Source organism: Anomaloglossus baeobatrachus, chromosome 3 (assembly GCF_048569485.1).
Source record: "Anomaloglossus baeobatrachus isolate aAnoBae1 chromosome 3, aAnoBae1.hap1, whole genome shotgun sequence".
Classification (NCBI taxonomy): Eukaryota; Metazoa; Chordata; class Amphibia; order Anura; family Aromobatidae; genus Anomaloglossus; species Anomaloglossus baeobatrachus.
This window is the reverse complement of record NC_134355.1, coordinates 535,663,232-535,892,007: the sequence shown is the minus strand read 5'-3', so window position 1 is coordinate 535,892,007 and position 228,776 is coordinate 535,663,232. Positions and strand designations below refer to the sequence as shown.

At 47.8% G+C, this 228,776-nt stretch overlaps 1 pseudogene; it reads left to right on the top strand.

Moving 5' to 3' along the window:
- The first annotated feature begins 47,005 nt into the window (after positions 1-47,005).
- On the top strand, positions 47,006-185,483 carry LOC142297295 (phospholipid scramblase 2-like; annotated as a pseudogene).
- Positions 185,484-228,776: the final 43,293 nt, after the last annotated feature.

Below are 228,776 nucleotides of genomic sequence, written 5' to 3'. Positions count from 1 at the left end.
GCGCCGTGAGGGAAAATGGCCGTATTTATAATGCAAGGACATGTGACATTCACAACCTATGACACATGCCCTTGCTTGTCTGGCAAAAAAGACCACTTAACTGTGTGTGTGTCTGTGATTGGCTGACATGCTGGCCCGCCCCACTGCATGCGCGCTTAGGGAAAAAAAAAAATGTCGATCGCCATTATCCCAGCAGCCCTGATCTAAACGCGCCGCCCCCGCACACTATATGCTGAAATTTGATAATAGTGGGAATCACAGAGTGACTCACACTATTACAGTGAAAAGCCAGCTAGTAACTAGCTAGGCTTTTTGCTGATCGAACCGTTCTCGAACGTAACTCGAGCTGTCGAGCTTTTAGCAAAAAGCTCGCGTTCGAGTTCGATCTCGAGCACCCTGCAAAATCACTCGAACATGAAATTGGCGAACCTTGAACTTCGCTCAACTCTACAAAGGACCCATCTTAAGGTGGCTTTACACACTGCAACATCTCAAACGACATCGCTGTAACGTCACCGGTTTGGTGACGTAATAGCGACCTCCCCAGCGACATTGCAGTGTGTGAAACACATCAGCGACCTGGCCCCTGCTGTGAAGTTGCTGATCGCTACAAATCGTTCAGGACCATTCTTTGGTCCTTTGTTTCCCGCTGTGCAGCAAAGTCTCAGTGTGTAAAGGGGACTTAAAACACTGGAAACGAGTGATGTGTCACAATATCTGTCAATCACTATTCTCTGTCAGTCGGTCTCTCCCTCTCGGTCTCTATTCTCTCTCTGTCGGTCCGTCACTATCTCTGTCCCTCTCTCACAGTCTGTCGGTCATTTTCCCCTCCTCTCTCATACTCACCGATCTCCGGCGCTGCGCTGCACGGCATTCACACTGCTGCGGCGGCTTTTCCTCTTTTGAAAAAGCCGGCCGCTCATTAAACAATTTCGTATTCCCTACTTTCCCCGCCCACAGGCGCCTATGATTGGTTGCAGTGAGACACGCCCCCACGCTGAGTGACAGGTGTCTCACTGCACCCAATCACAGCAGCCGGTGGGCGGGTCTATACTGTGCAGTGAAATAAATAATTAAATAATTAAAAAAAACGGCGTGCGGTCCCCCCCAATTTTAATACCAGCCAGATAAACCCATAAGGCTGAAGGCTGGTATTCTCAGGATGGGGAGCTCCATGTTATGGGGATCCCCCCAGCCTAACAATATCAGTCAGCAGCCGCCCAGAATTACCGCATACATTATATGCGACAGTTCTGGGACAGTACCCGGCTCTTCCCGATTTGCCCTGGTGCGTTGGCAAATCGGGGTAATAAGGAGTTATTGGCAGCCCATAGCTGCCACTAAATCCTAGATTAATCATGTCAGGCGTCTCCCCGAGACACCTTCCATGATTAATCTGTAAATTACAGTAAATAAACACACACACCCGAAAAATCCTTTATTAGAAATAAAAAACACAAACACATTCCCTCATCACCAATTTAATCAGCCCCAAAAAGCCCTCCATGTCCGGCGTAATCCACGGACCTCCAGCGTCGCTTCCAGCTGTGCTGCATGCAGGTGACAGGAGCAGGAGAATACACCGCCGCTCCTGTCACCTCCACACAGCTAATGAAGACAGCCGCGTGATCAGCTGAGCTGTCACTGAGGTTACCCGCTGTCACTGGATCCAGCGGTGGATGCAGCGGTGGCCGCGGGTAACCTCAGTGACAGCTCAGCTGATCGCGCTACTCACCGCCGCTCAGGTCAGCTCCAGGCAGCAACTGAGGTGAGTAGCGCGATCAGCTGAGCTGTCACTGAGGTTACCTGCGGCCACCGCTGCATCCACCGCTGGATCCAGTGACAGCGGGTAACCTCAGTGACAGCTCAGCTGATCGCGCGGCTGTCTTCATTAGCTGCGTGGAGGTGACAGGAGCGGCGGTGTATTCTCTTGCTCCTGTCACCTGCATGCAGCACAGCTGGAAGCGACGCTGGAGGTCCGTGGATTACGCCGGACATGGAGGGCTTTTTGGGGCTGATTAAATTGGTGATGAGGGAATGTGTTTGTGTTTTTTAATTCTAATAAATGATTTTTTCAGTTGTGTGTGTTTATTTACTGTAATTTACAGATTAATCATGGAAGGTTTCTCCGGGAGACGCCTGACATGATTAATCTAGGATTTAGTGGCAGCTATGGGCTGCCAATAACTCCTTATTACCCCGATTTGCCAACGCACCAGGGCAAATCGGGAAGAGCCGGGTACTGTCCCAGAACAGTCGCATCTAATGGATGCGGCCATTCTGGGCGGCTGCTGACTGATATTGTTAGGCTGGGGGGCTCCCCATAATGTGGAGCTCCCCATCCTGAGAATACCAGCCTTCAGCCGTATGGGTTTATCTGGCTGGTATTAAAATTGGGGGGGACCGCACGCCGTTTTTTTTAATTATTCAATTATTTATTTCACTGCACAGTATGGACCCGCCCACCGGCTGCTGTGATTGGGTGCAGTGAGACACCTGTCACTCAGCGTGGGGGCGTGTCTCACTGCAACCAATCATAGGCGCCTGTGGGCGGGAAAAGTAGGGAATACGAAATTGTTTAATGAGCGGCCGGCTATTTCAAAAGAGGAAAAGCCGCCGCAGCAGTGTGAATGCCGAGCAGCGCCGCGCCGGGGATCGGGGGAATGGTGAGTATGAGAGAGGAGGGGAAAATGACCGACAGACTGTGAGAGAGGGACTGAGATAGTGACGGACCGACAGAGAGAGAATAGAGACCGAGAGGGAGAGACCGACTGACAGAGAATAGTGATTGACAGATATTGTGACACATCACTCGTTTCTAGCTAGGTCGTTCTGCAGGTCCGGATCGCTGTTGCGTCGTTGGCCAGGTCTGCCTGTTTGACAGCTCACCAGAGATTTTGTAGCGATCCCGGCCAGGTTGGAATCGCTGGTGGGATCGCTGAAAGTCTCAGTGTGTAAAGGGGCCTTTAGCTGACCAACAATCTATGCTAAAAGTGGAAATGTAAATTTCTGCCTCCTTGCAGTCTTTATTGGTCTGTGTTCATCATCTAGATAACAAGTTGTATTTGTACAAGGAAATAAACCTTTAACACTCCCTACTCGAGTCTAGGTAATTTCCTTGTATACAAATTGACTGTTTCTATAGATTGATGAACTACATTCCTTCAGCTAGAGGTGATGTGTATTTTATGAGCCACACACTATTTCCGTATCTTTTTATTTAGCTATTTTCTATTTCTTTTTTATTGTTTTTACTTATGTTAATAACAATAGTTTGTTGTTTTGTTCAGACACAATAAGAATATGTTTTCAGAGGACTGTCTAGGATTTAGATTTCATTGCACTATTTATTCTTAGGCCCGTTTCACACGTCAGTGAAAAACACTGACGTTTTTCACTGGCGTGTAAAACACGCACATGTCCCTCCGTGTGCAGTGAATTACAGCACACGTGGGTTGTCTAAGTGCAATCCGGGCTCCGTTCTCCGTGGCCCGTGATTGCACTTAGAAATCAACTCACCTGTGCGCGCTCCCACTCTCCATGGTGCTGATTGCTCCCGCAGTGCAGCATCTGGCCGGCGCTGACCCCCGCAGCAGCTGCTTCCGGGTCGGCTGTGTCGTGCATCATGAATATGCGCGACAGTAATGAGCCGGCTCAGAAGCAGCCGGCAGAACGGGCTGCAGAGAGCGCCGCTGAAGCCGGGTGAGTAAAAATGTTTTTTATTTTAAAAGCACGTTTTTTTCTGGCACATGTTTCACGGACCACACCACTGCGTGGTCCGTAGGACATCAGTGATGCCAGAAAAAAATGGACATGTCTCCGTGCGGCAATCACGGACACGCGGGTACGCCACACGGAGACATGGTCAGTGAAACATCACTGACGTGTGAGCAGACCCATTCATTATAATGTGTTTGCGTATGTCAGTGATTCTGGTACGTTTAAAAAAAAGCACAAACGTACCAGAATCACTGACGTGTGAAACAGGCCTTAGGATTAGGATCAGATGGTTCTAAAGGAACCTGTCAGGTCCTGTACGTACCCAGAACCAAGAGCGGCTCTGGGTGCATATTTCTAATCCTTGCGCAGCAGTCCAAGAACTACAGTAGCAAATATAAAAGGATCTTTAGAAAAATAATTTTTAAAGATTCTTTGTGATATGCTAATGAGGCCAGCGACTAGTCACAGGGGCATTGCTTCCCTTGGCTAGTCAGCCCCCTTAGCATGTTAACATGCCCCTCAGTTTATGTGATGATTAACTAATTCTTGAAGACCGTGTTGCATACATTGCTGCACTAATGCTGTAATTTGCTTTTGTTATTCTCAATGTTAGTGCTTTACAGAACGAACCGAAGATAAGATGCAAAATAAAGGTATTATATTTTTTATTACATCATATAGCATTGCAAACCTTGAAAAGATTCAAATGTCTAGAAAAAATCCACAAATTCTATTTCTATAAATAGACAGTTTTTCAGGATGCCAAAGGTTGGATAACACCAATTGTAAATGTGTTTCATATTAACACTTCCATGGACTTTGCAGTACATGTACGACATGTTCAGGGAGTGTGTTTATAAAGTGGGCTATGGAGCCGCGCCTGCTCCACACAGGACATATGGCAGGTGCAAGGCATAGCCAACATTATTATATGATAGAAGACATTATTACAGCATGGGAACTAAGACGGAGGGTATTATTGCAGGGTGGGGGACATTATTACAAGATAGGGGCCAGAATTGGGGACTAGAGTTGAGCACGGTTCGTGGTTCGAGTGATTTTGGGGGGTGTTCTAGATCAAACTAGAACTCGAGCTTTTTGCTAAAAGCTCGACAGTTCGAATTACGTTCGAGAACGGTTCGATCACCAAAAGCAGGACTTTTTACAGCCACAGTGTGCAGGGAGCCATCGCTGGCAGCCTACGGCAAGCTGGTAACCAAGATAAATATCGGGTATCCAAGCAAAACGCTTTGCTTGGTAACCTGATATTTACCCTAGTTACGTGTGCAGGGAGCCGACACTTCCCCGCTCAGCTCCGCCCCCTCCTGCACTCGGCATGTACACACACACACACACACACTCACACTCACCTGTCCCCAGCCATGCAGTCCCCGGCATTGACATCCACATGGCCCGGCTAGGCTCCACCCACTTCGCACTCCGCCACCCGCACACATGGCCCCGCTGGGCTCCACCAACTTCGCACTCCGCCACCCAGACACATGGCCCCACTAGCCTCCACCCACTTCGCACTCCGCACACATTACCCCACTTGGCTCCACCCACCTGGCACTCTGCACACAAAATCCCACCTGGCTCCACCCACCTGGCACTCTGCACACATTACCTCGCTTGGCTCCACCCACCTGGCACTCTGCACACATTACCTGCTTGGCTCCACCCACCTGGCACTCTGCAAACATTACCCCACTTAGCTCCACCCACCTGGCACTCTGCACACACTACCCTGCTTAGCTCCACCCACCTCACACTCCACACACATTACCCCACTTTGTTCCACCCACCTGGAACTCTGCACACATTACCCTGCTTAGCTCCACCCACCTCGCACTCCGCACACATTACCCCGCTTGGCTCCACCCACCTGGCACTCTGCACACATTACCCCAGTTGGCTCCACCCACCTTGCACTCTGCACACATTACCCCGCTTAGCTCCACCCACCTCGCACTCCGCACACATGACCCCGCTCAGCTTACCTGCGGTGATGAAGTCCTTCCCTCCCGACCTCAGCGCTGTCACTGTCCTCCATGGCCACCGCTTGTCACATCACCTCCTCTCGCTTCCGACCTGAGACTGTGACTAGCGGTGACGTCACAGGCTCCCGCGAAACTTGGCTGTGAAAGTGGCGGTCATTGAAGTCAGTGACAGCTCTGCTATCAGCAGTGCAGCAGATCGTCACCGCAGGTAATGTACCTCGCTCCTGATAGCAGCACTTGTCATGACCTGCAGTGACTTGGGCTGACCTATTGATGTTAGTTCAGGTCACTGCATTGCTCTCCCAGCCAATGGGGAACATTCTGTTCTTCATTGACTGGGACAGTGACTATGGTATGGATAGTCATGGGAACCGCTTGGATTACAGCAGACCTGGATTTGTTTTCCTTTCTAATAAATTGATGAAAGAGGGAATGTTTTGGGGAGTGTTTTTTCAAATAAAAATGTGTTTGTCGTCTATTTTTTTTTTATTACTGACTGGGTTGGTGATGTCGGGTATCTGATAGACGCCTGACCTCACGAACCCCAGGGCTTGATGCCAGGTGACATTACACATCTGGTATTAACCCCCTATATTACCCCGTTTGCCACCGCACCAGGGCGCGGGATGAGCTGGGGCGAAGCACCAGGATTGGCGCATCTAACTGTATGTGTACATTTATAATGTGTTTTTATGTGGTTGTGATTGCTTCCCATTGTTTCCTATGGGGTTCGAGTGGTTCACCGAACCGGTTCGCCGAACCAAACTTGAACGTGACCTCCGTTCGGCGAACCAAGCTCGAGCCGAACCGCGACCAGTTCGCTCATCTCTATTGGGGACATTACAGAATGTGCTTATTATTTCAGGATGAAATGAGGGACATTATTACAGAATAGTAGCCGAGACAGAGGACATTATTGCAAAATGGGGTCCAAGACGGAGGATAATATGGCATGGGGGATATTATTGTTAGTGATCAGCAAGTACTACAATGCTTGTGTGCTTCTGGAAAAATGCTCAAGTTCCCCATTGAACTCTATTATACTAGGTACATGAGTCAAGCCTGTTCGAGCGTTCAACTGCTCATTATATAAAACTGGGGAGGATAGGCAAGTAAGCTACATGTTGTAAATAAATTATTCATACCATGAAAAGGATAGGGGCTGTCGATCCTGTAGTGTGACAGCAGTAAATGCATATCAGCCCAATGCATATCAGCCCTTATTTCTAGTGTACCTAAATGCCCTTAGTCATAGGGAAAGAGACATATTTTTTCCATGTCTTTTTGCTTATGACTAAGGGCATCCAAGTTTACCAGAAACACGTAAGGACTGACATGCTGCAGGACCGGATTCCTTGATTTACTAGCGCTCTGCATTGTCCTAGTGCCATGTCCCTGCTCCTTCCTATTTCCTGCCAGGCCATCCTCATGCTGCGCGGTCCTCTGCTTACCTGCATGGCCGTCCATGTCTAGCATGGTGCTCTGCACTTCCACATGGCCATCCTCATGTTGTGTGGTCCTCTGCATACTTCCATTGCTGTCCACGTGTAGTATGGTCCCTGACTCATCCCTCTCCCGGATGCCCATGTGTGTGTCGGTTCTCAGCTCCTGCCTGGACCCCAGGTCCTGCGCATGCCGTGCAGAGTTTTCTGGTCTACATCCTAGGGGGCGTGTGCATGCTTTTTGTCCCTTTAACAGGAAGCATGCGCAGCTTGCTAAGATGTCCCCAGCCTATCACTGGGAGGCAACAGGTATTTAAGGCTCCCTCCCCTTCTGGGAGGGACCAGAGTAATGCATTAGGCTTTTATCCTAGCCTGTGTGTTGGTCCTGTCTGTCTGCTCTGATCTCTCAGCTTCCAGCACCAGTCCTGCATGCAACCAGTTCTGATCTGTTGTGTCTGTCCTGTCCTGTTTCCCTGGACCTGTCCAGTCTGTTCCCTGGTACCAGCCTGTATCCTGCACCTGTGTCTGTACCATCCTGTATCTGTCATCCTGTCTGCTTCTGCCATCTTGGCTGCACTTGTGTCCAATGTTCTGTGCCTGATGTCTCATGCCTGTGATCTGTACCTGGTGATCTGGACCCTGACGACCGGAGTTCCACCAGACGTCCTGTCCTGGCTACACCTGTGTTCGATGTCCTGTGCTTGATGTCCCTTCCCTCGTGACCTGAGCCTGATGACCCATGCTGGAAGTTCTGCACCTGCCTCTACCTTTTCTGCATGTTCCCTTCAAGACTGTGCCCTGTTTCTGCCCTTTCAGTCCAGCCAGCCTTTTTTGTTCTGCCAGTACCCGTCCTGTCTGTGACTGTCTGTCTTCTGTTCTCATCCTGCTCCGCTCAGCTGCTACAGTCCTGGTTACTGTCCTGGGAGTGCCACCTGGCATTCCGCGTTGTGGCGTGTGTTTAGTTAAGCCCCTCCCACTAAGGATAAGCCTGGGTTCCCTCTATGGTCCAGTGGATCCACTTCCGTTTGCCGCCCTCACCAGTGGAGAGCGGTACACATGTGTGTTTTAAAATGCCTTAAATAAATTATCCAATTTTTAATATTTCCTCAGCAGTGATTGTGCTGAGATTTTGGCTTCATTTTCCCTACAATTTTTTTAGAATTTTTAAGTATAGGGGACATTATTGCAAGATATAGGACATTATCACAGAATAGGGGATACCATTACAGGATAGAAGACATCATTACAAGTAATGACTAAGACTGATGACATTATTACAGTATGGGAGCGAGGATGGAGGACATTCTTGCTAGATGAGTCATTTTTTTTGTAGGATTAAGGACATTATTACAGGATAGGACCTTGGATTTTGGACATTATTACAAGATGGGAGCCAGGAACAAGGACATTATTACAGAATAAAGGCCAAAACAGAGAACATGACATTACAGGACCGAGGATATTATTACAGGATCGGGACCAGGATAGAAGATAGTAATAACCCCTTCATCACCCAGCAATTTTCCATTTTTCATTTTTTTTCCCATACTTTCTTCCAAGAGCCATAACGTTTTTATTTTTCCATCAACATAGCTGAGTGTTGTATTTTTGTGCGACGAGTTGTACTTTTGAATGAAGCCATTACTTTTTCCATATAGTGTACTGGAAAACGGTGAAAAAATTCAAGGAAAATTGCAAAAAAAAGTGCAATTCCACAATTTTTTTTAAAATTTATTTACCATGTTCACTCTATGGTAAATCTGACCTGGCAGCATGATTCCTCAGGTAACGTTCTAATTTTTTGGGATCTGGGGCTAAGTGATGGCTTGTTTTTTTTCCCTAAAAGGATGTTTTTTCTGATACAATTTCTGGGCCTCTTATTGCATTTTATTGTAATGTTGCAGTGGCCAAAAAACTGAATTTTGTTTTTTGATTTTTTTTTATTATGCAATTTACCAATCACATGAATTTGATATATTTTGAGAGATTGGACATTTATGAATGAGGCAATTACAAATATGTGTATTTTTTATTATTTTTTTTTTCAATTGAGCAAAAGAGGGGGTTATTTGACCTTTTGTGTTTTTTCATATTTTTACACATTTTTCCCTCAATTTTTAGTAGTCCCTTTTGAGGACTTCAATCTGCAATCTTCTGAGTGCTGTAGAGATCAGTGCATTAGCACTAGAGTTGAGCGCGGTTCGTGGTTCGTGGTTCTCCAGTTCTAGGCTCGAGTGATTTTGGGGCATGTTCTAGATCGAACTAGAACTCGAGCTTTTTGCAAAAGCTCGATAGTTCTAGAAACGTTCGAGAACGGTTCTAGCAGCCAAAAAACAGCTAAATCATAGCTTGGTTTCTGCTGTAATAGTGTAAGTCACTCTGTGAATCAAACTATTATCACATTTCAGTGTATAGTGTGCGTGAACAGCGCCTTCAGATCACTGCTGTTTCTATAATGGCGATCGCCATTTTTTTTTTTTTTTTTCTTGTCTTCCTTCCCTAAGCGCGCGCGTCTTATGGGGCGGGCCAGCATGTCAGCCAATCACAGACACACACACAGCTAAGTGGACTTTGAGCCAGAGAAGCAACGGCATGTGTGATAGGATCTGCATGTCACATGTCCCTGCATTATAAAACCGGACATTTTCTTCACGAACGCCATTATCTGCCTTCTGCGTCTTTGGTGTCAGACATCAGTGTCGCAGCTCCGTCCTCCTGAGTCCTATAGCCGATACAGCTGTATGCGCTGCATACACAGCGTTAGACAGCTTAGGGAGAGCACTTTCTAGCAGTCCTTTTAAGGGCTCAAAGCGGCAGGGTCAGAGAGCCATAGGTGACAGGTCCTGCAAACAGCAACAGCGTCTGTGTAGCCCAGGTCAGGGATTTCCTCCCTGCATTTCACCATTAGGAGGGAATAGAAAGGCAGGCTTCCATTCCTCTACCCAGAGCCCCACAATCCTGCCACTGTACCCTCTTGTCCTCTGCACACTCCAACTCATTCTAACTAAGCCATTATACTAGCAAACACTCAGTGTACCTAGTGGCATCCTATCTGTGGCTATTGGACTTTGCTATAGTCCCACTAGTGCAAAGACATTTGCAGAGCACGTCTGCCTGCATTGCACACTACAACTTTTTTAAACTAAGCAATTTTACTAGCAAACACTCAGTGTACCTAGTGGCATCCTAAACGTGGCTATTGGACTTTGCTATAGTCCCACTAGTGCAAAGACATTTGCAGAGCGCATCTGCCTGCATTGCACACTCCAACTCATTATAACTAAGCCATTATACTAGCAAACACTCAGTGTACCTAGTGGCATCCTATACGTGGCTATTGGACTTTGCTATAGTCCCACTAGTGCAAAGACATTTGCAGAGCACGTCTGCCTGCATTGCACACTACAACTCATTGTTACTAAGCCATTATACTAGCAAACACTCAGTGTACCTAGTGGCATCCTATACGTGGCTATTGGACTTTGCTATAGTCCCACTAGTGCAAAGACATTTGCAGAGCACATCTGCCTGCATTGCACACTCCAACTTTTTTAAACTAAGCAATTTTACTAGCAAACACTCAGTGTACCTAGTGGCATCCTAAACGTGGCTATTGGACTTTGCTATAGTCCCACTAGTGCAAAGACATTTGCAGAGCACGTCTGCCTGCATTGCACACTACAACTCATTGTTACTAAGCCATTATACTAGCAAACACTCAGTGTACCTAGTGGCATCCTATACGTGGCTATTGGACTTTGCTATAGTCCCACTAGTGCAAAGACATTAGCAGAGCACATCTGCCTGCATTGCACACTACAACTCATTGTTACTAAGCCATTATACTAGCAAACACTCAGTGTACCTAGTGGCATCCTATACGTGGCTATTGTACTTTTGTCAATTCACAGTATTGGAACGTTATTTGCAGCACGTCTGCCTGCATTGCACACTCTAACTTTTTTAAACTCAGCCATTATACTAGCAAACACACAGTGTACCTAGTTGTATCGTAAACGTGGCTTTTGTACTTTTGTCTATTCACAGTATTGGAACGTTATTGGCAGCACGTCTGCCTGCATTGCACACTCTAACTTTTTTAAACTCAGCCATTATACTAGCAAACACACAGTGTACCTAGTTGTATCCTAAACGTGGCTTTTGTACTTTTGTCTATTCACAGTATTGGAACGTTATTTGCAGCACGTCTGCCTGCATTGCACACTCTAACTTTTTTAAACTCAGCCATTATACTAGCAAACACTCACTGTACCTAGTTGTATCCTAAACGTGGCTATTGTACTTTTGTCAATTCACAGTATTGGAACGTTATTTGCAGCACGTCTGCCTGCATTGCACACTCAAACTTTTTTAAACTCAGCCATTATACTAGCAAACACTCACTGTACCTAGTTGTATCCTAAACGTGGCTATTGTACTTTTGTCTATTCACAGTATTGGAACGATATTTGCAGCACGTCTGCCTGCATTGCACACTCTAACTTTTTTAAACTCAGCCATTATACTAGCAAGCACTCACTGTACCTAGTTGTATCGTAAACGTGGCTATTGTACTTTTGTCAATTCACAGTATTGGAACGTTATTGGCAGCACGTCTGCCTGCATTGCACACTCTAACTTTTTTAAACTCAGCCATTATACTAGCAAACACACAGTGTACCTAGTTGTATCCTAAACGTGGCTTTTGTACTTTTGTCTATTCACAGTATTGGAACGTTATTTGCAGCACGTCTGCCTGCATTGCACACTCTAACTTTTTTAAACTCAGCCATTATACTAGCAAACACTCACTGTACCTAGTTGTATCCTAAACGTGGCTATTGGACTTTTGTCAATTCACAGTATTGGAACGTTATTTGCAGCACGTCTGCCTGCATTGCACACTCTAACTTTTTTAAACTCAGCCATTATACTAGCAAACACTCACTGTACCTAGTTGTATCCTAAACGTGGCTATTGTACTTTTGTCTATTCACACTACTGCAAATCTATGTGCAGCACCTCTGCATGACAACCTCGTGCTCTGTTTTTAATAAGCTATAATGATAGCACAAAATACTGCCATTTTGTGGCATCATAGAACTGGCTGTTGTATTCCATTAGTGCCCCACTGGTGACAAGCTATTTCTAGCACCTCTACATCACACCCTCATGCACATTTTGCTACGCTAATGTTATAGCAAACTCATGGAATTCATTGCTGCATTTCATAATTCGGAGGGATAGAAAGTCAGGCTTCCTTTAGCTTTTCCTTCTGTTCATAGACAGCATCTCCAAGACAAATTTCCCCTCCACGTCTAAGTGTGGAGAGGCAGCAAGTGCGCATGCGTGTGCCGATGTACCCCAGCTGCAGCATAATTACAGTGTTTCGCCTAGTGAGTATGCTCAGCCTGACTGTGCCATTCCTGACGCTAAGTCTTCATTTCGGGATACAGCGCATGCTCCCACACTAAGTGTGAAAAGCCTCTTTGCACAGGTGCTTGCATTCCGTGCCGGGTCTAAGTCCTGTTTTGTGCCTAGACACCATGCTAAAGCTGATAGTCTTTTTTCAGAGACTGTATTTCATGCTACTGAGCATGCTCAGGCACTTCCTGCATCAGAGACTAGGTCCGGTAATGAACTCTTTGGCCCTGGCCCTGATGTGGGGGTCCCATATAGACCACAGGGCATCAGGTGTCCTCCCAAATGGCTTGCAGAGGCCCACACCTATGACTTGTCATCGCATTATTGATGGTCAGACGATGACTGGTGAGGTGTTTGGGTCATGGCAGCCATGAGGTCATCATTGAAGTTGCGTTTCCAAATAGGACGCTAGTTATGCCACTCATGACGTGTCACTCTACTTTTGTCTATAGGAGGTGCATTGTGGTTCACCATGGTTTGGGGCAGACCCAGGTTATCAAAGGGGCTGGAGCCAACAAGGAGGTGCACAGTCTTCTATTATGCTCCGAAAGAGCACACCTCCATGTGTTGAACCCATTGCGGCTTTAGGCCAGAGGTAGGCAGGGATAGGGTGGTGGATGCAGGCCACCACCACAGTTGGTAACGCAGAACGGTTAAGACCAGCTCCTGTCCTAACAGTCCTGCTTGTGCAGCCCAGTGGCATTAACAGGCCTGCTGCTGCTGATGCGCCTGCTGTCCACAGGTGTGGCCCCTACGCACACGGTCAGCGTACTCAATGGCCCCTGTGTTGTTAACAGGGAGTTCCTGGGCTGGGTGGGCATGTGGACCCTGTGACGCTAACAGGGCTCACAGTCTCCAGATCCGAATGGCGTCTAACTCGGTTCAGGCTACTATTAGTTTCATAGCCACACAGCTCTGTATCCTCCACCAAACCTTCCAGTTGCCAACCTCTCCTTTTCCAACTGGGAGCACGGTGGACACTGACTGCTGATGGGGATATATACCTTTCTCTTTCTTTTCTTATTAATTTTCGTTATATAGCGGTCACAGATTATATACCACTTTATCCAAATCTGCCAGTCCCACTGTAACAGATGTTGTTTCTTCAGCAAATGTTACAGTTGCTTAACCACCAAATCCACGGACCAAAATTTTTTTCCCCTTTCCAACACACCTGTTCCCCTTTCCAACAGCATCTGTCCTTTTCCAACTCATTTTGGGATATGACCAAAAGTGCAACTGTGCAGGGACACCGTACTCAACGCCATCTCAGCACAGCAGCCATCCCTCGGTCCCTCCGATGTGGACAAGTAAAAGACCATTTCCTCCTATCCATGACAAAGCGTTGAGATTCACTCTGTGCAGCACTGGTGTTTAGTGGAAAAGTAGATTTAAGATTGCGTACCACATTCTGCAGATACTCCTGTATACGTGCGTCTATTTCTATGGCAGGAATTAGTTCGGCAAATTTTGTCTTGTACCGGGGATCTAACAGTGTGGCAACCCAGTATTCTGGATTACTTTGAATTCGTACAATCCGAGGGTCATGTTGTAGGTAGTGCAGCAAGAATCCGCTCATGTGTCTTGTGCATCCAGGAGGACCAAGTCCTTGGTGTGTTGGTGGCAGAGAGGTGAGAATCGTGCATACTTCCTCTGTCCTCTACCCACAACCTCGCACAACCGAAATGTGAGCAAGCTCTCACTCATCTGCTGAGTCTTCCATGCCGATCGCCAGTTCGTCCTCCATTTCTTCATGGGCTCCTGCACTTTCATCAACACTTTTTGCTGATACTATGCGCCCTTGTTAATCCCTCTCCCTCACCATGACTGCCGCATAGGTGCCGCTGACCATCTGGACCTCGTAGATCTTGTTATCCCTTCCGCATATGACTCCTCCTGTACTTCCTCCCCTTCCTCTTGTCCCAACACCTGACTCTGAATAATAATTACAGTGTGCTCCATCATGTAGATGACCAGAATTGTCACGCTGAGAATGACATTGCCAGTGCTAAACATCTTCGTCGACATTTCAAAACTGTGTAGCAGGGTGCATAGGTCCTTGATCTGACACCACTCCAGCAGCGTGATCTGCACCACCTCTGGATCAAGTTATCCCAGGCTATATGTCTTACCGTATTTCAGCAGGGCTCTGCGGTGCTGCCACACACGCTGCAACATGTGCAGATTCCAATTCCTGCGTGTCGGAACATCGCATTTCCGGCGTTTAACTGCCAGACCCTAAGACTTCCGGAGTGATGAAAGTTGTTGAGCTGCTGTGTGCGCACGATGGAAGTGAGCACATAGTGAGCGTGCCCGCTGCACAAGTCCATGTAGGCCGTGATGGTGTTTTAAAAATTGCTGGAGAATTCGGTTCAACACGTGAGCCATACAAGGCACGTGTGTCACATTGCCCTGACGATGGCCCACAGCCAGGTTTGCATCATTGCCGCACACGGCTGTTAAGTCACCAACGTAGTCCGCTCCGTCAATTTGTACTCCGGTTGCCAGGTGACAACGTGTTCCTTTCATGAATAGTGCTGATGATGGGAGAGTAGTCGATGCCAGCGGCGCAGGTGGACGCAGGTTATGCTCACCCACTGGGCTGCATTACCTTGACAGATGCAGAATCTCTGGCTGAATGTAGCTGGTGGGTATCTCACAGATGAAATACCATCATTCAGCTACAACCAATGGGAAGACACCACACCCTTTTTTATGCCCATCCTGTCTGCAGACCACTGCCAGACATAGCTATGAACCTCTGGTTAATTTTACCCCCAGTTCAGTTTTATGATTTTGTGTGCTTGTTACCTGACTACTTTTCCTGCTTGCTGTTTATGTACCTTGTTGGCCGATACGCATTTCACCTCTGCTTGTTTTCTGATTAAGTCCTGGCCGTCCCATTCTGTTCCTGTTCCTCAATTAATGTTTTGACCCTGCCTGACTACTATTCTCTGGAATAGCGGTGTGACTCACATTTCCCATACATTTCAAAGTAAAACTTTGACTGCCTGATGGCATTGAGCTCTGCTGCCAGCATAGTAAGGAGGTGTGTGGTAGTCCTTGTGCGCAGTTGCAAGGAAGGGTGGCCTGACCACACAGGGTTTGCGCCAAGGTAGAGGACCCACACGAGGTTGAAGAGGCAGAAGCAGTGTATTAACTTCTACATACAGAACAAGGATTGAAACAACTCGTGGGGACGGCAAGACTTGTACAGCAGACCCTTCTCCATCTCTCACCATAGTTTGCCAGTGCCCAGTCAGTGACATGTAATGACCCTGTCTATGCTTACTGGTCCAAGTATCTGTGTTGAAATGCACCCTGTCGCACACAGATTTTCTCAAGGAAGTGGTGATGATGTTGTGTGCGACATGCTGGTGTAGCGCGGGCATGCTTTTCTTGGAGAAGCAGTGGTGATTGGGCATCTGGTACTGGGGCACAGCGACAGACATAAGGTCTGTAAAATCCTGTGTGTCCACTACGCGTAAAGGCAGCATTTCGGTAGCCAACAGCTTACAGAGGGATAGAGTCAACCACTTAGCTTTGTCATGGGTCGCAGTAAGTGGCCTTTTATTTGACCACATCTGAGGGACAGAGATCTGGCTGCTGTCTGTAGACGGTGTTGAGTAGGGTGTCCCTGGAAAAATGCAGGTTTGTGAGAAAAGTGCAGGCGGAGACATGATGTTGCCTTCATCTTGCCTTCAGATCTGTTCATCTTGTATCATTTTTAAAAAACACAGCAAGCAAGGGTTACTCCAAGCGGAGTCTACCTTTTTTCCCAAAATTGGGCACACAGACACCCCATCAGTGGCAGCACTTGTGCCCTAGTTGCAAACAGGATGTTTTGATTTGCATCAAGCACATTCCAAATCCACAAGCATTTACTCTCCCCAGGATGACACAGGGGTAGTAAATTCCTTCTGGATCCATGACTTGTTCATTTTGATGAACGTCAGTCTGTCCACATTGTCACTGGACAGACGCGTGCGCTTATCTGTCAGCACACACCCAGCAGCACTGAAGACACGTTCAGAGACAACGCTGGCAGCTGGACACGACAAAATCTCCAAGGCGTAACTGGAGAGCTCTGTCAATTTTTCTAGATTTGAAGCCCAAAAGGAGCAAGGCTCCATTTGCAAAGTCATTGCATCGATGTTCATTTGGAGATACTCCTGTATCATCCTCTCCATCCGTTGACTATGTGTCAGACTTGTTGTCTCTGGTGGCCTTGCAAAGGAGGGTCTAAAAAAATTATGAAAAGATTCCATAAAATTGCTGTTACCAGCACCAGATACGGTCCTACTGGTACGGGTAGACTGTTGAAGATGACGAGGCCGTCCCATGTTTGTCAAGTTTCAACTGGGAGAATCACTCCCTTCACCTGCACGGTTGTTTGGTGGAAAAGCCGAGCTAAGATCGAGTAACAGCTTATGCTGATACTCCTGCATACGTGCGTCCCTTTCTATGGGTGGAATTATGTCACAAAATTTGGACTTGTCCCGGGGATCTAATAGTGTGGCAAGCCAGTAGTCATCATCACTTCTAATTTTGACAATACGAGGGTCATGTTGGAGGTAGTGCAACAAGAAGGCACTCATGTGTCTTGCGCAGCCATGCGGACCAAGTCCACGCTGTGTTTGTGGCATAGAGGTGCTAACCGTTCTTTCTTCCTCTGTCATCTCCCCCCAACCTCTTTCAACTGAAATTTGACCAAGGTCCCCCTCATCTGCTGAGTCTTCCATGTCCATGGACAGTTCGTCCTCCATATCTTCATGTCCTCCTGCACCTTCCTCAACATGTCGCCTGCTACCATGCGCCCTTGTTGATCCCTGTCCCCCATGGTCCCATGCCTGCCGCGTTGGTGATGATGAACGTCTGGACCTTGGTGATGTTGTTGTGTCTTGCGCATATGAATCCTCCTGTAGTTCCTCCCCTTCCTGTTGTCCCACCCCCTGACTACGAATAGTGTTTAGCGTGTGCTCCAGCATGTAAATGACTGTAATCGTCATGCTGATAATGGCATTGTCAGCGCTAAACATATTCGTCGCCATGTCGAAACTGTGCAGAAGGGTGCATAGGTCCTTGATCTGAGATCACTCCATCAGGGTGATCTGCCCCACTTCTGCATCTCGTTGGCCCAGGCTATACATCATGACGTATTGCACCAGGGCTCGCCGGTGCTGCCACAGCCGCTGTAACATGTGGAGAGTTGAATTCCAGCGTGTCGCCACATCGCATTTCAGGCGATGAACCGGCAGGCCGAAAGACTTCTGGAGCGATGCAAGTCGCTCTGCTGCGGCGCTTGAACGGCGGAAGTGAGCTGACAGTTTTCGTGCCCTGTTCAGAAGGCCATCTAGGCCGGGATAGTGTGTTAAAAATTGCTGGACGACAAGGTTCAACACGTGAGCCATACAAGGTACGTGTGTCACCTTGCCCAGGCGAAGGGCCGCACCCAGGTTTGCAGCATTGTCGCACACGGCCTTACCAGGCTGCAGGTTGAGTGGAGACAACCATTTATTAAACTCGGACCGCAGAGCTGACCACAACTCCTCAGCTGTGTGACTCTTATTCCCAAGACATGTCAAGCTAAAGACCGCCTGATGCCGTTGCGCTCTGCTGCCAGCATAGTAATGAGGGGTGCGTGATTCCTTCTGCGCAGTGAGAACGCTGGTGGCCTGACCAGGCAGGCTTGGGGCGGAGGTGGAGGACCCAGATGAGGTGGAGGATGCAGAAGCTGTGGCGGAACTTGGACAGACAGAGGATTGACACACAAGTCGTGGGGACGGCAAGACTTGTGCAGCAGACCCTTCACCATCTATCACCATAGTTACCCAGTGCCCAGTCAGCGACATGTAACGTCCCTGTCCATGCTTACTGGTCCAAGTATCGGTGGTGAAATGCACCCGTTCACACACAGAGTTTCTCAAGGAAGCGGTGATGTTGTGTGCGACATGCTGGTGTAGCGCGGGCACACCTTTCTTAGAGAAGTAGTGGTGACTAGGCATCTGGTACTGGGGCACAGCGACAGATATAAGGTCTCTAAAATCCTGTGTGTCCACTAGGCGGAAAGGCAGCATTTCTGTAGCCAACAGCTTACAGAGGGATAGAGTCAACCTCTTCGCTTTGTCATGGGTCGCAGGAAGTGGCCTTTTATTTGACCACATCTGAGGGACAGAGATCTGGCTGCTGTGTGTAGACGGTGTTGAGTAGGGTGTCCCTGGAAAAATGCAGCTTTGTGAGGAAAGTGCAGGCGGAGACATGATGTTGCCTTCATCCAAAGTTGGTGCTATCGATGTCTGAGAGAGCTGTACACACTCACTTGTTTCCCCTTCCAAACCAACTGACGACCTACCAAGCAAACTGCCTGTTGCGGTTACAGTGGTGGAAGTTGTGGGTGGAAAAACAGGTGTGACAGCTGTCCCCACAGTCCTAGAAGATGACGAGCGCGCGGATGCCCTGGAAGGGGCAGGCGGTGGATGGTTGGCTCCACTAGGCCGCATTGCAGCACGGTGAGCTTCCCACCAGGCCATATGATATTTATTCATGTGACGATTCATGGAAGAAGTTGTCAAACTGCTGAGGTTTTGACCTCTACTAAGATAACCATGCCAAATGTTACAGATCACATAATTTGGCCGATCTTTTTTTATGTCAAAAAAGGACCAGGCTAGGCAAGGCTTAGAGGCCATGCGACCTGTTGATCCACCCCGAATAATGCTCAGAGGCAGAGTGGTGGCTGAGGATGCAGTTGTAGACGTGCTACCAGTGCTCCGACTGTGTCCAGGAAGGCGCCAGGTTACTTCGACGTCGGTTGCATCCTCCTCCACCGCCTCTATTGACCTCCTCGAGTGTCTGACTGTGGGTTGACAGTAGGTGGGATCTAGAACTTCATCATCAATTGTTGTGTTTGCACTCCCCTCCCCCTCAGACCGAGTTTCTTCTTGCCCTGACCGAATATTTAAGTTGTCATCCCAATCGGGTATCTGCGTCTCATCTTCATCAGTATGTTCCTCATTGCCTATAACCACAGTTGTTGGAAAGGCAGCATTTTGGTAGCCAACAGTTTGCATATGATGAAAGTCAACCTCCAAGCCATGTCATGCCCTTCTAAAAGCATGTAAAACACAGCGAGGGGACTCCAACCACAGTCTCCCTCATTGCCACTAACTGGGCCACACACACCCCACTTGACTGGCATCGGTTGAGCCCCCTTTTGAAAAAGAAAAAGATGCTTTGCATGAAGCACTCTCAAAAATACGCGTGCCTTTCCCGTCCCCTGGCTGACCCAGGGGAAGAAAAGTCCTCTGAGAGCCATGACTTGTTCATCTTGGTTCTTTTAGAAACACAGCGAGGGGACTCCAACCACAGTCTCCCTCGTTGCCACTAACTGGGCCACACACACCCCACTTGACTGGCATCGGTTGAGCCCCCTTTTGAAAAAGAAAAAGATGCTTTGCATGAAGCACTCTCAAAAATACGCGTGCCTTTCCCGTCCCCTGGCTGACCCAGGGGAAGAAAAGTCCTCTGAGAGCCATGACTTGTTCATCATGGTTCTTTTAGAAACACAGCGAGGGGACTCCAACCACAGTCTCCCTCGTTGCCACTAACTGGGCCACACACACCCCACTTGACTGGCATCGGTTGAGCCCCCTTTTGAAAAAGAAAAAGATGCTTTGCATGAAGCACTCTCAAAAATACGCGTGCCTTTCCCGTCCCCTGGCTGACCCAGGGGAAGAAAAGTCCTCTGAGAGCCATGACTTGTTCATCTTGGTTCTTTTAGAAACACAGCGAGGGGACTCCAACCACAGTCTCCCTCGTTGCCACTAACTGGGCCACACACACCCCACTTGACTGGCATCGGTTGAGCCCCCTTTTGAAAAAGAAAAAGATGCTTTGCATGAAGCACTCTCAAAAATACGCGTGCCTTTCCCGTCCCCTGGCTGACCCAGGGGAAGAAAAGTCCTCTGAGAGCCATGACTTGTTCATCATGGTTCTTTTAGAAACACAGCGAGGGGACTCCAACCACAGTCTCCCTCGTTGCCACTAACTGGGCCACACACACCCCACTTGACTGGCATCGGTTGAGCCCCCTTTTGAAAAAGAAAAAGATGCTTTGCATGAAGCACTCTCAAAAATACGCGTGCCTTTCCCGTCCCCTGGCTGACCCAGGGGAAGAAAAGTCCTCTGAGAGCCATGACTTGTTCATCTTGGTTCTTTTAGAAACACAGCGAGGGGACTCCAACCACAGTCTCCCTCGTTGACACTAACTGGGCCACACACACCCCACTTGACTGGCATCGGTTGAGCCCCCTTTTGAAAAAGAAAAAGATGCTTTGCATGAAGCACTCTCAAAAATATGCGTGCCTTTCCCGTCCCCTGGCTGACCCAGGGGAAGAAAAGTCCTCTGAGAGCCATGACTTGTTCATCTTGGTTCTTTTAGAAACACAGCGAGGGGACTCCAACCACAGTCTCCCTCGTTGCCACTAACTGGGCCACACACACCCCACTTGACTGGCATCGGTTGAGCCCCCTTTTGAAAAAGAAAAAGATGCTTTGCATGAAGCACTCTCAAAAATACGCGTGCCTTTCCCGTCCCCTGGCTGACCCAGGGGAAGAAAAGTCCTCTGAGAGCCATGTCCACATTGTCAGTGGACAGACACGTGTGCTTATCTGCCAGCAGACCCACAGCAGCACTGAAGACAGGTTCCGAGAGAACGCTGGCTGCAGGACACGACAAGATCCCCAAGACGTACGTGGCGAGCTCAGGCAATTTATCAACATTGGAAGCCTAAAATGAGCAGGGCTCAAGTTGCACAATAATGGAATCGATGTTTCCTTGCATATACTCATATATCTGTGTGTCCTACTCTTTTTCCTTGTCCAGCTCTTTTGTTTTCGCATGAGTATATGTCCTTGTCACTTTCCCATGTGTTGTGAGTTGTTTGTGACCTTTTGGACACCTTTGAGGGTGTTTTCTAGGTGTTTTTCTGTGTTTGTGATTGCCTGCCATTGTTTCCTATGCAGTTCGAGTTCGGTTCGTCGAACGTTCGACGAACCGAACTCGAACGGGAGGTCCGTTCGGCGAACCAACCTCGAGCCGAACCGCGACCGGTTCGCTCATCTCTAATTAGCACTTCTCTGTACTCAACCGACAATCACAGGAAGTCCTTCCTGCCAGCCCAGAGGTCATCAGCTGGCCCCCAGATGCCATGACAACCCATCAGTATCCTGCGATCATGTCACAGGGCCGCAACCAGCAGTGTGCTTGCTTGATCTATGCGCCGCTGTTAGAAGTACATATTGGCTGATCAGTTCAGCCGACATGTGTAGAAAAAGATCTGGGCTCGGCGTGCAAGCCCCCATCAAAGGCAGGGATATGATGTAAGATGAAGGATATTTTTATAGGATGGGTGCCAGGACATAGGACATTATTACAAGATGAGGACCAGAATAGAAGACATTCTTACAGGATGGGGGCCAGGATGGAGAACAGTATTACAGGATGAGGGCCAGAATGGAATACAATAATACAGCATGGAGAACAGAATGGGGGAGATTATTACAGGATGGGGGACATTATTATAGTATAGTTAAGCACGATTCGCCAGTTCGCGGTTCAAGTGATTTTGGGGGGTGTTCTAGTTAGAACTCGAACTCGAGCTTTTTGGTAAAAGCTAAACAGTTCGAGTTACGTTTAAGAACGGTTCTATAAGCAAAAAGCAGGGCATTTTACAGCTACAGTGTGCAGGAGCCATCGCTGGCAGCCTGCCAGAAGCTGGTAACCAAGATAAACATCGGGTATCCAAGCAAACCGCTTTGGTTAGTAACCCGATATTTACCCTGGTTACGCGTGCAGGGAGCCGACACTTCCCCGCTGGGCTCCACCCCCTCCTGCACGCGGCATGTACACACACACACACGCTCACACTCATCTGTCCCCAGCCATGCAGTCCACGACACTGATGTCCTCAGCGCCACATGGCCCCGCTAGGCTCCACCCACTCCGCACTCCGCCGCCCGCACATATGGCCCCGCTAGGCTCCACTCACTTCGCACTCCGCCGCACGCACACATGGCCCCACTAGGCTCCACCCACTTTGCACTCTGCCGCCTGCACACATGGCCCTGCTAGGCTCCGCCCACCTGGCACTCTGCACACATTACCCCACTAGGCTCCGCCCACCTGGCACTCTGCACACATTACCCCGCTAGGGTCCGCCCACCTGGCACTCTGCACACATTACCCCACTAGGCTCCGCCCACCTGGCACTCTGCACACATGGCCCCACTAGGCTCCGCCCACCTGGCACTCTGCACACATTACCCTGCTAGGCTCCGCCCACCTTGCACTCCGCATGCATTACCCCGCTCGGCTTGTGATGAAGTCCCGCCCTCCCGACCTCAGCGTTGACACTGTCTTCCATGGCCGCCGCTTCACATCTCTCAGTGCGGCCCGAGACTGTCACTAGCGGTGACGTCACAGGCTCTCGCGATACTTGCCTGTGAAGGTGGTGGTCATTGAAGTGAGTGACAGCTCTGCTATCAGCAGTGCAGGAGATCAGCACAGGTAATGTACCTCGCTCCTGACAGTGTTTCGCCCGGGGACCAGGGGTACTCAGATCCGGGCCACAGAGTCACTTCTGCGGGTATCACGGTGGCGTGACCCGGTCTGTGATCCCAGGCTCCACAGTAAAAGGGGTATTTGGGTGTGGGGATATTGTCCGTGACGCCACCCACGGTTGTGGTGATGTGTAGCACCACCGCTGCTCAATACGGGGATCCCGGGGATGGTGAAGCGGAGCAGCTAGGTGTTGTGTTGCCCCTCCGTGGGTAGGGGTTGGTGATCCCGGGGCCCGGTGATGGGGTAAGCAGGGAGCAGGGCGCAGTGCTGCAGTGCGGTGCCCGAGGGCACGGGTGTACTCACAAGAAAGTCACACGGAGTCACTGGTGAACTAAGAATTGCCGGTGTCCGCAGCCTTCGGTACGGGGGTGTTAGAGTCCCACACACGGTGCAGCAGCCCTTGTTGTTTCCTTCCCTGCAGCAAAGTGCCTTTTTCTCCTCTCTCTCTTCCTCTTTCTCCTCAGCCGGGGACGGGGAATCACTCCCCTGTAGTGATCCGGGTACCCAGGTACCGAGGGGCCACCGCCCGGCTCCGGCTACCTGTTCTGGCCCCTTCCTCACTACGGCCTGCCCCGGCCCTTTTGGAGAACGCTTCACTCCCAGCCTGGGAGCTAACTCCAGACCTCTCTCCTGTCTCCTCTCCACACACTGTCTGCTCCAGCCCCTCCCCTCTCCTCTGCTTTTCCCTTACACTGGGGGCTGTGCTTTGTCATGCTGCACCGTGTGAGATCAGATTACCAAGGAGGATTAACTCTTTCTGTGACACCCTGGCTGTGCCAGGGCGTCACAACAGCAGCACTTGTCATGCCCTGCAGTGACTTGGGCTGACCTATTGATGTTAGTTTAGGTCACTGCATTGCTCTCCCAGCCAATGGGGAACATTCTGTTCTTCATTGACTGGGACAGTGACTATGGTATGGATAGTCATGGGAACCGCTTGGATTACAGCAGACCTGGATTTGTTTTTCTTTCTAATAAATTGATGAAAGAGGGAATGTTTTGGGGAGTGTTTTTTCAAATAAAAATGTGTTTGTCGTCTATTTTTTTTTTATTACTGACAGGGTTGGTGATGTCGGGTATCTGATAGACGCCTGACCTCACGAACCCCAGGGCTTGATGCCAGGCGACATTACACATCTGGTAATAACCCCATATATTACCCCGTTTGCCACCACACCAGGGCACGGGATCAGCTGAGGCAAAGCACCAGGATTGGCACATCTAATGGATGTGCCACTTCTGGGGTGGCTGCGGCCTGCTATTTTTAGGCTGGGGAGAGTCCAATAACCATGGACCTCCCTAGTCTGAGAATATAAGACCCCAGCTGTCTGCTTTACCTTGGCTGGTGGTCCAATTTTGGGGGGACCCCTACGTGTTTTTTTTTTTTTTATTATTTATTTAATTTAAAATAACAGCATGGGGTGCCCTCAGTTTTGGATTACCAGCCAAGGTGAAGCTGCCAGCTGTGGTCTGCAGGCTGCAGCCGTCTGCTTTACCCTAGCTGGCTACAAAAATAGGGGGAACCCCATGTCATTTTTTTTTTAAATTTATTTATTTATTTTGGTAAATACAAGGGTAAGCACCCCTTAGTGCCACATGAAAGGCACCAAAGGGTGCAAAAATACAAAATGCAGGAGAGTGGGACATTATGTGTCTTTCTGCCATTATAATGACAGAAAAGACTGATATGAAGTGTACAAGCACAGGAAAATCACCAGAGCGCTCTACACTGTGAAAAGCAGTAGAAAATGGCACAGGAGTGAACATGTGACCGCCTCATGTAGGATGAAGCTATGGATCCTGGGTAAATTTATGTATTTTCCCTCCTTCAGTTTTTTGGCAGTACGCCAAAAAAACGGAAGGCGCACGGATGACAAACAGATGACATACGGACCGTATACGTGTCACGCTCCCGATGCTTCGGCACCGCTCCTTAGCCACTGATCCGGTCGCACCATCCCGGCACCGCTCCTTACCCACTGATCCGGTCGCACCTGCACGGCACCACTCCTTACCCACTGATCCGGTCCATGTGTCCACGCTCTCGCTCCTGCTTTCTTGTGTCCTGTTCCCAGTCTCATGTGTCTGACTCATGCTTCTGTATAGGGTCAGGCCGCACCCACTCATCTGGTCTTATGGGCCCAGCACTGCTGCAGCAGGATATGACATGAGGCTGTGCTGGGTATATAAGACTGGCCTTGCCATGTGGGCGGGGCCTGATCAACGTGTCTTGTAAGCCTTGTCTTGAAAGCTAGGTGCTCAGGTCCCCCTTGTGCCGTGTCCTGTGATCAATACTATTGCCTGACATTCCTACCCGGCACCTGTGCCGGATTCCTGCACTGTCTCCAGGAACTCTGAAGCCCCAGTGACTGTTCTACCTGTCCCCTCTGGGATGCAATCCATGCTATGCTAGTGCTCCGGCTAACGTGCACCCAGGCATCCGGTGGGGTGCACGACCCAGTGGATCCACCACCCAGACCTAACAATACGGAACGGAAACGGATGCCACACGGATGCACCCGTGAAAAAAACAGACCGTTTTTTGCGGACCGCAAAAACGGATCGATCGTGTGAATGTAGCCTTATTCTAATCTGCCGTTTATAAACAGCAGACAGAAATAAGTGAATAGCGCCCCCAGCATCAGAAAATCTCCAGGGTTTTAGGGGTAGCTGAGACCCTGGAGATCATGATTCAGGTCGGTTTTTCCGGTCCCCGCTCACGTGATCACCAGTATACACCATATACCAGTGATCATGTTACAGTAAATGACAGCGCCGGTAAAAAATTATTTATCTCCCATCTGGCATGAACAAACATGTCAGATGGGAGATAAATCTCCTCCCCGGTCCGCCAAAGTGCCCCCCCGACCCCCTCCTGAAAATCCAAGATGGCCACGTGCACAGCAGCGCGCCGGCCGCATTCACCCTACTCCTCTGATTTTTGTCGCATGTGCCATGACACATGCGACAGAAAACTCCTCCCCAGGCCCTGCCAGGTCACCCCCTATTACCCCACCGGTGTTCCCCGGTGTCCCACGGTACCTGTGCAGCGTTGATCCCCCGCAGCCCCCTCCTTCACAATAGACGCTGCCGCATACACAGAGCGGCTGTCAGCTCAGCTTCCTGTGTTCAGACACAGTGAGTGGCGGTAACCATGCATCTGTAAGCTACTGCAATGCCCTGCTCATGAGGTAAGGAACATAGTTGATCAGGAGAGCTATACTACATTTCCAAATGGAGGGATTTGCTATTTCTGTTGCCCTGCTGAACAACTACCAAACATGAGAGTTCGTTATACGCCACAAGAAAACATGTCTAAATAGCGAGCTCTGTTGTTTAGTATTCATTCAGCTGGATAACTGGACTTAAAGGGGTATTCCATCTCTAAGATCCTATCCCCAATATATAGTAGGTGGAATAGCAATAATATCAGCAAATACCAATATTTGGAAATGAAGAATAGTTCTCCTGATTAGGCATGCCCTTACCTCATGAGCAGGGCATTGCAGCTTTGGTAGCAACAGTTACGACATGGACTCTGATGCTGTGGACCCGGGGAGAGTGGGTGCAGATTCATTGCACCCACACTCCTCATATGGAGGGTCTGCACTCCTAGAAAATGGGGGACACGTTCCCTGAGTGTGTCCCACTATATTCTAGACGGTCCAGAGTCATCGTGGGACCCCCTTATTTTTTTTCCTTACAATAAATTGGTGAAAGAGGGAATGTTTTGGGGAGTGTTTTTTCAAATACATTTTTTCGTCTATTTGTTTTGTTAGTGCTGACAGTTTGTGATGTCGGGTATCTGATAGATGCCATGACATCACAAACTGCTGGGCTTGATGTCAGGTGACCTTACAGCTAGTATCAACCCCATTTATTACCCCGTTTGCCACTGCACCAGAGCTGGGGTGAAGCGCCAGGATTGGAGCATCTAGTGGATGCGCCAATTCTGGGGCGCCTGCGGCCTGCTATTTTAAGGCTGTGAAGGACCAATAACTATGGACCTTCCCACCCTGAGAATACCAGACCACAGCTGTCCGCTTTACTTTGGCTGGTGATCCAATTTGGGGGGACCCTACTTTTTTTTTGTAATTATTAATATTTATAAAATAATTATAAAAAAAGAGCCTGGGGTGACCTCCACATTGGATCCCCAACCACGGTAAAGCTGCCAGCTATGGTTTTCAGGTTACAGCCGTCTGCTTTACCCTAGCTGGCTATCAAAAATGGGGGGACCCAACGTCATTTTTTTTTAACTATTTTTTAAATAAAAAAAATTAATGGGCTTCCCTGTATTTTGATTGTTAGCCAAGGTAACGCCAGGCAGATGGGGGTGGCAAACCGTAGCTGTCTGCTTTATCTGCACTGAGAATTAAAAATACCGCGGAGCGCTACGTCATTTTTTTAAAGAATTATTTTTACTGCACTGTGATGTCAGGTAATCAAAATACAGGGAAGCCTATTTTGTTTTTAGTTATTTAAATAAATAATTAAAAAAATATATATGGGCTCCCGCTGCATTTTTTGTATTGCTAGCTAAGGGTAATCCAAGCAGCTACTGGCTGCTAACCCCCACTGCTTGGTGTTACATTCACTGGCAATGGAAAATCCTGGGAAGCATTTTTTATTTTTTTGCCAAAAAACTACAAAAAAAATGACGTGCGCTTCGCCATATTTTTGTATGCTAGCCAGGTACAGCAGGCAGGTACGGGCTGCCCCCAACCCCCAGCTGCCTATTTGTACCTGGCTGGGAAGTAAAAGTATAGGGAAGCCTTTTTTTACTTAATTCATGAATTTTTGAAATGATTAAAAAAAAAAAACGACGTAGGCTTCGCCACATTTTTGTGTCCAGCCGGGTACAGCTAGGCAGCTGGGCATTGGAATCCGCAGCACAGGTTAGCCCGAGGTTTCTGGGCACCTCTGCTGTGAATTGCAGTCTGCAGCCACCCCAGAAAATGGCACTTTCCATCATCTGGCGCTGTATCCAACTCTTCCAACAGCCCTGAAGCTCGCTGGGTAATAATGCGTTAATACTAGCTTTGCTTTGTTTTACTAGCTAGTATTAAGTCAGAGATTCTTAATGTCAGGCACGGTTGACCCGGCCATTAAGAATCTCACTGTACCTAGTTGTATCCTAAACGTGGCTATTGTACTTTTGTCTATTCACACTACTGCAAATCTATGTGCAGCACCTCTGCATGACAACCTCGTGCTCTGTTTTTAATAAGCTATAATGATAGCACAAAATACTGCCATTTTGTGGCATCATAGAACTGGCTGTTGTATTCCATTAGTGCCCCACTGGTGACAAGCTATTTCTAGCACCTCTACATCACACCCTCATGCACATTTTGCTACGCTAATGTTATAGCAAACTCATGGAATTCATTGCTGCATTTCATAATTCGGAGGGATAGAAAGTCAGGCTTCCTTTAGCTTTTCCTTCTGTTCATAGACAGCATCTCCAAGACAAATTTCCCCTCCACGTCTAAGTGTGGAGAGGCAGCAAGTGCGCATGCGTGTGCCGATGTACCCCAGCTGCAGCATAATTACAGTGTTTCGCCTAGTGAGTATGCTCAGCCTGACTGTGCCATTCCTGACGCTAAGTCTTCATTTCGGGATACAGCGCATGCTCCCACACTAAGTGTGAAAAGCCTCTTTGCACAGGTGCTTGCATTCCGTGCCGGGTCTAAGTCCTGTTTTGTGCCTAGACACCATGCTAAAGCTGATAGTCTTTTTTCAGAGACTGTATTTCATGCTACTGAGCATGCTCAGGCACTTCCTGCATCAGAGACTAGGTCCGGTAATGAACTCTTTGGCCCTGGCCCTGATGTGGGGGTCCCATATAGACCACAGGGCATCAGGTGTCCTCCCAAATGGCTTGCAGAGGCCCACACCTATGACTTGTCATCGCATTATTGATGGTCAGACGATGACTGGTGAGGTGTTTGGGTCATGGCAGCCATGAGGTCATCATTGAAGTTGCGTTTCCAAATAGGACGCTAGTTATGCCACTCATGACGTGTCACTCTACTTTTGTCTATAGGAGGTGCATTGTGGTTCACCATGGTTTGGGGCAGACCCAGGTTATCAAAGGGGCTGGAGCCAACAAGGAGGTGCACAGTCTTCTATTATGCTCCGAAAGAGCACACCTCCATGTGTTGAACCCATTGCGGCTTTAGGCCAGAGGTAGGCAGGGATAGGGTGGTGGATGCAGGCCACCACCACAGTTGGTAACGCAGAACGGTTAAGACCAGCTCCTGTCCTAACAGTCCTGCTTGTGCAGCCCAGTGGCATTAACAGGCCTGCTGCTGCTGATGCGCCTGCTGTCCACAGGTGTGGCCCCTACGCACACGGTCAGCGTACTCAATGGCCCCTGTGTTGTTAACAGGGAGTTCCTGGGCTGGGTGGGCATGTGGACCCTGTGACGCTAACAGGGCTCACAGTCTCCAGATCCGAATGGCGTCTAACTCGGTTCAGGCTACTATTAGTTTCATAGCCACACAGCTCTGTATCCTCCACCAAACCTTCCAGTTGCCAACCTCTCCTTTTCCAACTGGGAGCACGGTGGACACTGACTGCTGATGGGGATATATACCTTTCTCTTTCTTTTCTTATTAATTTTCGTTATATAGCGGTCACAGATTATATACCACTTTATCCAAATCTGCCAGTCCCACTGTAACAGATGTTGTTTCTTCAGCAAATGTTACAGTTGCTTAACCACCAAATCCACGGACCAAAATTTTTTTCCCCTTTCCAACACACCTGTTCCCCTTTCCAACAGCATCTGTCCTTTTCCAACTCATTTTGGGATATGACCAAAAGTGCAACTGTGCAGGGACACCGTACTCAACGCCATCTCAGCACAGCAGCCATCCCTCGGTCCCTCCGATGTGGACAAGTAAAAGACCATTTCCTCCTATCCATGACAAAGCGTTGAGATTCACTCTGTGCAGCACTGGTGTTTAGTGGAAAAGTAGATTTAAGATTGCGTACCACATTCTGCAGATACTCCTGTATACGTGCGTCTATTTCTATGGCAGGAATTAGTTCGGCAAATTTTGTCTTGTACCGGGGATCTAACAGTGTGGCAACCCAGTATTCTGGATTACTTTGAATTCGTACAATCCGAGGGTCATGTTGTAGGTAGTGCAGCAAGAATCCGCTCATGTGTCTTGTGCATCCAGGAGGACCAAGTCCTTGGTGTGTTGGTGGCAGAGAGGTGAGAATCGTGCATACTTCCTCTGTCCTCTACCCACAACCTCGCACAACCGAAATGTGAGCAAGCTCTCACTCATCTGCTGAGTCTTCCATGCCGATCGCCAGTTCGTCCTCCATTTCTTCATGGGCTCCTGCACTTTCATCAACACTTTTTGCTGATACTATGCGCCCTTGTTAATCCCTCTCCCTCACCATGACTGCCGCATAGGTGCCGCTGACCATCTGGACCTCGTAGATCTTGTTATCCCTTCCGCATATGACTCCTCCTGTACTTCCTCCCCTTCCTCTTGTCCCAACACCTGACTCTGAATAATAATTACAGTGTGCTCCATCATGTAGATGACCAGAATTGTCACGCTGAGAATGACATTGCCAGTGCTAAACATCTTCGTCGACATTTCAAAACTGTGTAGCAGGGTGCATAGGTCCTTGATCTGACACCACTCCAGCAGCGTGATCTGCACCACCTCTGGATCAAGTTATCCCAGGCTATATGTCTTACCGTATTTCAGCAGGGCTCTGCGGTGCTGCCACACACGCTGCAACATGTGCAGATTCCAATTCCTGCGTGTCGGAACATCGCATTTCCGGCGTTTAACTGCCAGACCCTAAGACTTCCGGAGTGATGAAAGTTGTTGAGCTGCTGTGTGCGCACGATGGAAGTGAGCACATAGTGAGCGTGCCCGCTGCACAAGTCCATGTAGGCCGTGATGGTGTTTTAAAAATTGCTGGAGAATTCGGTTCAACACGTGAGCCATACAAGGCACGTGTGTCACATTGCCCTGACGATGGCCCACAGCCAGGTTTGCATCATTGCCGCACACGGCTGTTAAGTCACCAACGTAGTCCGCTCCGTCAATTTGTACTCCGGTTGCCAGGTGACAACGTGTTCCTTTCATGAATAGTGCTGATGATGGGAGAGTAGTCGATGCCAGCGGCGCAGGTGGACGCAGGTTATGCTCACCCACTGGGCTGCATTACCTTGACAGATGCAGAATCTCTGGCTGAATGTAGCTGGTGGGTATCTCACAGATGAAATACCATCATTCAGCTACAACCAATGGGAAGACACCACACCCTTTTTTATGCCCATCCTGTCTGCAGACCACTGCCAGACATAGCTATGAACCTCTGGTTAATTTTACCCCCAGTTCAGTTTTATGATTTTGTGTGCTTGTTACCTGACTACTTTTCCTGCTTGCTGTTTATGTACCTTGTTGGCCGATACGCATTTCACCTCTGCTTGTTTTCTGATTAAGTCCTGGCCGTCCCATTCTGTTCCTGTTCCTCAATTAATGTTTTGACCCTGCCTGACTACTATTCTCTGGAATAGCGGTGTGACTCACATTTCCCATACATTTCAAAGTAAAACTTTGACTGCCTGATGGCATTGAGCTCTGCTGCCAGCATAGTAAGGAGGTGTGTGGTAGTCCTTGTGCGCAGTTGCAAGGAAGGGTGGCCTGACCACACAGGGTTTGCGCCAAGGTAGAGGACCCACACGAGGTTGAAGAGGCAGAAGCAGTGTATTAACTTCTACATACAGAACAAGGATTGAAACAACTCGTGGGGACGGCAAGACTTGTACAGCAGACCCTTCTCCATCTCTCACCATAGTTTGCCAGTGCCCAGTCAGTGACATGTAATGACCCTGTCTATGCTTACTGGTCCAAGTATCTGTGTTGAAATGCACCCTGTCGCACACAGATTTTCTCAAGGAAGTGGTGATGATGTTGTGTGCGACATGCTGGTGTAGCGCGGGCATGCTTTTCTTGGAGAAGCAGTGGTGATTGGGCATCTGGTACTGGGGCACAGCGACAGACATAAGGTCTGTAAAATCCTGTGTGTCCACTACGCGTAAAGGCAGCATTTCGGTAGCCAACAGCTTACAGAGGGATAGAGTCAACCACTTAGCTTTGTCATGGGTCGCAGTAAGTGGCCTTTTATTTGACCACATCTGAGGGACAGAGATCTGGCTGCTGTCTGTAGACGGTGTTGAGTAGGGTGTCCCTGGAAAAATGCAGGTTTGTGAGAAAAGTGCAGGCGGAGACATGATGTTGCCTTCATCTTGCCTTCAGATCTGTTCATCTTGTATCATTTTTAAAAAACACAGCAAGCAAGGGTTACTCCAAGCGGAGTCTACCTTTTTTCCCAAAATTGGGCACACAGACACCCCATCAGTGGCAGCACTTGTGCCCTAGTTGCAAACAGGATGTTTTGATTTGCATCAAGCACATTCCAAATCCACAAGCATTTACTCTCCCCAGGATGACACAGGGGTAGTAAATTCCTTCTGGATCCATGACTTGTTCATTTTGATGAACGTCAGTCTGTCCACATTGTCACTGGACAGACGCGTGCGCTTATCTGTCAGCACACACCCAGCAGCACTGAAGACACGTTCAGAGACAACGCTGGCAGCTGGACACGACAAAATCTCCAAGGCGTAACTGGAGAGCTCTGTCAATTTTTCTAGATTTGAAGCCCAAAAGGAGCAAGGCTCCATTTGCAAAGTCATTGCATCGATGTTCATTTGGAGATACTCCTGTATCATCCTCTCCATCCGTTGACTATGTGTCAGACTTGTTGTCTCTGGTGGCCTTGCAAAGGAGGGTCTAAAAAAATTATGAAAAGATTCCATAAAATTGCTGTTACCAGCACCAGATACGGTCCTACTGGTACGGGTAGACTGTTGAAGATGACGAGGCCGTCCCATGTTTGTCAAGTTTCAACTGGGAGAATCACTCCCTTCACCTGCACGGTTGTTTGGTGGAAAAGCCGAGCTAAGATCGAGTAACAGCTTATGCTGATACTCCTGCATACGTGCGTCCCTTTCTATGGGTGGAATTATGTCACAAAATTTGGACTTGTCCCGGGGATCTAATAGTGTGGCAAGCCAGTAGTCATCATCACTTCTAATTTTGACAATACGAGGGTCATGTTGGAGGTAGTGCAACAAGAAGGCACTCATGTGTCTTGCGCAGCCATGCGGACCAAGTCCACGCTGTGTTTGTGGCATAGAGGTGCTAACCGTTCTTTCTTCCTCTGTCATCTCCCCCCAACCTCTTTCAACTGAAATTTGACCAAGGTCCCCCTCATCTGCTGAGTCTTCCATGTCCATGGACAGTTCGTCCTCCATATCTTCATGTCCTCCTGCACCTTCCTCAACATGTCGCCTGCTACCATGCGCCCTTGTTGATCCCTGTCCCCCATGGTCCCATGCCTGCCGCGTTGGTGATGATGAACGTCTGGACCTTGGTGATGTTGTTGTGTCTTGCGCATATGAATCCTCCTGTAGTTCCTCCCCTTCCTGTTGTCCCACCCCCTGACTACGAATAGTGTTTAGCGTGTGCTCCAGCATGTAAATGACTGTAATCGTCATGCTGATAATGGCATTGTCAGCGCTAAACATATTCGTCGCCATGTCGAAACTGTGCAGAAGGGTGCATAGGTCCTTGATCTGAGATCACTCCATCAGGGTGATCTGCCCCACTTCTGCATCTCGTTGGCCCAGGCTATACATCATGACGTATTGCACCAGGGCTCGCCGGTGCTGCCACAGCCGCTGTAACATGTGGAGAGTTGAATTCCAGCGTGTCGCCACATCGCATTTCAGGCGATGAACCGGCAGGCCGAAAGACTTCTGGAGCGATGCAAGTCGCTCTGCTGCGGCGCTTGAACGGCGGAAGTGAGCTGACAGTTTTCGTGCCCTGTTCAGAAGGCCATCTAGGCCGGGATAGTGTGTTAAAAATTGCTGGACGACAAGGTTCAACACGTGAGCCATACAAGGTACGTGTGTCACCTTGCCCAGGCGAAGGGCCGCACCCAGGTTTGCAGCATTGTCGCACACGGCCTTACCAGGCTGCAGGTTGAGTGGAGACAACCATTTATTAAACTCGGACCGCAGAGCTGACCACAACTCCTCAGCTGTGTGACTCTTATTCCCAAGACATGTCAAGCTAAAGACCGCCTGATGCCGTTGCGCTCTGCTGCCAGCATAGTAATGAGGGGTGCGTGATTCCTTCTGCGCAGTGAGAACGCTGGTGGCCTGACCAGGCAGGCTTGGGGCGGAGGTGGAGGACCCAGATGAGGTGGAGGATGCAGAAGCTGTGGCGGAACTTGGACAGACAGAGGATTGACACACAAGTCGTGGGGACGGCAAGACTTGTGCAGCAGACCCTTCACCATCTATCACCATAGTTACCCAGTGCCCAGTCAGCGACATGTAACGTCCCTGTCCATGCTTACTGGTCCAAGTATCGGTGGTGAAATGCACCCGTTCACACACAGAGTTTCTCAAGGAAGCGGTGATGTTGTGTGCGACATGCTGGTGTAGCGCGGGCACACCTTTCTTAGAGAAGTAGTGGTGACTAGGCATCTGGTACTGGGGCACAGCGACAGATATAAGGTCTCTAAAATCCTGTGTGTCCACTAGGCGGAAAGGCAGCATTTCTGTAGCCAACAGCTTACAGAGGGATAGAGTCAACCTCTTCGCTTTGTCATGGGTCGCAGGAAGTGGCCTTTTATTTGACCACATCTGAGGGACAGAGATCTGGCTGCTGTGTGTAGACGGTGTTGAGTAGGGTGTCCCTGGAAAAATGCAGCTTTGTGAGGAAAGTGCAGGCGGAGACATGATGTTGCCTTCATCCAAAGTTGGTGCTATCGATGTCTGAGAGAGCTGTACACACTCACTTGTTTCCCCTTCCAAACCAACTGACGACCTACCAAGCAAACTGCCTGTTGCGGTTACAGTGGTGGAAGTTGTGGGTGGAAAAACAGGTGTGACAGCTGTCCCCACAGTCCTAGAAGATGACGAGCGCGCGGATGCCCTGGAAGGGGCAGGCGGTGGATGGTTGGCTCCACTAGGCCGCATTGCAGCACGGTGAGCTTCCCACCAGGCCATATGATATTTATTCATGTGACGATTCATGGAAGAAGTTGTCAAACTGCTGAGGTTTTGACCTCTACTAAGATAACCATGCCAAATGTTACAGATCACATAATTTGGCCGATCTTTTTTTATGTCAAAAAAGGACCAGGCTAGGCAAGGCTTAGAGGCCATGCGACCTGTTGATCCACCCCGAATAATGCTCAGAGGCAGAGTGGTGGCTGAGGATGCAGTTGTAGACGTGCTACCAGTGCTCCGACTGTGTCCAGGAAGGCGCCAGGTTACTTCGACGTCGGTTGCATCCTCCTCCACCGCCTCTATTGACCTCCTCGAGTGTCTGACTGTGGGTTGACAGTAGGTGGGATCTAGAACTTCATCATCAATTGTTGTGTTTGCACTCCCCTCCCCCTCAGACCGAGTTTCTTCTTGCCCTGACCGAATATTTAAGTTGTCATCCCAATCGGGTATCTGCGTCTCATCTTCATCAGTATGTTCCTCATTGCCTATAACCACAGTTGTTGGAAAGGCAGCATTTTGGTAGCCAACAGTTTGCATATGATGAAAGTCAACCTCCAAGCCATGTCATGCCCTTCTAAAAGCATGTAAAACACAGCGAGGGGACTCCAACCACAGTCTCCCTCATTGCCACTAACTGGGCCACACACACCCCACTTGACTGGCATCGGTTGAGCCCCCTTTTGAAAAAGAAAAAGATGCTTTGCATGAAGCACTCTCAAAAATACGCGTGCCTTTCCCGTCCCCTGGCTGACCCAGGGGAAGAAAAGTCCTCTGAGAGCCATGACTTGTTCATCTTGGTTCTTTTAGAAACACAGCGAGGGGACTCCAACCACAGTCTCCCTCGTTGCCACTAACTGGGCCACACACACCCCACTTGACTGGCATCGGTTGAGCCCCCTTTTGAAAAAGAAAAAGATGCTTTGCATGAAGCACTCTCAAAAATACGCGTGCCTTTCCCGTCCCCTGGCTGACCCAGGGGAAGAAAAGTCCTCTGAGAGCCATGACTTGTTCATCATGGTTCTTTTAGAAACACAGCGAGGGGACTCCAACCACAGTCTCCCTCGTTGCCACTAACTGGGCCACACACACCCCACTTGACTGGCATCGGTTGAGCCCCCTTTTGAAAAAGAAAAAGATGCTTTGCATGAAGCACTCTCAAAAATACGCGTGCCTTTCCCGTCCCCTGGCTGACCCAGGGGAAGAAAAGTCCTCTGAGAGCCATGACTTGTTCATCTTGGTTCTTTTAGAAACACAGCGAGGGGACTCCAACCACAGTCTCCCTCGTTGCCACTAACTGGGCCACACACACCCCACTTGACTGGCATCGGTTGAGCCCCCTTTTGAAAAAGAAAAAGATGCTTTGCATGAAGCACTCTCAAAAATACGCGTGCCTTTCCCGTCCCCTGGCTGACCCAGGGGAAGAAAAGTCCTCTGAGAGCCATGACTTGTTCATCATGGTTCTTTTAGAAACACAGCGAGGGGACTCCAACCACAGTCTCCCTCGTTGCCACTAACTGGGCCACACACACCCCACTTGACTGGCATCGGTTGAGCCCCCTTTTGAAAAAGAAAAAGATGCTTTGCATGAAGCACTCTCAAAAATACGCGTGCCTTTCCCGTCCCCTGGCTGACCCAGGGGAAGAAAAGTCCTCTGAGAGCCATGACTTGTTCATCTTGGTTCTTTTAGAAACACAGCGAGGGGACTCCAACCACAGTCTCCCTCGTTGACACTAACTGGGCCACACACACCCCACTTGACTGGCATCGGTTGAGCCCCCTTTTGAAAAAGAAAAAGATGCTTTGCATGAAGCACTCTCAAAAATATGCGTGCCTTTCCCGTCCCCTGGCTGACCCAGGGGAAGAAAAGTCCTCTGAGAGCCATGACTTGTTCATCTTGGTTCTTTTAGAAACACAGCGAGGGGACTCCAACCACAGTCTCCCTCGTTGCCACTAACTGGGCCACACACACCCCACTTGACTGGCATCGGTTGAGCCCCCTTTTGAAAAAGAAAAAGATGCTTTGCATGAAGCACTCTCAAAAATACGCGTGCCTTTCCCGTCCCCTGGCTGACCCAGGGGAAGAAAAGTCCTCTGAGAGCCATGTCCACATTGTCAGTGGACAGACACGTGTGCTTATCTGCCAGCAGACCCACAGCAGCACTGAAGACAGGTTCCGAGAGAACGCTGGCTGCAGGACACGACAAGATCCCCAAGACGTACGTGGCGAGCTCAGGCAATTTATCAACATTGGAAGCCTAAAATGAGCAGGGCTCAAGTTGCACAATAATGGAATCGATGTTTCCTTGCATATACTCATATATCTGTGTGTCCTACTCTTTTTCCTTGTCCAGCTCTTTTGTTTTCGCATGAGTATATGTCCTTGTCACTTTCCCATGTGTTGTGAGTTGTTTGTGACCTTTTGGACACCTTTGAGGGTGTTTTCTAGGTGTTTTTCTGTGTTTGTGATTGCCTGCCATTGTTTCCTATGCAGTTCGAGTTCGGTTCGTCGAACGTTCGACGAACCGAACTCGAACGGGAGGTCCGTTCGGCGAACCAACCTCGAGCCGAACCGCGACCGGTTCGCTCATCTCTAATTAGCACTTCTCTGTACTCAACCGACAATCACAGGAAGTCCTTCCTGCCAGCCCAGAGGTCATCAGCTGGCCCCCAGATGCCATGACAACCCATCAGTATCCTGCGATCATGTCACAGGGCCGCAACCAGCAGTGTGCTTGCTTGATCTATGCGCCGCTGTTAGAAGTACATATTGGCTGATCAGTTCAGCCGACATGTGTAGAAAAAGATCTGGGCTCGGCGTGCAAGCCCCCATCAAAGGCAGGGATATGATGTAAGATGAAGGATATTTTTATAGGATGGGTGCCAGGACATAGGACATTATTACAAGATGAGGACCAGAATAGAAGACATTCTTACAGGATGGGGGCCAGGATGGAGAACAGTATTACAGGATGAGGGCCAGAATGGAATACAATAATACAGCATGGAGAACAGAATGGGGGAGATTATTACAGGATGGGGGACATTATTATAGTATAGTTAAGCACGATTCGCCAGTTCGCGGTTCAAGTGATTTTGGGGGGTGTTCTAGTTAGAACTCGAACTCGAGCTTTTTGGTAAAAGCTAAACAGTTCGAGTTACGTTTAAGAACGGTTCTATAAGCAAAAAGCAGGGCATTTTACAGCTACAGTGTGCAGGAGCCATCGCTGGCAGCCTGCCAGAAGCTGGTAACCAAGATAAACATCGGGTATCCAAGCAAACCGCTTTGGTTAGTAACCCGATATTTACCCTGGTTACGCGTGCAGGGAGCCGACACTTCCCCGCTGGGCTCCACCCCCTCCTGCACGCGGCATGTACACACACACACACGCTCACACTCATCTGTCCCCAGCCATGCAGTCCACGACACTGATGTCCTCAGCGCCACATGGCCCCGCTAGGCTCCACCCACTCCGCACTCCGCCGCCCGCACATATGGCCCCGCTAGGCTCCACTCACTTCGCACTCCGCCGCACGCACACATGGCCCCACTAGGCTCCACCCACTTTGCACTCTGCCGCCTGCACACATGGCCCTGCTAGGCTCCGCCCACCTGGCACTCTGCACACATTACCCCACTAGGCTCCGCCCACCTGGCACTCTGCACACATTACCCCGCTAGGGTCCGCCCACCTGGCACTCTGCACACATTACCCCACTAGGCTCCGCCCACCTGGCACTCTGCACACATGGCCCCACTAGGCTCCGCCCACCTGGCACTCTGCACACATTACCCTGCTAGGCTCCGCCCACCTTGCACTCCGCATGCATTACCCCGCTCGGCTTGTGATGAAGTCCCGCCCTCCCGACCTCAGCGTTGACACTGTCTTCCATGGCCGCCGCTTCACATCTCTCAGTGCGGCCCGAGACTGTCACTAGCGGTGACGTCACAGGCTCTCGCGATACTTGCCTGTGAAGGTGGTGGTCATTGAAGTGAGTGACAGCTCTGCTATCAGCAGTGCAGGAGATCAGCACAGGTAATGTACCTCGCTCCTGACAGTGTTTCGCCCGGGGACCAGGGGTACTCAGATCCGGGCCACAGAGTCACTTCTGCGGGTATCACGGTGGCGTGACCCGGTCTGTGATCCCAGGCTCCACAGTAAAAGGGGTATTTGGGTGTGGGGATATTGTCCGTGACGCCACCCACGGTTGTGGTGATGTGTAGCACCACCGCTGCTCAATACGGGGATCCCGGGGATGGTGAAGCGGAGCAGCTAGGTGTTGTGTTGCCCCTCCGTGGGTAGGGGTTGGTGATCCCGGGGCCCGGTGATGGGGTAAGCAGGGAGCAGGGCGCAGTGCTGCAGTGCGGTGCCCGAGGGCACGGGTGTACTCACAAGAAAGTCACACGGAGTCACTGGTGAACTAAGAATTGCCGGTGTCCGCAGCCTTCGGTACGGGGGTGTTAGAGTCCCACACACGGTGCAGCAGCCCTTGTTGTTTCCTTCCCTGCAGCAAAGTGCCTTTTTCTCCTCTCTCTCTTCCTCTTTCTCCTCAGCCGGGGACGGGGAATCACTCCCCTGTAGTGATCCGGGTACCCAGGTACCGAGGGGCCACCGCCCGGCTCCGGCTACCTGTTCTGGCCCCTTCCTCACTACGGCCTGCCCCGGCCCTTTTGGAGAACGCTTCACTCCCAGCCTGGGAGCTAACTCCAGACCTCTCTCCTGTCTCCTCTCCACACACTGTCTGCTCCAGCCCCTCCCCTCTCCTCTGCTTTTCCCTTACACTGGGGGCTGTGCTTTGTCATGCTGCACCGTGTGAGATCAGATTACCAAGGAGGATTAACTCTTTCTGTGACACCCTGGCTGTGCCAGGGCGTCACAACAGCAGCACTTGTCATGCCCTGCAGTGACTTGGGCTGACCTATTGATGTTAGTTTAGGTCACTGCATTGCTCTCCCAGCCAATGGGGAACATTCTGTTCTTCATTGACTGGGACAGTGACTATGGTATGGATAGTCATGGGAACCGCTTGGATTACAGCAGACCTGGATTTGTTTTTCTTTCTAATAAATTGATGAAAGAGGGAATGTTTTGGGGAGTGTTTTTTCAAATAAAAATGTGTTTGTCGTCTATTTTTTTTTTATTACTGACAGGGTTGGTGATGTCGGGTATCTGATAGACGCCTGACCTCACGAACCCCAGGGCTTGATGCCAGGCGACATTACACATCTGGTAATAACCCCATATATTACCCCGTTTGCCACCACACCAGGGCACGGGATCAGCTGAGGCAAAGCACCAGGATTGGCACATCTAATGGATGTGCCACTTCTGGGGTGGCTGCGGCCTGCTATTTTTAGGCTGGGGAGAGTCCAATAACCATGGACCTCCCTAGTCTGAGAATATAAGACCCCAGCTGTCTGCTTTACCTTGGCTGGTGGTCCAATTTTGGGGGGACCCCTACGTGTTTTTTTTTTTTTTATTATTTATTTAATTTAAAATAACAGCATGGGGTGCCCTCAGTTTTGGATTACCAGCCAAGGTGAAGCTGCCAGCTGTGGTCTGCAGGCTGCAGCCGTCTGCTTTACCCTAGCTGGCTACAAAAATAGGGGGAACCCCATGTCATTTTTTTTTTAAATTTATTTATTTATTTTGGTAAATACAAGGGTAAGCACCCCTTAGTGCCACATGAAAGGCACCAAAGGGTGCAAAAATACAAAATGCAGGAGAGTGGGACATTATGTGTCTTTCTGCCATTATAATGACAGAAAAGACTGATATGAAGTGTACAAGCACAGGAAAATCACCAGAGCGCTCTACACTGTGAAAAGCAGTAGAAAATGGCACAGGAGTGAACATGTGACCGCCTCATGTAGGATGAAGCTATGGATCCTGGGTAAATTTATGTATTTTCCCTCCTTCAGTTTTTTGGCAGTACGCCAAAAAAACGGAAGGCGCACGGATGACAAACAGATGACATACGGACCGTATACGTGTCACGCTCCCGATGCTTCGGCACCGCTCCTTAGCCACTGATCCGGTCGCACCATCCCGGCACCGCTCCTTACCCACTGATCCGGTCGCACCTGCACGGCACCACTCCTTACCCACTGATCCGGTCCATGTGTCCACGCTCTCGCTCCTGTTTTCTTGTGTCCTGTTCCCAGTCTCATGTGTCTGACTCATGCTTCTGTATAGGGTCAGGCCGCACCCACTCATCTGGTCTTATGGGCCCAGCACTGCTGCAGCAGGATATGACATGAGGCTGTGCTGGGTATATAAGACTGGCCTTGCCATGTGGGCGGGGCCTGATCAACGTGTCTTGTAAGCCTTGTCTTGAAAGCTAGGTGCTCAGGTCCCCCTTGTGCCGTGTCCTGTGATCAATACTATTGCCTGACATTCCTACCCGGCACCTGTGCCGGATTCCTGCACTGTCTCCAGGAACTCTGAAGCCCCAGTGACTGTTCTACCTGTCCCCTCTGGGATGCAATCCATGCTATGCTAGTGCTCCGGCTAACGTGCACCCAGGCATCCGGTGGGGTGCACGACCCAGTGGATCCACCACCCAGACCTAACAATACGGAACGGAAACGGATGCCACACGGATGCACCCGTGAAAAAAACAGACCGTTTTTTGCGGACCGCAAAAACGGATCGATCGTGTGAATGTAGCCTTATTCTAATCTGCCGTTTATAAACAGCAGACAGAAATAAGTGAATAGCGCCCCCAGCATCAGAAAATCTCCAGGGTTTTAGGGGTAGCTGAGACCCTGGAGATCATGATTCAGGTCGGTTTTTCCGGTCCCCGCTCACGTGATCACCAGTATACACCATATACCAGTGATCATGTTACAGTAAATGACAGCGCCGGTAAAAAATTATTTATCTCCCATCTGGCATGAACAAACATGTCAGATGGGAGATAAATCTCCTCCCCGGTCCGCCAAAGTGCCCCCCCGACCCCCTCCTGAAAATCCAAGATGGCCACGTGCACAGCAGCGCGCCGGCCGCATTCACCCTACTCCTCTGATTTTTGTCGCATGTGCCATGACACATGCGACAGAAAACTCCTCCCCAGGCCCTGCCAGGTCACCCCCTATTACCCCACCGGTGTTCCCCGGTGTCCCACGGTACCTGTGCAGCGTTGATCCCCCGCAGCCCCCTCCTTCACAATAGACGCTGCCGCATACACAGAGCGGCTGTCAGCTCAGCTTCCTGTGTTCAGACACAGTGAGTGGCGGTAACCATGCATCTGTAAGCTACTGCAATGCCCTGCTCATGAGGTAAGGAACATAGTTGATCAGGAGAGCTATACTACATTTCCAAATGGAGGGATTTGCTATTTCTGTTGCCCTGCTGAACAACTACCAAACATGAGAGTTCGTTATACGCCACAAGAAAACATGTCTAAATAGCGAGCTCTGTTGTTTAGTATTCATTCAGCTGGATAACTGGACTTAAAGGGGTATTCCATCTCTAAGATCCTATCCCCAATATATAGTAGGTGGAATAGCAATAATATCAGCAAATACCAATATTTGGAAATGAAGAATAGTTCTCCTGATTAGGCATGCCCTTACCTCATGAGCAGGGCATTGCAGCTTTGGTAGCAACAGTTACGACATGGACTCTGATGCTGTGGACCCGGGGAGAGTGGGTGCAGATTCATTGCACCCACACTCCTCATATGGAGGGTCTGCACTCCTAGAAAATGGGGGACACGTTCCCTGAGTGTGTCCCACTATATTCTAGACGGTCCAGAGTCATCGTGGGACCCCCTTATTTTTTTTCCTTACAATAAATTGGTGAAAGAGGGAATGTTTTGGGGAGTGTTTTTTCAAATACATTTTTTCGTCTATTTGTTTTGTTAGTGCTGACAGTTTGTGATGTCGGGTATCTGATAGATGCCATGACATCACAAACTGCTGGGCTTGATGTCAGGTGACCTTACAGCTAGTATCAACCCCATTTATTACCCCGTTTGCCACTGCACCAGAGCTGGGGTGAAGCGCCAGGATTGGAGCATCTAGTGGATGCGCCAATTCTGGGGCGCCTGCGGCCTGCTATTTTAAGGCTGTGAAGGACCAATAACTATGGACCTTCCCACCCTGAGAATACCAGACCACAGCTGTCCGCTTTACTTTGGCTGGTGATCCAATTTGGGGGGACCCTACTTTTTTTTTGTAATTATTAATATTTATAAAATAATTATAAAAAAAGAGCCTGGGGTGACCTCCACATTGGATCCCCAACCACGGTAAAGCTGCCAGCTATGGTTTTCAGGTTACAGCCGTCTGCTTTACCCTAGCTGGCTATCAAAAATGGGGGGACCCAACGTCATTTTTTTTTAACTATTTTTTAAATAAAAAAAATTAATGGGCTTCCCTGTATTTTGATTGTTAGCCAAGGTAACGCCAGGCAGATGGGGGTGGCAAACCGTAGCTGTCTGCTTTATCTGCACTGAGAATTAAAAATACCGCGGAGCGCTACGTCATTTTTTTAAAGAATTATTTTTACTGCACTGTGATGTCAGGTAATCAAAATACAGGGAAGCCTATTTTGTTTTTAGTTATTTAAATAAATAATTAAAAAAATATATATGGGCTCCCGCTGCATTTTTTGTATTGCTAGCTAAGGGTAATCCAAGCAGCTACTGGCTGCTAACCCCCACTGCTTGGTGTTACATTCACTGGCAATGGAAAATCCTGGGAAGCATTTTTTATTTTTTTGCCAAAAAACTACAAAAAAAATGACGTGCGCTTCGCCATATTTTTGTATGCTAGCCAGGTACAGCAGGCAGGTACGGGCTGCCCCCAACCCCCAGCTGCCTATTTGTACCTGGCTGGGAAGTAAAAGTATAGGGAAGCCTTTTTTTACTTAATTCATGAATTTTTGAAATGATTAAAAAAAAAAAACGACGTAGGCTTCGCCACATTTTTGTGTCCAGCCGGGTACAGCTAGGCAGCTGGGCATTGGAATCCGCAGCACAGGTTAGCCCGAGGTTTCTGGGCACCTCTGCTGTGAATTGCAGTCTGCAGCCACCCCAGAAAATGGCACTTTCCATCATCTGGCGCTGTATCCAACTCTTCCAACAGCCCTGAAGCTCGCTGGGTAATAATGCGTTAATACTAGCTTTGCTTTGTTTTACTAGCTAGTATTAAGTCAGAGATTCTTAATGTCAGGCACGGTTGACCCGGCCATTAAGAATCTCCAATAAAGGGTTAAAAAAAAACACCACACAGAGAAAAAATACTTTAATAGAAATAATTACACAGACACACTTAGAGACTCCTTTTTTATTACCCCCTGTCACCCCTCCACGATCCATGCTCTTCTGTCTTCTTTCTCCTTCAACACATGCAGCACTGTCTGCTCCATCAGACAGCAGTGCATGGGAGAAAGGACGCTGTGCTCCGTGCAGAAATCACTCTGTGAGAGTGACCACAGGCTCCCGGCTGTAAGCGGTGGCACGGGTTGCCATAGCTACGCTGCTCCAATCACGGGATTCCGTTGCCGCTGCGTGCTGGTAGCGGGACGTCACCATCACCGCTACCAAGCACGTTGCTATGGCAATGGTGATCTCCGTTATTGACCGGCTGTGTCAGCCGGTCAGGAGCTGGCTTCTGCGGACACTGGTAATTACGGTAAACATCAGGTAACCAAGAAGCCCTTTGCTTGGTTACCCGATGTTTACCTTCGTTACCAGCATCCGCCGCTCTCACGCTGTCAGTGCTGGCTCCCTGCTCCCTGCACACATAGCCAGACTACACATTGGGTTAAATTAACCCGATGTGTACTCTGGCTAGGAGTGCAGGGAGCCAGCGCTAAGCGGTGTGCGCTGGTAACCAAGGTAAATATCAGGTTGGTTACCCGATATTTACCTTAGTTACCATGCGCAGCATCGCTTCCACGCGTGCTGCTGGCTGGGGGCTGGTCACTGGTTGCTGGTGAGATCTGCCTGTTTGACAGCTCACCAGCAACCCGTGTAGCGACGCTCCAGCGATCCCTGCCATGTCAGGTTTCTGGTGGGATCGCTGGAGTGTCGCTAAAGGCTGCTTTACACCAGACAATCTATCGTGCAATAGATCGTCGGGGTCACGGTTTTTGTGACGCACATCCAGCATCGCTGGCGATGCCGGCCTGTGTGACACCTCCTAACGACGCAGTATCGCTCACAAATCGTGAGCCGTGTACTGCTCGCTAGGTTCCATAATATCGTTTAATTTAGTTGTTCATCGTTTCCGGGGTAGCAAACGTCGCTCCGTGTGACACCCCGGGAACGATGAACAGCAGCTCACCTGCGTCACGCGGCCGCCGCCAGCTATATGAAGGAAGGAGGTGGGCGGGATGTTTATGTCTCGCTCATCTCCGCCCCTCCGCTTCTATTGGCCGGCGGCCGTGTGACGTCGCTGTGACGCCGAACGTCCCTCCCACTCCAGGAAGTGGACGTTCGCCGCCCACAGCGTGGTCGCACGAGAGGTAAGTATGTGTGACGGGGGATACTGATTTTGTGCGACACGGGCAGCGATTTGCCCGTGATGCAAAAAGGACGGGGGCGGGTACAATCGATTGTGAAATTGCACAATCGGTCGTACCGTGTAAAGCAGCCTTTAGTGTGACGGTACCTTAAGGGAACGGGGAAGCAGAGTGAGGAGTCGACCGTGTGCTAGAGGATGTCGCCGGTACACGGCGATACACAAACGTGCATCGTGTAACAGAGAAATGCAATGATACGTCCTAGCATGACGTGTCATAGTCATGTGACCAGTCTGTAGCCAATGAGATAATAGACACGTGACTGGTCGCATGGCTATTTTGACGTCACGATAGGTCCTGCATCACTGCTCGTGTTCCCAGAGGATGCAGCGATTACCGATGGAAAAGCTGCGGGAGACAGAGAGCAGGACGCATCCCGGGGACAGGTAAGTGTTATGGCAATGTTTATTAACTGTATGTGTACATTTATAATGCGTTTTTATGTGTTTGTGATTGCCTCCCATTGTTTCCTATGGGGTTTGAGTGGTTCGCCGAACTGGTTCGCCAAATCGAACTCGATGCAGACCTCCGTTCGGCGAACTGAACTCGAGCCGAACCACGGCCGGTTCGCTCATCTCTAATTATGACAGATTAGATGCAAGGATGGATGAATTAATTGATGTACTGGGGCCAGAATGGAGAACATTGTTTATTAGTTGATGACATAATTACATTAGTAGATTAATTAGGGGACTTACTACTACTTAGGGACAATGGGGAGACGTTATTACTGCTTAGGGATAATTAAGGGACAGTGTTACTGTACGGAGACCCGAATTAAGACTTCTATTACTCCAAAATTGGGGACATTAGTATCAATAGTATGATTTATTTTATGGAATCACAAAATGGAATTTATCAACTGTAATAACTTGCTAAAGATGGGAATTAATCTTTAAGTCCCTACAACTTTCAGCCTCTTCAGATTCCATTAAAGGTTTACTGTTATTTAAATTATTGCTTTCTAACAATGTAGATCAAGCAACTTTAATAAACTCTAAAAATATCTTAGAAATTAAATCTGAAAGAAAGGTTCTAGATGATGTCTTCTAGAAGATGTCCTCTCTCATGTTTCAGGATCAGGTGAGTTGCTTGTCATCAGAGGAAATCCGTATTCCCCATCACACAAGCTGAATATGGCTTGCAATGAATGGGACCAACAGTTTTCATCACAGCTCAAGCTGTGTTAGCTGCTGGTTACTGTGTTACGTTTCAGTGAGTAAAATTTCATCATTCATGCTTCAGGGCTATTATTAAATTTGTAAACAGCCCGATTATACATAGTAGTTTGTCAACATGATAGTGATGATTGATAGAGGGTTTATTGTACAGTATGTTTTCTTTATTAGATCATATATGTTGTGTAGATGAATTACCATGGGAGCGCCTCTACACTTCTGGGCTGACAGATACTGTATGTGTGACTTAAAGTGAATCTGTCGGTAGGATCAACCTTTCTAAACCGTCTATATGGACATGTAGGTCATAGGAAGCAGAATAAAATTACACTGTCCTGCAATTGGAAGGTAGGGGCTTAATGGTGACCTGGCTTCTACTGTTTATATGATATTAGAAGGTGGCCCGATTCTACGCATCGGGTATTCTATAATTTACGTATTGTGTAGTTAATGTATGATTTTTGTTATATATATAGATGTTGTTGTGTGTAGTTGCCAAGTGTTTGTGTAGGGCGCTGTACATGTTCTGGGTGTTGTCTGGGTGTGGGGGTGTGTGAGAGCGGTGTTGTTTGTGTGTTGCGTTGTGTGTGTTGCGTTGTTTGTGGAGTGCTGTGTGTCTGCAGTGTTGTCTGTGTGTGGTGCTGTGTGTGTTGCGCGGTTTGTGTGGGTGTGGGGTGTGTGTGTGTTTTGGGGGGAGGTATGTTTTGTGCAATGTGTGTGTGTTGCGCGGTATGTGCGTATATTTGTGTATGCCGCGGTGTTTGTGTGTTGGGTGTTGTGTGTGTGCGGCGTTGTCTGTGTGTGTGGGTGTCTGTGTAGGGCGGTGTTTGTGGTTTCCAGTGTGTGTGTGTGTGTGTGGTGTGTTGTGCGGTGCGCGTGTGGCGGTGTGTGTGTGTTTTGGGGGGAGGTGTGCACCCCATCGTGCTCCATCCCCCATGCTGCGCACCCCCCATTGTGCTCCATCCCCCATGCTGCACACCCCCCATCGTGCTCCATCCCCCATGCTACGCACCCCCCAACGTGCTCCATCCCCCATGCTGCGCACCCCCCATCGTGCTCCATCCCCCATGCTGCACACCCCCCATCGTGCTCCATCCCCCATGCTGCGCACCCCCCATCGTGCTCCATCCCTCCATCACACATCAGACAGTATACACGCACACATCTGATCGCATACACTCACACCCCACTTCTTCCTGTGCCCTCCGGTGGGCGGTGCCAGCAGCTGTGCTGCACGCCGTGCTCCTCTACCTTCTGCCGACATGCACACATCCGATCGCATACATGCACACATCCGATCGCATACACGCACACATCCGATCGCATACACGCACACATCCGATCGCATACACGCACACACACACTGACGATATTGCACATACACGCTCACACACTCACAACATCCGGAGATACCACATGCTTCCGGCCATGTGATCCTCCGGCAGGTCCTGGAAGGTCACTGCATGCACAGTATCGCCGCCGAGAAGTAAGCAATATCACTGGATGTTGTTAGTATGTGGATGCGATCTGGTGTGTGTGTGAGGTGTGTGTGAGAGTGAGTGAGCGTGATCTGATGTGTGTGTCTGTTCTTATGTGTGTGAGTGTGTGTGTGTTCCGCCGCTGCAGGACCTTGATGCGCTCACCTGCTTCCGGTCGGCATCTGGTGAGTATGACTGCGGGGTCTTCTTTCTTCTGTCTTCTCTCTTCTGGGGGTGGCCGCTGCCTATAATGAAGGGTCTTGCAGTGTCTTTAACTCTTTCACCGCTGCATGACACATTATTGACCGCACCGGTGTACGCTGGTAACCATGATACGAAGCGCTTCCTATATTTACCCGATGTTTATCATGGTTACCAGCATACACCGGCTCCGTCACGATCCCAGCATCGCAAGGTTATGTCTGGGCTGGGGGAGTTGGGGCTTCGTTTGAATTCGGGGGAAGGGGCGTGGCCGAGCGGTCGATGCGTGCGGAGGGTCGGGGCGAGCGGTCAATCCATGCGGGGGGCGGGGCCAGGCCGAGGCAAGTGGCCAATCCGTGGGGGTGGGCGTGGCCAGGCCGAGCCCGGCGGCCAATCCGAAAGTTGTCACTGTAACGACACAATTAAGGAGCAAGACAGACAGACAGACAGACAGACAGACAGAATAAGGCAATTATATATATATAGATGATTGTGATTTATGAGGTTCTGGAACCATAATTGCTGGAGTTTATTGATTTAAAATGCCCTTGTGATAGCTTGAGTTTATGTTATCACCAAATATTTTCTTTTTTATCAAGTTTATGCAGCAGAACAACAAAATCTTCATGGAAAAAATGAACCTGTGCAAAGTCAACCACGGTCTAGTGGAGCTGTGTCCCCATCGACACCTGCACCAATGCCAAGCTCCCCGCAAGGACTGCAATACCTAAGTGCGGTAAGGGTTTACTATACCTTTTAAGGCCTCACTGTGTGTAAAGTGGAAGAAGGTGGAGATTTAGATTCCAGAAATGGATTATTAAAGCAGGTATAAAGTGTATAAAGGTTTCCATACAGCTAACAGAATTCAGTTATGAGCCTATGTAATGTGGCGCCCTGGACTAGCCAGGTCATCACAGATAACACACAAACACCCCCACCCCCATTAGACAGTGACACCAGCCAAACACAAAACCCTTGTTGCCTCCCTCCAGGGTCTGATGTCCACACCAGGTGGGGCGGAGCCAAGCGGTTGGCCCCACCCACCGAGGAGTTCACAGTCCTGGAGGCGGGAAAAGAGACAGAACAGTTTAGGAGGTTGAAGAGTGAGGAGTGAACACTTGGGTGCCTGGGTTTGTGGCCCAGGCACTGACAGCAAGGTTGGCAGACGGTGGTGGCCGTCTGCAGGAGTGGTGAAGCAATGCGGAACTGTAGGACCGGGGTCGGGCGTTGGCCCGCCGGTACCGACCGGGGAGTGAAGTGAAGCCAGCACACACAGGCAGGGCCATCGGACCCCGACCAGACTTGGAGCCGCCGACAATAGTCAAATCCAAGTGTGACGGGAACCACAGGGGTTTCCTAACAGCCAAAGACCCGATTGAAGGCAACCGCCCACACCGTGAGGGTATACAGCTACTGCCTAAGGCTAGAGACCCAAGGGCCAGCGCCTGCAGGCAAAGGGGCTCCTCCGGTACCCATACGCCGGGGAGCGGACTACCGTTGGGGATCCATAGTAGTCAACTAAGTACATCAAGGTGCAGGGAAAGACAGCCGCCATCACCTGTCCGGAGAGAGACACTGCAGCCGGCTGCGGGACCCGTCCATCCAGCCGCTTGGTTTACCAAGGACTTTGTGCATCTCTTGCTGAGTGAGTACACCCGTGCCATCCGGCACCGCGCCGCGCTGTCCCTGCAACCCTGCACCTCACAAACCCTGCCTCCCCGTCTCATCATCGGGCCCCGGGACCATCGACCCCTACCTACGGAGGGGGAAAACCACATCCCAGCTGCTCCCTAACATCGCTACCGGGATCCCCGTCACCAGCAGCGGTGGTGACCATCTTCACCACGACCCGTGGGTGGCGTCACGGATTAAATCCACCAAACCAACCACCCCTTTCACTCACGGGCGAGGGGCGCCGCTCGAGTCCTTGGATCCGGCCCACTGCTCGAGCCACAGAGCAGCAGTCGCAGCAGCGCCGGACCCGAGCATTAGCGAGTGCGCGGTGGCGGCGTCCTCCCCGCCCGTGACAGTAAGATAGGGCATAATGCTGCAGAAGAAAAGCAAATGATGGTTTATATATATATATATATATATATATATATATATATATATATATATATATATATTTGTACATATCTCTATATTGGGGTCCCTAGCTCTATGACCCTAACTGTGTGTCATCTCATTGCAATTAAAAACTGCTGTGTGTGGAGAGGGGTAACCAAGGACTTTCTTATATAGGAGATGGAAAAAACATGGCCGAAAGGGGCGGAGCTGTGTTCGCATTCAGAAAAAAAACTTCATAATACTAAATAGGATAACTGAAGTGAGCACTAATATATATTCTGAGTGCAAGCCAAAAAAATACATAGTACATAAGGATAAGGCTGCACATCAAAGTTAGATAATAGTATAATGCTATAAGCATACCGAGAAACATTGAAGCATACAATGAAAAATGCAACTTGGTTTACCACTGAACTTGGGTGCGATTATTGAACTGTGAGTACACCACATACCTGCCATTTACAACATAGCTGGTCGTCATCTTACAGAAGCAATCAAACTATTGCAACTCACCATGAAAATAAACAAGCCCTCACACATCTCATTCTCAATCATGTTCACACGTTGCTTTTCAGCATTTTTTTTTTTCATAGCAGAACCTGCTCTCTTGGCTGTAAAAAAGCATTTTTTATGCATTTGGGTTGAATTTTGCTGTGTTTTTGGTGTGTCATTTGTAGAGTTGAGCGATGTTCGATTCGAACCGTTCGCCAATTTAAAATTCAAATGATTTTGGGCGGTGTTCGAGTCGTTCGACGAACTCGAACGATTTGCTTAAAGTTCGGCAGTTCGAGTTACCGTTCGCTAACGGTTTGATCACCAAAAGCGTGGCTTTTCACAGCAAAGGCCGCTTTACATGCTGCGATATCATGACCGATATCGCTAGCATGGGTACCCGCCCCCATCGGTTGTGCGACATGGGCAAATCGCTGCCGTGGCGCACAACATCGCCCAGACCCGTCATACTACTTACCAGCCCTGCGACGTCGCTGTGACCGGTGAAACGACTCCTTTCTAAAGGGGCAGTTCGTTCAGCATCACAGCGACGTCACAGCTGCGTCACTGAACCGCCGCCCAATAGAAGCGGAGGGACGGAGATGAGTGGGACGAACATCCTGCCCACCTTCTTCCTTCCGCATTGCGGGCGGGAGGCAGGTAAGGAGAGGTTCCTCGTTCCTGCGGTGTCACATGGAGCGATGTGTGCTGCCGCATGAACGAGAAACAACTTCGTTACTGCTGCAGCAACGATATTAGAGAATGGACCCCCATGTCACCGATGAGCGATTTTGAATGTTTTTGCAACGATGCAAAATTGCTCAAAGGTGTCACACGCAACGGCATCGCTAAAGCGACCGGATGTGTGTCACAAATTCTGTGACCCCAACGAGATCGCTTGAGCAATGTCGCAGCGTGTAAAGCGGCCTTAAGGCTATGTGTGCACGTTGCGTATCTGCATGCGTCCTGCGTTCCCTGCACAATCCCTCTCTCTTTCGTACTCACCGATCACGGGCGTGAGGCTGCACGGTTGTCACAAAGCTCCGGCAGCTTTTCCTCTTTTGAAAAAGCCGGCCGCTCATTATTCAATCTGGTATTCCCTGCTTTCCCCGCCCACTGGCGCCCATGATTGGTTGCAGTCAGACATGCCCCCACGATGAGTGACAGCTGTCTCACTGAACCAATCACAGCCGCCGGCGAGCGGGTCTATATCGTGCAGTAAAATAAATAAATAAATAATATAAAAAAAAACAAAAACCTGCGGTTCCCCCTAATTTTGATACCAGCCAGGATAAAGCCACATGGCTGAAGGCTGGTATTGTCAGGATGGGGAGCGCCACGTTATGGGGAGCCCACCACCCTAACAATATCAGCCAGCAGCCGCCCGGAATTGCCGCATCCATTAGATGTGACAGTCCCGGGACTCTAACCGGCTCATCCCGAATTGCCCTGGTGCGGTAGCAATCAGAGTAATAAGGAGTTATTGATGGCAGGCGTCTCCCCGAGATACCTTCCATGATTAACCTGTAGGTGAAAGTAAATAAACACACACAATGAAAAATCCTTTATTTGGAATAAAAGACAAAAAACACCCTCTTTCACCATTTTATTAAAATCCCCAAATACCCCTCCAGGTCCGACGTAATCCACAGGGGTCCCGTGGCGCATCCAGCTCTGCTTCATGAAGCTGACAGGGAGCGCCATAGAAAAGGAGCGCTCTGTGTCATATTCACGCAGCAACTGAAGTGAGCCGCGCTGTCAGCGGGGACGTCACTGAGGTAATGCCTGCTTGTGCGGTGATGATGGGGGTTGTAGTGCTTGCGTGTGTGCGGTAATGAGTGCGGTAGTGCCCGTGTTTGCCTTCCCATCCATCCATCCAGCTCTCCCTCCTTCCCTCCCTCCATCCATTGATCCCTCCCTCCATCTTTCCATCCATTCATCCCTCCCTTCATCCCTCCCTCCATCCCTCCATCCATCCCTCCATCCATCCCTCCATCCATTCATCCATCCCTCCATCCCTCCCTCCATCCCTCCATCCATACATCCATCCCTCCTTCCATCCATTCATCCCTCCCTCCATCTCTCCATCCATCCCTCTATCCCTCCATCCATCCCTCTATTCATCCATCCCTCCATCCATCCATCCCTCCATCCATCCCTTCCTCCATCCATCCATCCATCCCTCCATCCTTTCATCCCTCCCTCCATCCCTCGGTCCATCCGTCCCTCTATCCTTCCATCCATCCCTCTATCCCTCCATTCATCCCTCCATCCATCCCTCCCTCCATCCATCCATCCATCCCTCCATCCCTCCCTCCCTCCATCCCTCCATCTCTCCATCCATCCCTCTATCCCTCCATCCCTCTATCCATCCATCCATCCCTCCATCCATCCATCCCTCCATCCATCCCTCCATCCATCCCTCCATCCATCGCTCCCTTCATCCATCCATCCATCCGTCCATCCATTCATCCCTCCCTCCATCCCTCGGTCCATCCATCCCTCCCTCCCTCCCTCCATCCATCCCTCTATCCCTCCATCCATCCCTCCATCTATCCCTCCCTCCATCCATCCATCCCTCCATCCCTCCATCCCTCCATCCATTCATCCCTCCCTCCTTCCTTCCCTCCATCTCTCCATCCATCCCTCTATCCCTCCATCCATCCCTCTATCCATCCATCCCTCCCTCCATCTATCCATCCCTCCATCCATTAATCCATCCATCCATCCCTCTATCCCTCCCTCCCTCCATCCGTCCATCCATCTCTCCATCCATTCATCATCCCTCCCTTTATTCCTCCCACCATCCATCCCTCTCTCCACCCATCCATCCTTCCATCCATCCCTCTATCCATCCCTCCATCCATTCATCCATCCCTCCATCCCTCCCTCCATCCCTCAAGGCCTCCATCCATCCATCCCTCTATCCCTCCCTCCCTCCATCCATTCATCCCTCCCTCCCTCCATCCCTCCATCTCTCCATCCATCCCTCTATCCCTCCATCCATCCCTCTATCCCTCTATCCATCCCTCCATCCATTCATCCATCCCTCCATCCCTCCCTCCATCCATCCCTCCATCCATCCCTCCCTCCATCCATCCATCCATCCATCCATCCCTCCATCCATTCATCCCTCCCTCCATCCCTCGGTCCATCCATCCCTCCATCCATCCCTCTATCCCTCCATCCATCCCTCCATCTATCCCTCCCTCCATCCATCCATCCCTCCATCCCTCCATCCATTCATCCCTCCCTCCATCCTTCTCTCCATCTCTCCATCCATCCATCCATCCCTCCATCCATTAATCCATCCATCCATCCCTCCATCCCTCCCTCCCTCTATTCATCCCTCCCTCCATCCGTCCATCCATCTCTCCATCCATTCATCATCCCTCCCTTTATTCCTCCCTCCATCCATCCCTCTCTCCACCCATCCATCCTTCCATCCATCCCTCTATCCATCCCTCCATCCATTCATCCATCCCTCCATCCCTCCCTCCATCCCTCCAGGCCTCCATCCATCCATCCCTCTATCCCTCCCTCCATCCATTCATCGCTTCCTCCATCCCTCCCTCCATCTCTCCATCCTTTCATCCCTCCATTCATCCCTCCCTCCATCCCTCCATCCATCCCTCTATCCCTCCATCCATCCCTCCATCCCTTCCTCCATCCATTCATCCATCCCTCCCTCCATCCCTTCCTCCATCTCTCCATCCATTCATCCCTCCCTTCATCCCTCCATCTATCCCTTTATCCATCCCTCCATCCATCCATCCATCCATCCATCCATCCCTCCATTCATTCCTCCATCCTTCCATCCATCTCTCTCTTCATCCATCCATCCATCCCTCCATCCATCATTGTAGCTGAATAATCTACTTATTGATTCTCAAGTGCAATAAAGAGGTCAAGATTACCTAATCTTCCTATGCTTTTAATTAGAGGCAGTGGTTCAATGGATAGAGCTACTGCCTAAGGAGTCCCGGCCGTCCTGGTAAAGAATTAAATTTCATTTATTATTTATTTAATTATGCACTGAGGGGAGGAGCCAGACTCCAGCTGAAGCGACCAGATGTGTGTCACAAATTTCGTGACCCCAACGAGATCGCTTGAGCAATGTCGCAGCGTGTAAAGCGGCCTTAAGGCTATGTGTGCACGTTGCGTATCTGCATGCGTCCTGCGTCCCCTGCACAATCCCTCTCTCTTTCGTACTCACCGATCACGGGCGTGAAGCTGCACGGATCCATCCATCCATACCTCCATCCATCCATCCATCCCTCCATCCATCCATCCCTCCATCCATCCCTCCCCTCCATCTCTCCATCCATCCCTCTATCCCTCCATCCATCCATCCATCCATCCATTCCTCCATTATCCATCCATGCATCCATCCATGCCTCCATCCATTCATCCCTCCCTCCATCCCTCGGTCCATCCCTCCCTCTCTTCATCCCTCCATCCATCCCTCTATCCCTCCATCCATCCCTCCCTCCATCCAACCATCCATCCCTCCATCCCTCCCTCCATCCATTCATCCCTCCCTCCATCCCTCCCTCCATCTCTCCATCCATCCCTCTATCCCTCCATCCATTCCTCTATCCCTCCATCCATCCATCCCTCCATCCATTCATCCATTCCTCCATCCATCTCTCTCTTCATCCATCCATCCCTCCATCCATCATTGTACCTGAATATTCTACTTATGGATTCTCAGGTGAAATAAAGAGGTCAAGATTACCTAATCTTCCTATGCTTTTAATTAGAGGCAGTGGCTCAATGGATAGAGCTACTGCCTAAGGAGTCCCGGCCGTCCTGGTAAAGAATTAAATTTCATTTATTATTTATTTATAATTATAATTTAATTTAATTATGCACTGAGGGGAGGAGCCAGACTCCAGCTGTGAACCGCGGTACAACCTCTAAAATTGGAGCAGTTCAAGGAATGAGGCTGCATTGCTCTCTCCTCTCTCTCTTCTCTCTCTCTCTCTCATCTCTCTTTCTCTCTCTCTTTTTCTCTCTTCTCTCTTTTTCTCTCTCTTGTTCTCTCTTGTTCTCTCTTTTTCTCTCTTTCTCTTTCTCTCTCTTTTTCTCTCTTTCTCTCTTTCTCTATCTTTTTCTCTTTCTCTAAATTTTCTCTCTTTCTCTCTCTTTTTCTCTTTTTCTCTCTCTTGTTTTCTCTTTTTCTCTCTTTTTCTTGCTTTCTCTCTCTCTTTTCCTCTATTTTTCTCCCTTTCTCTCTCTTTCTCCCTCTCTCTCTCTTTTTCTCTCTCTCACTTTTTATCACTTTTTCTCTCTTTTTTTCTCTTTCTCTCACTTTTTCTCTCTTTTTTTCTCTTTCTCTCTCTTTTTCTCTCTTGTTCTCTCTTTTTCTTGCTTTTCTCTTTCTCTTTTTGTCTCTCTCACTTTTTCTCTCTTTTTCTCTCTTTCTCTCACACATGTAACATGGAGCGATGTGTGCTGCCACAGGAACGAGGAACAACTTCGTTACTGTTGCAGCAACGATATTAGAGAATGGACCCCCATGTCACCGATGAGCGATTTTGCACGTTTTGCAACGATGCAAAATCGCTCAAAGGTGTCACACGCAACGGCATCGCTAAAGCGACCGGATGTGTGTCACAAATTTCGTGACCCCAACGAGATCGCTTGAGCAATGTCGCAGCGTGTAAAGCGGCCTTAAGGCTATGTGTGCACGTTGCGTATCTGCATGCGTCCTGCGTCCCCTGCACAATCCCTCTCTCTTTTGTACTCACCGATCACGGGCGTGAAGCTGCACGGATCCATCCATCCATCCCTCCATCCATCCATCCCTCCATCCATCCCTCCCCTCCATCTCTCCATCCATCCCTCTATCCCTCCATCCATCCATCCATCCATTCCTCTATTATCCATCCCTCCATCCATCCATCCATCCCTCCATCCATTCATCCCTCCCTCCATCCCTCGGTCCATCCCTCCCTCTCTTCATCCCTCCATCCATCCCTCTATCCCTCCATCCATCCCTCCCTCCATCCAACCATCCATCCCTCCATCCCTCCCTCCATCCATTCATCCCTCCCTCCATCCCTCCCTCCATCTCTCCATCCATCCCTCTATCCCTCCATCCATTCCTCTATCCCTCCATCCATCCATCCCTCCATCCATTCGTCCATTCCTCCATCCCTCCATCCATCTCTCTCTTCATCCATCCACCCCTCCATCCATCATTGTACCTGAATATTCTACTTATGGATTCTCAGGTGAAATAAAGAGGTCAAGATTACCTAATCTTCCTATGCTTTTAATTAGAGGCAGTGGCTCAATGGATAGAGCTACTGCCTAAGGAGAATTAGTTCACGCGTTCGAGTCCCGGCCGTCCTGGTAAAGAATTACATTTCATTTATTTATTATTTATTTATAATTATAATTTAATTTAATTATGCACTGAGGGGAGGAGCCAGACTCCAGCTGTTAACCGCGGTACACACCTCTAAAATCGGAGCAGTTCAAGGAATGAGGCTGCATTGCTCTCTCCTCTCTCTCTTCTCTCTCTCTCTCATATCTCTCCTACTCTGTCTCTCTTTTTCTCTCTTCTCTCTTTTTCTCTCTTTCTCTCTCTTTCTCTCTCTTTCTCTCTCTTTCTCTCTCTTTCTCTTTTTCTCTTTCTCTCTTTCTCTCACTTTTTATCTTTCTCTTTTTCTCTCTTTTTCTCTTTCTCTCTCTTTTTCTCTATTTTTCTCTCTCTTGTTCTCTCTTTTTCTCTCTTTTTCTTGCTTTCTCTTTCTCTCTTTTCCTCTATTTTTCTCCCTTTTTCTCTCTTTCTCCCTTTCTAACTCTTTTTCACTCTCTCACTTTTTCTCTCTTTTTCTCTCTTTCTCTCTCTTTTTCTCTCTCTCTCTTGTTCTCTCTTTTTCTTGCTTTTTCTCTCTCTCTCTTTTTCTCTCTTTTTCTCTCTCTCACTTTTTCTCTCTTTCTCTCTCTTTTTCTCTTTCTCTCTTTTTCTCTCTTCTCTCTTTTTTTTCTTTCTCTCTTCTCTCTTTTTCTCTTTCTCTCTCTTTTTCTCTCTTTCTCTCTCTCTTGCTCTCTTTTTCTCTCTCTTTTTCTTTCTCTCTTTTTCATTCTCTCTCTTTTTTGCTTTTTCTCTCTCTTTTTCTCTCTTTTTCTTTCGCTCTCTCTTTTTCTCTCTTTCTCTCTCTTTCTCCCTCTCTCTCTCTCCCTATCTCTCTTTTTCTCTCTCTTTTTCTCTCTCTTGCTTTTTCTTTCTCTCTCTCTTTTTCTCTCTTTTTTCCTCTCTCTCTCTCCTCTTTGTAGCTGAATAATCCACTTCTGGATTCTCAAGTGCAATACAGAGGTCAAGATTGCCAAATCTTCCTATGCTTTTCATTAGAGGCAGTGGCTCAATGGGTAGAGCTACTGCCTAAGGAGAATTAGTTCATGTGTTCGAGTCCTGGTAAAGAATTTAATTTATTTTAAATTATAATATTATTCATTTATAATTATAATTTAATTATGCACTGAGGGGAGGAGCCGGACATCAGCTGTGAGCGCGGGACACACCTCTAAAATCGGAGCGGTTCACGGAATGAGGCTGCATTGCTCTCTCCTCTCTCTCCTCTCTCTCCTCTATCTCTTCTCTCTCTCTCGCTCTATTCTCTCTCAACTCTTCTCTCTCTCTCTTCTCTCCTCTTCTCTTCTCTCTCTTCTCTCTCTCTCTCTCTCTCCCTTCTCTCTCTCTTCTCTCTCTCTCTCATATCTCTCCTACTCTGTCTCTCTTTTTCTCTCTTCTCTCTTTTTCTCTCTCTTGTTCTCTCTTTTTCTCTCTTTCTCTCTCTTTCTCTCTCTTTCTCTCTCTTTCTCTCTCTTTCTCTTTTTCTCTTTCTCTCTTTCTCTCACTTTTTATCTTTCTCTTTTTCTCTCTTTTTCTCTTTCTCTCTCTTTTTCTCTATTTTTCTCTCTCTTGTTCTCTCTTTTTCTCTCTTTTTCTTGCTTTCTCTCTCTCTCTTTTCCTCTATTTTTCTCCCTTTTTCTCTCTTTCTCCCTTTCTAACTCTTTTTCACTCTCTCACTTTTTCTCTCTTTTTCTCTCTTTCTCTCTCTTTTTCTCTCTCTCTCTTGTTCTCTCTTTTTCTTGCTTTTTCTCTCTCTCTCTTTTTCTCTCTTTTTCTCTCTCTCACTTTTTCTCTCTTTCTCTCTCTTTTTCTCTTTCTCTCTTTTTCTCTCTTCTCTCTTTTTTTCTTTCTCTCTTCTCTCTTTTTCTCTTTCTCTCTCTTTTTCTCTCTTTCTCTCTCTCTTGCTCTCTTTTTCTCTCTCTTTTTCTTTCTCTCTTTTTCATTCTCTCTCTTTTTTGCTTTTTCTCTCTCTTTTTCTCTCTTTTTCTTTCGCTCTCTCTTTTTCTCTCTTTCTCTCTCTTTCTCCCTCTCTCTCTCTCCCTATCTCTCTTTTTCTCTCTCTTTTTCTCTCTCTTGCTTTTTCTTTCTCTCTCTCTTTTTCTCTCTTTTTTCCTCTCTCTCTCTCCTCTTTGTAGCTGAATAATCCACTTCTGGATTCTCAAGTGCAATACAGAGGTCAAGATTGCCAAATCTTCCTATGCTTTTCATTAGAGGCAGTGGCTCAATGGGTAGAGCTACTGCCTAAGGAGAATTAGTTCATGTGTTCGAGTCCTGGTAAAGAATTTAATTTATTTTAAATTATAATATTATTCATTTATAATTATAATTTAATTATGCACTGAGGGGAGGAGCCGGACATCAGCTGTGAGCGCGGGACACACCTCTAAAATCGGAGCGGTTCACGGAATGAGGCTGCATTGCTCTCTCCTCTCTCTCCTCTCTCTCCTCTATCTCTTCTCTCTCTCTCGCTCTATTCTCTCTCAACTCTTCTCTCTCTCTCTTCTCTCCTCTTCTCTTCTCTCTCTTCTCTCTCTCTCTCTCTCTCTCCCTTCTCTCTCTCTTCTCTCTCTCTCTCTCCTCTCTCTCTTCTCTCTCTCTTCCCTCTCCCTCTCTTCTCTCTCTCTTCTCTCTCTCTCTCTCTTCTCTCTCTTCCTCTCTCTCTTCTCTTTTCTCTTTTTTTTCTCTCTCTTTTCTCTTTCTTTTCTCTCTCAGACCTGGCGATGATCAGCTGATACAGTCACCTGACGGAATCAGCTGACACTATAAGTCGAGCGGTGAGGCCTGCTTTTTACTGCCCGGCCGGCTAAACTATCAGCTGCTGCAGTTTGACAGGAGTCTGCACAGAAGTGTGTAGTTTGTTGGTTTTTTTTTTGCACTGATGCATCAGCTGATTGTATAAAAGCCGTTTATGCAATCAGTTGCTGTGTCATGTGATTCAGGCCCTTGAACCTGACACATCATCTGATCGCTTTGTCTTCCAGCAAACCAATAAGATGATATTGAATCTGGATTGGACGGCGCAGGACCCTTTACCCAGGATTACTGCGGAGGGGGGGTTCTTTATTCAATAAAGATGGAGTCACTAATTGTGTTGTGTTTTATTTCTAATAAAAATATTTTTCTGTGTTGTGTTTTTTTTAATCTGTACTAGAAATTCATGGTGGCCATATCTAATATTGGCGTTACACCATGAATTTCGGGCTTAGGGCCAGTTGATAATATACAGCTAGCCATAACCCCATTATTACCCAGTGAGCCACCCGTCACCAGGGCAGCTAGAAGAGTTGGATACAGCGCCAGAAGATGGCGCTTCTATGAAAGCGCCATTTTCTGGGGCGGCTGCGGACTGCAATTCACAGCAGGGGTGCCCATAAAGCTTGGGCACCCTGTGCTGCGGATTTCAATCCCCAGCTGCCTAGTTATACCTGGCTGGACACAAAAATTGGGCGAAGTCCACGTCATTTTTTATTTTTTAATTATTTCATGAAATTCAAGAAATAATTAAAAAAAAAGGGCTTCCCTATATTTTTGGTTCCCAGCCAGGTACAAATAGGCAGATGGGGTTCAGGGCAGCCCGTAGCTGCCTGCTGTACCTGGCTAGCATACAAAAACATGGTGAAGCCCACGTAATTTTTTTGGAGGCAAAAAACTCCTGCATAAAGTCCTGGATGGAGTATGCTGAGCCTTGTAGTTCTGCAGTTGCTCTCTGCTGTCTGTCTGTATGGAGGAAAGCAGAAAGTAGCTGCAGAACTACAAGGCTTAGCATTCTCCATCCAGGACTGTATGCTGGAGGGAAAGAGAGGGGGAGCAGAACTACAAGGCTCAGCATGCTCCATTCACTAGTGTATGCAGGAGAGTAGACAGCAGCTGCAGAACTACAAGGCTCAGCATACTACATCCAGGACTGTATGCTGGAGTTTTTATCCCACAAAAAAAATGGCATGGGATTCGCCATATTTTTGTATGCTAGCCAGGTACATGTTACGTCACCGCCGGAGTCTGCTCCAGCGACTTCTGCTCCGATCGCCAGGCGAGGCCGTGTTCCTGCCATGGATGGTGCTGGTGATGGGAGAGGAGTCGATGCCAGTGGCACCGGTGGGCGCAGGCTCCGATCATCCACTGGGCTGGGTTATCTTGGGATCTGCAGTACCGCTGGCTGACTGTGGGTGGCATGTGTCTTCCAGCTGAAGTTGCCAGCTTTCAGCTACAGCCAATGGGAAGACACTACACCCTTCTTACTCCCCCTCCTGTCACATGACCACTGCCAGATATAGTTCTGATTTTCCTGGCTCCTGTTACGTCCTATTCTGTTTGGTTATTCCTGTGTGCTGACTTATGCGTGTTTTATGACTACCCACCTGCCTACTGTTTCCGTACCTTGCTGCCCGATCTGGATTTGACCCCTGCTACATTTGCTGACTACGTCATTGCCTGCTGATTCTGTCCCTGTTCCGCAATTCCTGGTTTGACCCTGCCTGACTACTATTCTCATTGGACTGCAGCCTTCCACAGGTAGTGATCACCAGAGCCCTATGTAATTCCAAATTCCTGTATAGGGGTTAAAGGGTTTCAGGGTGCTGGGGGTCCTACTTGTGGAAGGCTGCAGTCCGATAAGAGTAGTAGTCAGGCAGGGTCAAACCAGGAATTGCGGAACAGGGACAGAATCGGCAGGCAATGACGTAGTCAGCAAGCGTAGCAGAGGTCAAATCCGGATCGGGCAGCGAGGTACAGAAACAGTAGGCAGGTGGGTAGTCAGAAAACACGCAAAAGTCAGTGTGGAGACACGGGGCTCAGTGGGTGCTCTCGTCCACTAAAACCCGCCGCCTTTAGAAAGACAGCGTAGCTCAGGGCTCATCCCAACTGAACGCTGGCCTCCTTAACCGTGGGCGTAACACTACTCAGACAACACAGGGTGAGGTAACCACAATAATTAGACTTTATTGGATCCCCAAACAATTAACGGCACATAACACAACCAGCAAAACACACAAATGTAACAGGCAACAGAGTCTCACCCTTCCGCTGGCTCACCAGGGATTTAGAATGTCCATGCCTCACAGGTTCCAGGGCTACTCACTCCAATCCAGCAGCACCCCGCTCTTGGCGGGCACCCACCGTGACTGGAATAACACCAGATTTAGGAAGCTGTGTGAGGTCTGCAAAGTCTGTAGCCAGGTGACCGGATTGTCTCAACCTGAGTGTCCTCCTTAGGTAGTCCTGGTATGATGATCTAATCCTGGCAGCCGGAGTCGAAATCCCTAGGCTGCGGATATGGTCTCCAACCGGAACCGGTGCCCCTAGATTGAAGCCATAAGATATCCTGATCCTCTAGTCAGCTCCGAAGAGCTTAGATTGGATCCATCAGCATCCAACAACCTTCATCAACCCTGGTGGCTTAAAGAAGTCCCTTTTCTAGTCAAACCTTCCCTTAGGATACACTGCGTCCTCATCGATTGGTTGGACAAGAGTGCTTCTCCCATTGGATGAATTTCAAGCTGCATGGATAATGTTCATTTAAATGATGTGCATAGAAAGACTCAGTATATCTACATGGAGTCGGCAAGTCACCGACTAGACAATGGCTACTAAGGTAATTACATTATCAATACACAACTACAATACAATGATTACTGAAAAAGTCTGGAGAACAATACGTCTGGCTTTCAGTGGCCAACACAATTACATTGAGTCAACAAGAGTCTTGTAAAAACAATGAGGGACTTCTCCCCCGTCTATAGACAATCTATCATGCTGTCTGGCTGGATTTTAAGAAACTTTAACCCATGAGAGTCCATGTCGTCACATTCCTCCCCCTTCTTATTATTAGCCAGACATGATAGGCTTCCGATCATCCTTCTCCTCTTGACGGCATTGTCCTTTTTAATGGTGAGGTCAGCAACAGAGGCTTGCATCTATACACCTCCCCCTGATTACCTCCCCCAAGTTGAGCAGCCATATTGCCGACAAGCACTAAGGTGGGGTCCATGAGTTGGGCCTGCACAAATCTCCCACTATCAATCCTCCCCCAGTCAATAGCCACAGTGTGGTTAGGCTTACTCACGGTTCTTGGCTCAGAAGTGGATGATGGAGACCGGGAATGCAAACCATCCCTGGAAAAGATGTTAGAAAGATCCACATCAGGGTCCTGCTTGGCTTGGAGGTGGGTGATGGCTGCTTCAAACTGACTGGATAGTCCTTGTCCTAGGTCATTCTCCAAAATGACTGCTGTGAGCAGGTAATTCACAAGCCCCACTTTCACTTCCCTTTGAGTGGTATCCGAAACAACAGGCTTGGTGGGGCCATCTATGAACCCCACTTCAACTTCCTCCTGGCTCGTCCTTCCCAAACAACAGGTGTGGGGAGGCTGTCCATAAACTCCATATGGACCTCTTCCTGGTCAGACCCCAAAGTAACTGGTGTGGGGACGGTGTCCATAAGCTCCACATCAGCCTTGCTCTGATTAGTCTCCACAATGACAGGTGTGGTGAGGCTGTTCACAAGTCTAACATCAACCTCTCCCTGGTCCTTTCCTGAAATAACTGGTGTGGGGACGGTGTCCATAAGCTCCACATCAGCCTTGCTCTGGTCAGTCTCCACAATGTCAGGTATGGGGAGGCTGTTCGCAATCCCCACATCGATCACTTCCTGGTTGGTCCCCAAAATACCAGGTGTGGGAAGGCTGTCCACAAGCTCCACCTTGACCTCTCCCTGGTCGGTCCTTAGGTTCAACTGCACACATGCCAGAGGAATGTCTGAGCACTGGCCCTCAGCCAGGGAGATGGATAATTGGGAATCTGGTACAGGGTCTTCTGGGGAAACAATAACTGGACTTACCAGGGTAATGGAGGAAACAGTGTCTCGTAGTCCCTGGCTCTTGACCGGCTGAGCTGGTAGATGGGCTCCAAGCATGCGGCCTTGGTTTTGGAGACAATCTCTATCTATATGTCCATGGCGCCCACATGTATAACAGCGCCATAGATTGGGCGAGTCACAGGCCCTGTTTGTAGTCCTTTGTTTTGGCGCAGCTTCTGCTGGGTAGCAGGACCATCCTTCTCGACCGGCTGGTGCTAGCAGTACGGCAGCTGGAATCCCATAGACATATTCCAGAACCCAAGCCCTCTCTTCTCTTGAGGATCTAGGCCCCAATGCATCCAACAACGCTGTGGCTTGGGCCATTTTGGACAAAGTTGATTTTCGATTGTCACTAGATCCATGATGTGGCACATAGTTTAAATCCTCTGGGTCACTATCGGCGGGATCCTCATCGTCCTCTGCATCATTCTGGGCATCCCAACGGACTAATTTCTGGATCAAGTCTGACCGAGTCTCAGCGTTCCAGTAGATAATCTTTCGCCTCTGGCACAGATCCTGTAGCATCCATTTACTGCAGCGGTCGTAACTCCTCTCTTGTCCTTGTCCCATGGCTGAGCTGGTGGGGTTGGACATGGCAGCATCCGAAACCTGAATACCTCCCCTATGGCCTGCTGGGTATGCTTATGTGCCTTCCTGGTTGTTGAGCCCTGGATGGTGTCCACGAACACCAGTCCGCTGCAGCTCCCCTGGGTAAACCAGGCTGAGTAGTATCCCACCGCTGCCACCAATTTGTCTCCACAGTCAGCACACAGTAATAACCAAACAGAATAGAACGTAACAGGAGCCAGGAAAATCAGAACTATCTCTGGCAGTGCTCATGTGACAGGAGGGGGAATAAGAAGGGTGTGGTGTCTACCCATTGGCTGTAGCTGAATGCTGGCAACTTCAGCTGGAAGACACATGCCACCCACAGTCAGCCAGCAATACTGCAGATCCCAAGATAACCCAGCCCAGTGGATGATCGGAGCCTGCGCCCAACGGTGCCGCTGGCATCGACTCCTCTCCCATCACCAGCACCATCCACGGCAGGAACACGTCGTCGCCTGGCGATCGGAGCAGAAGTCGATGGAGCAGACTCCGGCGGTGACATAACAGTACAGCAGGCAGGTACGGCTGCCCCCAATCCCCAGCTGCCTATTTGTGCCCGGCTAGGAACTACAAATATAGGGAAGCCCTTTTTTTAATTCTTACATGAATTTCATGAAATAATAATAAAAAAAACGACATGGGTTTCGCCCTATTTTTGTGTTTAGCCAGGTACAACTAAACAGCTGGGGATTGGAATCCGCAGCACAGGTTGGTTCGAGGTTTCTGGGCCCCTCTGCTGCAAATTGCAGTCTGCAGCCACCCCGGAAAATGGCGCTTTCATAAAAGCGCCATCATCTGGCGCTGTATCCAACTCTTCCAGCTGCCCTGATGCCGGGTGGCTTGCTGGGTAATATTGGGTTAATACTAGCTTTGTTTTACCAACTAGTATTAAGCCAGAGATTCTTAGTGTTAGGCAAGTTTGACCCGGCCATTAAGAATCTCCAATAAAGGGTTAAAAAAAAGACACCACACAGAGAAAAAATACTTTAATAGAAATAAATACACAGACACACTTAGAGACTCCATGTTTATTACTCTTTCTCACCCCTCCATGATCCTGCTCTTCTGTCTCCTTTCTCCTTCAACCCATGCAGCTCTGCTACATCAGACAGCACTGCATGGGAGGAAGACGCTGCTGCTCCCGTGCAGTCTAATCACTCAGTGAGTGAGCAGAGGCTGCGGGTTGTAAGCGCTGCCACCGTTGAAATAGTAATCTGACATGCAGGTTACTATAGCAACGGTGATCTCTGTTATTCACCGCATGTGGCATCCAGTCCTTGCATCTGGGCTGACTCTGTAAAGAGCGCCCACATGCAGGAATGGGGAGCCAAGCATGTGCCCAAGCATCTCGCCTGTACACGGAGATGCTCATCCGAGCACCGCGTACTGGAGAGATGCACTGACAGGACCTAGCATGATGTCTAGCCATGTGACCAGTCTGTAGCCAATGAGATAATAGACACGTGACTGGTCACATGCTATGACGACGTCACGGAAGGTCCTATCCTCAGTGCTGGTTACCAGGAGGGCGCAGCGATGATCGGAAGGAAAGACAGACAGAGAGGGAGACAGAGTGCAGGACACGTCGCGGGGACCTGTAAGTGTAATGGCAATGTTTATTAACTGTATGTGTACATGTATAATGTGTTTGTATGTGTTTGTGTTTGCCTCCCATTGTTTTCAATGGGGTTCGAAGGTGTTCGTCGAACGTTTGCCGAACTGAGCCGCCGTTCTATGAACCGAACTCGAACACTAGGGGGGTGGCTCATCTCTAGTCATTTTCATACTGTACAAGTTTAAATAAAGTTAGTTTCATTCACCACAAAACTGCAAAATTGCAGTATAAAAACGCAGTTGCGTTTTTCAACTCTCATTGCTTTGAAAGGTGAAAAAAGCAGCAAAAACGCTAAAAGAATTAACATGCTTTTTTCAAAAACCCACGAAAAATGCAGCAGTTTTACTTTTCAGTCAGGAAAAAAAGCAGATGTGTGTGTGTGTATGTGTGCAGGAGATTTCTGGAATTTCATAGCTTTTGCTGGTAATGTAAAAAACAGCTTTTTAGGCTGGTTTCACATAAGTGTTTTTGTGCCTAACGTCAAAAAAACGCAAACCGCATGTGACCGGATCCTGCCCTGATTTCAATGCATTTTCAGTGGAATCGTGGTAAGATGCGGTTGCATGCGTTTGGGTGCGGCACACACCGGATCTGTTGTTTACTGTTTTTTTTTATGCAGGTCCCAAAACGCAACATGTTGCGTTTTTGACCTTTGTCAAAAAACTGCATCTGAACAGATCCTGCAGCTTGCGGCTGGAGCTGTTATTTATGTGAATGGGTGCCGGATCACTCTTTTGAAATGCAGTTGCATCCATCACAAACAGATCCAGTTTGCCCTACAGAGCATGTGTGCCACCCCTGCAAAGCAGCCGAGTTGCTCGGATCCGGGTTCGCTGTGGCTTGAGGGTCTCTGGACCCGGGGTCCTGCGGCAACTCAAATGTGAAGGGGGGTATTTACAGGGGATTACAGTTTGTGACACTACTTGTGGTGTGCGGTAAGGGGAGTACCGCCGCTGCCGATGCGAGCACCCGGGGGAGATGGAGCAGGGCAGCCGAGATGACGTTCCCTCCATGGGTAGGGGAGGCCCCTGGACTCTTAATGGTGGAGGTTTTGGGATAGTGGTGCAGGCCGGGCGCAGGGGAGGGCAGCGTACTCACTCAGTTTGGTGTCAGCATGGGTGCAGTCAGTAATCAGACGCTGACACTTAGATGAACCAAGTCCCTGTGTACCGCTGCTGCTGAGGGGAGCTCGTCCGGGATCCGTCCCCTCTGGTGTTGACCGGTGAGCCGGACCTTCCTCCGTGCACCGTGTTTAGAAAAGTTCCTTGTGACCCCTCGGCCTGAAGCTGTCGGGGTCCCGCTCCCTGAAGCTAGTCAGTGGAGCTGTGACTGACACTTGGGATTTCAGTGGGACGCATAAGCTGGAAAGCCTTATCCCCCTCGTTGTGTTGATGCCTTCGTTCTCTGAGCTCGTGGGTATAGCTCCTGAAGACACTATCCTCCCAGGTTAATTATCAGGTTACGTGAAGCTACTCCCTGATCTATGGTCCAGTACCCCACCGTGCTTTCAGTCCCGGATCGGTTATTAGACTTGGGCTGTTGACTGTCCTCCAAGACTGAGTCTAGGCACCCAGCCTCAATACCCTGCGACCGGGTTTCTGACTCCTGCGATCCCAGACCACCGTCTGTGACCTAACCTCAGTCACTACAGGGAGCTCCAACTCCCTCGACTCTTCACTCTGAGGGCCACCACTCGACTGACTAACTCCCTCCCACCAGCCTGCCTGACCCCTAGGTGGGCGGCTCTATTCCAGCTTAGCAACCTACTGGTGTGTCTGACAGGGTGTGGTGTGAGGTGTGGCTAGGATTTGAATGCTAGTAGAATCAACACCCGAGTTTGGGATCCCAGAACCATGGGGGGTTGAGTCCTGCACAGGAGAGAAAGAGGTGCAGTACCCTGTGACACCCTGAATGGTCCAGGGGCGTCACACATGCTCTGAAGCTGCCTGCCATGAACAGAGTCTCTCTGTCTCTCTCTCTCTCTCTCTCATGCAAAAATGCAGCAAAAACACTATGTCTAAACATAGCTTAGGGGATATCATAAAATTACAACACAAATTAATTATTTTTTATTTAAATTAAAAAAATATATACAAGTTGGGTATTACTGTAATTGTACTGACCTAGAGAATCATTATGCCAGATCATTTTTGTAAAGTGCAATAATTGCCATAAAATTAAAACCCAACCACAATTGTGAATATTGCTCTTTTTTCCCAGTTTTCAGTGCATTGAATGGTAAAATGAATAATATTTAAAATTGAAATTTATCTGACATTAAAAAAACAAAAACAAAAACCCAAAAGCTAGCCCTCATACAGCCATGTTTCTTGGAAGAAGAGGATATGAAAACAAAACCGCAAACAATTGAACATCACCCAGTCAAGAGAGGGTTAAACCTTCCCACTTTTCCTGACTTCAAAGAACAGCTTCATGAATTATGTATATTTATCACCTTGGTCATATGAGTTAAAATTAGTAACAGGATTTTTCAGGTTGTATCGAATCCTATGATTATACATTGCATCAAAATTGTTTTACAGGTGTCTGAAATACTGGTGCAACTAAATCTGAAATATTTTTATGGTAAGTCTTCACCTTTTTACTTTTCCTGGTTCAATGTCTGTTGCTACCTTTGCAACTGTTTATTATAAATTTGTCTCTAGAGATCATCTGCAGACCAATGTGTCTCCATAGTAACACCTACAAACATATCTGTACATTTTGATCCTACAGTCATCTTCTTCTGCATTCGTCCCTTGCTATTTCGTAATTTACACTTAGAAGGGCCAAATTTATATAACGTCACATGAATATTTGTACATACGGCGCAGACGAAACAGGTTAATTGAAGTAGTATATGTAATAAAGTTCAGACATTTAACATTTAAACAAATATTTCAAGAATGTAGCAATATTCAGTGGTATGTGAAAGTTTGGGCACCCCATGTCAAAATTGACATTATTGTGAACAGTTAAGCAAGTTGAAGATGAAATGTCTAAAATTCATAAAGATAAAGATGACATTTCCCTTGTATTTTGGGCAAAAACAAAATTCTTTTATTTTAAAAATTACAAAAACAATTACAATGCAAAGATTTGGGCACTCTTGTAAATTTGTGTTCTTTGATAACTTTGACCAAGGTTTCAGACCCTAATTAGCTTGTTAGGGTTATGGTTTGTTCACTATCATCATTAGGAAAGGCCAGGTGATCAAAATTTCACAGCTTTATAGAAGTCCAGCCTCCTCTACCCTTGTGCCAAAAAGCAGCAGATATGGGTTCTTCTAAGCATCTGCCTAGCTCTCTGAAAAATAAAAAGGTGGAGGTCCAGAAAGCAGGAGAAGGCTATAAGAAGATAGCAAAGCATTTTCAAGATGCTCTTTACCCAGTTTGAAGTGTAATTAAGAGATGGAAAGTAACAGGATTAGTAGCGGTCAAGAACGGTCTGGAAGACTAAGCAAAATTTCTATGAAAGCTGCTCACAGAACTGCTAGAGAGGCAAACCAAAACCCCTGCTTGACTGCAAAAGACCTTTGGGATGATTTAACAGACTCTGGAGTTGTGGTACATTGTTGTACTGATCAGAGACGATCGGAGACATCTTCACAAATATAGCCATCATGGAAGATTCATCAGAATAGAACCTCTCCTGCATCCTCGCCAAAAAATGTATCATCAGAAGTGTGCAAAAGAATATCTAAACAAGCCTATTGCATTTTGAAAACAAGTACTGTGGACTGACAAGGTTGAAATAGAACTCTTTGGCCACAATAATCAAGGGTATGTGTGAAATAAAAGGGCACAGTAGTTTAGGAAAAGAACTTCCGCCAAACATTAAGCATGGAGATTTTGTCAATCCTGCTTTGGGGTTGTGTTGCAGCAAATGGCATGGGAACATTTCACAGTAGAGGAAAGAATGATTCAATTATGTTATAACAAATTCTTGATTCAAACGTAACAAAGCTGAAGTTGAAAAGAGAATGGCTTCTACAAATGGATAATGATCTTAAACACAAGTCAAAATCCCCAATAGATTACATCAACAGGCACAAGCTGAAGGTTTTAAAATGAGCCACACAGTCCCCTTATCTCAACATCATTGAAAATCTGTGGCTAGACCTCAAAAAAGCAGTGCATGCAAGATGACCCAGGAATCTCACACAACTGGAAGACTTTTCCAACAAATAATACATGAAAATCCCTCAAACAAGAATTGAAAGACTCTTGGCTGGCTACAAAAATTGTTTGCAAGCTGTGATACTTGCCAAAGGGCATGCTACTATGTACTAACCATGCAGAATGCCCAAACTTTTGCATCAGCCCATTTTCCTTTTTTGCTAAAGGGAACCTGTCAGGTTTAATATGCATCTAGAACCATGAGTAGTTCTGGGTGCATATTGCAAATCCCTGCCTCACAGTCCCTGTATCTAGTAGCATAGATAAAGAAATCTTTATAAGAAGTATTTCTAAAGATCCTTTATGATATGCAAATAAGCTCAGGATTAGTCGCAAGGGCATTGTTCCTGAGCTCATTCCTCCCTCTTAGCATGTTAGCACGTTATTTCAGGTGAGTGAAAAGGGTTAAAGAGCAAATAATGTTGTTTAGTTTTGTTCTGGTACTGCGTGGGAATTTTCCTATTATTAAAAAGTACAGCATGTTGGATTGTCCACAGGGAAGATATTAACCAAACAATATATACAACTGCTATCTTTTACTCATTAGTAAATTAAAGTTTAGCTGATAGTGTTACACTCAAGCTGAAATATTCGGTGGTTGGCAGATGCTATGAAACTGTCTGATATATTTACGTATGTTCAGAATCATCAGTCTAATTTGGTCAACCTGCAGAAAACGCACCTGATAAAGGATTAATGCACTTACTACTATTGCATGGATGTGGAAAAACTGCTTTAGTAGGTTTTTCCAAAGAATGTACAAAATAAATTCAAAAGAGAGGTTAATAAAGAAGTGCTCCCAGGTAATGCTTTATGCCTTAATACCTTGTACGTATTTCTGCAATTTAGTGTAGGTGCACTGAAATATTTACTGATTGACATCTTCTCTAGTTTCCAGTGAAGCTCTAGTCTTCTGGATCATGACTAGCCTTATCATACAGGGGTTTATGTGTGGGCCAGAAATTACTTTCTTAGTGTAAGTCTATGGAGCCTCATTCGGAGTCTGATAGAATTGCACTGAGGAAGTAGCACCTCCCCAAACAGAGGTCTCTGTATGAGCCGGCAAGGCAGAGGAGAAGTCAAGAGGGCTAGAAGAGAACCGGAATGACTTTGGAAAGAGGGGAAGCTGTTGATTGGTAAATATTTTGTTCACCTACACGACATAACAGCAAATTTTGTAGCAAAACTGTTTTGCAAAACAATCAGTGGTTTACTTTTTGTCTTTACACTGAAATGTAAATTCTGGGAAAATACTTAATTGATCATGCTTTTCTATACATGTATATAATATGTTAACATTTCTGTTTAGCCTGTAGGAGAATTGTATTTGAAATAAAAAACCTCATGGGCGAACAAGTGTACACCGTCACAGAAGACTTTGCCCCTACCAATACGTCTGTCTAGGATATAAATCTTTTACTAGGAAGTTTTTTGATAATACAGAGAGTGTTGTTATGGAAGTCTACAAACCCTTTGAATGCCCATGGTTTCCGTATTGTCAGACAACAAAGGTAAGTAGGATTTTATCTTGGTAACATGTATATTTAACATGTGAATATGTGCCTTCTAGTTATAAAACCATGGCCCTTTTTACACAAGAACTCTCTTGAAACCTCCAAAAAACAGTATCTAAAACAAAACATTGAGAACCAGTCACGTAAAAAACCCCGCTATTAACCTGCTGATATAGGGTTATTCTGCAGGTTGATAGGTTCTAAATACTGACACTTAGGCGGGCTTTACACGTTGCGACATCGCTAGCATTTGCTAGCGATGTCCAGAGTGCTAGTACCCGCCCCCGTCGTATGTGCGATATCTGGTGAATGCTGCCATAGCGAACATAATCGCTACGGCAGCTTCACACGCACATACCTGGTCCGCGACGTTGCTGTGACCGCCGAACAATCCCTCCTTCAAGAGGGAGGTGCGTTCGGCATCACAGCGACATTACCGCGCCGTCACTAAGCGGCCTTCCAATAGAAGCGGAGGGGCGGAGATGAGCAGGGCGTAACATCCAGCCCATCTCCTTCCTTCCGCATTGCCGATGGAGGCAGGTAAGGAGATGTTTGTCGTTCCTGCGGCTTCACACACAGCGATGTGTGACGCCGCAGGAGCAACAAAAAACATCGTATCTCCTGATGGTGCGACATTATGGAAATGAACGACGTTACACAGATCAGCGATTTTTAACGCTTCTGTGCTCGTTCATCGTCGCACCTAGGATTTACACGTTGCGATGTCGCTACCGAGACCGGATGTGCGTCACTAACGATGTGACCCCGACGTTATATCGGTAGCGATGTCGCAAAATGTGTAAAGTACTCCTTAGACCTTCACTGCTAGGAGGAAATAAACTTTATTCCTCCTGGCAATGTTCAGCTTCCAGTCATAAGACGAACATCTCCTTACCTGCGTCCACCGGCAATGAGGAAGAAAGGAAGTGGGCGGCATGTTCCGGCCGCTCATCTTCTCCCCTCCTCTTCTATTGGGCGGCCATTTAGTGACGACGCTGTGACGTCGCTATGATGCCGAACGCACCTCCCCCTTGAAGGAGGGATTGTTCGGCGGTTACCAACGTCGCTGAAAAGGTATGTGCGTGTGACGCTGCCGTAGCGATAATGTTCGCTACGGCAGCGATCACAAAATGTTGCACGAATGACAGGGGCGGGTTCCAGTGCTCACGACATCGCTAGCAATCGCTAGCGATATCGCAGCATGTAAAGCACCCTTAAGACTTTAGCACTCAGTATTGGTGGAGAAGGTGAGAGATGTCAGCTATAAAGTCCACTGACCAGGGAAAAGGAAGCTCTTTTCCATATATTATGACAACTTGTTAAAACCCTGGAAGGACAAGAACATACTAGAAAGCCTTTGCTTAAAGGGTTGGTTCACCTTTTCACTATCAATGCAAATCCCTATTATAAGTCTCTTAATTGCCTTCTATTTCTAGGTCTGGCATTGAGCGGCGCTATTCCCCTCTCTCAGTGGTGATCACATGACCCCTGGGTCCTGCGGCCTCTGGCATCCACTGATGTCGCGTCAACTTCCAGGCTCTGAAAGATGACGTGACATGTGCAGCTCCAGCTGCCTCTGATCCTTAGTGACTGGGCTGTGGGCGGTGATTACTACACGTCACAGCCCAGTATCAAGAGGAGGGCTTACCCATCCTGAAGCTGTGTGCGGCTGGCATCAGGATCGAGAGGAGAGGGAGAGGAGTAGTCAAGTCGGGTGAGTATGTTATCGCACGGGGGTGGGATGATGAGCAGAATGCAGTGTGTGCACAGTGTGTGTGAGCAGAGCAATGTGTGTGTGTGTTTCTGTATTGTGCAGAGCTTGGAGCTGCTGCTGCTTCACTGATGTGATTTCTCTCAGTGCGATAACATGCAGAGACAGGGAAGAGGGCAAGGAGGAGTCTTTGGCTGAAGATCTGAGGGTGTGTGTGGGTGGGTGTGAGATACAGACTGCTGCCACCGCAAAGGATCATGGAAGTTGTAGGAACTGAACACAGGAAGTCAGGAGAGAGATTAACCCCATCAGAGCTGGAGGATGTGCTGCTAGTGTGACTCCCTGGTAAAACTGGGTAGTCACAAATAGGCCGCCGCATAACACCATTCCCTCACTAGGAAACACACAGCCAACCAGATACCCTAGTCACCCCCCCTTAGGGACAGACAGACACACCAGTGGGCGTGAGCAGGCGGTTGGGACACGCCCACCCGAGGGTCTAGACAGCCCGGGGCAGGAAAACAGTAGAGTTTTGTCTAGAGTTCAGTTTGGAGAGGAGTGTGGGCTTGAGCTACATGTAGCTCCAGCAGTGAAGTCCAATTTGAACGGTACCAGGGTAGGAGCACTGGTGCCACTGGCTAGGCGGCAGACGGTGGTCTCTGTCAGCAGGAGACAGGAAGATAGCTCGGCAGAACCGAGGTGGACCGGGACAGGGTTGTAGCCCGCCGGTACCAACATGGGGAACTGACCCGGAAACCATAGCACAAAGGGGGGTACTCGGACCCTGAAACCAGCACCGGAACTGAGCAGAACTGGTTAATTAACTGATTGAGGCCAGGACTAGAGGTCCTGTCCCACCCAAAGTCCCTCATAGAACACAACAGCCCACCAATTAGGTAAAGAAGTCACCGCCAGGGCCCATAGATCCCACTGACCAGCGTCTGCGGGCACGGCTCCTTAGGCCACATCCAGCCGGGAGCGGACTCCTGAGTTTCACATTAGGAAAGTCCACTTTACACAAGCAGTGCAGGAAAAAGATAGAGACCACCAGCCGGGTGGGGGACCCGAACGCAACCGGCCGTGGCACCGGCCACCATCACCTTGGTTTACCAGAGACTTGTGTGTTTTACTAACAGTGAGTACACCAGCACCCACTGCGGTCGCCATCCCTTGCACTGAGCCACCGGGTCCCGGGGCCACCATCCCTGCCCACGGATGGGTTAACAACTTGCTGCACAACATCTCCCCCGGGTGCCCCATAACAGCAGCAGTGGTGTCCCACCTCACCACACACCGTGGGTGGCGTCACAAACTTACTATGACCTAGCCCGTACATCTACGTCCCCCCATTTATTGGCATGTCCGCGACACCCCCGGGTCCGGAGACCCTCGAGCCACCACCCCTGAAGGCCCGGATCCAAGCAGCGTTGGCTGCTGTCACGGGGGCGGCATACCCCAAAACTTGGCATCATGAACAGGATACTTACCCATCCACTTACCTTGTGGAAGTGCGCCTTGTATTGTACAGTCAACGGTGATCCGTTGCCAAATTTTCAGAAGTCGCTATTTTGCCGCCATTTTGGGTGCGAAAACTACAGCCCAGCGTCTTCTTCCCCGTGAAAAGGGCGCAAAAGCCGAAGCCCCACCCCCTGGGAATGCGGCCGGAAAGCAAGCCTGGAAGTCGGAAAACGAAACTAAGAGGCTGCAAAAAGAAGTGCCGGAAAATGACCGAGGAGGAGTAGCAGGAAGATGTCCTCTACAAAATCTAATGCTGGGGCCGCGCCGACCGCTGGAGCGGTGGCGCCCTGAGGTGGGGTGGTGACCCCCGTGGAGGAGCATAAATCAGATCACTTACCGTTGGGGACCGCTACCTGGCTGGAGCGGGAGCTGGCGAGGTTCTGTATCTGGGTACGGTCGCAGTCACTGCAACAGGTGCTGGAGTGGAAGGTGGAGGTCCGGAGAATAGTGGTCGTGGTGTGGGCGCATGAGAGCCGAGCTACCCGTACGGCACCACGTCAGGAGAAAGGTACCCAGACTGACTTGACCTCGTTAACCTGCCCGAAGCTGGAGCCTGTTTCCTACGTGATGGGAAAGTGCCGGCCAGCACTGCTCCCTGGAGCAGCGGCAGCACCTGCTATACCACCTCCGTTCCCGATGGAAGTTCAAAGCTCCGGGATGCATTGCAGCTGGTCCCGGAATGCCGATCCTCGGGGCCTAAGTGAGCCATACGGCCCCATACAGCAGTGGTAGCGGTTCCAGGCCACTTTCCCTGACAAGTCACCGTTGGGACCATCTGAATGTCTACAGTTGTTTTATAGTTGAAAGACAATGGTTTTGAATTTGCGGGCCAACCCATAAACTTTTGGGTCTTGTAAATAATCCCTGACCAACCTTCTCACCAAGCCACAGTCCCTGTAGAGGCTGGTTGGAGGAAGGGCCTGTGGTAGAGTTGGCCGAGGCCCTGTCACCATTGAGACTGGTGACTATGCACCAGCTCAGGGGTCCCCTGGATGTGGAACCCTTGAAAAGGACTGCCGGGTAAGGAACTTTTTACGTTTGGGCAACACCCGGACCTGTCCTGGACTTGGGCAAAGGGGTGCGCACCAGTGCTTAGCAGTGGCACCAGGGGGCAGGTTGTTTGGGTGGGTGAAGTGAGAAGGACTCGGTCCCGTCCCATCCCAGTTTTATTGTGCAACGTTTAAGAAACATGCCTCCCATAAGGGATGAAAACAAAAATATGCTAACTGTAAATATGTTATTATACTTGTAACTGTTCATCTTTTATCTTTTCCAGTTAAATAAATGGTGGTGGTAGGACAGCCCGTGGACGGTCTGTGTTTAACCAAGGGGGAATGTGACGCCCTGGCAAAACCAGGTAGTCACATAAGACCACAGAATAAGCAATACCTCTAAAAATATATTTAATTTTATTTAGAAAAATATAAAAATATGACAAACAGTGTCTCTCTAAAAAATACATAAAGGACAAAACAGTGCCAGTGAGATGTTGGGAAGAGATAGTTTCAGCGTGAAAAGGATAGCGATAGATATTCACAGAGTCATCAAATTACTGATCTCATAGCCTTTGTTGACCCTTCCTGACGACGGAGGGTGTCCTAAGTTACAAGACACTCCCCGTTCCGGGTGGCTGTCCCTCCCTGTCCCTATCTCTAGCCAAGGGGTGTCCAGGTAGTCACACATAGGTCCCCGCATAACATCGTTACCTCACTAGGAAACACACAGCCAACCAGATACCCTAGTCACCCCCCCTTAGGGACAGACAGGAACACCAGTGGGCGTGACCAGGCAGTTGGGACACGCCCACCCGAGGGTCTAGACAGCCCGGGGCGGGAAAACAGTAGAGTTTTGTCTAGAGTTCAGTTTGGAGAGGAGTGTGGGCTTGAGCTAGGTGTAGCTCCAGCAGTGAAGTCCAAGTTGAACGGTACCAGGGTAGGAGCACTAGTGCCACTGGCTAGGAGGCAGATGATGGTCTCCTTTAGCAGGAGACAGGAAGACGGCTCGGCAGAACCGAGGTGGACCGGGACAGGGTTGTAGCCCACTGGTACCGACACGGGGAATCGACTTGAAAACCGTAGCACAACAGGGGGTACTCGGACCCTGAAGCCAGCACCGGAACCGAGCAGAACTGGTTAATTAACCGATTGAGGCCAGGACTAGAGGTCCTGTCCCACCCAAAGTCCCTCATAAAAGACAACAGCCCACTGATTAGGGATAAGAGGTCACCGCCAAGGCCCATAGATCCCACGGGCCAGCGTCTGCGGGCACGGCTCCTTAGGCCACTTCCAGCCGGGAGCGGACTCCTGAGTTTCACACTAGGAAAGTTCACCTTACACAAGCAGTGCAGGAAAAGGATAGAGACCACCAGCCGGGTGGGGGACCCGAATGCAACCGGCTGCGGTACCGGCCACCATCACCTTGGTTAACCAGAGACTTGTGTGTTTTACTAACAGTGAGTACACCAGCACCCACTGCAGTCGCCATCCCCTTCACCGAGCCACCGGGTCCCAGGGCCACCATCCCTGCCCACGGAAGGGTTAACAACTTGCTGCACAACATCTCCCACGGGTGCCCCATAACAGCAGCGGTGGTGTCCCACCTCACCACACACCATGGGTGGCGTCACGAACTTACTACAGCCTAGCCCGTAAATCTACGTCCCCCCATTTATGCGGCGTGTCCGCGACACCCCCGGGTCCGGAGACCCTCGAGCCACCACCCCTGAAGGCCCGGATCCGAGCAGCTGGCACGGGGGCGGCACACTAGAGCACGATAAAAGGTAATCTTGCTAAAATAACATAATAGATATGTGGAGAGGCACATACAGTTAGGTCCAGAAATATTTGGACAGTGACACAAGTTTTGTTATTTTAGCTGTTTACAAAAACATGTTCAGAAATACAATTATATATAATATGGGCTGAAAGTGCACACTCCCAGCTGCAATATGAGAGTTTTCACATCCAAATCGGAGAAAGGGTTTAGGAATCATAGCTCTGTAATGCATAGCCTCCTCTTTTTCAAGGGACCAAAAGTAATTGGACAAGGGACTCTAAGGGCTGCAATTAACTCTGAAGGCGTCTCCCTCGTTAACCTGTAATCAATGAAGTACTTAAAAGGTCTGGGGTTGATTACAGGTGTGTGGTTTTTCATTTGGAAGCTGTTGCTGTGACCAGACAACATGCGGTCTAAGGAACTCTCACTTGAGGTGAAGCACAACATCCTGAGGCTGAAAAAAAAGAAAAAATCCATCAGAGAGATAGCAGACATGGTTGGAGTAGCAAAATCAACAGTCGAGTACATTCTGAGAAAAAAGGAATTGACTGGTGAGCTTGGGAACTCAACAAGGCCTGGGCGTCCACGGATGACAACAGTGGTGGATGATCGCTGCATACTTTCTTTGGTGAAGAAGAACCCGTTCACAACATCAACTGAAGTTCAGAACACTCTCAGTGAAGTAGGTGTATCTGTCTCTAAGTCAACAGTAAAGAGAAGACTCCATGAAAGTAAATACAAAGGGTTCACATCTAGATGCAAACCATTCATCAATTCCAAAAATAGACAGGCCAGAGTTAAATTTGCTGAAAAACACCTCATGAAGCCAGCTCAGTTCTGGAAAAGTATTCTATGGACAGATGAGACAAAGATCAACCTGTACCAGAATGATGGGAAGAAAAAAGTTTGGAGAAGAAAGGGAACGGCACATGATCCAAGGCACACCACATCCTCTGTAAAACATGGTGGAGGCAACGTGATGGCATGGGCATGCATGGCTTTCAATGGCACTGGGTCACTTGTGTTTATTGATGACATAACAGCAAACAAGAGTAGCCGGATGAATTCTGAAGTGTACCGGGATATACTTTCAGCCCAGATTCAGCCAAATGCCGCAAAGTTGATCGGACGGCGCTTTATAGTACAGATGGACAATGACCCCAAGCATACAGCCAAAGCTACCCAGGAGTTCATGAGTGCAAAAAGTGGAAAATTCTGCAATGGCCAAGTCAATCACCAGATCTTAACCCAATTGAGCATGCATTTCACTTGCTCAAATCCAGACTTAAGACGGAAAGACCCACAAACAAGCAAGACCTGAAGGCTGCGGCTGTAAGGGCCTGGCAAAGCATTAAGAAGGAGGAAACCCAGCGTTTGGTGATGTCCATGGGTTCCAGACTTAAGGCAGTGATTGCCTCCAAAGGATTCACAACAAAATATTGAAAATAAAAATATTTTGTTTGGGTTTGGTTTATTTGTCCAATTACTTTTGACCTCCTAAAATGTGGAGTGTTTGTAAAGAAATGTGTACAATTCCTACAATTTCTATCAGATATTTTTGTTCAAACCTTCAAATTAAACGTTACAATCTGCACTTGAATTCTGTTGTAGAGGTTTCATTTCAAATCCAATGTGGTGGCATGCAGAGCCCAACTCGCGAAAATTGTGTCACTGTCCAAATATTTCTGGACCTAACTGTATTATCAAGATTTAGGAGAAAAAAAAACCAGTTTGGTAACTGGACAACTTCTTTAATGACTCAGTCAGAAGCTAAAATTCCTGATGTCAAAGTAGCAGGGAATTTGTTACCTACCCAAAGTCAGAATGGCTGAAAAGTGTTATTTAAGAATAGGGGCAGGTTCTTGGGGTTGCTAGGTTACCCTTGTGTTATTAAGCATGAATCTCAGGTCAATTTAAAGCCCTATAGGCCCGTAGGGCTGGCGCAGGGTGCCCGGCCCTCAGCTTTGGGTAGAGGGGAGGGTATGTAGCAAAGCCAGGGAGGAATGAGATAATCTTAGCACTGGAGGTCTTGGTTACATGCACCTAGCTAGCTTTAACTAAAGATCAAGGCATGTGTTTGTGCTTCCCCCATGGAAGCAGCAGAGCTGCTCAGATCCAGGTTAACTGTGGCTCAAGGGTCTCCAGACCCGGGGTCGTGCAGCAACTCAAATGAAAGAGGGTATTTACAGGGGAGTTAATGTATAGTTTGGGACACCACCCGTGGTGTACGGTACTCACTCAATTCATAAGCAGACGCTGACAACCGGGTAAACCAATTCTCTGGGTACCGCTGCCGCTGAGGGGAGCTCATCCGGGTCCTGTCCCCTATAGTGTTGCCTGGTGATCCATGACCTTCCTCCTGGCATTAAGTTTAACTTCAACGTGGTAGCCCAGTAGTATGGAACTTGCCGGGCCCCGCTCCCCACTATGGCTAAGTGTGGGAGCTTGCTCTCAGGGTTCAGGCTTGGGATTTTCTTGACTGTTTTGGATTGGAAAGTCATATCTCCCTCGTTGCGCTAATGCCCCAATTCTGGAGCGGGTGGGAACAGATCATAAAGGCTCCGTTCTCCTCAGGTGAATTGTCGGGTTGCCTGAAGCTACTCCCTGACCTAGGGTCCGTGTACCTCGTCGTGCCTTCGGTCACGGGCCAGTGATAGTGCTAGGTTGCTGGCTGTCCTCCTCGACAGGTCCAGGCACCTTGCCACAATCCCCTGCCACCGGGGGTCTGACTCCTCTAGGCCCAGACCACCATCTGCAATCTAAACAGTTTCTCTAGGAGCCACCTCTCCCGACCTCCTCTCTCTCACTACACTCCTTCACTCACTGACTACACTCCTCCCCTCCCTGACCCCCTAGTTGGGCGACTCTATTCCACTCAAGCCGTCCACTGGTGTGCCTGGTGGGTGTGGTGCAGGGTGTATCTACGATTTGCTTTGCTTTTGCAGGCAAAACTATTTAGATAGGGACCCAGAACCAACAGGGAGGTGGAATACCGCACGCAAGAGCAGCTTGTGCAGTACCCTGTGATGGCCTGCTAGTCCAGGGGCGTCACATGTTCACTTGAGTTTCTAACTGTACTAGGGAGATTGAACAGAATGCAGTGTGCGGAGACTGCTGAGTCACCTAGCTGATTTCAATACTCCTGTTTGGGGCTCGTAGGTGTTGGAGCACAGGGAGAAGAGGATCTGAGACTGGTATGATCATACCCATTATTTGTGGAAAGTTTGGTACAGAAAATAGACTGTAATCTATTTGGGTTGGCCCGCACTGACATACAGTATGCACCTGCTGAATGAACTGGCTATTTGCTGTTTTACCTCTATGCCCAGAAGAGATTGTTTTGTTTGGAATCAATTGAAGTTTTATGAATGCAATAACACTGCCATGTTTGGAGAAACTACGTTGCCTGTGTGAACATTATTTAATGCCTAGCTGAGAGCGTGAATCTCTACAACATACATTAAAACTCCAATACTCTAAACTGTAAATGTTGTTGGTCGGCCTGATATCTACTTCTATACTAAATATCTACTAATTAGTGGAAGAGTCCATCAAAATACTCAAGAAATGGACCAAATTATGAGGGTTTTGCAGTGAAAATTTCTAACATACCATAAATATCACCATTTTGCATGACAAAGTGTGAAATCCGTTATGAGAAACAACAACATAAAATGTATAATAAATTCACAGCCACCGTCAATTTCTGATGTGGAATTTTTATAGGGGAGGGGAACCCCAAACAGTTTTGGAATATTTTGAGTTTTAACTGTCAGGTTATATCGCAACGGCATTACTTTTCAGTTTGGTTGAAATGTTAAAAGAGGTTATCTGGAGTAGCTCAATGCCACATTATAAATAAGTGGTGGCAATTAAGTTATGATCTCACAAACCCAACAAAACGTATACATACCTCCCAACATTTAAAGATGAGAAAGAGGGACAAAGTATGTGTGGCGCCCTGGACAAGCCAGGTCGTCACAGGTACTACACCAACACACCCCACACCCCGGCTAGGCACACCGAAGCCAAACACAAAATCCTTGTTGCCTTCCTCCAGGGGCTGATGTCCACACCAGGGGGTGGGCCAGGCGGTTGGCCCCGCCCACCGAGGAGTTCACAGTCCTGGAGGCGGGAAAAGGAAGCAGTTCAGTTAGGGAGTAGTGGAGTGAAGTGGAAAAAGAGGAGACTGAAGGCGTCCGGGTGTGTGGCCCGGACGGAACAGCAAGGTTGGCAGACGGTGATGACCGTCTGCAGGAGAGGCCGATTGGAGCGAACCGTAAGGACCGTGGACGGGCGGTGGCCCGGCGGTACCGGATCGGAGAGCAAAGAGAAGCCAGCACCATCCGTCAGGAATTACGGACCCCGACCAGGCTAGGAGTCGCCGTAAAACTGGTCAAATCCGTTAGTGAATGGAACCTCCGGGGTTTCCCAGCAATCAAGACCCGATTGAAGGCAACAGCTCACACCATAAAGGGAAACACAGTCACCACCAAGGCTACAGTTCCCAGGGCCAGAGCCTGCGGGCAAAAGGGGCTCCATCAGCACCCATCCAAGCTGGAGAGCGGGTTACCGGTGGGAAGCCATTGGAACCGTAAACACAATACAGGTGCAGGGAAAGGCAGTCACCATCAACCTACCGGGAGAACAACCGCAGCCGTCTGTGGGACCCGTCTATCCAGCCGTTTGTTTGACTAGAGACTCCGTGTGAATTACTGGCTGAGTGAGTACCACCGTGCCGTGCGGCACAGCGCTGTCCCCGTTACCCTGCACCTCACCAGGCCCCGTAACCCGCCTGCCATCCATCCCTACCCCATCACCGGGCCCCGGGACAACCAAACCCCCTACCCACGGATGGGAGAAAACAACATCCAAGCTGCTCCCTGTCACCGCTCCCGGGATCCCCGTCCAGAGCAGCGGTGGTGTCACAACCTCACCACAACCGTGGGTGGCGTCACGGACAATATCCCTAAACCACAAACATTCCCCCTTTTCACTCACGGGCGAGGAACGCCGCTCGAGTCCCCGGGATACGGCCCACCACTCGAGCCACCACCGAGCAGCAGCAGCAGCCGGACCCGAGCAGTGGGTGAGCGCAGCGTCCCCTCCTCCGCCTGCAACATATGCGGCGCGCGTAGGCAATTTTAAGCCACGCCCTCTAACCACACCCATTTTGCAATCTGTCACACCCACATCCAATCTTTTTCAGCACTGCTGATCACATTGTTTAAGGCTGCATGCCCATGATCAGTGTTTGCAGCATTTTGGATGTAGCGTGTTTTTGCTGTGTCCAAAACACTGCATTGTACAGTACAAGCAGTGGAGGGATTTCTAGAAATCTCGTGCCCACTGTGCTTGTTTTTTCTGCAGCAAACACTGACCTGCGGAGCGTCTTTCCAGACTGCAGCATATCAATTGTTTGCTGCAGTTGCATGCGTCCTCCATAGGGAGAACACAGCAGGAGACTGCAGAGCACTGAACGCTGATCGTGGGCACAGGCAGCTGCGTTCTCCTGTAGAGGAGACGTGCAGCCCCGCAGGTCAGGACCCACTGCCTCCAGGACACAGCGAGTCCTGATCATGGGCACAGGCAGCTGCGGTGTCCTGCAGAGGAGACGTGCAGCCCCGCAGGTCAGGACGCGCTGCCTACAGGACACAGTGAGTCCTGATCATGGGCACAGGCATACGCACATATACGGTACATATTTGAACACAAATTCCCTAAAATACATATAAACAGACAAATCTATACACAGTCATCTGCACTGACATACATAGATATATACATCATACATATACACACATTGGAGGTAATAATATGGGGAAGCCGGCAGCAGCCGCACTCACCTACCCCGCTTTTCTCTATCCAGATCCTCCTCGGCATGTGATCACTTGGCAACACTTTAACAGACCTAGCCACGCACAGTGCACACTGACACCGCTGTGTATGCATAACAAGGGAGGATGGGGTTTTTAGATACTATATATATATAGGAGGGGTTGGGGGCTACAGTATATACACATCACAGGAGGGGCTGGGGGCTACAGTATATACACATCACAGGAGGGGCTGGGGGCTACAGTATATACAGCACAGGAGGGGCTGAGGCCTACAGTATATACAGCACAGGAGTGGCTGGGGCTACAGTATAAACATCACAGGAGGGGCTGGGGGCTACAGTATATACACATCACAGGAGGGGCTGGGGGCTACAGTATATACACATCACAGGAGGGGCTGGGGACTACAGTATATACAGCACAGGAGGGGCTGGGGGCTACAGTATATACAGCACAGGAGGGGCTGGGGGCTACAGTATATACAGCACAGGAGGGGCTGGGGGCTACAGTATATACAGCACAGGAGGGGCTGGGGGCTACAGTATATTCAGCACAGGAGGGGCTGGGGGCATACACAGTACTTGAGGGGCATACATATTAGGCCTATTTCAGATGTCAGTGATTCTGGTATGTATGTGCTAGTTTTTATACATACCAGAATCACTGACCTATGCAGACCCATTATAATCAATGGGTCTGCACACACATCAGTGATTTTTCATTGACCATGTCTCCGTGTGGCGTACATATGTAACCGTGATTGCCGCACAGAAACATGTCTGGTTTTTTTCTGGCACCACTGATGTCCCACAAACCACACTATGGTGTGATCCATGAAACATGTACCAGAAAAACACGGACATTTAAAATAAAAATCATTTTCAACTCACCTTCTCCAGCGATGCTGAGTTCGGCAGCTGCTCTCTGCTTCTTCCTGACTGTCACATTATGGCATGCATATTCATTTATGCAGCCAGAGCCGACCCGGAAGCAGCTGCAGAGGTGAGAGAGCGGTGGCTGGATGCTGAATCGCGGGACTCTTCAGCACCACGGAGAGCAGGAGCGGGGGCAGGTGAGTATATGTCCATGTGCAATCACGGAGTACGGATCACGTATCATGGATTGCACATGGACAACCACTGTGTGCCGTGAATCACGGCGTGTATGAAGGGACATATGTGTGTTTAACACGTCAGTGAAGAAAGTCTGTGCTTTTCACTGAGGGGCATACACGTTACTAAGGGGTACACACATTACTGGGGGAAATACACTTTACTGTGGGGCATACAAATTACTGGTAGCATAGATATTACTAAGGGGCATATAGCTCTGGTGTTGGGGTTTATACAGCTCTGGGGGCACATACAGCTCTGATGGGGATGATGGGAACATACAAATCTGGTGTGGGGGCTGGGGGCATACAGATCTGGTATGGGGGGGGCTGGAGGCATATAGCTCTGGTGAGAAGAGGGCTGCTGGGGCATACAGATCAGGTGAGGGGGGCTGGGATACATATCTGGTGGGAGGGGGCTGGAGGCATACAGAGCTGGGGGTGCTGGGGGGCATATAGATCTGGTGGGGGGGCTGGGGGGCATACAAATCTGGTGGGGGGGTGGCTGGAGGCATATAGCTCTGGTGAGGAGAGGGCTGCTGGGGCATACAGATCTGGTGAGGGGGGGCTGGGATACATATCTGGTGGGAGGGGGCTGGAGGCATACAGAGATGGGGGGTGCTGGAGGGCATATAGATCTGGTGGGGTTCTGGGGGGCATACAAATCTGGTGTAGGGGCTAAGGGGCATACAAAATCTGGTGTGGGGGCTGGGGGGCATACAGATCTGGTGAGGGGGGGTGGCTGGAGGCATATAGCTCTGGTGAGGAGAGGGCTGCTGGGGCATACAGATCTGGTGAGGGGGGGCTGGGGGATACATATCTGGTGGGAGGGGGCTGGGGGCATACAGATCTGGGGGGTGCTGGGGGCATACATATCTGGGGGTGCTGGGGGGCATATAGATCTGGTGGGGGAGCTGGGGGGCATACAAATTTGGTGAGGGGGGCATACAGATGTGGTGAGGGGGGTGACTGGAGGCATATAGCTCAGGTGAGGAGGGGGTTGGGTAGGTGGGGGGGTCACATACAGCGTTGGTGCTGCAGCTCCTCTTCCTCCAGTCTCTGCATCTATGGACAGAGCTCAGCATGTTGCTCGGTAGCTCCGCCCACAGATTTACTTCCGTACACAAGCAGCCCACAGTGAGCAGTGAGTGCACTGGGCTGAGCTGCATGTGCCGATTTAAAGCGCCAGCATCCAGGAAAGTGCTGCTGCCACCCACCCATATCAGCGGCAGCACACAGAGCCAAAGTCAGATGGGGAGAGAGCGGGTGGGCGGAGCCACGGGATAAAAGCCTCCCGATCGTGACACCGGGACACCCGCTGAAATCCGGTGTATATGTCGATCCTCCCTGGCGTGGAGCTCCAGGAGGTCCGTTTGGTGTCTGGGTCCTGCTACAGGCAGCTTGGACTATTTAAGGGAATATGTCCCAGTCCCCCCTTCGCTGCTGATGCCTCGGACGTTATTGGTGGCAGGTGAGTCCTGGAAACCCACCCGCTTGGCAGAGTTAACAGATGGCTTGAAGTCCTGGTCTGCTCTGGAATCTGCACCCCGTGAGTGCAAAGTACTGGGAGTCCTGGATTTCTACCCCGCAGGAGTCCTCTGTCCCTGGAGCTCAATCACTCACTCTCCAGCTACTTTCTTCTCTGAGTGGCTGCTGTTTCTACTGAGGTCTTGGTGGTTCCTTTCTCACTGTGTCTGAAGAGTCCTTTGTCTGTCTTGACACCTTTCCTAGATAGAGAAAGAGAATACGGGTGTATGCCGCGCTAAAAACACAGGATCCAGAAGATTTAATTAAATCCCTTTTATTTTCACAGGTCAACGCGTTTCAGAGATATATCCATCTCCTTCATCAGGACAAAAGGAATCTTACATCAGTAAATGCCAAACAAGACTCATGTATAAATGTCCGCATTGCCACGTATGCATTTTCCACGTCAGCAGCCCCCGTGACTCATAGCCATGACTCAGAGCCACGTGGAGCAGTCAGAACGCAAAAAAAAGTGTTTTAGTTGCAATAAAGAAAAAAAACATGTTTTTACATACATTACAATACAATACAATACAATCAAGTTAACATGAAGGGTTAAATAAAAACCGCTGGAATAAACATGGATTTTTTTGTGTATCATTGGTGTGTGTAAACAAATATATAACGATTAAAAAGAGAGAGATTTTGAGTTTTGTGGAGACAAAAAGACTTGAACTTGAATTTTCACTGTGAAACAGTGGATGTGTAATTACGGGTTAAAACCCCGGTGAAGTGAGGTATCCGGACTATCATGAAACTATGTGTTCAAAAAGGTGATATACTTTGAAAAATTATATATTGAAAAATATATTGATATATATAAACTAAACAGACAGTATAGACAGTATGTATATCATGTAAAGAGGAAAAATGGAAAACATATTTCCAACTGATGCTTCATCACACGGAAAGGTGAGAGAAGTGAATAAAAGAAAACATTTAAAACACACATAAAAGGTTTGAGAACTGAAGGCTTTAGATGTGATACTGAGGAACTGTCTTTCCATGTTGAAAAACTTTGGAGATCGAGAGAATCAATGGGCGCATGCGTGGAAAGGTGATGAAAGTCCAACACCGTGGGAAAAAAACACATCGTGCATGCGTTTAAGGTGAAAAAAATGGTCAGCAATGCAGAAAATTGTGTGAACGCATGTTCTAGTGCGGGAATTGATCACAGGGATTTTTGATGTGGGTGTACTAGTGAAAATATATCTAGTGTTCAAAATGCATATCTTCAGCTGGTGTGAAACAATGCCGTTTTTTTACATAAATATATGTATTTATATTGGTCACGGTAGGGATGAAAAATGAAACGCATGTGGATCTACAAAGATTTTTTGACAATGTGATACATTTAAACATGTAAAACATTTGAAAAACATTTGACAAATGATATAAAATATATAGAAAGGGACTATAAAAACATCATAGATAATCATTAATAATACTATTTTAATCAAATATTTGTTTATATATCAAAATTATTAAAAAAATTATTAACCCTTCATGTCAACTTCATTGTATTGTATTGTATGTAAAAATATGTTTTTTTCTTTATTGCAGCTAAAACACTTTTTTTTGCGTTCTGACTGCTCCACGTGGCTCTAAGTCATGGCTTTGAGTCAAAGGGGCTGCTGATGTGGAAAATGCATACGTGGCAATGCAGACATTTATATATGAGTCTTGTTTGGCAGTTACTGATGTAAGATTCCTTTTGTCCTGATGAAGCAGATGGATATATCTCTGAAACGCGTAGACCTGTGAAAATAAAAGGGATTTAATTAAATCTTCTGGATCCTGTGTTTTTAGCGCGGCATACACCCGTATTCTCTTTCTCTATCTAGGAAAGGTGTCAAGACAGACAAAGGACTCTTGAGACACAGTGAGAAAGGAACCACCAAGACCTCAGTAGAAACAGCAGCCACTCAGAGAAGAAAGTAGCTGGAGAGTGAGTGATTGAGCTCCAGGGACAGAGGACTCCTGCGGGGTAGAAATCCAGGACTCCCAGTACTTTGCACTCACGGGGTGCAGATTCCAGAGCAGACCAGGACTTCAAGCCATCTGACCTCCAGCGTCGCTTTAAGCTCTGCTACATGCAGGTAACAGGAGCAGCAGAAGACACCGCCGCTCCTGTCAGCTCCATGCAGCAACTGAAGACAGCCGCGCGATCAGCTGAGCTGACACTGAGGTTACCCGCGGCCACCGCTGGATCCAGCGGTGGTCGCGAGTTACCTGACTGACAGCAGCTGATCGCGCTACTCACCTCATTTGTTGCGTGGAGCTGACAGGAGCGGCGGTGTATTCTGCAGCTCCTGTCACCTGCATGTAGCAGAGCTGGAAGCGACGCTGGAGGTCCGTGGATTACGCCGGACATGGAGGGCTTTGTCGGGGTTAATAAATTGGTGATGAGGGACTTTGTTAGTATTTTTTATTTCTAATAAATTATTTTTTCGGGTGTGTGTGTGTTTTTTAAATGTCACTTACAGATTAATCATGGAAGGTATCTCGGAGAGACGCCTGACATGATTAATCTAGGACTTATTGGCAGCTATGGGCTGCCAATAACTCCTTATTACCCCGATTTGCCAACGCACCAGGGCAAATCGGGAAGAGCTGGGTACAGTCCCAGAACTGTCGCATATAATGTATGCGGCAATTCTGGGCGGCTGCTGACTGATATTGTTAGGCTGGGGGGCTCCCCATAACGTGGGGCTCCCCATCCTGAGAATACCAGCCTTCAGCCGTATGGCTTTATCTGGCTGGTATTAAAATGGGGGGGGACCGCACGCCGTTTTTTTTAATTATTTATTTATTTATTTTACTGCACAGTATAGACACGCCCACCAGCTGCTGTAATTGGGTGCAGTGAGACAGCAGTCACTCAGCGTGGTGGGCGTGTGTGACTGCAACCAATCACAGGCGCCTGTGGGCGGGTAAAGCAGGGAATACGAGATTGATTAATGAGCGGCCGGCTTTTTCAAAATAGTAAAAGCCGCCGAAGCTTTTATAACAGCCGTGCAGTGCCGCGCCGGAGATCGGGGAACGGTAAGTATGAGAGAGGGGGGGGGAACTGACCGACAGACAGCTAGAGGGAGAGATAAGACAGAGAGACCGACCGACAGACATAGAGACCGACCGACGGGCTGAGGGAGAGAACGAAACAGAAAAAGAAAAAAGACCGACATCACATGAAAAAAGCACAAAACGTACAGGGAGCAAACAGAGATGCGTCCGTGTCACTCGGACGTGCGCACAGACCCATTGACTTTCATTGGGTCCGTGCAGAAAGCGGACATGCTGCCGTGCAAAACGCACACAGGTACGGATCACGGACACGGACAAACGGACATGCATCAAAAATGCACGTGGAACTTTTATCATACAATAACATTGGTGCACGTTTGGCCGTGCCTCCAGTATACACGGAAACGGACCAAACACGCACGTGTTTCACGGATGTGTGTTTCAGGCCTCAAGGAGTTTCTCTTGTAGTGCTAATTATTAAAAGCATAATCCACTGGACATGACTGTTTTGTGGATTGCCATTAATAATTTGCACTGCAGATATACAGTTTTGTCCTTTTGTAATGGGTTAATAGTCAGTAGCATCCTAGAGTTCTTGATATTAAACAAAAAATATAAAAAAGGTCAGTTGTATTGCAACATTCATCAGTTACAGCATACTGAAACTAAGTATTTGTTTGATTTTTCTCCATGGATTTACCTACAAAAAATCCATAGGGTAATAAAGTATAATGCATGGAAATTGATATCTGGAGTGTATATTATTTTGCAAAATCTGTTGCGCCCCGTGGCAGCTTAGCTGCTTGGATCTGGGCGATCCGTTACTCGAGGGATTCTGGACCTGGGAGTACCAGCGGAAGTTTAAAATAAGAGGGAAAATAAAAATAAAATTGAAATGATAGCCGGACTACGCCACTCGCGGTTTGCAGCCAGGGATCATGGGGCCGCCACTGGGGGTTCCCACTGGGGATGATGGGGGCAGCGTGGATGGTAGAGCCCTCTGTGAGCAGGGCTTTTCCCCAGGGGTATGTGAAGGGTTAACATATAGGCACAGCGCAGTAAAGCAGTCCAGACAGAGAGTGCAGTTTGTTTGTCTTTACTTACAAATGGTGTAGCGACCTCGGGACGTACTGGATTCCCAGGTGTCCTTGTGTCCTGGATAGCTGTGCCAGCCAAACTGGTGCCACTCTCCCTCCTTTGCACTCTGGTGTATGTGGGTCCTCCCTGGTGTGGAGCACTTGGAGGTCCTCCTGGTGTCTGGGTCCTGCCGCAGGCAGCTTGGACTATTTAAGGGAATAATTCCCGATCCCCTCATCGCTGCTGATGCCTCGGACGTTAGTGGTGGCAGGTGAGTCCTCAAAACCCACCCCCCTGGCAGAGTTAACGGTAGGCTTAGAGTCCTTGTCTGTTCTGGGATCTTCACCCCATGCATGCAAAAGTACTGTGAGCCCTGGACGCCCACTCCACAGGGTCCCTCTGTCCTTGGAGCTTGCTCTCTTGCTCTTCAGCTACTTTTCTCCTCTGAGGTGCTGTTGTTTCTACTCAGTACTTGGTGGTTCCTTCTACTGTCACTGTGTCTCAAGAGTCTTTTGTCTGTCTTGATACTTTTCCTTTGCTACTCCGCCAGCTTTCTTACTCCTTCCTCAACTCAACTCTCTGAGCCCTTTAAGCTCCTGAGCTGAACTCTTCAAGCTCACTGAGCTGACTATAAACTCAACTAACTTCCTTTTTCAACGTCACACCACACTTTTCTGGTCACTCTCTCCTCCCCCAGGTCTGGTCCCTCCCTTCCCAGTTGGCTGCCTGTTATCTCACAGTGCCCAGCCCTGTCACCTGGTTCTAAGGGGTCTCCCAACCTGGTTGTGAGTGTAAATGTCCTGGTGGGCTAGTGTGTGTGTGCTGACTGGCACAGTAATGTAGGACCGAGCTGTTACCTTGTTTTTGTGACACCTGGTACTGCAGGGGTATCACAAATCCATCATATCTGTTACAAAATCCTCAGATTTACAGCAAATCAGCTGCATGTGAACAATTTGTTATAACTTACTCACATGGCATACCTCCCAACCGTCCCGGACACAGCGGGACTGTACCGGATTTCAGCGGGTGTCCCGGTATCACGATCGTGAGGCTTTTGTCCCGTGGCTCCGCCCACCCGCTCTCTCCCCATCTGACTTTCTCCCCCTCCTAATGCACATGAGCAGAGCAGAGCCGAGCACTTCTTCACTGCTCTGGCTCTGTGCTGCCGCTGTTATGGGTGGGCGGCAGCAGCACTCTGGCTGCCGAGACTTTAAATTGGCACCTGCAGCTGAGCGTGCACTCACTGCTCACTGCTGGACTGTTTGTGTATGGAAGTGCATCTGTGGGCGGAGCTACCGAGCAACATGCTGAGCTCTGTCCACAGATAAAGAGACTGCACGAAGAGGAGCTGAACACCAAGGGCTGTATGTGACCCCCCACCTACCCAAAGCTGTATGCCCCAACCCCCTCCTCACCAGAGCTATATGCCTCCAGTCACCCCCCTCACTACATCTGCATGGCCCCCTCATCAAATTTGTATGCCCCCCCTCCAGATCTATATACCCCCCAGCACCTCCCAGCTCTGTATGCCTCCAGCCCCCTCCCACCAGAAATGTATCCCCCAGCCCCCCCTCACCAGATCTGTATGCCCCAGCAGCCCTCTCCTCACCAGAGCTATATGCCTCCAGCCACCCCCCTCACCAGATTTGTATGCCCCCCAGCCCACACACCAGATTTGTATACCCCCCAGCCACCCCACCAGATCTATATGCCCCCCAGCTCTGTATGCCTCCAGCCCCTTCCCACCACATCTGTATCCCCCAGCGCCCTCTCACCAGATCTGTATGCCCTAGCCCTCTCCTCACCAGAGCTATATGCCTCCAGCCACCGCCCCCTCACCAGATCTGTATGCCCCTGTGGCGCCCCAGGACCTGGTTGCCACAACAGCATTGCCCCTCCAAAGGGTTATTGCTAAGCCTGGAGGTAATTGGGGAAATCATTGGCCAGTAGGTACCAACATCCAACGCAGTTTCTCCCTCGGGCCAGCAGAGGGAGCTCTGAACCTGGAGTTCGCGGGAGCATTCCTCAAGCCTGACCTGAGGGAGGAGTTAGTGTTCAGTCTGTGAGGGAAGTTGGAGAGTGAAGACGCAGAGTAGTGCTGTCCTGTGGACTGGGGCCCGGAGCTAGAATAGCTTGGCCCAGTTAAGCAGGATTGGCAGAGAGGCACAGAAGAGAATTAGACATCGGAGTCTGTGGTTGCAGGGTGTAAAACCCTTCCCTGGTAGCCGAATCCGAAGGGCAGGAGAGCTGCAAGCCCCTGGCCCATAAGCAACCTGAAGGTACAGCTGCATCACCAGGGCCCTGTGTGGACCCCAGCAGAGAAGCACCAGAGAGGGCCTGCGCAGCCTACCACACAGGGAGAGGGACGTACCACGGGTCCCAGCAGCAAGAGGGCCATTGCTAATTCAGAGTGCAGGGCCCTATGAAAGCTAAGGAAGAACAGGGACTAGGCCTCATACTCAGCTGGCCAAAAAGATCACCCCAGTTACTTTCAGGCCGGCCGGAGCCCTCTACCACCTGTAACGGTCTCCCAGGACTAACCGTTTATCCAGTAAAAGAGGAGAAGGTAAAGAGACTGTTGTTTGTGTCCGGTCCTTTCACCGCCCTGTCGGCCCTGCACTACACCACAACTACATCGACACTTACAAGCACCAACAGTTGCCCCGGGGTCCAGCTCCACCTGTGGGGAGCAGTACCACCATTGCTATTGTTCCATTACCCCCAGAGGCCCCATACAGCAGCGGAGGCTTAATAGCCGCAAACCACAGGTGGCGTCACGAATATAAACTTTAAGCACCCCCACTGAAGCCATATTAATTGACCCCACCAGGACCACGGAGTCGGACCTCGCCACCACTGACTACCCCCGGACTAGTCCGGCCCGACACCGGGTGTCCCATAGCCCTGGGGTGGGCGAGTCAACTTTGGCGTCACGAACAGGATCTCGTGCCCGGTCTCACCGGGTACTGTGCGCCTGAAAAGACTGTGTGTTTTACTGTTTGAAAATTGCCGCCGCCATTAGCAATGCTGAGCGCAGGAAGAAAGGGGGCATGCCCAAAAAAGAGCGCGAAGAGAGCGCGCCATCAGAGCGGAGGTTCGTTAACCCCGCACGACTCTGAGGAGATTTTGAAAAGAGAGCGGAGCCTGGGAAGGTCCACTAAGGGGGAAGGAAGATGTCCGATTCAAAGGGAGAACAGGTGGCTGTGATAGCACAAGACGCAGCAGCACCGGCCAATGTGATCCCAGTCGCCGTCGCCCCAGCCCCCGCTGCAGCGCCTGTAATGCCGCTCACCATGCCATACCTTCCGGGAGCGGACTGGCTACCACAGTATTCCGGGGAGTCACATACCCTGAGCGACTTCAGAGAAAGACTGCACAGCTTGTTTAAAGTGTACCCTCTGACTGAGAGCCAGAAAGTGGGCATAATAATAGGACAGTTAGCTGGCGCAGCCCAGCGTGAAGTAAAGTCCTGGCCTGACACTGATAAAGGGACAGTCACGCAGATAATGGCCAAGTTAAAGAGTTTGACACCCGCACTGCAGCAGAAATAAAAATGAGATTATTTGGGTGCAAACAACAGGCCACAGACAGCATACGGGACTTTGCCTTAAACCTGCAAGAGGCCCTGAGAGCAATTAAACAGGTCCAGGAACTGACCAAGACTGTGGCTGCCCTTGCAAAGACCGTGCAAGTCTCTACAAGTGACCCCACCGCCAGCGAGAATCGAGTTGGCCTCCAGTCCAGATGACGTCCCATGGATGCGACAGAGTAGGATTCCGCCGACCCGAGGAAAAGACACAGACCGGTATGATTCTGCTGGACAACCGATCTGCCACCACTGCAGCCAGGTGGGCCACTTAGCAAGGCACTGTCCATTAAACGGGCCAACCCTGGGGCCAGGAGCCAACTCCCAGGTGTAAGAAAGCCCGGCTCAACTCCCAGTCGCAGCAAGTATGTGGGAGGACGACCGGTCCTTCCTATTGTGCTGGATGGGATCCCTTTGACTGCCCTCCTGGATACGGGGTCCCAGGTAACAACCATCCCTTATAAACTGTACAAAAGATATTGGGCTGATTCAGACATTAACCATGGCCCAGATGATGATTTAACAATTGTGGCCAGTAATGGTCAGCCTTTGCCTCAAATTGGGTATAAGGAAGTAACCATTAAAGTGGGGCGAGTAGAATTACCATGTCAGGGGATGATAATTGTAGATATTGATCTCAAAGTATCTAACCCAATGCTAACAATTGGTACAAATGTAATGGAAAATTGTCTTGCCGAAGTGATAATTTTGTTGCAGCAGGAGGCTGAAACTGCAGGCTCCGAGCAGCAGCGTGCCCTACAGAGGGAGATCAGAGCCCTGATGAGGAGGCAGCAGGTAGAGCTGGCCGGAGGAGAAATTGGCAGTGTGAGGGTAAGTGACCCTTTTTTCCTTTGCAATACCCCCAAAAAGTGAAATGTTGATATAGTGTCGGGCAGCAATAGGCCTTAAGGGTCAAGATTACCAGGCCCTGGTGGAACCTGTATATTCAGACAGTAGGCCTGGAGTTCTGATAGCCAGAGGGGTGGCAGACGTCTGCAAGGGAAGAGTGCCCGTCCGTGTCCTGAATTGTGGGGAGGAGGAAGCCAAATTGCCCCGGTACACCACTGTAGCAAAACTGTACACTGTCAGTAACAATACCATCAAAGCAGTGGAACCCTTGATCCCATCCAACCAGGCAGAAGACAATGGCTCCAAGGGACAGCTGGAGGACTGGTACCAAAAATTACATGTGGGCACCGACTCCACCCCCTCACACCAAAAGCATGGGGTTTACCGGGTGGTACAGGAATACGAGCGGGTCTTCAGCAAACACCCCCTAGATTTTGGGCAGGTAAAAGGGGTTAAACATCAAATCCCCACTGGTGACCATCATCCCACTAAAGAGAGATACCGCCCTGTACCCCCAGCACAGTATCAGCGTGCCAAAGAAATGTTACGGGAAATGAAGGAGGCCGGGGTTATCAGAGATAGTTGTAGCCCCTGGGCAGCTCCACTAGTGCTCGTGAAGAAAAAAGATGGCACAATGAGAATGTGTGTTGACTACAGGCAAATTAACCGCATTACACATAAAGATGCTTATCCACTACCCAGAATAGAAGAGTCATTAGCAGCTTTAAAATCAGCTAACTATTTCTCCACTTTGGATCTCACCAGTGGGTATTGGCAGGTTCCCGTGGCAGAGGCAGACAAGGAGAAGACTGCATTCACGACACCAATGGGTCTCTGCGAGTTCAATTGTCTGCCGTTCGGGCTCTGCAACGCCCCAGGAACATTTCAGAGATTGATGGAGTGCTGCTTGGGCCATTACAACTTTGAAACCGTGCTATTGTACCTGGATGACGTCATAGTCTACTCCAAAACCTATGAAGACCACCTAAGGCACTTAGCAGAAGTGTTTGAGTCCTTGTCAGAGTATGGCGTGAAGATAAAACCGTCCAAATGTCACCTCTTGAAACCAAAGGTACAGTACCTGGGTCATGTAGTCAGCGCAGAAGGTGTGGCACCTGATCCAGAGAAAGTCACAGTAATCAAGGACTGGCCAAGACCCACCACGGTAAAGGAGGTACGGCAGTTCCTTGGGCTGGTAGGCTACTACCGAAGGTTCATTGATGGTTTCACAAAGATAGCAGCACCTCTTCAAGATCTCCTGGTGGGCCAGCCAAAGAAGGCTAAGAAGCAAAGCCCTCCATTTGAATGGAACAGCCAAATAGAAGTATCCTTTGTCTGGCTGAAAAGGGCTCTCACTGGAGAAGAAATTCTGGCCTACCCTGACTACAGCCAGCCATTTGTACTGTACACAGACGCCAGCAACGTGGGATTGGGAGCAGTTTTGTCCCAGGTGCAGGGAGGCAGAGAGAAGGTGATAGCTTACGCCAGTAGGAAGCTTCGTCCCACAGAAAGGAATCCAGAAAACTACAGTTCCTTCAAGCTGGAGTTCCTCGCTATTGTCTGGGCAGGGACTGAACGCTTCAAGCACTATCTGGCGTCGGCCAAGTTTACCATCTTCACGGACAACAATTCGTTGACTCACCTGGCAACAGCTAAGCTAGGTGCACTAGAACAGCGATGGATGGCTCGACTGTCCAACTTTGACTTTACCATCAAGTATCGGGCTGGCAAGAAGAATAACAATGCGGATGCGCTGTCCAGAATGCCTCACTTACTCGAGTCTAGGGAAGACCTGGATGAACTGGAAGAGATAGAGTTACCAGCTTTCCATGGACAAGGTGTCTCCCAGTGTGAGCATGCTGTAAGAGGAAAGCGCTCGAGTCAGCAAGAGGTTTCTATGAATCACTCCACCATAAATGGGAAGAAACCCAGGACAGTGACTCGGCCGTCTGATTAGTTAAAGAAAAGCTGGCACAAGCCGAAACCAATCTTGGTCCCGATGCTCCACAAGAAGCCCAACAGCTGTGGAAGGAGAGGGGACGACTGTTTCTCTACAAAGGCAAGCTATGCAAGAGATATGTCAACTGGCGAACGAATGAACTCATCTGGCAGATAGTTGTCAAACAGAGGGATGCTCCAATGGTCCTAGCAGCTTACCATGATAGAGCAGGAAACTTCGGGTGGAAGAAGTTGGAGATCCTACTCCGCGATCGGTTCTACTGGGTGCACATGAGAAAGGCAGTCGAGAAGTGGTGTCGAGACTGTGGTCCGTGTAACCTGAGGCGGAAGGATGATACCAGCCAGAGGTCTCCCCTACAGCCAATTGTCACGAAGCAGCCCCTAGAGTTGGTGGCCCTGGACCACGTGAAGTTAACACCAAGCTGGTCAGGCTATGTTTACGCCCTCACCATTGTGGACCATTACTCTCGTTTCCTGGTAGTAGTGCCTGTGAAAAACCAGACAGCCAGAACAGCAGCTCAAGCATTTCAAGCATACTTTTGTCGACCTCACGGTTATCCTGAAAGGGTACTGACTGATCAAGGCCCTGCATTCGAGGCAGAAGTGTTCCAATAGTTCTGTAACATGTACAGCTGTAAGAAAATAAGAACAACACCGTACCACCCCCAAACCAATGGATTGTGCGAGAAAATGAACCATAGGGTTATTGATTTGCTCAATACTCTACCTCTGGAAGAAAGAAACCAATGGCCAGAGAAGTTACCAGATCTAGTGGACTTGTACAATAATATCCCAGTAAACTCGACCAACTGCAGCCCTGCTTACCTGATGCGAGCAAGACCTGGCAAGTTACCTGAAGACTTTGAAATGGGAACTGTGTCACCTGAAGCGGTTCAAGAGATAGAATATTGGGATACAGAGCGACAACAACAGTACTGCAAAGTTCAGGAATGCGTGGAAAAGAACCTGTCCCAAGCCAGAATGAGACAAGAAAAGAACTACAATCAAACAGCCCCAGCAACTCCCTTAGCACATGGAGAACAGGTCCTCAAGAAAAAGCGGAGAACGCATAAATTAGATGATCAGTGGGAGAATGAACCCTACACCATTATTCCCTACAATTTTGACAATAGTAAAGTGTGTCTCATAAGCAAAGATGAAGGCAAGACCTATCAAGCAGTTTCTAGAGACCGCCTGAAAGTGTGCCCTGAACGGTGCAAAATCCAAAAGGAAGTAGAAGAAGTACAAGAAAGTCCCCAAATTCAAGAAAAAGGAGAAGAGATGATCCAAACAATACTTGGAAAATTCCCCAAAACATGGACCGAAATAAATAATGCTATAGTGGTACCAGTATTGACATTCCCGCAAATGGTTGAACCAGCAGCAAAAGAGGTCCTGGATCCACCTGAAGACAAGTCGGTCCCAACAATAGATGTCACGCCAGCAGTGGAACAGGAGAATCAACCCCCTACCAGTGGTGAACCTGTCGTACCCTTGGCGAATCTAAGACCCCGTAGGCAACAATCACGTATACCTGTCAGGGTTAGGCCTACCAGTAACACTGAGGTAGTGCATACACCAGGTAGTGAAGAATCACAACCATCACTACGCAGGTCCCAACGCAGCACTCGGGGACAGCTCCCTCCAAGGTATAGAACATAGAAAATAGAATACCTAACAGAGTGTATATACAGTTAGGTCCAGAAATATTTGGACAGTGACACAAGTTTTGTTATTTTAGCTGTTTACAAAAACATGTTCAGATATACAATTATATATATAATATGGGTTGAAAGTGCACACTCCCAGCTGCAATATGAGAGTTTTCACATCTAAATCGGAGAAAGGGTTTAGGAATCATAGCTCTGTAATGCATAGCCTCCTCTTTTTAAAAGGACCAAAAGTAATTGGACAAGGGACTCTAAGGGCTGCAATTAACTCTGAAGGCGTCTCCCTCGTTAACCTGTAATCAATGAAGTAGTTAAAAGGTCTGGGGTTGATTACAGGTGTGTGGTTTTGCATTTGGAAGCTGTTGCTGTGACCAGACAACATGCGGTCTAAGGAACTCTCAATTGAGGTGAAGCAGAACATCCTGAGGCTGAAAAAAAAGAAAAAATCCATCAGAGAGATAGCAGACATGCTTGGAGTAGCAAAATCAACAGTTGGGTACATTCTGAGAAAAAAGCAATTGACTGGTGAGCTTGGGAACTCAGAAAGGCCTGGGCGTTCATGGATGACAACAGTGGTGGATGATCGCCACATACTTTCTTTGGCGAAGAAGAACCCGTTCACAACATCAACTGAAGTCCAGAACACTCTCAGTGAAGTAGGTGTATCTGTCTCTAAGTCAACAGTAAAGAGAAGACTCCATGAAAGTAAATACAAAGGGTTCACATCTAGATGCAAACCATTCATCAATTCCAAAAATAGACAGGCCAGAGTTAAATTTGCTGAAAAACACCTCATGAAGCCAGCTCAGTTCTGGAAAAGTATTCTATGGACAGATGAGACAAAGATCAACCTGTACCAGACTGATGGGAAGAAAAAAGTTTGGAGAAGAAAGGGAACGGCACATGATCCAAGGCACACCACATCCTCTGTAAAACATGGTGGAGGCAACGTGATGGCATGGGCATGCATGGCTTTCAATGGCACTGGGTCACTTGTGTTTATTGATGACATAACAGCAGACAAGAGTAGCCGGATGAATTCTGAAGTGTACCGGGATATACTTTCAGCCCAGATTCAGCCAAATGCTGCAAAGTTGATCGGACGGCGCTTCATAGTACAGATGGACAATGACCCCAAGCATACAGCCAAAGCTACCCAGGAGTTCATGAGTGCAAAAAAGTGAAACATTCTGCAATGGCCAAGTCAATCACCAGATCTTAACCCAATTGAGCATGCATTTCACTTGCTCAAATAAAGACTTAAGACGGAAAGACCCACAAAGAAGCAAGACCTGAAGGCTGCGGCTGTAAAGGCCTGGCAAAGCATTAAGAAGGAGGAAACCCAGCGTTTGGTGATGTCCATGGGTTCCAGACTTAAGACAGTGATTGCCTCCAAAGGATTCGCAACAAAATATTGAAAATAAAAATATTTTGTTTGGGTTTGGTTTATTTGTCCAATTACTTTTGACCTCCTAAAATGTGGAGTGTTTGTAAAGAAATGTGTACAATTCCTATAATTTCTATCAGATATTTTTGTTCAAACCTTCAAATTAAACGTTACAATCTGCACTTGAATTCTGTTGTAGAGGTTTCATTTCAAATCCAATGTGGTGGCATGCAGAGCCCAACTCGCGAAAATTGTGTCACTGTCCAAATATTTCTGGACCTAACTGTAGTTATTTAAAATGTCTCGTATAAAATGCTTTTTATCTTAGTTGATTAAGTAAACGGACAATTGGGCCACTGAACTATGGGTGTCCAACACTTCAATTGTTTATAGTTTGCACCTACTGTGCTCTTTACCCGTGAAGAAAAACGCGTCCGGCGTGCATACAAGGGGGTCATCGATGCTCTGATGCACGCCCAGAGCCTACGTTGGGGGTTTTATCGCGGTGGGTCCCCCATAGAGCAGTGTAATGGACACCCGGCAGGGAGGCACACTAGACTCTTATAGTGTTATTTAAGTTTGTAACGTTTAAGAAAATGTGCCTCCCACCATGGGATGAAATGTTCAAATATTCTTGTTTTTGTTTCCTCAGTCCGGGAGTACTGGCTTTAACTAAGGGGGAGTGTGGCGCCCCAGGACCTGGTTGCCACAACAGCATTGCCCCTCCAAAGGGTTAATGCTGAGCCTGGAGGTAATTGGGGAAATCATTGGCCAGTAGGTACCAACATCCAACGCAGTTTCTCCCTCGGGCCAGCAGAGGGAGCTCTGAACCTGGAGTTCCAGGGAGCATTCTTCAAGCCTGACCTGAGGGAGGAGTTAGTGTTCAGTCTGTGAGGGAAGTTGGAGAGTGAAGACGCAGAGTAGTGCTGTTCTGTGGACTGGGGCCTGGAGCTGGAATAGCTTGGCCCAGTAAAGCAGGATTGGCAGAGAGGCACAGAAGAGAATTAGACATCGGAGTCTGTGGTTGCAGGGTGTAAAACCCTTCCCTGGTAGCCGAATCCGAAGGGCAGGAGTGCTGCAAGCCCCTGGCCCATAAGCAACCTGAAGGTACAGCTGCATCACCAGGGCCCGGTGTGGACCCCAGCAGAGAAGCACCAGAGAGGGCCTGCGCAGCCTACCATACAGGGAGAGGGACGTACCACCGGTCACAGCAGCAAGAGGGCCATTGCTAATTCAGAGTGCAGGGTCCTATGAAAGCAAAAGAAGAACAGGGAGTAGGCCTCATACTCAGCTGGCCAAGAAGATCACCCCAGTTACTTTCAGGCCGGCCGGAGCCCTCTACCACCTGTAACGGTCTCTCAGGACTAACCGTTTATCCAATAAAAGAGGAGAAGGTAAAGAGACTGTTGTTTGTGCCCGGTCCTTTCACCGCCCTGTCAGCCCTGCACTACACCGCAACTACATCGCCACTTACAAGCACCAACAGTTGCCCCGGGGTCCAGCTCCACCTCTGGGGAGCAGTACCACCATTGCTATCGTTCCATCACCCCCGGAGGCCCCATACAGCAGCGGCGGCTTAATAGCCGCAAACCACAGGTGGCGTCACGAATATAAACTTTAAGCACCCCCACTGAAGCCATATTAATTGACCCCACCAGGGCCACGGAGTCGGACCCCGCCACCACTGACAACCCCCGGACTAGTCCCGCCTGACACCAGGTGTCCCATAGCCCTGGGGTGGGGGAGTCACCCCCCAACCCCCACACCAGATTTGTATACCCCCAGCCCCCACACCAGATTTGTATGCCCCTTATCCCCCACACCAGATTTGTATGCCCCCAGCCCCCCCACCAGATCTATATGCCCTCCAGCACCCCCCAGCTCTGTATGTCTCCAGTCCCCTCCCACCAGATGTATCCCAGCCCCCCTCACCAGATCTGTATGCCCCAGCTCTCTCCTCACCAGAGCTATATGCCTCCAGCCACCCCCCCTCACCAGATCTGTGTGCCCCCAGCCCCCCCATCAGAGCTGTATGTGCCCCCAGAGCTGTATAAGCCCCAACACCAGAGCTATATGTCTCTTAGTAATATCTATGCTACCATTCATACTTATTTATATGCCCCACAGTAAAGTGTATTTCCCCCAGTAATGTGTGTACCCCTTAGTAATATGTATGCCCCTCAGTGAAAAACACAGACGTTCTTCACTGACGTGTTAAACACGCATATGTCCCTTCATACTCCGTGATTCACGGCACACAGTGGTTGTCCATGTGCAATCCATGATATGTGATACGTACTCTGTGATTGCACATGAACATATACTCACCTGCCCCCACTCCTGCTCTCCGTGGTGCTGAAGAGTCCCGCGATTCAGCATCCAGCCACCGCTCTCTCACCTCTGCACCTACTTCCGGGTCGGCTCTGGCTGCATAAATGAATATGTGTCGCGGGCGGGGAGGACGCCGTCGCTGCTGCGCTCTCGCTAACGCTCGGGTCCAGCGCTGCTGCGGCTGCTGCTGCTGCTCGGTGACTCGAGCGGTGGGCCGGATCCGGGGACTCAAGCGGCGCTCCTCGCCCGTGAGTGAAAGGGGTGGTTGGTTTGGGGGATTTAGTCCGTGACGCCACCCACGGGTCGTGGTGAAGATAGGCACCACCGCTGCTGATGAAGGGGATCCCGGGAGCGATGGTAAGGAGCAGCTGGTATGTTGTTTTCCCCCTCCGTGGGTAGGGGTCGGTGGTCCCGGGGCCCCTTGATGTAGTGACGGAGAGGCAGGGTTGGTGAGGTGCAGGGTTGCAGGGACAGCGTGGCGCGGTGCCGAATGGTACGGGTGTACTCACTCAGCAAGAAAGGTACAAAGTCCTCGGTAAACCAAACGGCTGGATGGACGGGTCCCGCAGCCGGCTGCAGTGCTTCTCCCCGGACAGGTGATGGCGGCTGTCTTTCCCTGTACCTTGATGTTCTCTTTCTGACTACTATGGATTCCCAACGGTAGTCCGCTCCCCGGTGCATGAGTACCGAAGGAGCCCGTTTGCCCGCAGACGCTGGCCCTTGGGTCTCTAGCCTTAGGCGGTAGCTGTATACCCTCACGGTGTGGGCGGTTGCCTTCAATCGGGACTTTTGCTGTTGTGAAACCCCTGGGGTTCCAGTCACATTCGGATCTGACTATTGACGGCAGCTCCAAGCCTGGTCGGGGTCCGATGGCCCTGCCTGTGTGTGCTGGCTTCACTTCGCTCCCCGGTCGGTACCGGCGGGCCGCCGCCCATCCCCGGTCCTACGGTTCCGCGTTGCTCCACCACTCCTGCAGGCGGCTACCACCGTCTGCCAACCTTGCTGTCAGTGCCTGGGCCACAAACCCAGACACCCAAGTGCTTACTCCTCACTCCTCAAACTCCAACACTAGACAGTCACTTTTCCCGCCTCCATGCCTGTGAACTCCTCGGTGGGTGGGGGCCAACCGCTTAGCTCCGCCCCACCTGGTGTGGACATCAGAACCTGGAGGGAGGCAACAAGGATTTTGTGTTTGGCTGGTGTCCCTGTCTAATGGGGGTGGGGGTGTTTGGATGTTATCTGTGACGACCTGGCTAGGCCAGGGCGCCACATATGCATGCCATAATGAGCCGGGGAGGAAGAAGCAGAGAGCAGCTGCCGAACTCAGCATCGCTGGAGAAGGTGAGTTGAATATATATTGAGTATTGACAGAGGGTAATCCAGCAACAAAGTCCAAGGGATATTAAAATCCAAAAATTTTATTAAATCAAATTAAAATCCATATAAAAAAAGGTCCAAACAGGGTATAAACAACTGTCAGAGAGGATGCATTTCGAACCCAATGGCTCTTAGTCAGTTGAGAGACTAAGAGCCATTGGGTTCCAAATGCATCCTCTCTGACAGTTGTTTATACCCTGTTTGGACCTTTTTTTTATATGGATTTTAATTTGATTTAATAAAATTTTTGGATTTTAATATCCCTTGGACTTTGTTGCTGGATTACCCTCTGTCTACAATCTGGATTGCCAGTATACCCTTTCCCTTGCACGAGTCCTGGATACGGTGACCCCTCCTTTGGCTACAGGTGAGCAGATACCAATCTTTCTTTTTGTCCCTGATATTGAGTATTGAGTATATAAAACCCCCATCCTCCCTTGTGATACATACACAGCGGTGTCAGTGTGCACTGTGCATTGCTAGGTCTGTTAAAGTGTTGCCAAGTGATCACATGCCGAGAAGGAGCTGGATAGAGACAAGCGGGGTAGGTGAGTGTGGCTGCTGCCGGCTTCCCCATGTTATTACCTCCAATGTGTGTATATGTATGATGTATATATCTATGTATGTCAGTGCAGATGACTGTGTATAGATTTGTCTGTTTATATGTATTTTAGGGAATTTGTCTTCAAATATGTACCGTATATGTGCGTATGCCTGTGAAGTGGCCGCAGGTCTGACCGCGGCTGGGTTCCCATAATCTGCGCCAACAAAATCCCCACGCTCAGATTTTATGTAAGGGTACATTTCTTTACTGGTAAACATCTCAATGACACACGCAGCTGGCTTAGCAGCACACATAACCAGGGTTTGCTATCCGGGTCTTTAACTTCAGACACACGGCGCAGAACACAAACAAAACAGCAATGATAAACAAGAATTCTGTCCCTGACTTGCCCTATAGGTTATATTACCAGTCCAAAACACAAGGAGGAAGAGCTCCCACGTAGCAGGCCTCGACTCCGGGTAACCGGCGGCGACTCCAAGGGAGAGAAGTGGAAGATCTTCAGCCCTCTCAACAGAGGACTAGCTTACAGTCTCTTGGTACGGAGGAAGGATACGGTCCGGAGGTCCCTTGAGTCCAGTATCCCGTCTGCAGCAGTTCTGTCAATCCCTCACACTTCAGCGATGAAGGCAGTCCGAGGCAGGTCTGTTTAGGTCCAGCTCTAGTAGCTCAGTGTCCTTTTCCCACACTTTTACTTCCTGCACAACAAGTGCCTGAGGGAGGGGATCAGATTTTACAGCGTCCACCCCTCGAGCAGTTTCAGCATTTGTCCACAAGGTGGCAGCACCATCCTGTGTAATGTCAGTCTCCATGTCCATTTTAATCACAAAACAGTCAGAGCTGCTCGCCTCGTTACACCTGTGCCCACGATCAGGACTCACTGTGTCCTGGAGGCAGCAGGTCCTGACTAGAGTTGAGCGCGGTTCGAGGTTCGAGGTTCTCCAGTTCTAGGCTCGAGTGATTTTGGGGCCTGTTCTAGATCGAACTAGAACTCGAGCTTTTTGCAAAAGCTCGATAGTTCTAGAAACGTTCGAGAACGGTTCTAGCAGCAAAAAAACAGCTAATTCCTAGCTGGCTTTCCGCTGTAATAGTGTAAGTCACTCTGTGACTCACACTATTATGACATTTCAGTGTATAGTGTGCGTGAACAGCGCCTTCAGATCACTCCTGTTTGTATAATGGCGATCGCCATTTTTTTTTTTTTTTCCTTGTCTTCCTTCCCAAAGCGCGCGCGTCTTGTGGGGCGGGCCAGCATGTCAGCCAATCCCAGACACACACACAGTTAAGTGGACTTTTAGCCAGAGAAGCAACGGCATGTGTGATAGGATGTCCATGTCACATGTCCCTGCATTATAAAACCGGACATTTTCCTCCAGGACGCCATTATCTCTTCTGCGTCCTTGGTGTCAGACATCACTGGCGCAGCTCCGTCCTGAGTCCTATCGCTGATACAGCTGTATGCGCTCCATACACAGCGCTGGACAGCATGGGGATAGCACTTTCCATCAGTCCTTTTAAGGGCTCGTACCGGCAGGGTCAGAGCCATAGGTGACAGGTCCTGAAAACAGCGACAGCGTCTGTGTAGCAAAGGTCAGGGATTTCCTCCCTGCATTTCCCTATTAGGAGGGAATAGAAAGGCAGGCTTCCTTTCCTCTACCCAGAGCCCCACAATCCTGGCACTGTACCCTCCTGTCCTCTGCACACTCCAACTCATTATAACTAAGCCATTATACTAGCAAACACTCAGTGTACCTAGTGGCATCCTAAACGTGGCTATTGGACTTTTGTCTAGTCACACTAGTGCAAAGACATTTTCAGCACCTCTGCCTGCATTGCACACTCCAACTCATTATAACTAAGCCATTATACTAGCAAACACTCAGTGTACCTAGTGGCATCCTAAACGTGGCTATTGGACTTTGCTATAGTCCCACTAGTGCAAAGACATTTGCAGAACCTCTGCCTGCATTGCACACTCCAACTCATTATAACTAAGCCATTATACTAGCAAACACTCAGTGTACCTAGTGGCATCCTAAACGTGGCTATTGGACTTTGCTATAGTCCCACTAGTGCAAAGACATTTGCAGCACCTCTGCCTGCATTGCACACTCCAACTCATTATAACTAAGCCATTATACTAGCAAACACTCAGTGTACCTAGTGGCATCCTAAACGTGGCTATTGGACTTTTGTCTAGTCACACTAGTGCAAAGACATTTGCAGCACCTCTGCCTGCATTGCACACTCCAACTCATTATAACTAAGCCATTATACTAGCAAACACTCAGTGTACCTAGTGGCATCCTAAACGTGGCTATTGGACTTTGCTATAGTCCCACTAGTGCAAAGACATTTGCAGCACCTCTGCCTGCATTGCACACTCCAACTCATTATAACTAAGCCATTATACTAGCAAACACTCAGTGTACCTAGTGGCATCCTAAACGTGGCTATTGGACTTTGCTATAGTCCCACTAGTGCAAAGACATTTGCAGCACCTCTCCCTGCATTGCACACTCCAACTCATTATAACTAAGCCATTATACTAGCAAACACTCAGTGTACCTAGTGGCATCCTAAACGTGGCTATTGGACTTTGCTATAGTCCCACTAGTGCAAAGACATTTGCAGCACCTCTCCCTGCATTGCACACTCCAACTCATTATAACTAAGCCATTATACTAGCAAACACTCAGTGTACCTAGTGGCATCCTAAACGTGGCTATTGGACTTTGCTATAGTCCCACTAGTGCAAAGACATTTGCAGCACCTCTGCCTGCATTGCACACTCCAACTCATTATAACTAAGCCATTATACTAGCAAACACTCAGTGTACCTAGTGGCATCCTAAACGTGGCTATTGGACTTTGCTATAGTCCCACTAGTGCAAAGACATTTGCAGCACCTCTGCCTGCATTGCACACTCCAACTCATTATAACTAAGCCATTATACTATCAATTTTTGCTGCCAGTTTAAGGGCTGTAGTTGCATTGTCAGGGATATTTATTCTTTATTATTCTGCTATTAATAAAGCTAGACCACCACTGCAATCTACACCACCTCTCAATTTTCACTACCACATTTTCAGTGCACAATCTTGTCGCAATCAACATGAGTGGCAAAATGACAGATGCTGGTGGAAAGGGGAAGAGGCGTGGTGGAAAAGGCAAAAAAGGTTTTGTCCGTGGGGAAGGTGGCAAAGCTCCATTATCATCTGCTGAAGATAGACCATCTACCAGCAAAAGTAAGATGTCTACTACTTACCGTGGACAATCCGATGTGCTCCCTTTTTTACGGACACGAACAACAGGAACAAAGATAGATGATGGCCAAAAAAGGAAAATGCTTGAATGGATCTCAAGTGGTCCAACAAGTGCCCTCTCAGCCACTTCAAGTACCGCATCCAAAAAACACCAGTCCTCTGAGTTGTCATCCCAATCAAACTTGATTTCTCCCAGCTCTGAAGTCTCCATCAGCCCTGCACAGTATGGTGGAACTGAGATGGCTGAGTCTGCAGAGCTGTTCAGTCACACTATAGCCTGGGAATCAGAGGTCTGCTCCCAAGCTACAGTGAGTACAGAACAGGAAATAGTCTGCAGTGATGCCCAGAACCTTTGTGACTCTGATTCAGGCCGTGAGGACCAAGTTTCTGAGCATAATGTTGACCCTTTGTCACAAACTGTAACACCTGTGGTTATAGACAATGAGGAACATACTGATGAAGATGAGACTCAGATACCCGATTGGGATGACAACTTAAATATTCGGTCAGGGCAAGAAGAGGCTCGGTCTGAGGGGGAGGGGAGTGCAAACACAACAATTGATGATGAAGTTCTAGATCCCACCTACTGTCAACCCACAGTCAGGCACTCGAGGAGGTCAACAGAGGTGGTGGAGGAGGATGCAACTGATGACGAAGTTACCTTGCGCCTTCCTGGACACAGTCGGAGTACTGGTAGCACGTCTACAACTGCATCCTCAGCCACCACTCTGCCTCTGAGCATTATTCGGGGTGGATCAACAGGTCGCATGGCCTCTAAGCCTTGCCTAGCCTGGTCCTTTTTTGACATAGAAAAAGATCGCCCAAATTATGTGATCTGTAAAATTTGTCATGGTTCTCTTAGTAGAGGTCAAAACCTCAGCAGTTTGACAACTTCTTCCATGAATCGTCACATGAATAAATATCATATGGCCCGGTGGGAAGCTCACCGTGCTGCAATGCAGCCTAGCGGAGCGAACCATCCACCGCCTGCCCCTTCCAGTGCATCCGCGCGCTCGTCATCTTCTAGGACTGTGGGGACAGCTGTCACACCTGTTTTTCCACCCACAACTTCCACCACTGTAACCGCAACAGGCAGTTTGCTTGGTAGGTCGTCAGTTGGTTTGGAAGGGGAAACAAGTGAGTGTGTACAGCTCTCTCAGACATCGATAGCACCAACGTTGGATGAAGGCAACATCATGTCTCCGCCTGCACTTTCCTCATAAACCTGCATTTTTCCAGGGACACCCTACTCAACACCGTCTACACACAGCAGCCAGATCTCTGTCCCTCAGATGTGGTCAAATAAAAGGCCATTTCCTGCGACCCATGACAAAACTAAGAGGTTGACTCTATCCCTCTGTAAGCTCTTGGCTACCGAAATGCTGCCTTTCTGCCTAGTGGACACACAGGATTTTAGAGACCTTATGTCTGTCGCTGTGCCCCAGTACCAGATGCCTAGTCGCCACTACTTCTCTAAGAAAGGTGTGCCCGCGCTACACCAGCATGTCACACACAACATCACCGCTTCCTTGAGAAACTCTGTGTGTGAACGGGTGGATTTCACCACCGATACTTGGACCAGTAAGCATGGACAGGGACGTTACATGTCGCTGACTGGGCACTGGGTAACTATGGTGATAGATGGTGAAGGGTCTGCTGCACAAGTCTTGCCGTCCCCACGACTTGTGTGTCAATCCTCTGTCTGTCCAAGTTCCGCCACTGCTTCTGCCTCCTCCAGCTCATCTGGGTCCTCCACCTCCGCCCCAAGCCTGCCTGGTCAGGCCACCAGCGTTCTCACTGTGCAGAAGGAATCACGCACCCCTCATTACTATGCTGGCAGCAGAGCGCAACGGCATCAGGCGGTCTTTAGCTTGACATGTCTTGGGAATAAGAGTCACACAGCTGAGGAGTTGTGGTCAGCTCTGCGGTCCGAGTTTAATAAATGGTTGTCTCCACTCAACCTGCAGCCTGGTAAGGCCGTGTGCGACAATGCTGCAAACCTGGGTGCGGCCCTTCGCCTGGGCAAGGTGACACACGTACCTTGTATGGCTCACGTGTTGAACCTTGTCGTCCAGCAATTTTTAACACACTATCCCAGCCTAGATGGCCTTCTGAACAGGGCACGAAAACTGTCTGCTCACTTCTGCAGTTCAAGCGCCGCAGCTGAGCGACTTGCATCGCTCCAGAAGTCTTTCGGCCTGCCGGTTCATCGCCTGAAATGCGATGTGGCGACACGCTGGAATTCAACTCTCCACATGTTACAGCGACTGTGGCAGCACCGCCGAGCCCTGGTGCAATACGTCATGACGTATAGCCTGGGCCAACGAGATGCAGAGGTGGGGCAGATCACCCTGATGGAGTGGTCTCAGATCAAGGACCTATGCACCCTTCTGCACAGTTTTGACATGGCGACGAATATGTTTAGCGCTGACAATGCCATTATCAGCATGACGATTCCAGTCATTTACATGCTGGAGCACACGCTAAACACTATTCGGAGTCAGGGGGTGGGACAACAGGAAGGGGATGAACTACAGGAGGATTCATATGCGCAAGGGACAACAACATCACCAAGGTCCAGACATTCATCATCACCAACGCAGCAGGCATGGGACCATGGGGGACAGGGATCAACAAGGGCGCATAGTAGCAGGCGAAATGTTGAGGAAGGTGCAGGAGAACATGAAGAAATGGAGGACGAACTGTCCATGGACATGGAAGACTCAGCGGATGAGGGAGACCTTGGTCAAATTTCAGTTGAAAGAGGTTGGGGGGAGATGTCAGAGGAAGAAAGAACCTCTATGCTACAAACACAGCTGCGCAAGACACATGAGTGCCTTTTTGTTGCACTACCTCCAACATGACCCTCGTATTGTCAAAATTAGAAGTGATGATGACTACTGGATTGCCACACTATTAGATCCCCGGTACAAGTCCAAATTTTGTGACATAATTCCAGCCATAGAAAGGGACGCACGTATGCAGGAGTATCAGCAGAAGCTGTTACTCGATCTTAGCTCGGCTTTTCCACCAAACAACCGTGCAGGTGCAGGGAGTGAATCTCCCAGTTGTAACTTGACAAACATGGGACGGTCTCGTCATCTTCAACAGTCTACCCGTACCAGTAGGACCGTATCTGGTGCTGGTAACAGCAATTTTATGGAATCTTTTCATAATTTTTTTAGACCCTCTTTTGCAAGGCCACCAGAGACAACAAGTCTGACACATAGTCAACGGCTGGAGAGGATGATACAGGAGTATCTCCAAATGAACATCGATGCAATGACTTTGCAAATGGAGCCTTGCTCCTTTTGGGCTTCAAATCTAGAAAAATGGCCAGAGCTCTCTAGTTACGCCTTGGAGATTTTGTCGTGTCCAGCTGCCAGCGTTGTCTCTGAACGTGTCTTCAGTGCTGCTGGGTGTGTGCTGACAGATAAGCGCACGCGTCTGTCCAGTGACAATGTGGACAGACTGACGTTCATCAAAATGAACAAGTCATGGATCCAGAAGGAATTTACTACCCCTGTGTCATCCTGGGGAGAGTAAATGCTTGTGGATTTGGAATGTGCTTGATGCAAATCAAAACATCCTGTTTGCAACTAGGGCACAAGTGCTGCCACTGATAGGGTGTCTGTGGGGCACAATTTTTGGAGAAAAGGGAGACTCCGCTTGGAGTAACCCTTACTTACAGTGTTTTTAAAAATGATCCAAGATGAACAGAGCTGGGATCAGCAAAGACTTTGCTACCTACCCCGGTGTCATCCTGGGGACGGTTAAGAATGGCGTATTTTTGAATGTGCTTGATGCAAATCTAGCTGTGAAGTGTACAACTAGGGCACAAGTGCTGCCACTGAATGGGTGGGTGTGTGTGGGGCACCATTTTTGGAAAAAAGGGACACTCCGCTTGGAGTAATCCTTGCTTACATTGTTTTAAAAAATGATCCAAGATGCATACAGCTGGGATCAGGAAAGACTTTGCTACCTACCCCGGTGTCATCCTGGGGACGGTTAAGTATGGCGTATTTTTGAATGTGCTTGATGCAAATCTAGCTGTGAAGTGTACAACTAGGGCACAAGTGCTGCCACTGAATGGGTGGGTGTGTGTGGGGCACCATTTTTGGAAAAAAAGGGAGACTACGCTTGGAGTCACCTTGCGGTGTTTTACATGATTTTAGAAGGGCGTGCCATGCCTATATCTGTGTGTCCTCCTCTTTTTCCTTGTCCAGCTGTTTTGTTTTCGCATGAGTATATGTCCTTGTCACTTTCCCATGTGTTTGTGTTGTGTTGTGAGTTGTTTGTCACCTTTTGGACACCTTTGAGGGTGTTTTCTAGGTGTTTTTATGTGTTTGTGATTGCCTGCCATTGTTTCCTATGCAGTTCGAGTTCGGTTCGTCGAACGTTCGACGAGCCGAACTCGAACGGGACCTCCGTTCGGCGAACCGACCTCGAGCCGAACCGGGACCGGTTCGCTCATCTCTAGTCCTGACCTGCGGGGCTGCACGTCTCCTCCGCAGGAGAACGCAGGAGATCGCAGCTGCCTGTGCCCATGATCAGGACTCGCTGTGTCCTGGAGGCAGCAGGTCCTGACCTGCGGGGCTGCACGTCTCCTCCGCAGGAGAACGCAGCTGCCTGTGCCCACGATCAGGACTCGCTGTGTCCTGGAGGCAGCGGGTCCTGACCTGTGGGGCTGCACGTCTCCTCTGCAGGAGAACGCAGCTGCCTGTGCCCACGATCAGGGTTCAGTGCGCTGCGGTCTCCTGCTGTGTTCTCCCTACGGAGGACGCATGCAACTGCAGCAAACAATTGATATGCTGCAGTCTGGAAAGACGCTCCACAGGTCAGTGTTTGCTGCAGAAAAAACAAGCACAATGAGCAGGAGATTTCTAGAAATCCCTCCACTGTGCTTGTACTGTACAATGCATTGTTTTAGACACAGCAAAAACATGCTACATCCAAAATGCTGCAAATACTGATCGTGGGCACGCAGCCTTAAACAATGTGATCAGCAGTGCTGAAAAGGATTGGATGTGGGCGTGACAGATTGCAAAATGGGTGTGGTTAGGGGTGTGGCTACGTGCGCCGCATACTTTGCCCCTCTTTCTCATCTTTAAATGTTGGGAGGTATGACATGGGTCAGATAGCTGCAGAAATATAGTAGCAAAAATAATGACAAGTATTCCTAATGGCAGGCGGGGGAGGTGACCCCAAGGGGGGGAGGTAGGGACAAGGGGATTGGTGGGGTTTATATAGGGCGGCCTGAGGGTGGGGGATCCCTTTGGCTTGGGATTGTGACACCAGCTATCGCCCCACTTTTACAGCCATTTTACCTGCCTGATGGAGTCTTTTGACAGTCTTGTTGAGCAGATGCAGGCTGAAGCCAGCCTCCATCCTCCTGGATGGCTGGACGGTCATCTGAGGGCCATCTTAGGCAGCAGTACGGCTGCGGCCTCATCCATCCACCCCATACCACAGGAGCAGCCTTACTGCTGCAGGTCCTGGCCGCTGGCGCAGTTCTCCCCTGCTGCACCAGCATCTGCCTCCCCTCTGCCGCCGGAGCGGCCTCTGTTGTGAATGTTAGTTATGTTTTGGCTGCTGGGAGGCTCCCTTTGGTGGCCAGGAATGGTTTGGACTTGGACCAGGTGTGTTGTGCAGTGGGTGTTTCCTTTGCTAACTCTCTGCTTATTTAAATCCTGGTCTGATTGCAGGCTGTTGCCGGATGTCAGTTATTCTTTGTATCTCCAGCCTGCTTAATCCTGCTCTACACCACATCTTCCCCAGATAAGTGCTTGCTCTTTATTTATTGTCTGGTTTTTTTGTTTATCTGGGTTTGTCATTTGCTGTGGTTGGTTTCAGTTTATTTGCTTGCAGGGATTTTCCCCCTTAGTGGATTGTTGAGGAACTCCCTGCAGTTCGGTGTGGAGTATAGCTCCTTTGGGTCCATGTGTTTGTGGCTTGTTGACTTTGTTATGATTCTTGTTTTCTGTTCATTGGTATGACAAGGGCACCTGGTATAGGACGGAGTTCAGATCGTGCGATCTGAGGGCCTTTTTGTACTATCAGGAAGTTGGTATTTTGCAGGGTTTTTCTCTGGCCACCATCAGTCCCTTTCCTGTCCTTTCCTATTTTAGTCAGCGGGGACCTCACCTTTTGCTAATCCTGTCATCTACCTGTGTATTGTGTTTTTCCTATATCACCGCAGTCTTTGAATGTGGGGGGCTAGCTATTCTTGTCTATTTTCTGAGCCAGAGAGGTATTCATCTTTCCTACCTTAAGGATAGTTAGTTCTCCGGCTGGGTTCGCAGTGTACAGGATGTTAGTTCACCCCTCGGCTACTACTAGTTGTGATGGTTAGTAAGGGGATGGCGGCCAGATTAGTTGCCAATGCTCTTGTCACCTTTTGCCAATGATATGTGGTGGTCTTCAGTGGTTCCGGATCATAACAGGCCTCACTGCAGGAACCGGACACTTGAGCGCTGTCTCCTGCAGCACCTGTGTCTCCTTCTACGTGGGTGCAGGAGCAGCCTTCCCGCAGGACCTGGCTGTCTGCAGGGCTGTCCAGAGATGTGCCTGTGCGCAGTAGTTTGGCCGTGTGAGCCGGCCCCATCCCGGGAGAAATATATGGGCATGCCTGACGTCGGCAGCGGTTAGTAGACCTCAGCCTCCGGAGGGGGTGGGGCCTGCCACTCGCCTACAGCTCCAATTCCCGAATGTTGCAGCAGGTTGTTCCAGCAATATACCGGTCGGGCAGCCTGGATTTTCTTTGACGGCGGTCTCCCATAGGATCCAGAGCTCTTTCCTTGTGGACAGTGGATTTAGGTCAGCAATTTTCTTCTCATACCTGCAGACCGCGGGTTCGCTCTCTGGGTTGTCTGGATGGATTTCACCTTGATTGGGTCCGGCATCAGCCGATCAAAGTGCATCATCATCTTTCCTGGATTATTCGCCGACCAGCATCGGGATGTTGGTTCTCTAGTGATTTTGGATGAGCAGCAGGATTCAGGAATTCTGGCTGGTGGGATCACAGCTCCTGTGCAGCCAGGTGAGTATGGTTCTATGGTTTGTTCATCACCCTTTCCTGGCAGTTTTCCAGGTGTTCTGTCCAGTCAGGCAGTGTCGGCGATCGGCGTCAGTTCAGGGTCAGTGGGGAAGGCAGACCAGTTAGGCGGCGATGGGGTAGCAGAGGTTATGTCGGGAGTTGTTAGTGTGGCGCCCTGGACTAGCCAGGTAGTCACAGACATAACACCACACACACCCCCTCCCCTGCATAGTTAACACCAGTCAAACAAAACCCTTGTTGCCTCCCTCCAGGGTCTGATGGCCACACCAGGTGGGGCGGAGCCAGGCGGTTGGCCGCACCCACCAAGGAGTTCACAGGCCTGGAGGCGGGAAAAGTGACGGATTAGTTTTGAGAGTTGAAAGTGAGAGGACAGAAACTGTCGGTGTCTGGGTGGGGACCCGGACATGGACAGCAAGGTCGGCAGATGGTGGTGGCCGTCTGCAGGAGTTGGTGGATCTCTGCAGAGCCATGGGACCAGGGTCGGGCGGTGGCCCGCCGGTACCGAACCGGGGAGCGGAGTGAAGCTAAGCACAAAGGCAGGGCCATCGGACCCCGACTAGGCTTGGAGCCGCCGACAACGGTCAAATCCGAGAGTGACCAGAACCCCAGGGGTTTCCTAACACCCAAGCCCCGACAGAAGGCAATAGTCCACACTGTGAGGATACACAGCCACCGCCATAGGCTAGAGAAGCAAGGGCCAGCACCTGCAGCCAATACAGGCTTTTTTGGTACCTATACGCCGGGGAGCGGACTACCGTTGGGAAACCATCGGAGTCAACACATTCTACACAGGTACAGGGAAATACAGCCACCATCGACCTGTCCAGAGAGAGCAAAGACACTGCAGCCGGCTGCGGGACCCTTCCATCCAGCCGTTTGGTTTGCCAGAGACTCTGTGAATTTGTGCCTGAGTGAGTACCACAGTGCCATCCGGCACCGCGCCGCGCTGCCCCTGCAACCCTGCACTCCAGCCATCCAGCCTCCCTGTTCCACAACTGGGCCCCGGGATCACCAACCCCTACCCACGGAGGGGACAACACCCTAGCTGCTCCCTACCATCGCTCTCGGGATCCCCGTCACCAGCAGCGGTGGTGCCCATCATCACCACGACCCGTGGGTGGTGTCACGAACTCTTTCCCAAAACAAACCCCTCCTTTTCACTCGTGGCCGAGGAGCGCTGCTCGAGTCCCCGGGTCCGGCCCACCGCTCGAGCCGCCGAGCAGCAGCAGCAGTCGCGGACCCGAGCGCAGCGAGCGCGGCCCCTCTGCCCGCGACATTAGTTCACTTGAAAGGTAATAGGCCTGTGGCTGGGTGTGTCTCTGCTTGGCTGGCTCCTGGCATTGCAGGTGAGGGGGTTGTGGATAGTGGGCCAGTGCTTCCGGTCAGGGTATCAGAGCCGGTTTCTGTATCGGTTCAGATACAGAAGGATATGATTTATTTGGATGATTAAGCGCGGGGTGAGGTATATGTATGTTTTGAGGGGCGGCTAAGTTCTCATCTGAAGAAGAAGGTTAGGAAAAAAATTTGAAAGGATGGATACGTCAAACTTTTTTCCCAGTTGCCCTTGGAAAAATTTAATTTAGATAGGCACAAAAAGGATGACAGTAAGAGGGAGGACGAGGAGAAGCACGTTTCATCCTGCAGACTTTCATGAATTGGTTGGAGGCATTCGCGATTTTGGAGAGTTTTATTGGGGAAAAAGTGCTGGACATTTGTTTTGCTCCATTTTTGTTTTATAGATTCCATTAAAGAAGCTTATAGGGGTTTATGGGGGGCAGGTCTGGGTGAACAGTTTTGTCAGTGGAAAGGCCATCCGCCTGTCTATATGGTGGGATCAAAAGGACATTGACCTTTGGCTGAGAGTGATGGCCCCCACGAGATACGGGTAGTCTTTTCACGGAGTGGCTGGTGCTTCTGGCCTGTCTGGCGGTAACTCAGGCCAACAGTTGGGGCAGAGGGGCCACGGGACAGTCCGGGCCTCAGAAACATGGTTTGTGCTGGCAATTTAATGAGGGCCAGTGCAAATTCAGGGCAAATTGTAGGTTCAAACATCTCTGTTCACACTGTAGCGGCCCCTCTCACGGGGCCTCCAAGTGTTTCAGGTGAAATAAGGCCAAGTCAGAGACCTCTATTACCCAAGGGGGAAACGCCGGGGAGGCTTCACAGAGTGATTAGAAGGGAAAGAAGGTGATCTAGCTCAGCTGTGGCAAGTTCCGGCATGCAAGGATAACACTCTGGTAGTGCAGGGATCCAATAGAAGAAAAAAATAATCCAGCTTCCGGAATAATATAAAATTTTTTTCAAGCTTTATTTTAAAGGACGTAAAAAATACTTGTCATTACAAGGGACAAAATATGGAGTCCATGTGCGGCTACACGTTTCGACTGCTACCTGCGTTCTTTGTCAAGCATGATCACTTGGTGCGGGTATTTGTATTCCCTCCGCTGTTTTTCAGATTCCGCAGACTTTGAAAAACCTTCAAAGAAATACCAAAGGAAACATTTTGAACATATACCCTGCTGTAAATAAAGAAAAGCATAGTGCATATAAACATAGGGCACTTAGTAAACACTGTTTTTGATCAAAAAAGCATAAAGCCATCCCACCAACCACAAGGTGTACCCAGTTGGGACAGTACCTACACTCTCGAATATTAAAACCTTACCATGGGCTAAAATAAGCCTCAATGTGAATAAGGGCTGAGAGTGATCGGGTCCCAAGAGGACACACAGCCATGGGATGCACAGAACGAAATGCCCAGCTCACTAAAAGGGAGGACCACACCCTATTTGTACTAAATACAATAGACTACATAAAAACATTTATGCATTTTTTTAAAAAAAAAAACCTTCAGTCTGCTTATCAGTATCTTGAGTTGGTTAGGGAAAAGTTGGGAAAGGAAGTGTCTTTGGGCCGTATGGCGGGCCCCTTTGTCTCTCTGCCTTTTTGCAGAGTTGGTTGTTTCCTCTTTGGGTGTGGTCCCTAAGAAAGAGGTGAATAGGTTTTGGCTCATTCAGCCACTTTTCCAACCCGTGGGGGGATGTCAGTCAATGACCGCATTGATACGGACTGTGCTCCGTGGTTTACAGGTGATTCAACGAGGCAGCATAGTGGGTGAGGAGTTATGGCAGGGGTCCTGATGGCAAAAACGGATGTGGAATCTGCGTTTCATTTATTGCTGGTTCATCCGGACGTGTTTGTCTGCTCGGCTGTTTTTCGGAAGGGGCTTATTTTGTTGCCAGGTGTCTTCCTTTGGGCTATTCCTTGTAGTGTTCATTGTTCAAATCATTTAGTTCTTTTCTGGAATGGGGGGTGAGAAACGTTTCAGGTTTTGAGTCTTCATCCATTACCTGGACAATTTTTTCTATGTTGGCCAGAGGTATTTTTTGATCTGCTAGAATATCCATGCAGCGATAGCGTTGGTTGCAGAGCATTTCGGCATCCCTTTGGCACCAGGTAACACTGAGGGCCCGGCAACATGTATTTCATTTTAGGTGTCGTCATTGATTCTGAAGCTGGGAATTTTAGCTCCCTGACGACAAGGTGTCAGCCCTCAGGGGTAAAGTGTTCCCGGGCGCTAATGGTTAAGAAGCTTACCTTGCGGGTGGTTCAATCCTTGCTTGGGAAGCTTAACATCAAGTGTTGAATTACGCCTATGGGACAGGTGTTTTCCCGTCGACTCACTTGTGCCACGGCCGTTGAGCTGGCACCGCTCCATTATGTTCGTATGTCAGCAGAGGTCAAGGCAGATTTGGCTGTGTGGGAGACATTTTTGGTATAATGGGAGGTCTTTGTTGATGGAACCTCTGATGGATAATTCAGAAATTGATCTGTTCACTGATGTGGCAGGTGGTTATAGCTTTAGGGCCTATTTTGGGGGAATGGTGTGCAGCTTGGTGGCCCGAAGGATGGTGTGCATCTGCTTTGGTAAAAAACGTTGCTTTGCTGGAGATCTTTCCGATTTTGGTGGCTGTCACTTTGTGGAGAGTGTGGTTTCAGAATAGGAGAGTCCATTTTCATTGTGATAGTAAGGGGTGGTATTGGCGATCAATAATATATCGGCTTCTTCACCTCCTGTGGTCAGTGTTCTTCAGCGGTTGGTGTTGGTTTATTGGTCGGTTAATGCTTGGGTGAGTGCCTCTGATGTGCCGGGTGTTTGAAAATTCATAGCTAACACACTCTCTCATTTTTAGTAGTGTTGGCCCCAGAGGCAGAGGCCGTGGAAATGGAGTGCCTTCCCGAACTCTGGAGTGTGATGTCAGGGCCGTTGAACACTTAATTAAGGCTTCCTTGGCTGAAACTACGTGGACCGCTTATCAACGAGTGTGGCAACAATGGTAGCTTTTGGTGGATTTCTTTTGTTTGTTTTTGTTGGAGGAGGATCAGGTAGGCGTGTTGTTGCTCTGGGTCAGTCAGTTGTCGGCTTTTAGTTTGTCTCCAGTGAAGGTTAGTCAGTTGGTGACGGGTCTGGTATTTGGCTTTAAGCTTAGGAATCGGCAGAATTTGACAAAGAAGGAACAGATTCAAGTTAACAAGGCAATTTCTAAATTCATTATGAGGAACCGTGGTGTGGCGGTTCGCCACTTTGACTTGGAGGCGGTGGATGAGGTCTCGAGCATTTGAGGTGTACAAAGTGCTCTCGTTGTGGCAGTTGTGTGGGTCCTCAAAGTTGGTTTAATTTGTTACTGGGGGTTCATGATGATATTGATCCCTTTCATTTGCCAGTTTGGGTTGGTGGTCTGGTGACTGGGGGGACCGCTGGCAATGGAATGTTGGATCCCGTGTTTTGTATTTAGCCCTTCCTCCCCATCTATTGGTGCTCCCGAGTTGGTGGTTATGGCTGGGAGTAAGTATGGTTCAGGGGGAAGGTAATGTTAATAAGGTTACTAGTTTATCAACAGACTTAGGAGCTTCGAGGACGTCACCCTATCTAAGTTATTTTCTGTGTGTATATGTTAAATAAAAGGCTGCTATGGCCATTTCATCCAACTTTGTTGTCTGTGTTTTATTTTATTGTCATTGGAGGTAAGGTAAAATGTATGGATGGGTCACCGGAACTCAATCATACCAAAGTCAAGAGCAGTCACAGACTGGTAATATGTACCCTTTAGGCTATGTGTCCACGAGAGAATGGAGCTGCGGATTTTTCTGCATCAAAATCCACAGCTTTCCCGCAAAATCCGCACCTTTTCAAAGGTGCGGGTATGCCGCGGATTTACCGCGGATTTACCGCGGAATTGCGGCGGATTTTGGTGCAGATTGGTTTTTTTTTCCCCAATTTTAAAGCCAAAATCCGGATCAAAATCCGCAACAATAATTGACATGTTGCAGATTTTTCCGGATCAAAATCCGCACCAAATCCGCCGCGGAAAATCCGCAGCATGGGCACAGCATTTCCAAAATGCCATAGAAATGGCTGGGAAGTGCCGCTGCTGCAGATTTTCGGGAAATCCGCGGCTTTTCCGCGAGAAATCCGCGGCAAAATCCGCGCATTTTCCGCAGCGTGGACACATAGCCTTAAGATGATGTCTATGTCTATTTCGAAAAGTGGGCAAAGTGATCAACACATTCTTATTAAACTGATAATTTACACAGGGTAAAAAGCCCAACTCATCGGGAAATACATCACATACAGTTTACCCGTGACAAATCGATACGGCAGAAGTCTTGAATCTTATCAACCAATTTATAAATTCCAGAGTCATGACTAAGAGATTATCCTCGAAACTCGTTAATCTGGACTATCCTGACCTGTTTTTACAAGTGTATCTCTGTATGTGGACTTACTTTTTTTTATGATGTTGGAATAAAAGATGAGTTTTTTAGATGTCCTGGACCTACTACTTTTTTCTTATTTGGATCCCTGATTTTTAATTTATGAATTCCACCCATTATCAGGGTATATTGAAGAACAAAGGTTGCTAATAGCTGATTAATATTTGGTTTTATTTTCTAAAGGCTGAAGTGAGGACAGCATCTGGGGAGCCCATGGCATATATCGTTCAAAAACATCCCCTATGTACAACAACATTTAAAATTCTGAATGAGAACAATGAAGAGGTGTTGGAAATCTCAAATGACTTAACGGTAATTTAGACTAATTTTTCATAACTAATTTCACGTTGTATGACGTTTATGCTGTCCCGCAATGTTTGCACAATGTTTGCACAAAAAAGGGGCTGCTGCAGGTTAAGCAATCAAGTTCATTACCCCTGAGGCTTCCTAGGATCAGTCAGTAGGACTGCTTGGTTTCTAGTTACTATTGATAGGTTCATATTATATGGGGCATGTTTCAGACAGAAGCATGCTAACAATGTAGATGTGTCAAAAATGTGTTCATGAATCACTACTTAATGGAAGAATTACACAGTTTAAATAAAAAAATCCAGGGAAATATTATTTTTGAACATACTATACAAGATCTATATCTATCTACCTATCTCTCTCTCTCTCTCTTTATATATATATATATATATATATATATATATATATATATACATACATACACACTGTGTGCAGAATTATTAGGCAAATTAAAATTAATTTAAATTAGACCAATTAAGTAAATCAGGTGATGTGCATCCTGTAACGATGAGGGGTGTGGTGTAATGACATCAACATCCTAAATAAGGTGTGCTTAATTATTAGGCAACTTCCTTTCCTTTGGCAAAATGGGTCAGAAGAGAGATTTGACGGGCTCTGAAAAGTCCAAAATTGTGAGATGTCTTGCAGAGGGATGCACCATTCTTAAAATTGCCAAAGTTTTGAAGCATGATCAATGAACAATCAAGCGTTTCATGGCAAATAGCAAACGGGGTCGCAAGAAGCGTGTTGGGCAAAAAAGGCGCAAAATAACTGTCCATGAATGGAGGAAAATCAAGCATGAAACTGCCAAGATGCCATTTGCCACCAGTTTGGCCATATTTCAGAACTCAAAAGCAAATTCTGCAATGCAAAGAAATGACACCCAATAGTCCTAAGTCAATAAATATAATAGCAGGGACTAAAATTTAACTTTTAATCTAACAATAAAAACACAAAATGCTTGTGCATTACTTGTGCAATATAAAACATTTTTTGCCAAATGGCAAGAAAATTACTGTAGATAGATCTCACCCAAATTTTCTCCAGAAATCCAGATAAGGAGTCGCAGTCGGGTTATTATGTATCAGCCCCTGTCGTGCCCCGTGAATAAGCTTCCGCCCTGACAAGGGCAGCACCCTAATAAGTTGTCTGCCCAGCAACCTTATAAAATAAAAAGAAAAAAGAAAAAAAAGAAAAAAAAAAAAGGGGGAGGGCGTTTCCTTTTTCTTTTTTAAGGTTGCGGGACAGACAACTTACTAGGGTGCTGCCCTTGTCAGGGCGGAAGCTCATTCACGGGGCATGACAGGGGCTGATACATAATAACCCGACTGCTTACCCTGGTCTTTCCAGCCTGTGACTCCTTATCTGGATTTGTGGAGAAAATTTGGGTGAGATCTACAGTCATATGAAAAAGTTTGGGCACCCCTATTAATGTTAACCTTTTTTCTTTATAACAATTTGGGTTTTTGCAACAGCTATTTCAGTTTCATATATCTAATAACTGGTGGACTCAGTAATATTTCTGGATTGAAATAAGGTTTATTGTACTAACAGAAAATGTGCAATCTGCATTTAAACAAAATTTGACCGATGCAAAAGTATGGGCACCTCAACATAAAAGTGACATTAATATTTTGTAGATCCTCCTTTTGCAAAAATAACAGCCTCTAGTCGCTTCCTGTAGCTTTTAACCCCTTAACAACCCATGACGTACTAGGTACGTCATGGATCGTGTGCCGGTAAGCCCCGCCCCCTGCCGCCGGCAGGCGGCGGCAAGACACGCACATATCAGCTGTTATCAACAGCTGATATGTGTGCCTGCTAGCCGCGGGTGGAATCGCTTCCACCCGCGGCCATTAACCCCTTACATTTCGCTGCCAAAGTCTTGGCAGCGATATATATATGGGCGCCGCCATGACAGTGACTTACCCCGCCCCCCACCGGAAGTCACGTGACATGATCACGTGACTTTCGGTGGTTGCCATGGTAGCACAGGGTCATGTGATGACGCCTGTAGCTAACATGAGTCACTTCCTCTCAATGCCGGAATACAGCCGGCATTGAAAGTGAAGCAGCAAATCTGCAGTTCTCAGCTCTGTAGCTGAGATCTGCAGATAGTGCAGAGCGATCGGATTGCTGATCGCAATAGTCCCCTAGGGGGACTAGTAAAATAAAAAAAAAAAAGTAAAAAAAAAAGTTTTAAAAAATAAAAAAAATAAAAAAACCTAAAAGTTCAAATCACCCCCCTTTCACCCCATTGAAAATTAAAGGGTTAAAAAAATAAAAAATACACACATATTTGGTATCGCCACGTTCATAAATGCCCGATCTATCAAAGTATAAAATCAATGAATCTGATCAGTAAACGGCGTAGCGGAAAAAAAATTCCAAACGCCAAAATTACGTTTTTTGGTCGCCGCAAATTTTGCGCAAAATGCAATAACAGGCGATCAAAACGTAGCATCTGCGCAAAAATGGTACCGTTAAGAACGTCAGGTCGAGACGCAAAAAATAAGCCATCACTGAGCCTCAGATCCTGAAAAATGAGAACGCTACGGGTTTTGGAAAATGGTGCAAAACGTGCGCCACGTTTTTTGGACAAGCTTGTGAATTTTTTTAACCCCTTAGATACAAGTAAATTTATACATGTTTGGTGTCTACCAACTCGCACCGACCTGAGGCATCATACCCACACATCAGTTTTACCATATAGTGAACACGGTGAATAAAATATCCCAAAAACTATTGTACAATCTTACTTTTTTTGCAATTTTTCCGCACTTGGAATTTTTTTGCTGTTTTCCAGTACACTATATGGTAAAACTTATGGTTTCATTTAAAAGTACAACTCGTCCTGCAAAAAACAAGCCCTCATATGGCAAGATTGATGGAAAAATAAAAAAGTTACGCCTCTCGGAAGAAGGGGAGCAAAAAACAAAAACGCAAAAACGGAAAGTGCCCGGGGGCTGAAGGGGTTAATGAGTTCCTGGATCCTGGATGAAGGTATATTTGACCATTCCTGTTTACAAAACAATTCCAGTTCAGTTAAGTTTGATGGTCGCCGAGCATGGACAGCAAGCTTCAAATCATCCCACAGATGTTCAATGATATTCAGGTCTGGGGACTGGGATGGCCATTCCAGAACATTGGGGTGTCCAAACTTTTTCATATGACTGTATCTAATTTTCTTGCCATTTGGCAAAAAATGTTTTATATTGCACAAGCACTTTGTGTTTTTATTGTTAGATTAAAAGTTAAGTTTTAGTCTCTGCTATTAAACATATTTCAGAGCTACAACGTTACTGGAGTATCAAAAAGCTAAAGATGTGCCATACTCAGGGACATGGCCAAGGTAAGGGAGGCTGAAAAAAAAACACCTTTGAACAAGAAACATAAGATAAAACGTCAAGGCTGGGCAAAGAAATATCTTATGACTGATTTTTCAAAGGTTTTATGGACTGATGAAATAGAGTGACTCTTGATGGGCCAGATGGATGGGCCAGATGCTGGATCAGTAAAGGGCAGAGAGCTCCACTCCGATTTAGACGCCAGCAAGGTGGAGGTGGGGTACTGGTAGGGGCTGGTATCATCAAAGATGAACTTGTGGGACCTTTTTGAGTTGACGATGGAGTGAAGTGTACCGCCCTGCGCTCGGCTGCCTCCCGAGCCGCTCGGATCCGGGCTCGTTTCTGGTGGGTGGCTTGAGTGCCTCTGGACCCCGGGGGTCACGTCGCTCTGAAGGGAAGCTGGCGCTACGTGAAGGCGTGTGGTCTTCGATGGGGAGGTTCACGGCCAGGGCCTTGGTGTTTTAGGGATTTAAGTTCGTGATGCCACCCACGGGTTGTAGTGAGTGTGGACACCACCGCTGTCGTTAACTAGGCTCCCGGGGACGGTGTTTTGCAGCCTGGTGTTGACCCCTTCATGGGCAGGGGGTGATAGTCCCGGGGCCCGGTGGTTGGGAGGTGTGGGCGTGTTAGTGCGGTGCGGTGCGCGGCCCGAGGGCACTGTTGTACTCACTATGACAGATACACCGGAGTCTCTAGTAAACCAAAAGGATAGTAATCGGTGCCCGCAGCCGGCCGCATCTGGTCCCCCACTCGGTTGGTGGTTCCTGCCTTTCTGCTGCACCTATTGTTGTAGATGTTGACTGCCTACGCTTCAGCGACGGTAGTCCGCTCCCCGGCCTTGTGTGTGTCGGGGAACCCGTTTGCCCACAGGCGCTGGCCCATGGGAGCTCTCTGCCTGTGCGGTGGCTTTCTATCCACCTCGATGGGCTGTTGCCATCTTTCGGGTCTTGGGACGAGAAAGGACCTAAGGTCCAGACCTCAATCAGTAAATTCGACGTGGTCCAGTGGCTTCTGGACCTCGTTCTGGGTCTGAATACCCCTCCTGGTGCTCTGCTTTCCAGTTGGTTCCCCGGTTTGGTGCCGGTGGGCCACTACCCTGTCCCGGTCCCTTACAGTTCCACTAGCCAACTTCCCGGCTCCTGCAGGCGGCAACCACCATCTGCCTCTTGGCCACAGGGTATCCGGGCTATGACCCAGATCCCTGACAGACGTTTCTCCTTTACTCCTGTCACTTTCACTTCCTAAACTCATCTGGGTGTGTGTTTTCCTGCCTCAGGCCCTCTGGACTCCTCGGTGGGCGTGACCAACCACTTGGCTCCACCCCCTGGTGTGTCCATAAAGCCCTGAGGGAGGTGACTCAGGGTTTTTAGGTTTGCTGCTGTTACCTTTTTAGGGGGACAGGTGTTTGTGCAAGGGCCTACCTGTGACTACCTGGCTAGTCCAGGGCGTCACATTCCCCCTTGGTTTAATGCAGACCGTCCGCGGGCTGCCCGACCAACACCAGTTTATTTTTATTTGATGTAAAAGATAAACAGGAAAAACAGGTACAAGTATACTAAACATTTTTTCACATTTCAAGCAAGTTTTTAAGTCATCCCTTACGGGAGGCAAATTCTTAAACATTGCACAAAGATAAAACATTTTTATTAATGGGAAATGGGACCGAGTCCTTCCAGTTGCCCACCCAAACAAACCTAGACCTTCGTGCCACCACTAAGCAATGGTGCGCACCCCTTTTCCTAAGTCCAGGAACATGAAGGGGTCCAGGTGTTGCCCAAACGGGCCGGGTAAAAAGTTCCTTACCTGGCAGTCTCTGCATAGGTTCCACATCCAGGGGACCACTGACCCGGAGGGTCGTCACTAGTTGCGATAGTGACAGGGCCTCGGCCATGACATTCCCGCAGGCCCTTCCTTCAGTCTGCCTCCCCCGAGGCTGTGGGACCGAATTGTGGTCCGGGAATTATTTACAAACGGGACTTTGCTGCCGACGCAGCCTTCTCCAGCCACTTTCCCACAGTCCACCACTGCAGCATGGGTCCCCAATGCCACATTTACTCACGGTGACACTGTCCAAAAAGACCCCGTCTTCCACTGCCTGCAGTGCGGGTACGGTGAACCGGACTCTGAAACGGGAACTGTCCTCCCTCCTTGAACTCCCTGCCGTCCTCCACCAGGGGCTTTTACCCCCGATGGCGCCCACCGGGACGCCAACCGCAGCGGCATTCAACAAGTTGGGCAGGGTCCTTCTCCTTCCACCTGTGTGCTGGATGGCATCTCCCGGGAACATGGGGACATTCAACAAAGGCAGGAGGGCTTTGCAGGAGCGGGTCCTTTAAAACTTTTAAAACTTGTAACTGTAAAACTTTGGAACTGCAGGGGTTAACTTGCGGTGCGGCTCCTTAAGGACAGCCGTTCTTAGGGCACATGCCTGCGAAGTGCCCTAGTTGCCGACAGTACCTGCAGATCGCCATCATCGTGTTCCCAAAGAATCCGAAGACGAGCGGGGCCTCATCTCCGGAAACGGACTCCGTGTCATCCCCTGAGCTGCTGCCATCTGTTGCCTCCGACTCTGAGCTGGCGATTCGGGGGGCCTCCGAAATGGGTGCTGTTCCCATCGCGGCCGGGCAGACTGCCGGAGCCGACATCCTTTTTGCGGCAGGCGGGTCACCGCCAGCTGCTGCACGGGGAGTCACCCCCGACACCTCCGGGCCCGCCGCTCCTTCGTCCGGAGCGGGAGCTGTAGCCTCCTCGCCGGCGGCAGTCTCTGTGGGCACCGCCACTCCTGCGGTCGGCGCAGGGCCGGCATCGGGCTTAGGAGCAGACATTTCCCATCCGCTCCCCTTTAGTCCTTTCACGACACTCGGTGCTCCTTCTGTTCAGTTTTCCTTTCAGCCGCGCGCTTTTCGGCACCGCTCTGTTCCCAGGGGGCGGGGCTTCCACTCTCGCGCTCTTTTCGTGGGGAAGACGGGTCTGGCGGGAAACTTCGCGCCACAGGATAGTGACAAGATGGCGGAATCTGAAATTTTTCAACGGGTTACGCTGACTTCTACTTCAAGGCGCACTTCCACCGGTAAGTGGATGGGTTCAATCCTGTTCGTGACGCGAGAGAGTCGATGTGTACCGCCCCGCGCTCGGCTGCCTGCCGAGCCACTCGGATCCGGGCTCATTTCTGGAGTTTGGCTCGAGTGCCTTTGGACCCGGTCGTCACATCGCTCTGAAGGGAAGCTGGCGCTACGTGAATGGGGGTGGTCTTTGATGGGGAGGTCCATGGCTGGGGCCATGGTTTTTTAGGGATTTAAGTTTGTGACGCCACCCACGGGTTGTGGTGAGTGTGGACACCACCGCTGCCGTTAACTAGGCTCCCGGGGACGGTGTTATGCAGCCTGGTGTTGACCCCTCCGTGGGCAGGGGGTGATAGTCCCGGGGCCCGGTGGTTGGGAGATGCGGGCGTGTTAGTGCGGTGCAGTGCATTGTGCAGCCCGTGGGCACTGTTGTACTCACTATTAGAGTTCAGCGCGGTTCATGGTTCGTAGTTCTCCAGTTCGCGGTTCGAGTGATTTTGGGGGGTGTTCTAGATCGAACTAGAACTTGAGCTTTTTGCTAACAGTTCGGCAGCTCGAGTTACGTTCGAGAACGGTTCTATCAGCAAAAAGCATAGCTAATTACTAGCTGGCTTTTCACTGTAATAGTGTGAGTCCCTCTGTGATTCACACTATTATCAAATATTAGCGTATAGTGTGCGGAGGCTGCGCGTTTAGATTAGTGCTGCTGGGATAATGGCGATCGACAATTTTTTTTTTCTAAGCGCGCGTGTAGTGGGGCGGGCCAGCATGTCAGCCAATCCCAGACACACACACGGCTAAGTGGACTTTTTGCCAGACAAGCAAGAGCATGTGTCATAGGCTGTCCATGTCACATGTCCTTGCATTAGAAATACGGACATTTTCCCTCAGGACGCCATTCTCTGCCTTCTGCGTCTGGGTGTCAGTCACCGCTCACGCAGCTCCTGTCGCCGGTCCTGCTGTGTATGCTATACACACAGCGCTCTACTGATTAGGGACAGAAGTTTATTTCAGCCCTTTTCAATGCTAATTACAGCTGGCTCAGAGCCATAGGTGACAGTCAGGTCCATGGAAACGCTGTATACAGCTTCAGATAACAGCGTCTGTGTAGCTATGCTCAGGGAATTCCTTGCTGCATTTCACCATTAGGAGGGATAGAAAGTGAGGCTTCCTTTCCTCTACACTGACCCACAACCCGGCCACTGTACCCTCCTGCACATTTTTGCAAAGCCATTTTAATTGAAAAGAGTGCTGCCAGTTAGTGGCATCCTAAAAGTGGCTGTTGGACTCAACAGTGTGAATGCAAACCACACAGCTCTGCAACACAGTCATGGAAATCTTGAAAAGCAACAGTCAATGCAAACATGTGTCGTTGTCCCTCTATGATTTAAACTGTGCGTGACAATTTTACAGTGCAGAGGCAGCAAGTCTTATTGTCTATATAGTCGGCCTACCCAAAACAGATATGTGTTTTGCTAATAAAACAAAGTGTTGCCTGCACGCATTACTGGCTGGGACCAGCCTACCGTACCCGGGTGCTGTGATGTCCAGTTGCCATAAATGCAGAGTTTACTCTCCTCTCACGGTAAACAGTATAGACAGCACTGGAAGAATGTCTGTCTGTGGTACAGGATGCTGCTCACTGGCGTTACGGTGCTCCTCATCAAAGTACAACACGACTCCCCTCACAATTGAATGAAGTGTTTCCGCGGTGGCTCCTTGCTGTAACACACACCTTTAGCTTTTCCTTCTGTTCATAGACAGCATCTCCAAGTCCACACCCGAAGACCAATTTGCTTTTGCTATAGTGACCAAACAGACAAAGGCAGATCCAAAAAAATAGCTGCCTCTTGTGTGTAGTCTGCAACAATGCATGCAATGAACGGCAAATAAGCATGTTGCATTGACAGTGGCTAAAGCTGAGCGAGCAATACACCTTCACGCTATCAATTCATATCCATGTGACACTTCATGGAGGAAGTACTCAAAGGTGTGAGTTTTTGCCTTCTACTTAGAGATTGTTGACAAATCTTACAGATTCCATGACCTGGGTGATCCTTTACGATGTCCAAAAAGTCCCAGGCTAGGCAAGGCTTACAGCCCATGCGACCTGCATAGCCAACACGACTTCTGCTCAGAGGCAAAGTTGTGGCCCAGGATTCAGTTGTTGACGTGCTTCCAGTACTTTGTCTCTGGACAGGAAGACGCAACGTAACCTCGTCGTCAGTAGCATCTTCCTCCACCTCCTCTGCTGACCTCATCGACTGGCTGACTTTGGTTTGACAGTAAGTGTGGTCTCCAACCTCATCAATCACCCTGTGTGTTTTCATTCCGCTCGTCCTGAGTCCTCCGAGACAACCTCTTCCTGCCCTGACCGAATAGTAAAGTTGTCATTCCAATCAGGTATCTGTGCTCCTCATCATGTTCCCCATTGTCTCCACCAGGAGGATTTACTGTTTGGAAATGGGGGTGTAGATTAGGCTCAGCACCTTCTTCATTGGGGCCTGGATCCAACTCCCAAAGCTTCTGGCCATCTGTGCAGATCATTTCCCCTGTGTCCTGGAACTCGCTACCTCAACACGTAAGATTATCTGCTACACCCGCAAGCTTCAAACGGAATCTGAAAACTCATCTGTTCAGAAATGAATTTAACCTTCAATGACACCACCAACGTGCGTACCTGACGCCCAACCTACACTACACCTACTGTCTCCTCCCAAAAATCCTTTAGAATGTAATCCCACATGGGCAGGGCCCTCTTCCCTTTGTACCAGTCTGTCTATTTTTACTTGTATATGTATTCTGTATGTAACCCCCTTATCATGTGACGGGGGGTTACTCGATTGTGCGACACGTTCCACAAATTAAACGTGCCACACGTACGATGGTGGCGGTTACGATCGCATACGATATCGTATGCTGAATCGTAACGTGTAAAGCAGGCTTTAGTCTTCATTTCGGGCTACAGCGTATGCTCCCATACTTAGTGCGAAAAGCCTCTTTGCACAAGTACTTGGACTTCTGTCTGGGTCTAAGTCCTGTGTTGTGCCTAGACAGCATGCTGAAGCTGATAGTCTTTTTTTGGAGACTGTATTTCATGCTATTGAGCATGCTCAGGCAGTTACTGCATCAGAGGCTAGGTCCGGAAATGAAGTCTTTGGCCCTGCCTCTGATGTGGGGGGGCCATATAGACCACAGGGCATCAGGTGTCCTGACTGGCTTGCAGAGGCCCGCCCCTATGACTTGTCACCTGATTACTGTTGGTCAGACGATGACTGGTGAGGTGTTTGGGTCGTAGCAGCCATGAGGTCATCATTGAAGTGGCGGTTGCGAATAGGACGCTAGTTATGCCACTCATGACTCTGCTTTTGTCTCCAGGAGGTGCATTGTGGTCCACCCTGGTTTGGGGAGGACCCAGGTTATAAAAGGGGCTGGAGCCAACAAGGAGGTGCGCAGTCTTCTATTATGGTCCGAAAGAGCACACCTCCATGTGTTAAACCCATTGCGGCTTTAGGACAGAGGTAGCCAGGGATAGGGCGACGATGCAGGCCGCCACCACAGTTGGTAACGCAGAACAGTTAAGACCAGCTCCTGTCCTACCAAAACTGCTAGTGCAGCCCAGTGGCATAAACAGGCCTGCTGCTGCTGATGTGCCTGCTGTCCACAGGTGTGGCCCCTATGCACACGGACAGCATACCCAATGGCCCCTGTGTTGTTAACAGGGAGTTCCTGGGCTGGGTGGGCGTGTGGACCCTGTAACGCTAATGTGGCGCCCCAGAACCTGGTCGCCACAACAGCATTGCCCTCCCAAAGGGTTAATGCTGAGCCTGGAGGTAATTGGGAGATCCATTGGCCAGCAAGTTTAACACCCAACGCAGTTCTCCCTCCGGCCAGCAGGGGGAGCTCTGAACCTGGGATTCCAGGGAGCATCCCCTTAAGCCTGGTCTGAGGGAGGAAGTAGTGTTCAGTCTGTAGGGAGCAGTCGAAGTGAACAGATGCAGAGTGAGCTGTCCTGTGAATCTGGGGCCTAGAGCTAGAGTAGCTTGGCCCAGAGAAGCAGGAGTAGCTGAGAGGCAGCGGAGAGACTCGGACATCAGAGTCTGTGGCCACCAGGGCTTAAAATACTCCCTGGTAGCCGAATCCGAAGGGCAGGAGAGCTGCAAGCACCTGGCCCACAAACATCCCAAAAGTACAGCTGCAGCATCAAGGCCGGTGTGGATTACAGCAGAGAAGCACCAGAGAGGGAGCCTGCGCAGCCTGCTACAGAGGGAAAGGGACGCACCAACAGTCCCAGCAGCACAGAGGGCCATTGCTGGATTCAGAGAAGCAGGGTCCTATCGTAACAAAGCAAAGTACAGGAGTAGGCCTCATATTCAGCTGGCCAGAGAGATCACCCCAAATACTTCCAGGCCGACCGGATCCCCATCACCACCTGTAACGGTCTCCCAGGACTGGACTGTTTCCAAAGTAAAGAGGAAAAGGTAAAGAGACTGTTGTTTATGCCTGGTTCTTTCATCGCCTGTCGGCCCTGCACCGTGTTAGCCACACCACCTCATAGACTTCCACGAGCACCAACTGTGCCCCGGGGCATTGCTCCACCTGTGGGGAGTAGTACCACCATTGCTGCCATATCATCCTCCGGAGGCCTCATACAGCAGCGGCGGCCTATTAGCCGCATACCACAGGTGGCGTCACGAACACAAACTTTAATTCAAGCCACATATTCTACTGACACCCACCAGGGCCACGGAGCCAGGCCCAGCCACCACTGACTACCTCCGGACTAGTCCGGCCCGGCACCGGGTGTCCCATAGCCCTGGGGTGGGCGAGTCAATTTTGGCGTCACGAACAGGATTTCGTGCCCGGTCCCACCGGGTACTGTGCGCCTGCAGAAACTGTGCCTGAAAGACTGTGTCACTATTTGAAAACTGCCGCCGCCATTAGCCCCACTGAGAGCAGGAAGAAGGGGGGCGTGCCTGACAAAGAGCGCGAAGGGAGCGCGCCATCAGAGCAGAGAGCTGTTAACCCCGCGCGACCCAGAAGGGAGTTTGAAAAGTGAACGGAGCCTGGTAAGGTTCACTAAGGGGGAGGAAGATGTCCGACTCGGAGGAAGAGCAGGTGGCTGCCATAGCCCGAGGTGCCGCAGCACCGGCCGAAGCAATTCCAGTCGCCGCCGCCCCAGCCCCCGCTGTAGCGCCGGTAATGCCGATCACAATGCCGTACATCCCGGGAGCAGAATGGCTGCCGCAGTACGCCGGGGAGTCCCATACCTTGAGCGACTTCAGAGAAAGCCTGCACAGCTTGTTCCGGGTGTATCCACTGACTGAGAGCCAGAAGGTGGGCATATTAATGGGGCAGCTAGCCGGCGCAGCCCAGCGTGAAGTGAAGTCCTGGCCTGATACAGATAAAGGGACAGTAACCCAGATACTGGCCAAGCTAAAGAGTACTTTTGACACCCGCACCGCAGCAGAAATAAAGATGAGATTCTTTGGGTGCAAACAACGGGCCACAGACAGCATAAGGGACTATGCCTTAAACCTGCAGGAGGCCCTGAAAGCAGTTAAACAGGTGGACCCAGAGAGTGTACGTGAAGAACACAAACTCCTAACTGAGCAGTTCATAGAAGGGCTCCTGTCAGATGCCCACAGGACCCAGCAGCGTATCATGGTCCTGCAGAACCCTGCTCTGGACTTTGCAAAGTTTAAGGACCAGGCCATCCGGGTACTGAGAGAATCTACACCGAATGACCCAGTATCCCTCCGGCCTCTTGTTATCACGTACCCCGGGGTGGTGCCTGCAACACCAGCTGCTGCAGGGGCCGAGGCGCAGTCCCTGGAAAAGGATCCCACTGCAGACCTCACACAGCAGGTCCGGGAGCTGACCAAAACTGTAGCTGCCCTTGCTAAGACCGTGCAGTCTCTACAAGTGACCCCATCACCTGCAAGAATCGAGTTGGCCTCCAGCCCAGATGACGTCCCATGGATGCGACAGAGGAGGATTCCGCCGACCCGAGGCAGAGACACAGACCGGTATGATTCAACGGGACAACCGATCTGCCGCCGCTGCAGCCAGGCGGGCCACATTGCACGACACTGTCCTTTAAATGGGCCGAGCCTGGGGCCAGGAGCTGACCCCCAGGTGTAAGGAAGCCCGGCTCAACCCCCAGCCGCAGCAAGTATGTGGGAGGACGACCGGTCCTTCCTATTGTGCTGGATAGGATCCCTTTGAATGCTCTCCTGGATACGGGGTCCCAGGTAACAACCATCCCCTATAAACTGTACAAAAGATATTGGGATGATTCAGACATTGACCATGGCCCAGATGATGATTTAACAATTGTGGCCAGTAATGGTCAGCCCTTGCCTCAAATTGGGTACAAAGAAGTAACCATTAAAGTGGAGTGGGTAGAATTGCCATGTCAGGGGATGATAATTGTAGATATTGATCGCAAAGAATCTGACCCACTGCTAACCATTGGTACAAATGTGATAGAAAATTGTATTGCCGAAGTGATAATTTTGTTGCAACAGGCGTCTGAAACTGCCAGCTCCGGGCAGCAGCGTGCCCTACAGAGGGAGATCCGAGCCCTGATGAGGAGGCAGCAGGTAGAGCTGACCGGAGGAGAAATTGGCAGTGTGAGGGTAAGTGACCCCCTCCCCATTGCAATACCCCCAAGAAGTGAAATGTTGATGATATGGTGTCGGGCAGCAATAGGCCTCAAGGGTCAGGACTACCATGCCTTGGTAGAACCGGTGTATTCAGACAGTAGGCCTGGAGTCCTGATAGCCAGAGGGGTAGCAGACGTCCTCAAGGGGAGAGTGCCCGTCCGTGTCCTGAATTGTGGGGAGGAGGAAGCCAAATTGCCCCGGTACGCCACTGTAGCAAAACTGTACACTGTCAGCAACAATACCATCAAAGCAGTGGAACCCTTGATCCCGTCCGACCAGGCGGAAGACAATGGCTCCAAGGGGCAGCTGGAAGACTGGTGCCAAAAATTACATGTGGGCACCGACTCCACCCCCTCACACCAAAAGCATGGGGTTTACCGGGTGGTACAGGAGTACGAACGGGTCTTCAGCAAACACCCCTAGATTTTGGGCAGGTGAAAGGGGTTAAACATCAAATCCCCACGGGTGATCATCATCCCATTAAAGAGAGATACCGCCCTGTACCCCCCGCACAGTATCAGCGTGCCAAAGAAATGTTACGGGAAATGAAGGAGGCTGGGGTTATCAGAGATAGTTGTAGCCCCTGGGCAGCTCCACTAATGCTCGTAAAGAAAAAAGATGGTACAATGAGAATGTGTGTAGATTACAGGCAAATTAACCGCATTACACATAAAGATGCTTATCCACTGCCCAGAATAGAGGAGTCACTAACAGCCTTAAAGTCAGCTAACTATTTCTCCACCTTGGATCTCACCAGTGGGTATTGGCAGGTTCCCGTGGCAGAGGCGGACAAGGAGAAGACTGCATTCACGACACCAATGGGCCTCTGCGAGTTCAACTGTATGCCATTCGGGCTCTGCAATGCCCCAGGGACATTCCAAAGGTTGATGGAGTGCTGCTTGGGCCACCACAACTTTGAAACCGTGCTATTGTACCTGGATGACGTCATAGTCTACTCCAAGACTTATGAAGACCACCTGAGGCACTTAGCAGAAGTGTTTGAGTTCTTGTCGAAATATGGCCTGAAGATAACGCCGTCCAAATGTCACCTCTTGAAGCCAAAGGTACAGTACCTGGGTCATGTGGTCAGCGCAGAAGGTGTGGCACCTGATCCGGAGAAAGTCACCGTAATCAAAGACTGGCCAAGACCCACCACGGTAAAGGAGGTGCGGCAGTTCCTTGGGCTGGTGGGCTACTACTGAAGGTTCATTGATGGTTTCACCAAGATAGCAGCGCCCCTTCAAGATCTCCTGGTGGGCCAGCCAAAGCAGGCTAAGAAGCAGAGCCCTCCATTTGAATGGAGCAGCCAACTAGAAACATCCTTTGTCCGGCTGAAAGGGGGCTCTCACGGGAGAAGAAATTCTGGCCTACCCTGACTACAGTTAGCCGTTTGTACTGTATACAGATGCCAGCAACGTGGGACTGGGAGCAGTTCTGTCCCAGGTGCAGGGAGGCAGAGAGAGGGTGATAGCGTACGCCAGTAGGAAGCTTCGGCCCACAGAAAGGAATCCAGAAAACTACAGTTCCTTCAAGCTGGAGTTCCTCGCTATTGTTTGGGCAGTGACTGAACGCTTCAAGCACTATCTGGCGTCGGCCAAGTTCACCATCTTCACGGACAACAATCCGTTGACACACCTGGCAACAGCCAAGTTAGGTGCGTTGGAACAGCGATGGATGGCCCGGCTGTCTAACTTTGACTTTACCATCAAGTATCGGGCTGGCAAGAAGAATAACAATGCTGATGCGCTGTCCAGAATGCCTCACTTACCCGAATCTGGAGAAGACCTGGATGAACTCGAAGAGATAGAGTTACCGGCTTTCCATCATCAGGGTGTTTCCCAGTGTGAGCATGCTGTGGGAGTGAAGTGCTCGAGCCAGCACGAGGTCTCGTTCAACCCATTACTCCACCATAATTGGGAAGAGACACAGAACGGTGACCCGGCTGTGCGATTGGTCAAAGAAAAGCTAGCACAAGCTGAGACTCATCTTGGCCCAGATGCTCCAGAAGAAGCCCAGCAGTTGTGGAAGGAGAGGGGACGACTGTTCACCTACCAAGGCAAGCTCTGCAAGAGATATGTCAACTGGCGAACGAATGAACTTGTCTGGCAGATAGTGGTCCCACAGAGGGATGCTCCAATGGTCCTAGCAGCTTAACATGATAACGCAGGACACTTCGGGTGGAAGAAGTTGGAGACCCTACTCCGTGATCGGTTCTACTGGGTGCACATGAGAAAGACAGTCGAGAAGTGGTGCCGAGACTGTGGTCCGTGTAATCTGAGGCGGAAAGATGATGCCAGCCAGAGGTCTCCCCTACAGCCAATTGTCACGAAGCAGCCCCTGGAGTTGGTGGCCCTGGACCACGTGAAGTTAACACCAAGCCGGTCAGGCTATGTGTACGCCCTCACCATTGTGGACCATTACTCGCGTTTCCTGGTAGTAGTGCCCGTGAAGGACCAGACAGCCAGAACAGCAGCGAGAGCGTTTCAGGCCTACTTTTGTCGACCTCACGGTTACCCTGAAAGGGTACTGACTGATCAAGGTCCTGCATTCGAGGCAGAAGTGTTCCAAGAGTTCTGTAACATGTACGGTTGTAAGAAAATCAGAACCACACCGTACCACCCCCAAACCAATGGATTGTGCGAGAAGATGAACCATGTGGTTATTGATATGCTCAAGACTCTACCTTTGGAAGAAAGAAACCAATGGCCAGAAAAGTTACCAGATCTGGTAGACTTGTACAACCATATCCCGGTAAATTCGACCAACTGCAGCCCTGCTTACCTGATGCGAGCCAGACCTGGCAAGTTACCTGTAGACTTTGAGATGGGGACTGTGTCACCTGAGGCGGTTCAGGAAATAGAGGATTGGGATACAGAGCGGCAGCAGCGGTACCGTAAGGTCCAGGAATGCGTAGAGAGGAGCCTGTCTCAAGCGAGAACGAGACAAGAGCAGCATTACAATCAAACAGCCCCAGCAACTCCCTTAGCACCTGGAGAACAAGTCCTCAAGAAGAAGCGGAGGACGCATAAATTGGATGATCAGTGGGAAAACGAGCCCTACACCATTATCCCCTCCAACTTTGACAATAGTAAGGTATGCCTCATAAGCAAGGATGAAGGCAAGACCTATCAAGCAATTTCTCGAGACCGCCTGAAAGCGTGCCCTGAACGGTGCAGAACCCAAAAAGAAGTAGAAGTACAAGAAAGTCCCCAAAGTCAAGAAAAAGGGGAAGAGATGATCCAAACAATCCTTGGAAAATTCCCCAAAACTTGGACCCGAATAAACAATGCCATAGTGGTACCAGTCTTGACGTTCCCGCAGTTGGTCGAGCCAGAAACAGAAGAGGTTCCAGATCCAGCTAAAGAACCGACCGCTCCAACACGAGGTGACACGCCAGCAGTGGAACAGGAGGTTCAACCCCCTGCCAGTGGTGAACCTGCCGTACCCTTGGTGAATCTGAGATCCCGTAGGCAACCGACACGTATTCCTGTCAGGGTTAGGCCTACCAATCACATGGGGGGGGCAGACACTCTAAGTAGTCAGGAACAAACCCCAGAGCTACGCCGGTCCCAACGTAACACTCGGGGACAGCCCCCTCCAAGGTATAGAATATAGAAAGTAAAATACCTAACAGAATGTAAATAGTTATGTGAAATGTCTGTAATGTTGTGTATAAAATGCTTTTTGTCTTAGGTGATTAAGTAAATGGACAATTGGGCCACTGGACTATGGGTGGCCAACACCTAAATTGTTCATAGTTAGCACCAGTGTGCTCAACACCCCTGAAGAAAAACCCGTCCGGCGTGCATAGAGTGGGGTCATCAATGCTCTGACGCACGCCCAGAGTCTACGTTGGGGGTTTGATCGCGGCGGGTCCCCCATGGAGCAGTGTAATGGACAACCGGCGGGGAGCCACACTGGACTCTTATAGTAGTGTTTAAGTTTGTAACGTTTAAGTAATGCGCCTCCCATAATGGGATGAAATGTTGTAACATGTTATGTTTGTTTCCACAGTCCGGGAGTACTGAATTTAACTAAGGGGGAGTGTGGCGCCCCAGGAACTGGTCGCCACAACAGCATTGCCCTCCCAAAGGGTTAATGCTGAGCCTGGAGGTAATTGGGAGATCCATTGGCCAGCAAGTTTAACACCTAACGCAGTTCTCCCTCCGGCCAGCAGGGGGAGCTCTGAACCTGGGATTCCAGGGAGCATCCCCTTAAGCCTGGTCTGAGGGAGGAAGTAGTGTTCAGTCTGTAGGGAGCAGTCGAAGTGAACAGACGCAGAGTGAGCTGTCCTGTGAATCTGGGGCCTAGAGCTAGAGTAGCTTGGCCCAGAGAAGCAGGAGTAGCTGAGAGGCAGCGGAGAGACTCGAACATCGGAGTCTGTGGCCACCAGGGCTTAAAATACTCCCTGGTAGCCGAATCCGAAGGGCAGGAGAGCTGCAAGCACCTGGCCCACAAACATCCCAAAAGTACAGCTGCAGCATCAAGGCCGGTGTGGATTACAGCAGAGAAGCACCAGCGAGGGAGCCTGCGCAGCCTGCTACAGAGGGAAAGGGACGCACCAACAGTCCCAGCAGCACAGAGGGCCATTGCTGGATTCAGAGAAGCAGGGTCCTATCGTAACAAAGCAAAGTACAGGAGTAGGCCTCATACTCAGCTGGCCAGAGAGATCACCCCAAATACTTCCAGGCCGACCGGATCCCCATCACCACCTGTAACGGTCTCCCAGGACTGGACTGTTTCCAAAGTAAAGAGGAAAAGGTAAAGAGACTGTTGTTTATGCCTGGTTCTTTCATCGCCTGTCGGCCCTGCACCGTGTTAGCCACACCACCTCATAGACTTCCACGAGCACCAACTGTGCCCCGGGGCATTGCTCCACCTGTGGGGAGTAGTACCACCATTGCTGCCATATCATCCCCCGGAGGCCTCATACAGCAGCGGCGGCCTATTAGCCGCATACCACAGGTGGCGTCACGAACACAAACTTTAATTCAAGCCACATATTCTACTGACACCCACCAGGGCCACGGAGCCGGGCCCAGCCACCACTGACTACCTCCGGACTAGTCCGGCCCGGCACCGGGTGTCCCATAGCCCTGGGGTGGGCGAGTCACTAACAGGGCTCCCAGTCTCCAGATTCGAGTGGCGTCTAACTCGGTTCAGGCTACTATTAGTTTCATAGCCACTCATCTCTGTATCCTCCACCTAACCTTCCATTTGCCAGCATCTCCTTTTCCATCTGGGAGCACGGTGGACACCGACTGGCGATGGTGATATATACCTTTCTCTTTCTTTTCTTCTTAATTTTTTTATATAGCGGTAACATAGTATATACCACCTTATCCAAATCTGCCATTCCCACCATAACAGATGTTCTTTCTTCAGCAAATGTTACTGTTGCTTAACCACCAAACCCACGGACACAAACTTTTTTCCCCTTTCCAACACAACTGTTCCCCTTTCCACCAGCATCTGTCCTTTTTCAATTCATTTTGTATATGCCCAAAAGTGCAACTCTGCGGGGACACCGTACTTAACGCCGTCTCAGCACAGCAGCCAGCCCTCGGTCCCTCAGATGTGGACAAGTAAAAGACCATTTCCTCCTATCCATGACAAAGCGATGAGATTCACTCTGTGCAGCACAGGTGTTTAGTGGAAAAGCAGATCTAAGATTGCGTACCACCTTCTGCTGATCCTCCTGCATACGTGCGTCCCTTTCTATGGCCGGAATTATTTCGCAAAATTTTGTATTGTACCGGGGATCTAACAGTGTGGCAACCCAGTAGTCAGCATTACTTCGAATTTGTACAATATGAGTGTAATGTTGTAGGTAGTTCAGCAAAAAGGCGCTCATGTGTCTTGTGCATCCAGGAGGACCAAGTCCTTGCTGTGTTGGTGGCGGAGAGGTGAAAATCGTGCTTCCTTCCTCTGCCCTCTCCCCCCAACCTCGCACAACCGAAATGTGAGCAAGCTCTCACTCATCTGCTGAGTCTTCCATGCCCATCACCAGTTCGTCCTCCATTTCTTCATGGGCTCCTGCACTTTCCTCAACAGTTTTGCTGATTCTGTGCACCCTTGTTAATCCCCCTCCCCCACCGTCCCATGACTGCCGCCTAGGTGCCGCTGACCGTCTGGACCTTGTAGATCTTGTTATCCCTTCTGCATATGACTCCTTCTGTACTTCCTCCCCTTCCTCTTGTCCCAACACCTGACTCTGAATAATGCTTACAGTGTGCTCCATCAAAATTGTCACGCTGAGAATGGCATTGCCAGCGCTAAACATTTTCGTCGACATTTGTAAACTGTGTAGAAGGGTGCATAGGTCCTTGATCTGAGACCACTCCAGCAGCGTGATCTGCACCACCTCTGGATCAAGTTAGCCCAGGTTATACATCATAATGTATTTCAGCAGGGCTCGGCGGTGCTTCCACAGACGCTGCAACATGTGCAGATTCAAATTCCTGCGTGTTGGCACATCGCATTTCAGGCGTTGACCCGCCAGACCAAAAGACTTCTGGAGCGATGAAAGTTGTTGAGCTGCTGGGTGCGAACGATGGTTGTGAGCACATAGCGAGCGTGCCCGCTTCACAAGGCCATGTAGGCCGGGATGGTGGTTTAAAAATTGCTGGAGAATCAGATTCAACACGTGAGCCATACAAGGCATGTGTGTCACATTGCCCTGATGAAGGCCCGCAGCCAGGTTTGCATCATTGCCGCACACGGCTGTTAAGTCTAGAGATGAGCGAACCGGTCGCAGTTCGGCTCGAGGTCGGTTCGCCGAACGGAGCTCCCGTTCGAGTTCGGTTAGTCGAACGTTCGACGAACCGAACTCAAACTGCATAGGAAACAATGGCAGGCAATCACAAACACATAAAAACACCTAGAAAACACCCTCAAAGGTGTCCAAAAGGTGATAAACAACTCACAACACAACACAAACACATGGGAAGTGACAAGGACATATACGCATGCGAAAACAAAAGAGCTGGACAAGGAAAAAGAGGAGGAGACACATATATGAGTATATGCAAGGAAACATCGATGCCATTACTGTGCAACTTGAGCCCTGCTCATTTTAGGCTTCCAATCTGGATAAATTGCCTGAGCTCGACACGTACGCCTTGGGGATCTTGTCGTGTCCTGCAGCCAGCGTTCTCTCGTAACCTGTCTTCAGTGCTGCTGGGGGTCTGCTGGCAGATAAGCACACGTGTCTGTCCACTGACAATGTGGACATGGCTCTCAGAGGACTTTTCTTCCCCTGGGTCAGCCAGGGGACGGGAAAGGCACGCGTATTTTTGAGAGTGCTTCATGCAAAGCATCTTTTTCTTTTTCAAAAGGGGGGTCAACTGATGCCAGTCAAGTGGGGTGTGCGTGGCCCAGTTAGTGGAAACGAGGGAGACTGTGGTTGGAGTCCCCTCGCTGTGTTTCTAAAAGAACCAAGATGAACAAGTCATGGCTCTCAGAGGACTTTTCTTCCCCTGGGTCAGCCAGGGGACGGGAAAGGCACGCGTATTTTTGAGAGTGCTTCATGGAAAGCATCTTTTTCATCTTGAAAATTGGGTCAACTGATGCCAGTCAAGTGGGGTGTGTGTGGCCCAGTTAGTGGAAACGAGGGAGACTGTGGTTGGAGTCCCCTTGCTGTGTTTCTAAAAGAACCAAGATGAACAAGTCATGGCTCTCAGAGGACTTTTCTTCCCCTGGGTCAGCCAGGGGACGGGAAAGGCACGCGTATTTTTGAGAGTGCTTCATGCAAAGCATCTTTTTCATCTTGAAAATTGGGTCAACTGATGCCAGTCAAGTGGGGTGTGTGTGGCCCAGTTAGTGGAAACGAGGGAGACTGTGGTTGGAGTCCCCTCGCTGTGTTTCTAAAAGAACCAAGATGAACAAGTCATGGCTCTCAGAGGACTTTTCTTCCCCTGGGTCAGCCAGGGGACGGGAAAGGCACGCGTATTTTTGAGAGTGCTTCATGCAAAGCATCTTTTTCATCTTGAAAATTGGGTCAACTGATGCCAGTCAAGTGGGGTGTGTGTGGCCCAGTTAGTGGAAACGAGGGAGACTGTGGTTGGAGTCCCCTCGCTGTGTTTCTAAAAGAACCAAGATGAACAAGTCATGGCTCTCAGAGGACTTTTCTTCCCCTGGGTCAGCCAGGGGACGGGAAAGGCACGCGTATTTTTGAGAGTGCTTCATGCAAAGCATCTTTTTCATCTTGAAAATTGGGTCAACTGATGCCAGTCAAGTGGGGTGTGTGTGGCCCAGTTAGTGGAAACGAGGGAGACTGTGGTTGGAGTCCCCTCGCTGTGTTTCTAAAAGAACCAAGATGAACAAGTCATGGCTCTCAGAGGACTTTTCTTCCCCTGGGTCAGCCAGGGGACGGGAAAGGCACGCGTATTTTTGAGAGTGCTTCATGCAAAGCATCTTTTTTATCTTGAAAATTGGGTCAACTGATGCCAGTCAAGTGGGGTGTGTGTGGCCCAGTTAGTGGAAACAAGGGAGACTGTGGTTGGAGTCCCCTCGCTGTGTTTCTAAAAGAACCAAGATGAACAAGTCATGGCTCTCAGAGGACTTTTCTTCCCCTGGGTCAGCCAGGGGACGGGAAAAGCACGCGTATTTTTGAGAGTGCTTCATGCAAAGCATCTTTTTCGTCTTGAAAATTGGGTCAACTGATGCCAGTCAAGTGGGGTGTGTGTGGCCCAATTAGTGGCAACGAGGGAGACTGTGGTTGGAGTCCCCTTACTGTGTTTTACATGCTTTTAGAAGGGCATGACATGGCTTAGAGGTTGACTTTCAGCATCTGGAAACTGTTGGCTACCAAAATGCTGCCTTTCCAACCTTTTTAACCGAGGATTTTCGAGACCTTATGCCCATCGCAGTGCCCCAAGAGCCGATGCCCAGGCGCCACTCCTTCTCCAACAAAGGCGTGCACGTGCTACACCAGCATATCACACTAAACATCACTGATTCCTTGAGAAACTCTGTGTGACAGTGTGCATTTCACCACAGATAATTGGCCCAGTAAGCATGGACAGGGTCGTTACATGTCGCTGACTGGGCAATGGGTTACTGTGGGGAGAGATGGAGAAGGGTCTGCTGTACAAGTCTTGCCGTCCCCACGAGTTGTGTCAATCCTTCTTCTGTATGTAGAAGTTAATACACTGCTTCTGCCTCTTCAACCTCGTGTGGGTCCTCCACCTTGGCGCAAACCCTGTGTGGTCAGGCCACCCTTCCTTGTAATTGCGCACAAGGAATACCACACACCTCCTTACTATGCTGGCAGCAGAGCTCAATGCCATCAGGCGGTCAAAGGTTTACTTTGAAATGTATGGGAAATGTGAGTCACACCGCTGAGTAGTTGTGGACGGTTAGCTCTGGAGACCGAGTTTCATCAATGGTTGTCTCCACTCAACCAGCAGCCAGGGAAGGCCGGGTGCGACAATGATGCAAACATGGGTGCGGCACTTCGCTGTGACAATGTGACACACGTGCCTTGTGTGGTTCACGTGTTGAACCTGGTTGTCCAGCAATTTTTAAAGCACTATTCTGGCCCACATGGCCTTCTGCAGAGAGCACGGTGTAACGCCTTCCTTGATCCACACACTCAGATGGGCTGTAAATGATAGGCTAGAGGGAAGCCACTCACCAAGCAGGACCCCTAGAACCCTGAAACCCTTTAACCCCTATACAGGGATTAGGAATTACACAGGGCCCAAGGTGATCAATACCTGTGGAAGGCTGCAGTTCCAGAGAATAGTAGTCAGGCAGGGTCAAAACATTAATTGAGGAACAGGAACAGAATGGGACGGCCAGGACTTAATCAGAAAACAAGCAGAGGTGAAATGCGGATCGGACAACAAGGTACATAAACAGCAAGCAGGAAAAGTAGTCAGGTAACAAGCACACAAAATCATAAAACTGAACTGGGGGTAAAAGTAACCAGAGGTTCATAGCTATGTCTGGCAGTGGTCTGCAGACAGGATGGGCATAAAAAAGGGTGTGGTGTCTTCCCATTGGTTGTAGCTGAATGATGGTATTTCATCTGTGAGATACCCACCAGCTACATTCAGCCAGAGATTCTGCATCTGTCAAGGTAATGCAGCCCAGTGGGTGAGCATAACCTGCGTCCACCTGCGCCGCTGGCATCGACTCCTCTCCCATCATCAGCACTATGCATGAAAGGAACACGTTGTCACCTGGCGACCAGAGTACAAATTGACGGAGCGGACTCCGTTGGTGACTTAACAGCCGTGTGCGGCAATGATGCAAACCTGGCTGCGGGCCATCGTCAGGGCAATGTGACACACGTGCCTTGTATGGCTCACGTGTTGAACCTAATTCTCCAGCAATTTTTAAAACACCATCCCGGCCTACATGGCCTTGTGCAGCGGGCACGCTCGCTATGTGCTCACTTCCATCGTGCGCACACAGCAGCTCAACAACTTTCGTCGCTACAGAAGTCTTTAGGTCTGGTGGTTAAACGCCTGAAATGCGATGTGCCGACACGCAGGAATTTGAATCTGCACATGTTGCAGCGTTTGTGGCAGCACCGCCGAACCCTGCTGCAATACGTTATGACATATAGCCTGGGATAACTTGATCCAGAGGTGGTGCAGATCACGCTGCTGGAGTGGTGTCAGATCAAGGACCTATGCACCCTGCTACACAGTTTACAAATGTCGACGAAGATGTTTAGCACTGGCAATGTCATTCTCAGCGTGACAATTCTGGTCATCTACATGATGGAGCACACTGTAATTATTATTCGGAGTCAGGTGTTGGGACAAGAGGAAGGGGAGGAAGTACAGGAGGAGTCATATGCGGAAGGGATAACAAGACCTACGAGGTCCAGATGGTCAGCGGCACCTAGGCGGCAGTCATGGTGAGGGAGAGGGATTAACAAGGGCGCATAGTATCAGCAAAAAGTGTTGAGGAAGGTGCAGGAGCCATGAAGAAATGGAGGACGAACTGGCGATGGGCATGGAAGACTCAGCAGATGAGTGAGAGCTTGCTCACATTTCGGTTGTGCGAGGTTGTGGGGAGAGGGCAGAGGAAGGAGGCACGATTCTCACCTCTCTGCCACCAACACACCAAGGACTTGGTCCTCCTGGATGCACAAGACACATGAGCGCCTTCTTGCTGCACTACCTACAACATGACCCTCGGATTGTACGAATTCAAAGTAATCCTGACTACTGGGTTGCCACACTGTTAGATCCCCGGTACAAGACAAAATTTGGCGAAATAATTCCTGCCATAGAAATGGACGCACGTATACAGGAGTATCTGCAGAATGTGGTACGCAATCTTAGATCTGCTTTTCCACTAAACACCAGTGCTGCACAGAGTGAATCTCAACGCTTTGTCATGGATAGGAGGAAATGGTCTTTTACTTGTCCACATCTGAGGGACCGAGGGCTGGCTGCTGTGCTGAGATGGCATTGAGTACGGTGTCCCTGCAGAGTTGCACTTTTGGTCATATACCAAAATGAGTTGAAAAAGGACAGATGCTGGTGGAAAGGGGAACAGGTGTGTTGGAAAGGGGAAAAAAGTTTTGGTCCGTGGATTTGGTGGTTAAGCAACAGTAACATTTGCTGAAGAAACACCATCTGTTACAGTGGGACTGGCAGATTTGGATAAGGTGGTATATACTATGTTACCACTATATAACGAAAATTAATAAGAAAAGAAAGAGAAAGGTATATATCCCCATCAGCAGTCAGTGTCCACCATGCTCCCAGATGGAAAAGCAGAGGTTGGCAACTGGAAGGTTTGGTGGAGGATACAGAGCTGTGTGGCTATGAAACTAATAGCAGCCTGAACCGAGTTAGACGCCATTCGGATCTGGAGACTGGGAGCCCTGTTAGCGTCACAGGGTCCACATGCCCACCCAGCCCAGGAACTCCCTGTTAACAACACAGGGGCCATTGAGTACGCTGACCGTGTGCGTAGGGGCCACACCTGTGAACAGCAGGCGCATCAGCAGCAGCAGGCCTGTTAATGCCACTGGGCTGCACAAGCAGGACTTGTAGGACAGGAGCTGGTCTTAACCGTTCTGCGTTACCAACTGTGTTGGTGGCCTGCATCGACACCCTATCCCTGCCTACCTCTGGCCTAAAGCCGCAATGGGTTCAACACATGGAGGTGTGCTCTTTCGGAGCATAATAGAAGACTGCGCACCTCCTTGTTGGCTCCAGCCCCTTTTATAACCTGGGTCCGCCCCAAACCAGGGTGAACCACAATGCACCTCCTGGAGACAAAAGCAGAGTGACACGTCATGAGTGGCATAACTAGCGTCCTATTTGGAACCGCAACTTCAATGATGACCTCATGGCTACCATGACCCAAACACCTCACCAGTCATCGTCTGACCATCAATAATGCGGTGACAAGTCATAGGGGTGGGCCTCTGCAAGCCATTTGGGAGTGGCCTGGCCACATCGTCAGGACACATGATGCCCTGTGGTCTATATGGGACCCCCACATCAGGGGCAGGGCCAAAGAGTTCATTACCGGACCTAGTCTCTGATGCAGTAAGTGCCTGAGCATGCTCAGTAGCATGAAATACAGTCTCTGAAAAAAGACTATCAGCTTTACCATGGTGTCTAGGCACAAAACAGGACTTAGACCCGGCACGGAATGCAAGTACCTGTGCAAAGAGGCTTTTCGCACTAAGTGTGGGAGCATGCGCTGTATCCCGAAATGAAGACTTAGCCTTAGCAATGGCACAGTCAGGCAGAGCATACTCACTAGGCGAAACACTGTAGTTAGGCTGCGGCTGGGGTAAATCGGCACACGCATGTGCACTAGCTGCCTCTCCACACTTAGACGTGGAGGAGAAAGTAGCCAGCTGGACAACCCAAGGCACAGCCCTAAATGGCAGCTGACGCCTGGGCGCAAATGAAACCGCAGCAGGCTTCAGGTTACATGTTTTGTAACAACAAATACCATCCAAAAGAACAGGTGTACTTCTTCCCATGGATAATCTGATATGATCCTTTTTTTCACTGACACAACCATCGCTAACAAATGTAGATGAGGCCAAAACAGCAGCTGCTTCAATGGATCTCAAGTGCTCCATAAAGTGGCCTCTCCTCCACCCCAATTTCAAGATCCCAAATACTCCATTCCTCTGTGGTGTCAATCCAATCGCACTTGCTTCCTAACAGCTCTCAAGTTTCCACCAGCCCTGCTGAGTATGGGGTAACAGAGATGGTTGAGTTTGCATAGCTGTTCAGTCGCACTATAGCCTGGGAATCAGAGGTCTGCTCCAAAGCTGCAATGAGTACAGACAAGGAAGTTATTATTTTTATTATTATTGATTTATAGAGCACCATTGATTCCATGGTGCTGTACATGAGAAGGGGGTTACATACAGAATACATATACAAGTAACTATAGACAGACTGGTACAGAGGGAAGAGGACCCTGCCCTTGCGGGATTACATTCTAAAGGATTTTTGGGAGGAGACAGTAGGAGTGGTTTAGGTTGAGCGTCAAGTACGTATGGTGGTGGTGTCATTGAAGGTTATAGTCATTTCTGAACAGATGAGTTTTCAGATTCAGTTTGAAGCTTGCGGGTGTAGCAGATAATCTGATGTGTTGAGGTAGCGAGTTCCATGAGACAGGGGAAATGATCTGCGCAGATGGCCAGAAGCTTTGTGAGTGGGATCCAGGCCCCGATGAAGAAGGTGCTGAGCCTAATCTACACCCTCATTTCCAAAAAGTAAATCCTCCTGGTGGAGACAATGGGGAACATGATGAGGAGCACAGATACCTGATTGGAATGACAACTTTACTATTCGGTCAGGGCAGGAAGAGGTTGTCTCGGAGGACTCAGGACGAGGGGAATGAAAACACACAGGGTTATTGATGAGGTTGGAGACCACACTTACTGTCAAACCAAAGTCAGCCAGTCGATGAGGTCAGCAGAGGAGGTGGAGGAGGATGCTACTGACGACGAGGTTACGTTGCGTCTTCCTGGCCAGGGACAAAGTACTGGAAGCACATCAACAACTGAATCCTGGACCACAACTTTGACTCTGAGCAGAAGTCGTGTTGGCTATGCAGGTCGCATGGGCTGTAAGCCTTGCCTAGCCTGTGAATTTTTGGACATCGCAAGGATCACCCAAGTCATGGAATCTGTAAGATTTGTCAACAATCTGTAAGTAGAAGGCAAAAACTCACACCTTTGAGTAGTTCCTCCATGAAGTGTCACATGGATATGAATTGATAGCGTGAAGGTGTGTTGCTCAGCTTTAGCCACTGTCAATGCAACATGCTAATTTGCCATTGCATGCATTGTTGCAGACGACACACAAGGGGCTGCTGTTATTTTGGATCTGCCTTTGTTTGGTCACTATAGCAATATCAAATTGCTCTTCGGGTGTGGACTTGGAGATGCTGTCTATGAACAGAAGGAAAAGCTAAAGGTGTGTGTTAGAGCAAGGAGCCATCGCGGAAACACTTCGTTCAATTGTGAGGGGAGTCATGTTGTACTTTGATGATGAGCCCCGTAATGCCAGTGAGCAGCATCCTGTGCCACAGACCAACATTCTTACAGTGCTGTCTATACTGTTTACCGTGAGAGGAGCGTAAAGTCTGTATTTCTGGCAACTGGACATCAGAGTACCCGGGTACGGTAGGCTGTGCCCAGACAATAATGCGGGCACGCAACACTTTGTTTTATTAGCAAAACACATATCTGTTCTGGGTAGGCCGACTATTTATAGACAATAAGACTTGCTGCCTCTGCACTGTCAAATTGTCACATACAGTTTAAATCATAGAGGGACAGCAACACATGTTTGCATTGACTGTTGCTTTTCAAGATTTCCATGAGTGTGTTGCAGAGCTGTGTGGTTTGCATTCACACTGTTATCATCTGCATTATCTGTGAGGCTGCAGCTAACAAGTGTATTCAGGGGGGGTAATGTGTTTTGTCTATGTTTAGGTAGGTAACTTGGAAGCTCTTGTGATGCGCCACTGGTAAGTCGTGTTCGCACACACACACACACACATGCACAAACACACAATTACTGCTACACAGAGGGATTAGCAGGTAGTAGGCAACTGAATAGATTGTTCAATTATTTAAATTGTATGCATGGTTCTTATTGTTTGTTTTGGTAAAGTTAAACAATCATTTATCAACCCAACTGCCTAGAGTCCTTTTCCTGTTGCCTGGTTTTGCTGCATACTGGGGAGCCCACCCTGTACACGACTTAAAATGAAGCATAAGTCGCAATGTGAATTTCACTGTGCTACAATGCAGCCTAGCGTGCCTGTGCAACCACCGTCTGCCCCATCAAGTGCATCTGCGTGCACTTCATCATCTGTGACTGTGGGGACAGCAGTCACACATGGTTTTTCACACTGAACTTCCACTCCTTTACCCGCAACAGGGAGTGTGATTGGCAGGTCATCACTTGTTTTGGAAGTGGAAACAGAAGGTATTGTTGAGCTGTCAGACATCGAGAGAACCATCATTGGATGCAGGCTACATTATATCCACGCCTGCACCTTCGTGACAGATTGGCTGGACTATCTGCAGTTAATAATTGCATTCCAGAAATGGAAAGGAGTGTAGAATGCACATGTGTTGTACCTTGCTTGGCAGCAAAGGAACACTAACTTAGTATTCCAGACAATTTTAGGATGGCAGAAAAAGAGTCAGCTCTTTGGGCAAATTAAATAGCGTGGCAAAAGTGGACAGATGGGTACAGGGGCCGTGTTCTGTGGGTACCAGGACAGTAAAAGAAGCCTCACTTTCTATCCCTCCTAATGATCAAATGCAGCAAGGAATTCCCTGAGTTTGCTATAAAATTAGCATAGCTAAATGTGCATGAGGGTAGAATGCAGAGGTGCTTGAGATTGCTTGGCACAAGTGGCACAATAAAGGAGTCCAACAGCCAGTTCTATGATGCCACTAAATGGCAGTATTTTTTGCTATCATTATAGCTTATTAAAAACAGAGCAGGAGGGTGTCCTGCACAGGTGCTAGAAATAGCTCGGCAACAGTGGGGCACTAATGGAATACAACAGCCAGTTCTATGATGCCACTAAATGGCAGTATTTTTTGCTATCATTATAGCTTATTAAAAACAGAGCAGGAGGGTGTCGTGCACAGGTGCTAGAAATAGCTTGGCACCAGTGGGGCACTAATGGAATACAACAGCCAGTTCTATGATGCCACTAAATGGCAGTATTTTTTGCTATCATTATAGCTTATTAAAAACAGAGCAGGAGGGTGTCCTGCACAGGTGCTAGAAATAGCTTGGCACCAGTGGGGCACTAATGGAATACAACAGCCAGTTCAATGATGCCACTAAATGGCAGTATTTTTTGCTATCATTATAGCTTATTAAAAACAGAGCAGGAGGGTGTCCTGCACAGGTGCTAGAAATAGCTTGGCACCAGTGGGGCACTAATGGAATACAACAGCCAGTTCTATGATGCCACTAAATGGCAGTATTTTTTGCTATCATTATAGCTTATTAAAAACAGAGTAGGAGGGTGTCCTGCACAGGTGCTAGAAATAGCTTGGCACCAGTGGGGCACTAATGGAATACAACAGCCAGTTCTATGATGCCACTAAATGGCAGTATTTTTTGCTATCATTATAGCATATTAAAAACAGAGCAGGAGGGTGTCCTGCACAGGTGCTGCACATAGATTTGCACCAGTGGGGCACTAATGGAGTACAACAGCCACTTCTTGTATGCCACTAAGTTTACTCAATTTTTGGTATTATAATGTCTTAGTAAGTAACAATGAGTTTGAGTGTGCAATGCAGGCAGACGTGCTGCAAATATCTTTGCACTAGTGGGACTAGACAAAAGTCCAATAGCCACCTTTAGGATGCCACTAGGTACACTGAGTGTTTGCTAGTATAATGGCTTAGTTATGAGTTGGAGTGTGCAATGCAGGCAGACGTGCTGCAAATATCTTTGCACTAGTGGGACTAGACAAAAGTCCAATAGCCACGTTTAAGATGCCACTAGGTACACTGAGTGTTTGCTAGTATAATGGCTTAGTTATAATGAGTTGGAGTGTGCAATGCAGGCAGACGTGCTGCAAATATCTTTGCACTAGTGGGACTAGACAAAAGTCCAATAGCCACGTTTAGGATGCCACTAGGTACACTGAGTGTTTGCTAGTATAATGGCTTAGTTATGAGTTGGAGTGTGCAATGCAGGCAGATGTGCTGCAAATATCTTTGCACTAGTGGGACTAGACAAAAGTCCAATAGCCACGTTTAGGATGCCACTAGGTACACTGACTGTTTGCTAGTATAATGGCTCCTTGCCCACGAGTGAAAAGGGGGTGGTTTGTTTTGGGGAGATAGCCCATGACGCCACCTACGGGGCGTCGTGATAATGGGCACCACTGCTGCTGGTGACGGGGATCCCAGGAGCGATGGCAAGGAGCAGCTAGGATGTTGGTTCCCCCTCCGTGGGTAGGGGTTGGTGATCCCTGGGTTGTGATGCGGGGAGGCAGGGTAGCTGGGGTGCAGGGTTGCGGAGGCAGCGCGGCGCGGTGCCAGATGGCACTGTTGTACTCACTCAGGCACAGATTCACAGAGTCTCTGGTAAACCAAACGGCTGGATGGACGGGTCCCGCAGCCGGCTGCAGTGTCTTTGCTTTCCCCGGACAGGTTGATGGTGGCTGTCTTTCCCTGTACCTCTATAGAAAGTATTGACTCCGATGGTTGCCCAACGGTAGTCCGCTCCCCGGCGTGTATGTACCGAAGGAGCCCGTTTTGCCCACAGGCGCTGGCCCTTGGATCTCTAGCCCATGGCGGGGACTTTTTATCCTCAATGTGTGGACTGACGCCTTCTGTCGGGTCTTGGGTGTTCGGGAACCCCTGGGGTTCCGGTCACTCTTGGATTTGACCGTTGTCGGCGGCTCCCAGCCTGGTCGGGGTCCAATGGCCCTGCCTTTGTGCTTGGTACAAATCTGCTCCGGGCTCGGAACCGGCGGGCCACCGCCTGTCCCTGGTCCTACGGTTCCACTGACTTGCACCACCTCCTGCAGACGGCTACCACTGTCTGCTGACCTTGCTGACAGTGCCTGGGCTCCTACCCAGACACTTGCAGTTTCTCACTCCACTTACACTGAACTCCAAACTGAACTAACTCAAAAACGAACTGCTTTTTCCCGCCTCCAGGCCTGTGAACTCCTCGGTGGGTTGGGCCAACCGCCTGACTCCGCCCCACCTGGTGTGGACATCAGACCCTGGAGGGAGGCAAGAAGGATTTTGTTTGACTGATGTGGACTATCCAGGGGAGGGGGTGTGTGTGATGTTGTGCTTGTGACTACCTGGCTAGTCCAGGGCGTCACACTAGTCCAGGCCGTCACAGAAGCTCAACTCCCAGACCTACTGCCAGTTTCTGGAAGACAACTTCTTCAAGCTGTGGTACAGGAAAAAGTCGGTATCGTTCAAGAAAAACATGATTTTCATGCAGGACAATGCTCCATCACATGTATCCAACTACTCCAAAGCGTGGCTGTCCAGTAAAGGTCTAAAAGATGAAAAAATAATGACATGGCCCCCTTTTTCACCTGATCTGAACCATAGAGAGAACCTGTGGTCCCTCATAAAATGTGAGATCTACAGGGAAAGAAAACAGTACACCTCTCGGAACAGTGTCTGGGAGGCTGTGGTGGCTGCTGCATGCAATGTTGATCGTAGATCAAGCAACTGACAGAATCTATGGATGGTAGGCTGTTGAGTGTCATCATAAAGAAAGGTAGCTATATTGGTCACTAATTTTTTGTATACTGCTCCTCTCATACTGTGTCCTCACACTGTCCCTCGTATACTGCTCCTCTTATATTATGCCCTCACATTGTGCCTCGTATACTGCTCCTCTCATACTGTGCTCTCACATTGTCCTTACTGCCTCCCATAATGCACTGTCACTCTGTATACTGAGTGAATGCTCCTATTCCCCCTCCCACACTTTACAGTAAAAGTTCCTCCCATCTATAGCTCCATGGTGGAGCACTTACCTTCTTATCCCTCATCTTTACCTCCTTTGTGGTGCTCTCTCACACACCCTGCACCCGCATATCCCACACACATCCTGCACCCCCATATCCCACACTGCACCACATATCCCACAAACCCTTCACCCAAGCCTGTACCCCCATATCTCACACACTGCACCCCCATATCCCACAGACCCTGCATCCATATATGTCACACAGCCTGTATCCCAACTTACACCTCTCTCAAACACCCTGAACCCGCATATTCCACACACCCTGCATCCAGGTTCGGCGTCAGCATCCGACACACCCGGGAAAATGCCGGGGCTCTGGAGAGCTGGGGGGGGCAACTAACCGTCTTCAGTCCTGCGGGCCTCGGACTGAGTTCCAGAGACTGCAGTGCTTGGGTTGGTAGCTGTACTATCCTGTATCCTGGATAGTGTGGTTGCCAACCCTTTAATCCACACTGGCACACACCATTCACTGTTGAATGCTCAGTGCTCCTCCTGCATTGACATTCATGTGTGGGCCCCCACTCCTGAGCTGTATGGGCCGTCTCAGAGCAGTAGGTGTTCCCTCTTGAGCTGTATGGGACTGCCAGAGCCGTATGCACTGGCCCCACAGAGCCATATACACTGCCACCTCATCTCAGAGCTGTATGCCACCCACCCCAGTAATGTGTATGCCACCCAGAGTTGTATACTACCCCAGTAACATCATGCAGTGCAAAACTGACACATGCCCAGGAGGAGCTGGCAGTGCAAAACTGACACATGCCTAGGAGGAGCTGGATGGAGACAAACGGGGGAGGGGAGGAGGCTGCTGCCGGATTCCCCATAATAATAATATCTCTAATGTGTCTGTGTATGCATGTATAATGTGTATATATGTATGTCAGTATGTGTGACTGTGTATAGATTTGTGTCTGTTTATATGTAGTTTCCTTAATTTCTTAAATAACGTATTTTTCGTTTTATAAGACACAACAGATTATAAGACACACCCAAAATTTGGAGAAAAAAAATAAATAAAAATATGGGGTCCGTAATATAATCCGGTGGTGTCTTACCAGGGAGGGGGGCTGGCGGAGGAGCAGGGGTCACAGGAGGCAGGGGTGGTAGTGGAGTACGGCGATGCTGTGAGTGGTGCAGAGGGAGGCCTAGATACTCACTACATGGTTGCTCTGTGCTGGGCTGCTCGGCTCTGCTCAGCACGGCTCTGCTCTGCTCTGCTTGCTGCGGCTCTGCTCTGTGCGGCGCGGCTCTGCTCTGTGCGGCACGGCTCTGTGCAGCAGGCAGTAAGGCACCGGCCATTCTAAAGATGTCGGTGGTGTGGGCTTCTTCAAATAATGGTGGCTGGAGTCGGCACGTGCGCAGATAAGAGCTTGAGCTAAGAGCTCCATCTGCGCACGACCTGACTCTAGGCACCATTATTTGAAGAAGCCCTCACCACCGACATCTTTAGAATGGCCGATACCTTACCACCCACCACACGGAGCAGAGCCGTGCAGCGCCGAGCAGCCACGCACAGAGCAGACCCTCGGCGAGCAGAAAAGCCCTGCACAGAGCAGAGCCACTTTGCACAGAGCAGAGGCGTGCCGCGCTGAGCAGCCACGCAGAGAGCAGAACTGTGGCGTGCAGAACAGAGCCGCACAGAGAAGAACCGCTCGGCACAGATCAGAGCTGCGCCAAGCAGAACAGCCCCGCAAAGAGCAAAGTCGCCCCGCACAGAGCAGAGATGTGCCATGCAGCCATGCACAGGGCAGAACTGCGGCGAGCAGAACAGAGCCGTACAGATCAGAGCTGCGCCAAGCAAAACAGCCCCACACAGAGCAGCCCCGCTCTGAGCAGACCAACACAGAACAGCCCTGCACAGAGCAGCCCCGCTCTGAGCAGACCAACACAGAACAGCCCCGCACAGAGCAGAGCTGCGCCGAGCAGAGATGCCTGTATGTGTATGTATCTGTGTATGTGTTGGCCTACGTGAGGATGGGGCCCACTGAGACTCTTTTACCTGGGGCCCACAAAAACCTCGAGCCGACCCTGCCTGCTAGAGATGAGCGAACCGGTCGCGGTTCGGCTCGAGGTCGGTTCGCCAAACGGAGGTCCCGTTCGAGTTCGGTTCGTCGAACGTTCGACGAACCGAACTCGAACTGCATAGGAAACAATGGCAGACATTCACAAACACATAAAAACACCTAGAAAACACCCTCAAAGGTGTCCAAAAGGTGAAAAACAACTCACAACACAACACAAACACATGGGAAAGTGACAAGGACATATACTCATGCGAAAACAAAACAGCTGGACAAGGAAAAAGAGGAGACACAGATATATGAGTATATGCAAGGAAACATCGATGCCATTACTGTGCAACTTGAGCCCTGCTCATTTTAGGCTTCCAATCTGGATAAATTGCCTGAGCTCGACACGTACGCCTTGGGGATCTTGTCATGTCCTGCAGCCAGCGTTCTCTCGGAACCTGTCTTCAGTGCTGCTGGGGGTCTGCTGGCAGATAAGCACACGCATCTGTCCACTGACAATGTGGACATGGCTCTCAGAGGACTTTTCTTCCCCTGGGTCAGCCTGGGGACGGGAAAGGCACGCGTATTTTTGAGAGTGCTTCATGCAAAGCATCTGTTTCATTTTGAAAAGGGGGATCAAGTGATGCCAGTCAAGTGGGGTGTCTGTGGCCCAATTAGTGGCAACGAGGGAGACTGTGGTTGGAGTCCCCTCGCTGTGTTTCTAAAAGAACCAGATGAACAAGTCATGGCTCTCAGAGGACTTTTCTTCCCCTGGGTCAGCTAGGGGACGGGAAAGGCACGCGTATTTTTGAGAGTGCTTCATTCAAAAGGGGGGTCAACTGATACCAGTCAAGTGGGGTGTGTGTGGCCCAATTAGTGGCAACGAGGGAGACTGTGGTTGGAGTCCCCTCGCTGTGTTTCTAAAAGAACCAAGATGAACAAGTCATGGCTCTCAGAGGACTTTTCTTCCCCTGGGTCATCCAGGGGACGGGAAAGGCACGCGTATTTTTGAGAGTGCTTCATTCAAAAGGGGGGTCAACTGATGCCAGTCAAGTGGGGTGTGTGTGGCCCAATTAGTGGCAACGAGGGAGACTGTGGTTGGAGTCCCCTCGCTGTGTTTCTAAAAGAACCAAGATGAACAAGTCATGGCTCTCAGAGGACTTTTCTTCCCCTGGGTCAGCCAGGGGAGGCAAAAGGCACGCGTATTTTTGATAGTGCTTCATGCAAAGCATCTTTTTCTTTTTCAAAAGGGGCATCAACTGATGTCAGTCAAGTGGGGTGTGTGTGGCCCAATTAGTGGCAACGAGGGAGACTGTGGTTGGAGTCCCCTCGCTGTGTTTTACATGATTTTCGAAGGGCATGACATGCCTAAGAGGTTGAGTTTCATCATCTGCAACTTGTTGGCAACAGAAAGGCTGCCTTTACACCCTTTTGAGACCGAGGATTTTCGAGACCTTATGCTCATTGCAGTGCCCCAAGAGCCGATGGCCAGTCGTCACTCCTTCTCCAAGAAAGGCGTGCCCGCGCTACCACAGTAGGTCGCACACAACCTCACCGATTCCTTGAGAAACTCTGTGTGTGACAGGGTGCATTTCAACACAGATACTTGGACCAGTAAGCATGGACAGGAGAGTTACATGTTGCTGACTGGGCACTGGGTAACTATGGTGAGAGATGGAGAAGGGTTTGCTGTACAAGTCTTGCCGTCCCCACGACTTGTGTGTCAATCCTTCCTCTGTATGTACAAGTTCCTCCACTGCTTCTGCCTCCTCAACCTCGTGTGGGTCCTCCACCTCGGCCCAAACCCTGTGTGGTCAGGCCACCCTTCCTTGTAACTGCGCCCAAGGAATCCCACACACCTCCTTACTATGCTGGCAGCAGAGCTCAAGGCCATCAGGCGGTCAAATGTTTACTTTGAAATGTAGGGGAAATTTGAGACACCGCTGAGGAGTTGTGGACGGTTAGCTCTGGAGAGTGAGACCGAGTTTCATCAATGGTTGTCTCCACTCAACCAGCAGTCAGGGAAGGTCGGGTGCAGCAATGATGCAAACCTGTCTGCGGCCCTTCGTCAGGGCAATGTGACACACGGGCCTTGTATGGCTCACGTGTTGAATCTGATTCTCCAGCAATTTTTAAAATACCATCCCGGCCTACATGGCCTTGTGCAGCGGGCACGCTGCTATGTGCTCACTTTCATCCTTCGCACCCAGCAGCTCAACAACTTTCATCGCTCCGGAAGTCTTAGGGTCTGGCAGTTAAACACCGGAAATGCGATGTTCCGACTCGCAGGAATTGGAATCTGCACATGTTGCAGCGTGTGTGGCAGCACCGCAGAGCCCTGCTGAAATACGGTATGACGTATACCCTGGGCTAACTTGATCCAGAGGTGGTGCAGATCACGCTGCTGGAGTGGTGTCAGATCAAGGACCTATCCACCCTTCTACACAGTTTACAAATGTCGACGAAGATGTTTAGCACTGGCAATGCCATTCTCAGCGTGACAATTCTGGTCATCTACATGATGGAGCACACTGTAAGCATTATTCTGAGTCAGGTGTTGGTCCAAGAGGAAGGTGAGGAAGTACAGGAGGAGTCATATGCAGAAGGGATAATAAGATCTACAAGGTCCATACAATGAGCGGCACCTAGGCAGCAGTTATGGTGGGGGATAGGGATTAACAAGGGCGCATAGTATCAGCAAAAATTGTTGAGGAAGGTGCAGGAGCCATGAAGAAATGGAGGATGAACTTGCGATGGGCATGGAAGACTCAGCAGATGAGTGAGAGCTTGCTCACATTTCGGTTGTGCGAGGTTGTGGGGAGAGGGCAGAGGAAGGAGGCACGATTCTCACCTCTCTGCCACCAACACACCAAGGACTTGGTCTTCCTGGATGCACAAGACACATGAGCGTCTTCTTGCTGCACTACCTACAACATGAACCTCGGATTGTACGAATTCGAAGTAATGCTAACTACTGGGTTGCCACACTGTTAGATCCCCGGTACAAGACAAAATTTGGCGAAATAATTCCTGCCATAGAAAGGGACGCACGTATACAGGAGTATCTGCAGAAGGTGGTACGCAATCTTAGATCTGCTTTTCCACTAAACACCAGTGCTGCACAGAGTGAATCTCAACGCTTTGTCATGGATAGGAGGAAATGGTCTTTTACTTGTCCACATCTGAGGGACCGAGGGCTGGCTGCTGTGCTGAGATGGCATTGAGTACGGTGTCCCTGCAGAGTTGCACTTTTGGTCATATACAAAATGAGTTGAAAAAGGACAGATGCTGGTGCAAAGGGGAACAGGTGTGTTGGAAAGGTGAAAAAAGTTTTGGTCCGTGGGTTTGGTGGGTAAGCAAAAGTAACATTTGATGAAGAAACACCATCTGTTACAGTGGGACTGGCAGATTTGGATAAGGTGGTATATACTATGTTACCGCTATATAACGAAAATTAATAAGAAAAGAAAGAGAAAGGTATATATCCCCATCAGCAGTCAGTGTCCACCGTGCTCCCAGATGGAAAAGGAGAGGTTGGCAACTGGAAGGTTAGGTGGAGGATACAGAGCTGTGTGGCTATGAAACTAATAGTAGCCTGAACCAAGTTAGACGCCACTCGGATCTTGAGACTGGGAGCCCTGTGAGCGTCACAGGGTCCACACGCCCACCCAGCCCAGGAACTCCCTGTTAACAACACAGGGGCCATTCAGTACGCTGACCGTGTGCGTAGGGGCCACACCTGTGGACAGCAGGCGCATCAGCAGCAGCAGGCCTGTTAATGCCACTGGGCTGCACAAGCAGGACTTGTAGGACAGGAGCTGGTCTTAACCGTTCTGCGTTACCAACTGTGGTGGCGGCCTGCATCGACGCCCTATCCCTGCCTACCTCTGGCCTAAAGCCGCAATGGGTTCAACACATGGAGGTGTGCTCTTTCGGATCATAATAGAAGACTGCGCACCTCTTTGTTGTCTCCAGCCCCTTTTATAACCTGGGTCCGCCCCAAACCAGGGTGGACCACAATGCACCTCCTGGAGATAAAAGCAGAGTGATACGTCATGAGTAGCATAACTAGCGTCCTATTTGGAACCGCAACTTCAATGATGACCTCATGGCTGTCATGACCCAAACACCTCACCAGTCATCGTCTGACCATCAATAATGAGGTGACAAGTCATAGGGGCGGGCCTCTGAAAGCCATTTGGGAGTGCCCTGGCCACATCGTCAGGACACCTGATGCCCTGTGGTCTAAATGGGCCCCCCACATCAGGGGCAGGGCCAAAGAGTTCATTACCGGACCTAGTTTCTGATGCAGTAAGTGCCTGACCATGGTCAGTTGCATGAAATACAGTCTCTGAAAAAAGACTATCAGCTTTAGCATGGTGTCTAGGCACAACACAGGACTTAGACCCGGCACGGAGTGCAAGTACCTGTGCAAAGAGGCTTTTCGCACTAAGTGTGGGAGCATGCGCTGTAGCCCGAAATGAAGACTTGGCCTCAGGAATGGCACAGTCAGGCTGAGCATACTCACTAGGCGAAACACTGGAGTTAGGCTACGGCTGGGGTAAATCGGCACACGCATGCCCACTAGCTGCCTCTCCACACTTAGACGTGGAGGAGAAAGCAGCCAGCTGGACAACCCGAGGCACAGGCCTAAATGGCAGCTGATGCCTGGGCGCAACTGAAACCGCAGCAGGCTGCTTGCGTTTAAGGCGTCACCGTTTTGTAACAACAAATACCATCCAAAAGAACAGGTGTACTTCTTCCCATGGATAATCTGATATGATCCCTTTTTTCATGGACACGACCATCGCTAACAAATGTAGATGAGGCCAAAACAGCAGCTGCTTCAATGGATCTCAAGTGCTCCATAAAGTGGCCTCTCCTCCACCTCAAGTTCAAGACACCAAATACTCCATTCCTCTATGGTGTAAACCCAATCGCACTTGCTTCCTAAGAGCTCTCAAGTTTCCACCAGCCCTGCTGAGTATTTGGTAACAGAGATGGTTGAGTCTGCATAGCTGTTCAGTCACACTATAGCCTGGGAATCAGAGGTCTGCTCCAAAGCTGCAGTGAGTACAGACAAGGAAGTTATTATTATTTTTATTATTTTTGATTTATAGAGCACCATTGATTCCATGGTGCTGTACATGAGAAGGGGGTTACATACAGAATAAATATACAAGTAACTATAGACAGACTGGTACAGAGGGAAGAGGGACCTGCCCTTGCTGGATTACATTCTAAAGGATTTTTGGGAGGAGACAGTAGGAGTGGTGTAGGTTGAGCGTCAGGTACGTATGGTGGTGGTGTCATTGAAGGTTATAGTCATTTCTGAACAGATGAGTTTTCAGATTCAGTTTGAAGCTTGCGGGTGTAGCAGATAATCTGACGTGTTGAGGTAGCGAGTTCCATGAGACAGGGGAAATGATCTGCTCAGTAGAGTTGAGCACGGTTCGTGGTTCGTGGTTCTCCAGTTCTAGGCTCGAGTGATTTTGGGGCCTGTTCTAGATCGAACTAGAACTCGAGCTTTTTGCAAAAGCTTGATAGTTCTAGAAACGTTCGAGAACGGTTCTAGCAGCAAAAAAACAGCAAAATCCTAGCTTGGTTTCTGCTGTAATAGTGTAAGTCACTCTGTGAATCACACTATTATGACATTTCAGTGTATAGTGTGCGTGAACAGCGCCTTCAGATCACTGCTGTTTGTATAATCGCCATTTTTTTTTTTTTTTTTCTTGTCTTCCTTCCCTAAGCGCGCGCGTCTTGTGGGGCGGGCCAGCATGTCAGCCAATCCCAGACACACACACAGCTAAGTGGACTTTGAGCCAGAGAAGCAACGGCATGTGTGATAGGATGTCCATGTCACATGTCCCTGCATTATAAAACCGGACATTTTCTTCCAGGATGCCATTATCTGCCTTCTGCGTCTTTGGTGTCAGACATCACTGTCGCAGCTCCGTCCTCCTGAGTCCTATAGCCGATACAGCTGTATGCGCTGCATACACAGCGTTAGACAGCATAGGGAGAGCACTTTATAGCAGTCCTTTTAAGGGCTCAAACCGGCAGGGTCAGAGTTAAGGTGACAGGTCCTGAAAACAGCGCCAGCGTCTGTGCAGCCAAGGTCAGGGTCAGGGATTTCCTCCCTGCATTTCACCATTAGGAGGTAATAGAAAGGCAGGCTTCCATTCCTCTACCCAGAGCACCACAATCCTGCCACTGTACCCTCTTGTCCTCTGCACACTCCAACTAATTATAACTAAGCCATTATACTAGCAAACACTCAGTGTACCTAGTGGCATCCTATATGTGGCTATTGGACTTTGCTATAGTCCCACTAGTGCCCAGACATTTGCAGAGCGCATCTGCCTGCGTTGCACACTCCAACTAATTATAACTAAGCCATTATACTAGCAAACACTCAGTGTACCTAGTGGCATCCTATACGTGGCTATTGGACTTTGCTATAGTCCCACTAGTGCCAAGACATTTGCAGAGCGCATCTGCCTGCGTTGCACACTCCAACAAATTATAACTAAGCCATTATACTAGCAAACACTCAGTGTACCTAGTGGAATCCTATACGTGGCTATTGGACTTTGCTATAGTCCCACTAGTGCCAAGACATTTGCAGAGCGCATCTGCCTGCGTTGCACACTCCAACTAATTATAACTAAGCCATTATACTAGCAAACACTCAGTGTACCTAGTGGCATCCTATACGTGGCTATTGGACTTTGCTATAGTCCCACTAGTGCCAAGACATTTGCAGAGCGCATCTGCCTGCGTTGCACACTCCAACTCATTATAACTAAGCCATTATACTAGCAAACACTCAGTGTACCTAGTGGCATCCTATACGTGGCTATTGGACTTTGCTATAGTCCCACTAGTGCCAAGACATTTGCAGAGCGCATCTGCCTGCGTTGCACACTCCAACTAATTATAACTAAGCCATTATACTAGCAAACACTCAGTGTACCTAGTGGCATCCTATACGTGGCTATTGGACTTTGCTATAGTCCCACTAGTGCCAAGACATTTGCAGAGCGCATCTGCCTGCGTTGCACACTCCAACTCATTATAACTAAGCCATTATACTAGCAAACACTCAGTGTACCTAGTGGCATCCTATACGTGGCTATTGGACTTTGCTATAGTCCCACTAGTGCCAAGACATTTGCAGAGCGCATCTGCCTGCGTTGCACACTCCAACTAATTATAACTAAGCCATTATACTAGCAAACACTCAGTGTACCTAGTGGCATCCTATACGTGGCTATTGGACTTTGCTATAGTCCCACTAGTGCCAAGACATTTGCAGAGCGCATCTGCCTGCGTTGCACACTCCAACTAATTATAACTAAGCCATTATACTAGCAAACACTCAGTGTACCTAGTGGCATCCTATACGTGGCTATTGGACTTTGCTATAGTCCCACTAGTGCCAAGACATTTGCAGAGCGCATCTGCCTGGGTTGCACACTCCAACTAATTATAACTAAGCCATTATACTAGCAAACACTCAGTGTACCTAGTGGCATCCTATACGTGGCTATTGGACTTTGCTATAGTCCCACTAGTGCCAAGACATTTGCAGAGCGCATCTGCCTGCGTTGCACACTCCAACTAATTATAACTAAGCCATTATACTAGCAAACACTCAGTGTACCTAGTGGCATCCTATACGTGGCTATTGGACTTTGCTATAGTCCCACTAGTGCCAAGACATTTGCAGAGCGCATCTGCCTGCGTTGCACACTCCAACTCATTATAACTAAGCCATTATACTAGCAAACACTCAGTGTACCTAGTGGCATCCTATACGTGGCTATTGGACTTTGCTATAGTCCCACTAGTGCCAAGACATTTGCAGAGCGCATCTGCCTGCGTTGCACACTCCAACTAATTATAACTAAGCCATTATACTAGCAAACACTCAGTGTACCTAGTGGCATCCTATACGTGGCTATTGGACTTTGCTATAGTCCCACTAGTGCCAAGACATTTGCAGAGCGCATCTGCCTGCGTTGCACACTCCAACTCATTATAACTAAGCCATTATACTAGCAAACACTCAGTGTACCTAGTGGCATCCTATACGTGGCTATTGGACTTTGCTATAGTCACACTAGTGCCAAGACATTTGCAGAGCGCATCTGCCTGCGTTGCACACTCCAACTAATTATAACTAAGCCATTATACTAGCAAACACTCAGTGTACCTAGTGGCATCCTATACGTGGCTATTGGACTTTGCTATAGTCCCACTAGTGCCAAGACATTTGCAGAGCGCATCTGCCTGCGTTGCACACTCCAACTCATTATAACTAAGCCATTATACTAGCAAACACTCAGTGTACCTAGTGGCATCCTATACGTGGCTATTGGACTTTGCTATAGTCCCACTAGTGCCAAGACATTTGCAGAGCGCATCTGCCTGCGTTGCACACTCCAACTAATTATAACTAAGCCATTATACTAGCAAACACTCAGTGTACCTAGTGGCATCCTATACGTGGCTATTGGACTTTGCTATAGTCCCACTAGTGCCAAGACATTTGCAGAGCGCATCTGCCTGCGTTGCACACTCCAACTAATTATAACTAAGCCATTATACTAGCAAACACTCAGTGTACCTAGTGGCATCCTATACGTGGCTATTGGACTTTGCTATAGTCCCACTAGTGCCCAGACATTTGCAGAGCGCATCTGCCTGCGTTGCACACTCCAACTAATTATAACTAAGCCATTATACTAGCAAACACTCAGTGTACCTAGTGGCATCCTATACGTGGCTATTGGACTTTGCTATAGTCCCACTAGTGCCAAGACATTTGCAGAGCGCATCTGCCTGCGTTGCACACTCCAACTAATTATAACTAAGCCATTATACTAGCAAACACTCAGTGTACCTAGTGGCATCCTATACGTGGCTATTGGACTTTGCTATAGTCCCACTAGTGCCAAGACATTTGCAGAGCGCATCTGCCTGCGTTGCACACTCCAACTAATTATAACTAAGCCATTATACTAGCAAACACTCAGTGTACCTAGTGGCATCCTATACGTGGCTATTGGACTTTGCTATAGTCCCACTAGTGCCAAGACATTTGCAGAGCGCATCTGCCTGCGTTGCACACTCCAACTCATTATAACTAAGCCATTATACTAGCAAACACTCAGTGTACCTAGTGGCATCCTATACGTGGCTATTGGACTTTGCTATAGTCCCACTAGTGCCAAGACATTTGCAGAGCGCATCTGCCTGCGTTGCACACTCCAACTAATTATAACTAAGCCATTATACTAGCAAACACTCAGTGTACCTAGTGGCATCCTATACGTGGCTATTGGACTTTGCTATAGTCCCACTAGTGCCAAGACATTTGCAGAGCGCATCTGCCTGCGTTGCACACTCCAACTCATTATAACTAAGCCATTATATTAGCAAACACTCAGTGTACCTAGTGGCATCCTATACGTGGCTATTGGACTTTGCTATAGTCCCACTAGTGCCAAGACATTTGCAGAGCGCATCTGCCTGCGTTGCACACTCCAACTAATTATAACTAAGCCATTATACTAGCAAACACTCAGTGTACCTAGTGGCATCCTATACGTGGCTATTGGACTTTGCTATAGTCCCACTAGTGCCAAGACATTTGCAGAGCGCATCTGCCTGCGTTGCACACTCCAACTCATTATAACTAAGCCATTATACTAGCAAACACTCAGTGTACCTAGTGGCATCCTATACGTGGCTATTGGACTTTGCTATAGTCCCACTAGTGCCAAGACATTTGCAGAGCGCATCTGCCTGCGTTGCACACTCCAACTAATTATAACTAAGCCATTATACTAGCAAACACTCAGTGTACCTAGTGGCATCCTATACGTGGCTATTGGACTTTGCTATAGTCACACTAGTGCCAAGACATTTGCAGAGCGCATCTGCCTGCGTTGCACACTCCAACTAATTATAACTAAGCCATTATACTAGCAAACACTCAGTGTAGCTAGTGGCATCCTATACGTGGCTATTGGACTTTGCTATAGTCCCACTAGTGCCAAGACATTTTGCAGAGCGCATCTGCCTGCGTTGCACACTCCAACTAATTATAACTAAGCCATTATACTAGCAAACACTCAGTGTACCTAGTGGCATCCTATACGTGGCTATTGGACTTTGCTATAGTCCCACTAGTGCCAAGACATTTGCAGAGCGCATCTGCCTGCGTTGCACACTCCAACTAATTATAACTAAGCCATTATACTAGCAAACACTCAGTGTACCTAGTGGCATCCTATACGTGGCTATTGGACTTTGCTATAGTCCCACTAGTGCCAAGACATTTGCAGAGCGCATCTGCCTGCGTTGCACACTCCAACTCATTATAACTAAGCCATTATACTAGCAAACACTCAGTGTACCTAGTGGCATCCTATACGTGGCTATTGGACTTTGCTATAGTCCCACTAGTGCCAAGACATTTGCAGAGCGCATCTGCCTGCGTTGCACACTCCAACTAATTATAACTAAGCCATTATACTAGCAAACACTCAGTGTACCTAGTGGCATCCTATACGTGGCTATTGGACTTTGCTATAGTCCCACTAGTGCCAAGACATTTGCAGAGCGCATCTGCCTGCGTTGCACACTCCAACTCATTATAACTAAGCCATTATACTAGCAAACACTCAGTGTACCTAGTGGCATCCTATACGTGGCTATTGGACTTTGCTATAGTCCCACTAGTGCCAAGACATTTGCAGAGCGCATCTGCCTGCGTTGCACACTCCAACTAATTATAACTAAGCCATTATACTAGCAAACACTCAGTGTACCTAGTGGTATCCTATACGTGGCTATTGGACTTTGCTATAGTCCTTCTAGTGGCAAGACATTTGCAGAGCGCATCTGCCTGCGTTGCACACTCCAACTCATTATAACTAAGCCATTATACTAGCAAACACTCAGTGTACCTAGTGGCATCCTATACGTGGCTATTGGACTTTGCTATAGTCCCACTAGTGCCAAGACATTTGCAAAGCGCATCTGCCTGCGTTGCACACTCCAACTAATTATAACTAAGCCATTATACTAGCAAACACTCAGTGTACCTAGTGGCATCCTATACGTGGCTATTGGACTTTGCTATAGTCCCACTAGTGCCAAGACATTTGCAGAGCGCATCTGCCTGTGTTGCACACTCCAACTCATTATAACTAAGCCATTATACTAGCAAACACTCAGTGTACCTAGTGGCATCCTATACGTGGCTATTGGACTTTGCTATAGTCCCACTAGTGCCAAGACATTGGCAGAGCGCATCTGCCTGCGTTGCACACTCCAACTAATTATAACTAAGTTGCATTGTCAGGGATATTTATTCTTTATTATTCTGCTGTTAATAAAGCTAGACCACCACTGCAATCTTCACCACCTCTCAATTTTTACTACCACATTTTCAGTCCACAATCTTGTCGCAATCAACATGAGTGGCAAAATGACAGATGCTGGTGGAAAGGGGAAGAGGCGTGGTGGAAAAGGCAAAAAAGGTTTTGTCTGTGGGGAAGGTGGCAAAGCTCCATTATCATCTGCTGAAGATAGACCATCTACCAGCAAAAGTAAGATGTCTACTACTTACCGTGGACAATCCGATGTGCTCCCTTTTTTACGGACACGAACAACAGGAAGAAAGGTAGATGATGGGCAAAAAAGGAAAATGCTTGAATGGATCTCAAGTGGTCCAACAAGTGCCCTCTCAGCCACTTCAAGTACCGCATCCAAAAAACACCAGTCCTCTGAGTTGTCATCCCAATCACACTTGATTTCTCCCAGCTCTGAAGTCTCCATCAGCCCTGCACAGTATGGTGGAACTGAGATGGCTGAGTCTGCAGAGCTGTTCAGTCACACTATAGCCTGGGAATCAGAGGTCTGCTCCCAAGCTACAGTGAGTACAGAACAGGAAATGGTCTGCAGTGATGCCCAGAACCTTTGTGACTCTGATTCAGGCCGTGAGGACCAAGTTTCTGAGCATAATGTTGACCCTTTGTCACAAACTGTAACACCTGTGGTTATAGACAATGAGGAACATACTGATGAAGATGAGACGCAGATACCCGATTGGGATGACAACTTAAATATTCGGTCAGGGCAAGAAGAGGCTCGGTCTGAGGGGGAGGGGAGTGCAAACACAACAATTGATGATGAAGTTCTAGATCCCACCTACTGTCAACCCCCAGTCACGCACTCGAGGAGGTCAACAGAGGCGGTGGAGGAGGATGCAACCGACGACGAAGTTACCTTGCGCCTTCCTGGACAGAGTCGGAGCACTGGTAGCTCGTCTACAACTGCATCCTCAGCCACCACTCTGCCTATGAGCATTATTCGGGGTGGATCAACAGGTCGCATGGCCTCTAAGCCTTGCCTAGCCTGGTCCTTTTTTGACATAGCAAAAGATCGCCCAAATCATGTGATATGTAAAATTTGTCATGATTCTCTTAGTAGAGGTCAAAACCTCAGCAGTTTGACAACTTCTTCCATGAATCGTCACATGAATAAATATCATAGGTCCCGGTGGGAAGCTCACCGTGCTGCAATGCGGCCTAGCGGAGCGAACCATCCACCGCCCGCCCCTTCCAGTGCATCCGCGCGCTCTTCATCTTCTAGGACTGTGGGGACAGCTGTCACACCTGTTTTTCCACGCAAAACTTCCACCACTGTAACCGCAACAGGCAGTTTGCTTGTAAGGTCGTCAGTTGGTTTGGAAGGGGAAACAAGTGAGTGTGTACAGCTCTTTTAGACATCGATAGCACCAACGTTGGATGAAGGCAACATCATGTCTCCGCCTGCACTTTCCTCACAAACCTGCATTTTTCCAGGGACACCCTACTCAACACCGTCTACACACAGCAGCCAGATCTCTGTCCCTCAGATGTGGTCAAATAAAAGGCCACTTCCTCCGACCCATGACAAAGCTAAGAGGTTGACTCTATCCCTCTGTAAGCTGTTGGCTACCGAAATGCTGCCTTTCCGCCTAGTGGACACACAGGATTTTAGAGACCTTATGTCTGTCGCTGTGCCCCAGTACCAGATGCCTAGTCGCCACTACTTCTCTAAGAAAGGTGTGCCCGCGCTACACCAGCATGTCGCACACAACATCACCGCTTCCTTGAGAAACTCTGTGTGTGAACGGGTGCATTTCACCACCGATACTTGGACCAGTAAGCATGGACAGGGACGTTACATGTCGCTGACTGGCCACTGGGTAACTATGGTGATAGATGGTGAAGGGTCTGCTGCACAAGTCTTGCCGTCCCCACGACTTGTGTGTCAATCCTCTGTCTGTCCAAGTTCCGCCACAGCTTCTGCATCCTCCACTTCATCTGGGTCCTCCACCTCCGCCCCAAGCCTGCCTGGTCAGGCCACCAGCGTTCTCACTGCGCAGAAGGAATCACGCACGCCTCATTACTATGCTGGCAGCAGAGCGCAACGGCATCAGGCGGTCTTTAGCTTGACATGTCTTGGGAATAAGAGTCACACAGCTGAGGAGTTGTGGTCAGCTCTGCGGTCCGAGTTTAATAAATGGTTGTCTCCACTCAACCTGCAGCCTGGTAAGGCCGTGTGCGACAATGCTGCAAACCTGGGTGCGGCACTTCGCCTGGGCAAGGTGACACACGTACCTTGTATGGCTCACGTGTTGAACCTTGTCGTCCAGCAATTTTTAACACACTATCCCGGCCTAGATGGCCTTCTGAACAGGGCACGAAAACTGTCAGCTCACTTCCGCCGTTCAAGCGCCGCAGCAGAGCGACTTGCATCGCTCCAGAAGTCTTTCGGCCTGCCGGTTCATCGCCTGAAATGCAATGTGGCGACACGCTGGAATTCAACTCTCCACATGTTACAGCGACTGTGGCAGCACCGCAGAGCCCTGGTGCAATACGTCATGACGTATAGTCTGGGACAACGAGATGCAGAGGTGGGGCAGATCACCCTGATGGAGTGGTCTCAGATCAAGGACCTATGCACCCTTCTGCACAGTTTCGACATGGCGACGAATATGTTTAGCGCTGACAATGCCATTATCAGCATGACGATTCCAGTCATTTACATGCTGGAGCACACGCTAAACACTATTCGGAGTCAGGGGGTGGGACAACATGAAGGGGAGGAACTACAGGAGGATTCATATGCGCAAGGGACAACAACATCACCAAGGTCCAGACGTTCATCATCACCAACGCAGCAGGCATGGGACCATGTGGGACAGGGATCGACAAGGGCGCATAGTAGCAGGCGAAATGTTGAGCAAGGTGCAGGAGAACATGAAGAAATGGAGGACGAACTGTCCATGGACATGGAAGACTCAGCGGATGAGGGAGACCTTGGTCAAATTTCAGTTGAAAGAGGTTGGGGGGAGATGTCAGAGGAAGAAAGAACGGGTAGCACCTCTATGCCACAAACACAGCGTGGACTTGGTCCGCATGGCTGCGCAATACACATGAGTGCCTTTTTGTTGCACTACCTCCAACATGACAGTCGTATTGTCAAAATTAGAAGTGATGATGACTACTGGATTGCCACACTATTAGATCCCCGGTACAAGTCCAAATTTTGTGACATAATTCCAGCCATAGAAAGGGACGCACGTATGCAGGAGTATCAGCAGAAGCTGTTACTCGATCTTAGCTCGGCTTTTCCACCAAACAACCGTGCAGGTGCAGGGAGGGAATCTCCCAGTTGTAACTTGACAAACATGGGACGGTCTCGTCATCTTCAACAGTCTACCCGTACCAGTAGGACCGTATCTGGTGCCGGTAACAGCAATTTTATGGAATCTTTTCATAATTTTTTTAGACCCTCTTTTGCAAGGCCACCAGAGACAACAAGTCTGACACATACTCAACGGCTGGAGAGGATGATACAGGAGTATCTCCAAATGAACATCGATGCCATGACTGTGCAACTGGAGCCTTGCTCCTTTTGGGCTTCAAACCTAGAAAAATGGCCAGAGCTCGCAACTTACGCCTTAGAGATTTTGTCGTGTCCAGCTGCCAGCGTTGTCTCTGAACGTGTATTCAGTGCTGCTGGGTGTGTGCTGACAGATAAGCGCACGCGTCTGTCCAGTGACAATGTGGACAGACTGACGTTCATCAAAATGAACAAGTCATGGATCCAGAAGGAATTTACTACCCCTGTGTCATCCTGGGGAGAGTAAATGCTTGTTGATTTGGAATGTGCTTGATGCAAATCAAAACATCCTGTTTGCAACTAGGGCCCAAGTGCTGCCACTGATGGGGTGGGTGTCTGTGTGGCCCAATTTTTGGAAAAAAGGGAGACTCCGCTTGGAGTAACCCTTGCTTGCTGTGTTTTTAAAAGAAGCCAAGATGAACAGAGCTGGGATCAGGAAAGACTTTGCTACCTACCCCTGTGTCATCCTGGGGACGGATAAGAATGGCGTATTTTTGAATGTGCTTGATGCAAATGTAGCTGTGAAGTGTACAACTGGGGCACAACTGCTGCCACTGAAGGGGTGGGTGTGTGTGGGGCCCAATTTTTGGAAAAAAGGGAGACTCCGCTTGGAGTAACCCTTGCTTGCTGTGTTTTTAAAAGAAGCCAAGATGAACAGAGCTGGGATCAGGAAAGACTTTGCTACCTACCCCGGTGTCATCCTGGGGACGGATAAGAATGGCGTATTTTTGAATGTGCTTGATGCAAATGTAGCTGTGAAGTGTACAACTAGGGCACAAGTGCTGCCACTGATGGGGTAGGTGTCTGTGTGGCCCAATTTTTGGAAAAAAGGGAGACTCCGCTTGGAGTAACCCTTGCTTGCTGTGTTTTTAAAAGAAGCCAAGATGAACAGAGCTGGGATCAGGAAAGACTTTGCTACCTACCCCGGTGTCATCCTGGGGACGGATAAGAATGGCGTATTTTTGAATGTGCTTGATGCAAATCAAAACATCCTGTTTGCAACTAGGGCCCAAGTGCTGCCACTGATGGGGTGGGTGTCTGTGTGGCCCAATTTTTGGAAAAAAGGGAGACTCCGCTTGGAGTAACCCTTGCTTGCTGTGTTTTTAAAAGAAGCCAAGATGAACAGAGCTGGGATCAGGAAAGACTTTGCTACCTACCCCTGTGTCATCCTGGGGACGGATAAGAATGGCGTATTTTTGAATGTGCTTGATGCAAATGTAGCTGTGAAGTGTACAACTAGGGCACAAGTGCTTCCACTGATGGGGTAGGTGTCTGTGTGGCCCAATTTTTGGAAAAAAGGGAGACTCCGCTTGGAGTAACCCTTGCTTGCTGTGTTTTTAAAAGAAGCCAAGATGAACAGAGCTGGGATCAGGAAAGACTTTGCTACCTACCCCGGTGTCATCCTGGGGACGGATAAGAATGGCGTATTTTTGAATGTGCTTGATGCAAATCAAAACATCCTGTTTGCAACTAGGGCCCAAGTGCTGCCACTGATGGGGTGGGTGTCTGTGTGGCCCAATTTTTGGAAAAAAGGGAGACTCCGCTTGGAGTAACCCTTACTTGCTGTGTTTTTAAAAGAAGCCAAGATGAACAGAGCTGGGATCAGGAAAGACTTTGCTACCTACCCCGGTGTCATCCTGGGGACGGTTAATTATGGCGTATTTTTGAATGTGCTTGATGCAAATCTAGCTGTGAATTGTACAACTGGGGCCCAACTGCTGTTACTGAATGGGTGGGTGTGTGTGGGGCCCAATTTTTGGAAAAAAAGGGAGACTACGCTTGGAGTCACCTTGCGGTGTTTTACATGATTTTAGAATGGCGTGCCATGCCTATATCTGTGTGTCCTCCTCTTTTTCCTTGTCCAGCTGTTTTGTTTTCGCATGAGTATATGTCCTTGTCACTTTCCCATGTGTTGGAGTTGTTTGTCACCTTTTGGACACCTTTGAGGGTGTTTTCTAGGTGTTTTACTGTGTTTGTGATTGCCTGCCATTGTTTCCTATGCAGTTCGAGTTCGGTTCGTCGAACGTTCGACGAGCCGAACTCGAACGGGACCTCCGTTCGGCGAACCAACCTCGAGCCGAACCGGGACCGGTTCGCTCATCTCTACTGCTCAGATAACCAGAAGCTTTATGAGTGGGATCCAGGCCCCGATGAAGAAGGTGCTGAGCCTAATCTACACCATCATTTCCACAAAGTAAATCCTCCTGGTGGAGACATTGGGGAACATGATGAGGAGCACAGATACCTGATTAAAACGACAACTTTACTATTCGGTCAGGGCAGGAAGAGGTTGTCTCGGAGGACTCAGGACGAGGGGAATGAAAACACACAGGGTGATTGATGAGGTTGGAGACCACACTTACTGTCAAACCAAAGTCAGCCAGTCGATGAGGTCAGCAGAGGAGGTGGAGGAGGATGCTACTGACGACGAGGTTACGTTGCATCTTCCTGGCCAGAGACAAAGTACTGGAAGCACGTCAACAACTGAATCATGGGCCACAACTTTGCCTCTGAGCAGAAGTCGTGTTGGCTATGCAGGTCGCATGGGCTGTAAGCCTTGCCTAGCCTGTGAATTTTTGGACATCGCAAAGGATCACCCAAGTCATGGAATCTGTAAGATTTGTCAACAATCTGTAAGTAGAAGGCAAAAACTCACACTTTTGAGTACTTCCTCCATGAAGTATCACATGGATATGAATTGACAGCGTGAAGGTGTATTGCTCAGCTTTAGCAACTGTCAACGCAATATGCTTATTTGCCGTTCATTGCATGCATTGTTGCAGACTACACACAAGGGGCTGCTGTTTTTTTGGATCTGCCTTTGGTCACTATAGCAATATAAAATTGCTCTTCGGGTGTGGACTTGGAGATGCTGTCTATGAACAGAAGGAAAAGCTAAAGGTGTGTGTTACAGCAAGGAGCCACCGCGGAAACACTTCGTTCAATTGTGAGGGGAGTTGTGTTGTACTTTGATGATGAGCACTGTAACGTCAGTGAGCAGCATCCTGTGCCACAGACCAACATTCTTACGGTGCTGTCTATACTGTTTACCGTGAGAGGAGCGTAAAGTCTGTATTTCTGGCAACTGGACATCACAGTACCCGGGTACGGAAGGCTGTGCCCAGACAATAATGCGGGCACGCAACACTTTGTTTTATTAGCAAAACACATATCTGTTCTGGGTAGGCCGACTATATAGACAATAAGACTTGCTGCCTCTGCACTGTCAAATTGTCACGTACAGTTTAAATCATAGAGGGACAGCAACACATGTTTGCATTGACTGTTGCTTTTCAAGATTTCCATGACTGTGTTGCAGAGCTGTGTGGTTTGCATTCACACTGTTATCATCTGCATTATCTGTGAGGCTTCAACTAACAAGGGTATTCAGGGGGGGTAATGTGTTTTGTCTATGTTTAGGTAGATAACTTGGAAGCTCTTGTGATGCGCTACTGGTAAGTCGTGTTCGCACATACACACACACACACACACACACATACACACACACAGGCACAAACACACAATTACTGCTACACAGAGGGATTAGCAGGTAGTAGGCAACAGAATAGATTGTTCAATTATTTAAATTGTATGCATGGTTCTTATTGTTTGTTTTGGTAAAGTTAAACAATCATTTATCAACCCAACTGCCTAGAGTCCTTTTCCTGTTGCCTGGTTTTGCTGCATACTGGGGAGCCCACCCTAGAGAAAGTGTATGTATCCGCTCACCTGTAGTATGAAGGAGACCAATGCTTCCCAGACACGTGCAAGGATAAACCAGCTGGCAATCTTGTACGGAACCTTTTACAAAAATCCAGCACCGAATCCAGGAATTATATTAAAAAATAATAATGTTTATTGAAGCATATTAAAAAGTCCAATTAGGGTCCAGAGCAAGGAAACGGAGAGGACGCGTTTCGAACTGTGTAGTTCTTAGTCTGTCTCTAGCAAATGAGTGAAATGGACTGATTAAAATAAGCTGAGAACCGGACATGGACAACAATGGGCGGAGAGAAGGGGGAGGAGCAGACAGAAGGTTAGAGGAGGAAGGAAGGAAAAAAAAAAAAAATTTAAATTTTTTTAAAAAAAAAAATAAAAGAAAAAAAAAAAATTTACAGAAGAAGAAGAATGGAAATACAAAGTTTATATAAAGACAATATAAAGTAAATAATAAAGGCCAAATTAGGCCATAAAGATCATTTTTTATATATTTAGTATGTCAAAAACAAATCACTTTTAAGGTTCATGCCGAAAGGTGATCTAGTGCCCATTAAAAAGATCAATTTGGTCTCCCTCCGTAACAACAAATCTTTCAAGTTACCTCCTCTTTTAGGCAAGCTAACCTTTTCCAAGGCGACTACTTGCATAGTATCTGTATTACCCGCATGCTTTAGCATAAAATGTTGGGAGGCTCCTGACAGATTTCTTGTTGTTACGTGGCTAGCATCGTACACGTGTTCCGAGATTCTCTTTCTCAAGGGGCGTGTAGTACTGCCAATATATTGAATACAACATTTAGTGCAAGATATGCAATAGATTACATGGTCAGTACCACAATTAATCATGTCCTTAATCAAAAAGGATTTACCATTAACTTAAGAGGAAACCGTTTTTGTACCCACCATAAATTTACATAAGCCGCATAATTTGCACCCGCACCTATAGGAACCGCATGTGGGGAGCCAGGAACGGTGATCATTGCAATTAGTAAATTTATGGAATTTTCTATGATCACTGGGAGCCAGTTGATTGCCCAGGGTAACATTTCTTTTAGGTACAAATTTTATTCCTTGATCCAGCACTTTTTGCAAAACATCATCAGATGACAGGATAGGTAAAAATTTCTTGATGATGCGAACCACTTGGTGGTAATCTCTGCTATAGTTAGTAGAGAAAACCACTGAAAATTTGTCATGGGAGTTAGAAGGTGTGTTTTTCATCTCCAGATACTGAGCTCTACCCTTGAGGCTAACTTTAAACTTAGAGCGATCCAAATGAGCCTGGGAGTAACCCCTGGCTTTGAATCTATTATCAATTGTAATGAATTCCCCGGCTAGGTCCGCATTAGTTGTGCAGCATCTAGTAGCTCTAATGTATTCCCCCATGGGAATATTTTGAATAACATGTCGAGGATGGCAGCTTTTTGCATGTTACCCGAAAAAGGTTTCCGATATAATTTACTCTCTATAACTCCATCTATTTTATTGCCATAGAATGACATGTCCAGAAAATTGATTACCTCCGGATGATACTGGTAAGTGAATGAAAGGTTATGGGCGTTGTTACTGATGTAACCAAGAAATTCAGTGACACCATTATAAGTACCCCGCCATATAATCAAGATATCATCCAGATATCTCAAATATATGGCGGTATCCGTCAAAAAGGGGTTGGACAAGGTAAAAATATACTGTTCTTCCCACCAATGCATATAGTTGCAGGCTAGGGAGGGTGAAAATTTTGCACCCATTGAACAGCCTTGGCGCTGAATAGAAAATAGAGGAAGGAGGTAAAAAAAAGGGAAATTTAAAATTTTTTTTTTTTTCCTTCCTTCCTCCTCTAACCATCTGTCTGCTCCTCCCCCTTCTCTCCGCCCATTGTTGTCCATGTCCGGTTCTCAGCTTATTTTAATCAGTCCATTTCACTCATTTGCTAGAGACAGACTAAGAACTACACAGTTCGAAACGCGTCCTCTCCGTTTCCTTGCTCTGGACCCTAATTGGACTTTTTAATATGCTTCAATAAACATTATTATTTTTTAATATAATTCCTGGATTCGGTGCTGGATTTTTGTAAAAGGTGGGGAGCCCACCCTGTACACGACTTAAAATGAAGCATAAGTCGCAATGTGAATTTCACTGTGCTACAATGCGGCCTAGCGTGCCTGTGCAACCACCGCCTGCCCCATCTAGTGCATCTGCGTGCTCTTCATCCTCTGTGACTGTGGGGACAGCAGTCACACACTGAACTTCCACTCCTTTACCCGCAACAGGGAGTGTAATTGGCAGGTCATCACTTGTTTTGGAAGTGGAAACAGAAGGTATTGTTGAGCTGTCAGACATCGAGAGAACCATCATTGGATACAGGCTACATTATATCCATGCCTGCACCTTCATCACAGATTGGCTGGACTACGTGCAGTTAATAATTGCATTCCAGAAATGGAAAGGAGTGTAGAATGCACGTGTTGTACCTTGCTTGGCAGCAAAGGAACACTAACTTAGTATTCCAGACAATTTTAGGATGGCAGAAAAAGAGTCAGCTCTTTGGGCAAATTAAATAGCGTGGCAAAAGTGGACAGATGGGTACAGTGGCCGTGTTCTGTGGGTACCAGGACAGTAAAAGAAGCCTCACTTTCTATCCCTCCTAATGATCAAATGCAGCAAGGAATTCCCTGAGTTTGCTATAAAATTAGCATAGCTAAATGTGCATGAGGGTAGAATGCAGAGGTGCTTGAGATTGCTTGGCACAAGTGGCACAATAAAGGAGTCCAACAGCCATTTTTTGTATGTCACTAAGTTGCAGTATTTTTTGCTATCATTATAGCTTATTAAAAACAGAGCAGGAGGGTGTCCTGCACAGGTGATAGAAATAGCTTGGCACCAGTGGGGCACTAATGGAATACAACAGCCAGTTCTATGATGCCACTAAATGGCAGTATTTTTTGCTATCATTATAGCTTATTAAAAACAGAGCAGGAGGGTGTCATGCAGAGGTGATAGAAATAGCTTGGCACCAGTGGGGCACTAATGGAATACAACAGCCATTTCTATGATGCCACTAAATGGCAGTATTTTTTGCTATCATTATAGCTTATTAAAAACAGAGCAGGAGGGTGTCATGCAGAGGTGCTAGAAATAGCTTGGCACCAGTGGGGCACTAATGGAATACAACAGCCAGTTCTATGATGCCACTAAATGGCAGTATTTTTTTACATCATTATAGCTTATTAAAAACAGAGCAGGAGGGTGTCCTGCACAGGTGCTAGAAATAGCTTGGCACCAGTGGGACACTAATGGAGTACAACAGTCACTTCTTGTATGCCACTAAGTTTACTCAATTTTTGGTATTATAATGTATTAGTAACAATGAGTTTGAGTGTGCAATGCAGGCAGACGTGCTGCTAATAACTTTGCACTACTGGGACTATACAGAAGTCCAACAGCCACGTTTAGGATGCCACTAGGTACACTCAGTGTTTGCTAGTATAATGGCTTAGTAACTATCAGTTTGAGTGTGCAATGCAGGCAGACGTGCTGCAAATATCTGTGCACTACTGGGACTATACAGAAGTCCAATAGCTACGTTTAGGATGACACTAGGTACACTCAGTGTTTGCTAGTATAATGGCTTAGTAACTATCAGTTGGAGTGTGCAATGCAGGCAGACGTGCTGCAAATATCTTTGCACTACTGGGACTATACAGAAGTCCAACAGCCACGTTTAGGATGACACTAGGTACACTCAGTGTTTGCTAGTATAATGGCTTAGTTATAATGAGTTGGAATGTGCAATGCAGGCAGACGTGCTGCAAATATCTGTGCACTAGTGGGACTATACAGAAGTCCAATAGCCACGTTTAGGATGACACTAGGTACACTCAGTGTTTGCTAGTATAATGGCTTAGTAACTATCAGTTTGAGTGTGCAATGCAGGCAGACGTGCTGCAAATATCTGTGCACTAGTGGGACTATACAGAAGTCCAATAGCCACGTTTAGGATGACACTAGGTACACTCAGTGTTTGCTAGTATAATGGCTTAGTAACTATCAGTTTGAGTGTGCAATGCTGGCAGACGTGCTGCAAATATCTGTGCACTACTGGGACTATATAGAAGTCCAAGAGCCACGTTTAGGATGCCACTAGGTACACTCAGTGTTTGCTAGTATAATGGCTTAGTAACTATCAGTTTGAGTGTGCAATGCAGGCAGACGTGCTGCAAATATCTGTGCACTACTGGGACTATACAGAAGTCCAATAGCCACGTTTAGGATGACACTAGGTACACTCACTGTTTGCTAGTATAATGGCTTAGTAACTATCAGTTTGAGTGTGCAATGCAGGCAGACGTGCTGCAAATATCTGTGCACTAGTGGGACTATACAGAAGTCCAATAGCCACGTTTAGGATGCCACTAAGTTCACTGAGTGTTTGCTAGTATAATGGCTTAGTAACAATGAGTTTGAGTGTGCAATGCAGGCAGACGTGCTGCAAATATCTGTGCACTAGTGGGACTATACAGAAGTCCAACAGCCACGTTTAGGATGCCACTAGGTACACTCAGTGTTTGCTAGTATAATGGCTTAGTTATAATGAGTTTGAGTGTGCAATGCAGGCAGACGTGCTGCAAATATCTTTGCACTTGTGGGACGATACAGAAGTCCAACAGCCACGTTTAGGATGCCACTAGGTTCACTGAGTGTTTGCTAGTATAATGGCTTAGTAACTATCAGTTTGAGTGTGCAATGCAGGCAGACGTGCTGCAAATATCTGTGCACTACTGGGACTATACAGAAGTCCAATAGCCACGTTTAGGATGACACTAGGTACACTCAGTGTTTGCTAGTATAATGGCTTAGTTATAATGAGTTGGAGTGGGCAGAGGACAGGAGGGTACAGTGCCAGGGTTGTGGGGCTCTGGGTAGAGGAATGGAAGCCTGCCTTTCTATTCCCTCCTAATGGGGAAATGCAGCGAGGAAATCCCTGACCTTAGCTACACAGACGCTGTCTCTGTTTTCAGGACCTGTCACCTATGGCTCTGACCCTGCCGGTACGAGCCCTTAAAAGGACTGATAGAAAGTGCTCTCCCTAAGCTGTCCAGCGCTGTGTATGGAGCGCATACAGCAGTATCGGCGATAGGACTCAGGACGGAGCTGCGCCAGTGATGTCTGACACCAAGGACGCAGAAGGCAGAGAATGGCGTGCTGGAGGAAAATGTCCGGTTTTATAATGTAGGGACATGTGACATGGACATCCTATCACACATGCCGTTGCTTCTCTGGCTAAAAGTCCACTTAGCTGTGTGTGTGTCTGGGATTGGCTGACATGCTGGCCCTCCCCACTACACGCGCGCGCTTAGGGAAGGAAGACAAGGAAAAAAAAATGGCGATCGCCATTATCCATACAGCAGTGATCTGAAGGCGCTGTTCCCGCACACTATACACTGAAATTTCATAATAGTGTGAGTCACAGAGTGACTTACACTATTACAGCGGAAAGCCAGCTAGGAATTAGCTGTTTTTTTGCTGCTAGAACCGTTCTCGAACGTATCTAGAACTATCGAGCTTTTGCAAAAAAGCTCGAGTTCTAGTTCGATCTAGAACAGGCCCCAAAATCACTCGAGCCGCGAACTGGAGAACCACGAACCTAGAACCGCGCTCAACTCTACTGCCTGCATCCCTATATGTCACACAGTTTGTGCCCCAACTAACCCTTCACTCAAACACCCTTCACACCATTTTGTCACAATCTGCACCCCTCATATGCACTCACCCTGCATCTCCTTCAGAAATCAGTATCTCTTGATGTTTGGGTTCTGACTGGCAACTGTGGCTCCTCCCACTCGGTCTCATGGGCACGACATCATCGCAGGTCCTGGCAGTACCACTAGCATGTATTTTCGTCATCTGGGCAAGAGATTTTGCTCTGTTCTGCAGCACTGACAGATCGTAAGCTTCTAGTGGGCCCCCAGTGGGCACGGGGCTCGGGGCAACCACCCCCTCTGCCTCCCCACTAGCTACGCTACTGCCTAAAATACAACTTGCCTAATAATTCTGCACATGGTGTATATTATACATACCGTATTTTTCGCTTTATAAGACACACCGGATTATAAGACGCACCCCAAATTTAGACATAAAAAAAGGTAAAAAAATAAAAATGGGGTCCATCTTATACTCCGGTGTTGTCTTACTGGAGGGGGGCAGCAGTGGTGGTGAAGCGGGGTCACAGGAGACAGAGATTGTGCTGGCAGGCGCGGCGGGTCAGTGGCGGCGGCATCCATGGTGGCAGGGGTGGTGGCGTCCGTGGTGGCAGGGGCGGCGAGGTCCGTGGTGGCAGGGGCGGCGACGTCCATGGCGGCAGGGGCAGCGGCATCCATGGTGGCAGGGGCAGTGGCATCTGTGGTGGCAGGGGCGGCGGCATCCGTGGTGGCAGCAGCAGCGGCGGGTGAGTCGTGCAGCAGGCCGGTGCGGTGAGTGTCCCCAGTGTCCGCGGTCCCGGTTCAAATGATGGCGCCTGGAGCGGCTCATGTGCAGATGGAGCTCTCATCCAAGGGCTCCATCTGCGCACGCACTGATTCCCGGAGCGGCGCGTGCGCAGATGGAGCTCTCATCCAAGAGCTCCATCTGCTCACGTGCCCGCTTCTGGAGCCATCATTTGAAACTGGGACCGTGGACAAACTGGGTAACCTTGCTGCACAGCTGCCCGCACGCACAGAGTGGCAGCCAGCAGGCTGCCCGCCCACCTGCACAGAGAGGCAGCCGGCACCGACGGGCACTCAAATTTTTGAGAGGAAATGTGCGTCTTATAATCCAAAAAATATGTTGTATATATATATATATATATATATGTATATATATATATATATATATATATATATATATATACTGTATTTTTCGGACTATAAGACACACTGGACCATAAGACGCATCATGGTTTTAGAGGAGAAAACTAGGAAAATAAAATTTTAAGCAAAAAATGTGGTCATGACACACTTATGGGGCGAGGATCTGCTGCTGACACTGTTATGGGGGTAATGTCCCCAAATTTTCTACTAAGGTACCCCATCCTGGTAATGATCCTCCTGCCTTGTATATCATCCCCATCCTTGTATATATGTCCCTCATCCTGGTATAGCCCCCATCCTGATAAATACCGCAATCCTGATAAATACCCCCATCCTGCCATATACCCCCATCCTGCTATATACCCCCATCCTGCTATATACCCCCATCTTGCTATATACCTTCATCCTGATATATACCCCCATCCTGCTATATACCCCCATCCTGATATATACCCCCATCCTGCTATATACCCCATCCTGCTCATAATATACCCCCATCCTGCTCAGAATATACCCCCATCCTGCTCATGTGATGCCCTGGCCAGCCTGGTAGTCACAGAAAGAGTTAAACCTCCTTGGTACCACCTGATCCCACGCTGGTACAGTGAGGCAGCCGCACCCTCCCCCCAGTGTAACTAAAAGAGCAGGAGGGGAGGAGTTGAGTCAGTCGGTGGAAGGTGGGAGAGGAGAGCAAACAGGGGTTGTAGCTCCTGTGCTGCTGGGGAAGTGAAGCAAAGAAAAAGCAGAGTACTTGAGCTGAAGTGGAGAGTAGGCTCAGGGGAACCAGGGGAACTTTTGGTCTGTACTGTATAGCTGCTCACTCCCAGAGCACATTCCACACTTTTTCCCCAATTTCTGCACTACATCATACTTTTGTTCTCCCATGGAAGACAGTATCCTCAAACAAAACAACAGTTGTTGATTTCCATGGTCCTGAGGAAGGGGATTTGATACCACAAATTCGTCGACCTGTAAAATAAATTACTAATATTAATCAACACTTCTTCGCATTGGTGGTGACGCGGCAATACATCAATTCTTTCTCCAGTAATTTCCAAATTATTTATGTGGAGCTGCAGCAACCGCCATTAAATTATACCTTATATAGGAGTTGTGCCTGCCACAACCCTGCCAGGTGAGTGGTTTCGATTTTACCTAACTCACCATTTATCTGGTTAAGCCCTATTTTGCACTCTCCTTTGTTTTCAGATTGAAGTCTTTCTGAAATCATCCCTACTACCTGTAGACTTTGCTGGACAACCCATTAATGAGTATAGAGCCTTATTGGCAATTTTCAATGGGAACTTATAGGTTTCCTATTTTGTATTTACCATAAAGCATTGCCAATCCAACTTTATACTTAGCTGGATCTGTTCATTTGAAAAGGCTGGGAAATATCTCAGAACAACTTGTGCCTTTTTGGACTTTAAGGTTATGTGTCCACGTTGCTTTTTACCTGCTTTTTTGCTGCTTTTTCAACTGCAGCGTTTAATGCCAAAAAGGATGTGTTCTGCTTTTCAAGCAAAGTCTATGGGAATTTGGGTTTCTTGTCCGCACTATGCAGTTCAAACTGCAGCCTTTTTGTGGCAGAACTTGTGACAAAAACTCAGCTTTGCAGTGCAAAACCCAAATGGCAAAAACAATTGACATGTCAATTGTTTTTGCCATTTGCGTTTTGAACTGCAAAGCAGAGTTTTTGCCCAAATTTCTGCCACAAAAAGGCTGCAGTTTGAACTGCATAGTGGGCACAAGAAACCCAAATTCCCATAGACTTTGCTTGAAAAGCAGAACACATCCATTTTGGCATTAAACGCTGCAGTTGAAAAAGCAGCAAAAAAGCAACGTGGACACATAGCCTTATTATATGAAACCTGTGTTCACTTTAATTTTATTTTTTATCTCATTCATAGATAACATCCATTCCAGATAAATCTGAGGTTGGACAGATATTGTTTAGTGGTTTAGATCGTCTGTGTTCACTTCAAAGAAATTTTCATGTTCATTTTCCTTTGGATCTTGATGTGAAGATGAAGGCGGCATTAGTTGCAGCCTGCTTACTTTTTGTAAATTTAATTTTTTACTCAATCATTAAAATAACTATCACAGAGTTTATCACTATATGTGTATTCTCATTGGCAGTAATTAGCGTCAATATGTGCATGCTTTAATAGTGAAATATTGTGGAGCTTTTCTTACAAAGATATCTTGCTGGTATTTATAGGTTTTGTCAGCAATGCATTCTACTGGTGGCTTCTGATACAAGAGAGTACACCCTAAAATAGACTTTTCTTAAAGTATAAAATTTCATATTTTGATACTTCCTTCTAAGTTTTTTTATTATGAATATTCTTTTATTCTATTATAATTGATGATAAGTAAATGTAGCTCAAGACATCATGCACCATAATTAAATGAGAAAGTCCAAAGAGTCCTGTAAAGACTAAGCTTACACACAGCCGAAATGTTCACTGTGGAACCAATCAGATGGCCTCAAACAAACCTGTCAGTGCCATGCCCCCGTGTTAGGATGGAATTCATGAAATATGCCATGAATAATTGAATTATTGCACTGTTTTACTGCTAAATACACACTAAAGGTTAACCTTAAGGCCCCGTCACACTAAGCAACATCGCTAGCAACATCGCTGCTAACGAACAACTTTTGTGACGTTGCTAGCGATGTTGCTGTGTGTGACATCCAGCAACAACCTGGCCCCTGCTGTGAGGTCGTTGGTTGTTGCTGAATGTCCTGGGCCATTTTTTAGTTGTTGCTGTCCCGCTGTGAAGCACAGATCGCTGTGTGTGACAGCGAGACAGCAACAACTAAATGTGCAGCCAGCAGGAGCCGGCTTCTGCGGAGGCTGGTAACCAATGTAAACATCGGGTAACCAAGAAGCCCTGTCCTTGGTTACCCGATATTTACCTTTGATACCAGCCTCCACCGCTCTCACTGCCTGTGCTGCCGGCTCCTGCTCTGTGCACATGTAGCTGCAGCACACATTGGGTTAATTAACCCGATGTGTGCTGTAACTAGGAGAGCAAGGAGCCAGCGCTAAGCAGTGTGCGCTGCTCCCTGCTCTGTGCACATTTAGCTGCAGCACACATCGGGTTAATTAACCCCATGTGTGCTGTAACTAGGAGAGCAAGGAGCCAGCGCTAAGCAGTGTGCGCTGCTCCCTGCTCTGTGCACATTTAGCTGCAGCACACATCGTGTAATTAACCTGATGTGTGCTGTAACTAGGAGAGCAGGGAGCCAGCGCTCAGTGTGCGCTGCTCCCTGCTCTCTGCATGTGTAGCTCCGTGCGGTGGTAACCAAGGTAAATATCGGGTTGGTTACCCGATATTTACCTTAGTTACCAAGCGCAGCAGCTTCCACGCGGCGCTGGGGGCTTGTCACTGGTTGCTGGTGAGCTCACCAGCAACTTGTGTAGCCACGCTCCAGCGATCCCTGCCAGGTCAGGTTGCTGGTGGGATCGCTGGAGCGTTGCAGTGTGACATCTCACCAGCAACCTCCTAGCAACTTACCAGCGATCCCTATCGTTGTTGGGATCGCTGGTAAGTTGCTTAGTGTGACTGGACCTTTAGGCTGCTTTCACACATCCGGTTTTTGCTATGCGGCACAATACGGCTCTCTGCAGAAAAAACGCAACCGTTTTTTTTTGCCGCTGGTTGCGTTTTTTCCCTCATAGACTTGCATTACCGCCGGATTGTGCCGCATGGCCTTGCGTTGCATCCGTTTTTTGCCGGATGCGGCATATTTAGCCGATGTGGCGGCCAGATGGAACGTTGCCTGGCACGTCTTTTGGTGCGGCGAAAAAATCCGGATGCGGCGCAATTTACAATGCAAGCCTATGGACGCCGGATGCGGCGTCCTGCGGCAAAAACCGCATCTGCTGTTTTCATGGTGCTGTTTTTTGTACTGCACATGCTCAGTATGAAGCCGCATCCGGGAAAAACCGGACGGGCCGCATGGAAAAACGTAAGCAACGGATCCATTTTTTTTGCCGTATCTGTTGCATAGGTTTGAGTCGGAAGTGTGAAAGCAGCCTTACCAATTAGTTGGCATATAGGAAAAAATAAAGTCTGTGAAATCTAGTTTATAAAATGCTGTATCCCTAATTGCTAGTTGACTGTAGTAACAGTGAGAAAGCAACAGCAGGAGGTGAGGAGAATAGCTCTCTCTTCTTCCATTAGGCCACATGAGATGAAGTATCTAAAGAAAATGTAGAACAGCTGCTGATCCCCAGCTGCACCCAGTTGTGCAGAATTCAGAGTAGCCCCTACAGAGAGGCCCAGGAAGACAACAAAGCAGGTGATGGGACTGACCATACTGACCATACATCCACTAGGCAATAGTAATACTAGTGTCAACTTGGCACATTCATCTTTATGTGCTCACCAATGCATCTATGCACCAGGCACCACCACCATCACCGATGACACTAGAGATCCCACTCATGGCTGATGTACAGGGTCCTTGCCCACTGTACATATACAAATATTGTCAGAAATTTATCTGCTGATTTGACTTTGCAAAATAGAGTTTAAACAAAAGAGAAACAAAGTTTTGAACGTTTGATCTACAGTCTGCACAATAGCTGACCATCCACAACAGCTTTGAGCATGAGAACCTTAATTTTAAAGACAATCATCTTGCCTACCTCATATATAAATTTGTCTGTCAACTATTTTGTTTTTTATTCGTTATGCAGATTCTTCTCATGTAGCGACATTCTTACTGTTTTGCTCCTAAAAATCTAAATTTACATTTTTATTATGTTATTAGTATTTTGTAAATCCACCTTTTGGCTTTTAACACTGTCTGAATCCTTCTGGGCATGATCTCTATCAGATTCAAGCATGTCTCAACTGAAATCTGATCCCAGGTCTCTTCTACACGTTCCCAATGTTAGTACGTACTGGTCAACTCACTTGGCTATGTATACAGCTTTTTCTTTTACTTTACCCACAAATCTTTAATTGGGTTGGGGACTGTGGGGGCCAATTTAGCGGTTCAATTTCATTGATATTGAACTATATCTTCTCAAATCTCAACATATGCTTCTGGTCATTGTCCTGCTGAAATATTTATGTCATCATTTTCAAACCCATAGTAGTCAAGTATACAACGTAACTCGTCTTGTAAGATACTCAAATATAGCTCAGCATTGAGACCACCCTTAATCCTGGTTAAATATCAAAGCCTAATCTATTGCCTTCCGTGTCATCAGTCCAAATCACCAGTTTACAATCTTCTACTGTCTATTTTTCATACTTTTTTGAAAATTCGAGCCAGCGATTCTTATGATGGTATTGAACTTGAGGTTTCTTCACCTTTTTTTGTGGTCACTACTCCAGACTTGTGTAATATGCATTGCACGATGCTTGCATGGAGATCTTTCTTCTCACTATTACAAATGCATTCGAACTAGGGAGCTCGCCGCTACTCGGTGCTCGCCGATGCTCGGCTCCTCCTCTCTGCATGTGGGCGGTATTTACAGAGTCAGCCCACATGCAGGGATTGGCTGTTACACCAAGATGGCAGTGGCATTACAGTGATTGGCTGGCTGTACAGGATCATCAGCTCTATATGACAGCTGATAGCGCTGTGCTTGGCAGTATGATCCACAGTCAGCTAGTGTAGGGGGAGGTGCTGCTGAGCTAGGGACAGATTTAGTGTGTAGGTAGTGTAGGTACTAGGAGACGTAACGTCACCGCTGTCACTGTTGTCATAGTAACCTACCAAGCAGTTTACTATAGCACCGGTGATCTCCAATCACCTGATTACCGGGGCCACTATGCAGGTTACTACAGCAACGGTGATCTCCGATCAGCTGATTCCCACGCCGCTATGCACTGGCTCCTGCAGGAGCCGCAGGAGTTAACTGCCTGTTTACCGACGCCGCTTATGTAGGAGCTGCTGAATAGCGGCGCCGGGAATCAGCTGATCGGAGATCATCGTTGCTGTAGTAACCCGCTCAGTAGGTTACTATGGCAATAGTGGCAGCGGTGACATCACCACCTACCAACCCGCCGCAGCCTCTGCTCGAATACACAGCACAGGGAGGAGCAGCGTTCTTCCTCCCTGTGCTGTGTGATATAGCAGAGCTGCATAGATACAAGAAAATAGAAGACCAGGATCATGGAAGAATGAGAGGGCGTAATAAAGATGGAGCTCCTAAGTGTGTTTGTGTATTTATTTATAATAAAGTATTTTTTCTCTGTATGGTGTCTTTTTTAACCCTTTATTGGTGATTCTTAATGGCCGGGTCAAACTTTACCTGACATTAAGAATCTAAGGCGGGCTTTGCACACTACGACATCGCAGGCCGATGCTGCGATGCCGAGTGCGATAGTGCCCGCCCCCGTCGCAGCAGCGATTTGTGGTGATAGCTGGCGTAGGGAAAGTTATCGCTACGCCAGCTTCACACACACACTCACCTGCTGTGCGACGTCCCTGTGGCCGGCGACCCGCCTCCTTGTTAAGGGGGCGGGTCGTGCGGCGTCACTGCGACGTCACACGGCAGGCGGCCAATCAGAGCGGAGGGGCAGAGATGAGCAGGATGTAAACATCCTGCCCACCTCCTTCCTTCCGCATATCCTACGGAAGCCGCAGTGAGGCCGGTAGGAGATGTTCCTCGCTCCTGCGACTTCACACACAGCGATGTGTGCTGCCGCAGGAGCGAGGAACAACATCGGACCATTGCGTCAGCGTAATTATGGATTACGCCGACGCTGCACCGATGATACGATTACGACGCTTTTGCGCTCGTTAATCGTATCATCCAGGCTTTACACACTGCGATGTCGCCTGCGATGCCGGAAGTGCGTCATTTTCAATTTGACCCCACCGACATCGCACCTGCGATGTCGCAGTGTGCAAAGTGCCCCTTAGGCTTAATACCAGCTGGTAAAAACACAGCTGGTATTAACCCGTTATTACCAAGCGTGCCACCTGGCACCAGGGCCGCTGGAAGAGTTGAGATGACGCTTCTATGCAAGCGCCATTTTTAGTGGCAGTTACAGACTGCAATTTTCAGCGGGTGGGCCCAGAAAGCTCGGGCCAACCTGCACTGCGGACTCCAATCCCCAGCTGCCTAGTTGTACCTGGCTGGATACAAAAATTGGGCGAAGCCCACGTAATTTTTTTTTTAATTATTTCATGAAATTCATGAAATAATTATAAAAAGGACTTCCCTATATTTTTTGTTCCCAGCTGGGTACAAATAGTCACCTGGGGTTGGGGGCAGCCCATTACTGCCTGCTGTACCTGGCTAGCATACAAAAATATGGCGAAGCCCACGTCATTTTTTTTTTTTAGTTTTTTGGAAAAAACTTAAATAAAGGGCTTCCCTAGATTTTCCATTGCCAGTGAAGATAACACCAAGCAGTATACAGCCAGTAGCTGCTTGGGTTACCCTTCGCTGGCAATGGAAAATGCAGCTGTAGCCCACGCATTTTTTTTTAACCCTAACTCTTGGGTTAGGGTTATGTGTTTGGGTTTTTTTCCTTTATTTTTTAATGATTTAAAATCGACATGGGCTTTGCCATATTTTTGCATGCCAGCCAGGTACAGCAGGCAGGTACTGGCTGCCCTCAGCCCCCAGCTGCCTATTTGTACCCATCTGGGAACCAAAAATATAGGGAAGCCCTTTTTTTTTTTTAATTATTTCATGAATTTCATTGAATAATTAAAAAAAACCTGATGTGAGCTTGGCCCAAATTTTGTGTCCAGCCAGGTACAACTAGGCAGCTGGGGATTGGAACCCGCAGCGCAGGTTGGCCCACTCTTTCTGGGCCCCCCTGTTGCGAATTGCAGTCTGCAGCCGCCCCAAAAATGGCGCGTTCATAGAAGCGCTATCTTCTGGCGCTGTATCCAACTCTTCCAGTGGGCCTGGTGCCGGGTGGCTCGCTGGGTAAAATTGGGGTTAGGGCTAGCTGTGTATTATCAGCTGGCCCTAAGCTCGAATTTCATTTTGTCACGCCAATATTAGGCATGACCACCATGAATTTTTGGTAGAGATAGAAAAAACCACAACACAGAGAAAAATATTTTTTATTAGAAATGAAACACAACACAATTAATGACTCCATCTTTATTGAACTAAAGAACCCCCCTCAGCCATAGTCCTGGGCCGAGGGTCCTGCGATGTCCAATCCGGATCCAATGTCATTTGATCGGTTTGCCGGAGGGCAAAGTGATCAGATGTATCAGGTTCAAGGACCTGAATCACATGACACATCAGCTGATTGTATAAATGGCTTTTAAACAATCAGCTGATGCATCAGTAGAAAAAAAAAAACTATACTCCTCTGTGCAGACTACCGTCTGATCGCTCCAGGACCCGCCGGTAATCAGCTGATGTGGTCACCTGACAGCATCAGCTGATCATTTAAACCGGCCGGGTGGTAAAAAGCTGGCCTCACCACTGGACTTATAAGTTCAGCTGATGCTGTCAGGTGACCACATCAGCTGATTACCGGCAGGTCCTGGAGCAATCGGACGTGTCCCGGGAGTCTGCAGACAGGTGAATATATTATTTTTTTTTCTACTGTTCACTTTTGGTTTCGCTTGGCAGTGAATGTACAGGCAGAGAGAAGCTGCCTCATATACGCTACTAAGCGAAAGTGCATGTCACTTGTGTCACACAGGAGGAGGAACATAGGATTCTTCCTCCCCCTGATACTCAGACAACATTACTCACAGCAGTGACATGAGAGGCAGAAATGCTTACAGGGGTCTTCCCCATGCTGCTCCCGTGTCATTTGAGCACTGTTGTTATGCATTTGTGACATTTTTGAGCTTTCTCCAGACCGCCGGGGGTGCCGCCGGAAAAATGCTCGTGTCTCCCATAGGCTAACATTGGGCTCGGTGCTCGGGTCGAGCATCCGAGCATTTCACAATGCTCGACCCGAGCTTCGAGCACCCGAGTATTTTACTACTCGCTCATCTCTAATTCGAACCACATCCTGCCGAGTTTATCGCTCCAGAACTGATAGACCTTATGATGAGCAGACTTGTTGACTGATATTTTGCCTTTTCCACATACCTCGGCTTTTGAATGGAGTTTGGCAGTTTTCTTGGCTGACATACTGCTATCAATGAGCTGGATGATGCGGTTTCTCTTTTTTTGGGCAATCTTCATAGCTGCTCATCAACTCGAACTAGTAACCTTTCACTTGGGAATCAATGTAATAACACATGGAACTGTCAGGGCATGCAAGATTAGCTTGTAATTTGTAGTATACAGGTAAAGATTTTTCAAACAGCAGGAGCAAAACAGTAGGAATGCAATGGCATGACAAGAATCTGCATAACAAATCATATGGTAAATAGTCGTAAGTCAAATTTATGTACAAGATATCGAAGAAGATTGTCTATAAAATGAAGGTAGTCAGCATGGCTTTGAAGAGCATAGTTTATATGCATGACACTGCACATTGGGGCCGGTTTTAATTGTGCAGTATGCCATATACTATAAAAATACTGTCCAATATTTATTTGTACCATCTAATATTTTGTATATTTCCTCTGTTTACAGCTCATATAATCAGCAAATCAATGAAGACAGATTTCGAAAACTATACTGTATTCCTTTTAATATTTCAACTTTATTTGATATTTAAGTGTATTGGAGTTTTTGCAAACTGACAACTTGTTAATCTATAGCATCAAGTGGCCAAAATCAGCACCCTATTAACCACTGTGGCCCCTTGCTGCATAACTCAGATTTCTATCATCCATATGAAAAGCTGTGGAAAACCTCTGCTCCAATTGAAGCTCTAATACATACTGTATTCCCTCATACCAAAAAAATATTAAGACTGGTGGATGATAGACCTACAGTCCTGGTCATGATTATTGGCACCCATGCAGTTTAAGTACATAATGTGTAATGTCTCCTGAAAAATTTAATCAAGTGAAACAACATTTTTGTATCAAGCACTTGTGTTAAATACAAAAGAGCAAATGATAAACAACAACTTTAAAAAAAAAACAATGGGAGGGAAAAATAGAAAAACCTTAAACTACTGTGACACTGCTTATGGCACCCTTTCTATTAAATTAATATGGAAACACATTTTGACTCGCCTGTGGTAAACCACAAATGATAATCACCTGTGATAAATTGTAAGTGCCAATAGGACATGAATTTGTCAATGAATGATGACTTCAGAGTTTTAAAAAGCCACATAGTGGGTCCTGTTCCTTTGTCACAATGGTGAAGACAAAGGAGCTGTCTAAGGACATCAAAACTGCTGTTAGCAAACCCAAGACTTCCAAAAAGTATAAGGCCATCTCCATAGACTTTGGTATCCTAGTTTCAACAGAGCGCAATGTTATTAAGACATTTGCCAAGCATGGAACCGTCAAGAACCTCCCAGGACGTGGGGGAATAAGGAAAATTGATGAGAGATGTCTTCGAAGGTTGGTGCGAATGGTGTTTTAATAACACCACGTCATACATCCTGTAGGCAAACATGTAACAGTCTGAAGTCATGGTTTCAACAAGTACCATACACCACACACTAAACCAAGCAAAGCATTATGGGCAAAAGCCAAGGAAGAAACCATTGATGAAGAAAAGACATAAAAAGGAACAACTGATCTTTGCCAAAGAGTACCTTAACAAGCCGAAATCCTTCTGGGAAAATATTCTGTGGACAGATGAAACAAAAACAGACCTTTTTGGGAATGCAAAGCAATAGTTTTGTTCACAGACGGCGTAATGAACCTTATAAGGAAAAGAACACCCTATGAACAGTTAAGCATGGTGGAGGATCCATAATGCTGTGGGGTTGTTTTGCTGCATCTGAAGAACTTGCCTGTATTACAGGAATCATGAAACCAGAGAATGATCAAGAGATTTTAGAGTGAAATGTCCTACCCAGTGTAAGAAAACTTGGTTTGAGTTGAAGATCATGGGTCTTCAAGCAATACAATAAGACCAAAGCATACATCCAAAAGTACATAGGATATGTTGAAAAAGAAAATATGAACTATTTTAAAATGGGCAGCAATGAATCATGACCTCAATGCCTTTAAAAATCTTTGGGGTGAGCTGAAATCTGCCATTGGAAAAAAAAACCCCTGCAAACATTCAAGAGTTTGACCAAACTGCAAAGGGAGAGTGGGAGAAAATACCAGCTGAGAAGTGCAAGAAGCTCATAGATGCCTACAAGAAATGTTTGGAGGCTGTCATTAATGCCAAAGGGTGTTCAACCGAGTATTAATTAGGGGAGGCAACCAAGTATTAATTAGGGATTGTCTTTATTGCTGCACATGCTGTTTATTTGGTTTCTTCATTGAAATTGCCACATGTAAGTTGACAAAGAATGTTTTATTGTTGTATTACTTTGGACCACTAATTAAAAAATCCTGGGTATATGACTTTGGTACATTTCCATTTATTTTTAAAGATATTGTACAATTTATGAAAAAAAAAATGAAGGGGTGCCAATAATGGTGAGCAGCACTGTATGCATTATTCATTGAATTTGTGTGTGATGACCTTTGTAAAACGGACTTTTTCAGCAGAGGATGACTTTTCATGCCAACTACAGGCTCTTAATGTGTCATGGGATGGGCAAGCATTTAAGTGCACTTTCCTACCAGCTTGCTTTCTGTGCCCTCACCTCTTCTTTGAAAGACAGCTCTGGCTTCATAGAGCCAGAGAATGTGGAGATGGAGAGAAAAATGCAGGTGGGAAATGCACCAGTCATTCTCATTAGGGGTTGTCTTACCAAGAACAACTGATATAGATTTCCTAAAAATACAATGAACTATGCAGAATTGCGGGTGCAGTCGGGCACTGCCTAGTATCCTGCACCTTTATCCCCTACATATGGATGCATTGCTATAGTCAGTCATGTCCTACAAATCCTAATTGACACATCACATACAACAAATATTGATTGCCTATGGAATGATTTATAACTATGTGCTTGCTGATCAGTGGTGGAAATGCAATTATAAATGACTAATACAGTCATATGAAAAAGTTTGGGCACCCCTATTAATGTTAACCTTTTTTCTTTATAACAATTTGGGTTTTTGCAACAGCTATATCAGTTTCATATATCTAATAACTGATGGGCTGAGTAATATTTCTGGATTGAAATGAGGTTTATTGTACTAACAGAAAATGTACAATCCGCATTTAAACAAAATTTGACCGATGCACCCTTATCAATTTTTCTTATTTTGAACACTCCTAACTACTTTTTACTGACTTACTAAAGCACTAAATTGGTTTTGCAACCTCATTGAGCTTTGAACTTCATAGGCAGGTGTATACAATCACGAGAAAAGGTATTTAAGGTGGCCACTTGCAAGTTGTTCTCCTATTTGAATCTCCTATGAAGAGTGGCATCATGGGCTCCTCAAAACAACTCTCAAATTATCTGAAAACAAAGATTATTCAACATAGTTGTTCAGGGGAAGGATACAAAAAGTTGTCTCAGAGATTTAAACTGTCAGTTTCCACTGTGAGGAACATAGTAAGGAAATTGAAGAACACAGGTACAGTTCTTGTTAAGTCCAGAAGTGGCAGGCCAAGAAAAATATCAGAAAGGCAGAGAAGAAGAATGGTGAGAACAGTCAAGGACAATCCACAGACCACCTCCAAAGACCTGCAGCATCATCTTGCTGCAGATGGTGTCAATGTGCATCGGTCAACAATACAGCGCACGTTGCACAAGAAGAAGCTGTATGGGAGAGTGATGCGAAAGAAGCCGTTTCTGCAAGCACGCCACAAACAGAGTCGCCTGAGGTATGCAAAAGCACATTTGGACAAGCCAGTTACATTTTGGAAGAAGGTCCTGTGGACTGAGGAAACAAAGATTGAGTTGTTTGGTCATACAAAAAGGCGTTATGCATGGAGGCAAAAAAATACGGCATTCCAAGAAAAACACTTGCTACACACAGTAAAATTTGGTGGAGGTTCCATCATGCTTTGGGGCTGTGTGGCCAATGATGGCATCGGGAATCTTGTTAAAGTTGAGGGTCACATGGATTCAACTCAGTATCAGCAGATTGTTGACAATAATGTGCAAGAATCAGTGATGAAGTTGAAGTTACTCAGGGGATGGATATTTCAGCAAGACAATGATCCAAAACACCGCTCCAAATCTACTCAGGCATTCATGCAGAGGAACAATTACAATGTTCTGGAATGGCCATCCCAGTCCCCAGACCTGAATATCATTGAAAATCTGTGGGATGATTTGAAGCGTGCTGTCCATGCTCGGCGACCATCAAACTTAACTGAACTGGAATTGCTTTGTAAACAGGAATGGTCAAATATACCTTCATCCAGGATCCAGGAACTCATTTAAAGCTACAGGAAGCGACTAGAGGCTGTTATTTTTGCAAAAGGAGGATCTACAAAATATTAATGTCACTTTTATGTTGAGGCACCCATACTTTTGCACCGGTCAAATTTTGTTTAAATGCGGATTGCACATTTTCTTTTAGTACAATAAACCTCATTTCAATGCAGAAATATTACTCAGTCCATCAGTTATTAGATTTATGAAACTGAAATAGTTGTTATAAAGAAAAAAGGTTAACATTAATAGGGGTGCCCAAACTTTTTCATATGACTGTATTAACTGGCAGATAATTTCATTATTGTAAGTGTGAATATTTTTTTTTTTTTATTTTAACACATTTATGGATTTAATAAATAAACCTATGACTAATCAATTACTTGAAAACAACTATAGTGTTATGTTATACCATTAAGTTATATTTTATTATGATTTTAGTCACAAAACAGTGTATGAAGAAACAAGAAAAATGCCAGCCAGTAGAAAATGTCAGTTTCTACAGAATCTAAATATAATGTAGAGGAAATATAACACAATATACAATACAATAATAGACAGACTATAATACAGTGAACATACGTTGCTGGAAATGCCATTACAAGTACCGTAATCAACAAAGCAGTTTCTTCCTACAGACCAACTCGAATAAAGCTCTGAATCCTCAGGTTATTGTCATAGAATGAAATAATAAAGCTCAAGCAGGCTTTGGCTACCATTATAAGGTGCTCATGGGAAATAGTATTTTATAGATAAAAAGATTTTTTTTTTATGGACTACTTCGTTTTAGTGATAGACAGAGTTTTATCATTTAATTCTATAGTTGTGTGACGGGAAATGGCATTTGGAACTCTGGTGATCCGAGAAACTGAGCCCTGATCCCTAAAAATGTGTATGGTACAGTATCAATATTAGGCAACATTGCCTAAGCCCATAGTTACCATAGCAGCCTGAGTGGTCACCTATGTGCACTACCACTTTATTCACAGATGAAAACTTTGAGAACCCCGATGTCTTCATTGCTGGGAGTCACAGATACAACTCAAAATTGCACACTGTAAACTCTAAGTTGGTGTTGCAATATGATCCCAACTATTTAACCTTTAACCTTAATCACTTAGACTCTAGCATTTAGATGTCTGAAATATGAAGGAGACTTATTTTGTTCCTTTATTGACAAAACAGTTCCAATATAAACCTTTGATATTATTTTTCAGTGGTGTAATCACCCAATTATCCCTCATTTGTGCATGGTACTCTTTCACTCAAGAGATTTATCATATGTCCATCAAAAAGATTATGGCCACATGTAAAGTGTTTCTTAAACCAAATGAGAAATAGTGCATGATAATTAGCAAACTGTGGTTTAATAGTGGCATAAACTGTGCACAATACATACATATAAAGGCAAATCTAACGAAATATCTCAGTATTCACCTTGCATATCCATTGTGCACTATTTTCTAGAAAACACCTGTGCCAACCAAATGCTCTCTCCCCCTCTCCTTTCCCCTACCCCTCTCTCTTGAGTGAACTAGATACTTTGCATTCTCTGTAGAAATATCTCAGTCAAAGATCCAACACCAACTACTTAAATATAAAAACAGGACAAAGCTTACTACATAGATACAGGAACAGAACTGAGTTTACTACAAAGATACAGGAATAAAACCAAGCTTACTACATAGATACAGGAACTGAGTTAAGCTTACTACATAAATACAGGAACAGAACCTCACTTACTACATAAATACAGGAACAGAACCAAACGTATTAGATACAGGAAGAGAACTGTGATTGCGACATAGATACAGGAACTGAACTGAGCTTACTACATAGATACAGGAACTGAACTGAGCTTACTACATAGATACAGGAATTGAGCCAGGCTTACTACATAAACACAAGAAGAGAATTAAGCTTACTACATAAATAAAAGTCCACAACCAAGCTTACTATATAAGTACAAGATAACCATTTATCTAAGAAAAGTAGACTAAAATATTGAAATTCAAAGCTTTATTAATTATATCATAAAACCTTTTTAAACACTAAATGACAATGATTATAGAAAAAATTCCGTAGCTGATAAACTGGATATAAACAATGAAGAAATGGATAGCCTGATGGCATACTTGAAGAAAGTAAGAACACACAGCATGCCATGTAGTCTTTTAAGCTGCTTTTATTATAAAGTGCACATAAATACAGCCAGATAAAGATGGCTAGTGGATTAAAAATCCATAAAAGTGAAAAGATACAAAAACCAGAAAAGGAGGTTAGGGGGGAACAGAATCCCATAAAGGAGAGGTATACCCACATGTACAGCATAAAGCGTCACATATACAAAGTAGTAGGGAACATAGTCCTAATAAATAGGAGACCCTTATATATTGACAATGGTATCTAGTGTTGTGGGCAGGAGACAGACCACGGCAAGGGGCTGCTCGGGACGCTCGGATCCGGGTGGTTGCTGTGGCTCGAGTGGCAGCCAGATCCGGGCCCGCTCAGCAGTCCGTCGCCCACAACTGAAAAGAAGGGGGTTATTTACAGGGGATAGTTTGTCAGTGACGCCACCCATGGGATGCGGTGATTGTTGGTGACACCGCCGCTGCTTGGTATGGGGTGCCCGGGGCTGATGGAGCGGGGCAACAGGATGGTATCCCCTCCACGGGTAGGGGAGGTGTTGTGACGGGGCCTAGGTGTAGGTGGAGTGCTGGGACGCAGTCTGCAGGGCTGGACCGGATGATACCGGTGTACTCACTGTTTGAATAAAGTCACACAGAGTCCAGATAGTTAAACAAGTCCGGATACCAGTAGCTTCCGGAGGGGTGTGCTCGGGTCCCGCTCACCAGTAGACAGGAAAGGGGCCCTTCCTCCTGCACTTCTGTGTTGCTGTCTCGTGTGTTGACTAGTCCGCATGGAATGGGAAAAGTTCACTCCCGGTGACTTTTCTGTGGGAGCTGTGGCCCGCGAGATCTGACCCTTCGGATTTTTGCAGGAACTTGCAGACGCCCTATCCCCCGCGCTGGGCTTCCCTCTTGCTCTATCTTGGCTGCTGGTGGGACAAGACTTGGAATCTTGTCCCCTGCAGGATAATTGACAAGGTGCTTGCAGCTGTCCTCGCCCTAGGGTCCAGGTACCCCGAGTGTGCACGGCCTCCGGACCGGATTCCCGCTGTCGGCACCGGGGGGCTACAACCCTGCCCTGGCCTACTTAACGTTTCCCGAGACCGGATCTCTGTCGCCTGTGGCCATGTTCTGCCGACTGCCACCTAGTCAGCTCAGGTAGTCCGGTAGTCCGGGAGCTACAACCCCCGACTACCACTTCACTCCTTTCACTTCCACTGTTAGCACCAGACTCCCTGTCTTGTCTCTGTGTTCCCTCCCCTTGACACCTCAGGACCCTTAGGTGGGGGTCACCATCTGCCTGGCCCCGCCCACTGGTGTGTCCCTATTGTACTGGGGGGGTGACTAGGCTTTTGTGGCTGGTGTATGTACCTGTGTGGGGATGTGTTGGAGGGCCAAGGAGGAGGGAATCCTGCACCAGGAAGATAAATGCAGTCTTCGGTGACAACCTGATTTTTTCAGGGCGTCACAATAGTATAGCAAATAGGGTTAAAAGTACAAAATAGTAAGGATCACAGTCCAACCCTCATAAATTAACAATAGTAGACAGAGGAGGTCACATCAAGGCCATTCACTTACAAAGAGTATCAGATACAAAAAGCATGTATACAAAAACATTAATAGTGAATAGACACCTGGAGACCATACCTACTGTCAAATACCAGAAGTGCACCAATACTGGAGCATGGGACAGGTCTTGACACGTGTTTTGCAGGGCTGCTTCAGAAGACCATGAGATTACTACAAAGATACAGGAATAAAATCGAGCTTACTACATAGATACAGGAACTGAGTCAGGCTTACTACATAAATACAGGAACAGAACCACACTTACTACATAAATACAGGAACAGAACCAAACTTATTAGATACAGGAAGAGAACTGTGATTTCTACATTGATACATAGATACAGGAACAGAAATGAGCTTACTACATAGATACAGGAGCAGAACAGAGTTCACTGCATAGATACACGAACAAAACCAAAATTAATACATTAATACAGGAACAGAAACAAGCTTACAACATGGATACAAGAACGGAAAGGAATTTACTGCATAGATAAAACAACAGGACCAAGCTTACTATATAAATTCATCAACAGAACTGAGCTTAATACATAGATACAGGAACATAACTGCACTTATTACACAAATACAGGAACATAACTGAGTTTACTACATAAACAGAAGAACATAATGAAAATTGCTTCATAGATGCAGGAACAAACCAGGGAGATGTAAAACTAGAAATTCACAGGTCCAAAAACAGGCTACTACTTGCCCTAGATCTGACCCTGATTTGTCCCTGCCAGACAGCGGCGGTTGACACCCTAAGATAACATAATGGCACCCCGACTCATTGATGGCTGACCTTCAGTGTCCTTAACTGCACCCTAAGTCATAAACCAGGTGTAACACAAAAAGAACAATTAACATAAATGAAGTGCCCACAAGCAGAGGGTGAGGCACAGGACTAGGAATGTGCAAACACAATTGTACAGGAATGATGGAATAAAAGAAAAGCAAAAAGAATAACAGAATACGTGGAAACTCTCCCAAACCTAAATGTAACAAAATAGGAGATAACTTTCGAAGGGATTCACACAAAAAAACTGCAGGGAATAGCGATAGCAATGTCTCAGTTAGAAAACCTTAACCGAGGAGTTGGACTCCAGACCACCATTTATCCTGAAACACAGCCAGCACTGAGTCATGTGAGCAATGAGTATACATACACACTCTCAAAATGTGATTTGGAAAACCAAAAGAGAAAGTGCACATACATGAATAGAAATGAAACTGGAAGGCAGAGAATAGGAAAGAAAGACAAGAGTTCCTCCAGCCGTTGGACCAACACAAAACAGACTGTGGTCAAGCCAAGAGGGAAACTGACTAGGTCCAACTCTGGAGTGGAGCTATGACAATTACCAAGCTTATTAAGATACAGGAACAAAATCAGTTATCAGAAACAAGATTGTGGCCTGGAAATTGCATTTTATAATCATGGTTTTTGCTATATTCAAATGGCATGTTTTCTAAATATGGCTGTCACATGAACACTTTACATGTGATGCATAACCTGTTTTTCTTCTACTTCTCTCAGTTATTACCACAATGGTCAGCTTGTGATCAGTTGCAAACAAACAGAAAAAAGACGCGTGATGAATCAGAGAGAGTGAAAACATAGTATGTTTACAATATATTATACATCGTTAGGATTCTGCATGATAGAGTCAGTGTCACTTCAATAAATGTCTCAGACAACTCATTTCAGTGACAACATTGCACCACCAATGTAAAACATAAAAGACAATGATCTGTAAACAGCCTACAGGTTACATACATGCATATTCTTGTTTGGGAGAAACGTGGATACATTTAAATACATGGTACAAATCTAGAATAAGGGTTTCTCTTCATTACAGGCACAGCATCTGAAAAGGGAATTTATTTGGAAAAATACAGAATAAAAGTAATTCAAAGGTAGCACTCTGCAGACTGAATCATTCACATCATGAATGCGTATTTCCAACTATCTTGGATGAATTTATCAAAAATAATGTTGAGAAGGCTAATCTTTTACATTTTTATTTCGCATCTATGTTCTTTAAGAATCAATTGTAACATCAACTGATCTTTAGTGTTATATCAAAGGAATAAAACAAACCACAACCTACAGTATATATCTATAAACAGAGAGATGAGTGAACATTTAGCTAATTTAAATCTCCTAGTCCAGATGAATTACATCCTATGGTAGTGAAAGAGATAACAGAGGAAATTGCAGAACCACTAGCCAGTATCTTTCAATATTCCTGAGAACAGTAGAAGGCCCAGAAGATTGTAGAAGGGCAAATGTTTATCTCTTTAATTTAATCAAATCACTTTTTCAAAATGCTCTAAGTAAAAATTCCCTACCTTTCCCTCGCTACTGTATCCCCCTGATTATTATTTTTTTTTTACTTCAGTTCTGAAGAACCCCCAGTACATGCTAGGATACTCAAATGGAATGAATCAGGGGGCTGGAGATTGTGGTCATTGCCACAGCTGTTTCCCCACCCTGAAATGAAACATCCTCACTGACATCCATTTCGAGGGGTGGGCTAGTCCCTGCTAGAGATGAGTGAACCTGCCGCAGTTTAGGTTCACCAAGCCGAGCATGGGATGCGCTCACGAACCTTTATCGAACCGAACCCGAACCGAACTTTGAACCATTATAGAACCGCATTTGATTCAATGAGAGGCCAAATGCAAGACACAGAAAAAAACTTTAGGGGATTGGAAAGGCTTCCAAAACAGTAAAAATAAGTTTTACAGTGCAGCACCACTGTTTTGGCCAAGCCACTGGCTTCCTAGGCTTTAAATAGAAGAAATATGGAGGTGGATATGAGACTGGTGTACGGCTGGTGGTCCCATACCCCTGCCAGTACAGACAAGACACAACCTGGAGACCTGTGTAGTAGTTGGACATTCAAAATCCTTCCAGGGACACAGCAGTACAATAACATCAATTGCCCCCTCCCCATAGGGCTTTAAAACACCAGGGAGTTAAACTTCATGCAACAGAGGCTGTGGGCATTTTTTTTTTAAAAATCAAGACATGCATTAGTGGCCCATTGGCAGGCATAGGCCTCTCTTTCCAAGAACAGTAATGGCAGTAAACTCTGCCCAACATTTGGAGACACATCTTTTAGTCTTATGGTATTGTACTGTTGTTTTGGAAAGCAATTGTCCCCGCCACCTATGGAATTACCCCCTCCACATAGGGCTTTAAAATACCAGGAAGTTACAGTCCATGCAATACAGGCTGTGGGCTGGTATTTTGTTTGTGTTTTTTTTCAAATTAAGACATGCATTAGTGAGCTAGTGGAAGGTGTAGACCCCTCTTTTGAGGTGAAGGAGGAGAAGGCTATGGAAAAAGAACACTGGCAATAACCTCTCCACAACATTAGGAGACCCATTTTCTAGTCTCTTCCTTTAAAACCAACAGTCCAGTACCATCAATTTCTTACTCCCCATAGGGATTTGCCCCCTCCCCAAAGAACTTTCAAACAGCAGGGAGTTACAGTCCACCAAAAACATAGGCTGTGAGCCTTTTCTTGTATTTTTGAGCTAAAAATCAAGCTATATATTAGTGGGCCTGTGGCAGGCCTGAACACTAGCAGTAACCTCTCCACCACATTAGGAGACCCATTTTCTAGTCTCTTCTTATGAAAACAACAGTCCAGTACCATCAATTGCTTCCTCCCCATGGGGAATTGCCCACTCCCCAAAGAGCTTTCAAACAGCAGGGAGTTGCGGTCCACCAAACACATAGGCTATGGTCCTTTATTTTGTATGTTTGGGTTAAAAATCAAGCTATGTATTAGTGGGCCTGTTACAGGTCAGAACGCTGGCAGCAACCTCTCCACAACATTCGGAGACCCATTTTTTAGGCTCTTCCTATGAAAACAACAGTCCAGTACCATCAATTAATCCAGTACCATCAATCCTCCCCATAGAGAATTGCCCCCTCCCCATAGGGCTTTAAAGCAGCAGGGAGTTATGGTCCACCAAACACAGAGGCTGTGGGCCATTATTTTTCATTTTTTTGTTAAAATCAAGATATGCATCAGTGGGCCTGTGGCAGGCCTGAAAGCTGGCAGTAACCTCTACCGAACAATCATAGACACATCTTTTTTGTGCGTACCCAAACAGCAGTACACTACCATCAATTGTCCCATCCCCATAGGTAATTTCCCCCTCCCCATAGAGCTTTAAAACAGGGAGTTACAGTCCACAAAACACATAGGCTTTGATCATTTTTTTTTAAATCAAGACATGCATTAGAGGGCTAATGACAGGCGTAGGCCTCTGTTAACCAACAACACTAGCAGTAACCTCTCCACAGCATTCGGAGACCCATTATGGAGTCTCTGCTCCCGTGTCTGTAGCGTACCACGGCGGACTGAGGACTGCAACCCTCGCCCATGACTTCCGACCCTGGCCACGTTACATTTGGCGTAGTCAACAGGGTGTGGACATATTGCAAAAAAGCGGGCAGAATGTGACCCATCAACTTAGGGAGATTCACCCTGAAGATGTTTTGAATTTACAAGAAGAAATTTTCAATGAAGTTGTGTAAAGTTTCAGTGGGATAAATATCTGTGAAGATGATATGCCTCTGGTTTTAGATCATGTGTAGGGATGAGCGAATGTATTCGCCACTATTCGGTATCCGACGGCTAATAGGGTATTCGAGGTATCCGCTATCCGACAGCTAATATGGTATTCGCTCCGGTACTTTCATTTTCATTTCTGGACTTCCTGGCGCCATTTTCCAGCCAATGAACATATCTGACGTTGCTTGCCCTCACAATAATGCCGCAGCCATCTTTGTTGTGGTGTTACTGTGATTGGCTTGGCTGCACGACGCCATAGGGGCTATATAAGCCAGCGGCCATTATGGTCAGTCGCTCTTTCTTTCTTACTCACCGATCACGGGCGCGGCGCTGCATGGCTGCCACACTGTGGCAGGTTCTCCAGCTTTTGAAAATGCCGGCCGCACATTAATCCATCTTGTATTCCCTGCATTTCCCGCCCACTGGCACCTATGATTGGTTGCAGTCAGACATGCCCCCATGCTGGGTGACAGCTGTCTTACTGCAACCAATCACAGCCACCGGTGGGCGGGTCTATATCGTGTAGTAAAATAAATAAATAAATAATGAAAAACAACGACGTGCGGTCCCCCCCCAAATGATAGCCAACCGAGGTAAGCACACAGCAGCGGGCCGGTATTCTCAGGCTGGGGAGGACGAGGGCCATTGTTACGGTCCCCCCTCTCGCAGCCGAGAATATCAGCCCGCTGCTGCCCCGAGAATGTCGCATCCATTAGATGTGACAGTCACGGCGTGTCACCGGCTCTTCCTGATTGCCGTGATGCAGTGGCAATCAAGGTAATAAGGAGTTAATGGCAGCGCATCGCTGCCATTAAATCCAAGATTAGTAATGGCAGCGTCTATGATACACCATCACTAATCTGTAAGTAAAGTAAACACAACACCAAAAAATCCTTTATTTGAAATAAAACACCAAAAAGCCCCTCTTTCACCACTTTAGTAAGCCCTCAAATATCCACATCCAGCGTAATCCACACTCGGTGACGTCTGTGAGCGAGTTCCCAATGTAGCCTCATTCCGTGAACTGCTCCGATTTTAGAGATGTGTCCCGCGGCTCACAGCTGATGTCCGTTTCCTCCCCTCAGTGCATAATTAAATTAAATTATAAATATATTATAATTATAATTTAAAATTATAAATAAATTAAATTAAATTCTTTACCGGGACGGCCGGGACTTGAACTCGTGAACTAATTCTCTACCCATTGAGCCACTGCCTGTAATGAAAAGCATAGGCAGATTTGGTAATCTTGACCTCTGTATTGTAGTAGAGAAACCAGAAGGAGATTATTCAGCTACAAAGATGAGAGAGAGAGAGAGTGAAAGACATGAGACAGAGAGAGAGAGAGAGAGATGAGTGAGTGAGTGAGTGAGAGAGAGATGAGAGAGAGAGATGAGAGAGAAAGAGAGATGAGAGAGAGAGATGAGAGAGATAGATAATAGATAGATAGATAAAAAAGGATAGATAGTTAGATAGATAGACAGGCAGACCGATGTCAAACACATATATAATGTCCAACCCCCCCCGCATATTCTAAGCTAGCACTCTTTAGTGACTTTCATGTGGCACTAAAGGGTGCCTAGCCCTGTATTAAACAAAAAAAAAAATTTAAAAAAAAGCGACGTGTGGACCCCCCCATTTTTGATAGCCAACTAGGGTAAATCAGATGGCTGCAGCCTGTGGACCACAGCTGGCAGCTTTACCTTGTTTGGGGATCCAATTTGGAGGGCACCAGGCTCTTTTTTATAATTATTTATAAATAAATAATAAAAAAAAAATGGGGTTCCCCCCAAATTGGTTCACCAGCCAAGGTTAAGCGGACAGCTGTGGTCTGGCATTCTCCGGGTGGGAAGGACCATAATTATTGGCCCTTCCCAGCCTAAAAATAGCAGACCGCAGCCGCCCCAGAAGTGGCGCATCCATTAGATGCGCCAACCCTGGCGCTTTGCCCCAGCTCATCCCGTTGCCCTGATGCGGTGGCAAATGGGGTAATAAATGGGGTTGATACCAGATTTGTAATGTCACCTGACATCAAGCCCAGCAGTTGGTGATGTCATGGCGTCTATCAGATACCCGACATCATCAACTGTCAGTAATAAAAGTAGAAAAAAGATACATGACAAAAAAAAAAATTATTTGAAAAAACATATAGGGCGCACGCTCAAGGAACGTGTCCCCCATTTTCTAGGAGTGCAGACCCACCATGTGAGGAGTGTGGATGCAAAGAATCTGCACCCACACCCCCCGGGTCACAGCAGCGGTGTGCGTGCAGCCAGCGCAGCTCCACAGCCATTCTCAGTGAGCACAGGAAGCTGAGCTGAGCTGACAGCCGCGCTCTGCGCATGCGCATAGCGTTCATTGTGACGTAGGAGGGACGTGGGGGATCAGTGCTGCATAAAAGGTAAAAACAGTGGGAAAAAGCCGTTAAACACCGGGAGGGTATGGGGGGGGACTTAGCTGGACCCGGGGAGTAGTTTTCTGTTGCTTGTGTCATGGCACATGCGACAGAAATCAGAGGAAGAGGGTGAATGCGGGCGGCGCGTTAGTGTGCGTCCTGTCACCTTGGATGAATTGGGAGGGGGCAGAAATGCAGTGAGGCACCTTCTACAGGCTGTGCCCATACTGTTTCTGCCTTTTCCCATCCATTTCAGCCTTTTCCTCAGTCACCACAGGTCACCCATGGGTCCAACATAAAGTTATTCGAGTTTCCCATAGACTTGCATTGGGCGTCGGATATTCGTGAATACTTGAATAGCTGAAAGGTATTCGGCGGATATTCAGCGGAGCGAATAATAGGATATTCGATCATCCCTAGCCATGTGGATATGATCGAATTTGAAGATTCTTTGGACAGTGTAGCAAGTACAGATGGCGAAGAGTGTCCAGCTAGTGAAGATAGCATAGACATTGAGTCGATTCGTCTCAAAGACGTCTGTTGATATGAAGAGATGGCATCTCTTGAAGGATTGACAGAATATTTAGAGACTCTAGTGAAAATTTTGGGTAGGGTGAAGAGGATTCATCCACCTTTAATGTGACGCCCTGGCCGGGCCAGGTAGTCACAAATAGGCCCCCGCACCACACCAGTCCCTCACAGGTAACACCCGCCAACCACATAAAACCTAGTCACCCCCCTCAGGGCCTGATAGACACACCAGGGGGTGGAACCAGGCAGTTGTAAGACACCCACCTAGGAGTCTAGACAGCCCAGGGCGGGAAAACACAGAGTTCACTTTTAGAGTTCAGTGAGAGTGGACGTCAGGCCTGTGTGTCAGGCCCGAAGCAAACTGACAGGTACCAGGGTAGGAGCCCTGGTGCCATTGGCTAGGAGGCAGATGGCGGTCTCCGTCTGCAGGAGCCGGGAAGATGGCTCGGTGGAACTGAGGTGGACCGGGACAGGGTAGTGGCCCGCCGGTACCGACCCGGGGAACCGACTCGGAAACCGGAGCATAAGGGGGGTACTCAGACTCTAAAACTAGGTCCAGAAGCTACTGGAACTGGTTAATTAACTGATTGCGGCCAGGACTAGAGGCCCTGTCCCACCCAAACTCCCTAATAGAAGACAACAGCCCATTGAGGGGGATAAACAGGCCACTGCCAAGGCTCAGAGATCCCACGGGCCAGCGTCTGCGGGCAAGGGCTCCTTAGGCCAGATCCAGCTGGGAGCGGACTCCTGGAGTTTTAAGCACAGGCAGTCCACCATTACAAAAAGGTGCAGGAGAAAGACAGAGACCACCAGCCGGGTGGGGGACCAGAACGCAGCCGGCTGTGGGCACCGACCACCATCATTTTGGTTTACCAGAAACTCATGTGTTTCCTTCTGAGTGAGTACACCTGCACCCTGCGGTCGCCCATCCCCCTGCACCAACAACCCAACGGGTCCCGGGGCCACCATCCCTGCCCACGGAGGGGTTAACAACTTGCTGCATAACATCTCCTCTGGTTGCCCCGTAACTACAGCGGTGGTGCCCACCTTCACCACACACTGTGGGTGGCGTCACAAACTTACTACGGCTCAGCCCGTACAAATACGTCCTATATTCACCACCATAAATCCCTTTTTGATTGAAGTGACCGCGAGACCCCCGGGTCCGGAGACCCTCAAGCCTCCCACGGAAGGTCCGTATCCGAGCAGCGCCGGCTGCTGGCATGGGAGCGGCACACCTCAATTTCTGGCGTCACGAACAGGATAGTTACACATCCACTTACCTTGTGGAAGTGCGCCTTGTGTTGAAGTCAGCAGTGATCCGTTGCAAAAGTTTCAGAAGTCGCCCAGCAGCTTCTTCCCTGACGAAAGGGCGCAAAACCAAATCCCCGCCTCCTGGGAACACAGCGGAAAGCGAGCCGGAAGTCGCAAAACAAAACTCACCGGCCTGAAGGAGGAGTGCTCGTGACAAACCAATGGTGAGAAGCGGGTGAAGATTTTGCGCCATGTGACCAAGCAAATAAAGGGCAGGGACTCAAGGACCCTGCCACACTTCCCGTTCCTAGACACCAGCCGAGCAGTATATCCGCACCATCTGGCAAGCCCGCGGTGGAGGAGCCCACGCCCATCACAGTGACCTGGGTGAAAACCCGGATGGAGCAGATGTGCCGCCGCATCCAGGCCCAGGCGACCTGCCTGCTAAGGCGGTGGGAAGCCGAGATAGCGGAGATAGCCGCGGCTGTGAGGATTTGTGAAGTGGATACAGCGTTGGAGGAGCGGGTAAGCGACCCACGCCCTTTTCGTCCCCCAGGCACCGTCCGTTCAGGCTGAAGGACCCGGTGTGCCCCTGCCTGTCGCACTGCGTCCCTAACCACCCGCACCTGTGACTGCATCCCCGCTCGGTCCACTGCCATCAACACTGGCAGCAGTGCCCATGCCGTCGGCCCCCGAGGACCGACCCGAAGAAGTCACTAGCAGTCAGTCCGTCACCGCTTCGGCACCCGCACCGGCTCCACGTTGCACTATCATCCGGAAGGTGCCCCGTCCCGACTTGGACTCACCACCGATCCTGGAACAGGCCGTGCCACAGATGACAACGGCCCCGGCAGTCCGCCTGGCCAAGGCGGAGGTGGTTCCCATCCAGAAGAAAGTGCAGAGGGCAAAGCTGGCCGCTCCCAGATTCCAAGCCTCAGCTGATGCGTCACGGGGTTGCAGCTGTGAAGCAGCCAAGCAGGCCACGACACAGCGGGGTTCTCCGTTGCCAAAGGTGTCGGTCGTAGCTGGCACAGGGGAACTCCGACTGGGCCCAACCCCCGCGCAGAGCAAACCAGAGCAGGCCGCAGACGCTCCATACTGGGAGCGGCAGCAGCGCCAACTGCGCAGGGAGATCGCCGCACGTGAGAAGAGGAAGGTGGAGGTCCTGTGCCGGACCTACACTGAGAAAGACAACCTCCGCAACGCCACTTTCCGGGTAAGGGGCCCGAAATATGAAGGCCAGGTCCGGCACCTTGACCCCAGGAGAGGATGGGGTTTCATCTTCGAGCCGGGCCTGGAGGCCGAGATATTTGTTTCCTGGAGGGATGTCTACTCCCACCTGCCCGTGGGCCATCCCGACCGGGACCTGGTGCCCGGAGAGCTGGTGACATACACCCGCCAATGCAGAGAGAGGGGGTCGTTTGCCCTGGATGTCTGGAGGAGGGTATCCCAAAGTGCCTTGCAGTACAGCCACCCCTCTCCGCCACTCTCCAACCCCGAAGAGGACTCTGATTAAGTAGGTACTGGTTACCGGCTACCCACAAGTTCAGTCCCCCGTTGGGACAGTGTGCCTTTAATGTTCCCGCTTTAAAAAGTTTAAACAAAAGACACGGCCGAGAACTTGCAGGCCAACCCAAAACTTTCTGGGCCTTGTAAATAGTCCCTGGACCCCCTTGTTCAGCGTGCGGCAGTCTCCGAAGAGGCTGGTTGGAGGAAGGGCCTGCGGTGGAGTCAGCCGAGGTCCCATTACCATGGAAACCGGTGAGGACCGTCCGGGTCAGGGGTCCCCTGGATGTGGGGCCCCTGAAAGAGACTGCCGGGTATGGAACTTTGTACCCGGCACCACCCGGACCTGAACCCGTTTCCTGGACTGGGGAAAAGGGGTGCTGACCTAGTTTTAGAGGCAGCACCAAGGCTAGGTTTGTTTGGGTGGGGGCAAGCTGACAAGGACCCGGTCCCGTCCCGTCCCGGTTAATAAAAATGTTTTATGTAACGTTTAAGTAACAGCCTCCTGTTAAGGGAAGAACCAAATATTCTTAAAATGTAAATATGTTATTATAACTGTCAAAAGGTTTACCCTTTTATCAGTTACAAAATAAACCGGTGGTGGTCGGACAGCCCGCTGACGAACTGTGTTTCACCAAGGGGGAGTGTGACGCCCTGGCCGGGCCAGGTAGTCACAGATAGGCCCCCGCACTACACCAGTTCCTCACAGGTAACACCCGTCAACCACATAAACCCTAGTCACCCCCCTCAGGGCCTGATAGATACACCAGGGGGCGGAACCAGGCGGTTGGAAGACGTCCACCATGGAGTCTAGACAGCCCAGGGCGGGAAAACACAGAGTTCAGTTGTAGAGTTTAGTGAGAGTGGATGTCAGGCCTGTGTGTCAGGCCCAAAGCAAACTGACAGGTACCAGGGTAGGAGCCCTGGTGCCATTGGCTAGGAGGCAGGCGGCGGTCTCCGTCTGCAGGAGTCGGGAAGAGGGCTCTGTGGAACCGAAGTGGACCGGGACAGGGTAGTGGCCTGCCGGTACCGACCCGGGGAACCGACTCGGAAACCGGAGCACAAGGGGGGGGTACTCAGACCCTGAAACTAGGTCCAGAAGCTACTGGAACTGGTTAATTAACTGATTGCGGCCAGGACTAGAAGCCCTGTCCCACCCAAACTCCCTAATAGAAGACAACAGCCCACCGAGGTGGGATAAACAGGCTACCACCAAGGCTCAGAGATCCTATGGGCCAGCATCTGCGGGCAAGGTCTCCTTAGGCCAGATCCAGCTGGGAGCGGACTCCTGGAGTTGCAAGCACAGGCAGTCCACCATTACAAAAAGGTGCAGGAGAAAGACAGAGACCACCAGCCAGGTGGGGGACCAGAACGCAGCCGGCTGCGGGCACTGACCACCATCATTTTGGTTACCAGAGACTTGTGTGTTTCCTCCTGAGTGAGTACACCTGCACCCTGCGGTTGCCCATCCCCCTGCACGTCCTGGGGCCACCATCCCTGCCCACGGAGGGGTTAACAACTTGCTGCATAACATCTCCCCCGGGTGCCCCGTAACTACAGCGGTGGTGCCCACCTTCACCACACACCGTGGGTGGCGTCACAAACTTACTACGGCTCAGCCTGTACAAATACATCCTACATTCACCACCATAAATACCTTTTTGATTGAAGTGACCGCGAGACCCCCGGGTCTGGAGACCCTCGAGCCACCCACGGAAGTCTGGATCCGAGCAGCGCCGTCTGCTGGCACGGGGATGGCACATTAACATCACTGAGTGTAGAGAGATGACAATTAAAGACTATGAAGTGATTCAGGCAACAGACTTTCTCTTTCCAGAGGGAACAAGTAAAGTTTGTGCAAGCTTTGAAGAGTTTAAAGCTACCGTTACTGAAGTCTCATGGACTGATGTCAGTCAAGATTGTAAGGCTAGTGGAGGTGAAGAATTAGTGTCTGATGAAGACCTGAAACTCAAAGACCTCCATGAAGAGTTTTTAGGTAGAGGAGACGTCAGGATGCCGGAGAAAAATTGTTGATAGAAATGTAGAGTGTTAAGGCCACTTTACACGCTGCGATATCGGTACCGATATCGCTAGCCTGTGTACCCGCCCCCATCTGTTGTGTGACACGGGCAAATCGCTGCCCGTGCCGCACAACATCGCCCAGACCCGTCACACGTACTTACCTGCCCAGCAACGTCGCTGTGACTGGCGAACCGCCTCCTTATAAGGGGGCGGTTCGTTCAGCGTCACAGCGACGTCACAGCAGCGTCACTGAACTGCCGCCCAATAGAAGCGGAGGGGCGGAGATGAGCAGGACGTAACATCCCGCCCACCTCTTTCCTTTGCATAGCAGCCGAGAGGCAGGTAAGGAGAGCTTCCTCGTTCCTGCGGTGTCACACGGAGCGATGTGTGCTGCCGCAGGAACGAGGAACAACTTCGTTACTGCTGCAGTAACGATATTTGAGAATGGACCCCCATGTCACCGATGAGTGATTTTGCACGTTTTTGCGACGATGCAAAATCGCTCATAGGTGTCACACGCAACGGCATCGCTAATGCGGCCGGATGTGCATCACAAATTCCGTGACCCCAACGACTTTGCATTAGCGATATCGTAGCGTGTAAAGCCCCCTTAATTGAATGCATGACATGCCTTTCTGTTTTACAGGTGACTGCATGGTTGACAACAACCATGATTAAAGTGGGGGTGAATGTAGGAGGGTATCCAGTGCTCTGCCGCTCCTGAGGACGTCATGCCTTTATATGTGTGATTAAGGAAATATTATTGACCTGTATGTTTTTAGGTGTAATGTTCACAAATGTAAAAATGTTGTTATTACCATTATTTTTATTCTTGTAGGTTGAGTGGAGCCAGCCATTTATCAAACTCTCTCACCAAAGTACTGAGAGAGGAGCAGCTGGATATTCCTGATGACATATTAATTCTATAGTAGATGTGGAAAGGGAGGTGAAGGCTATGGAAAAAAAACACTGGCAATAACTTCTCCACAACATTTGAAAACACATGTTTTAGTCTCTGTGTACCGCCCTGAGATGGGCTCGGCTGCCCCCTGCCTGGGCCGAGCCACTCGAGTTCCGGGCTCGGGTTGTCGGTGGCTCGAGCGCCTCTGGACCGGGGGCCACGTCGCTCTGTTAAGGGGAGGCAGTGGGGGCTGGCGGTGTAGGACAGGGTTCGCAGCCGGGAGGCCGCGTTGTTGCTGGATGAGTCGTGACGCCACCCATGGGTTGTGGTGACGGGATGCACCACCGCTGCGGCTGGAGTGAAGGGGGCTCCCGGGAGCGGTGTTGAGGCCGCAGCCTAGATGTTAGCCCCTCCGTGGGTGTAAAAACATTAAAATTAATACATCTAGTTATCAAATATTTCATAGTAAGACATATACGTTCACAGTTCTGTTTATGTTGGAGGGCATAGTTTATTAATTAAGTTTTTATAAGGAATAAGTATTAAAATATCTATATTGAGTATACTTGAGTACTGACATGGAAGGATATATATAAATCCTTCCCGAAGCTTCCAGAAGGTTACGTAATATGGAACTATATTCAACTAAACACCCTATATGGACTGAACAGCTGGTATATAATACACGATGGAGGGGGCTACTTGCTCGCTCCTCCACATTGCCTGCGGTCAGAAGACTCCAGTGCTGCAAGATGAACGTACGCTGTCCGGCCTAAGAGATGACACCCCCTGCCTTGCCATTCAGGACCCAAAGAGAGATGGGTAAAGATTTCCCATTGATCAGTATGGACTAAATGAACTCTTTGCGTAAGCTATCAAAGTATATTATTTTTCCTTTCTGTAACTGAACCCTGGCAACCATTTTTAAATAGATAAAATATATTTATTTTTTACATTTTTGAGGTCCTTTCTTTCATGCACCTTTACGTATTTGAAGAAAAATATATTTAAGAGTATATTTTTTAACATTTGGCGAGCTCAGTCATTCGTGATTTTTTTTTTTTACGTTTTTTGTTGTTCCTTCACTTTGCATAAGGGGGGTCGAAGTCGAAGTATCTTAAGTATCTCAAGTATCTCCTGCAAAGGATCAGGAATCGACAATTTATAAAAAATCACGCAGAACCTAGGAAATACGTATAAGTCAAGTTGCATGAAAGTTTTTTTAATGAACTTTAAAGTCTTTACAAAGCTACAGAAGTTAACTTTTGACGTATTTTTGAGCAAGAAAGATAAAGTCAGTCCATAAGAAGTATTGGACGTGCTGAGCAAGGTGAATCAAGTCTTACAGGATCATCCATCAGATCATCTGATCATTTCAGGTAAGAAAATGGATTTTATCTCTTCATATGTTAAGCAAAGTAAACTTCAGTTCACTTATTCAGATATTTCTAATGTGGAAGAGATTTGGTTACGCTTTTATGGGGAGTGTGAACTTGAGAATTCACGTATAGAATGTGCAAGGTCTTTTAATAGAGAGAAACAGAAAATCAGAAATGTCTGTCATTTAGTCTATGATTTTCACAAGTTAATCGTAGAAAAATGTAAAAATGGTGGAAATAGACAACCTGAATTGTCAGGAGAGTCAGTGGCAGAGAAATCCAAAGACTGCTTAGAACCTGGAATGTCAGTCAGTGATATGGTGAATTCTGACTGTAATGTTGGAAATGATAAATCAGATTTTGATAATGGCGGAAGACACGTGTTACCTAATCAAGGTGACTTTCAACATGCTGAGAAAGAAGCAGGAAATGACGTAGTGAAGCCAGAAGGGGGAGGAGCCAGAGTGGGACACATGCAGAAAGTTGTCAGAGAAGGACACGTGCAGAGAGAAAATGGCGACGATCAGTTTCTAAAAATAGAACAGGCTAAGTTAGGGATTAAACTTAGAAAGAGTCTATTGGACATATGCAAATTAATTCCCGCATATAATCCTAAAATACATGTTTGCAGAAATTCAGAGATATTTGAAAGTTCCATCGAGAAGTTAAATTTAACCAATAGTGAGACGAATCAGTTATTCCGTATGTGGATACCTCAGCATTTCTTTAGACAATTGGCATTAAAAAAGTCTTCTGACAATGAGACATTTGATTGTTCAAATGATAACGATATCATAAGGCTGAAAAATCTCATCTTCTGTACAAGGAATGAATCTGATCCAAATTATGAGATGTTGAAGGAATTACAAATTGAACAGAATGAGAGTACGTTCTCATTTATGTCCGTTTTTGAACGTTTGTATAGGGCGGTTATTCCAAATGTCAGATTGGATGGAATGATACGTTTATTCATCAAGAAATTTAATTTCCTTGACAATGCCGCCTGTGCGGTGGCATTAAATAAAAAGTCCCTATTCGAATATACGACATTTATCGATTTTGTTAGAAGTCGCCAGAGTCAATCAAAACAGAAATTAATTAATTCTGAAAAACCAACAGTGTCTCCCAGATCCAGATATTTTTGTGACAGGGTGTATGAAATTTGAAGGAAGATGCATACGTGTTATAAACCATACAATCCATCCCAATTATCATCTAAAAATCTTTTTTCACAGGAAAAACCCTTGTCTCCAGTGGAGGGATTGGTCACTGGGATTGATGATCCCAGACAAATTCTGAGTAAAAGCTTTGAAAGACAGAAACAGGTGTCTTGTGCAGATTCTTTCCCTGGGTTAGGATTTGATAGTCCGCGACAGCTGGGTGGTCTTTCAGAGAGAGACATTCTCTCTCATTGAAACCTTGAATTACATAAGTTCCGAGATTCCTATAAGTTCAAAGTGAATTTAATAAAGCGAATCTTTGAAGAAAAAATTAGGTATGGTCTTCAGTTAAATAAAGTGGATTTCTGGTTAAATTAATTTTATTGTTTGATAAATATGTTTATTCATATACAGTGAATCTATGCATATATATATATATATATATATATATATATATATATATATATATATATATATATATATATATATTAAAGGTAGTGATAGTAAATCAAGGTCATATTTTCATTTAGTAAAATGATAGTTTAATGTTATAAATTAATAATTTGATCTCTGTATACGAATAATAATATTTAAAATAAAATAATAAGAGAAAGTAACAGATTTTAAGTGTTTCATTTTTATCATAAATATGATAATAATTTTATTCTTTTATTTCCCTCAGAATTTATCAGTAAAGCAGATTGATGAAGTATTAATTTTTTATTTATACATTTGTTCTTGTCCTCAATCAGGTAACATATATTTTATTGGGTAAGGTTAATCGAAAGCACGATTAATAATAATTATTATTTTCTCAGGTACCAATTGCCAGAGAACTATTACTTTAACGTTTCTTTTATGAATATACATACATCTTCTTTAGAGTTATTAGAAATGTAATCTGAGCTTTGGAGTGTAGTAAAACTGCTTGCTGTTTTGGAATGGTGTTCTTTGCACGAGCATGTGACTTGAATTACTAAAGCTAATAATAAATGTTTGTTCTATGGTCAAATGTACAGTATGTAATACATTGGAATTTGTATTTTTTCGAGAAGTACTTCAAATTAGTAACATAATTTTTGAAATGCGCATAGAATACTTGGAAAAAAGGGATATGTGTCTGTCAGTTTCTATGTAGAAGTATATGTTAAAGAATCATGACAGTCTTGTGTGCATAGATGTGTCTATGAATGATTGATTGTTTGAGCAGCTGCTAATGTCAATGTTGAGTACTTGGATCCAGAAAAAAAAAAAAAAAAGGGAATTTTTGTTTTAACTTCGAAGTTATAATATATGTATGTATACTATTAGAATAAATAAGTTATAGTACATAAGTATAAATGAAGGAATTTATACCGGATATATATATATTATTCTTAGACATATTTCTTTAATATAGAGATGTTAGGATCTTTTGTGTTAGTCACTTCTTTTGCTGATACATAAATTGGTAATCATTTTTCTTTTCAAATATGGAAGTGATATTTATAATATGGTCTTGAAGATATACCACACAAATTTTAATTTAATTTAATCTAAACATATTAATTTTTATAATATCATATTTCATGATATTGAAAGGGAGAGGTTTGGTCTCAATCACACACATTTATATTTGATAATATATGTGTTTACAGGATACTTTAATAATTAATATTTCAAGTACAAAGGAAGAATTGGGAATAAAAAAATATATTTGAAGTATATCATAATGCATTTATATACTAAGAGAAGTGTATTATTTGCAAGGTTACATGACTTAATTATTTTTATAGGTTACTGATAGGTATGGAAATCCTATAAGATACTGGTAACATTAAGGTTATGTATTATTAAAGACATAGGTGTTATATACATAGAAGGCCTTATTTTTATTTAAATTTTTATTTTTATTCCAATTTTCATTTTTCCTTTTATTCCTATTTTTTATATTAATTATTATTTAATATTCACATTTTTAATCAAAATCTTAAATTCTACAATTTTTATTTTTTTTCTTCAGATTTTAAATATCTCAATTGAGAAAACACTTCAATATTTAGTTCAGTAATATCTAATATAAGAATATTACTTTATTAAATATGAATCATATTAAAAGGGAAAAGTTCCATTTTTTGGAAGAAAAGATACTTCCTTCATCAATATATACAATTGTTTACTTTCTGGTAATACATTATTTTTATATTAGTATGTTAACACAATAAGGATGAAATATTACTTATAGTTACACATTTTCTTATAGTAGTTTATTTAATAAATAATAGACAAATCAAATTATTAAATTAGAGTAATAAAGATGGAAGATCAAGGTACATATAGGTTTACCTTCCTATATTTACAAATAATATATATTATATTTTTAATCAATAATAATTTATAATGGGTATTATTGTGTTTTGATGGAATCCTCCAGTCTTTTCTAAAAGGTTATTTGCTTTGGTTTATAATTTTATAAGTGATCTAACTAAATAAGCCACATTGTTGCCTTTCATATTTATAATATGATATATGGTATAGGTACACATTACATTATTTCATATTTTATATTATATTTCGGCTACATTCAACACATTGCCACCTATGGGTTTGGAAGGGTAATGCACCAATGACAAAAAAGGTCATTACATGAGAATACTATCGTCTATACCATTATGCAGTATTATTACATCATTCTAAGTATCAATTATATTAATACTTCTACGATAATAATAATGACATGGTATTATAGTATTAGAGTTATGATACGCTGTGACATTTATTAGTGATAGTTATTGCCATATTTGGTATTTAGATTAGGGAATGAAGTCTTCAATCAAGATTACAGAAGATAAAAAAGACTTTATAATTTTCCTAAAGTTAAAAGGGATTCTGCAAAAAGGTCCAAAAGGTAACGTCTCAAATAAGACTGTGAAACATACAAAATACACTTACCGTGTTTGCACCTCAGAAACACAATGATCTTATGGTTCGAGGATGGACAATGACATATGGTCTGTGCATTAAGACCTCCCTAAAGTTACTAAGAAGAGCAATGACATGTTAAAGTTAACCCCTGTCGTGCTGACCAAGAACGTCTTAACATCTGTTCCAGGATTTGACAACAGGCAGCATGAAGGATAAAAGGTGACTAATGCAAATTACACTGCACAGACATCAAAGACTTTTGCTATTCTTCTACACTCATGAACTGTGGTTTATCAACATTGGCTATGGACATTGTAATAAAAAATAAAGTTTATGGACTTTGATCTAACAATGATAAATGCAATATGGGACTGTATAAATTGGTAACCATTCATTTTTATCAAAGGATTTATTTCTAAGAGACTGTGTTTATGCCGGATTACATCGGAGATAAGAAGACATCAACTCAGAGGACATCATATGGTGACCGGATTTGTTTTTTGCATTTCTTTTTAGGTCTAGCGAAGTATAGTTATATATTTTTATATGATTGATCAGTCATGGCCTATCATAACAGGAATCAACATTATTATATTATTGAACTTACAACATGAATAATGCAAATGAATTATTCTTCATCATTATTATTGATATTAATCCGTTATCGTCAAATAAGGAAAGAAGATTTGTTATTTTAATGATGTATTAATTAATTTTCGGGGTTACTCCACCCGCTTCAAGGGGGGTTTGTAAAAACATTAAAATTAATACATCTAGTTATCAAATATTTCATAGTAAGACATATACGTTCACAGTTCTGTTTATGTTGGAGGGCATAGTTTATTAATTAAGTTTTTATAAGGAATAAGTATTAAAATATCTATATTGAGTATACTTGAGTACTGACATGGAAGGATATATATAAATCCTTCCCGAAGCTTCCAGAAGGTTACGTAATATGGAACTATATTCAACTAAACACCCTATATGGACTGAACAGCTGGTATATAATACACGATGGAGGGGGCTACTTGCTCGCTCCTCCACATTGCCTGCGGTCAGAAGACTCCAGTGCTGCAAGATGAACGTACGCTGTCCGGCCTAAGAGATGACACCCCCTGCCTTGCCATTCAGGACCCAAAGAGAGATGGGTAAAGATTTCCCATTGATCAGTATGGACTAAATGAACTCTTTGCGTAAGCTATCAAAGTATATTATTTTTCCTTTCTGTAACTGAACCCTGGCAACCATTTTTAAATAGATAAAATATATTTATTTTTTACATTTTTGAGGTCCTTTCTTTCATGCGCCTTTACGTATTTGAAGAAAAATATATTTAAGAGTATATTTTTTAACAGTGGGTAGGGGTGGTATGTCCCGGGGCCCGGTGGGAGATGGCGATGATGTCGGGGTGCAGGATGCCGTACTGCGGTGTGATGCTGTGCCCGGATGGCACTGGTGTACTCACTATTAATTCACACACTCAGAGTCACTGGTAAACCAAAGTTCGGGTATGGTGGGCTCCCGCAGCCGGCTGCTTGTGTCCCTTGTGAGGCTGATGGTGGCCCCTTTCCCTTGCACCTCTTGTTTAGGCTGTTGGCTCCCCTGCCTGGACAGTGGTAGCCCGCTCCCCGGCGTGTAGCTGCCGCAGGAGCCCTCGGTTGCCCGCAGGCGCTGGCCCATTGGGTGTTTGGCCCTTGGCGGTGGCACTCACTCGGTATCGGTGGGCTGTTGCCTTCTTTCGGGACTTTGGGTGAGGATGGACCCGTGAGGTCCAGACTGCAATCAGTTAATTTGCCTACACTCAGTGGCTTCCAAGCTAAGACGGGGTCTGAGTACCCGATTTCTGGTGCTCCGGTAAACGGTTGACTCCCCGGTTCAGGTCCGGCGGGCTCCAACCCTGACTCGGTCCCTACGGTTCCGCCGGTCATTGCACCGGTACTCCTGCAGGCGGCCACCACCGTCTGCCTGCCTGACGTTTCAAGGGTCCCAGGCTCCTACCCGGGTCCCTGACAGCTCTGCTCCTCCACACCTCCTGTCACTGCCACTAACTGTAACTTAACTCTTTGTATTTCCTGCCTCAGGACAGTAGTCTCCTCGGTGGGCATGTCTTTCCACTTGACTCTGCCCACCTGGTGTGCCCTACTTGCCCTGAGGAAGGCATCAGGTCTCCCTTTCAGGTGACTGATGTGTCCTCACAAGGGATGGGGTGTGTGTGTTTGGTGTTACCTGTGACCCCTGGGGTCCAGGGCATCACATCTGGCTTCCAAAACAGCAGTTTAATACTATCAATTTCCCCCTCCCCATAGGGCTGTAAAACAAGAGGGAGTTATGGTCCATACAATGCAGCAGCATTTCAATTATAAAAAATCAAGACTTGCCTGAGTGCCAGGTGTAGTCCTACTTTTGCCTCCAGAAGACTGGCAATGCAGACGAAAGCAAACTTGGAGACCCTACTTGGGGTGTCCACATTTCCAAAAATTAAGGTGAGGCTACAGGAAAAGTGACCACAATTGGCAAACAATACCGATAGGCCAATAAAGCAACATGGCTGCGTGAGACCGGCACTGGAACAAGGCCTGAAGCTGCATTTTTGGGTTCACCAGAGCAAGCACAATGACATACAGGCTTAAAGTAGCCTGGCACTACACCATCGCCTAATCTGCACAGTCAGGGACTGGGGTTATAAAGTCACTGGACATCCACGACTTGTTCATCTTTATGAACGTTAGGCGGTCTGCACTTTTAGGGGACAGACGGCTGCGCTTATCCATCAATACATTGCCAGCAGCATTGAAGACACCTTCTGAAAGAATGCTGGCTACTGGGCAGGCCAAAACATCCAAAGCTTGAGTGACAAGCTCAGGCCACTCTTTAATTTTTGAAGACCAAAATGCAAAAGAGTCCAATCCCCTCATATTGCATTCATACTGAGCTCTAGATAATCCAGCACCTTCCTCTCTAGTCGTTGACTATGTGTCAGACTTCTAGCCTGTTCTGCTGGTGCATGCGATGGTGTAAAAAAAATGTGTTCCAACAAGCATATAAATTAGTTCTGGTACTGCTGCTGCTAATGTTTCTGAATTTAGGATGCGATCTTCCCATGGTTGGAATTACAGAACTGCCATGCATGTTGTGTGCCTTAATGCTGGCTTGTGGAAAAGTACTGTTAAGATGGTCTACAAACTTGTTTCGATACTCTAGCATCCGCACGTCCCTTTCCAGGGGTTGAAGCATCTTGCTAAATTGACTCTGGTAACATGGATCTAACAGAGTGGCAACACAGTAGTCAGAATTATTTCAAATGTTAACAATATGAACATCATGTTGAAAATACTGCAGCAAGAAGGCGCTCATATGTCAGATGCTTCCATGCTGTCCAAGTCCATGTTGGGTTGGTGGTGGGTTAATGCTCAAGCTTGCCTCAGTATCCACCAGACAGAAAGGCAGCCTTTTTGTGGCCAACAATTGAGATATGATCAAGTTCAAACACTTTTCTTTCTCATGTGTGGGAGGAAATGCTCTTTAACGTGACCAAACCTGCATGACCGAGGGATGGCTGCTGTGCTGAGAGAGGGTGGAGGAAGGAGTGCACGACCAACCAGTGGACTGGGTGGGAGTTATAGGAGTGGATGTAATGCTGAATTGAGAATCATGTAGTGTGGTTGATGTCTCATATAGATTTAAAGCACCAGGCACGGTGACTTCCGTACCTCCTGACAGTCCCTCACTGACTCCCACTCTAGCGGGTACACAAGAGGAGGTTCTGCTGTCAGAGACCTGTGTTAAAATCCTTTTCCCGGTGATGCAGGAGGAGGAAGAGGAGGAGAGGCTATTTAATACAGCCCTTGACACCCACTCCACAACCTGGTGTTGATGAGCCTCATTTCATAGTTGAATCAATGCAAAGCTGCCAAACAAATATAGTGTAGTAAGCAGTTCAGTAACATAAGTTGTTCTCATTTCTCTTGGAACATGCTGAGCCGGTGTTTGCTCACTAGACCTTTGACTAAAAGAACTTCCCACACTTACGCCTCCAACACCCCACCTGTAACCCCTTCCAAGACCACTTTGTCCGGACTTACCACTCATGTTTTATGTATCGTTTCAAACAGATGTTTCTCCACCTTATGCCCACACCTGTAAGACAAGTACTCAAAAGATACATTTTGGATTTCCTGCCTGAGTTACCAATATTGTGAAGGCACGAAAAAGTACCACTACTACCTACAATATGTATTAGCAAAAAGCTCCGTACCACCAAACAATGTTTTTTTGTGGATATGGAATCTCATGGATCGCCACAAGTAGCACAAACTCAGAAACATAATACTGTATATAAACAAGAGGATTGGGAGTTTTTAAAGTGCAAATAGTACAAAAGTTTTATTAGAATCAGCAGGTGAACATCCATTAAAAGTAAGTAAAATAACAGGACCAAGCTCTAATGTGTACATCATTTCAGGGATAATAACAATTAAATCAATTGCGATAATGCAAGAAGACTAGTGCAGAGATTGCATATATCCTGTCTTGGGCTATGCCCATAATAGATTTAACCCCTAAGGATCACATCCACATCACATATTGTGTAAGCGTTGGTAACAGCATATCTACCAGTATTAGTAAAGTGGCATGATGGAGGCTTGGTCACAGCAGCAGAACCTCATGAAGCGGACGTCAGTTTCGAAATTCTTGAGTGTTAATTCTTCATCAGGGCAGAGGTATTCTGACCGTCTCCCCCAGTGCACCGGGTTTAAATAGTAGCGCCAAGGCTCAGGCAAATCCAAAAGCTCCAGAATGGCACACGCGACAACTCCTCGAGCAAGTCCCGCGAGACCACGGCCGTCACGTCATTGTGCGCATGTTCAGGAGCGGGGACGCGTCACCATGGCTTCCGCGCAGGCACGAGGCCCCCAGACGGCGGTGATCAGACAAGGACGAGCTCAGGAGCTGGCGCGCGCACACTGGAACCACCGGAGACCACTGGGCTTTTAACCTTATGTAAGTAGTCTACATTGTGAATGACCAATAAGTAAAATTTGACAAGACAACAACATCTACAAGGATCACAGTATTATTTTCATATCATAGAGGATTTCCACTTCATCTTTATCTATCCATGTGGCCATCCTATCAAAGTTCCAGCATTGGTACATACAGTATTATCAGGTTAATCTATAGACAAAAAAGATGGATAAGTATACCCGGTGTCCAGGAGGGACAGACAGAAAAATGGTCCAAAATAAAAACATTAAAAATGTCAAGGATGCAGGTGGTTATGGGGTAGACAGTACGACAATCAACCACAGGGACCAATGAGAATGTACCGAATTTAATACAAATATGCGTATATATAAATAAATAAGCGCATGCCCATATGGATGTGCGTGTATACAAAAACGCACATGCACATGTCTATGTGATATCATAAAAAGGGGGAATAACTGACGGACTCGTTGAGGCCCCTAGGAACCAGAGTATCCACAGTTACAATCCATTTAGTCTCTCATTGCACCAGACGTTTTTTGAGGTCACCACCCCTGATTCCCCCTTCTATGGCATCAATGCCTCTGATTTTTAATTTGGAGGGGTCACCGGAGTGGTGAGATCTAAAGTGTCTGGGAAGTGTTTTTAACAAAGTGAGATCAGTCTCTGATTTGGCCGCAGCAATGTCTTTGACGTGCTCCCTGACCCTTATGCGGAGCTCACGGGAAGTGAGACCCACATAGGTTAGGGGGCACGTACACGTAGCAAAATACACCACGTGATTCTAATAAAACTTTTGTACTTTTTGCACTTTAAAAACTCCCAGTCTTGTTTATATATTATGTTTCTGAGTTTGTGCTACTTGTGGGGATCCATGAGATTCCATAACCACAAATAACATAGGTTTGTGGTACGGAGCTTTTTGCTAGTACATGTTTGTTTTCTGTTCATTACAGATAGCTCCTTATCCAACATGAACTTTAGAGCCAGAGATAATACCTGGCAATCCCAAATTGATGATGTACTGAAGACAGGAGGTGCTTCAGGTGGTGGGAGCGACAGTGCCCAATTAAATGAGACCATGTGTATTAAATATAAAGAACTAGAACTATTGAAAAAAAGAATGAAACTGTGGTGGAATAAGGCCTTTCTGGGGAAGTACCTAGAAAAAGATGTAGTATCTCGCGGTCTCCGCATACAGGTTTTTTCCTCCTTCATTTTGGAAGATGAGGGATTTAAAATAAAATGGGAGGAACTCGCTCAGACATGTTCCCGAGGTTTTCTGGCCCTACAATGGGATCATAATTCATCTGCTCTGACCACTATTGAGCAGAATTGGAGTCCCTTGAAAAAAAATCTGAATGACACCTGTACACCTGATGTCATGACCCGTTTTAATTCCGAATTAAATCAGGAACTGGAGAGATGGGAATGGGAGATCAAGGCAAATAAACTTAAAAAATTAAATAGAGATATTCTTGATTGTTCCAAATGAAAAGCTTATAAATGGAGAGTGGACACATGGAGAGGACGTGCAAGGGGCTATTCCTATAAGAACTGGAGACCCCGATCCTCCTCACTGGTGTCAGAGACCTCGTGTGAAGGTTCGTCCTCCGGGGCATCGGTGAGCTCCCCAACTGTTACCGAAACTGTTGGAGCGCGAGTTAAGCAGAGAGTCCGCCCACCTGCATCATATGGAAAGAACAAGCGCCAGGAAAACAGATTGCAGGTAACCTCAAAAAACGTCTGGCGCATTGCGAGACCACATGGATTGTAACCCTGGAAACTCTGGTTCCTAGGGGCCTCAACGAGTCTGTCAGTTATTCCCCCTTTTTATGATATCACATAGACATGTGCATGTGCGTTTTTTTGATACACGCACATCCATATGGGTATGCGCATATTTATTTATATATACACACATATGTATTAAATTCTGTACATTCTCATTGGTCCCTGTTGTTGATTGTTTCATAGTTTCATAGTTTTTAAGGTTGAAGGGAGACTCTAAGGGGCACTTTGCACACTGCGACATCGCAGGTGCGATGTCGGTGGGGTCAAATTGAAAATGACGCACTTCCGGCATCGCATGCGACATCACAGTGTGTAAAGGTTGGATGATACGATTAACGAGCGCAAAAGCGTCGTAATCGTATCATCGGTGCAGCGTCGGCGTAATCCATGATTACGCTGACGCGACGGTCCGATGTTGTTCCTCGCTCCTGCGGCTGCACACATCGCTGTGTGTGAAGTCGCAGGAGCGAGGAACGTCTCCTACCGGCCTCACTGCGGCTTCCGTAGGATATGCGGAAGGAAGGAGGTGGGCAGGATGTTTACATCCTGCTCATCTCCGCCCCTCCGCTCTGATTGGCCGCCTGCCGTGTGACGTCGCAGTGACGCCGCACGACCCGCCCCCTTAACAAGGAGGCGGGTCGCCGGCCACAGGGACGTCGCACGGCAGGTGAGTGTGTGTGTGAAGCTGGCGTAGCGATAACTTTCGCTACGCCAGCTATCACCACATATCGCTGCTGCGACGGGGGCGGGCACTATCGCACTCGGCATCGCAGCATCGGCCTGCGATGTCGTAGTGTGCAAAGCCCGCCTAAGTCCATCTAGTTCAACCCGTAGCCTAACATGTTGATCCAGAGGAAGGCAAAAAAACCCAATGTGTCAAATAAGCTCCAATGGGGAAAAAAATTCCTTCCTGACTCCACAGACGGCAATCAGATTAGTTCCCTGGATCAATACCCTGTCACAAAATCTAATATACATAACTGGTAATATTATATTTTTCAAGAAAGGCATCCAGGCTCTGCTTAAATGTTAGTAGTGAATCACTCATTACAACATCATGCGGCAGAGAGTTCCATAGTCTCACTGCTCGTACAGTAAAGAATCCTCATCTGTGATTATGATTAAACCTTTCCTCAAGACGTAGCGGATGCCCCCGTGTTCCAGTCGCAGGCCTAGGTGTAAAGAGATCTTTGGAATGGTCTCTGTACTGTCCCCTCATATGTTTATGCATTGTGATTAGATCCCCCCTAAGCCTTTGTTTTTCCAAACTTAATAACCCCAAGTTTAATAACCTGTCTTGGTGTTGCAGCCCACCCATTCCTCTAATAATCTTGGTTGCTCTTCTATCTACCTGTAAGATTATGCTATTTATAACCTTCTATACTTTTGCTATCAAGAAAAGCATCCATTCCTCTCTTAAATTCATTCAGTGAGTTGGCCATCACCACCTCCTCAGGAAGAGAGTTCCAGAGCCTCACTGCTCTTACCGTGAAGAACCCTCTTCTATGCTGATGTAGGAATTTTCTTTCCTCCAATCGAGGAGAATGCCCCCTTGTTCTTGTCATAGTCCTTGGTACAAACAGATCATGGGAAAGATCTCTGTATTGCCCTCTGATATATTTGTACATGTTTATTAGGTCTCCCCTAAGTCTTCTCTTTTTTAGAGTAAATAGACCTAATTTTGATAACCTTTCCGTGTATTGTAATGCACCCACTCCATTTATTATTTTAGTAGCCCGCCTCTGAACCCTTTCAAGTTCAGTAATGACTTTCTTGAGCACCGGCGCCCAAACTTGCACACAATACTCCAAGTGTGGTCTGACGAGTGATTTGTACAGAGGGAGAATGATGTTTTCATCTCGTGCCCCCAGACCTCTTCTAATGCATCCCATCACCCTATTTGCTTTGGTGGCTGCTGCCTGACACTGGGCATTCCAATTTAGCTTCTTATTGACTAAGATGCCTAAAGGGGGCTTTACACGCTGCGACATCGCTAATGCGGAGTCGTTGGGGTCACGGAATTTGTGACGCACATCCGGCCGCATTAGCGATGTTGCTGCGTGTGACACCGATGAACGATTTTGCATCGTTGCAAAAATGTGCAAAATCGCTCATCGGTGACATGGGGGTCCATTCCCGATTATCGTTACTGCAGCAGTAACGATGTAGTTCGTCGCTCCTGCGGCAGCACACATCGCTATGTGTGACGCCACAGGAACGAGGAAGCTCTCCTTACCTGCCTCCCGGCCGCTATGAGGAAAGAAGGAGGTGGGCGGGATGTTAGGTCCCGCTCATCTCCGCCCCTCCGTTTCTATTGGGCGGCCGCTCAGTGATGTCGCTGTGACGCCGCACGGACCGCCCCCTTAGAAAGGAGGCGGTTCGCCGGTCACAGCGACGTCGCCGGGCAGGTAAGTATGTGTGACGGGTCTGGGCGATGTTGTGCGGCACGGGCAGCGATTTGCCCGTGTCGCGCAACAGATGGGGGCGGGTACCCACACTAGCGATATCGGGACCGATATCGCAGTGTGTAAAGTAGCCTTAAGTCTTTTTCCATGTCTGATTTCCCCAGCAGTTTCCCATTTAGTAAGTAATCGTAGCATCTGTTTCTCCTTCCCATGTGCATAACCTTACACTTATCTGTGTTAAACCTCATTTGCCATTTTTTTCAGCCCAATTCTCCAATTTACTCAAATCCATCTGTAGTTGCAAACTGTCCTCCTTTGTGTTAACTACCTTACATAGTTTTGTATCATCTGCAAATACTGATATTTTACTCTGCAAACCATCCACCAGATCATTAATAAATATATTAAATAGTAGGGGGCCCAATACAGACCCCTGTGGCACCCCACTAGTAACCCTGGCCCAATCTGAGTATGCGCCATTAATAACCACTCTTTGTTTTCTACCACTAAGCCAGCTACCTACCCATCTACACACATTTTCCCCAAGCCCAAGCTTTCTCATTTTACTTAGCAGTCTTTTATGTGGGACAGTGTCAAATGCTTTACCGAAGTCGAGATAAATGACATCCAATGATTCTCCTTGGTCCATGTGAGAGCTTACATCCTCATAGAAGCTGATCAGGTTAGTTTGACAGGAGCGATCCTTCATAAATCCATGTTGATATGGAGTTAAACAATTATTAACATTGAGACTTTCCATAATAGTATCCCTTAAAAACCCTTCAAACATTTTACCCACAACATATGTTAAGCTTACCGGCCTATAGTTTCCAGGTTCCCTTTTACACCCTTTTCTGAATATTGGTACCACATTTGCTAGCCGCCAATCCAGTGGAACAGACCCAGTTTCTATAGAGTCTTTAAATATAAGGAATAGAGGCCTGTCTATCACATTACTTAACTCCCTTAATACCCGAGGGTGAATGCCATCAGGGCCTGGTGATTTGTCAATTTTAATGTTACTAAGTCGGTTCTGCACTTCTTCCTGGGTTAGGCAGGTCATACTTAATGAAGCGTTTACATTATCACTCTGCATTTCCCGTGGCATATGCTTTTCCTGTGTGAACACAGTTGAGAAAAAAGTATTTAAAACATTTGCTTTTCCCACATCGCTTTCTATGATTTTACCCTCATTGTTCTTTAAAGGGCCAACACCATCAATTTTAATCTTTTTTCTGTTTATATAATTAAAGCATAGTTTGGGATTTGTTTTGCTTTCCTTAGCAATGAGTCTCTCAGTTTCTACTTTTGCTAAATGTATTTGTTTTTTACACATTTTATTTTATCTCTATATATTTTTAATGCTTCTTCGCTGCCTTCTTGTTTTAGCTTTTTAAATGCCTTTTTCTTATTATTCATTGCCCCTTTTACATCCTTATTTAGCCACATTGGTTTTCTCCTGTTCCTAGCCCTTTTATTTCTGTATGGTATGGCTCGCTCGCAGTGGGTGTTTAATACCGATTTAAAAATTTCCCACTTATTTTCTGTGCTCCCATTTTTGAGGACATTGTCCCAATCAATTTGGCGAAGGTCTTCTCTAAGCTGATCAAACTTTGCTTTCCTGAAATTCAGCGTTTTTGTAACCCCCCTCCAAGGCACCTTACTGAAGGACAAGTGGAATTGTATTATATTGTGGTCACTATTCCCTAGGTGCCCATCCACTCGTACGTCTGTTATTCTATCTGGCCTGTTGCTTAAAATTAAGTCCAGAAGGGCTGCCCCTCTAGTTGGGCCCGGCACAAGTTGGGACAGATAATTATCCTTGGTTACTGACAGAAGCCGATTTCCTTTCTGAGATACGCAGGTTTCAGTTTCCCAGTCTATATCAGGGTAGTTGAAGTCCCCCATAATAATCACCTCATTGTGATTTGCTGCTTTGTCTATTTGTTTCAATAATACATTTTCAGTGGTTTCTGTTATATTTGGTGGCTTATAACAAACCCCTATGAGGATTTTATTAGTTTTCCCGCCTTGTATCTCTACCCATAGAGACTCCACCTCTTTTGGTACTGTGTGGTACTGTCTACCCCGTAACCACCTGAATCCCTGGCATTTTTAATGTTTTTAGTTTGCACCATCTTCCTGTCTGTTCCTCCTGGACACCGGGTATCCATCTTTTTTGTCTATAGGTTAACCTGATAATATGTACCAATGCTGGAACTTTGATAGGATAGCCACATGGATGGATAAAGATGAAATGGAAATCCTCTATGATATGAAAATAATACTGTGATCCTTGTAGATGTTGTTATCTTGTCAAATTTTACTTATTGGTCATTCACAATGTAGACTACTTACATAAGGTTAAAGGCCCAGTGGTCTCCGGTGGTTCCAGTGCGCACGCGCCGGCTCCTGAGCTCGTCCTTGTCTGATCACCGCCGTCTGGATGCCATAGTCACCAGTCCATGGTGACGCGTCCCCGCTCCCGCGCATGCGCGACTATGTCGTGACGGCTGTGGTCTCGCGGGACTTGCTCAGGGAGTCGTCGTGTGCGCCATTCCGGAGCTTCCGGATGTGCCTGAGCCTTGGTGCTACTATTTAAACCCAGTGCACTGGGGGAGATGGTCAGAATACCTCTGCCCTGATGAAGAATTAACACTCAAGAATTTCGAAACTGACGTCCGCTTCATGAGGTTCTGCTGCTGTGACCAAGCCTCCATCATGCCCCTTTACCAATACTGGTAGATATTCTGTTACCAATGCTTACACAATATGTGATGTGGATGTGATCCTTAGGGGTTATATCTATTATCGGCATAGCCCAAGACAGGATAAATGCAATCTCTGCACATGTCTTCTTGCATTATCGCAATTTATTTACTGTAATTGTTATTAACCCTGAAGTTCTGTACACATTAGAGCTTGGTCCTGTTATTTTACTTGCTTTTAATGGATGTTCACCTGCTGATTCTAATAAAACTTTTGTACTTTTTGCACTTTAAAAACTTACAGTCCTCTTGTTTATACACTATCTACAATAGTATTTCACGATAAATCAAAAAATTGCAGAAGACAGAGGTCAAACAGAGGGCAAAATGCCCAATAGAGTATAAGACCCCGCGTCAGCGCTAATCAATAGAAAGCATATAAGGAATTGC